The sequence below is a fragment of the Pongo pygmaeus genome, chromosome 14 (genome assembly GCF_028885625.2).
Source record: "Pongo pygmaeus isolate AG05252 chromosome 14, NHGRI_mPonPyg2-v2.0_pri, whole genome shotgun sequence".
In the NCBI taxonomy this organism is placed as follows: Eukaryota; Metazoa; Chordata; class Mammalia; order Primates; family Hominidae; genus Pongo; species Pongo pygmaeus.
In genome coordinates, this window is record NC_072387.2 from 120,590,531 (window position 1) to 120,875,471 (window position 284,941).

General features: G+C 45.6%; 4 protein-coding genes and 1 long non-coding RNA gene across 23 annotated transcripts; 3 read left to right on the top strand and 2 right to left on the bottom strand.

Moving 5' to 3' along the window:
• Positions 1–14,559: 14,559 nt before the first annotated feature.
• On the top strand, positions 14,560–38,220 carry NAXD (NAD(P)HX dehydratase). Of its 4 annotated transcripts, none has more exons than XM_054445878.2 (10): positions 14,560–14,744; positions 21,276–21,426; positions 23,289–23,334; positions 24,283–24,371; positions 26,541–26,649; positions 31,806–31,856; positions 31,933–32,037; positions 33,403–33,523; positions 35,380–35,500; positions 36,622–38,220. In XM_054445878.2, the coding sequence occupies exons 1-10, from the start codon at positions 14,699–14,701 to the stop codon at positions 36,770–36,772; spliced, it is 990 nt and encodes a 329-aa protein (XP_054301853.2). In that variant the 5' UTR covers positions 14,560–14,698; the 3' UTR covers positions 36,773–38,220. The 4 variants fall into 4 exon arrangements, with proteins under 4 accessions (XP_054301853.2, XP_054301856.2, XP_054301851.2 ...); XM_054445876.2 differs by having other exon boundaries at positions 14,639–14,871; XM_054445879.2 differs by lacking the exon at positions 14,560–14,744 and adding an exon at positions 17,348–17,453.
• A 1,413-nt stretch (positions 38,221–39,633) lies between these two features.
• On the bottom strand, positions 39,634–112,879 carry CARS2 (cysteinyl-tRNA synthetase 2, mitochondrial). Of its 6 annotated transcripts, XM_063651148.1 has the most exons (16): positions 112,296–112,879; positions 107,630–107,916; positions 105,663–105,713; positions 101,352–101,469; positions 87,724–87,795; positions 87,498–87,603; positions 82,688–82,771; positions 75,480–75,609; positions 65,857–65,990; positions 61,966–62,033; positions 49,316–49,382; positions 45,278–45,416; positions 44,191–44,314; positions 42,609–42,830; positions 40,573–40,779; positions 39,634–39,830 (listed from the first exon to the last, which is right to left on the bottom strand). In XM_063651148.1, the coding sequence occupies exons 4-16, from the start codon at positions 101,403–101,405 to the stop codon at positions 39,759–39,761; spliced, it is 1,479 nt and encodes a 492-aa protein (XP_063507218.1). In that variant the 5' UTR covers positions 101,406–101,469; positions 105,663–105,713; positions 107,630–107,916; positions 112,296–112,879; the 3' UTR covers positions 39,634–39,758. The 6 variants fall into 6 exon arrangements, with proteins under 6 accessions (XP_063507218.1, XP_054301837.2, XP_054301838.1 ...); XM_054445862.2 differs by lacking the exons at positions 107,630–107,916; positions 112,296–112,879 and adding an exon at positions 106,013–106,309 and having other exon boundaries at positions 39,634–39,825; XM_054445863.2 differs by lacking the exons at positions 107,630–107,916; positions 112,296–112,879 and adding an exon at positions 106,013–106,305.
• On the top strand, positions 112,768–121,353 carry ING1 (inhibitor of growth family member 1). Of its 11 annotated transcripts, none has more exons than XM_054445870.2 (2): positions 112,768–113,264; positions 119,504–121,353. In XM_054445870.2, exons 1-2 carry the CDS (start codon positions 113,261–113,263, stop codon positions 120,205–120,207), a joined length of 708 nt encoding a protein of 235 aa, XP_054301845.1. In that variant the 5' UTR covers positions 112,768–113,260; the 3' UTR covers positions 120,208–121,353. The 11 variants fall into 11 exon arrangements, with proteins under 11 accessions (XP_054301845.1, XP_054301844.1, XP_054301843.2 ...); XM_054445869.2 differs by lacking the exon at positions 112,768–113,264 and adding an exon at positions 113,951–114,572; XM_054445868.2 differs by lacking the exon at positions 112,768–113,264 and adding an exon at positions 114,578–116,299.
• A 4,071-nt stretch (positions 121,354–125,424) lies between these two features.
• LOC129011182 (uncharacterized) lies at positions 125,425–129,841 on the top strand. Its single transcript, XR_008493264.2, has 3 exons — positions 125,425–125,778; positions 127,349–127,529; positions 129,408–129,841. It is a non-coding gene; the product is annotated as an uncharacterized LOC129011182 (long non-coding RNA).
• Positions 129,842–275,013: 145,172 nt separating this feature from the next.
• On the bottom strand, positions 275,014–275,508 carry LOC129011898 (putative uncharacterized protein encoded by LINC00346). The gene has a single exon (XM_054447282.2). It carries the CDS (start codon positions 275,506–275,508, stop codon positions 275,014–275,016), a length of 495 nt encoding a protein of 164 aa, XP_054303257.2.
• Positions 275,509–284,941: the final 9,433 nt, after the last annotated feature.

A 284,941-nucleotide genomic window follows, 5' to 3' on the forward strand; every position in this document is an offset into this window, starting at 1 on the left:
ACTGAAGCTGAGGGCGCCAACCAGCACCAGACCTACCCCGCCGCCCTAAGCAGGCAGAAGCCACACACAGGACTGGCCACAGGCGGAACAATGAGACCTTGGGCCACAACATTCAGAGCAAGAAAGGCCACGGATACCAAACCCCGCCTCCTAACTTTACACACGAGAAAGCAGAGGGAGGCTGAGAGGGGAGGATCGCTTGAGCCCAGGAGTTTGAGGTTATAGTGAGCTTTGATTCCCCCTCTGGACTCCAGCCAGGGTGACAGAGTAAGACCCTGTCTCAAAAAAGAAAGAAAAAATAAGAAAAACAATCACATATCCCTTTTGTTAGCAGAGCATAAACTGAAACCCACAACCCCCAATTCCTAGTTCAACCTTCTTTCCTCTACCCCAGGCCTCACCTGTTGGATTTTTCTTTGGGGTGCTATCTGCCTATCTACTTTTTCTTTTTTCTTTTTTTTTTTTTTTTTGAGACAGTCTCACTCGGTCAACCAGGTTGGAGTGCAGTGGCACGATCTCAGCTCACTGCAGCCTCCACATCCCAGGCTCAAGCGATTTTCCCGCCTCAGCCTCCTGAGTAGCTGGGACTACAGGCATCTGCCATCATGCCTGGCTAATTTTTGTATTTTTAGTTGATATGGGATTTAAGCATGTTGGCCAGGCTGGTTTCAGACTCCTGACCTCAGGTGATCCACCCACCTCGGCCTCCCAAAGTGCTGGGATTACAGACGTGAGCCACTGTACCCAGCCTTCTGCCTTTTTATCCCTTTTTTACCCTTGGTGGCTGTATTGGAGAGCCTTCTCCAGAAAAACAGAATCAATAGGATGTGTGTGCACGCAAGTGCGTGTGTGTGTGCGTGTGTGTGTGTGTGTATGTGTTGAGAAAGATTTAAGGAATTGGCTCATGCAATTATGCAGGCTGGCAAATGCACAGTCTGCAGGGCAGGGGCCAGGCTGGGGACAAGGGAGCCTGAAGCAGTCTGCAGTCAGAGCTCCCTGCTTCTAACGAAAGGTGGTTCTTTTCTCTTAAGACCTTCACCGGATTGGATGAGGCCCACCCCATTGTGAAGGATAATCTGCTTTACTCAAAGTCGACTGATTTAAATGTTAATCTTATCTTAAAAATGCCTTCACAGCAATTTTCATATGTGTCTGACCAAATATCTGGTTGCTGTGTCCCAGACAAATTGACACATAGGATTAACCATTACGCCAGAAGCCCTCCTTCCCTCCCGCCCAGCCAGCCCCAGGGCTTTTACCCTCCCATGTCCTTTGCCCCAGCAATAGCTGGCTTTGCAAAGGGGAAGAGCGCTCCCCTCCCAGGAGTCAGTACACTTTGAGAGAAGAGCAAGATTTTAAAATATAGCTTCAGAAACAGTCGCTATGAAACTGTAGCGAGTGCGAGTATTTCCCTGTTGCTTTGTTGACTTGTTGCTTTGTTGCTTTGTTGCTTTGGGTTTGTTTTGTTTTTACTTCTAAATCAAACTTGCAGCCGGGAGTGGTGGCTCACGCCTGAAATCCCAGCATTTTGGGAGGCTGAGATGAGGCAGGACGATCCTTTGAGGCCAAGAGTTTGAGACCAGCCTGGGCAACATAGCAAGCCCCTTGTCTCAAAAAAAAAAAAAAAAGTTAAAAATTAACCAGGCATGGTGGCACACGCCTGCACTTCCAGCTACTCAGGAGGCTGAGGCAGGAGGATAGCCTGAGCACAGGAGTTCAAGGCTGCAGTAAGCCAGGATCACGCCACTGTACTCCAGCCTAGGAGATGGAGTGAGATCCTGTCTCCAAATTTTTTTTTTAAAAAACCAAACTTCCATAAATAGCTGCTGTAAAAACTAGCCTCGAGCCATAATGGAGGTCAGCATGCCCAGGATGCCTGCCTCCCCAGGTGTGTTTTTAGAGTTGAACTAGTTTCGAAATTCCTAGGTTCTCCATGTCACCAGGCACGGAGATGTGTTGCATCTACTCTCCAAATCATCCTCACCAAAGGTTCAGCACCTTCGACAAGAACTCACCTCCCTGGAAGCAGCCTCTTTACTAGACAGACTCACTGGAAGGAAGAAATCCTGAACTGTTTGTCAGATGTTAGCATTTTAGAGCTACAACCATTCCACAGTTTTAGAGAAATGTTTTCAAAGACCCATGTTCCTCTCTTTGCAGCTCTGGTTTCTTAAATGGTAAGAAATGGCTGGGTGTGGTGGCTTATGCCTGTAATCCCAGCACTTTGGGAGGCTGAGGAGGGTGGATCATGAGGTCAGGAGTTCAAGACCATCCTGGCCAACATGGTGAAACCCCATCTCTACTAAAATACAAAATTAGCCAGGCATGATGGCGCACTCCTGTAGTCCCAGCTACTTGGGAGGCTGAGGCAGGGAAATCACTTGAACCTGGAAGGCAGAGGTTGCAGTAAGCTGAGATCGCGCCACTGCACTCCAGCCTGGTGACAGAGCAAGACTCTTGTCTCAAAAATCAAAAAAAAAAAAAAAAAAAAAAGGTAAGAAAGACATAAAATGTGTTAAATGCAGAGTCCCATTCCCTTGTCTGAAGTGTCAGCCTGTTGGCATTCCAGTGGTTATTTTTGCCCTGCAAGTATAAAATTAAATAGAAAATTCTGAAGCTTTCTATTTATTTCTGTCTTTTCTCTTCTGCCTGCTTTGAATCTGCTATTATTAGGCTACTCATGTTGAGATAAAATTTACTGTCTCAAGGTTACTTGTAGAATTTGTTCTGGCTAAAATGTAAACCTTAGAAACTCACTTGAAACTGTGAAAGGAAAATATCTTGGGACACAAAATGACTAAAGCTAAAGGGAAAAGTCAAGCTGGGAACTGCTTAGAACAAACCTGCCTCCCATTCTATTCAAAGTCACCCCTCTGCTGACTGAGATAAAAGCTTATCTGATTGCTTCCTTTGGAGAGGCTAACCAGGAACTCAAAAGAATGCAACCATTTGGCCGGGCGCAGTGGCTCACGCCTGTAATCCCAGCACTCTGGGAGGCCAAGACAGGCGGATCACCTGAGGCCAGGAGTTTGAGACCAGCCTGACCAACATGGAGAAACCCCGTCTCTACTAAAAAAATACAAAATCAGCCGGGCATGGTGGCGCATGCTTGTAATCCTAGCTACTTGGGAGGCTGAGGCAGGAGAATCGCTTGAACCCGGGAGGTGGAGGTTGCAGTGAGCCAAGATCACGCCATTGCACTCCAGCCTGGGCAGCAAGAGCAAAACTCTATCTCAAAAAAAAAAAAAAAAAAGAAAAGAAAAGAAAAAAAAAAGGAATGCAACCATTTGTCTCTTATCTACCTATGACCTGGAAGCCCCCTCCCCACTTCGAGTTGTCTTGCCTTTCCAGTCCCAACCAATGTTCATCTTACATATGCTGATTGATGTCTCATGTCTCCCTAAAACGTATAAAACCAAATTGTGCTCTGACCACCTTGGGCACCTGTCGTCAGGACTTCCTGAGGCTGCCTCATGGGTGCATGTCCTCAATCTTGGCAAAATAAACTTTCTAAATTAACTAAGACCTGTCTCAAATTTTCGGGGTTCACAAAACTGAAGGAAGTGATAAGAAAAAAAAAAAGCTTTTTAAAAACCAAACTTCCATGAAGATTACTTTACCCAAAATTTTGATCCACAGCTCTCCTTGGATTACTGATTGGATGTCTGGGTCATTTTCAGTTAAGGAAAGTTTAGGATACAGGAAAACATATCTCTAAAATTATGAAATGGTCCAGGCGCGGTGGCTCAGGCTTGTAATCCCAGCACTTTGGGAGGCTGAGGGGGGTGGATCACCTGTGGTCAGGAGTTCAAGACCAGCCTGGCCAACATGGTGAAACCCCATCTCTACTAAAAATACAAAAAAAAAAAAAAAGTTAGCTAAGCATGGTGCTGCGTACCTGAAATAAGGAAGAAAGGAGCCAGTAAGTAGGGAAGAGAAAGATGTGATGAAAGTTATGGATATGGGCGAGGCACCATGGCTCATGCCTGTAGTCCCAGCACTTTGGGAGACTGAGGTGGCCAGATCGCTTGAGGAGTTTGAGACCAGCCTGATCAACATGGTGAAACCCTGTCTATACAAAAAATTACAAAAATTAGCAGGGTGTGGTGGTTCATGCCTGTAGTCCCAGCTACTTGGGAGGCTAAGACAGGAGGATCACTTGAACCTGGGAGGTGGAAATTGCAGTGAGCTGAGATTATGACACTGCACTCCAGCCTGGGCAACAAAGTGAGACTCTGTCTTGAAAAAAAAAAAGCTATGGATATGAAGATGTATTTTTGGTAAGGAAGGTTATATAGAAAAGAGAATAATTTTGTACGAAAAAGGATCTTGGGCCGGGTGCGATGGCTCAAGCCTATAATCCCAGCACTTTGGGATGCCAAGGCGGGCGGATCACTTGAGCTCAGGAGTTCTGAGACCAGCCTGACCAACATAGTGAAACCCTGTCTCCACTAAAATTTAAAAAATTAGCCAGGCATTGTGGCAGGCATCTGTAATCCCAGCTACTCAGGAGGCTGAGTGAGGCAAGAGGATCACTTGAACCCTGGAGGCGGAGGTTGCAGTGAGTCGAGATGGTGACACTGCACTGCAGCCTAGGCAACAGAGCAAGACTCCATCTCAAAAAAAAGAAAAGAAAAAGTAAAAGAAAAAGGATCTTGTATGGTAAATTATTGTCCTACGTTGGTGCAAAAGTAATTGCAGTTTTGGACTGTAAATTTTAAATCATTATAACAAGGCTCAAACACATCTTTATTAATCAAAATAGGAACCGTTACAATCAACACATTTTTGCCAACGAAAAATAAATGTGTTTATTCCTGTAGCATAAAAATCAATGCTTTGGGATTTGACGAACTCTTGGAAAGCACTTTCTGCATCCTGGTGGTTGTGGAAGCGTTTTCCCTCAAAAAGTTGTCGAGATGCTTGAAGAAGTGGTAGTCAGTTGGTGAGAAGTCAGGTGAATATGGCGGATGAGGCAAAACTTTGCAGCCCAATTTGTTCCACTTTTGAAGCGTTGGTTGTGTGATGTGCGGTGGGGCGCTGTGGTGGAGAAGAATTGGGCCCTTTCTGTTGACCAATGCCGGCTGCCGTCGTTGCAGTTTTCGATGCATCTCTTCGATTTGCTGAGCATACTTCTCAGATGTAATGGTTTCACTGGGATTCGGAAAGCTGTGGTGGATCAGACTGGCACAGACCACCAGACAGTGACCAGGACCTGTTTTTGGTGCAAGTTTGGCTTTGGGAGGTGCTTTGGAGCTTCTCGGTCCAACCACTGAGCTGGTTGTCGCCAGTTGTATAAGATCCACTTTTCGTCTTACATCACAATCGGATCAAGAAATGGTTCACTGTTGTTGTGGAGAATAAGAGAAGATGACACTTCAAAATTACAATTTTTTTGATTCTCGCTCAGCTCATGAGGCACCACTTATTGAGCTTTTTCACCTTTTCAATTTATGTCAGATGCTGATCGACTGTAGAACGGTCGACGTTGAGTTCTTCAGCAGCTTCTCATGTAGCTGTGAGAGGACCGGCTTCAGTGATTGCCGTCAACTGGTCGTTGTCAACTTCCGATGGCCGGACACTATGCTCCTCACCTTCAAGGCTCTTGTCTCTGCAAAACTTCTTGACTCACCACTGCACTGTGTGTTAGCAGTTCCTGGGTCAAATGCGTTGTTGATGTTGCAGGTTTTCTCCGCTGCTTTACGATCCATTTTGAACTCGAATAAGAAAATTGCTTGAGGCCGGGCGCGGTGGCTCACGCCTGTAATCCCAGCACTTTGGGAGGCTGAGGCAGGTGGATCACAAGGTCAGGAGATTGAGACCATCCTGGCTAACACTGTGAAACCCCATCTCTACTAAAAATACAAAAAACTAGCCGGGCGTGGTGGTGAATGCCTGTAGTCCCAGCTACTCGGGAGGCTGAGGCAGGAGAATGGCGTGAACTCGGGAGGCTGAGCTTGCAGTGAGCCGAGATCTCACCACTGCACTCCAGCCTGGGCAACAGAGCAAGACTCTGTCTCAAAAAAAAAAAAAAAAAAAGAAAAGAAAATTGCTCGAATTTCCTTTTTGTCTAACATTATTTCCATAGTCTTAAATAAATATAAAATAAAGCAGCAAGTAATAAGTCATTAGCAAAAAAAAAGTGAGAAATGTGCATGAAAATGATGTGTAGCATGACCACATGTATCTGAGAATATATTATCAAACGGCAAATTTCAACAATGCAAAAACCGCAATTACTTTTGCACCAACCTAATATTTACAAAAGAGGGAAGTTTAAGACAAGTCAGAAAGTCCAAGCACTGCCCGAATGCAGTGCCTCACACCCAGAATCCCAGCACTTTGGGAGGCTGAGGCAGGAGGATTGCTTGAGCCATTTCATAGATGGTCTGTGTAAGTTGTCATAAGGTTTGCAAATGGGAATTTAGGAAAGAAATTTTGTATGCGATTAACTTGGTTATAATTAAAAGGAAATTGGTCAGGCACGGTGGCTCATGCCTGTAATCTCAGCACTTTGGGAGGCTGAGGTGGGCTGATCATATGAGGTCAGGAGTTCAAGTCCAGTCTGACCAACATGGTGAAACCCCGTCTCTACTACAAAAAATAGCCGGGCATGGTGGCCCATTCCTGTAATTCCAGCTACACAGGAGGCTGAGGCAAGAGAATCGCTTGAACCTGGGAGACAAAGGTTGCAGTGAGCCAAGATCGTGCCACTGCATTCCAGCCTGCATTCCAGCCTGTAATTTTTTTTACAAAAAAATTTAAAAAAAAATTTTTAATGGAATTTTTAAGAAAGGAAATCATTTATAATAGTCCTGTATGTTAAAACAAAGCTTCTTTAAAGTATTGATTTGCTGTCAATAAAATTAATTGAACTTTTGCTTTTCATAATAATTCTATAATCTGTTTCTGCCTTTTCTCTGTTGAGAAGGCCTGAGATGGAAACTCAGCTTTTTTGTCAGCTCTTGTAACTTTTTTCCTCTGGTTTCAATTTTACTGTTATGGCCTAAGGCTGAAATGTTTTATCTTGAAGGTCAAAACAGAAAACACTGTTTTCCTCCATTCTGTACTCTAGGCTTTTTTTGATATGTCTAAATTTTCAGTGTAATCAAGAAACTTCCTATGCTGTTCCTAAGAGTCATGTATTCCCCTGGTGTACTCATAACCTTGAACACACTCTTCCTGTGTCTGATTAAATTCCAGTACTTTTTTATCAAACTTGACTTCCAGGTTATCTAAGTGGGCTTCTCGTAAGGAGAAGCAGTCACTGCAGAAGATTTTTCTTTGCTTTTTTGGTAACTGGCTTAAGAGACAAGATTTTATAATTCTCATGCTGTCTTTATTAGGTTTTTGATTACAAAAACTGAAATGTAAAAAGGTCAAGGTTTTTACATCCGTATTACCTTCTGTATTGCCTGTAAAGTCTTTTGATTATCACTTTTGTTAAGTAAGCAACTGTTATTTTACAATGACCTGTGCTTCTGTTTGGATCAGATGTTTTGAGCCTTTTAACATCTTTAATAAACGTCCTCAAAATCAAAATCCTAAATTAAGTCTCTGAGGTGTCTTATTGCTGGGGCTTATTAAATCTATAAAAATTAATTGCTGCAAGGTTATAGAACTTTTTTTATTTTTTGAGACGGAGTCTCGCCCTGTCGCCCAGCCTGGAGTGCAATGGCGAGATCCTGGCTCATTGCAACCTCCGGCTCCTGGGTTCAAGTGATTCTCCTGCCTCAGCCTCCCAAGTAGCTGGGATTACAGACACGTGCCACCACGTTCCAGCTAATTTTTTTGTACCTTTAGTAGAGACGGGGGTTCCACCATTTTGGTCAGGCTGGTCTCGAACTCCTGACCTAGTGATCCGTCCACCTCGGCCTCCCAAAGTGCTGGGATTACAGGCGCGAGCCACCTTGCCCAGCTGTAGAACCTTTTTACAGCTTCCAGTCAGACCATGAACTCCAGTATCACCACTTCTGGCCTGATAATTACATTTACTGGAAGCAAATCAGCTGAAGAACTCCCTTAGCCCGTTGAGAGAGTCCCTATCAGGGTTTATTAACTAATTTTCGTGCTGTTAAGTTGCAGGGCCTTGACTCCTGGGTACACATATCATATCTGAAGAACGCACTGACTCCTACCAGAAACTGACACCAAACTCAAGGTGACCAGAGCCTCATCTTTAGAACCGGGCAAAGGTGACACTCAAAGCAAACTGCTTTCCTGAAACACAGGGACAGGCCTGTATTCAAACACATTAAGGTTCATTTAGGCCGGGTGCGGTGGCTCACACCTGTAATCCCAGCACTTTGGGAGGCCGAGGTGGGCGGATCCACGAGGTCAGGAGATCAAGACCATCCTGGCTAACATGTGAAACCCCGTCTCTACTAAAAATACAAAAAATTAGCCGGGCGTCGTGGCGGGCGCTACTCGGGAGGCTGAGGCAGGAGAATGGCATGAACCCGGGAGGTGGAGCTTGCAGTGAGCTGAGATCCCGCCACTGCACTCCAGCCTGGGCGACAGAGCAAGACTCCATCTCAAAAAAAAAAAAAAAAAAGGTTCATTCAATAATTTTGCCTTTATTTGAAATAATGTAATTTATTCTACGCCTAGATACTAAATAATTTAAAGGTTTAATTTTTTTCTATCATTTGCAAAACTAGGCAGGGCTTGTGACCTTTTTGTTTAAAATGTTGTTAGTTCCTTGTGTTTGTTGTGTCTCCAGAATTTGAACTATACAATCCCTCCAGGCCCAGCATAAGATTGTAAGGGCCAATTCTGAGGAATAAAATTAATTCAGATCCTCCAACTCAAGGATGGGCACAGAGATGCCTCAGCAGCTTAACAAAATGCTTGTGTTTTGTATAGCTAATTGCTACAAACCAGATTACGGTGGCTCAATGCACATAATTTATAAATAAGTCAATTTTGTTACCTTGTCTTTTGGCTTTTGGTTTTTGGCTCTTATGTTGCTTAAAAGAGATTTGAAGATTAATGAGTGCCTGCCCACTTCCATTCCATTTGGCTTAGAATATTTAATTGGTTATAAGTCTTTTGACTCTAAGTCCCTTAGCCATAGGGGTCCCACTGAGGGACATGACAGACCTGGCGCAGGTAGCACACCACCCCAGCATCAATATGGGACAAAATAAAAGCTTGGCCATTGACACTGCCTCTGGCATACCTTGACAAAAAGCAGACTATAAACTAAAAAAAATCTGCAGCCTCCCCAGTAGAATGGACACGCCTCTTGCCCAAAGGGGATCCGATAAAAAAAAAACAAAACCTGAAAAACTAGTTCAGGCCATGATGGAAAGCTGGGGGTCAGACACGCCTCACTCCACTTTCCCCCATGCCTTGGAATTCAGGCACAAATGACCAGGCAAAATGCCTTTGCACCCTTGAAAAGAAAAACCCTCCTGCTGATTTTATGTGGGATGCTGTTAAAGCTGCTGTACCTTCTAGTACCTGGTTTTTACCACTTTTGGGCCCGTTAAGGGTGATCTCATCATTGTTAATATTTGGCCCATGCATATTCAACTTGCTCGTAAAGTGCCTGTCTCTGGTTACAGCAGATCCAGATAAAGGTGATCTTCAAGCTAGGGTTCCAGCCGCTTCCTGTCTTGGAATCAGACTCTCCTGCTGTCCCCTGGGGACCCTTAGATCAAGCAGCCCTCGGTAGGCAGGGCCAGGGCTCTTAAATCAGTAGGAAGATGTCACAGAAGACTGACCTCCTCCCTCATCTCCCTCAAGAATAAGGGAAGGAATGGCTGAGCACGGTGGGTGGCTCATGCCTGTAATCCCAGCACTTTGGGAGGCCAAGGTAGGCAGATCACTTGAGCTCAAGAGTTTGAGACCACCCTGCACAACATGGCAAAAACCCATCTCTACCAAAAATACAAAAATTAGCCGGGCGTGGTAGCACACAGCTGTGGTCCCAGATACTCAGGAAGCTGAAGTGTGAGGATCACTGGAGCCTGGGAGGGGGAGGCTGCAGTGAGCCATGATTACGCCACTGCATCCCAGCCTGGGTAACAGAGTGAGACCCGGTCTCAAAAAAATAAAGAAAGAAAATAAATAAAAGAAGAAGGGATGGAAATCTCTGAGGGGGAAAATGAGATGGCAATAGCACTGGGTGGTCATAGGAGGATGGAAAAACCCAAACAACAGGTAGAATAAGAACGAGGCAAAGAAACCACAGGTTAACAGAAAACCCAAAATAAGGAAGAGAAAATAGTCAAATCCTGGTTAGGGTGATATGTCCGTGATCCTGGGAAAACTCGAATAAGAGGAAAAGTCTGTGGTAATGGGGGAGGGAGTCCCTGAAATCACTCCTTTTCCAGAATACCTTATGATTATTCCACCCCCTAATTAAAAAAAAAATCCATAAAATTAGAAACTCAAACTCTGATGTGAGTGACTCACTCTGCTGAGCACGCCCGCAAGTCTCTCTTACGTGTGTGCTTTCGCTTTGCGGTAAAAGCTTCTTGCCTTTCGTTTCATTCTGACGTGTCCCTGAATTCTTTCTCGTGCTGGTGTCAAGAACTTGTAAACTGGCTGGGGCTGGGGTCTCAGTGGCATCCGGAGACCCGCCTGAGACCTCCGACAGCTGTAGGTGATTGAGGGCGCCAATCATATAGGGGTCGGAGGGTGATGGAATGCACCTTAATTTTAATCTGAGTGTCATGGAAAATAGTTGGATGGTTCTATGCAGAGGAGTGACATGATCTGACTTATAAGAAAGATCATTCTATTGCTGTAGGAAAGCAGGGAGGTTAATTTATTAACAGAAGGTGTTATGGGTTGAGTTGTGCCTCCTCAAAATATGTTAAATCCTAACCCCTAGCACCTGTGACTATAACCGTAACTGGAAGTGAGGTCTTTATAGATTATTGAATTAAGATGAGATGAGCTCATTAGGGTGGGCCTACTCCAATATGACTGGTGTCCTTAAAGGAGAGGAAAATCCCACGTGAGGACGAGGAGACCATCATGTGATGACAGAGGCAGAGGCTGGGGAGGGTGCCAAGGGCATTCTACAGTAAACCTGAAACACTTGTTCAGGCCGAGATGGAAAGGGGGGTTGGATGCCTCATTATACCCTCCTCCCTTTGGAATTCAGGCACAGTTGACCAGCATTAACGTTAAAACAGAGACCTTAAGACTGACAAAGCAGACTTTTTGTAGCAATAAGATACCAATGTGACAGATTGCAAACCCTGAAAGAAACTGGAGTATTTTACCCCAAATATATTCATTTGGCACATTTTGAAATAGCCTTGCAAAGCTGTCTCTTTGGGGAAAAACATCTACATTCTGTAGAGAATCCCCTTCCTTTTCCATGTCTTTTTCTTGATCCAGGAGATAATTTACTAAGACTCTGGCACCTGAAGTTTGATAAGAAACATTTACAAAGTCCAGGTGTGGTGAGCCACACCTGTAATGCCAGCACTTTGGGAGTCCAAGGCAGAGGATCACTTGAGGTCAGGAGTTTGAGACCAGCCTGGCCAACACAGTGAAACCCTGTCTCTACTAAAAATACAAAAATTAGCTGGGTGTGGTGGTGCACACCTGTAGTTCCAGCTACTTGGGAGGCTGAGTAGGGAGATCACTTGAACCTGGGGGGCAGAGGTTGCAGTGGGCCAAGATTGTGCCATTGGACTCCAGCCTGGGCAACAGAGTGAGACTCTGTCTCAAACAACAACAACAAGAAGAAGAAACATTTACAATCCATTCGCTCTGAAGCCTGCTACCTGGAGGCCTCATCTGCACAACCCCTTATCTTAACCCAGACACTTCCTTCTATTGATTCCAAGTCTTTAAGTAAACTTTCAACCAATTGCCCATCAGAATATCTTTCAATCCACCTATGACTGGAAGCCCCTCTCTTGGAGTTGTCCCACCTTTCTGGGCTGAACCAATGTACTTCTTACATGTACTGATTGATGTCTTCTGTATCCCTACCATGTATAAAACCATGCTGCAGCCCGACTAGCTTGGGCACATGTTCTCAGGATCTGCTGGGCCTATGTTACAAGCCATAGTCACTCATCTTTGGATCAAAATAAATCTCAAATATTTGACTCTTTTCGTTGATACTCATGCAGCAGACTATTGCCATCATCCAGGCTACACACTGTTAAATGGAAAAACCTTAGACACGTGTATATTTTAACTGAGTGATTTGAGCAAAACAAAGCAGATTCTTCAATGGGGCAGCCCTCCAAACCAGAGCAGATGAGAGAACTTCAACCAGGAACATGATCTGACAGCACCTATAGGAAACAGAAGTGTGTGATGGAGACAGCTAATTTGATTATAGCTTCATTGCTTAACTAGTTACAGAGTTTCCTGCCATTAAGTATAAAGCTCAGTTACCGTAGTTGTTAAACTCCTTATTGGTTTGGTCTGGTAGGTGTATTTCAGGGTTTCACTCTGTTATCAGAAAGGGGTTCCAATCCAGACCTCAAGAGGGTTCTTGGACCTTGTGCAAGAAAGAATTCTGGGTGAGTCCATAAATTGAAAGCAAATTTATTAAGAAAGGGAATAAAAGAATGGCTACTCCATAGGCAGAGCAGTGGCACTGGCTGCTTGACTGAGTATACTTATGAGAGGTGAAGCCAGCTGGACTTCCTGGGTCGAGTGGGGTCTTGGAGAACTTTTCTGTCTTACAAGAGGATTGTAAAATGCACCAATCAGCACTCTGTAGCTAGGATTGTAAAATGCACCAATGAGCGCTCTGTAGCTACCAAGAGGATTGTAAAATGCACCAATCAGTGCTCTGTAAAATGCACCAATTAGCAGGATCCTAAAAGTAGCCAACTGCAGGAAGGAATGAAAAAAGGGGATTCTGATAGGGCAGAAACAGAACATGGGAGGGGACAAATAAGGGAATAAAAGCTGCCCCACCCCGCCCCACCAACCAGCAGCAGCAATCTGCTTGGGTCCCCTTCCATGCTGTGGAAGCTTTGTTCTTTTGCTCTTCATAATGAATCTTTTTTTTTTTTTTGAGATGGAGTCTCACTCTGTCGCCCAGGCTGGAGTGCAGTGGCATGATCTCAGCTCACTGCAAGCTCCGCCTCCCGGGTTCACGCCATTCTCCTGCCTCAGCCTCCTGGGTAGCTGGGATTACAGGCGCCCGCCACCACGTCCGGCTAATTTTTTGTATTTTTAGTAGAGACAGGGTTTCACGGTGTTAGCCAAGATGGTCTCGATCTCCTGACCTTGTGATCCACCCGCCTCAGCCTCCCAAAGTGCTGGGATTATAGGCATGAGCCACCACGACTGGCATCTTCATAATAAATCTTGCTGCTGCTCACTCTTTGGGTCCATGCCACCTTTAAGAGCTGTAACACTCACTGTGAAGGTCCCTGGCTTCATTCTTAAAGTCAGCGACACCATGAATCCACCATTAGGAACCAACTCCAGACACACTTATAGTTATCTCTCGATTATAGGCTAAATAAGGAGAGGATTATTCATGAGTTTTCTGGGAAAGGGGTTGGCAATTCCTGGAACTGAGGGTTTCTCCCCTTTTCAGACCATATAGAGTAATTTCCTGATGTTGCCATAGCATTTGTAAACTGTCATGGCGCTGGTAGGAGTGTCTTTTAGCATGCTAATGCATTATAATCAGCAAATAATGAGCAGTGAGGACACCACAGGTCACTTTTGTGGCCATCTTGGTTTTGGTAGGCTTTGGGCCGGTTTCTTTACTGTGTCATCTTATCAGTGGGGTCTTTGTGACCTGTATCTTGTGCCCACCACCTATCTCATCCTGTAGCTAAGAATGTCTAACCTCCTGGGAACGCAGCCCAGTAGGTCTCACCCTCATTTTACCCAGTCCCTATTCAAGATGGAATCGCTCTGGTTAAAAGGCCTCTGACATGTTGAGCCATCCTCTCACCTCAGCCTCTCAAGTAGCTGGGACTACAGGTGTGCAATACCATCCCCTGCTAATTTTCCAAAAAAAATTTGGTAGAGAAGGGGGTCTCCTTATGTTATGTTGCCCAGGCTGGTCTCAAACTCCTGGGCTCAAATGATCCTTCCATCTTGGCCTCCCAAAGCATTGGGATCACATGCGCGAGCCACCGCACCTGGCCCCACAAGTTTCCTCTAGCACCATGAGGGTGGCTTCAAATAGGGTGGCAGTGGAGGTGAGAGGCCATCAGCCACAGGAGGAGCGTGGGTGGCAGGGCAGGAGAGGTCAGGGTGCCTTCCAGGGGTTTGGGCCTCAGCGTTGGAGTGACGGAGCTGCCATGACCTGAGACGGTGGAAAGCGAAGGGGCCTCGCAGTGAGCTGGTTTGGCCTCGTGGTGAGCTGGTTTGGGGTTCAGGGCAGAGGCTGCGCCTGGAGCAGAAAGGCACCTGACTGCTACACTGGGGGCACATAGTGGGCCTCGGCACTCCACCTGCCGGCAAAATCATTTTCTATAACGCCGCATGCCTAAAAATGGGCCGATAAACACAAACCAGACCACTCTTCAACCTGCCTTCCAGCCTAACTCTCTTAGGCCAGAGCTGGGGCCAGGCCGGCTTGGGCGTCGCGCTTGTCAATCATCTAGAACGGGGTGTGATTTGAGCGAGTTGGGATCCCACTTCCGACAGCGGGGCGGGGGCGGTCGGGAAACCGGAAAAAGCTTCCAATGGCTGCGTTTCCGGCGGCGGCGCGGGGGCAGCTGGGAATCCGGAATGCTGCCCGATGGCCCTGGGTCCTCGCTATGGGGCAATCCGGGCTTGCAGGCGAGGTAAGGTCGACTCCATTTGGCCCGGGGATGGTCACACGCGCTGGGGCCGGGACTGCGGTCGCCGGCGCGGCCGTTGTCGCATTGCTCTCGGCCGCACTCGCGCTATACGGGCCGCCACTGGACGCAGGTACCCGACCGCTGAGCGCCTCTGGTGGCTCGCGAGGGGGAAGCGCCGCCGAGGGGCAGCCCGCGCGCGGGGCCAGGGCGCCTTGTGGCCTGCGGGGCGGAGTAGGGAGAGGCAGGAGGCCTCCTGGAACGGCGCGGCGACGGCTGGGCGCGGCTCGGGGTGACGGGAGCCTCCGCGCGGGGTGACAGAGGGGCAGAGGGTGGCGCCGGGCCGGAGCCAGTGCGCGTCCCGGGAGCGGGCGTGAGCGGCGGAACCCGCGTGGTGGCCGGGGAACGGGGGGCCGAGGGCCGGCAGGAGGACCCTGGGGCGCCGCGGGGCGCTGGTCGGATCCGTTTGCTCTGCTCTGTCCCCGCTCCCGGTCTGGGAAAGATGCTTGCCAACTCCGGGCTTGCTGTTTGGTCCGAGCTGGAGACTGGGGCCCTTCTGGGGCCCAGGGACGCGGCGGGCGTGCAGGCGAGCTGGTTGGCTGAGCGGGCTTCGCGCACACCAGGAGCAGGGCGGTGTCTGCATCCCCAACTTGAAGCCCCAGTGCGACTGGGCAAGTACAGACCCTGCACGTCCTTGGACCAGCTAGGCCTCCTTCGCCCGCCCCGTGTCAGGGTGTGTGTGTGCGTGCAGGAGGTCCCTTGGGGAGGGAGGTTCACCTGAGTCATCCCCAGAACCTGAAGCGCTGGCCAGATGTACCCGAGGGCCCTGCCCTGGCCTTGGCTGGTCCTTGCACGCTGAGATACCTTTTCAAATAGAACGGGTTAGGTAGAAAGAATTTAAACAGGAGCTGAGCAAGTGCTTGGAGCCCCATCTCTTCATAGGGTTTTTTGTCTTTCTGTTTGCCTTGTTGGTATTGGTGTATCTGACATATTTTATACAGGAAGTAGTTCGTGTATATCTCATTTCTCATTTCTCATAAGGAGAGATTGCTGTTATCCACCTTGGTATGGAAGATAAATAGAAGCTCAGAGAAAGTGACTTAGCCAGGATTCTCCAGCCAGTGAGTGGCCGAAATGGTTAAATGCACCATTTGTTGCTGTAGTCATTAGACAGATTTTACCTTGTGTGTATGTTGGGCATCGTCAGAGAGTTTTGGCTTTTTGTTTTCATCAGCACACACTGAGAATGCATTGGGTGGTGCTGAGAGAGTACCCTACACTGCACCTCACTCACACCAGCAGGGAGGCTTCTTAACACTTTATTTATTTATTTGTAGCTCTTTACCTTAAATTAACACACCTTGATTAGTAGCAAGATTTTTCATTGCACTTGGTTGAGGATTTATTATCAGACTGCCTAAACTTTTACGAAAAGCCAGGTAGAGTTGTATATTACTGAGGCTTTAGGGAATATTTCAGTTAACTTAGGGATTGTTGTTAGATGCTCTAAATTAGTTATACTTCACATTAACTTAAAGTATTTTTGTTTTTTTAAGTAGAATTTTCCAGTACTAAAAGCACTTTTAGCACAAAGCAGCAGTGATAGTCTTCCCCAGACATGGTTCCTTAAAACAAAAGCCAAACAAATTTAACTTGTTCTTCCAGACTCAGAATTGTCCTGAAGAGTTACTGAATGGGATACATCTTAAGTCACCTATTGTCAAGGCCTTTTTATCCTTCAGAACTTTGATGTTTATATGTAAATGTTTCTGTGTTAACATTTGAAATGTTAAGTTCAAATGGTGACGTCAGTAAGTCAGCTGGAACTTGCTTCACTGCCAAGTGCTGGGAAGTTTAGTTGACCTGCTTTGGCCCTTTTGCTAACAGAAGCTGTTTATCTTAGGTGAATGCTGGTGAGCAGCCTGGATTTTACTTTGCGTTAATACAATTCTAGTTAAGTGAAAATGCTATACTTCTTATTTTGCCTTAAAATGGCAGCATTTTACACCTACTGTGTGCCCACAAAAATAAAAACAAAAACATGGCAGCACTTTGGTAAAATAGTGTCTTACGGCCTGGCTTGTCCATTACTAACCACAGCATCTGCACAGGTTTCTCTCTGGGCCCCAGTTTCCTTATCTGTAAAAGAAAGATAAACTGGCTGTTAGTGAGGAGAGTGAATCACGATGTCTTTACTTCATCAAACATTTATCAAGTGTCTTGTTCTGTGCCAGTCTGTGTTCAAGGTGATTGAGTCCCACATGGAAGCAGTCAGTGCTGCAGCTTGCGGATGGTGCCACATTCCCTGTGGGCAGACAGTAGTAGGTGGTGATTCTCCACCAGTCCAGACATAAGAACTTCCTTCTTATGTCCAGGTCAACCCCTACCATGTAGGTTGTCTGTGTGCTTGAAAGGTTTCAGAACCCCACATGTAATAATAGTTACTTTTGGTATCACTTTGAATTTTTAAAATTATATAGCAAAAAAGTTACTATTAATTATGTTATGACTTTAAAATAATTTTAAGCTAGCTTACATTTGAGAGCCATCTTCCTCATGTGTAAATCTTTAAATATTCAGTTTCTAGATGATGCTTCTTGTTCTCCAGGTTTCTTAGACCCAGCCCTTACAGTAGCATCATGGCCAGGGAACTGGGAATCTGACAGTCTTGAGATTTCACAACGGAACAGGAGCAGGAGGAGGCGACTCCCACTGGTGGGTTGATCAAGTTGCTATGAAGGTGATTTGCACATTTTGGGCTCCAAAACACGACCTTCTATATAAGATAAAGGAATAGCTCAGAACAGGATTCCCCCCTCCCCATGTTTTCTTCCTAGGTATTATGAAGATTGCTATGTGAATGTAGTGTGTTTTTACACAATCAGAATTGATATTTTTGGCTTGTGGTAAATGGGACTTTAATGCTTAACCTACTGTAGATAAATCTGCCTTAGAAAGTGGCCCATATTTGTATATTTGATGTTTAAGTCCCCTGATATCTTATCATTTTAATAAAGATTACCTTGAAGTGGAGGAAAAATTGTATGTGTTCTTGTCGTTATTTGAATAACAACAAAAATTAGTATTAGCTTTAAAGCCTGTAGGTTTTAAGCGTATCCATGCCTGGACTCTAGCATATCTCCTCTTTCTCAACCAAAAAGATCAGAAAGGTGCTATCCCAATACCAAAAGTACTGGGAGGACTTTCAGCAAAGTGTGACGCAGAAGGGAAGCTTTTCCGCTCTGAGGCGCAGATGCGGAGAGGACGAGCACTTGGAACAGAGCATACCTGGGAGCTCTGGTGCTGCAGTTGTGACCCTGAGGTGGCCCTGCCGTGCCCTCCTGGGGGTGTTGGGCGACACTGGTTGCAGAGGGGCAGCAGCGCTCCCCTCCACCTGACTGGTGCTCCACCTTGACTCATGGATGCAGCTTAATTTTGTGTCAGATCCTTTCTGGCAATGTATAGGTTATTTCAACTATGAGGCAAAGTGCAAATGGGTAGTTCAATGTGGGTTTATGATATTTGCCCTTTTTGATATAGACATTAAATATTTCATACCTCACCTATAGTACTTTTTTAAAGACTTAAATCTGAAATTTAAGATACAGATGTTTATAAGATATGAATCTTGGATATTGGGAGAAAGAAGCCTCCTGGAAAATGTACAGTATTATCTGGTGGAACCATTTTATTCCTTTTCTTATTGTGAGAAATACACATTTATCAAGTATTACCATTTAGGAGTTGTTTTCATCAGGCAGGGTACATTGATATAAATGTTAATTTTTAACATCCGTAAGTTGAAGTCTGACTAAATTGTTTTTCTCTGTGATTTCATAAGTCACAATTTATATTTTATATGACCTTAAATATTTAATTTGAACTACTGGTATATTTAAAGGTGCTAAAACTACACGCATGCATCTCTACTAGTGGTTCTTAACCCAGGCTCATTTTGCCCCGCCCAGAAGACATTTGGGAGTGTTGAGATATTTCTGGTTGGCACCACTGGGTGTGTGTGCATGCACTGCTGACTGGGTAGAGGCCAGGGATGCTGCTCAGCATCCTTCAGTGCATAGAACAGCTCCCCACGACAAAGACAGGGTGCTGATCGATATCCATAAATGGCTTTTTTTTTTTTTTTTGAGACAGAGTCTCGCTGTGTCACCCAGGCTGGAGTGCAGTGGCATAATCTTGGCTCACTGCAGCCTCCACCTTCTGGGTTCAAACAGTTCTTCTGCCTCAGCCTCCGGAGTAGCTGGAATTACAGGCGTGCATCACCACGCCCAACTAATTTTTGTATTTTTAGTAGAGATGGGGTTTCACTATGTTGGCCAGGCTGGTCTCGAATTCCTGACCTCAAGTGATCCACCCACCTTGGCCTCCCAAAGTGCTGAGATTACAGCGGTAATCTCACTGTGCCTGGCCCCATAAATGTCTCTTCTAGACAAGTGTTTTGTTTTAAAACCATAATTTAGCCCACCTGGAGGGATTTCAAGGATGGGTGCATCGGTCCCCTGCAGGTAGTGCCGCAAGCCTCATTGTGTCTGTCCTTGGCCCACAGTTTATAGTGATTCTGTGCCAGGTCTTGTGTGTGGGTCTGGAAGAAGGTGAAAAGGTTTGGGGTTGGGCTGAGCGCGGTGGCTGACGCCCGTAATCCCAGCACTTTGGGAGGCCGAGGTGGGCAGATCACAAGGTCAGGAGATCGAGACCACCCTGGCCAACGTGGTGAAACCCCGTCTCTGCTAAAAATACAAAAATTAGCTGGGCATGGTGGCATGCGCCTGTAGTCCCAGCTACTCAGGAGGCTGACGCAGGAGAATTGCTTGGACCAGGGAGTCGTAGGTTGCAGTGAGCCGAGATTGTGCCATGCACTCCAGCCTGGCGACAGAGTGAGACTCTGTTTCAAAAAAAAAAAAAAAAAAAGGATTTGGGTTGATGGGGATTCATAGGATCTTTTTATCTTGGGGGAATCCCAGCATCTGCTCTATCAGCTAAGGCAGTTACATCTACTCATAAAGAAAATTCCTTCAAAAATTTTGTTGAGTAAAAAGTAAAACTGTAAGAGTTAAAAGACAAAGCTCTTTTGCCGTGAAACACTCAGTCAGCTTTGGGCTGCTGTCAGTGGAACTTGTGACACTGGTTTTTCTCTGCTGCTGAGATAATTGGAAGGATAAAAATATTGAGTGCCTTGTTTGAAAAAATATTGTTTATATTTGCAAAGATCCTTTCATTCTAGGGAGAATGTATGCTTTATTCATTGAGCTCTATAGAACATACCAGCATTTCTCTCATAGCCGAGCTGTTTTAAATATTAAGGTAAAATATACAACACAGGAAGCTCTTCAAGAAAGGCCAGTTGAAGTGTAGCTGTTTAGAGACAACTCAAGATGATGAAATTACTTTAAATGCCACTTTGAACCCAATTTAAGAGGTGTGCCATATTTAGAATGCCATTTCTAGGTTATTTAATTAATACCCAGTTGAGTGTTGGAATACAGTTGGGAGTAATATGATGAATCTGTCGGACTTCTGAGCATCCCAGTGGATTACAGGTGGGAGCTTGCTTTCTAGTTTGTGAGGAGAGAAAAGACCTAATAATCCTAAAGGGAAATTGAAATGAAGTGATAGTTTATTAAGTAATCATTTTTTTACTTGATAAAACTTTCTGGAAAATTAAATGGTCTTCCAAAATTTCAGATACATTTCAAAAATAAACCTGATAGAAATAGCATATGTTGTCCTGGTGGGGTGGCTCGTGCCTGTAATCCCAGCACTTTGGGAGGCTGAGGTGGGCAGATCACTTGAGGTAAGGAATTGGAGACCAGCCTGGCCAACATGGTGAAACCCTGTCTCTACTAAGAATACAAAAATTAGCAGGGCAGTGTGGCAGGTGCCTGTAATCCCAGATACTCGGGAGGCTGAGGCAGGAGAATCGCTTGAACCCAGGAGGTGGAGGTTGCAGTGAGCAGGATCGTGCCACTGCACTCCAGTTTGGGTGACAGAACTAGACTGTCTCAAATGAATAAATAAATAGCATGTGTTACTATATGTGTTAATTACATGTGTTCAGGCTGGGCATAGTGGTTCATGCCTGTAATCCCAGCACTTTGAGAGGCTGCAGCTGGCAGATCACTTGAGGTCAGGAGTTCTAGACCAGCATGGCCAACATGATGAAACCCTATCTCTACTGAAAATACAAAAATTAGCCAAGTGTGGTAGTAGACGCCTATAATCCCAGCTACTCAGGAGGCTGAGGCAGGAGAATTGCTTGAACCCGGGAGGCAGAGGTTGCAGTGAGCTGAGATCACACCACTGCACTCCAGCCTGGGTGACAGTCAGAGTTCGTCTCAAAAAAAGAAAAAAAAAATTGCATGTGTTAATGTAATTTTGAACATCATATTTGCTTACAGAAATCCACTGGGTACAAATCTATAGCATTCATAATAACTGGAGAGGGTTTTGGCTAATGGGCTATTATGTGTACTAACAATATCTGTTTACCTTTCTGAATTATTCATTTTTCTTGTCTTTCAGTTTTAGAAAGAGCGTTTTCGCTACGTAAAGCACATTCAATAAAGGATATGGAAAATACTTTGCAGCTGGTGAGAAATATCATACCTCCTCTGTCTTCCACAAAGCACAAAGGGCAAGACGGAAGAATAGGCGTAGTTGGAGGCTGTCAGGAGTAAGTAGCTGATGTGCAGTGTTGGTGTTTAAAAAGTCAGTTGCTGGCTGGCTGCTTACCTGCCTGTTATTCACGCTGTCTAGTTTGACCTCAGTAATCATTTCCAAATGCAGCCTGATAGGACACTCAGTATTTTTCAGTGATCCACTTTTTGATTAACTAGGAAATAACTCTGAGGAGCCCTGACTGAATTACTCCCTCGTGTGTGTCAGTGTGAAGTTTTGTTGTAGTGGGGAAATGAGCCTGTTTTTTCCACTTTCTGCTTTCCGTATTTAACTGGACTTCATACCACAAGCATGTTTTTTGTGTTTAGGATAGAAACGCTCAGCAACCTCTTGGTTTACTTTGTCAGTTTAAAGATGTTACTGAAAGTCATTTATGAAATTTGACAGATCCCTAGCTTGCTTCTGTTCTGTTTTGCTGCCGTGTTTGGTACGTAGCTATTTGTAAGTTGTCTTTGGGTGTGAAGGATACCTTCTGCCTCTGACGGAAAGCCTGTCGCGGCTCCTCTTTCTGTTTCTGCTTGCTTTCTGTTTGCATGTATGTGGTATCTCTCTTTACCCATCCCTCCATTTGCAGCTGTTGATCGTGCCATAGGGTGTGTTAGAGTTGTTACTGGATCAGGTATGTGTGCATTTTACATGCTGGTGATGCTGCTGAATTGTCCCCCCATTGCGTTAGTGTGTGCTGCCTCCCAAGAGCACCTGTTCCCTGCAGCCCTTGGAGGACCTTTGCTAGTCAATTCGACAAGCTTTCTTGTTGTTTTAATGCATTTCTCTTATTAGTGAGGCTTGTTTTCACATGATGGAAGAGTGTGTGCCTGTATGTTGCCTGTTCTGTACTGTCTTTTGCATTTACAACGCTTTCTATTGACACCGCTTTGCAGGAGAAGGCCATGTAACGTGACGTGTATGAGCATTTGCCCAGGTCTCTTTTTCTTGGGTTAGCAAAACATTTCACTCCTCGGAATGGACATAAAGGTTGCATTTGCCCATCTGATGCAGGGCAAGGCTCTTCCTTTCTGTGCCTGAAGTGCCCTTAGACCTGGAGAGCCAGGGATTCCAGAACAGTGAGGTGGAAGCAGCTGGGTGGTGGGTGCCATTTCTTGTTTGTTCCAAGTGGCCCCCATCTGGCCTTTGCTGACTGTTACTCTTGGAGGACCGGGTCTGCCCACTCTGGGACCCTATCCATGCCTGACTGCTCCGAACATGTGGTTGTCACTTTCTTCTCTCCAGGCAGAAGCCTGCGGTCAGCTCCTTGAACATTCACATTGCAGAGAGACTGCAGGCATTACTGCCAGAGATTCACTCTCCTGAAATGCATGAAGGTTTTATGTAAAAGATTGACATTTCTGGCTGGGTGCTGTAGCTCATGCCTGTAATCCTAGCATTTTGAGAGGCCAAGGCGGGTGGGTCACCTGAGGTTGGGAGTTTGAGACCAGCCTGACCAACATGGAGAAGCCCTGTCTCTACTAAAAATACAAAATTAGCGGGGTGTGGTGGTGCATGCCTGTAATCCCAGCTACTCAGGAGGCTGAGGCAGGAGAATCGCTTGAACCCAGGAGGCGGAGGTTGCAGTGAGCCAAGATCGCGCCATTGCACTCCAGCCTGGGCAACAAGAGTGAAACTCTGTCTCAAAAAAAAAAAGACATTTCTAGTCGAACCTGGTTCATGTTCATTGAACATTTGCTGAGCATCTTCTAGGTGTTGGATTTGTGCTGTGTGCTTCATGTCTCTGTTATTTATTGATAAACCATGTCTATATTATTTTTGCCTGTTTTTTATTGATAACCTATTTATTGATCAAGGTATGCTTGATACCTTATTCTCAGAAGTTTTTGACTCTAAATACCTTCTTTTTAGGTACACTGGAGCCCCATATTTTGCAGCAATCTCAGCTCTCAAAGTGGTATGTTTACTTAAAATTTCTTTATTGGGATTTTTCTGGTAGAGAGTTTGATTATTTAAATATGATTAAAGCAAATGTTTTCTGATAGAAATCTAAATAACATCTTAGGGTAATCATAGGCAATAGAAACACCTTTAAGTCTATCCTGACATCCTGTTCATGAACAAGATCACTTCAGTTGAAGTCCATTTTTTTTTTTTCTTTTTTTTGAGATGGAGTTTCGCTCTTGTTGCCCAGGCTGGAGTGCAATGGCGGGATCTCGGCACACAGCAACCTCCGCCTCCTGGGTTCAAGCGATTCTCCTGCCTCAGCCTCCTGAGTAGCTGGGATTACAGGCACCTGCCACCACACCCGGCTAATTTTTTTTGTATTTTTAGTAGAGACAGGTTTTCTCTCTGTTGGTCAGGCTGGTCTCGAACTCCTGACCTCACGTGATCCATGCACCTCGGCCTCCCAAAGTGCTGGGGTTACAGGTGTGAGCCACTGCACCTGGCCTCAATTGAAGCCCATTTTTAAAACCTGCAGCGTGATTTGTATTGTGCTCCACCAAAGTGCACCTGGGATGCCTTTGTAGGTCCCAGTTGAAGCAGCTGATCCTGCCGTTTCCCACGCGCTGAGCAAGTGCTAACGGCCGGCCTCTTCCTGTGACCCTTCCTCCTGGAGGGTGACCAGGCCGAGCTGGGCCATGCTGGTGTGCGTGGCTCTGGCCCTGCCTCTGCAGTGGCGGCAAAGTCTTTCTTGTTAGGTATTGTGCTCTGCGCCCTGGCCCTTTGCTGAGCCACCTGGCTGGGTGTAACCCGAGCTAGTACGTTTCTCATGCGTGTCGGTGTCACCAGGGCTGAGTAATGAGCGCTGGACGCCTGTGTCTGGCGGGTGGGCAGCGATGCCGGAGCCTTCTGGAGCCTGTGGACTGGGTCCCTGAGTCGGCCTCTTGTGCTCCTTCCTCAGGGCGCAGATTTGTCCCACGTGTTTTGTGCCAGTGCAGCCGCACCTGTGATTAAGGCCTACAGCCCGGAGCTGATCGTCCACCCAGTTCTGTGAGTTGCTCTGCGCCGGGTTCTCGTAGGTTCTCTTTGCCTCCTGCATCGTTTGGGGTTTTGGCACTGACACCGACAGCGTCCTGATGGATTTTCCATCCTCAGAGTTTGTCAGCAGGTGCTGTAGAGGAAGTAGGGAAATGAAGGAGCCCATTCTTCTGTGGTCAGAATAAGACAGACACGGAGGGGTGGAGAGGTGGGTGAGGGGAACTTGGGCCTGTTGGAGATGGCCGGGGCCCAGCTCCAGAGGCAGGGAGGCCCTGTGGGCTGTGTGTGACAGGTTTGCAGAAGGTGGAAACGAAGGGCCTCTGAGCAATAACAAGACCCTTCCTGCACTCGGCACATATGTCTGGTGCCAGGCCCTAGCCTGCGTTCCATGGGTCAGTGTGGAACTGGGCAGGCAAATACCTGCCCCTGTGGGGCTCCCCAAGACAGCCTGTGCTGTAGAGCTTGCTGTGTGGAGGTGTTCTGTGTGCCGTCCAGGATTGTGGCCACTGAGGGCTTGAAACGCAGCTGGGAGGCGCGGGAGCAGAGCTTTTGCTCTTGTTTACTTCTCATTGTGTGTGTCTGCACCGACTGGATTGGGCTGTGCTGCTCTGGAGACAGAGAGGAGGATGGCAGGTGGTGAAGGAAGCACAGAGAGTGGCAGCAGGGAGGGGCCGTGAGAGGGGGCAGAGGGGCGTTCGGGGCAGCCGCACAGTGTGATGACGCCTGGGTTGAGCCCGGCCTCTCCACACCAGAGAGGAGACGGCGCGGAGCTCCAGGTGGGGTGCTGTGATGTGTCGGGTGACCAAGAGGTGCGGGGCTGGGCCCCAGAGGGTGTGGGGCTGCTGTTAGGGCTGTGGCTCTGGCCCTGAGTGAGCAGGGCAGGGCCAGTGTGGGTCATAAAGGCTCCTTGGCGGCTGTTGGGCTGGGCCCCTGGGGCCGGGGTGGAGGCTGTGGTAAGGACCTGTGGGAGGGAAGGGTGCAGTCAGATGGTGAGAGGGGCCGGATTCTGGGTATGTTTGGAAAGTTTGGGGGCAGAATTTGCTGACAGATTGGATTGGAAAAGGCAAGTGGCATGGACTCCACCAAGGGTTTTGGTCTGAGCAAGTGGTCACTCCATGTGGTGGAAACGGGCTTGGGTGGGATGAAGATGAGGCGTTGGGTGTGGGGCGCAGTTTGGCTGCCAGTTAGACATCCAGGGAATGTGGCTAGTGGGCACTGGACAGTGGGGACATGGACTTGGGAGTCATGCACAGGTGGACGGTGCTTAAAGCTGGACGACGAGGGAGCAAGAGGCGGAGGGGGGCTGGGGTTGGGGGCAGGGGGACTTGGCACTCAGATGCTGGGAGCACGGGCTGGGGAGGAGGCAGCAGGGGCTTCCAGGAGTCAGTGAAGCCGCTGTTTCCAGACAGCTCTAGAAGGGCCTGTGTGTGCGACTCTGGGTCAGTTGGAGATGAGGCCTGAGAACAGTTGGTGCATCTCACAGTGCGGGGTGACCCTGACAAGGGAGCTTGTCGGGGAGGAAAGGGGACAGAAGCCTTAATAGTGTGCTCTAGGAGAGGTCACACCGAACAGGAAGGAGTTCTCAAAAAGCAAACCCCTGCCTTGTTCTGAATGAGAAACTGCAGCAGGATCAGTGCGTTGTGTGGGGCCTGGTCTATGAGCACACAAAGTAGGCTTTACAACCACACATGTATGTGATGGAAACAAACTGGCTAACTTTAGAGGGCAAAGATGATTTTGAAAATAGCCATCACTGTTTCTAACTTGTCTTAACTGTTGAAAGCTAGGCATCTAAATCTGGGCATTAAAAGACAGATCAGGGAGAGGCAATGGCCACATGCAGTGTGGGGCCTGGTTTGGGTCCTGAAACGGGAAGAGGACATCAAGAGGAAATGGGAAATTTGGAAAATGCTGTGGTTTAATGAATAGTATTAACCAATGTGAACTTAGTTATGCTGATCCGGAATGTGGATGTGTGAGGCGTTAACCTCAGGGGAGGCTGGGCGAAGGGTACATGGGAGCCTTTTGTACTGATTGAATAATAAATCTAAATTACAGAAATTATTTAAGAGTCATTACTATTTGTAAATTATTTTTTCAAAATAAAATGTAAACAAATACATGACAGTAAATAAATGAGAAATTGTGGGTAACCATCCTGGCCTTCCTTTCCTTCTTTAGCGACAGCCCCAGTGCTGTTCATGAGGTGGAGAAGTGGCTCCCCCGGCTCCATGCTCTTGTCGTAGGACCTGGCTTGGGTAGAGATGATGCGCTTCTCAGAAATGTCCAGGTAATGTGTATACTCACTCACTTCCCTCATGACAGGCTTAGCCCTTAGGCGTGAAGTTGGAACAGAGGCATTTCTCTTGCATTTTGTGTAGTGTTCCATGTGCCTCTTCATGGCATGATTGAGATAAGATTTGAGGGATGGAGGAGAAACTGAATGCAAAGGTGGTGAGGAACTGTGCTGAGATCTGCTTCCCTCCGGGCCCGACTGTTTTCTCACGGAGCAGCTGCAGGAGGTGTGTGTGTGGAGTTGCTCAGATGTTTTATGTCTGATGTGAGGAGAGGGTGAGCAGGACTGAGGAGCTGACAGAGGTTTGGGGTCAGGCCTGGGTGTACCTCCCAGGCCAGCTCTGTGTACCTGCCAGCTCTGTGTTCCCTGCGTCCTCTGACGCTCCCTGGGCTGGTGTGTCTCTGCTGGGGGTTGTGCTCCTGTGGAGATGCATCTCAGGGATTGCCCTCTGAGACCCTTTCTCGAGTTCCAGGGGACCCCTGTTAGAGCTCCTGGGGGAAGACACAGTGTGCCAGATGGCCTGGTGCCACAGGGTGCTCACTGTGCAAGGCGTGGTGACTGCATGGGGATCAGAGGCTGGGCATTAGTGAGGGACTACGCTTAAAGCCCTTAGAAGGTGCCTGGCCATTTTGTGTTCCCCAGATCAGCAGTCACCCTGAAAATGCCAGCCATCTGCATGGCACTCTGTTGGGTGCTTAGTTAATGGAGGAGTCTCTGAGGCTGCGGGGCTTGAAGGCGGCGAGTGACGGAGCCAGCAGTGCAGGATGAGTCCTCTGAGGGGCAGGCAGACGCAGGCTGACACTGCACAGACCAGGGAAAGCGGCGTAGAGTCGGCACGGGAGCCCGTCTTTGAGCTTTAAGGTCTTACCCGCTCACCGGGAAGTAGGAGGTGGCCATGTTTAGGAGCAGTAGAACCCTCTGTCATCCCCGGGGAGAGGCTTTCAGTGGGGAGTCCCATCTGCAGGCTGCAGGTCTGCAGTGCACGGCTGCTGCTCCCTGTCCAGCTCTGCAAGCTGGGGGTGCGGATGAATTAAAGGTGAACAAGCCAGAGTTCTCTGCTTCAGGTTATTTTCTTTGTGAATTTAAGTTCATAATTTAAAAACTGGTATCTTAAAAAACCACTCTACTGCGTGGAAGTGTGAAAGGTGGGAAGTGAGGGTGTGCGTCGCTGTCCCTGCAGCCCAGACTCCGGACCTCGCATTCTGGTTCCCGCACACTCTTGCCGTGGTCTTGAGAGCCCTCAGCTCATCTAGCGTGGGCTGCCGCCTCCTTGTCAGCTTCCAGCTCGTGTCTGGCGCGGAGCAGAGGCTTCCTACTTCGTCGACATTCCTGAATGAGGTCATCATCTGGTGTAGGCCTGAAAACAACCCGATTAGGTAGATTTCTATTCATAGCCCCATTCTTCTGATGACAGATTGAGTCCTGGCAAGGATTCAAGACGCCCGTGGGATCTTGTAGCAAAGAAACTGCAAAGATGGTTTTTTAAAAACGACTTTATTTAGCTGATTTACCTACCATACCCTTCACCCATTTAAAGTGAACTATTCGGTGGCTTCAAGTATATTCATAGTTGTGCAACCATAACCATGATTAACCTTAGAATATGTTTATTGCTTCTAGAAGCAGCCCATCCCCGTTAGCATCTGCTCCCTGTTCCCCAGTCTCCCCAGTTCCTGGCAGCCACTCAGCTAGTATGCTTTCTGTCTCTCTGGATTCGCCTGTTCAGGACATTTCATATGAATGGAATTACGCAATGTGTGCTATTTAGTGACTAGTTATGTCACTGCATAATTTTATATTTAGAGCTACCTGTGTTGTAGCATGTATCAGTATTCCATTCCTTTTTGTATCTAATATTTCACTGTACGCATACACCACCGTTGGTTTATCTGTTCATTAATTTATGGAAAATTGGTTTCCACTTTTTGTGTGGATGTTTTCACTCCTAGGTGTCAAGTGTTTCACATTTTGAGGCCCTGTCGCTGTTTCCTATAGCGGCTGTTTCCCATAGCCGCTGCGCTGTTTTCCATTCCCTCCAGCAGTATGCGAGGGCTCTGATTCTCCACATTGTCCCCAGCACTTGTTACTGTTGTCGTCTACTTAGCAGCCACTCTAGTGGGCGTGGAGCGACCTCATTGTGGTTTGGTTGGCATTTTCCTGGCAGCTGATGCTGTTGAGCATCTTTGCATGTGCTCATTGGCTGTTTGGGTATCTTTTTTTGTTTTTTGTTTTTTTTTTGAGACAGATTCTCACTCTGTCACCCAGGCTGGAGTACAGTGGTGTGATCTTGGCTCACTGCAATCTCCACCTCCTGGGTTTAAGTGATTCCTTTGCCTTGGCCTCCAAGTAGCTTGGACTACAGGCGCCCACCATCACACCCAGCTAATTTTTGTATTTTTAGTAGAGATGGGGTTTCACCATGTTGGCCAGGCTGGTCTCGAACTCCTGACCTCAGGTGTCTACCCGCCTCAGCCTCCCAAAGTGCTGGGGTTACAGGCGTGAGCTACCACGCCTGGCCTGTTTGGGTATCTTCTTTGGAGAAGTGTCTGTTCATACCCTTTCCCCACTTTGAAAACTGTTTTTTGCCTTTTTATTTATTACTGACTTTTAGGAGTTCTTCATATACGTTCTAGACACAGGTTCCTTATCAGAGAGACGATTTGCCGATATCCTCTCATTCTGTAGGTTGTCTTTTCACTTCTTTGATGGTTTTGTTTACAGCACAGGTTTTTAATTTTGAAGTCCAATTTAGCTGTTTTTTCTTTTGTCCCTTGTGCTGTTGGTGTCTTATCTCAGAAGCTTCTGCCTACCCCAAGGTTTACTCCTACATGTTAAGAGCCTTATTGTTTTGGCTGTTACTTTAGCTGTGTGGTGCATGTCGAGCTGATGCTGGTGTGGTAGAAGGAGGCTCCAGCGTCAGTCTTTGCTTGTGGGTGTCCAGCTGTTGCAGCACCATGTGCTGGAGAGACTCCTTTCCTCCCAACTTGTCATCCTACCTGACAGTCCGTTGACCCTAAATGTGAGGGCTTATTTCTGGACTCTTGTTTCTGTTTTGTTGATCTGTACAGCTGTACTGCAACTGCCTGGTCTTGACTGCTGTGGCTGCGTAGGAAGCCTTGACATCGGAAAGCCTGAGTCCTCCAAATTCGCTCTTTTTAAGGTTGTATTGGCTCTCCTGGGTCCCATGCATTCCAGTTTTGGATCAGCTTGCTGATTTGTGGAATAGGCAGCTGCAGTTTTGGTAGGGATGATGTTGAAACTGAAGATCAGTTGGGGGTATGTCTAACAACATTAAGTCTTCTGGTTCCTGGGCTTGCTTTGAACCCACGTTGTCTGAATCTGGAGCGCAGGCTCTTGACCAATGCACCTGTCCTCACACTGTGCTCTTTTCACACTCATTAACAGTGTGTCCTGGGGACTTTTTCATGGAAGGATATGTGGATACTCATTATTTTTAACAGCTACATCAGAATTTATGGATCTACTACAGTGTATTTAGTTCATTTACACTGTTTTCAGCTTTTTTTTCATGTTAACATCAGTGGTGTCCTGAATCTATGTGTTTTGTCCACTCTTTTGGGTGAAGTTCCATTGCTGAATCAGAGTGAGGACGTTTAAATTTTTGAGAGATGCCCCCAGATTTCTCCTTAGTGTACCATGGTTTGCTTTCCCATGGGTGGGGACACCCTTCTACACTGGGTGCTCTGATGCTGCAGACCTTTCTAGGAGACCCATGTAACATTGCATTTTCCAGGGTTTGAATATTCACTTTTGACTACTATTTGCAAATACATTAAAAGAAAACACAGAAACAGATGAAAATGTCAGATTGTTACCAAATACTGCAACATGAAATCAGAAACTGATCTAAAATCTGAATTAGCAGCAAAAGCCTGCCAGTTTTAGCAGTAAAGCCAAACTCAGGGCAAGCAGACAAAGAATTTTTATTGTTAATAAAGGGAATAAGCTTCCATGAAGTCTTAGTTACCTGCCTCCCTGGAAGGGGCTTCAGGACACACTGCTAATGCTCGGACCAGTGTCAGAGCCAAATACACACTTTCCTACGGCTGGAATGTGCGTCATAAACAGGCTGAAATGAGCACTTTGTTAGGCGAGCAGCTAATGCTTTGTTAGCTTTCAAATTTCATGTAATATACATGGCTTTAGTTTTCAATACTTTATTCTTAGCATGTATTTTGTTTAATGTTTTCTATTTTAATGTTTTCTATTATCAGGTGTCTATCAAGTCAAGATCACTTTACATGCTACTGCAGTGTATAATCTTGTCACAATGTATTGGTTCATAATAATAAAAACCACCAAATATTGATTACATATATGTGTGTGTATCTATACATGTAGTTTTTTTTTTTTTTAATAGAAAACCTTTGAAACCTTCACAGTAATCCTATCAGGGAAAAATGATTCCCTGTTTATTATTGTTGTTATTTTAAAACATGTAAGTAAAGTGATATGAAAAATACATAATGACTAATGATTTGGGGAATTTTCAGGAATTCAGATTTCTTGCCTCCGAATGCTGCATATTAGTATCTGTTGGAGAACTGGAAGCCCTCGCTAGGGCGGGGGGTGTCTTCATGGGTTAGCCTAGGAGCCCAGCTGTTGTTTATAGTGTTTCCACTGGGCTTCGTCTTTCAGAGTTCCCAGTGTCCTGCCTTATTTAGGGGCTCTGCGAGTTCATTGGGTCTTTCTGCTTCTCTATTTTATTCATTTACTTGATTATTTTCCATTTATTGTTTGATGGCCTGATGTTGCATTTTATTAAGAGTCTGCTCAATTTTCTTTCACTCTTGGGAAAAGTGTCTTAGTCTGTTTTGTGCTGCTGTAGCAGTACCACAGACTGGGTAGTTGATAATGAACAGGCATTTACTGGCTCACAGTTCTAAAGGTGGATGTCCAACATCAAGGTGCCGGCATCTGGGGAGGGCAGAAGGGCAGGAGAGAGACCCTTATGCCCCTTTTAAAGGTCATTAAATCCACCTATGAGGACACTGCCACATCACCTTTTAAAGGCCCCACCTCCCAGGACCCTTCCATTGGCAATTAAGTTTCACCATGAGTTTTGAGGAGACACATATCCACACCATAGCAGCAGGCGTGGTGCTCAGTCTGGTTTTCTCTTCTGGCAGGGCATTTTGGAAGCGTCAAAGGCCAGGGACATCCCTGTTGTCATCGACGCGGTGAGTTGACCTCTCTCCTCCTGGCTCAGACTCCCAGAAGGCCTGTGCAGTGAGCACGGCTCCTTGTTCTGTGCAGGATGGCCTATGGCTGGTCGCTCAGCAGCCGGCCCTCATCCAAGGCTACCGGAAGGCTGTGCTCACTCCCAACCACATGGAGTTCAGCAGACTGTATGACGCTGTGGTGAGTCAGTGGACCCCCTGGAGGGTGGACGCAAGCCCCATTCATCCTGAAGAGGGTGAAGGACGAGCTCCATGCTTCTGCCCAGCCTGTCCCTGTGGGCACATATGCAAGTAATCGCTGTACCTCTCCCAGCGGATGGCGCGTCTTCCCATTAATGCGCTTGGATTGGATGAACGATGGTGTAGTGGGCTTGGGACAGGCAGGGACTCGGGTCAGCCAGCCCCTCCTGCAGTGCACTCTGGACAGATCACTTTGTCTGTGTCCTGAGTGCCTCATCTGTAATGTGATGATGGCATCTGCTTCACGGGGTTGTGAGGATGAGATGAGGAAACCTGTGTAAAGCCGTGAGTCCCCACATGGTAAGTGTCCCATCAGTGTTAGTGCCCAGTACGACTGGAATTTGTATTACTCCTGCAAAGCTCTCAGAACCCAGCCTTGGGTGGTCCTCCTTCAGCCTGCTCTGATCAGGTAGACGATGGGCACTGGAGCAGGCACCGTGTCAGGATTTGCTCGGAAGACTCACTGCAGGTGATATCCTGGGCATCCTCCTACCTACGCGGCCTTTAACAGGTGCCTGGGTGATCCCGTTAGACACGAGAGCGTGAGTCTCATGGCGGATGGGACAGGTGCCTGGGTGATCCCTTTAGACACGAGAGCGTGAGTCTCATGGCGGATGGGACAGGTGCCTGGGTGATCCCGTTAGACACGAGAGCGTGAGTCTCATGGCGGATGGGACAGGTGCCTGGGTGATCCCGTTAGACACGAGAGCGTGAGTCTCATGGCGGATGGGACAGGTGCCTGGGTGATCCCGTTAGACACGAGAGCGTGAGTCTCATGGCGGATGGGACAGGTGCCTGGGTGATCCCGTTAGACACGAGAGCGTGAGTCTCATGGCGGATGGGACAGGTGCCTGGGTGATCCCGTTAGACACGAGAGCGTGAGTCTCATGGCGGATGGGACAGGTGCCTGGGTGATCCCTTTAGACACGAGAGCGTGAGTCTCATGGCGGATGGGACAGGTGCCTGGGTGATCCCGTTAGACACGAGAGCGTGAGTCTCATGGCGGATGGGACAGGTGCCTGGGTGATCCCGTTAGACACGAGAGCGTGAGTCTCATGGCGGATGGGACAGGTGCCTGGGTGATCCCGTTAGACACGAGAGCGTGAGTCTCATGGCGGATGGGACAGGTGCCTGGGTGATCCCGTTAGACACGAGAGCGTGAGTCTCATGGCGGATGGGACAGGTGCCTGGGTGATCCCGTTAGACACGAGAGCGTGAGTCTCATGGCGGATGGGACAGGGCTATCTGTCATGTCGTGTGTCTGAGGAAGACTTTGCTTTTTCTGTGTCTTCCTGTGTTGTCATAGCTCAGAGGCCCTATGGACAGCAATGATAGCCATGGATCTGTGCTAAGACTCAGCCAAGCCTTGGGCAACGTGACAGTGGTCCAGAAAGGAGAGCGCGACATCCTCTCCAATGGCCAGCAGGGTAAGTGGCGGCTGCCCTCTGTGCATGGGCCGGTGCCAGGTCAGTCAGTATGGCCACACCGAGCGTGAGCCCTGGAAGACCTCTCCCGTGCACACCCGTGTTCACACGCATTCACACAAAGGGATTCCTAATGAGCTCGTCAACCACACCTTCTTCAGAGTCCATGTTTTGACTTTTCACTGTTTTGCCAGGGGAGGTGACAGTGATGAGGGCAGGCTTTCGAGCCGTGGGCCTTACCCGTTGGTTGAATTCCCGTGCCTCAGTTATGAGAAGCAGTCTGGCAGGAGGGTGCCTGCAACAGCAGGGCACAGTGCGGGGTCCCGCGTCTCCAGCTGCCACTTTCATCTCACCTGTGGCATCCACGATCCATGCAGTTATTTGGGTATTTTATTGCATTTCATTCTCTTTTATCAAAATGACTGGAAAGTGCAGAAAAGCCCTGAAGCTGATGCTGGTAGTGGAATCTCAGGCACTTAGTGTGGCGTGTCTCAGCCGGCCAGTCCCACGGAGCCTGGGGAGGCTTCAGCAAGAGCCAAGTGAGAGCAGGGCAGAAGCCGGGCCCAGCGTTAGCGAGGCATCTGGGGAGTCATGCCCTTGTTAGCTCTGAAAATGGAAGCCCCCTCCATTCAGCTCTGAACAGATGATGAGCAGCGAATGCACTCACCTGCTGAGCTGGGGGGCTGCTGACTAGGTACCAAAATCAGGGTAGAACACTGAGGCATCTGTGGGCGGGTGTGTGCACATCCACACTTGTACACTCACGTTCACATGCACATATGTGCACACGCATGCACTTATACACATGCACAGTTGTGCTCACAGCCTCACACACGCCCTCGCACTCACACACATGCAGTTGTGCTCACAGCCTCGCCCTCGCACACTCACATGCAGTTGTGCTCACAGCCTCACGCACCCTTGCACACTCACACACACATGCAGTTGTGCTCAGCCTCACATGCGCCCTTACACACTCACACGCAGTTGTGCTCACAGCCTCACACATGCCCTCGCACACTCACACACACATGCACAGTTGTGCTCAGCCTCACATGCGCCCTCGCACACTCACACTTACACACATGCAGTTGTGCTCACAGCCTCACGCGCCCTCGCACACTCACACATGCACAGTTGTGCTCATAGCCTCACACACCCTCGCACACTCACTTACACACATGCATGGTCATGCACACAGCCTCGCACATGCCCTTGAACACTCATCCACACACAGCTGTGCACAAGGAACACAACAGATGTTCTCAGAGGGACTCTGACACCTTTGAGATGAGAGTTTTTAATCACTGGAAGGCTCTCTTGGGTCTAACAGGTTCAGAGAATGTAACACCTGGTTTTCAAAATATTTTCCAAAGAAATAGAGAATTCCCACATACATAGGCATACGTGACATTATGAGGCCGGTGGAGGCCTCGCTCGGTGTTGCCCTGTATGGCTGAGCTGTGGTTTAAGGTGAACTCTGGAGTAGTGAGGGCTGGTTCCCCGGGAGCTGGTGGGAGGAGCTGGAGGCTGGCGCTGCCCTGCTCAGAGCTGTCTGCTTGGGCTCGTCTGAGGCGGTTCCAAGCTGCGGGTGTCTCCACCAACCTTCTGTGCTACACAGCGGGGTCTGGGGCAGCCTCACCACTGCGTGTCTTGGTTTCCCCTTCTGTAAAACAGAGGCTGCCTCCAACCCTTGGAACAAACAGGGAAGAGCCGTAGCGGGCAGGATGTGAGTGGAGCCTCAGGCTGCTCCTGGAGGGTGTGGCTCTGCCTGCCGTGTGGCCTTCCACAGCCGTGGCTACTGTCACATTCATACACATGGCCGTGCTGACACCTGCTCTCATTTCTGCCCTGTGTAGTGCTTGTGTGCAGCCAGGAAGGCAGCAGCCGCAGGTGTGGAGGGCAAGGGGACCTCCTGTCGGGCTCCCTGGGCGTCCTAGTACATTGGGCGCTCCTTGCTGGACCGGAGAAAACAAATGGGTAAGGCCACATGTCTTCATTTATTCTACTTTGAAACCGTCTGATTTTTCTAAGCTATTTCAGTAGCTCATGCGTTGAATAAGTAGCCCTGGAAACACTGAGAATGAACTCTAGGCTTCACTGGAGAGATCTCGGCACAGGTGAACCCTCTTGGCAGAAGCTTCCACCCCACACTTGGGCCTGGGCCTGTCCATCATTCACTGTGGATGGGGCCTGGGGCAGGGGTGGTCTTCAGAGCTCTCCAGAGAGTTCCGAGATGCAACCAAGGCCCAGCAGCATGCTGTTCTGGGAAGTTGAGTGGTTTACTCTCTGTAACACAGAATACTAAGATAGAAAACAGACAGGGTCAAGGCGTACTTAGACACTTGTTCTTAAAGATATGAATTTTCTTTAAGAGACAGCAGAATTCTAGGACCAGGGCCCTTGGCCCAGTTCTGTAGTCAGAGAATTTTATGAATGCAAGCAGTTCCCATACCTCTAAGCATCTCCATTTCTCTTCTGTGAGCCCATCAGGGTGGTGGCTGCAGGTGCTAGGTGTGGCAGACCCGGGCTTCTGGAGGGTGGGCAGGCCTGTCATCCAGTGGCCTCATCTGTCCTCATTGCCGGGATGGCAGAGTCTGGGACCATCCCCCAAACTAGGTGTGTCCACATGAATTTGACAGCCAAGGAGGCAGGGTGTGGGCAGTAGTCTTACTGTTCATTCTGCTGGGTTCACTCTCGTTCCCTCCGCCCCCTCCCAGGAGATGGAGCCCTGGTAGCAGGAATCCACATTCTCAGACCTCAGAGGCCCTCCACACCCGGGCACTGAGAGCACAGTCAAACAGGGCTAAGCAGCTTGTGCCGCCTGGCTTTCCCCGGGAACACCTGGCCCGCTGTGTGCCCTGGCCCTGTCTCCGAGTACATAGACATTTCCCGTGTGCCTCCTGCAGAGAGTAGTGGAGGGTTAATGGTGGTTTTCGCTGTGATAAACCTGCTTTCTCCTCAGAGGCCTATCAGTCTTGAAATTGACAATTTGGGGTCCTGAGATTGAAACAGGAGTCAAAACCAGAGCCCAGGGTAGCTGCAGCCCCCGGACCACGACGCCCACTTCCCCACACCTCCTGCTGTCCCCTTTTCTGCAGGTCCAGCCCTCTCCTGGTGGCTGCGTTTGGCGCCTGCTCTCTTACCAGGCAGTGCAACCACCAAGCCTTTCAGAAGCACGGTCGCTCCACCACCACCTCCGACATGATCGCCGAGGTGGGGGCCGCCTTCAGCAAGCTCTTCGAAACCTGAACCCACGCAGACCAGAAGTAAACAGGCACCTCGGATGGGGGAGAGCGTGTGTGATGGGAAAATCCGGACCCACGCGTGTGCTGAAGGCGCACGGTGCTTGCCAGATTTTCAACTTGAGCGTAAATTGGTTGCTGTTGAGAATTTAAGAATTTGGAATATTGCAGTTTTTGGCTAAACTTATTGCGTGGTTGGAGATGTTATGGTGACACTAAACAAAGTATTCCTGAACTTTCCTTAACTCCTTGGTAGTAACTGGGAAGACAGAAATGAAAATCACATGAGAATGAAGAATTCTTTAGCAGCTCAACAGAATTTCTTTTTCGGCCTGCTCCCAAATCGGCGAAGTTTCTACTTGTTACTCTCTCTGCCGACGCCCTTCATTTCTCCCCCGCTTCCCTTCCCTAGTCTTTCCTCCGGCAGGGAGCTGGGCAGGGGTCCCCAGGTGTCTCCCTGAGTCCCGACTGCACTGACTGCGTTTCCTCTGACTGGGTCCCTCAGAGGGCTGTTTCGTTCTCCAGCTCATCTTTTAAAGTGGTGACTGGCTTGGTGGTATGTGGCTGATTGACATGCTCCAGGGTAATCAGTGGTGACTTTGTTTGGAAACCCTTTTGGAGGTACCATGGGAACAGAAGGAAACATAGTGACGCTGACCCTTGAGTGTGTGGGCAGGGAGCTCTGAGACGCTCTCCGGTGTCCGTGTCTACACAGAGGTCCCCATGACACCCACCAGCCCCAGCAGGGCAGACCGGACCAGGGATGGGCATGGTGAAGGGCTGCAGCCTGGGGTCTGACGTGGCCCCTAGTGCTGTCTCAGGAGAAGGCTCTGGAGGACTTGGGGCATGCTGGGCCTGGTGCAGTGATGGTGGTAAGGAGACCCGGGGAAACACAGTATCGTGGTCATGTATGTTTAGGAAGCAGCACAGCCGTGTCCTCAGGGATATTCGCGTCCAGTAAAGACACTGGTAACTGCAGTTTCAGCAAACACGCTTCATGGCAGTGTCGACCTCGGGTTAGCTTCTGTTTGTGTGGATGGTTTTCCTGGAGCGGCCTGACATTGACGTGTTCTCTGGTCCCATGTCTTAGCGGGGTGTGGTACGGTTTCGTGCCTGACCCGCGCATTAGGGTGTTCTCTTATACTTTCAGTAGCGTCTTTCCACAGCAAGGGCCAAACCCTCCTGGTTCCCTTCAGAGTCTTTTTGGCCTGATGATGACTCTTGAGTGATACCCTGTGATGCAGACATGCCCCAGATGGATTCTACTTTCTTTAAAACTAGGAACTTTCAAGATTAAAAAAAAGATTGTCACTACTAATTTGACGCCTAACTTCAGAAGCTTCACTGTCTACACGTGAACTTTTCCAGAAAAACTGTGCCATGGGCATTTTTTCCTCTGGGGAATTAACATCTAAATTCTGGTAACTATTAAAAGACAGATCTGGTTAATTTAAATCGAGTGTTGTATTTTTTTCCTTAAACAGCTAAAGCTTACCTTTCAACTTTCTTAGGTGAGGATATTGTGAGATACCTGGGAGATAAAAATATCTAAGCCTGTCTGTGTGAGATTGGCCTTGAAGGATAAGCCCAAGGCAGCCCCTTCTTTCCTTAGGAAATACGATTCAGCAGTCACAGGAACTATTTGTATGGTTTTTGTTACTAAATTTTTGTTCTAAGTAAAACATCCCTTTGCTTAAAGGAGAGAATGAGTTTTTTACGAGCAGCTCATTGCTTCCCTGTTCTTTCTCAAACCCACGTATTTCATGCACTCGCTCCAGCCAGACACGCTCCCAGGAGCTTCCCTGGACCAGGACAGCAAGGGGAAAGTGTGTGTGGGTGGGTGGGCGGCCCGTGAGGCAGTGGCCTGGCTGTGGGGGACAGAGTGCCCCAGTACTGAGCAGCCCTGTCGAGATGCCTCATTGTAAGGAGCCCTCTGGGGACTTTTTCTATGTGGGTAGCTTTACTAGGGTGATTTTCTAGGTGAGTGACTTCTGAACTGTAGACAGGAGACCTGTACCTCAGGGTCACGGTTAAACGATGAGCAAGGCTGTATGCCCAGTCACGGGTCCCGCTGTTGCCTGTGCCCTTGGGATTCAGAGATGCCAGTGCGACAGGGAGAGGCCTGGCCCAGGGTCTGCGAGCGGGAAGAATGGAGAGGGGTCACCCTGCTGAGTCACTGACAACTGTGGCGCTGGACTTACCACAGAAAGGCGAGATCAGGGGCAAGGCAGGTGCTTCAGAAGGCCACCGGTCCTGTAACCCAGGCAGCCTGCCGTGCGCTGGCCGCCACCTCTCGCTCAGGAATCCTGTCTGTCACACCTCGCCAGCTGGCTTTCAGCCTGGCTGCCCTGACTCCTCCGGAACCAACCTTTCCCTGGCCCAGCTTGACCCCATCACTGCTCTGCACAGACCATGGCCACCAAGACGGCCTGCGGCTGTCAGGATGTTAACTGCAGTGGGACTGCAGACGGGTTCTCAGCTGCATTTTTTCTATGGTGAATACGTTACTTTTGTACTCAGAGAAAAAACATAAGATTGCGTTCTTGCTGGGGGAGGGTGTCCCGGGGTTAGCATTGCCTGGCGTCCCACCTCTGCTTCAGACTGTGCTGCTGTGTGGCCCACCCACCTCACCCATCCCCAGCCCCTCCCTCAGGAGGTAACAGGCTGCATCCTGCTGCCTCCCAGGGTCCCTGCTCTTCTGTTCCTGTGTTTGTTCCCTGGGCACAGGGCCAGCAGGTCTCACGCACAGGCTCATGTGCTGCCGGATGCTACTGAATGTCTGACACCACTTCACTCAATCAACGGTGAGTCTGTAGCCACAGAACGCAGTGAGTGTTTAGGCTCAGTGACTAACAGACGCCAGTGGGACACTGTTGGTTGCCTTACTTTAATGCTGACCTAGCAGCCCCGACAGGAAGCTTTAACATAAAGCCTTGACTGTGAGGAGCATGGGTGCGTCTTGTCGTGAGCAGGTTCGTGGCTGTGCTCCATCCTCAGCCCGCTGATTTTTGTTTTTTTGTCCTTTGATCCAGCAGTTCCCACGTGGATGTTGTACTACTTCTGTCCTGGAGAAGAAGAGTGAGGTCCAACTCTGAACAGACACCACATCACGTGGCACAGGGGGCTGATGGGCGTAATCAGGTTCAGAGTGCCTGTTCCCTCACCGGCCTGTCCCAAAAAGCTTGCCGGGTGCTTAGAAAGGGCCCCGCTACCTCCAGCAGAAGGCCAGGAGCTGTGCGGCACCTGCAGGAGGTGGCGGGGGCCGAGCAGGACCCACGTCCCCGTGCTCAGCGTCCCCTCCAGCCAACTTGGCCCCTCCCTCATGCCCTCCCACCTCATTTTTCATGGGGGGGGGCAGTTTCTCTACTCAGAAAGAAGCACAGGCCAGGCGCGGTGCCTCACGCCTGTAATCCCAGCACCTTGGGAGGCTGAGGCAGGAGGATCACTGGAGGTCGGCAGTTTGAGACTAGCCTGACCCACATGGAGAAAACCCGTCTCTACTAAAAATAAAAAATCAGCCGAGCGTGGGAGTGCATGCCTGTAATCCCAGCTACTCAGGAGGCTGAGGCAGGAGAATCCCTTGAACCTGGGAGACAGGCAGACGTTGTGGTGAGCCGAGATCACGCCATTGCACTCCAGCCTGGGTGACAAGAGTGAAACTCCGTCTCAAAAAAAAAAGCATGGTCACGGGGGATGTCTGGGCCTCTGACGGCCCCACGTCTGTGTGACACCTACCTGTTTGAGACCAGGTAGGTCTCATCCACTCGGCTCCTGGGGTGATGTCCCTGACCTGGGTGCGGCACTCACCTTGATGTTGATGCCGTGGGCAGTCAGGCCCCGGCGCAGGGTGTCGCATGCCTCCAGCAGGGGCTGCCTTTCTAGGAGCTGCTGCCGCCGGGCGTCCCCCGTGGCCTCGGGCATGGCCAGCACAAACTGCCGGACCTTCTGCCGGAACCGCACCAGCTCGTCCACCACACCATGCAAGGTAGCCTCGCTGCCGTCTCCTGAAACGCACTGAAGCCAGCAGGGCACGGTTACATCCCCTGGAGACTGTGGATGCCTCCCTCCCCACCCCATGGTTGGGCTCTGGGCCGAGACCCACCCAGCCCAGCTGGGCCTCTTTCTGGGTCTGGCAGGGATGGGTACAGCCCGCAAGCGCTGGGCTCTGGGCAAATCTCCACTCTCAACTCTGAGCATCTGTCGTTCAAGCAAGGCTGCGTGATGCTCACTTAGGAGTTGGAAGAAAGGGCTGGGGGCTGCACCCCACTCCGCCCTGAACACAAGCGCTCCCTGGGTTCCAGACCCCACGCAATTGTGGCCGAGGTATCAAGCAACCTGAGGATGAGGCTGAGGGGCAGCGACTGAGTGCTTGCACACGCGTGTTTCGGCAAATGGTCTGAGATTCACAGCCTCAGGTGCTGAGGACGGGATTTGCGCAGAAGGCCTCGCGCTGTCCTCCCACTGAGAATAGATCCTGGGACAGTGTGGAAGGGGCAGCTGTACCTATTTGTTAAATCCATGTGTGTAAAATAAGAAACAGACACATTTTTCCTTGGTGTCAAACTACTTAAACCTCATACACCCCTCAGTTATTGCTTCCACAATAAAAGACAATTTTTGTTATTACAAAAATGAGTCCAGAGTGGGCTCAGACATTGGGCCTTGTGGCTGGAGGAAGGTGAATGAGAGATCTTTGACAAGGGCTAGGCAGAGCTTGGCCAGATCCCACTTTTCTTACTCAAAACAGACTCTGGGAAGCCACCCCTAAAAATGAACATGTACATTGCAAAAACTTGGTCATCTCACACCAGTCGACTTTTATGTGATTGGCAACAGATGCCGGACTGCCGGAAAGGGGAGCTAAGTCTACCAGGTGATTAACAGGTATACAAATGAGCCAAACTTGGAAAAGACACTATAGTTCTCTGTTGAGAGCCAGTGAGATGTGTTTGGCCTGGAGCCAGGCCTCCAGCACACCTGCTTGGGCCCCTGTCCCAAGCAGCGGGACCCTCGGGGTGCCGGGCAGCTGGTCTAGAGTGGCATCCCCCGTCCAGGCAGCAGCAGCTGAGCCACACCCCAAAAGAGCCAGAGCGCCTTGTGCTGAGAATTCTACAAGGGTGTGCAAAGAATGACAGGGATGTTCAGGGACACAGCGCCAGCTCCAAGGGGCCTCCGTCAGCCACATACAAAGTGATGGTGGGGGACTTTAAGAATAAGGCAGGAAACCTCAAATCTGTATTGATACAATAAACGAGTTCCAGGTGAGCCTGGTAAGGAAGGGGACATTTTCATAGGATCCAAGTCTCTTTGCAAAAATGCTCTTGAGTTACAAGGGAAGAGAAGGAATGTGGAGAAGCCTGGCAGCGTCCACCTTCACTGCACAGCCAGGGTGAGCCTTGCTGGGAAGGTGCAGGTGACTCGTGCTTGTCGGGGAGCCCGTCCTGTCCGTATGAAACATGCGCCAGGCAAGGGGGCTCAGGCCGCCAACTTGCCCTCAAATGGGTCAGGAAACAATGTTCTCTTACTGTGCCTGTGACTTCTGCACATTCTGAGAGTCTTTCAACATAAACGTGTGTGCAGAGCTGGCGACACTGTTGCTGAGATGGACTCATCTCTGGTTCTGCGCACAAGAGTTTGCCAACTGCAGATGTAGAACTGTGCAATTCCAATTAATAAGTATTGGCTCTGAGTGTGTTTATTTTTCCAGGAAAGTAACATGTTTTTAAACAGGTAAATACATTAGTGTGGCATCATAATGATCTATTCCAAGTTAAAAGGGTAAAGGTTATTGTCCCAACCTGGAGAAAATTCCAGAATTAAGCATTTAAAATAATAGGACCTACCTGTTGATTTGCCAGAGAAATTCCAACAGTTTCAAAAAACTGTTCAAAGTAAGAGATGATGGCACCAAACACAGCAGGACTTCTCGGCCCTCCGGGTTCCTGTAAGAGATCATGCCGCGGAAGCTCCTTAAAAGCAGTCTTGATGGCAGTGGGCAAACCGAATTCAATGTCAAAAGACAAAGGCTTCAGCAGGTCACTTCGGTCTGGCCTTTCTCCTGGCTTCTATGGAGGGAGGACACAGCTCTGGCATCGGCTACCTCACTGCAGACCATACAACTATAGGTGCATGAGGACTCTCTTGTGCCTCAGTTTACCCATCAGTCATGTGGGTGGTGACTAGCTCATCAGGCTTTGCGGGTGAAGCATGACTGTAGAGTATGGCAGGTGGTGCATGGTAGGTGGAGGCTGAGTGGGCACTGGGCTGGGTTTCTGAGAAAACGAGGAAATCCTGGTACGTGGCTCACGTCAGTCACCAAGCACAGAGACCCTTGTGTGACACTAGCCTTAGTTTGCAGGTGCCCCAGAATTGCAAAGGTTGGGAAGGAAAAGCGCAGGACAAAAGCCAGCCTCTTTACTTGTCCCCGCCCCTTGCCACAAGAGGCCCCTGTTGCCCTAGAGCTGGGCCAGCCTGGTAGTGCCAGCAGCAGCTGCAGTGAAGGCAGGAGGCTGCAGACGGGCTGAGGAGGAGGAGCTCCCGTGCAGGAGCAGCCTGGCTGCTGGACCTGCCCCAGCCCGGCCTGGCTGCCTTCAGTGCGGGGCAGCCTGTTCCTGCACCCAGCTGTGACTCAAGTGCCTGCTCCCCTCAGAGGCGAGCCCTACGCGTCTGCAGTATTTGGACCGAAGGCACCCGGCAAGGGCACATGGCACCCTGCCCCACCTGCTGGTGCTCTGAAACCCAACACTGCACGCAGCCAGGGATGGAGCCTTCCACAGAGATGCTCAACTAACAGAGCACGTGGCCAGAACCCACAGGTGTTTCCAGAGGTGGGAGAGGCACGAACAGCCTAGGCTTCCCGGGTCATGAAAGGTCACAGGGCTCCCGACGCAGCGCCTCCCAGGGCCTGGCAGGGAGACCCTCAGAAGTGCAGGAACCAAAGCCTGCCGCCACCTTCACGGTCTTTGTCCCATCTGCCAAACACTTTCAGTGACCCACGAATCCAGGCTCAGACCCCTGGGTGCTTGGTGTGGTCATCACACTGGGGTGCAGATTGCATTACAGTGCATTGGGGTAAATGGGTCTTTCCTTAAAAAGTTCCCCACAAAAGCTCTCTGGGAAGGTGCCACAAATGCAGTGGGGACATGAGATATGTCCCCTGAGGATCAAGCACACAGAATTTCTTAGCCTCAGGGGCTCCTGAGAGCTTGTTCCCCAGGTGGCCCTGAGGCCCAGGAGGGTCAAGCCCCAGGCTGGATGCCATCCCGTGTGTCAGTGGCAGACTCAGGTTCCATGAGTCCCTCCACAGAAGCTGTGGGAGGCGAAATCAGCAGAGATGCCACCCAGCCGACGTGAGAAAAATCCACCAGAGGACCCGACCCATGCCCCCAGCAGCGGGACCGCGAGGCCACCTGCTCGTTGAGCTACCTTCGGGGACGCCCTGAGCTGTCCATTCCCGTGGTGTGCAAGGCCCAGGATAGCATCAACCACCCTGGGTGTGTCAAAGTCATCTGCCAAGGCCGCCTTCACGGCCCTCTTGGTGCTGGAGAGCCTGAGGGAAGAGGAGAGAACAGTCGCAGCAGAGGGAGCTCCACTCTCCCCAGGAGGCCCCCACGCCAGTCCTTCCCCAGGGAGAGACGCTGGGGGCTCTAATTTGGGGACTCTCTCTAGGTCATATTCCCAAAGACTTGTGAGTTCCTGAGTAGCAGAAAATTATGTAACATCAACTGCGAACTGTCATGTTACCCCAAGAAAAAGTCCCAGAGCAGAGGTCACATGTGACACTGTATTTTAACACACAAGACACATGTGGGCATTTTCATGATGGTTTTAAAAATCAATAGATATTGAGGGGAGTGGCAAGGAAGACTCGGTGGGGGAGAGACGGCGCGGCCAACCACTCACAAAGAGGTTGGGGAGGCCCAGCCCGGGGCTCCTGGATCTCAGCCTCATGTGGCCACTGGCTGCCTGCCCTGCTGAAGCGGCAGGGGTGGGTTATCACCAAGACCATACGGAAGACTCTGCACGCCGGGATGAATGTGCAGCGCTGCCCAGGACACCCATGCGTGGGGAGTGGAGGCGATGCTGTGGGCCCAGGCCTGTGTGTTTCATAGCTTTTGGCTCCTCACAGTCAGGAATGGGAGGGATGAGCAGCTCCGCTCCTCGCACAGGGAAGCCGAGCCCAAAGCCACTCTGAGCAGGGGGCTCAGAGCCCGAGGGCCCCAGGCACACTTCCTGCCCAGCGCTGTCTCCCTGGTACATCTCGGGAGCCCCTGACCCCACACCTCCTGTCCAGCCCCCAGTCTCCTGTGGCCTCTGGGGAGCCCCTGACCCCACACCTGCACCTCCTGCCCAGCACCCTGTCTCCTGGGGCCTCTCTGGGAAGTCCCTGACCCCAAACCTCCTGTCCAGTGCCCTGTCTCCTGGGGGCCCCTCTTCACCTTCAGGAGCCCACCAGCAGCACCCAGCAGGCCGCAGGAGGGGCGCCACGCCGGGTGCCAGGCGGGCCTCTTACCTCTCCCACAGCATCGCTTCCCTGACGGAGCCGCAGGCCAGCTGCCCCTTCATGTAGGCACGTGCGTCCTCCAGGAAAGAGCCCAGTCCCAGGAGCAGCTGCTGAGCTTGGAGCATGGCGCTGTCGCTGTAGTCGATGGCTGAGGAGGAAGAGATGGTCACTGAGGCGGTGCCCACCATGCTGTGCTCCTGCCCCTGCCCTGGTCCAGCAGAATCACAGTGTTCTCTGAGGGCACTGCCACCCAGGGACCACACGGAGAGCGGGACATGTGGCCCTCACTGCCCTCCAGTGACCGCGAGTCCCTAGGCCCACTGGGCACAGACCACAGGGTCTGTCCCAGCTCAGTGGCACCTGCCCTGGGAGAACAAGGTGGCGGTGGAGACATGCTCCCAGTGCTTCCAGCCAAGAGGTGCATTTCCACTGATGGATGGATGGAGGTATGGATGAATGGCTGGCTCTGAAAAGAAGGAGCCCCGCCCTGGATGGATGGAGGTGCGGATGAATGGCTGGCTCTGGAAAGAGGGAGCCCTGCCCTGGGGTCAGAGGCACCTCTAGTGAAGCCCCCCCACCCCGGGGAAAGTACCCGTGTGTGATGGGACAGCCCAAAGGGGGAGGGAGAAGCAGTCCCCAGACCTGGCTTTAGAGTCTGTGGATGTTTCTTAGGCCACCTGGATGAGGAGCCCAAAGTGGAAGGGAGGAGCAGTCCCCAAACCTGGCTTTAGAGTCTTAGGGTGTTTCTTAGGCCACCTGGATGAGGGGCCAGTGTTTCTGTTTACATCTGTTCATTTCTTGTGGTTTCTAGTCTACTGCATTCTGATGGGTAAGACAACAGGAGTGAATCGCTTTGCAATGATCACATATCCTTGGATATCAGCAGAGCCAGCCACACATTTCTAGATCCTTCTCGTGCCTACTCTGTTTCCTAGGCTGTCTGAGTCCACAGTCCATGCTTTTGAGGAGTGCTGCTTCAAACAGCTCTTTGAAAACCACAAGAATAAAAAGAGCCTATCTGGACACATATGCTGAAAATTACATCTCAACATGCCTAGAAGTCCTGACTTCAAAACGAGAATTCCAAAATCAGACATGGCTTCAAGCTGGAAGCAACACAGTGAAAACCTCCCCCAGGGCTAATATCTTACTTAACATTTTTCCTTTTTTTCCAAATTCACTTTCAGTTTTTGCTTTGAATAGCTTGATAGAAAAGAGAAAAAGCCAGAAACCCACAAAGCGATCTGACAAAATTTAAAGATAATATTCGGGGACTGATAGAGTTGATGCATGGGAGGCTGTTAGAATAAGATTACCATTAATGATACAGCAAGATGAGGCATCCAGATGGGGAGGGGCAGACAGATGCCCAGCATGGAGACGCCCTCTGCCTCAAGGTCAAGGACAGCTGCATTTCTCCAATGAGGATTCTGCTCTACAGATGGGAGACGCTTCTCCAAAGTGTCAGCGCAACACAGACTGCACGGGATGCCGCCACCGTCCCCTTCCATCTTCCCAAAGGTGAAGAAAGCATGTCTGGGAAGATCCTGAACTCCCACACCATTCGTGGACAGAAGCTCAGACAGCAAGAGACGGCCCAGCTCCTCATGGCCACCTCCGGCCTCGGGGGGGTGGGGCAGTCGTGTCCACTGTGGGGATCCACGTCCTGACTAACCTTGTGTTCCTAGAAATCCCTCACCGGCAGATCGGTGCCTGCTGAATCCCACCCAAAATTCCCACTGGGAATGTGTTCCTGAAAGAGCTGCCCAGGCTTCAGAAAGCCTCTTTTCAGACCAAACTTTGTATTCAAAGCTCAAAAAGAACTGCACACAATTAGGACAGTCATACAAGGTGCTGCCCCTAATCCTGCCACAATCTGCGAGAAGGGGGGCAGAGGCTTCCGAGGGCAAAGAGCCCCTGGGAAGGGATCCGCAGGGAACAGCTTTGAAAGGACCACAGCCCCCAGCCACGAGGGGAGCAAGCATGAGCCGGGGAGAGAGCTCTGCGCTTGCACACGGGATTCATCTCCACTGCCTCTGCCCGTTTCCAGCAACACAGAGCCAGGCAGAAACAGTTTCTCCAGCCCATTCACCTCCCCAACTCTTCCTCTCATGGCATGGCTGGGCTGTTTTCATCGCGCGTAAGTGCACACCACACACAGATGCCTGCACGAGGCCAGGCGAGCTCAAGGCTGGCGATACTTCTTTTTCAAGCTCGTGCGCCTGTGAGCGCAGGTCCCCTGGGCCGGTGCACTGCAGTTCCACCCAGGGGAGAGGTTCAGACCACGTCTCAGAAAACCTGAGTTTGCAGTAGAAAGCCAACAACGTGGCGTCAGAGCCAGGATAAAGACATGGCCCAAGGTAGCCTTTCGGTGGTCAAAGGTGCAGATGTCTGTGTGCCCCACTCAAGCTGACAGAGCTGCAGGCCGGGTGGGGCCTGTGCCAGGCCGCAGCCCGGGTGAAATTCTGCAGGCACAGCACAGGGGAGGGAGATGGATGGGACCAGCCCAGGGGCTCACCCAAACCCACCAAAGCTTTGTGTGTGACATAAAGTGTGCTGGCCAGATAGATTCACCGAATGGGGGAATGAGAATAAACTATGTTTCAGCTGCATGTCCCCACCCCCATCGTCTTCATTAAAAAGGTGAAATCATCAATTTGGAGCAAGAGAGCTACGTAGGAGGGACAAGAAGTGGGAGAGGGAGGTGGCATGACAACAGCAGCAGCCCAGGGCCTCAGCAGTGTCAACGGAGCAGAGGGGATACCAGAGGCCAGGACAGCAACCCTCGCTCACCAGGAAGGAACTGTCACCATCTCCAGAGGACACTGGCCCTGCTCCTGTAGCACTAGCCATACACTGGGACCTTACTGCCAGTTAGGCGGTCAAGCCAAGCAGGGCGGTACCGCTGTCCCCAGCCTTCACTCGCCACCAGGGATGCAGCTCTGGATAACAACTTCTTTTTTTTCTTTTTTTGAGACAGGATCTTGCTCTGTTACCCAGGCTGGAGTGCAGTGGTGCGATCTCAGCTCACTGCACCTCCGCCTCCTGGGTTGAAGTGATTCTCCTGCCTCAGCCTCCCGAGTAGCTGAGATTACAGGTGCATGCCACCAAGCCAATTTTTTGTATTTTTTTCAGATGGAGTCTTGCTCAGCTGCCCAGGCTAGAGAGCAGTGGCATGATCATGGCTCACTGCAGCCTCTGCCTCCCAGGTTCAAGCAATTCTCCTGCCTCACCCTCCTGAGTAGCTGGGATTACAGGCACACATCGCCATGCCTGGCTAATTTTTGTATTTTTAGGAGAGACGGGGTTTCACCATGCTGGCCAAACTGGTCTCGAACTCCTGACCTCAAGTGATTCACCTGCCTCAGCCTCCCAAAGTGTTGAGATCACAGGCGTGAGCCATCGTGCCAGGCCTTTTGTATTTTTTGTACAGATAAGATCTCACTATGTTGCCCAGGCAGGTCTCAAACTCCTGACTCAAAACATCTGCCAGCCTAGGCCTCCCAAAGTGCTGGGATCATACACGTGAGCCACCATGCCAGGCCAGTGCCAGACAACTCCTGGCCAAGAGCCTAGCCCGGGGCAGCAGGCAACTGTGCAGCATGGGAGGGACCGTCGTCACCCATCCAGGAGACCTCGCTCTGCTACACACTGTTCGGGGAAGTGCTGTCCCTGGGCAGGACAGGCAGGGTCACGTTTGAGGGCTCCCATGTTCAGGGGCCGTGCCAGGCTGGCCCCTTCCAATCTCCCAGTTCACACAGCAGGAAGCTAAGGTGCTGCGGGTTCACGATTTGTCCAGACCCACAGAGAAGGAGTGGAGAGGACTCGAGCTTGACGAGGAAGCCCATATCCACTACGGGCTGAGGCCGGACTGGCACTGGGAGCCCTCGTCCTCTGGGTTCGCTCTCAACCCGAACCGTAAGGCGCAAAGCAGCCTCACTCACAAGGTTCTGCTTATTCTCTGGCCTGCATTTTGCTGTTCTCAGTCCTGTCAGAATGACTGTCTCCAAGCTGGGGAGGAGTCCACTCCATGTGTGCTCAGCTCACCTGAGCGGTAGCTGCTCCGCAGGCAGAAGAACCGGAAGACATCAGGAGAAAAGGTCTTCAGAAAGTCCTGGTAAAGCGAGAGACAGGCAGTCACGAGGCTTTGCTTTTACACTTCACACTGTTCAGAGAATATGTTACTTACTATAATTACATAAGTTATCTCTACCTATCAAGAAATCAGGAATCTTGATGAAAATGAGCCCTCCAAACTCACAATTACCACCTGTTTCCTGGTGATTTCCTCACTGAACTTTCCACATTTGATGTCAGCATTCGTGGAAAGAGCGAGAAGAGAAAGCCGGTTTGCCCTGAAAATCTGCACCTGCACAGGCTCCAGGAGGAGTGTGTCCTGTGCTCAGCCTGGGCTCTCTTTCTACACGACAGGGACGTGGGACGGACAGCATGGAGCAATGCTGTGCTCAGGAAGAGACCAGGTAGGTGGCGGGAGGCACACCAGCTCTGGCTGCCTGCGGGCCCCCAGGAGAAGCTTGCAGTTAACGTCAGACCCGGCTGACCTCCCCGGCTCAGCCCAGCCAAGGGGCAACAGCATCACTCATCCTATTTGGCGGCACAGTTCTCATAAACACTGGGCTAAAGCATGCGCTAAGTCTGTCTCTTGAAGACTAAACCACCCAGCTTCTGATTAAACGTAAGTAAAACTCAGAACCCAACCGGTATCCTCCTATAGATCATTTAGAAAACGTTTGTCCAGAAAGAAGTGGAGCTTTCTACATGAGGAAGCTTAGGAGAGGCATTAGAGGCACTGCAAAAGCAGTGCAGCCCTCAGCAAAACCTCCTGTGGGGCGCTCAGGGTTCAGCTCTGGCAGCTACTTTTAAGAGATGGGATGAGATGAGTGGGGGAGAGAAGGAAGAGGGCTCTGCCCAGCTTGGGCTTCCACCGTGGCCCCAAGAAAGCAAGCCGAGCTCCGGCTGCACCCCTGGCCAGGGACGCGCTCCGACAGGAGCCCGAGTGGCTCCTTGCCTGGATCTGCAGCACATGGTGGTAGCTCTGACCAAAGCCCCCTTTCCAGCCACCACCTCAGAAGACAGAACTGGCTCACCCCATGCCTGTCCTCTGCGCAGGAAGCTGTCACCGACCTTGCTGGAGTGAGGACTGCGTTTCCGTCTCCCTCGGGTAAACCTCATCCCCTCTTCTCTAGGCTGATGGGCAGCAACACAAGCCCACAGCACAGGGGCTGACACCAACCCGCAGTCTGCACCCGCTCCTCAGAGCTCAGACACTCACTTCCTCTGCAGGGTGGTCGTGGCAGCACAGAGCTGCCAGGGAGAGTGAGCCGGAAACGGCGGAGTCCAGCTCAAAATACTGCATCACAACACATGGTATTTTATAAGGCATAAAAGACTGGTCTAAGGCCATGCTGCTCAACAGCCCTACTGAGAGCAAAACAAACACAACTGAAGAGCATCTTGGGGTAGAAGGGACTGTCCCTGCTGCAGGCTGCAGCGGCCTCGCCCACCTGGTAGGAAGGAGGGGGCTCCCTGGACTGCTGAGCTGGAAGGAGGAGGACACTGCTTCACCTGCCTCCGGGGCTCAGTCCCTTCAGAGGATGGAGCGGGTCTGGTCTGCCTTCCACCAGGAAGGAGCTCAGCCCCCACCCCACAACCCAACTCCTGTCTGCCTGTGCCTGAGGCAGTGAAGGGCATTCTCATGTGGGCTGGCATTAATCAGAAAGCTGCTGGGCCAATGTTCTAACACAGGGGTGCTCAACCTGGGGTCCACAGACCTCCTAGGGGCCTACAGAGAGAAGGCGGGAGGGCGGGGAGATCTGTGAACTGGGATGGTTACACAGTTATGTGTTTATTTCTGCCAGCCTTGCACTGAAGTGGGTATTTCCTTCGATGGTCAGTGCAGGCAGCAAACACATCGGGACGCACAGAGCCTGGCATGGTGGCCACAGCTGCCACAGGTGACCCCGCAGGGATGACATCACACGCCACAAATCACACGAGAGGACGGCAGCCATCAGACCCCACCCACGCTGAGCTAACCGCTGAGTCAAGCAGAGCCCCCGCTCCTCTACTTCAGTTATCATCCACGGCCTCTGGGATCCTATGTATTTTATGTATTTAAAGCAAATTGTAAGGCTGGGTCCACAGACTTCACCAGGCTGCCACAGGGGCCTGGGGTGGGGAGGGGGAGCTGGGGTGTGTGTGTGTGTGTGTTTGCGCACGTGCGTGCATGTGTGTGTGAAGAGCCCCTGTCCAATCCAACAGTAATTCATCAGTAATCACACTGGAATTCAATTTCCATCTGTCCATCTCCTGGGTGCTCCTTCCCAAATTGTGAAAAAAAGAATATGATTCCTGGGTCCTCTAATTCGCAACTCGCAGGCTCATTTGAGACCCTCCCTCACCCGAGGTGTGGTTCCAATTAACGCACACGCCCATGTCCTGCTCGTTTCAGTTCAGGTTGCGCCCTATTTAGGTCTCCACATTTCGGTGTGGAAACACCACTCACAAGCAGGCTCCACGCTCCCCACTTCATTCCAAAAAGGATTTCCCCTGGCTTTCTCTCAAAGGGGTTTTCCTCTCATTCAGAATGTAAACGCATGCAGAATTAGCCTCAGTGTGTTTTCACAAATCTAATAGTTCTCTGAAACTCCAACAACATTAAAGGCTTATCTTCCCTGTACTTGCGGGGGCGGGCGCTACTGCAGCGAGCTATAGTAGTTCTAACAGAAATCTGGAATCTAATCTTTCTAGAGCATTGAGTTTCTATGGACTAAAGGGGAAACATATTATAACTTCTTCATTACACAGTATTCTGACAATGATGTGAAAACTCTTGAATACTGTGGGTGCTCACGGACATTAATTTTTTAGCGTGTTCCTGCTCTGGGCCGGCTGACATCAGCAAGTTTCTATACTACTCCGGTTCCACCGTGCAACCTGCCACAGCTACCTGAGAGGCAAAATGTGGCGATGGCGGTGTAAGCTCGTGCTGGAACTCTCCAGGAGGTAAGCAATCTCCCAGAGCCCAGGCCGGAGGACCGGATCGGCCTTCAGGTGGGGACGGTAACAAGCCACGTGAGCCCCAGTGAGCTCACGAGGTAACAGGGTGCACACTCACAGGGAGCCCGCTGGGTTCACATGCCAGCTGCCGAGGGACTTCCTATGATGCCAGCACTGCACACACCCCTGGAGCCCCTGGGCAGAAGCAGGCACCAGAGCCTCTCTACTGGGCCAGGCCCTAGCTTGCTTTGAGAGGTATAATAACTAGAAAGCAGGTTTTAAACCATTATCTGAGCTCCAGGGTTGAGCTCTTTCTACATGGACTGTGGCCTCCATTACGCAGAAAGCACTGGATTTTCACCCAGGCTATTATAAAGATCTATCAATAGTCTCCAAGACAAAGAGGACTGGCGGGAAAAGGGTCTTATGCTAGAAACCAGGAATGTGGCAAGTATTTTTAAGATGTAGGGCAATAACATCTCCAAGGAACTATGGGCTGAGGGTAGGTGCGAGCTACCAAAAATATAAATGAAAAATCACCAGTAAATACATATAGACAAATCAACACAGCAAATAGACAAAGGCATAGAAATTTAAAATCTAGTTGCCATTCTTCACAAATTAACAAGAAAAATGGGCCAGGTGCCATGGGTCACACCTGTAATCCCAGCACTTTGTGAGGCTAAGGCAGGAGGATTGCTTGAGCCCAGGAGTTTGAGACCAGCCTGGGCAACACAGTGAGACTTCGTCTCTACAAAAAATACAAAATTAGCAGGTGTGGTAGTGCACGCCTGTGGTCCCAGCTCCTCAGGAGGCTGAAATGGGAGGTTTGCTGGAGCCCACGAGTTCCAGGCTGCAGTAAGCTAGGACTGCACCAGGTGCCACTGCACCAGGTGCCTGGGTGACAGCGAAACCCTCTCTCAAAAAAAAAAAAAAAGAAAGAAAAAAAGGAAAAAAGGTAACCTGATTATAAGTCTAATTTGATGCTGGAGAGACCTGGGAAACAGACATTTTCATCTACTGCCAGTAGGAATGTAAATCATACTCATTGATAAAATCACCAGGGGCTGTATCCAAAACATACTGAATGTGCCTGTATCTCTGATGTGCAATTCTACCTCAAGGCACTTTTCTCAAGTCGCTAATCATTAGATGTGCACAGATACTTAGCTAAAGGATATTCATCACAGCACTGCAGCCTGCACAGTACAGGTCTCACAAACAAGCCCAACAACAGGGAAATAAAATCACGGTGCCTCACTGCCATGAGCCACTAAGCGGCTGCTAAAAATAATGCAGACATGGCAATGTCTGTGAAAATTTAAAATGCACATGCCCGAGTGGAAAATACAGTAGGATTTAAATGACCATCAATAGGGGATTCTTTAAATTAATTAAGCTGCACCCACACACTGGACTACGCAGCCATTCGAAAGAATGAACCAACTCCATATGGTAGAAAACCGACTGAGGCCGAGAGACTAATCAAGCAAGTGCAAAACTACACCACTGCGTGTGAAGAGAAGATGAGAAGCACAGCTACAGGGAGATGTGTGCACACACACACCTGCTCCGAGAAAACTAACCGCTGCTTCAGGAGAGAAGCCAGGCAACAGTGAACGTGGTCGGGCAGGAGGCCTGCTTTCCATACTTAGTACCTTTGAATTTTTCTACTGTGTGCTTCTCTGTCTTGTCTGCAGTTTTCAAACTTTCTGCAATTAAACCCATCACGTCTATAATCAAATTAAAACCTCACTTAAATTGTTAGGGAAAACGCGGCACGCATACGACACTGCCTCATGAATGAGACAGAGGAGAAAGGTTGATGTGTATTGGCCTATCGTGTATAACGGAACACAGGAAGGCGAATCCAAAACAGAGAACACAACTGTGGCTGCTGGGGAGGGAATGGGTGCAGGCGGACTCCAGGCCAGCCTTCTCCATGCTGTCTTTAGTGTTAATGCTGAACCCTGCAAATGTTTCACAGATACGACAAATAAAAGTAAATTGGGACCGGATGCAGTGGCTCATGCCTGTAATCCCAGCACTTTGGGAGGCCGAGGCAGGTGAACCTGAGGTCAGGAGTTCAAGACCAGCCTGGCCAACATGGTGAAACCCCATCTCCACTAAAAATACAAAAATTAGCTGGGTGTGGTGGTGTAGGCCTGTAATCCCAGCTACTTGGGAGGCTGAAGCATGAGAATCGCTTGAACCTGGGAGGCAGAAGTTGCAGTGAGCTGAGATCACGCCACTGTACTCCAGCCTGGGCGACAGAGCAAGACTCTCTCAAAAAAGACAAACAAAAAGTGAATTGGAAAGGGGAAGAGAGACCATCACACTGGAAACAAAGAGAACAAATGAACCTCTTGTGTTAATGAAAGGAGATCATTACACACTGCGAGTATATGTTCAGACCACAGAGCTTTAGTGGGATGCAGTCTACAAGAAAAAGAAATTTAAGTCCAGAATAGGTGAATCACAGAAACAGAAAGTAGATGAGTGGCTGTCAGGGGCTGGGAGGAGGTGGGAGTGAGAAGTGATGGCCCATGGATGTGGCGTTTCTTTTTGCGGTGATAAAAACGTTCTTAGAGGCTGGGCGCGGTGGCTCACGCCTGTAAGCCCAGCACTTTGGGAGGCCAAGGCGGGTGGATCACAAGGTCAGGAGATCGAGACCAGCCTGGCTAACATGGTGAAACCCTGTCTCTACTAAAAATACAAAAAATTAGCCGGGCATCGTGGCGGGCACCTGTAGTCCCAGCTACTCGGGAGGCTGAGGCAGGAGAATGGCGTGAACCCGGGAGGCGGAGCTTCCAGTGAGCCAAGATTGTGCCACTGCACTCCAGCCTGGGTGACAGAGCGAGACTCCGTCTCAAAAAGAAAAAAAAAAAAATTCTTAGATAGTGGTGATGGTTTCACAACTGCGAATATCCTACAAACCACTAAGCAGTACCATTTAAATAGTATACTTATATAGTATGTGCGTTATATTTCAATAAAGCTATTAGTTTAAAAAGAAATAAAAAAGAAGGCTTAAGTTTTACTCAATAGTTTTACTGTTAATGGTAATATTAGTATTAAGTTTTAAAATTTATTTTGTGTGTATTTTAAGATAAAACAAAAAGTTGATATGCTCTTATAAGATGTTTAGTAAGAGAGGAAAATAAAGAGCTAAAACTAAAAAGCCCTGTGATATTAAATTTTATTTGGATATATCAAAACCTAAATAAGGAATCTATTTTGTACGTGCAGGTTTATCTCCCTCTCCCTTAGCTCTGACCCCTGACAAAGCCTAGACGCAGTGTCACTCCAGTAGCAATCAACATCGCAGTACCCAAATCTTGCCTTCAAAATCCCATTTCCCCTCAAAGGCAGGGATGCTGCTTGGAGAAACGGCAGGTCTGGGTAGGAAAGCAAAAGGCAGGCAGGTGCAGGAGCACAACAGAGGCCGAGGGGCCTGTCCCTGGGGGACCGGAGCCAGTCAGAAGAGCCCTCCCTGGCTAAATCTGGGATGATTTCAACACCCAAAAGATAATGACTGAATTGACAATATACTAAATAAATATAAATCAATGACTCTGTCTACTAAAAAAAGAAAGACAAAACTCTTTTCTTTAAGAGGAATGCCAACTAATAAATGTAAAAGAAGGAACAATTAGACAACCATGACTTTGCAATAACCAATGAAATACGTGATCAAAGTGAAGCCTCTAAACCATAGGGTGGAAGGTTATTAGGAAACAAATTACCACACAGCATGCCACCTCTCAGATGCTTAATATTCATAAGAAGAAAATAAACTCTGCAATAGAGGGATCTGGTAGTCATTCCTTAACAAATGGTAAAACTCACCATCATGAATTGTAGGGCATACCTGACCTTGCAGTCCCCAGGGAATGCACTGTGAGTTCACAGCATCAACTACAAGGTATTCCTGCCAAAAAGCTTCTACCTGGATCAAACTGACCCTTTAACCCTCACTTCCCGTGAAAAGAACTACAGGAGATAGAAGAACAAGCTAAATGACAACCCAACGAAACAGACAAATCCAAAATGTGGGATGTTCAACAAGACAAGTGGCCCAATCTCATCAAAAAGTCAACACCACAGGAAAAATAAAAGGAGAAAGACTGCTGTAGATTAGATTAGAAACCTAGAAAGGACAATGAAATATAATTCAGCCTAAAGGAAGGACATTTTGACATGGAATATAGCATAGGTGAATCTCGAGGACACCATGCTAAGTGAAATAAGCCAGTCCACTTACATGAGATCTAGAGCAGCCAAAATCATGGAAACAGAAAGTAGAAGGGTTGTTGCCAAGGCCTGGGGAAAGGGGAAATGGGAAGTTGTTCAGTGAGTCCACAGTTTTGGTTTTACAAGATGAAAAAATTCTAGAGATCTGTTGCATAACAATGTGGCCATATTAACGCTACTGAACTGTATGGTTAAGATGATAACTTTTATGTTACGTGGTTTTTTTAACCACATTTTAAAAAACCCTAAAAAGACACAACATACAAATGCAACACATGAACCTTGATCAACTCCTCGTTTAAAAATAAAAGTATAAAACACATTTTGGGGATAACTGGAGAAAACAGGCCAGGTGCGGTGACTCATGCCTGTGATCCCAGCACTTTGGGAGGCTGAGGCAGGTGGATTACCTGAGGTCAGGAGTTCGAGACCAGCTTGGCCAACATGGTGAAACCCTGTCTCTACTAAACAAAACAAAACAAAAATTAGCCAGGCATGGTGGTGTGCACCTATAATCCCAGCTACTCGGGAGGCTGAGGCAGGAGGATCATTTGAGCCCGGGAGGTGGAGGTTGCAGTAAGCTGAGATCACGCCACTGTACTCCAGCCTGGGTGATAGTGAGACAAACAAAAAAACAAAAAAACAAAAAAAAAAAAAGAAAAACAGACTACAGACTAGATAATATTAAGAAATTACTGCTAACTTTTTAGGTGTTTGGATTATGTAGGAAAGCATCCTTATTTTTAGGAGTTGGTTACAGAATAGAGAAGTGTCATGATGTCTTCAATGTATTTTCTAATGGTCAATAACAAGCATTATATACAGGCGTGCATGTACACACATGCTCACACAAATGTGCACACGCACACATGCTCACCACTCCCATAAACACAGATAAAGCCCCTGAAGGGTACCACAGCCCGCCAGCCCCGAATATGCCTCCCTGGCATACAGATTATTTTGAGCTAAAGACCACTGAGAACAAGCAGATGCAGGAAATGCTCTAAAAACAGGGTGCAAGTTTTCCTTGTAAACAAAGCTCCCAGTTGTAAAAGATGTGTCCTGCTGTAGCAGGGTAAGGACTCCCTAACAACTCTCAATAGAGAGGCTCAATCTGCAAAACAAATTTTACTCAACAATCCTTGTTTATCACTTTTCCTAGTCACCCTCCCAAAACCTGCCTGCCCCTCCTCAAGCCTAAATCTCCTTTTTTTTTTTGTTTGGCCTAGCATGGTTCACAGGCAGACCTCAGACATACTGAGGGGTTGGTTCCAGACCACCACGATAAAGTGAATATCACAATAAAGCAAGGCACACATATTTTCTGGTTTCCCAGTGCATATAAAAGTTATGTTTACACTATTATACTGCAGTCTATTAAGTATATAATAACATTATGTCTGAAAGAACAATGTACATACCTTAATGAAAAAATATTTTATTGCTAACAAAAATGCTAACAATCATGAGCCTTCAGTGAGTCATCTTTTTGCTGGTGGAAGGTTTTGATTCAATATTATGGCTGCTGACTGATCAAGGTAGTGGTTGATGAAGGCTGAGTTACTGTGGCAATTTCTTAAAACAAGACAATAATGAAGTCTGTGCCATCAATTGACTCTTCCTTTCATGAAAGATTTCTCTGTAGCATCCAATGTTTGATAGCATTTTACCCATGGCAGAATATCTTTCAAAATTGGAGCCAATCCTCTCAAACCCTGCCATTGCTTTATCAACTAAATGTATGCAATTGTCTAAATCCTTTGTTGTCATTTCAACAATGTCCACAGCATCTTCACCAGGAGTAGATTCCATCTCAAGAAACCACTTTCTTTGCTCATTCATAAGAAGCAACTCCTCGTTTGTTCAACTTTTATCATGAGGTTGCAGCAGTTCAGTCACATCTCCAGGATCCATTTCTAATTTCAATAGTTCTCTTGCTATTCCCACCATATATGCAGTGACTTCCTCCAATGATGTCCTGAACCCCTCAAAGTCAACCATGAGAGTTGGACTTAACTTCTTTCAAACTCCTGTTAATGTTAATATTTTGGCCTATTCTCATCAATCATACATGTTCTTACTGGCATCTAGAACGGTGAATCCTTTCCAGAAGGTTTCCAATTTACTTTGCCCAGCTCCATCAGAGGAATCACTATCTACGGCAGCTATAGCCTTATGAACTATTTTTCTTAAATAGTAAGATTTAAAAGTTGAAATTATTCCTTGATCAATGGGCTGCAGAATGTTCTGTTAGCAGCATAAAAACAATATTACTCTCACTGTATGTCTCCATCAAAGCTCCTGGATGACCAGGTGCACTGTCAATATTTGGAAAGGAATCCTTTCTTCTGAGCAGTAGGTCTCAACAGTGGGCTTCAAATATTCAGTAAACCATGCTGTAAATGGATGTGCTGTCATACAGGCTTTGATATTCCACGTATACAGCACAGGGAGCGTACACTTAGCATAAATCTTTTTTTTTTTTTTTTTTTTTTTTTGAGATGGAGTATAGCTGTCGCCCAGGCTGGAGTGCAGTGGCACAATCTTGGCTCACTGCAACCTCCGCCTCCTGGGTTCAAGCAGTTCTCTTGCCTCAGCCTCCCAAGTAGCTGAGATTACAGGCACCCACCACCATGCCCAGCTGATTTTTGTATTTTTAGTAGAGACAGGGTTTCACTGTGTTGGCCAGGCTGGTCTCGAACTCCTGACCTCATGATACGCCCACCTGGGCCCGCCAAAGTGCTGGGATTACAAGCGTGAGCCACTGCACCCAGCCGACTTAGCATAATTCTCAAGGGCCCTAGGATTTTTTGAATTGTCAATGAGCGCTGGCTTCAACTTAAAGTCATCAGCTGCATTAGCCCCTAACAACAGTCAGCCTGTCCTTTGAAGCTCTGAAGCCAGCCATTGACTTCTTTCTAGCTACAAAAGTCCTAGACAGCATCTTCTTCCAACAGAAGGCTGTTTCATCTACATTAGAAAGATCTGCTGTTTACTGTGGCCACCTTCATCACTTATTTTAGCTAGGTCTTCTGGATAACTTGCTGCAGCTTCTCCATCGGTACTTGCTGCTTCACTTTGTAGTTTTATATTATGGACATGAATTCTTTCCTTCAACCTCACAAACCAACCCCTGCTAGCTTCCAACTTTTCTTTGCAGCTTTCTCATCTCTCTCAGCCTTCATAGAACTGAAAAAATCTAGGGCCTTGTTCCAGATTAGGCTGTGGCTTACAGGAATGTTGTGGCTGGTTTGATCTTCTCCATCCAGACCACTCAAACTTTCTCCATTATCAGCAATAAGGCTGTTTTGCTTGCTAATCATTTGTGTGTTCGCTAGAATAGCACTTTTGATTTCCTTCAAGAACTTTTCCTTTGCATTCATAACTTGGCTAAATATTTGGTGCAAGAGGCTTAGCTTTCAGCCTGTCTCAGCTTTTGACATACCCTCCTCATTAAGCTTAAGCATTTCTAGCTTTTGATGGAAAGTGAGAGATGTGTGACTCTTCCTTTCACTTGAACACTTAGAGGCCACTGTAGGGCTAGTAACTGGCCCAATTTCAATATTGTTGTGTCGCAGGGAATAGGGGAGCCCAAAGAGGGGCAGATTTAAGGGAATGGACAGTTGGTGGAGCAGTCAGAACATGCACAACACATACTAAGTTCTGTCTTCCATCGATGTGGTTCATGGAGCCCCAAAACAATTACAACAGTAACATCAGAGATCACTGGCCACAGATCACCATAACAGATTTAATAATGAGAAACTTTGAAATAATGCAAGAATTACCCAAACATGACACACAGAAACAAAGTGAGAACATGCTGTTGGCAAATTGTGCCAACAGATTTGCTCGGTGCAGGGCTGCCACAAACCTTCAATCTGTAAAGACACAGCATCTGCGAAGTGCGGTAAAGTGAAGCTCAATAAAGCAAGGTCCCTGCAGTGGCCGGGCTCCGACCCCCTCTGCACCATGCAACCCCATGGCTGGGTTCGGACCCCCCTCTGCGTCATGCAACCCCGTGGCCAGGCTCTGACCCCTCCTCTGTGTCATGCAACCCCGTAGCCGGGCTCCGACCCCCCTCTGCGTTATGCAACCCCGTGGCCAATCCCCCTCTGCGTCATGCAACCCCGTGGCCGGGCTCCGACCCCCCCTGCATCATGCAACCCCGTGGCCGGGCTCTGACCCCCCCCACACACATCATGCAACCCCGTGGCCGGGCTCCAGCACCCCCTGCATCATGCAACCCTGTGGCCGGGCTCTGGCCCCCTTCTGCACCATGCAACCCTGTGGCTGGGCTCTGACCCCCTTCTGCGTCACGCAACCCCATAGCTAGGCTCCGACCCCGCTCTGTACCATGCAACCCGGTGGCTGGGTTTGGACCCCCTCTGCGTCATGCAACCCCGTGGCTGGGCTCTGACCCTCCTCTGTGTCATGCAACCCTGTGCTCCACCTCCACGTGTGCCACGCACGCTCTAATACATTTCTCTTTGTTTTTCTCTTGCTAATCTGTCTTTGGCCAGTCTAATTTACTAATTTAATTTAGGCTCCCCGGTGAAAGAATCTAAGCTGAGTAGGGGAAAAAGATCCTACACAGCAAATACAGCAAAATCATCACAACTATTGAATCTGGGTGGAGCCATAGTGATGTTTCTTTCAACTTTTCTATAGGTTTGAAATTTTGCCTAGGGTAAAATGGAAAAATTCTACTTAAGGAAACTATATACAAATTATTTTGTGAGGAGCAGCCCCTGTTGGTGTATCCTAAATCTGACAGGTACAGCTTTCACTGGTTTGCTATTTAGGCAGTGAGATCTGGATACTATTCTTCTCCATTTATTTTGCAATTAAATTAAATCTGGCTTTAAAGACAGGCCAGAAGACAAAGGAGGAGTTCAAACTATGTCAGCCAGAGCCCTCCGCGGGTGCGCCTGTTTTTCATTCACACAGAAATTCACATTCCATGTGTCAGCACCACAGCACGATGCCATTTTTCAGGTTGGTTAAGGATCCGGCCAGCTCTGAGCCTATTAAAGGCAAACAGCAAAACCCAAACAAATCCCAAAGCCACACTAGCAGGAGGCGGTGGGTGAGGGCAGGAAGGAAGTCAGCAGATGCGCCAAGAGGGAGACAACCATTATACAAGGAAAAGGCAAAGAAGGCGGCGCCGGCCTCGAAACGCGGAAAGAGAAAGCGAAGCTCCACCGAGAAAGGGACTGCGGAAACCTGCAGGAGGCGCAGCTGAGGGAGTGCGATCAGGCGGAGAGCCAAAGTGGGAGGGAGGTGAGGCAGGTCTCGTCCTAAGAAAGGGGCCAGAGGGCACTGGGAATGGGATTCCGTGGTTCTCAAATGACACAGAAGCCTTTAAGATGGGTTCCACAAGCTATCGGCACCTCAGAGATACAATACAAAAAGCACGTTACCTTAATAGTAATGTAGTTTTTTAATGATTTGGACATTTTTTCTTCTTTGCCTTTGACGTGCAAATGCCCTGAAACAAAAACAAAAGCATTCAAGTCTGAGCTAGGTGAGGAGACTCTCTGGTCTCAGGGACACATGGCTCCCCAGGAAACGAACGGGAACCTGCACATATCCAATGTATAGGCCAGTGTATGTTGGTATAAATCTGCCCCCGAATCTTCACCCGTGCTGGGCCTTCCGGGAAGACACGACCTGCCCTTGTTCCACAGTGCAGGGACACCCAGCCCCACAGTGAGAGCGAATGGCAGGGGTGCCCCAGCTGACTCAGAAGCTAAACAAGAGCCAGCAACCGTGGTACCGACAGCAGTATTTCGTCTATTTTTTCCTCTCCTGTAATTCAGAGATACTGATTTAACAGACAGCATCTGAAGAAATGACAAAGCTCTCATTTGGCAAATCAGGCACTTGGCGGTAAAGCTTGTTGACCGTTGTCCAAAAACAGAGTGGCGCTTGTGGGTCTCTGAGTGGGAAGAATCAGAGGTCCTGTTGCAGTTGTTTTCACAGGCTTTGATGACTTGGGTATTATTTCATCCCCTATGTATGTGAAAGACAGGAGGAAAACCAAACCCATTTAAGGAACTCCTAAATGTGACCCTGAAATTCTCCCTGGCCTGTAGCTTTACAAGGCTTATCTCCAAGAGAAGAGCTTTCTGTTTCTAACAGAAGACTCTTCCTCTTTTTCTGACACAACTTCAAATAGCAGCGCTCCAGGCCGGATGCAGTGGCTCACACCCGTAATCCCAGCCCTTTGGGAGGCTAAGGTGGAAGGACCGCTTGAGCCCAGAAGTTGAAACCAGTCTGGGCAACATGGCAACACCCGGTCTCTACAAAAAAGTTAAAAATTAGCTGGGCGTGGTGGGGCACACCTGCAGTCCCAACATCCCAGCAACTCAGGAGGCTGAGGTGGGAGGATCGCTTGAGCCCAGGAGGTTGGGCCTAGAGTGAGCTATGTTCATGCCACTGCACTCCAGCCTGGGCCACAGAGCGATACTCTGCCTCAAAAATAAATAAATAAATAAACCAACCAACCAACCGATTAGAATGTGATTTCCAAAAAACATATATAACTTTGAACTTGTAATTCTATCTAATGTGATTATACCAAGAGTGATTCTGATTTTTTAAAATGGATGATAGTTGGAAAATGAAACACATTTGCTAAGGCCTGAATGTTTATGTCCTCCCAAATTCCTGTCAAAATCCTCAGCCCTCAAGTGACGGAAACTGAAGGCAGGGCCTGTGGGCGGTGATGAGGTCACAGGGGCAGAGCCAGTGTGAATGGAATCAGTGTTTTTATAACAGAGGCCCCTCGAGAGCTGACGGCCATTTATGAATGGGAAGCAGGCCCTCCCGAGACACTGAATCTGCCAGTGCGCTGATGCAGGACTTCCAGCCAGCAGAACTGTGAGGAATTCATTGCTGTTGTTCATAAGATGCCCGCTTTTAGTATTTGGCTATAGCAGCCCTAACAGGCTGGGATAGCGTCTGCCCACTTAGCTCCTCCATCCACTGGGTACAGGAGAACAGGTGTCACTTCTCCTATGTCAGGAGACACTGATGTTTTGTTTGGGGCCAAACTAGTATGAAAAAGATTGCTGGTATCTTAATAGGTAGTAAAAAATCACTGAAAAATAGCAACAAAACTTTCCCATCAGGTGCGTGGCTCACGCCTATAATCCCAGCACTTTGGGAGGCAGAGGTGGCAGATCACTTGAGGTCAGGGGTTTGAGCCCAGCCTGGCCAACATGGTGAAACCCTGCTTCTACTAAAAATACAAAAATTAGCCGGGTGTGGTGGTATGCACCTGTAGTCCCAGTTACTAGGACAGCTGAGGCAGAAGAATTGCTTGAACCCAGGAGGCAGAGGTTGTGGTGAGCTCAGATAGTGCCACTGTACTCCCGGGCTGGGGGACGAAGCGAGATTGTCTCAACAACAACAACAACAACAACAAATGCTTTCCCATTCCCACATCAGAAGGTGAACACGACCTCCGTTTCTAGACCCCGGCCCCTCCTCATTACCTGACAGGGCAAAGCGTCAGCACAGCTAAGGCTGCCCTTCCTGCTCCCCAGCTCCACACTCGCAGAAGGGCTCACGGCAGGTCATTGTTGTCAATAACAAACCCTGACCTACTGAACAGGATAAACCTGCAGACAGAAACGCACCTGCGGAGGGAGCAACTCCAGCTCCTCAGACAGTTCAGGGGGTGCTGAACTGAGCCCTGAACGAAGTCACTGAGGAAGTGACTTTGGGGCAATCAGCCTCATCTATTTACTTTCATGAAGAAACCCAAGTGAACCCTGCTGCGGACCAGAAAACCGGAGCACTTCTGCATTTAATGTCACCTTACTGTGACATCCTAATTTCCCAATTCAAGGATTTCAAAAACTAGTATTTGTTAATTTCCTGTATTTCAGATGTCAAAGTTTGCATCTCCAAATCTATCACTACCAAACACTCTTTATCTTCCTTTATCTGGGACGAGGGACACGACTACCTCTGTGCCTGAGACACAGTGTCTCAGCCCCACCAGATGGGCTCCCAGCATGCTTCCTCTCCAAGAACACAATTCAGAAGTCCTTGGACCACGGAAGAGAGACCTCTTTCCCCATGGTCAAAAGTGGAGTGCAGGCCCCTGGCTGTGGAAATCAGTGCTGGGCTCCCCGAGGGGTGATGCCTTAAATATTCCACCACTGGGCAGTGTGCACCCCCTCCCACGTGAGCGCCAGCTGAAACGGAAGTGAGGGCGGCAGGTGTTTGTTCTGATTAGAAACTCCACCGACACCGGAATAAAGCCGATTTCAGCTAGTGCTGAGCCCTCCCCAGGGAAATGGTATGGGGTGCTGGACAACAGGTCCTAAGTCCTCAAACAGCCACGCAGCCAGCTTTGTTTCTGCTTCATTTTTAGACAAAAACTGGGGCACTGTGAGAGGCAGACACAGTAGGTAATGGTAGGGGCAGAGCCGCCTGCTGGGTCCCCCGACTCAACAGGGTAAGCCCAGGGTGAAGGACAAGCTGCAGGAAGTGACTTCGGGGCAATCAGCCTCATCTACTTTCACGAAGAAACCCAAGTGAACTCTGCTGCGGACCAGAAAACCGGAGCACTTCTGCATTTAATGTCACTTTACTGTGACATCCTAATTTCCCAATTCGAGGACTTCAAAAAATAGTATTTGTTAATTTTCTGTATTTTAGATGTCGAAGTTTGCATCTCCAAATCCTATCACTACCAAACACTCTTTATCTTTCTTCGTCTCAAATACCTTAGCTGTCCATCCCCAAAAGCTAATAAGACTAGTTAATTCTGGCCCTGTAAACTTGGAAATATAACTCTTCCAGTGTATCCAAGTGAATTCCAAAATTGCTGGGTTCGAGGTGTTGCTTAACTCATGGTGTTGCATCCACTTCTGAGAGCAGACAGCTGGGGTTCATCAGTTAGGTGTTTGAACAGTGGAAGAAAGGGCAGTGTTATTAGAAGATGGCAGAGATGTCTAGTGACAATATTATAGCTTCAGAAAGGAGTGTTCATAATTATCATTACATTGTACTACTTGAAGTTCTTTCTTAATAGTTTTACTTGAAAGAAACTTTATATAGAACAGCACTGCCAAACATTTTCCATACTCTAGTCAGTTCCAAAAAGGTATAATCATTGCTGCAATCCAAGGAAGTTCATGTCCAAATGATTGAAACTCAAAAATAATTTAAGAGGCAAATCCATTTCTTGACCTATTAGCTGATCTACTATGTATTTCCAAATGTAGCTGTTCTGCCGACAAAGACAGAACTGCCAGAATTGAAACAGAACAAATTAATCTGAAGTTATTACTCACCAGAATGCAGAAAATAATTTCCCCACTGCTCGCACTGATGAAAGACTTCACACTGTGCAATTTCGTTTTCATGATGTGGAAAAGCTAAATCTATCCCACCTGAATGGATATCCAGTTGACTTCCAAATACCATACTGCAAGACACAGTGCAAAGTAGTGAATTTATTCAATCAAGCAACAGATTTTCTTCTAACCTCATCTATTTATTCCCTCCAGCCTTTTTAATTCAGTGAATAAATGGATCTCAATTTTAAATCAATTTGCATGATAATTTAACTGATTCAAATGAAAACTGAAATCCTGTTATCACAAACCCATAATTCATGACTTTTCATCCTAGTAAAGGGACTTAATTCTTTTTGATCCAGGTTCTTTTTTTCTCTCTCTTTCTCTTTCTTTTTAACTCAAAAAATTACCTTTACTTACTTTCAATAGGTAGAGTTTAGTGGTTTTCCAATTTTAACAAGAGATGGAACTATAAAATCATGACAATGTTTCATTTGGCTTTTGCAAGCGTAACTAACAGTCACGTACCAATAACAAGGTAAGAGAGTTCAAAGCAACACAGGTTGCCATTTCTCCTACAGTGCTGTGCCATGCCTCCATAAAAACCGCATTTCTGCAAACCCACACAAAAAAATTAATGGGGTTGATGGGGGGAAATGAGGCTGGGCCAGCCCACTCGAAGCTCTGTCCCTGGACCAGCTGCAGAAGCATGGCGACGCAGCAGGCCGGTGGATTTTCTTAAAATGATAGATACAGAAATTTCTAAGGTGCCAACGCCTCGCAGAGGTCCTTCCTGCTCCCACTGGTCTGGCTCCCTGTGCTCCGGGAAGGACTGCACACGGAGGTCTTGAGCCTGGGGAAACAGGCATCACAGAAACACACGTAATGTGACGTTCTAAGACTTTTACATCTTAGCTGGGCGTGGTGGCTCACGCCTGTAAACCCAGCACTTTGGGAGGCTGAGGCAGGCAGATCACGAGGTCAGGAGATCGAGACCATCCTGGCTAACACGGTGAAACCCCGTCTCCACTAAAAATACAAAAAATTAGCTGGGCGTGGTGGCGGGCGCCTGTAGTCCCAGCTGCTTGGGAAGCTGAGGCAGGAGAATGGCGTGAACCTGGGAGGCAGAGCTTGCAGTGAGCCGAGATTGCACCACTGCACTCCAGCCTGGGCGACAGAGCGAGACTCTGTCTCAAAAAAAAAAAAAAAGATTTTTACATCTTAGCCATGGGTCGTCTCAGGGTAACTCTAACGTTCCCTGCAGTTCAAATGCTGTGAAGGAGACTGTGGGACCAGGACTAGGGAGGGGACGGGAGGGGCCTCATTTGTATTTGGATGGGCAATTCTCCCTTCCGAAGATCTGAAGCCAACACAACGATGTGCAAGTTTCACAAGCTGAACTATGGGGCCACCACCTTCACTATGCTAGTTTCGCTCCTGATCTCTACGTTACACCTAGTTTAAAATCAGAGAAGGCTCAGAAGGAACAACAGCAATGGTCTCTTCATTATTTAATCTTTCAACAAAAATAAGAATTTCACATAACATTATATTTGAAACTCACTAAATGTTTTCTACGTGCTTTAGAGAAATTATTTGAATCTAAAAAATGAATCTGCAACCCAGTTTATATGCCATAGTCTGCTATTAAGTATTGATAAACACATAGAAGTAAAGTGTGACTGGTGACTGGACATTTTTAATTTTTTAATCAAAAGTCAGGCCCATGCTTCCTACTAACAACAGAGTTTGAGGTCTGAGGAATGACGGAAGCGTTTCCAGATGAGCCACATAACCACAGTGCAAGTGGGTGGGGGCTTAGCAGAAAAGGGAATCTCTTTCTGGGTCTTAAAGAAGACCCACCAAAATTTAGATAGGCAGGTTGTGGGGGACAAGGCCTTCCCTCCTGGTAGAATGGGGCGACCCTACTCGGGGCTGAATACTCAAGCAGTCTGGGGGTCCATGAATGGAGCAGAGTCCTCGTGTGGGAGATAATTATCTCCAGCCAAACCCCCTCTACACCCAGCCAGGAAACACATCCCGGATACAATGCCCACAGGTTTTGGGGTGACTGGATTTATCCATCTGAAAATCTCTGATGTAGCTAATAGCTTAAAATGTTTACCTTAATCCTCCTTTCCTGTGTTTCTAATTTAAAACTGTTCATTAAAATAAATATTGGCTATCAAGTATACTAAAATCCATGAGTTAACAGTGATTTTTTTAAAACCCGTTTCTAGTGCCGTTTCCAAGATGGCCGAATAGGAACAGCTCCAATCTACAGCTCCCAGGATGAGCGACGCAGAAGACGGGTGATTTCTGCATTTCCAACTGAGGTACTGGGTTCATCTCACTGGGGCTTGTCAGACAGTGGGTGCAGCCCACGGAGTGTGAGCCGAAGCAGGGTGGGGCATCGCCTCACCTGTGAAGTGCGAGGGGTCGGGGAATTCCCTTTCCTAGCCAAGGGAAGCTGTGACAGATGGTACCTGGAAAATCAGGACACTCCCACCCTAATACTGTGCTTTTCCAATGGTCTTAGCAAACAGCACACCAGGATTATATCCCACGCCTGGCTCGGAGAGTCCCATGCCCACGGAGCCTGGCTCACTGCTAGCACAGCAGTCTGAGATGAGCTGCAAGGCAGCAGTGAGGCTGGGGGAGGGGCGTCACCATTGCTGAGGCTTGAGTAGGTAAACAAAGTGGCCAGGAAGCTTGAACTGGGTGGAGCCCACCGCAGCTCAAGGAGGCCTGCCCACCTCTGTAGACTCCACCTCTGGGGGCAGGGCATAGCTGAACAAAAGGCAGCAGAAACTTCTGCAGACTTTGAAGAGTAGTGGTTCTCCCAGCACGGAGTTTGAGATCTGAGAATGGACAGACTGCTTCCTCAAGTGGGTCCCTGATCCCCGAGTAGACTAACTGGGAGACAACTCCCAGTAGGGGCTGACTGACACCTCATACAGCCGGGTACCCCTCTGAGACGAAGCTTCCAGAGGAAGGATCATGCAGCAACATTTGCCGTTTTGCAATATTTGCTGTTCTGCAGCCTCTGCTGGTGATACCCAGGCAAACAGGGTCTGGAGTGGACCTCCAGCAAACTCAACAGACCTGCAGCTGAGGGTCCTGACTGTTAGAAGGAAAACTAACAAACAGAAAGGACATCCACACCAAAACCCCATCTGTACGTCACCACCATCAAAGACCAAAGGTAGACAAAACCACAAAGATGGGGAGAAACCAGAGCAGAAAAGCTGAACATTCTAAAAATCAGAGCGCCTCTTCTCCTCCAAAGAAACGCAGCTCCTCACCAGCAATGGAACAAAGCTGGACAGAGAATGACTTTGATGAGTTCAGAGAAGAAGGCTTCAGACGAGCGGTAATAACAAACTTCTCCGAGCTAAAGGAGGATGTTTGAACCCATCGTAAAGAAGCTAAAAACCTTGAAAAAAGATTAGACGAATGGCTAACTGGAATAAACAGCGTACAGAAGACCTTAAATGCCCTGATGGAGTTGAAAACCATGGCACAACAACTACGTGATGCATGCACAAGCTTCAGAAGCCGATTTGATCAAGTGGAAGAAAGGGTACCAGTGATTGAAGATCAAATGAATGAAATGAAGCAGGAAGACAAGTTTAGAGAAAAAAGAGTAAAAAGAAATGAACAAAGCCTCCAAGAAATATGGGACTATGTGAAAAGACCAAATCTGTGTCTGATTGGTGTACCTGAAAGTGACGGGGAGAATGGAACCAAGTTCAAAACACTCTTCAGGATATTATCCAGCATAACTTCCCCAACCTGGCAAGGCAGGCCAACATTCACATTCAGAAAATACAGAGAACGCCACAGAGATACTCCTCGAGAAGAGCAACTCCACGACACATAATTGTCAGATTCACCAAAGTTGAAATGGAGGAAAAAATGTTAAGGGCAGCCAGAGAGAAAGGTCGGGTTACCCACAAAGGGAAGCCCATCAGACTAACAGCGAATCTCCTGGCAGAAACTCTACAAGCCAGAAGAGAGTGGGGGCCAATATTCAACATTCTTAAAGAAAAGAATTTTCAACCCAGAATTTCATATCCAGCCAAACTAAGATTCATAAGTGAAGGAGAAATAAAATCCTTTACAGACAAGCAAATGCTGAGAGATGTTGTCACCACCAGGCCTGCCTTACAAGAGCTCCTGAAGGAAGCACTAAACATGGAAAGGAACAACCAGTACCAGCCACTGCAAAAACATGCCAAATTGTAAAGACTATCAGGGCTAGGAAGAAACTGCATCAACTAACGAGCAAAATAACCAGATAACATCATAATGACAGGGTCAAATTCATACATAACAATATTAGCCTTAAATGTAAATGGGCTAAATGCTCCACTTAAAAGACAGACTAGCAAATTGGATAAAGAGTCAAGACCCATCAGTGTGCTGTATTCAGGAGACCCATCTCACGTGCAGAGACACACATAGGCTCAAAATAAAGGGATGGAGGAAGATCTACCAAGCAAAAGGAAAACAAAAAAAGAGCAGGGGTTGCAAACCTAGTGTCTGATAAAACAGACTTTAAACCAACAAAGATCAAAAGAGACAAAGAAGGCCATTACATAATGGTAAAGGGATAAATTCAACAAGAGCTAACTATCCTAAATACAGGTATGCACCTAATACAGGAGCACCCAGATTCATAAAGCAAGTCCTTAGAGACCTACAAAGAGACTTAGACTCCCACACAATAATAATGGGAGACTTTAACACCCCACTGTCAACATTAGACAGATCAACGAGACAGAAAGTTAACAAGGATATCCAGGAATTGAACTCAGCTCTGCACCAAGTGGACCTAATAGACATCTAAGAACTCTCCACCCCAAATCAACAGAATATACATTCATCTCAGCACCACATTGCACTTATTCCAAAATTGACCACATAGTTGGAAGTAAAGCACTCCTCAGCAAATGTAAAAGAACAGAAATTGTAACAAACTGTCTCTCAGACCACAGTGCAATCAAACTAGAACTCAGGATTAAGAAACTCACTCAAAACCACTCAACTACATGGAAACTGTACAACCTGCTCCTGAATGACTACTGGGTACATAACGAAATGAAGGCAGAAATAAAGATGTTCTTGGAAACCAATAAGAACAAAGACACAACATACCAGAATCTCTGGGACACATTTAAAGCAGTGTGTAGAGGGAAATTTATAGCACTAAATGCCCACAAGAGAAAGCAGGAAAGATCTAAAACTGACACCCTAACATCACAATTAAAAGAACTAGAGAAGCAAGAGCAAACACATTCAAAAGCTAGCAGAAGGCAAGAAATAACTAAGATCAGAGCAGAACTGAAGGAGACAGAGACACAAAAAACCCTTCAAAAAATCAATGAATCCAGGAGCTGGTTTTTTGAAAAGATCAACAAAATTGATAGACTGCTAGCAAGACTAATAAAGAAGACAAGAGAGAAGAATCAAATAGACGCAACAAAAAATGATAAAGGGGATATCACCACCGATCCCACAGAAATACAAACTACCATCAGAGAATACTATAACACCTCTATGCAAATAAACTAGAAAATCTAGAAGAAATGGATAAAATTCCTGGACACATACACCCTCCCAAGACTAAACCAGGAAGAAGTTGAGTCCCTGAACAGACCAATAACAGGCTCTGAAATTGAGGCAATAATTAATAGCCTACCAACCAAAAAAAGTCCAGGACCAAACAGATTCACAGCCAAATTCTACCAGAGGTACAAAGAGGAGCTGAGTACCATTCCTTCTGAACCTATTCCAATCAATAGAAAATGAGGGAATCCTCCCTAACACATTTTATGAGGCCAGCATCATCCTGATACCAAACCTGGCAGAGACACAACAAAAAAGGAGAATTTTAGACCAATATCCCTGATGAACATCGATGTAAAAATCCTCAATAAAATACTGGCAAACCAATTCCAGCAGCACATCAAAAAGCTTATCCACCACGATCAAGTGGGCTTCACCCCTGGGATGCAAGGCTGGTTCAACATACGCAAATCAATAAACGTAATCAATCACATAAACAGAACCAAAGACAAAAACCACATGATTATCTCAATAGATGCAGAAAAGGCCTTTGACAAAATTCAACAGCCCTTCATGCTAAAAAGTCTCAATAAACTAGGTATTGATGGGACATATCTCAAAATAATAAGAGCTATTTATGACAAACCCACAGCTAATATCATACTGAATGGGCAAAAACTGGAAGCATTCCCTTTGAAAACTGGCACAAGACAGGGATGCCCTCTCTCACCACTCCTATTCAACATAGTGTTGGAAGTTCTGGCCACGGCAATTAGGCAGGAGAAAGAAATAAAGGGTATCTAATTAGGAAAAGAGAAAGTCAAATTGTCCCTGTTTGCAAATGACATGATTGTATATTTAGAAAACCCCATCGTCTCAGCCCAAAATCTCCTTAAGCTAATAAGCAACTTCAGCAAAGTCTCAGGATACAAAATCAATGTGCAAAAATCACAAGCATTCCTATACACCAATAATAGACAGAGAGCCAAATCATGAGTGAACTCCCATTCACAACTGCTTCAAAGAGAATAAAATACCTAGGAATCCAACTTACAAGGGATGTGAAAGACCTCTTCAAGGAGAACTACAAACCACTGCTCAATGAAATAAAACAGGACACAAACAAATGGAAGAACATTCCATGCTCATGGATAGGAAGAATCAATATCGTGAAAATGGCCATACTGCCCAAGGTAACTTATAGATTCAATGCCATCCCCATGAAGCTACCAATGACTTTTTTCACAGAATTGGAAAAAACTACTTTAAAGTTCATATGGTTTAAAGTTCAAAAAAGAGCCCACATTGCCAAGACAATCCTAAGCCAAAAGAACAAAGCTGGAGGCATCATGCTACCTGACTTCAAACTAAACTACAAGGCTACAGTAACCAAAACAGCATGGTACTGGTACCAAAACAGAGATACAGACCAATGGAACAGAACAGAGCCCTCAGAAATAACACCACACATCTACAACCATCTGATCTTTGACAAACCTGACAAAAAAAGAAATGGGGAAAGGATTCCCTATTTAATAAACAATGCTGGGAAAACTGGCTAGCCATATGTAGAAAGCTGAAACTGGATCCCTATCCTTACACAAAAATTAATTCAAGCTGGATTAAAGACTTAAATGTTAGACCTAAAACCATAAAAACCCTAGAAGAAAACGCAGGCAATACCATTCAGGCCATAGGCATGGGCAAGGACTTCCTGACTAAAACACCAAAAGCAATGGCAACAAAAGCCAAAATTGACAAATGGGATCTAATTAAACTAAAGAGCTTCTGCAAAGCAAAAGAAACAACCATCAGAGTGAACAGGCAACCTACAGAATCGGAGAAAATTTTCACAATCCACTCATCTGACAAAGGGCTAATATCCAGAATCTACAAAGAACTTAAACAAATTTACAAGAAAAAAAATCAAACAACCCCATCAAAAAGTGGGCGAAGGATATGAACAGACACTTCTCAAAAGAAGACATTTACGCAGCCAACAGACACATGAAAAAATGCTCATCATCACTGGCCATCAGAGAAATGCAAATCAAAACCACAATGAGATACCATCTCACACCAGTTAGAATGGCGATCATTAAAAAGTCAGGAAACAACAGGTGCTGGAGAGGATGTGGAGAAATAGGAACACTTTTACACTGTTGGTGGGACTGTAAACTAGTTCAACCATTGTGGAAGATAGTGTGGCGATTCCTCAAGGATCTAGAACTAAAAATACCATTTGACCCAGCCATCCCATTACTGGATATATACCCAAAGGATTATAAATCATGCTGCTATAAAGACACATGCACACGTATGTTTATTGCGGCACTATTCACAATAGCAAAGACTTGGAACCAACCCAAATGTCCATCAATGATAGACTGGATTAAGAAAATGTGGCACATATACACCATGGAATACTATGTAGCCATAAAAAAGGATGAGTTCATGTCCTGTGCAGGGACATGGATGAAGCTGGAAACCATCATTCTGAGCAAACTATCACAAGGACAGAAAACCAAACACCACATGTTCTCACTCACAGGTGGGAATTGAACAATGAGAACACTTGGACACAGGGTGGGGAACATCACACACCGGGGCCTGTCGTGGGGTGGGGAAATGGGGACGGATAGCATTAGGAGATATACCTAATGTAGATGAGGAGTTAATGGGTGCAGCACACCAACATGGCACATGTATACAGATGTAACAAACCTGCACATTGTGCACGTGTACCCTAGAAGTTAAAGTATAATGAAAAGAAAAAAAAAACAATTCTACAAATAGGAAACATATGCACGGTTATTCACTAGGGAGATCTGTAACAGTGAAACACTAGGAACAGTCTCAATGTGCAGCCGGGTACCCTGCTGCCTGCAGAGGGTCAGGCCACACAAACCAGCACCACAGTAACAAACTAACCGTGGGCCAGGTGCGGTGGCTCACACCTGTGATCCCAGCACTTTGGGAGGCCAAGGCGGGTGGATTACCTGAGGTCAGGAGTTCAAGACCAGCCTGACCAACATGGAGAAACCCCGTCTCTACTAAAAATACAAAACTAGCTGGGGTGGTGGCGCATGCCTGTAATCCCAGCTACTCAGGAGGCTGAGGCAGGAGAATTGCTTGAACCTGGGAGGTGGAGGTTGCGGTGAGCTGAGATCGCACCATTGCACTCCAGCCTGGGCAAGAAGAGCGAACCTCCGTCTCAAAAAAAAAAAAAAAAAAACAACAAAAAAAACACGAAACTAACTGTGGCGAGCCCCATGGGCAGCTGTGCAGCACGGGGCACGGGCGATATGGTGTCTTTCACACACCCCACCCAAGGTGCCCCTGGCTGCGGGCAGAGCCACAGGGTGTGGACACCTGAGGTGTGTCCAAAGGGGACCAGGGGGAAGGTGGAGAAAGCTCTACTGAGAGGCAGAAACCAGGACAGAGAGGGTGTTTCCAGAGTAGGGGATGCCACAGTGGGCCAGGAGAGCAGTGTCATGTGACTGAGTGGGGGCGGCAGACAGCCACAGTCCCGGGCAGACAGCGGGAAGAGGAGCTTTGGTGACAGAGGATCCACATGAGGGTGGCTGGAGGGGACTCCAGGAAGATCTGGGAGGAGCTGGAGATTTCCACCACAGAGCACCCTGGTGTGTGAGCTGCCTGAGCTAGAAGAGCTGGCGGGAAGGCGGAGAGGGATTTGGGGGCTAGAGAAGTGTGAAGCGAGGAGGGATGTAGGTGCAAGCACTCTCCTCCAGGGCCCCGAGCACCAGCCACTACAGAGAAGGGTGAGGGAACAGGGCAGCTGCAAGTGTGAACCAAAAAGCCTCTCCAGTAAACGGAGGAAGTGCCGAGGTCAGGAAAGCTTGATGTCATGGGTTTGGTTCGCCCCCTTCCATGGCCTGTCACACTCCAGCAAAAGTCTCTTCCCAAAAAACCACCCATGAGCACACGTGCCAGGCTGCACCTGCTCCCATGCACATCCTCTGCTGCCCAGAGCAGGCACCAGGGGAACTTGAGCCCCAACCCCCACGAAGCAGCAGGCACCTTACCTAGCGATGGCAGAGCACTCGATGTGCCAGCCCGGCCTCCCGGGTCCCCAGGGAGAGGCCCAGAACACCTCCTGGGGTTTGGCTGCCTTCCACAGGGCGAAGTCACTGGCATGACGCTTGTCAGAGTCCGCTGCAGATGACAAATGGTACATCAGTGGGAAGAAGCTCAGTCACCCCACCACAGATGCTCAGACATTCACCCCCACCACAGAAACCCAGACAGTCACCCCCACCATGGAAACCCAGACAGTCACCCCCACCACGGAAACTCGGACAGTCACCCCCACCACAGAGACCCAGACAGTCACCCCACCATGGACACGCAGACAGTCACCCCACCACAGAAACCCAGACAATCACCCCACCATGGAAACCCAGACAGTTACCCCCACCACAGAAACCCAATCACCCCCACCATGGAAACACAATCACCCCACCACAGACATGCAGACAGTCACCCCACCACAGAAACCCAGACAGTCACCCCACCACGGAAACCCAGACAGTCACTCCACCACAGAGACCCAGACGGTCACCCCACCATGGACACGCAGACAGTCACCCCACCACGGAAACCCAGACAATCACCCCACCATGGAAACCCAGACAGTCACCCCACCACAGAAACTCAGACAGTCACCCCCACCACAGAGACCCAGACAGTCATCCCACCATGGACACGCAGACAGTCACCCCACCACGGAAACCCAATCACCCCCACCATGGAAACACAATCACCCCACCACAGACACGCGGACAGTCACCCCACCACAGAAACCCAGATAGTCACCCCATCACGGAAACCCAGTCACCCCACCACGGAAACCCAGACAGTCACTCCACCACAGAAACCCAGACAGTCACCCCACCATGGAAACATAATCACCCCACCACGGACACGCAGACAGTCACCCCACCACGGAAACTCAGTCACCCCCACCAGGGAAACCCAGACAGTCACACCACAGAAACTCAGACAGTTACCCCACCACGGAAACCCAGACAGTCACCCCCACCACGGAGACCCAGACAGTCACCCCACCATGGACACGCAGACAGTCACCCCACCACGGAGACCCAGACAGTCACCCCACCACGGACACGCAGACGGTCACCCCACCACGGAAACCCAGACAATTACCCCACCATGGAAACCCAGACAGTCACCCCACCACAGAAACTCAGACAGTCACCCCCACCACGGAAACCCGACAATTACCCCACCATGGAAACCCAGACAGTCACCCCCACCACAGAAACACAATCACCCCACCACGGACATGCAGACAGTCACCCCACCACGGAAACTCAGTCACCCCCACCAGGGAAACCCAGACAGTCACACCACAGAAACTCAGACAGTTACCCCACCACGGACACGCAGACAGTCACTCCACCACGGAAACCCAGACAGTCACCCCCACCATGGAAACTCGGACAGTCACCCCCACCACGGAGACCCAGACAGCCACCCCACCACGGAAACCCAGACAATTACCCCACCATGGAAACCCAGACAGTCACCCCCACCACGGAAACATAATCACCCCACCACGGACATGCAGACAGTCACCCCACCACGGAAACTCAGTCACCCCCACCAGGGAAACCCAGACAGTCACACCACAGAAACTCAGACAATCACCCCACCACGGACACGCAGACAATCACTCCACCACGGAAACCCAGACAGTCACCCCACCACGGACACGCAGACAGTCACCCACCACAGACGCCCAGTCACCCCACCACGGAAACCCAGACAGTCACCCCCACCACGGAAACCCAGACAGTCACCCCCACCACGGAAACCCACAGTCACGCCACCACGGAAACCCACAGTCATGCCACCACAGAAACCCAGTCACCCCCACCACGGAAACCCAGACAGTCACCCCCACCACGGAAACCCACAGTCACGCCACCACGGAAACCCACAGTCATGCCACCACAGAAACCCAGTCACCCCACCACGGAAACCCAGACAGTCACCCGACCACGGAAACCCAGGCAGTCACCCCACCACAGACGCCCAGACAGTCCCCCCTACCATGAAAGCCCAGACTGTCACCCCACCAGGGAAGCCCAGGCTGTCACCACCACCTCACCCCCATCACAGAAGCCCAGATAGTCACCCCCACCAGGGAAACCCAGCCAGCCACCCCGATGGAAGCCCCTCCAGCTGCCGGTGGGCAGCACGCCCCACGCTGTGTCTCTTTGAAGGAGCCTGCACTTCTCGCTCACTCCTGTTTCACCCACGTGAGGGACAGGAGCACAGGCAACACTTTCATCTCAGATGCACCAGCGCACAGGGAGAGCTGGGTGGCCGGGAACCCTCAGAGGCTCATTTCTCAGGAATGTACTGTGGACCGGGTGGGGTTTTCCCATTTTTCCTTATTCTGTCTTACGAGAAATGCTCTGCTTATCAGTAACTGAGTTTCAGGGTTGTTTTTTCCAAAAAAAAATACTAATCACACAGAGTGAAAGGTGCGTGATCCTGTCAGGTAACGCAGCTGGTGGACCCGAGTCTCTGAGCAAGGTGCCTGTCACCGTGTGGCGAGGCTGCCAGTGGCGCATGCTCACCAAAACCCGCTGTCCCATCTGCCCAGGACAGGCACATCCCTTGTGCACAACGTCCCAATATCACCCTTTCCACCCGGGAGCACAGACACAGGCGTCTATCACCTTTGATGAATTTAAAGGCATGCAGACACAGATACTTTTTCTGGGTCATACTGGACAGGCTATGTTTTCATTACTAGTCATTTTAGTAAGAATAACATCCTCTGGGCACCCAAGCAAACAGAACAATTCCTACATAGTGCATGGCAAATGAGAGCATCAATAACACCTTATGCCGAAGGAAAATACTTAAGGACAGAAAATGCGGCCAAGGACTGTATTTCCAGACAAACTGACTTTGAAGTAGAAGGCAGCACACTATCATCCACAGGCACAAATTCAGGGAATACTGTCCCCGAGAAAGGGCTCTTCCTTCAGAAAGTGCTGGGGAATAAGCTTCAAAAACAACAGGTAAAAAGCAGACCTGGAGACGCTGGGAGCGGGGAGAGTGGACGGGGCTGCAGGAGGCAGTGCAGGCGGAGGCTGGGCACTCCGACATATGGACACGCAGGGCAGGGAGGAGGCACATGCATGGGAACCTTCTAACCGTGGTCAAGCCTCGGGCAGGGCTGGTCCATGATGGACTATAGCAGGTGGACACCCACTGGGTATCCTGTCACACCTGGTGTCCTTAAAGGATAGGACTTGCCACAGGGGAAAAGGGAACCACACATGTGAACAGACAGAGGGGTTAATGAAACCCCGTGGCCCTGAATTTGAGTATCAGTGTGACCTACGGAGCAGATGCGTTCATTACCTCAGTCTACGGGAGAGGCCAGGAAACAATGACAGATGGCAACAATGACAGATGGCAACAATGACAGATGACAACAATGAGTATCCGTGGTGCCCACGCTGTGTTCTCAAAACACCATTTCCCATTAAAAGTAAAATGGGAGCTGGCGCGGTGGCTCACACCTAGAATCCCAGGACTTTGGGAGGCTGAGGCGGGTATATCACCTGAGGTCAGGAGTTCGAGACCAGCCTGACCAATATGATGAAACCGCGTCTCTACTAAAAATACAAAAATCAGCCAGGCGTGGTGGCAGGTGCCTGTAATCCCAGCTACTGTGGAGGCTGAGGCAGGAGAATTGCTTGAGCCCGGGAGGCGGAGGTTGCAGTGAGCTGAGATTGCGCCATTGCATTCCAGCCTGAACAACAAGAGTGACATTCTATCTCAAAAAAAGAAAAGAAAGAGAAAGAAAGAAAGAAAGAAAAAGAAAAAGAAAGAAAGGGAAAGGGAAGAAAAGGGAAGAAAGAAAAGACAAGAAAAGAAAGAACAGAGAAAAATGGGGCTTCCAGGAGAAACAGCTTATTTTAAGATGAGCCAGGAATATCTTACCATATCAGATAGCCACAAAACTATCAACTACAACAGGGCTGAGTGTAAGGGACTCGGGAGCAGCTCCTACCAGCAAAAGAGGGGGCAAGCCGAGGCTCAATACGTGACGGCAGCAATAGATTAAAACGGCACGTGCACTGAAGCCCACGAGCTCTCAACAATGAAAGAACATGAACTAGTCACCGCCAGAGAAAGATATGGAAGCCAACTCCTTATTTTGAAAACTGGTAAGTTAAGGAAAAGGTCCTGCCTTTCTTATACAAACTGTACCACTGAGTAACCAGATGACAGTCTGCCTGTATAAAAGTATTCCAGCAAATGCGCCAGGCGCGGTGGCTCACACCGATAACCCCAGTACTTTAGGAGGCTGAGGGGGGTGGATCACCTGAGGTCAGGAGTTCAAGACCAGCCTGGCCAACACAGCAAAACCCCATTTCTACTAAAAATACAAAAATTAGCTGGGTGCGGTGGCGTGCCCCTGTAATCTCAGCTACTCTGGAGGCTGAGGCAGGGAGAATTGCTTGAACCTGGGAGGTGGAGGTTGCAGTGAACCGATATCATGCCACCGCACTCCAGCCTGGGCAACAGAGCGAGATTCCATCTCAAAAAACAAACAAACAAAAGGTATTCCAGCAAATAAAGCAGAATGGGAGTCGCACCACCATGCAACCTCTTTTTGTAGTGAAGGATCTAAGCCTAGAGCGGCAAGGGCTGCTGACACACAGATAGGCAGAGCCCTTACGTGTCTCCTGGTGAGGAATACACCATCTACAAAGTAGCCTTCTCCAGAAACTGGATTAAGCCTCTACATTTTGCAGAAAACACACAGGACAGAGGGAAATGTTACAGACACTCCAAAACTCAGAGCAAGCGAAACCCCACTGGGGGAACCGTGAGACACATGACGTTTCTCCCTCAAACGAGCAACAGGGGGAAACAGCCAGGGGAGGAACACATGGACTAAAAACAAGAAGACACAAATAGAAAACAGCTAAGGCTAAGTGTCGTGTTAAGGGACACGTGTTTGGGCAATAAACCCACTCAGAAAAATGAGGAGGTGGCCGCTGTCAGAGTTAGGGCAGTAGTTGCCCCCAGGGCAGGGCAGAGAGGCTGGCAGGCAGGGCAGGGGAGGCTGGCGGCCAGGGCGTGGGACCCAGAGGACTCAGGTGCCTTCATTCCCTTGCCATTGTTGTCTCCTTCCACTAGGGGGTGACCGCAGGGTCTCCACTGAACACACATTCACTGAGCTGGGCATTTTTGTTTGTTTAGTAGAGACAGCAAGGGGTATCACTACATTGCCCAGGCTGGTCTTGAACTCCCAGCCTCAAGCGATCCGCCCACCTTGGCCTCCTAAAGTGCTGGGATTACAGGTGTGAGCCACCATGCTCAACCAAGCTGGACATTTTTTAATGGTGTTTTCTATTGTTGCGTTATTACAACAATTTAAATTGAAAACTAAAATACAACACCATTGCTTTGGAAATAACATACACTAAGGCATTAAAATTTTTTTTCACCATATGTAAAAATGGTGGTTTTATTATCTTTGTTTTGTGTAATTCTATTTCCTAATTTTGTACCATTATAAATTATATAAATATGTTGCTTTTGTATAAGAAAATATTTTTTATTTTAAAAAGCACTGCTGTGAAGATGTGGAATGACAGGGACTCATTCCTCACTGGTGGGGATGCAAAATGGTGCAGCCACTCTGGAAGAAGCTGGGCAGTTTCTTACACAAATAAGCCTCTTTTCAGAGGACCCAGCATTGTGCTCCTTGGTATTTGCCCAAATGAGCTGAAAATCTGCACGTGGATGTTTACAGCAGCTTTATTCATAATTGTCAAAACTCAGAAGCAGCGAAGATGCCCTTCAGTAGGTGAGTGGGTAAGCTGCTATAAATTCAGACACTGGGATGTGACTCAGTGTTACAGAGAAACGAGCTCCCAGCCATGAAAAGACATGGAGGAAAATTACTGTGTTTTCCTAAGTGAGAGAAGCCATTCTGAGAAGGGTGCACAGTGTATGACTCCAACTATATGACATTCTAGAAAAGGCAAAACTAGAGACTGTGGAAAGACCAGTGATTTCCAGGGATGGGAAAGAGGGAGGGATGAGCAGACAGACCACACAGGATTTTACAGGGCAGTGCAAGTATCCTGTGTGATGTTGTAACGGTGGAAACATGTCACTATACATTCACCCAAACCCAGAGCACACAGCGCCGAGAGTGAACTCTGATGCCAACTCCAGTCTCTGGACAAAGCTGATGCATCAATGGTGGGGGATGCTGACAGTGTGGGGGGCGGTGTGGAGGGTAGCAGGTTAGACAGGAGTTCTCCGTACCTTACTCTCAAATTTGCTGCGAAGCTAAAATGGCTCTAAAAAAACAAATCTATTAAATAAATAATTTTAAAAAACCTTCCTGATGCCAGAATATACAACTCTCAGAAACCTCTCCTCCACATGTGTAAGCAAAGCCCACACGGCCTGCTGGTGGCCACGCCTCACACGTGGATGATGTGGGCGTCTGTGTTCCGGCCCGTGCGGGGAGCGGGACAGGACACCACGGCGGGGGAAGGAAAGAACCTGAGGGGTCAGTGCTACGGATGGTTAGGATTCATCGGCACAGTTCATGGGGCAGAAAGACAGTGCCTAAAACCAGAAATACCTTGAACAATCTTTGGGGTCTGTCCCTGTTATTCTTGTTTGATTCCCTTAAACAGTATCCTTTTCAAATTATTTTAAATTTAGTTCCATATACTGCGCTTACTATTTCTTCTCCATAAAAATGTTTTGACCTAATAACTCCCTGGAACAGAATAGAGCAAGGAAGAGATTCAAACAGATTGGAAGTTTAACACACAGTAAGACACGTATGGGAATTAAATGTACGGTAACAGCAAAACACAGAAGAATGTGAAAATACGATGTACGTGTATGAGGTTTTCACGTGCACTGAAAACCCTGGGGAGGAAAAAGGAGACGGTGACCAGCACTGTCTCCAGGGACTGGAGCCAGGCACGCTGGGGGTGGGGGTGGACGCCCCCCACTTGCCGTTTGAACTTTATGCCTCACAAGCTGGAGCCACCGAGAAACCACATTAAATTTAAAACACAGCTGTGACCCGGGTACGGCCAGTGTCTGAGCAAGTGGAGGGGTCTGCGCTCCAGATCTCATCTCCCCAGAGCTGAGACCCGAGGCAGAGGTCAGGGACCCACAGGGCTGAGCCCGGCCAACCCACCTGCCTCTCCGACTGGACCAGGGACCACGCTGACCAGTTTGCCATACTTGTCTCCTCTAGACTTCAGATCAAAGTAGACATTGCCTGTTTATAAAGACAATTATGAATTCATCACTTCTCAGTCTGAATATCAGCATATTAACAAGCTTAACATCTAACAAGTAATTAGAATTTAAATACAGAACATAGCATTTGGCCCCCATATACATATATAGTATTTACATTTTTATAGACAGGGTCTTGCTATGTTGCTCAAGCTGGAGTGCACTGGTACAATCACAGCTCACGATAGCCTTGAACTCCTGGGCTCAGGCAGTCTTCCCACCTCAACCTTCCCAGTAGGTGGGGCTACAGGAGTGACACCATGCCTGGCTTAATATATTTGTTAACCAGAATTAAAAACAATACTATATGATAAATGCATGATTTGGACACATCATGAATACACAGATATGAAAGTGAAAACACAAATGTAAGTTCTCTGTAAACTATTGAGACAAGTATTTAATCAGAAAAAAGAAAAGTGTTATCACTGACCTTCATTTAGATCTTGTGCTTTGTGTTACACACCAGCTAACAAAGACACTCTTTCTTTACTTTATGTTACACACCAGCTAGCAAAGACACTCTTTCTTTACCCAGTCATCTTCTAAAACTACCTTTTTACTCAGATTGAAAACATCATCTGGCTGGGTGCAGTGGCTCATGCCTCCAATGTCAGCACTTTGGGAGTCTGAGGCAGGAGGATTGTTTGAGCTGAGGAGTTCAAGACCAGCCTGGGCAACATAGTGAGACCCCATCGCTACCAAAAAAACACACAAAAAATCATCTGCATACTGAAGTGTCTGTGAGGCTGAGCGCCAAGGTCCACTTTGCAGACTGAGGTCAGAACCTTCGCCAGAGCCTCCTGCAAGCCTGGGCTGCCCTTGCCCCTTCCACCACAAAGCCTAAGAAAGCAGAGCTGGGGAGGAGGCGCTCAGTGTGGGAGCTCTGTCAAGAAGAAAGCGCTACCAACCCATGCTCCAAGGCTGCCAGGCTGCAGCCGCTGTGTGTTCCAGGCCATGTGTCTCCCTAGGAAGGAGGCAATGCTCATCCGGGCTGTGACTATGGCCATTCTCAGTACCACAGATCCGCAGCCACCATCCAGCACCCTCCAACCACATAGCAGCATGTAGCTGTCCTCAGGGCCCAGGTGTGGGTGCAACTTTTAGCCTTTACAAAGTTTGAGTCTTCACATTCTTTTTTACTAATGCAGTTACTAATTTGCATCAGTACTGTCCTTACTGCGGACACTGGTCTTGGTAAGATCGAGGAAACTTTGCAACTGGCAAACACAAGCTGCACCCAGGACCTGCCTCATGTCCTCAGCCTGGATGTCCCCCTCCTGTCCTCTGGTTCATCCCCAGCACTGAGTGCCAACTTAGTGGTCAATCCTGAATGACCAGGGAGGACGCTGCAGGGACAGGGCAGGGTTTTCTGTTGAAACGTCACCCGGCTTTGTTTGCCCAAGCCACCCTGGCCTTTCCTCCCACCAGTGACCACTGTGCTCAGAAAACCCTGCCCTGTCCCTGCAGCGTCCTCCCTGGTCATTCAGGGTTGACCACTAAGCTGGCACTCGGTGCTGGGGATGAACCAGAGGACAGGAGGGGGACATCCAGGCCCTGGGAGCTGCTTTCTATGAAGTCAGAATACAAACAGTGCTTTAAAAGCGCTTCACTGGAGAGAAACCACTCCCTTAAATGGTGGAAACATTCCCCCTTCACTTTGGTTTATGTTATCAATTTGCTGAACAAATTGTTTTTCACCAAGAGTTCAAAGATCAAATTACAACCAAGCCCTTGTGGAACTGTCACAAAGTCCAAATTACTGGGGTTTGAGTGAATGTAAGTGTATTTTGAATTAATTATATTTATACTATCATTAAATTGTTTATAATAAAACACAATAACAAAACAACAAACAGCATTCATTCCTCAAGCCTGTGAAGATGAGAATCCCTAAAGACTCGTGAACATTCATCAGTTTATTCCTAAAATGGAAGCGCAGGCCCACATATCTTATTTCAAGTTACACGACAGCAAAAAATTAATTCCTGTGTTTTCTGGTGTAAACTCTAATTCAACCACCTAAGTCCTTTAAAAAAAGATTTTCTTGGGAGGCTGAGGCAGGAGAATTGCTTGAACCTGGGAGGCGGAGGTTGCAGTGAGCCGAGATTGCGCCACTGCACTCCAGCCTAGGCGACAGAGCAAGACTCTGTCTCAAAAAAAAAAAAAAAAAAAGTTTTTCTTTGAAACAAAATCTAAATATACCACATTAGAACAAGTAAAAAGCTACTTCCATACAGAGAGCCTACTGAGCAGATCCTCAGGGCCTCACGTGTTCATCTTACGCTCCAAGTAGGACCCAGGAAGGACAGGAACGTCCAGGGCAGTGCTTCATGCTTTCTGACTCATTGCAACAAACATTCAATACCTGCGTATCTTCAGCCATGGGCTGGATACTCTAAGGCATCATTCAATAAAGCAAAAGGTTTTTATGGTCTGAGAATTTATGATCTAGATGGGGACAAAATATGAATACATTAAACAGCAAACTATGGCAGTGCAGAACCGGCTGCCAAATGGTACAGCAGAGATATCAAGGCTGAGAAAGTAAGTTCACTTTCAACTGTGCTAGGTGAAGGAGAACTTCATGGAGAGATGAGGCTGTGGTCAGGGTTTGCGGCCAGGATGGGTGGGATTTAGTTCAGATTTATGGCGATGCTTCATCACCAAAGCAGCAAAACAGCAGGACGCCAGCCTTGCCTGGGGGCCACCAGACAAAGATCAGCATCCGCAAACCAACGAAACCACCTGCAGTGAGCAACATGCAAATCTAAACACAGACTGCTCCACAGGAAAACTGACCTGTCAGAGTCTTGAAAGAGTCTACATGTGCTTACCCAGAAAAAATGAAAAAAAAAAAAAAAAAAAAGAAAGGAAAAAGAAAGAGGAGGGGAAAAAGTGAGGAGACTAAACCAACAAATGCCCATGCAGCACATGCCCTGGGGACAAGTGAGTATATTTAATACGCAGAGGACACGCGAAGCTAGCCAGAAAATCTTCATCGTCTTAGGTCTGACCATGACATCTGGACTCCTTTTATGCAGAGATGCATGTTGAAGTGTCACGCCTGACACGACTGAACATCTGCAACTCATGCTTTTTTTTTTTTTTTTTTTTTTTGAGATAAGGTCTCGCTCTGTCTCCCATGCTGGTGTGCAGTGGGACAATCATGGTTCACTGCAGCCTCGAATTTCCTGGGCTCAATCTATCCTCTCACCTCAGCCTCCTGAGTAGCTGAGACTACAGGAGCACGCCACCATCCCTAGCTAATTACCTCAGCCTCCTGAGTAGCTGAGACTACAGGAGCACGCCACCATCCCTAGCTAATTACCTCAGCCTCCTGAGTAGCTGAGACTACAGGAGCACGCCACCATGCCTAGCTAATTTTTATATTTTATTTTTGTAGAGAAGGGGTCTCTCCATGTTGCCCAGGCTGGTCCTGAACTCCTGGACTCAAGTGATCCACCTGCCTCTGCCTCCCAAAGTGCTGGGATTATAGGTATCAGCCACCACGCCCAGCCCTGCAACTCACTTTTTTATTTTTATTTTTTGAGACAGAGTCTTGCAATGTCACCCAGGCTGGAGTACAATGGTGTCATCTCGGCTCACTGCAAACTATGCCTCCTGGGTTCAAGCAATTCTCACGCCTCAGCCTCCAGAATAGCTGGGACCACAGGCATGCGATACCAGGCCTGGCGGATTTTTTGTCATCTTAGTAGAAACAAGGTTTTAACATGTTGCCCAGGCTGGTCTCAAATTCTTGGCCTCAAGTGATCCACCCGCCTCCACCTCCCAAAGTACTGGGATTACAGGCGTTAGCCACCACGCCTGGCTCTGCAACTCACTTGTTTTTTGGGGGAGGGGTGGGTGGGGGGACGGAGTCTTGGTCTGTCACCAGGCTGGAGTGCAGTGGCGTGATCTCGGCTCACTGCAACCTCCGACTCCTGCAACTCACCCTTAATGGCCTGTGAAAAAACGATAGCCAAACAGACGGGGGTGACCTGGGCTGACTTTTAATAAGATGAGAGCAGGTCCCTGGAGGTACTGTGTTTGTCCCCAACTTTTTGTTAGGAAAATACCTAAACAAAGATGAAATAACACCACAACAAACACCTGTACACCTACCACCTAGATTCCACGACTGTTACCAAGACTAGCTGTCCAGATGTTCCCCTCTCCCCGTGACTGGAAAAGATTTTTAGAAAGAACTAATTCAACCATTTCGCAAAGAGACACAATATTGTAGAAAACCCCACAACAGCTTTGCTGTTGGAATCGTATCAAGACAGACAGTAAATTTTAGTATGTTCCTGCAACTCATAAATACATCCAGTTTCTCCAAATCCCAGTAATGTTTTAGTTTTAAGAACATAAACCAGCTGGGCACAGTGGCTCACGCCTGTAATCCCAGCACTTTGGGAGGCTGAGGCAGGTGGATCACAAGGTCAAGAATTCGAAACCAGCTTGGCCAACATGGTGAACCCTCATCTCTACTAAAAATACAAAAAAAAAAAAAAAATGTAGCCGGGCATGGTGGCACGCACCTGTAGTCCCAGCTATTCAGGAGGCTGAGACGGGAGAATCACTTGAACCAGGGAGAATCACTTGAGCTGAGATCGCACCACTGCACTCCAGCCTGGGTGACAGAGTAAGACTCAGTCTCAAAAAAAAAAAAAAAAAAAAAAAAAAAGGAACATAAACCCTACCTTTTGCCGTTGAATAAGCGTGCCCACGAGCAATGATTCCTTCAATGAAAGAAATTATCTGAGGAATATTTTCGGTTACCCTCAGGTACACTGTGGGTGGGAGAACCTGCAAGGAAGTGGAGACGTGACCGTGTTTCCCTTGTGAGAAGTACAGGTCAGCCAGCACCAGCTGTCACTGCTCACGCCTGTCACCCTCATGGCAGGAACAACCAGCCCCACACTTTACCTTCAGGGCTGCCATGTCCTGCTTGAAGTCTTCCTCATAAAGACTGGCGAGGGAAGCAGGGGAAATATTCATCTGCAGAAGGATTAGATGTGCACGTTAATGAGTCTGGGGCATTCGCAACAGAACCACCCAGCCACAAGAAAGCCCACGTGCACAACACGACAGCAAATGTACCCCGGCCACCTCCGGTGCCTCGGCCTCGGTTTGCCCCTGCCCACTTGCCAAAGAGGGGGAACTCATTTTAGGTACTGAACTGTTACTAGTAGCTTAGCTAGAAAAAAAGGCTTATTGACCTTGTCTTCTGGTTAGAGAAGAAATAATGTCACAATTTCCATTATATAGTAAAAAACAAACCAGCTGGGTGCAGCAGCTCACGCCTGTAATCCCAACACTTTGGGAGGCCAAGATGTGAGGATCGTTTGAGCCCATGAGGTTGAAGCTGCAAACAGCCATGATCGTGCCACTGCAATCCCATCCTTGGCAACAGAGCGAGACACCATCTCCGAAACAAAGACAAAAATAAAGTAAACTAGAAAACAAAACATACCAAGGATCCTCCACTTTTCTAAGACAAGGGCAAAATCATACTAGTCTAGTCTGTATGATAAGAAACTATGTTCCTATCTTATCCCTTAATCCTCAGGAGAAAAGAAAAATAGTCAAAAATATACTAAAGAGGAGGCTGGGTGTTGTGGGTCATGCCTATAAATCCCAGCACTTTGGGAGACTAAGGCAGGTGGATGACATGAGGCCGGGAGTTTGAGACCAGCCTGGCCAACATGGTGAAACCCTGTCTCTACTTAAAATACAAAAGTTAGCCAGGCATGGTGGCGCACACCTGTAATCCCAGTGACTCAGGTGGCTGAGGCAGGAGAATCGCTTGAACTCAGGCGGTGGAGGTTGCAGTCAGCCAAGAAGGTGCCACTGCACTCCAGCCTGGGCAACATAGCAAGACTCTGTTCCAAAAAAAAAAGAAAGATTAAAAAGGAATCTCTAAAGAAATATTTTGAAAGTAATTTAACACACTACAACTGGGATTTAATGGAGTACTCATTCCTTCGGGTCCCATGGCTGGGTTTCTGGAGATAGATCACCAAAACAGTCCAATCAATTCCGAATGTGGGGGCCTTGGGGGCATATATCTGTAGCCCCTGCCACATTATCCAAGGAGGCTGGGACACAAGACTAGGTTTGCTCATGTTATTTCATAATTTCAATGAAAAACTCTACATGAACAGATGCACAAGATGCTGTGAAGCTCTGGAATGGAGCCGGGCATCATAACTGCTGGTCCTGCTCAAGTGGCCCTTGGGCCTCCCAAGCCCAGCACCTGCCACCTGCTAGTCTCCCCGAGCTGCTCCACGCAGCCTAGGGGAACCAAGTCTCCCCATTTCACAGGTGAAGGAATTACCACTCCAGAATACTGAGAAACTTTCTCAAGCGCAACGCCACACGTGGGGCCAGGTCCCAACCATGTGACCCTGAGACCCAGGGCTCTGAATGGCACAGTCAACCCAGAAAGCCCCACCAAAGAATACTCACTGAAGAAAGCAAGCTGGTGAACTATGCATTGCTACCCAGGTGTTGTTTATGCTTTGGGGTCTTGGGCAAATCAATAATCAAACCTCTTGGCCTTCGGTTACTTTACAGCATAGAGATATTCTACCTAATAATCCCTTAGACTGCTAGAAGAACCACTGTGTATATATGGGCAGGACAGCTTTGTAAAAGAAAACATTACATAAATATCACATTAAAGAGAGAAAATACACAGCACCTAGCACATAGCTGGTACTCCAAAACATTTCAGCCCCTCTTCTGCGGTATAGCTTTGTGGCAAAGCAGACCTTTACAACAATAAATCAGTTAATGTATGTCTATCCAGGGGACAAAAGACCAAACGAAAAAACCCAAAAGTACTGTGTTTTGTTGCCGCTTCAGAAGTCTCAAATTCCATGCAATTTTGGGCCTAAAGATCAGTGGGGTGGCCGGGTGCGGTGGCTCACGCCTGTAATCCCCACACTTTGGGAGGCCGAGGTGGGCAGATCACGAGGTCAGGAGATCGAGACCATCCTGGCTAACGTGGTGAAACCCCGTTGCTACTGAAAATATAAAAAATCAGCTGAGCGTGGTGACAGGCGCCTGTAATCCCAGCTACTCGGGAGGCTGAGGCAGAATTGCTTGAACCCAGGAAGTGGAGGCTGCAGTGAGCCAACACTGCCCCACTGCACTCTACACTGGGTGACAGAGCGAGACCCTGTCTCAAAAAAATAAAAAATAAAATAATAAAGATCAGCAGGTTGCTTAATCTATATTTTTCTGCAGAGGTAATTTATTGCCAGGAGAAGTCAAATGGCATAAAGGGGTGCCCAGACTTGGCTTTCCTCCCAGAAGGAAAATACTGTGACCAGTTTTCCCACAAGCATGAACGTGGTTACATATATATATTTGCATCTTTTTCTTGGAATCCCCAAATGCAGCCCATTCCACACTCTGCTCTGTGCTGCTGGCTTCTCTCCCTCACAGCACACAGAAGCCTGGGGGTCCGTCATGCTGGACACACTGAGCTGCCCTGCTCCCTCCAAGGTGGCCTCTACTCCCCCTTGCAGATGTGTCGCTACGTGCTTACCCGGTCCCGTCCCGATGCACATCCCATCCTCACCACTACAAACACAACTGTGCACCGGTCACTTCGCAGCAGCCCAAGTGTGCCTGTGAGCTACACTCCTAGGCGGGACACAGAGGGCACAGGCTCATGGACTTGGCCGCTCCTGCAAGCTGCCTTCCAGGAAAGCTGTGCCAGCCACACCCGACCAGCAACACCTGGAGGTGTCTGTCTTCCTCTGCCCTCACCTGCAGGGTCAGCCAACTTTCACGTGGTGTCAGTGTGACAGCTGACAAGTGCTTTGCTCTTTAAGCTTTTACCTCTTTTATTTTGAGCAAATCTGAACATCTCGCATGTTTAGGAACTATCTGCGTTAAATGTCCTGTAGTTATCCACGCCTGTGTTTCTATTGAGTGGTATAGGTCTTTTTCTTATTGGATGTTAGGAATTCTTTTTTTTTGAGACAGAGTTTTGTTCTTGTCCATGCTGGAGTGCAATGGTGTGATCTCAGCTCACTGCAACTTCCGCCTCCCGGGCTCAAGCGATTCTCCTGTCTCAGCCTCCCAAGTAGCTGGGACTACAGGCACACGCCACCATGCACGGCTAATTTTTGTATTTTTAGTAAAGACGGGGTTTTGCCTTGTTGGCCAGGCTGGTCTCGAACCCCTGACCTCAGATGATCCGCCTTCCTCGGCCTCCTAAAGTGCTGGGATTACAGATGTGAGTCACCGTGTCAGGTGAGAAGTATTTTTATATTAAAGAAATTAACATTTTATCGCTGATATAATTTCCATTTTTCCACAGTTTTTCAACTTTATGGTTGTTTCATGAAGTGTAAAAACTGTCATTTTTATACTTAGCAATCTTTCATATTTCTGAATCTTTTCTCATAAATGGCTTCTGGATTTGGAAACATACTTACAAAGCCTTCCCCAATATGAGGCTATCCAATTTGCCTTGGGGTCTCTCTTATATTTAAATCTCTGACCTGCCTTGAATGTGGCTGTGAGGCCTCTATCCACCTCTGGCTTGATTTTCTCCAGATGACCCCAGCTGCCAACACTCTATGGAATAATCCACCTCCCGCCCCCACTGATTTGAAATGCCTTCTTTTATCGTAAAACAAACTCCCATTAATTGTCAGGGCTGTTTCTGGACTTTTTGGTGTATTCCATCATCTGTTTATGCATGCTCTGTACAGGTGTTTAATTTCTGCAGGCTTTAAAGCCACAGATAACAGATCAGTGGATGCTTGGACACCAGGGGGTTAGGGGGTGCAGGGAGGAATCCCGAGGGGCACAGACACAGGGGTGATGGATGCGTCCACAGGGGCACCCCAGGCCAGCATTTGGCAAACTGCACCTTCCTGAATAATACATGCAATCTATTGTAGGTCAATCCTACCACATAAAGCTGTGCAGAAAAAAAAATATATATATATATATGAAATATATATATATGATATATATATGAAATATATATATGATATATATGAGATATATATATGAGATATATATGAGATATATATATGAGATATATATGAGATATATATATATGATATATATATGAGATATATATATCATATATATATGAGATATATATATGATATATATATATGAGATATATATATGATATATATATATGAGATATATATATGATATATATATATGAGATATATATATGATATATATATATGAGATATATATATGATATATATAAAATATATATGAAATATATATATATGAAATATATATATGATATATATGAAATATATATATGAAATATATATATGAGAGATATATATGATATATATATGAAATATATATATATGAGATATATATATGAGATATATATATGAGATATATATGAGAGATATATGAGATATATATATGAGATATATATGATATATATATGAGATATATATGATATATATGATATATATATGAGATATATATGAGATATATATGATATATATGAGATATATATGATATATATATGAGATATATATGATATATATATATGAGATATATATGATATATATATGAGATATATATGATATATATGAAAAATATATATATGATATATATGAAAAATATATATATGATATATATATGAAATATATATATGATATATATATATATATATATGAAAACAAAAACCTTCTATAGCTTTTAAAATGTTTTCATATTTGGTGGCCAGGGGCAGTGGCTCATGCCTGTAATCCCAGCAATTTGGGAGGCCAAGGTGAGTGGATCACCTGAGGCCGGGAGTTCAAGACCAGCCTGGCCAACACGGAGAAACCCCGTCTCTACTAAAAATACAAAAAATTAGATGGGTGTGGTGGCACATGCCTGTAATCCTGGCTACTCGGGAGGCTGAGGCAGGAGCATCACTTGAACCAGGGAGGCAGAGGATGTGGTGAGCTGAGATTGTGCCATTGCACTCCAGCCTGGACATCAAGAGCAAAACTCTTGTCTCAAAAAAAAAATTAATAAATAAAATAAAATAAAAGTTTTCATATTTGATAGGGCTAGTCCCTCTCAATATTTGTCTCTTATAGACTTTTCCTATTCTTCCTTTTTTTTTTTTTTTTTTTTGCTATTCTATATGAACTTTAGAATTAATTTATCTAGACCAGCCTGAGCAACCTGGCAAAACCCTGTCTCTACAAAAAATACAAAACAATTGGCCAGGTGTGGTGGCATATACCTGTAGTCCCAACTACTTGGGAGGCTGAGGCAGGGGGATCACTTAAGCCCAGGAGACGGAGGCCGCAATGTCCAAGACTGTGCCACCACACTCCAGCTTGGGCAACAGAGTGAAACTCTGTCTCAAAAAAGGAATTAACTGGCCGGGCGCAGTGGCTCACATCTGTAATGCCAGCACTTTGGGAGGACGACGTGGGCAGATCATGAGGTCAGGAGTTCGAGACCAGCCTGACCAACATGGTGAAACCCCATCTCCACTAAAAATACAAAAATTAGCCGGGCGTGGTGGCAGGCGCCTGTAATCCCAGCCACTCGGGAGGCTGAGGCAGGAGAATCGCTTGAACCCGGGAGGTGGAGGTTGCAGTGGGCAGAGATTGCGCCACTGCACTCCAGACTGGGTGGCAGAGCGAGACTCCGTCTTAAAAAAAAAAAAAAAAAAAGAATTAATTTATCTAGTTCAGAAGGAGACAACATATAAACACACAAGCACACACACTTTAAAGGCTCATCAGGTAGGATACACCCCAAATACCCAATACTCCCTTCTCTGCACGTGGCTTCTCCAGCACCAACGGCCCAGTCCTAGAGGACATGGCTCACAAATGCTACAATGACAAGGAGTTGTAAGTGGAATACCCACCTACTACTGCTGGTGCTGGGGAGAGAAAACTTACATTCTTTTTTTTTTTTGAGACAGTCTCACTCTGTCGCCCAGGCTGGAGTACAGTTGTGCAATCTCAGCTCACTACAAGCTCTGCCTCCCGGGTTCACGCCATTCTCCTGCCTCAGCCTCCCGAGTAGCTGGGACTACAAGCGCCCGCCACCATACCCGGCTAATTTTTTGTATTTTTAGTAGAGATGGGGTTTCACCGTGTTAGCCAGGATGGTCTCAATCTCCTGACCTCGTGATCCACCCGCCTCGGCCTCCTAAAGTGCTGGGATTACAGGCGTGAGCCGCTGCGCCCAGCTGGAAACTCATATTCTAAAAGTCAAACTGCTTCCTACATTTAACCTGAAACATATGATCATTCCTCATACCGGGGTAGTGCTGCTTTCTCACTGCCATAAAACAAATAGATGAGGTAGAAAGGCACTAAAATGGGGTCCTAGTCCTATTTCAGATTATCTCAGGTAGCTCTAAGGATTGTAAATCATTTTAAGTTAGCTCTCTCTCCAGGACAGGAGCCCGCGGCTGGGCCCTGTGTCCAGCCCTTCCTCAACATTTCACCTTCTTCCAGAAAGCCAGGGTGATGCAAGCCAGTGTCCTGGCACACAAAAAGAGAGACTTTGGCTTGAATCACTTGGAGACATATATAATAATTTTTCGATTTTTTTGTTTTGTGTTGTTTTTTGTTTTTTGAGATGTAATTTCGCTCTTGTTGCCCAGGCTGGAGTGCAATGGTGCGATCTCAGCTCACCGCAACCTCCGCCTCCCGGGTTTAAGTGATTTTCTTGCCTCAGGTCCTGAGTAGCTGGGATTACAGGCATGCGCCACCATGCCCAGCTAATTCTGTATTTTTAGTAGAGACAAGGTTTCTGCATGGTGGTCAGGCTGATCTCAAACTCCCGACCTCAGGTGATCCTCCCACCTTGGCCTCCCAAAGTGCTGGGATTACAGGTGTGAGCCACCGTGCCTGGCTTAATGATTTTTCTTAATATAAAATGTTACTGGCTGGCTGTGGTAGCTCGCGCCTGTAATCCCAGCACTTGGGAGGCTGAGGCAGCTGGATCACCTGAGGTCAGGAGTTTGAGACCAGCCTGGCCAACATGGTGAAACCCCATCTCTACTAAAAATACAAAAATTAGCTGGGCGTAGTGGTGTACGCCTGTAGTCCCAGGTACTTGGGAGGCTGAGGCAGGAGAATCGCTTGAGCCTGGGAGGCGGAAGTTTCAGTGGGCTGAGATCGCACCATTGCACTCCAGCCTGGGTGACAAAGTGAGACCCTGTCTCAAAACAAAAACAAAAACAAAACAAAATGTTCCTATGTGAATATATCCTACCTCTTCTAATTCTTACCCCAGATTTATTTAAAACCTGTGCTTTTCATCTCTGACAACCTATAAAATGGTGCCAAAAATTAAAGTCAAGGGAGTGATTCAGAAAAGTGTTATTATTATAATTTAAAATATTTTAAAAACAAGTCTTGGAGTAGACGGTACGAAAGATATTGTTATCATTTTAAAAGCTTGCATGAGAAGCAACCCAATGTCCAATGGTGGAAGAATATGGATAAAGAAAAAGCAGCACAGTCGGCTCTCCGTATCCTGGGGTTCTGCATCTGTGGGTTCAATCGATCTCATACAGAAAATATTAAGAAATAATGCCAGGCACAGTGACTCACGCCTGTAATCCCAGCACTTTGCGAGGCCAAGGCAGGAGGGTTGCTTGAGCCCAGGAATTAGAGACCAGCCTGAGCAACTTAGAAGACCCTGTCTCTTCCAAAAATACAAAAATGAGCTGGGCATGGTGGCACATGCCTGTGGTCCCCGCTACTCTGGAGGGGGAGGTGGGAGGATCCCTGAGCCTGGGAGGGTGAGGCTGTAGTGAGCCGTGATTATGCCACTGCACCCCAGCCTGGGTAACAGAGTGAGACCCTATCTCAAAAGTAAATAAATAATAAAAAGTAATACAAATTTTTAAAAAATACAGTACAACTATTTATAGAGCGTTTACATTGTATTAGTTATTAAAAGTAATCTAGATATGATTTAAAGTATATGGGAAGATGTGCATAGATTAACTGCAAATATATTTTATATCAGGGACTCGAGCATCCAAGGATTTTGGTATGTGGGGAGGGGGTCCTGGAACCAAAACAAAAGCATATATATTCAGAAGATAGACAGCAAGGAGAGTGTACATGCAATGTGACATTATTCAGCCATAAAAAGGAACTTCCGGCACAGGCTACAGGTGGATGAACCCTGAGGACATTATGTGCCATTTAATGCTGTAAATGTACTTAATGCCACTGAATTGCACATTTAAAAATGTTTAAAATCGTAAATTTTATATTATAAAAAAGGTAAAGAAGAAAAATAAAAGTTTTAATTTTACCTTCAAAAAATTTACATTGGATAAAAAGAATTACCCCTTTTTTTTTTTTTAATTATACTTTAAGTTCTGGGATACATGTACAGAAAGTGCAGGTTTGTTACATAGGTATACACGTGCCATGGTGGTTTGCTGCACCCATCAACCCGTCATCTACATTAGGTATTTCTTCTAATGCTATCCCTCCCCTAGCCCTCACCCCCCGACAGGCCCCGTGTGTGATGTTCCCCTCCCTGTGTCCATGTATTCTCATTGTTCAACTCCAACTTATGAGTGAGAACCATGCGGTGTTTGGTTTTCTGTTCCTGTGTTAGTTTGCTGAGAATGATGGTTTCCAGCTTCACCCATGTCCCTGCAGAGGACATGAACCCATCCTTTTTAATGGCTGCATAGTATTCCATGTGCCACATTTTCTTCATCCAGTCTATCATTGATGGGCATCTGGGTTGGTTCCAAGTCTTTGCTATTGTGGACAGTGCTGCAATAAACATACGTGTGTATGTGTCTTTATAGTAGAATGATTTATAATCCTTTGAGTATACCCAGTAATGGGATTGCTGGGTTAAATGGTATTTCTTGTTCTAGATCCTTTAGGAATCGCCACACTGTCTTCCACAATGGTTGAACTAATTTACACTCCCACCAACAGTGCAAAAGCGTTCCTATTTCTCCACATCCTTGCCAGCATCTGTTGTTTCCTGACTTTTTAATGATCGCCATTCTAACTGGCGTGAGATGTTATCTCATTGAGGTTTTGATTTGCATTTCTTAAAGAATTACCTTTTCACTAAATACTAAAAAACAGACGTTTTTCATAACTATGGGTTTCAGATACATGTTTTATTACATTGAAGCCAGACATTATTTTGAGGAAAGAAACTATTCAATACCATCTTAGGATCTTGCTGTGTACCAAGTATGGAAATCCTCTGGTTCAAAAACTAAATACTCTCTACAGTTAGAATGTTTACACCAATTCTACCAAGTTTTTCATATTCTAATCATAACATTTTTTAAAAAGTTAACAACCAATCCCTCCTCATGGCATCTGTGAAATTAACTCTTGCTTCTTTCTCCCTTTACCACGCTGGCCACCTCCTCCTACCTGCAGTTCTCTCCTTCCTGGACTCGGGGCTCTTGTCCCACTTCTCTGATGGCAACGTTCCTGCCCCACCTTCCCCATTGCCCCCATGACACCCTCCGAGTACACTGTGTCCTCACCTCTCCTCCCATCCCCTGTGGGGCCCCTTCTCTGTCCCACGGGACTCCCTCCAGAATTCAGCCAGTGTCTCAGCCTCTGCCAGCTCCCTGCCACCAGGACACGGGGACTGACACAATTCTTTCTGATCTTGAAGATTCATGAGAGGCACGAAGCTACCAAGTGCCTTTGTTTCAGGCTCTGGCTGCCCCGACGGCAGGTGAAAGCCCTGAACCACTGACCTTCCTTCTTTACCAGCGGGACATTTCCAAACACCACCTCTGCTGAGGGTTACCTGGTGACTATGCATTCACGCACAGCCTTACATCACGCACCTGCCTTCTAAATCCTGCCTCTTATAGGCTGGGGTAAGGATGTGAAGAAATACGTTTAAAGTGGGAGCCGATTTCTAGCACTGCCAGTCTCTCAATGATCTGACTCTCAGTTGCAAGATATCAAATAAACTGTTCCCCCTTTAACCTAGCAATTCTGCTTTGGAAATTAATTAACTTTTTATTTAGAGACAGAGTCTCACCCTGTGGCCCAGGCTGGAGTGCAGTGGCACGATCTCAGCTCACTGCAACCTCCACCTCCCGGGTTCAAGCGATTCTCTTGTCTCAGCCTCTCGAGTAGCTGGGATTACAGGTGCACACCTCCACACCCAGATAATTTTTTGTCTTTTAGTAGAGACAGGGTTTTGCCATATTGGCCAGACTGGTCTCAAACTCCTGGGCTTAAGTGATCCAGCCTCCCAAAGTACTGGGATTACAGGCGTGAGCCACTGCACCCAGCCACAGGAAATATATTTATAAGTAAACAAAACAAAAGCATGTATGTTCATAGCAGCACTCTTTTTAATAGCCAGAAGCAATACAAACAGCAATTGGGAAAAGGCTAGAACTGCTAAACAGCCCCATGCAGTGGGAGACTACCCAGTTGTGAGAAAAACAAATCAATAGAAAATAGGAAGACAGCGACCTCAGTGAAAATGTTCCTCAAGGACCTCACACCATTCCTTTGACTCATGCCTAACAGACAAGAGAAGGGCTCTGTTCACTCAACAAATGACAAAGTTCAGCCTCTTTTCAGATAAACGCCCCAGCCCAAAGGCGGCCTCTGACTTCCAATCCAAATCTTTAGTCACTAGTTCCACCCCATTTCACAAAAGGAAGACGCATGAGTGTGACGGGAGGTTAAAGAGGAAGGGAAGCCACAATGACAGACAAATGCTATAATTCAAATCTCACTGACTTAAAAAGTATGTATATGTATATTTCTTTTCAAAAAAAGAAATCCAGGTCGGGCGTGGTGGCTCACACCTGTAATCCTAGCACTTTGGGAGGCCGAGGCAGGAGGATTGCTTGAGTTCAGGAGTTTGAGACCAGCCTGGGCAACATAGTGAAACCTCATCTCTACTAAAAATAGAAAAAAAAAAAATTAGTCATGTGTGGTGGTGCACAGCTGAGTCCCAGCTACCAGGAGGGCTGAGGTGGGAGAACAGCTTGAGCCCAGGAGATCAAGGCTGCACTGAACTATGACCACACCACTGCACTCCAGCCTAGGCGACACAGTGTGACCCTGTCTCCAAAAAAAACCAAAGGACGGGTGGGGGCAGGGGCTTTTGGCAGGGGTTCCTCCTCTCCCCTTGACCTCTTGCCCTCCACCATGGGATGATGCAGTAAGAGGGCCCTTGCCAGATGCTGGCACCTTGATCTTGGTCTTCCAGCCTCCAGCACAGTGAGCAAATACATTTCTATTCATTATAAATTACCCAATCTGTGGTGTTCTGTTACAGCAGCACAAAACAGACTAAGACAAACACCGTCTAATTAGACAGACTTCAGAAAAGCACCATAGTAGAAAATGAAATGGAAAAACATGCTCTTGGAGTGTCAAACTGCCAAACAGCAGCCCACCACTGGACAATCCACAGGTGGTCTCCACAAAAAGCAGAGAGAACAGGGGTGGAACAGGTGCTGACCATGGACGCCGGTGACAGGTGCATGGGTTCATATGCTCTTCTCTCTACTTCATGTATGTTAGAACATTTCCACTGTAACACATGCTGGTAAAAGCAGTGGTAACTGGCAAAGGTATCACAAGACTACATCTCGTCTACATCAAAATTAGGTCAGCTTTACTTAAATTCCTTCACCAGATTCAGGAAAAGGAAATAGCCAGTCATCCTAACTAACACACAAATGAATAGATTGTCTTGTATGCTAAACCTCAGTGAATTGTGAAAATGGGCAAAAATGTCCAGAGAGAATGGTGATTAGAGGAAGCACCCACAATGGAGAAAGCCGACATAAGACAGCACGTGGGGCAAAGAGCGACAGTGTTTCATCAGAATGGCTTCTTTAGGAAAAGTCTTCCTTGCCAGCAGTTAAAGTCAAAGGACCCACCAAAGCCCTTCCTGTAGAAGTGATGTGCGCGGCACTGGCCCCCAGCCAACAGGGAGAGCCCAAGGAGGCGCCTCTAATGTTCCACCTGCCTGTACAACCTCATCCACTGTGTCTTCCCAAAGCTTGCCAGGCACCCCACTCCGGGTGTGGGCCAGACTCCGGTGAGGCCCTCAGCCTGCACGGGAAAGAGACTTCTGCTACCCGCCACAAGTGCGCAGGCCATTCCCACCTGGCAGGGGGACTTGCCCAGAGAGAGCTGAAGTCAGAGCCCTGGGAGTGGCCCTGCCCCTGAAAGTCTGCGCAACCTCAAGATGGGATCACCTTAACCTCTTGACTATTCTGCAAGATGGGGACACATCCAATGAACCTGAGTGGAGGGCCACCTACAAAATCAAAGTCCTACAATCCTTGACACTGTCAAGCACATGAGACAGGGAACCACTGAAGACTGAAGGAGACTGAGGAGACAACAGGATTCTGGAAGGGGTTCTAGGACAGAAAAGAAAGAGGCGCTGGGGGACAGGGACAACACCTGGGGTTGACGTCCATGTCACCCACGCCAGTGCACACTGCATCAATGTCCAGTTCCTGACTGGGAGGGCTGGGAGGGCCTCGAGAGCCAGTGACCTTGCTCTGAAGGCACACATGGCGTGTGCAGAGAGGGGAGGCGGCCTGGTGGGAAAAGTCTAGAACAGAGAGAAGACGATGGCCCAACGCAGCGCAACAAGGGCCACAAGGAAACCCAGGGTGGCTGCAGGAGATCTTTGTACTATTCTTGTCATTTTTCTGTAGATCTCAAAATTGCTTCAAATATTTTTTTAATATGGAATAAAATGTGTTTAAAAAAAGCACAATAAGGTCTGCTCTGCGCAGCACACAGGGTTGTTCTGAGACTGAAATAGTAATAGATACAAAAAGTACTTTTTAAACTATCAAGACACAGACATGAAAGGCATCATTAGCACAAATATGAATATGTCCAATCAGTGGGCCTGGTGCCCTCAGTAAAGAGAAAGTCAGTCATTTCCCTTGGAGGCCGAGGGGCCGGGGGAGGGGGTAAGATTGGAGCCAGGAGGCGACCACGGAAAGAGGTAATGACACAAGGCCACAGAAAAGGCTTCGGCGATCACAATACGATAGATGTTAACTTCCTTTACTAGGGCACCAAAGAAACCCTGCTAACCCAGCACTGTTTCATGTCTCAGATTACACCCACTGGCCACACATGGACAATAAGATGTGAGAAGAACTACTTGTAAAATGCAAACAAGAAGAACCACTTTCTTTTTTTTCTTTTTTTTTTTTGAGACAGAGTCTCCATGACCCAGGCTGGAGTGCAGTGACACAATCTCCGCTCACTGCAACCTTCGCCTCCCAGGGTCAAGCGATTCTCCTGCCTCAGCCTCCTGAGGAGCTGGGATTACAGGAGCCCGCCACCACACCTGACTAATTTTTGTATTTTTAGTAGAGACAAGGTTTCACCATGTTAGTCAGGCTGGTCTCAAACTCCTGACCTCAAGTGATCCACCTGTCTTGGCCTCCCAAAGTGCTGGGATTACAGGCGTAAGCCACCACGCCCGGCCAAGAACCACTTTCAGGAAGGGCTCAGAACACTAATCAATGGCATTATCAATAGATGTAACTCTTCTCCACTTACCTCATTGGCTCTTTTGATGATTTTGTCATCTACATCCGTAATACCCATCACCATGACTATGTTGCATCCAAAAACCTTGGTTAGGATCCTTCGAATGATATCAAATCTAACATATGAGCTGAAAGAAAAAAAGTGTCAGGATGTCTTTATTACACAAAGTCATCAGTTATCTTTGTAAAAAATCCATTACATTTTAACATGCTGCTCCATAACTTCCACTGTGTAGCACAATGGACAGGTCAGCGGAGCAGGTACAAGGAAACTCCCTCTCACTGATGACACCAGGGCCTGGGCCACAAGGGTTCTCAGGAGAAACGGACAAAGGTATTGCATCAATTTCAGGACACAATATTAGCATTTTTAATTTTGGAGTTGTTGCTTAAGTGAGTTGAAGTCTATTTAATTGTATAAAAATTCACTCATAATACAATCTCCCAGTTAAGATCATGTTTTCACCATTCTTGTTCATGTTCTAGAGTAATTCTAATTTTTCACTATGACAAAACAGAAGCAAATACCAAATCAAAACAAGTACAATCCCATTAAAGCCATATAAGATTACTCCTAAGAATGCATACACTAGTGTAGAATATTTTAAAATGCCAGCTTATTTATATACTACACTGGGGTAACTCAGACTTGTAAAACTAAAAGGGTTTAAAATCTACCTAGCATCTGAAGAATCTGTTTTCCCATGAAAGTAACCTTAAAACTCACAGTTATCTAATGTCACGCTCACCTCTGCTATCCATGTGGCCTCTCTAAATTTCAGTTCATAAAATTGTTTTCTCTTAGGGTGGTGTGGGGGAATCCTAGCCATGTTATTGTATCACTTTAACCTCCCACACACCCCCTCTCCAAACACAGCCTCTCCACAAACCCTGGAATCAAGACCAAATCTTGATTCCAGGGACAAAACTATCTCACAGTTATCTAATGTCACGCTCACCTCTGCTATCCATGTGGCCTCTCTAAATTTCAGTTCATAAAACTGTTTTCTCTTAGGGTGGTGTGGAGGAATCCTAGCCATGTTATTGTATCACTTTAACCTCCCACACACCCCCTCTCCAAACACAGCCTCTCCACAAACCCTGGAATCAAGACCAAATCTTGATTCCTGGGACAAAACTATCTCCGAAACTCCTCAACAAGATAATTAACCTCTTACAGCTCAGTTGGCTTGCTTATAAATTGGGCAAAATCCCACCACGCCACAGGACTGCTGTCCAGTCGTACCGCCTGTGCAGCATGAATTCTAAAAACACAAGCTATTATTACCATTCTCATCACCATGCTCTTCATTCACCTCAAGTTGGGAAAGAGTCTAAAAGATGTGAGATTTACAAGAAAAAAATTACAGGAACCTAAAGCAAATGAAAACAAGAGTCAAGTCCCTTGCTTGGCCCAGAGGAGCCCAGGCTGAGTCCCAGAACTGCCCTTGGAGACAGCAGAGGCTCCACAGCTTGGCAGAGCTGGCAGAATGCAGGGCCATGAGCAACTTGAGACCCTGAGACGCTGCAGGCAGGTTATGACCACAGGGGCCACTCTATACACAAACACGCACACACACGCCTTGCAAGTGCCAGGCAGCCGAGTCTGAAGAACATGGCATCAGGAGACCTCGGCTTGCTTCTGTGACTCCACCACGAACCATGCTACCGTCAGCCCGGCTCTTTCTGCCCCATTTACACCATCCACTGGGTGAGTGTGCTCATCTGGGTGATCGCTGAAATGATTCATTTGCTAAGTCTTCCCTCAAAATGCTCCAGTGTGACTCCGTCTACCATGGCATGAAATCCAAACTCTCTGGACCAGACCATGCAGCACCCTCCCCAGTCTGGCTGCAACTGACGCCCCATCCCTTCCCCTGCTCCTCCCCACTAGCACCAAACTGATCTATTTGTTTTCCCCAAACAGGGTTTCCATCCCTCTGACCTCTTCTGGAAATGGGGGAGGCTATTTTTCAGGGGGTCTCTTTCCAGTGAACTGAGTCCTACCCATTGCTCAAATTCTACTTTCTGCAGCAGGCACTGTGTGGATCCCTGTCCTGCTGGAGCTGAAATAATTACGTCATGCCAACGACATCAGATGGTTGCATAAAAAACCACTGAAGGAGTACAATGCTAGGACAGCTGAGATGGGGAGAGGGAGGTGGGGCAGGCCGGCCCAGCGAAGGCCTGGAGGGGTTGGCCAGGCTGACAGGAAGGCGGTCAAGAGGAGAGTCCCAGCTCCCACCAGCCCCTGGGAAGGCCCTGTGTGGACACAGCTTATAACAGGCATTCAGCTGCGCACTTAAGATGTGTATTCTTTTCTGTATTCATAAAGGTAAATATTATACAAATTAAAACTGCAAGACTTGATTCTCCTAGTTGGAAATGAGAAGAGATTCTCTCCCCAACAACTTTTAGGATTTCTTCCTCAGTTCTCTTCAAATGCATGTCAATCTTTTAAATGGCTAAATAAACCTCTTGGCAGTTTTACAACTCAAGAAAATTTCAAAACCTGGGACCCACCTCTGAAATGTAATCAAGGAAAATAACGCCCCATTTCCCAGTGTCCTGGGAGGAGATGGGCCTACCTTGTCATCTGACTCCACACTGTAACTCACCTGAAGCAATGGGTTATGCTATGGTCTGAATGTTTGTCTTCCCTCCAAACTCATGGTTGAAACCCTAACTCCCAAGGTGATGGTTTTAGGAGGTGGAGCCTCTGGGAGTGACGAAGTCATGGGGGCAGAGAGCTCATGACTGGGGTTAATGCCCTCATAGAAGAGACCTCAGAGAATTCCCTCTACCTTCTACCATGTGAGGACACAGCAGGCAGACGCTCGCCAGACACCAAATTTGCTGGTGCCTTCATCTTGGACTTCCTAGCCCCAGAAAGAAAGAAATTTCTGTTGTTTATAAGTCATCCATTTTAGGATATTTTGTTACAGCAGACTCATAGACTGAGACAGGCCGTATCCCCAAAGCTCTATAGAAGGATGAGATTTCTTTCTGTCTCTGCAGTTATTTTAGCTCATCCCCTTCTGGTTTAAGGCTTATTCAGTAACAGAACTGTTTTCTTTCTCTTCTGCCTTTGTGGAAAGGTTTTCCAGTGTGGGGGTTTTGTTTTTAATAATTCCCCAACATATTTTATAATTCAAGAAAGGTGTCGAAATATGCTTTTGATAATTAAAAGTATGTTAGCCCAAAGTAAAGGGGAAAAAATGTATATTTAAAGTATACAGAGTAGGCCGGGCACGGTGGTTCATGCCTGTAATCTCAACACTTTGGGAGGTCAAGGCAGGTGGATCATTTGAGGTCGGGAGTTCGAGACCAGCCTGGCTGACATGGTCAAACTCCGTCTCTACTAAAAATACAAAACTTAGCCGGGCGTGGTGGTACATGCCTGTAATCCCAGCTACTCCGGAGGCTGAGGCAGGAGAATTGCTGCCAGGAGGCGGCAACTGGACCTGGGAGGCAGAGGTTGCAGTGAGCCAAGATTGCACCACTGCACTGCAGCCTGGGCGACAGAGCAACTCCTTCTCAAGAAAAAAAAAAAGTATACAGAGTAAATGTAACTTTTTACTTTTAGTCTAGGACTGAACAATACTAAGTTTTAAAAAATCTACAATATGTCATTTTTGTACATTATATTTTGTAAACATACAAAATATTAGGAAAAGTGGTAATTTTGGCAAATGTAGGAGGCAGTACATCTTACGGTTAAGAGGTCAAGAGAGCAACCACTTGGCAGTCAGATAAACCAAGCCTCACTCCAGTTCCAATATCTCTTCAACGTGTAATCTTAGGAAAGTTACTCAATCACTATTAAGCCCCGTGACATCTCACATGTGAGGTACTGTATTAAGCAGCATTTTATGGGCATTATTTACTAAAACTGTTATAAGATCCAAATTATTATTCCTGTCTCAAAGATGAAGAAACCAGGACTCAAAGCAATAAAGTGACCTGCTCAGTGCTGTGAAGCTAAGAAGTGGTGGGGCCCAGGAATGACTGACCAGCAGGACCCTGGGACCCCGCAAAGGCCTCTTGATGTCACCAAACCCAGCAAAAAACATCTAGTTCCAAAACGGGTCATTTTTCAGTGCTCCATTGCCTCTCTGAGTTTCCTCACCTGTAAAACGGGTGTAAGTGCTCAGAATCCCTACAAGAACCAAATGAGGTTGTAACATTTCCCACAATGTCTGGAATGTAGGAATTATTCTGCATCCCTAAGTTGCCACTTAAGAGATAAAAGAAATCAGCAAAAGGCTTTCAAAAATAAATGGTCCTTTGAAGCATGAAAATTCAAATCCAGGAAACTCACCAAGCATGGCCAAGGTGCGCATGATCATATACAGTTGGTCCGCAGCTATACCTGGAAACAAAGTTAAAATCCATCGTGTGGAACATATTTGCAAGAAAGAACATTCGATTCTCACTTATAATGATCATATAATTTTTAAAGTAATCACTTCTGGGGGATGAATAGCCGGGGTTTATCATACTTGCTCAATTCATACCCAAACCTGCAAAAGCACCGCGCACCCCCAGCTTCTAAAACGGCGCCCTCCATGCAGCTTCCTAAACGCCCTCCCCGAGCCCAGATCCCGTTCACCCGTGGGAAGTCTCCGCCACTCTCGGCCCCCGCCCGTGCCCCAGTCCCGCGCGGCCCACCAGGAGGCGGCTTCGGCGTGCGCTACGATTAGGGGTTCCTTCCTCCCGGTGAGGCTGTTGTACACCTGCACGCCCGTCTCCCGGCCCGTCGGCTGCAGCCAGGCCCGCCCGCGCCCCCCGCTCGCCGCCCGGCCCGCAGGCCAGTGCCACCCAGCCCGCCCGAGGCCCAGCGCGGCCTGGAGCAGCGGGGGGCCCAGGCCTGGGCCGCGCGTCGTCCTCAACATGTCAGCAGCCAGCGCCTACAACTGGGCGGAGACTGGAGACACGCCGGGTACGCGGCCTGGCGCGCAAAAGCAGCACGGCCCCGCCCCGCCCACGGGGCCACGCCCACTCCCGGAAGCAGTCCTCAGGTAGCGCCTCCCTTTGGCCTGGCTCGAGTCGCCCGCGGCAAGGGTGGAGAACCAGGGCCCGAAGGTGTGGGGGCGGGGAAAGCACGGGGTGGAGGGAGGAGGGCGGTGCCGCGCCGGGAGGCCGTAGGAAGAGGCGGGACCGTGCCGATCTCCTCTCCTTATTAGCCCAGGTCCTGCGAGGCGTCCGTGTGCGCGCGGTACCAGCCTGGACCTGTGTCCGCCGCGCGGAGGGAGCGTTTATAGTGCAAGCTTCTGCTGCCGGGCTCTGGCCTGTTAGCGAAGCACGTGTGCATCCCAGCACACCCCACGTCAGCATGCTAATACACAGTGTCCACCCCAGAACACACGTCAGCACCCCAATACAGTGTGCACCCCAATACAGTGTGGACCCCAAACACACATCTGCACCCCAATACAGTGTGCACTGCAGCACACCGTCAGCATCCCAACACAGTGCACCCCGATACACAATGCAACCCAACACACAGTCTGCACCCCAATAAGTGTGCACCCCAATACACAGTATGCACCCCAGCACACACCACATCAGCATCCCAATAGTGTGCACCCCAGCACACTCATCTGCACCCCAATACAGTGTGCACTGCAGCACACCATCAGCATCCCAAAACAGTGCACCCCGATACACAGTGTGCAACCCAGCATACAGTCTGCACCCCAATACACAGTATGCACCCCTGCACACACCACATCAGCACACACCACATCCCAATACAGTGTGCACTCCAATACAGTGTGCACCCCAGCACACACTATGTCTGCACCCCAGTACAGTGTACACCCCAATACACAGTGTGCACCCCTAATACACTGTGCACTCTAACACACACCATGTCTGCACCCCAGTACAGTGTGCGCCCCAACACAGCACGTGTGCATCCCAGCAAACACTGTGTGCATTCCAATGCAATGTGCACCTCAATGTAGAGTGCGCCCCCACACATCTACACCCCAATACAGTGTGCACCCCAATACACAGTGTGCAACCCAACACACACCATGTCTGCACTCCAATACACAGCGTGCCTCCCCACCCACCCACCCCCCGGGACACATAGCACGTCTGCACTTCAACACTCTCCTGGGGTCTCCGGATGAAATGACCAAAGCTAGGAAACTTCATTCATCAGGTATGCGTAGCAGAAATGTCTGTTTGTGATTCATCTTAAGGTTAAAAGTTCCATGATCCCGTATCTTGAGAACAAAAACATTCTGAAAGTTACTCACATTAGCTTGACAAACGTACCTCTATCAGGCCAGGCGCAGTGGCTCACGCCTGTAATCCCAGCACTTTGGGAGGCTGAGGTGGGTAGATCACCTGAGGTCAGGAGTTCGAGACCAGCCTGACCAATATGGTGAAACCCCGTCTCTACTAAAAATACACAAATTAGCTGGGCGTGGTGGCATGCATCTGTAGTCCCAGCTACTGGGGCGGCTGAGACAGGAGAATCGCTTGAACCTGGGAGGCAGAGGTCTCAGTGAGCTGAGATCACACCACTGCACTGCAGCCTGGGCAACAGAGGGAGACACCGTCTGAAAAAAAAAAAAAAAAAGTGCTTCTATTGGTGTCTTGCAATACAATGTCTCAAAAAAAACAAAAAGTCCCCTTTGCTTTCCCAGTTCTCAAAACAGGAGACATTCCTCTGGTTTTTTGTTGTTGTTTTTAGTTTGCTTTGGTGTTTTATTAAAAAGCAAAGGTTTAAGTAGAGACAAGTGTGTACCTAGAGTAGTTTCTCAATATCTCAGAGTCCAACTCTGCAATTCTGTTTCAAGCTAACTGCAGTCTAATGTAAACTATGGTCTAATTTAATAAGGTTAAAATGTTAGAATTAGGAGACCATATAGCCTACATCAATGCTAACCACTCATGTTACCTAACTACTCTAAATTCTCCTGAATATTATCACTTCTTTCCTGCCTTATGTTATTTTGTAACTTTCTAGTGCTGTGTGAATATTTATCTCCCTGAGTATCTTAAATTGTACATTATTTTGAACTTCTCACTGTGCCCTGCACTAAATTCAGAAAAGGACTTGGGTTTTGTTTGTTTCGTGTTTTGTTTTGCTGTGGCTGGAAAAAAAATTTAAAAAGAAATAAAAGGGCTTGTTGAATGTTGATGAATTAATCCCTTACACAAGGGATTAACTGTGCAGGTGGGAAGAAATCTGGGTAGTAAAATACCTGATAAAGCTGATTCAGATATTAGATGTGCCAGTAAATAAAGCAAATTAACAAAAAGCTCAGCTGCAATCTGTGAGAACACACGAATTCAAGGAAATAACTGGAGCAGAGATTCTGAAAGCAGCTTAGTAACGCTGAAGATCAAATCTGCACATGAATCTGGACATGTGGTATATTTGAATTGTTCATAGAACATCATAACTTTTAAATTAACAATAGTATCTTCTGTCTTCAGAAAATTCATGTAATGTTTTTAGCCCCTCACTGGCGGTGATTCTACTATGTTTTCTTTTTTTTTTTGAGGCAGTCTTGCTCTGTCACCCAGGCTGGAGTGCAGTGGCCTGATCTGGGTTCACTGCAGCCTCTGCCTCCTGGTTCAAGCCATCCTCCTGCTTCAGCCTCCACAGTAGCTGAGATTACAAGTGCGCACCACCGTGCCCAGCTAATTTTTGCATTTTTATTTTTATGTATTTATTTTTGAGACAGAGTCTCGCTCTATCACCCAGGCTGGAGTGCAGTGGCGCGATCTCAGCTCACTGCAACCTCCACTTCCCAGGTTCAAGTAGATTCTTCTGCCTCAGCCTCCCGAGTAGCTGAGATTACAGGTGCGTGCCACCACACTCAGCTAATTTTTGTATTTTTAGTAGGGATGGGGTTTCATCATGTTGGCCAGGCTGGTCTGGGACTCTGGAACTCCTGACCTCAAGTGATCCACCCACCTCAGCCTCCCAAAGTGGTGGGAATACCGGCCTAAGCCACCACACCTGGCCAATTCTGTTTTCTCTTTTTTCTTTCTTTTTTTTTTTGAGATGGAGTTTCACTCTTGTTGCCCAGGCTGGAGTGCAATGGTGTGATCTCCTGGGTTCAAGCGATTCTCCTGCCTCTTACTCACGTCTCCCGGGTTCAAGCAATTCTCCTGCCTGTCTCCCGAGTAGCTGGGATTACAGGCATGTGCCACGATGCCCAGCTAATTTTGTATTTTTAGTACAGATGGGGTTTCTCCATGTTGGTCAGGCTGGTCTTGAACTCCCGACCCCAGGTGATCCGCCCACCTCGGTCTCCGAAAGTGCTGGGATTACAGGCATGAGCCACGTGCCCGGCAGCCAATTCTGTTTTCTTAAGGCTTTTGGGGATCATCAAAACAAGGAGAAACATAACTCATTACCTAATGATGGTTAGAAATGTGATCTTTTTGCATATTGAATATTTGCAGATTGAATATTAAGGTAAAGTAAAATAGACTGCTAATGCTCTTCATTACTATACCTCCCAGCCTACATCTTTCTCCCGTGCTGGGTGCTTCCTGCCCTGGAACATCGGACTCCAAGTTCTTCAGTTTCGGGACTCAGACTGGCTCTCTTTGCTCCTCAGCTTGCGGACAGTCTATTGTGGGACCTTGTGATTATGTAAGTTAGTACTTAATAAACTTATATATATGTATATACATATATATGTATATAAATATATACATATATCTCCATCCTATTAGTTCTGTCCCTCTAGAGAACCCTGACTAATACACCATGTATACCTAAAAAGAGGATCCGTTTAATTGAAGTCACCTCCCTCTCCAATCTAGGTTAGAACGAGGAAGTGTGTTAAAGTTAATGATTCCAAAATATCACTAATGCCGTTTCTTAGTCCTTAATGACAACAATAACAAAATCGAGTTCTCAGTATTACATTTTCTTTCAAGGCAAAATCTTGTAAATCAGAAGTAGAATTGATTATGGTAGCATATGGTTTAGGGGTTTTCAAGTTTAAGATGAATGAGTTTGCATTTATTTTTTAAGCACTTTGAAACTTAATTCTATGCTTCGCCAGGCGCGGTGGTTCACGCCTGTAATCCCAGCACTTTGGGAGGCCAAGGCAGGCGGATCACCTGAGGTCAGGAGTTCGAGACCAGCCTGGGCCAACATGACAAAACTCCGTCTCTACTAAAAATACAAAAATTAGTTGGGCGTGGTGTCGGGCACCTGTAATCCCAGCTACTCAGGAGGCTGAGGCAGGAGAATCGCTTGAACCTGGGAGGCGGAGGTTGCAGTGAGCCGAGATCACGCCACTGCACTCCAGTCTGGGCGACAAGAGCAAGACTCCGTCTCAAAAATAGAAAAAGAATTATATGTTCATCTCTTATATCTGACTCTCATAGGTTTGAGCATTTTCAGTTAGACTGGAAATATAATTTTAGAAAAAAGTTTAATTTTTAAATGTTTCTTTTTAATCCATTTGTAATTTCTGTTCTACGGAAAAGTTTTAACATCCATTTTTGCAATACACCACAGGAAACAAAACTGAAAGAGACAAGATTCTTCAACGTATCTTCAAAATTAAGCACCTTTCTTCAATGACATTTAAAATTCGTTATCAAAGTTAATTATGTTTTATTGCTTGGTCTTCTAAGTTTGTTCCAAAAAAGATAAAATCTTTTTTGACTTTTTATCCCAAGGGGTGGGCTAAAAGTTTTATGGAATGTAAAGCTCCAAAAAACTTTTCACTACTGTATCCCCAGCGCACGGAATAGTAGTTGGCACATGGTAGACACTCGTCAATATTCCTTGTTGAATGCATAAGATGCCTTTTTGGTTTATGTGTATGTGAAGAGAGTACATAACGAGAGGAACAAAATCATTACTCAGATTGTATTGTATTGTGATTTTTTTTTTTTTAAAAAGATAACCTAGGTTAAACTCCATCTTATCTTTGTAAAGGGTAAATTACTTCCAACTTTATTCTTGAGTTCAGATAAACACTATTCATTCTAGAGCCAACGAATGCTAGGAATAGAAGAACCGGTCTATTTCTTACTATTGTACTTTTAAATTACTTAAATGCTTTTTGAGGGAAAGGCGTAATTTTCCTTATTCAACTTTGTACTCCTTCTATACTCTCTATTCGACATAATGTTTGTTTCCACATAATGTTATCTTGTCGGAGTCTTTTTTTCTCTTTTTTTCCGGAGATAGAGTCTTGCTCTGTCGCCCAGGCTGGAGTGCAGTGGCGCAATCTCGGCTCACTGCAACCTCCCCTCCTAGGTTCAAGTGATTCTGTCTCAGCCTCCCGAATAGCTGGGACTACAGGCACGCGCCACCATGCCCTGCTAATTTTTTGTATTTTTAGTAGATACAGGGTTTCACCATGTTGCCCAAGCTGGTCCCAAACTCCTGAGCTCAGGCAATCCGCCCGCCTCTGTCTCCCAAAGTGGTAGGATTACAGGCGTGAGCCACCGCGTCCGGCCAAGTGTTATAGTCTTTTGTGCAGACCAAGTGGTGGCCAATAAATCTTGTAGAAACTAAAGTACTCATTGCTTTTAACTAGGCCAAGACTAGAATAGCGTGATCTGTAAGTAAAATAACAGCCATTTCTCCAAATATCAAAGCAAACGCTCTCCTGCTGTGTAGGTGAGATGAAGGGGCTTAAAAATGAAGATTAAATCCACTTCAAAGTGTAAAGAGTATCCATCCATTTAACATTGCAGCAACGTTGCAACGTGAACAATCCGATTCCAAATACAAAACAGCTCAATTCAGTCTCTTTGCCGTACTCACATCCATAGCACAAAATACCCGGCAGGGCGCTGGAATGAGCACCACTGCGGTTAATAATCTACTCTATAAATACTGGACGAATCCAAATTTTTACTGGATTACACAGAATACGTTTTAAAAAAATCCAAATAGTTTTAGATGTCACAACAGGGTTCCAACAAATACCACGTTTCCAAATCTTACCACCAGAATGTGTATCCATTTCAACTGCAATTATTTTGTCTAAAGCTGCGTACTCTGCTTTGCAACAGGATAAACCCGGTGGATAAAAGCTGAAATCCGACCTTGTCCAAATTAAGAGGCTAAGATAAATGGAGAACCGCGCTGGCGTGGAATTGATACAGAAATACTGCAAGGGCTGGGGACAGGGCTTAGTTCGTGGAATACACAGACAGCACCACCAACTCGGCTCTCCGGAAAAGAGAAAGTCCGGTGAGAAAGGTGAAAATTGACAAGGCACCGTTCTCCGACTTGGTGAAAAAAAGACAATGCAAATAGAGCAGGGTCCAAAGCGGAAGAAAATCAGAGAAAAGCAGGCAGCCAAGCGTGGCGAGCACAGCTCTCGGGGCTACCCCGGAGGGGACCCGCGGCGGCCGCAGCCGGGCGGAGGCCGAAGCCGAGGCCGCGCCGGAACCGGAGAGCCAGGCGGGAAGTGCACAAAGGCACGAGGCCACGCCCAGGAGGGGCGGGCCCTTTGGCCGGAAGGGGGCGGGCCGGCGCGCGGGGCCGGTCGCCTAGGCAACGGGCTCGCGTGGCGTCCAGGCTTCTCAGAAAGCCCAAAATCCGGGGAGCTTCGGGAGGGCAGAGGGGCGACGAGGGGGAGGGTGGTCCGGGGAGCTGAATGGCCTCAGGACGCCGGCCGACCGGGTGTCTGCATACTGTGGGCGGCCTTTCCAAGTGTGGGGAGCTGCCTCCGAGAACGGCGTCCATGGCACAGGGCGGGAAGAGATAAGGCCTAGGGAAGGCGCCCCTCGGGCCTATACACATCTTCTGGGGCTCGGCACTAGGAAGCAGCTTCCTTCTCAGGCCCCTTTGTCTCCAAGCCGTTCCAAACTGAGTACCGGCAGGCGACACAAAGGGCGGGCAGTGACGGATGGCGCAGGCGCGGGAGCCGCCTAGGCTGCTGGGAGTGGTGGTCCGGCCGCGGAATGGGTAGGTCTCCCGCGCACTCTGCGGCCGCAGCTCAAAGGACACCGAGAGGGTGCCAGTGCGCATGCGCCGCCACTTCCGTCCGTGCCCGGCCCCCCCGTTCCTTCCGCCTCCCGGAGGACTTCGGTTTCTAGTAGTAAGAGTCCGGGAGGTATTACTCACGGTCTCCCCGCCTCCTCTTCATCGTGATTGGGCTGTCAAAGTGAGGTTGGCAAGTAGATTGGCTACTGCGGTTGCCAATTGTGTTTCGGGCCCTACTTATACCGCGCTGTGGGGCGGGGACGAAGAATCAGGGGCTGAAGAGTGGGCTGTGGTAGTCGCTGCGTGCCATGGTCTCGGAGGCTTCTGTCCCGCGGCCCGTTAGGTCCTGGTCGGGTTTTCAGCCAAGCAGGCCGCTCCTCTGCGTTTCCCGGCGGGCGTGCTGTGCCGCCCAACGGGCTCTGCCTCCAAGTGCCAAAAACTCCTAGTAAAGTTTGCGCCTCTCCAGCCGTCCCCACCCCAGCCGCCCTGATGCTGTCCCCTCCGCGACCCTCGCCCCTGGCAAAAGTGACAGGCAAGGCCACGCCCCCGCGAGGGCCGGCCTCGAGCCCGCAGCCCCCGGGGCCCGGGACGGTGAGGGGCGTGAATGCGGCGGGGGGCGGGGCCGTCGCCGGGGGAGGGGGCCGGGGCGCATGCGCGCTGCGCAGCGGGGCTGAATGTTTCCCAAGTGTTTGAAACTGGTATTTGGGTTTTCCACGTTGGACAAGTGCGGCTCGGCGGCCGGCGGAGCGCGCCCCTTCCCGCTGCCCGCTCCGCTCCTCTCTTCTCCCCAGCCCAGTGGGCGGGTGGGCAGCGGCGGCCGCGGCGCTGGGCCCTCTCCCGCCGGTGTGTGCGCGCTCGTACGCGCGGCCCCCGGCGCCAGCCCCGCCGCCTGAGAGGGGGCCTGCGCCGCCGGCCGGGGCGTGCGCCCGGGAGCCACCGCCACCGCGGCCCGCGCCCTCAGGCGCTGGGGTCCCCGCGGACCCGGAGGCGGCGGACGGGCTCGGCAGATGTAGCCGCCGGGCCGGAGCAGGAGCCGCCGGGGGGGCGCCGGGAGAGCGAGGGCTTTGCATTTTGCAGTGCTATTTTTTGAGGGGGGCGGGGGGTGGAGGAAGCGGAAAGCCGCGCCGAGTCGCCGGGGACCTCCGGGGTGAACCATGTTGAGTCCTGCCAACGGGGAGCAGCTCCACCTGGTGAACTATGTGGAGGACTACCTGGACTCCATCGAGTCCCTGCCTTTCGACTTGCAGAGAAATGTCTCGCTGATGCGGGAGATCGACGCGAAATACCAAGGTATGGCCGGGTGATGGATGGGCGGGGGCGGCCGTCTCCTTCCCGGCGGGTCCGGGCGCGCCGCGGAGCCGGGCCGGTCCTGCAGTGGACCGGAGGAAGCGGCCGGCTCCGCAGCGGCGGCCCTCGGCAGGGGCAGGAACAAAAGGTCTGGAGCGCCTTTGATTCGCCAAGGTCCTTGTGTGCAAAGCCCGGGACACGGAGGAGGAAGGAGGCGCGAGAGGTCTCGCTGCAAGGCTGCGCGACCAAAGCGCTCTTTGTAGTGAAGTGATGAGGCGGGTGCTGCGGGGGAGGGGGCGGCGGGTCCAAGCCGCGTCCTCTAGGAGGGGGTGCAGATTACGGCGCGAGATGGAGGGATGTGCCGGCGCCTGGGGCTGTAGGGCGCCGAGACGGGGCTGCAGGAGGAGGGCGGCTGTGGGCCGGGGTTCCCGCGGACCGGGTGCCTCGGTCCCGGGCAACGCCGCTCCTCCGGCCCTTCTTCGCCGCCCCCCACCCAGTCCCGAATCTGAGTGTTACATAAAGTACCGGGTAGTACTCCGCTCGGGGTAGGTCGGCCGCCCCCGCCCAGCCCCCTCCGGCCGTCACTTGGCGCTGGACACCGAGTAGGGGCCGACTGCGAGGGGCGACGCCGCCGGTTGTAGTTTGCGGAGGACGAGGGCTTTTCTGTGTGCCGTAGGGAAGGGAAGGGGAGGAGCGGAGGCGGGGAAGGCGCCCATCTGCGCTGCGCTGCGCTGCGCTCGGGGGGGCGCGGGCAGATCGCTGGCTTGGAGAGGATCGTGGCAGGTGAGAGGACCTGTGGGTCGTTATCTGCAGACCTGGCCGCCCAGGATGTCAGAGAGAGGTGGCGAGTTCGTGTCCGCCGGGAATTGTTGGCTGTTGGGGAAACTTTCCTGCGAGGTCAGTCAAGGCTTTGGGGGCTCTGTTTTGAATGTGGATCACCACTCGGAGTTTACTAATGTTTACAAGGCTGCGCAGTAGGGAAACGGAAGAGTTGGGTGGGGGGGGGAAAAAAAAATTGACCGCTGTCCCCGAAAGTACTAGACGCCTCTGCTGGGAAGGCGCCCCTGCGCGTTCTATCCGAAACGCAGCTTCGCAGCGACTTTTATAGGAACTTCATTAGCATATTGTGGAACGTCCCGCCTCAGCCCCCCAGTAGTTGGCTGTGACGTCCTTCGTGGAATGTCCTTATCATTCCCCTGCGGAACGATTGGTCGCTGAGGCGGATGAAGGCGGGCCTAGCGCAATAACTGGTATGTGTCTGTGTTTCCGCTGTCTTCTTTTTTCTTTTTCGGGGAGGAGCGGGGTGGAGGGTGGACGAGTTGATTTGAACGTCTTCGGGTTGCTCGGCCTCCAGCCTTGGATTGGCCCTTCTCACTGCTGGGGCGGGCCGTGCTCGTCCGCCCTGCGGTGTGGTTGGTTCTCCTCCTGGCCTCCGCCCTCCAAATCGGCGATTCCCATAGGCGGCGGCTCTCGGGGTGCGGGGCGAGTCTCCCGCTGGCGTCCTCCCCATTGGCTGGAGGCCTGGCGGGTGTCGCCCCGGCCCCTCTCCCTACTCAGCCCGGCCACGTTCGGGCGCGGAGCTATGGCAGTAGCAGTGATCCCGGGGCTGGGGTCTCGGGGCCGGGGCTGCGGTTCGGGCCGCCTCCCGCGACCCGCGGGACCGGCTCGCAGACAGTCTCAGGCCGCATCTCTGCTGACCCGAGGGTGGGGCCGCGCGTGGCCGTGGAAACGTGAGTGACTGGGGCTGCGTCCACGAGCGGGACCCTCGGCGCAGAAACTTTTCTGGAAGGTGCTGTCCTCGGGCCTGACGGGCCCCGTGGGGTGACCCCGGGGCTGCGGATGGAAGGGAGGCAGGGGCTGAGACCACTTTCATCGTTCGACGATGGAAAAAAGTAGCGCGGAGCGGATGCAGGGTTCCAGCCGTCCAGACAGCAAAGTTCATGGAGCCACTTTGTCTTCCTGTCGTTGCTGGGGAGAGCCTGGCTTGTTGCTTGCTTCATGTTCACCTAGGATGATGAACTTTTTGGCTTCAGGAAAGATCACAGTCCCGCCCCCCCGGGAGTACTGGAGCCGCGCAGCTGGGAGCGCCGAGAAGCGCGCGAATCTTTCGCGAGGGTCACAGCTCCTTGGACTTTGGTGTAAATGCTGAGCTCTGCCGCGTAGTTCTGAAAGACGAAGCTTGTCTTCACAGACCTACTCTGTAGGAAGTCAGACGTCTTTTGCTTAGTAGGCATCAGTTGTATGTTATTGCATAAACTTGGATTATAATTAGTTTATCGATTTAAAATGGTGTTTGAGGTTGCTTGAATTATTTTTCAAACATTATTATAAAAATACCCACCCACCCCCTGGGAAGTTCGCTTCATAAAGAACTTCAGTGCAACCCGTATGTAAAATTAAAATACATTTAAAATAATTGGACAAACCAATTTAAATGTTGCTACAATCCCATTTAATCTGTAAATTGCATGTGCTGCTGCTTTCCATGGTAATGTTGGTGTGGAATATGTTTGGAAGAAAGGCAGCAGTGTGTTTGAAGCTGAGTTGCTGGCATGGAAGAAGCAGAGTGTCTGGAAGGATGGCTTCCTATTTAGCAGTGGTGTTGTTCCTGTTTATAAATATTTGTACTTAGTGGCTTTGTTGATAAAATACTTTGCTTGGAGTATCAAAGAAATATTAGGTAACAGAAATACTTCTTGGTAATTTTGCGATGGGATATCTGTTTCTCTTGCCCACAAATTAGGCTTCACCTGGATGGAAGCTTGCTTGTGATGTAAAATAACCTGTGTTATTAAATTTTAAATTTATATGATACAGTTTTCTATGAAATGACAATATTGTCTTTAGAAATTTGATTACTGATGAAAAGAAGTGATACCATTTTGTAACCCTAAATCCATTTAAAAATAAATGGTACACATATGTTAACATTATGATAAATAAGTTGGATAAATTGGTATTACTTGGATACGTTGAACACAGCTATTTATTTTTGTAATTAATTACTATATGAGACTAGGGCATTCCTCCTGGTGGCAGGCAGCCTGCATTGTTCCTCTAGGAAATGTCTTCAAAGCTGTCTTTAGTTTGAGAATATACTCTGGAAAATATTACCATTTAGAGAAGCTTCAGCGTTGGCCTAAGTTCTTATGTTTACTCTAGTGTTAGGTATATGTCTTATAACTATTTGGAGATAAGATCTGGAAAGGAAGGGGGTAACATTTTAGACAATCCCTCCCACTCTCAGCCCCTCCCTTAATTTACAAGTAGTATTGTTGGCCAGGCACGGTGGCTCACTCCTGTAATCCCAGCACTGTGGGAGACCGAGGCGGGCGGATCACCTGAGGTCGAGAGTTGGGAGACCAGCCTGTCCAACATGGAGAAACCCTGTCTCTACTGAAAATACAAAATTAGCCGGGCGTGGTGTTACATGCCTGTAATCCCAGCTACTCGGGAGGCTGAGGCAAGAGAATCGCTTGAACCTGGGAGGCAGGTTGCAATGAGCCGAGATCGCGCCATTGCACTCCAGCCTGGGCAACGAGCGAAACTCCGTCTCAACAAAAAAAAGGTAGTATTGTTGCCTTGTTTAAAGAGACTGCAAAAAGGTTTTAGGAGAATAATCTGATACTGTTTAATTTAATGGTTACTGTTTGAGGAAAAAGAACTCTGGAATTTCTGTGTATTTAAGTAGCCTTTTAGCAAGACTGTTTACTTCAACTAGATTTTTTTAACAGCTTTTGTTTCTTGAGAAATTGCCTAATTACACTTGCCAAATTACACTTTAAAATCATATACACTGTCCTCTAACATGCCCAAAAAGGTTTACATTTAAATACTGAAGAGGTGTTCTTTTGTTTTTGATAACATTTTAAAGTCCATTGACTTTAATAGATGTGAAGATGTTTTTGTTTAAGCAGTAGATGCAAAAGTAAAATCTACCAGCTTCGATTTAAAGCAAGGCTAGTGCATTCACTGCAGTTAAAAAATAATAATAATGGCCCATCACAGTAGTGCTCCTGTAGTCCCAGCTACTCAGGAGGCTGAGGTGGGAGGGTCCCTTGAGCCTGGGAGGTTGAGGCTGCAGTGAGCCGAGATTGCGCCACTGCACTCCAGCCTGGGCAACAGAGACAGACCTTGTCTCTAAAATAATAACAAGTCATAATAATAATAAAGCAAAGCTAGGTTTTATGGATTATTGTGGCAGAACTGTTCTTGCTGTCACTAATACAGAGGGATAACATGCTAGAATAAATGTGGGGGCTGAAACTGAGGACCTAAGTCACAAAGTAGCCTGTACCTTTACTGTTAACCCGGTTCTTTAAATCAGAGAGAGCTATTATATAAATTTATACACATTCTCTAATTTAACAGGGTATTCTAGATGTTGGTATGTTAAAATAAAGAAAGACCTTTTTTATTTGAAATATTCAAATAATTTATAATATATTTTATTAATGTTTGTATATTGTGTATAAATGTAATAAATACCATGTTTGTATAATGTTATATGTATATTAATAATTGTATTCAAATAGAAACATTTGAGTAAAAATGATGGCCATATAGACATAATCATTAATAGAAAGTATTAATAAATGTTGGGCCCCAAGCACTGCACCTCATTTAAACGTTTCCTCTTAATGGCTTCGGGCGTTGTCACCCGTGCATGCCTGGGAACTGTTCTCAGGTTCCCTGGGGTGGCTGGAGCGGCTCCTCCCCCTGTGGGAGCTGTGCTGGCATTTGTGTTTAGTTTAGTTTAGTTTAGCACAGGAACAGATAGGCCCGGGAGGGCCTGTGGCTGGTGGGCTTTGTTCTGGGCGAGCCGTGCGCTGGCCCCTAGGCTCCCTGCCACCCCTCTCCGTTGACCCGTCTGGGGCCGTGTGGGTTGTCCCGGTGTCCTGCTCGCGAGTGACGCCTGTCCTTCTTACCCCCAGAGATCCTGAAGGAGCTGGACGAGTGCTACGAGCGCTTCAGTCGCGAGACAGACGGGGCGCAGAAGCGGCGGATGCTGCACTGTGTGCAGCGCGCGCTGATCCGCAGCCAGGAGCTTGGCGACGAGAAGATCCAGATCGTGAGCCAGATGGTGGAGCTGGTGGAGAACCGCACGCGGCAGGTGGACAGCCACGTGGAGCTGTTCGAGGCGCAGCAGGAGCTGGGCGACACAGGGGGCAACAGCGGCAAGGCTGGCGCGGACAGGCCCAAAGGCGAGGCGGCAGCGCAGGCTGACAAGCCCAACAGCAAGCGCTCACGGCGGCAGCGCAACAACGAGAACCGCGAGAACGCGTCCAGCAACCACGACCACGACGACGGCGCCTCGGGCACACCCAAGGAGAAGAAGGCCAAGACCTCCAAGAAGAAGAAGCGCTCCAAGGCCAAGGCGGAGCGAGAGGCGTCCCCTGCCGACCTCCCCATCGACCCCAACGAACCCACGTACTGTCTGTGCAACCAGGTCTCCTATGGGGAGATGATCGGCTGCGACAACGACGAGTGCCCCATCGAGTGGTTCCACTTCTCGTGCGTGGGGCTCAATCATAAACCCAAGGGCAAGTGGTACTGTCCCAAGTGCCGGGGGGAGAACGAGAAGACCATGGACAAAGCCCTGGAGAAATCCAAAAAAGAGAGGGCTTACAACAGGTAGTTTGTGGACAGGCGCTTGGTAGTGAGGAGGACAAAATAAACCGTGTATTTATTACATTGCTGCCTTTGTTGAGGTGCAAGGAGTGTAAAATGTATATTTTTAAAGAATGTTAGAAAAGGAACCATTCCTTTCATAGGGATGGCAGTGATTCTGTTTGCCTTTTGTTTTCATTGGTAGACGTGTAACAAGAAAGTGGTCTGTGGATCAGCATTTTAGAAACTACAAATATAGGTTTGATTCAACACTTAAGTCTCAGACTGATTTCTTGCGGGAGGAGGGGGACTAAACTCAACCTAACACATTAAATGTGGAAGGAAAATATTTCATTTAGCTTTTTTATTTTAATAAAAGTAATATTATTACTTTATGAACAATTTTTTTTAATTGGCCACATCGCCAAAAATACAGCCTATAGTAAATGTGTTTCTTGCTGCCATGATGTATATCCATATAACAATTCAGTAACAAAGGTTTAAAGTTTGAAGATTATTTTTTAAAAAGGTAAATGGTTAAATTTTACATGTAGATATTTTATATATTGGCCTGTTCCCCAAATGGCCATTTTAAAATGCTTGGGTACACTTCTCTTAAACAAGTGGTCTAGTCAAGGAACCTCAAGTCATGCTTTTGCTATCACCAATCATAGTGTAGCCATCTTTAATTTATATCAGGTGTATAAATGTACATTTCCAAGTGAACTTGCACTTGTTATATTATAATTGGAAGTGCAGTCAGCAGATGCTGTTGTGAAGCTAATGTCACAATTATGTGCAAAGGTGTGCTTCTTGCTGTATGTGAGCTGTAAAAATGTTACGTGAAGAAATAAATGAAACTTGGCCAGTTTTTTCCTCTAGTAGTATATTTAATTTTGACATAAGTAACTTTTAAAATTTGTCTTAAAAATTTATACACCAGCAATTTAGACAAAGCCTTAAGCAAATTTTGTATTATTGTTCTCACTTATTATTAATAATGAAGTAGAAGTTACTTAATTGCCAGCAAATAAATACGTGTCAAAAGAGAATCTGTATTCAGACCCTGGGTCAGGAAATTACTGCCCACTTGTCAAGTCCAGCCCACCATCTGTTTGAACATTATATGAAGTTTAAATTCTAGTGTCCATAAATAAAGTTTCAGTGGAACACAGCCGTGCTTATGTGCGTATGTATTGTCTGTGACTGCTTTTGCAAAACGGCAGAGTTCAATAGTTGCACCTGAAACCATTTGACTTGACAAGCCAAAACTATTTTCTGGCCCTCTGCAGAAAGAGTTTGCTGACCTCTGATTTAGACTAGCATCTAACATTGATTTGCCCACATATTGAAAGGGTCAGTGGAGTTTTCATTTATTTTTTATTTTTTATTTTTTTGAGATGGAGTTCCAGGCTGGAGTGCAATAGCACAATCTTGGCTCACCGCAACCTCCGCCTCCCAGGTTCAAGCGATTCTCCTGCCTCAGCCTTCCCAGTAGCTAGGATTACAGGCATGCACCACCACGCCTGGCTAATTTTGTATTTTCAGTAGAGATGGGGTTTCTCCATGTTGGTCATGGCTGGTCTCACACTCCCGACCTCAGGTGATCCACCTGCCTCGGCCTTCCAAAGTGCTAGGATTACAGGTGTGAGCCACCATGCCCGGCCGGAGTTTTCATTTTTTTTTTTTTTCTGAGATGGAGTCTCACTCTGTCTCCAGGCTGGAGTGCAGTGGCCCAATCTTGGCTCACTGCAACCTCTGCCTCTCGGGTTCAAGCAATTCTCTTGCCTCAGCCTCCCGAGTAGCTGGGACTACAGGTACCCGCCACCATGCCCAGCTAATTTTTGTATTTTTTGTAGAGATGGGTTTTCACCATGTTGGCCAGTATGGTCTCGAGCTCTTGACCGTGATCCACCCACCTCAGCCTCCCAAAGTGCTGGGATTACAGACGTGAGCCACCATGCACTAAGTGATACGTGGTTCACTTTGACTTCGCACATGGTAAAATCCGTTTCTTTCCATGATCTGTTTCACAGTCTCTGTGAAGCTGCCTACCACAAAGAAGTAGTGAGCGATGACTTTCTAGAATCTTAAGCATATGGCATGTATTTATTATAAGTAAAACATTAAGTTTGCTGATTGTTTACTTGTGATAAACAATTATTGTGAACTTTATTTGTGCTGGACATAAGTGTCTGACTGTTTTACAGTGAAATTCCATTATAGAGGGTTACTTGGTAGAGAAATGCAAATTGTAGTTGGTCATACACTAAAATTTGAACTTTTTACATATCAATACTTACAAATAGGTGTCTACTTTCCTGCAGAACTCCAGAACATTTAAGAGTCTTGGGTGTTTAAATTTGATGAGATTTACCCAAACAAATAGTGAACAAAAAGTTTATGAAAATAAGTTATGAAACTAAAATACTTAATAAAAATCCAGTGACAATAAAAATAGCTTGAGTCTCTGCTTATATAAAATTTATGCTAATTTTTCACTTCTATATTAATTGGAGGTAATAATGGAAATTAAGTTATAGAAATGAAGATTCAATGAAATGCAGTTGCTCATCCTGGATTTCTTCATATTCAGTTTTGGTGTAGACAACCGGTGAAGAGAGGTGGCTCAGAGGCCCAGCCTTGCAGTCTAGGAACCCAGCCCTGTCCTTAAGGGCTTGATCTTGAATAAATTGCTTAACAGTTGGTCTATAGTTCTACACTTTTAAAATATGTTTCACAGAGGGTGGTTCCAATAAGTAAATGCACTGGCATATTCAAATGTTGGGTACTTTTTCTCTAGCTTTCTTCAAGTTTCTCATAAGGACGGGTGGGTAGCCACTTATTCTTTTAAAAAATTAGATACAATACAGAGTCATGTTGTGTTGGATTGGCAGTCTTAAATCACTCTTGTTATTTCCAGTGGACATTTAAAAAAAATCACAGATAAGTACTTAAAACACTCAAGATTTGGGATTTAGATCATAATTAGATACAATAGAAAGATCCTGGAATCCCGACATGAGGACCAAAAATGGTACTGAATTATTTTTGAAAAATAGATTACTGAAAAGCGATCTAATGTAGAACAGTTGCTTTTACTTAGACATTCAATGCATATTTGTTGTATAATAAGTTATTACAGTTCAGATAAAGGGTCCAAAGTGTTTTTGTTATGATATAATACTTTCTATTGTAAACTGGACTAAAGAAACGTTGTATGTTCAAGGAAGTGTTGAGCAGCCATGGTGTTCCTGGGACAGGCTCCCCAGGTGCTGAGAGAGGTGCTGCAGGAGTCACAGACCTGCAGGCACGCACTTGCCGGTGACTGGGACGTTGGCTGGTGGTTCTCTTTTGGTGTGATTAGAGCTATGCGAGTTGTCTCAATACTTGAGACTATCGGTGGTTGCCAATGCTGAATAAAGCATTTATCAAAGTAAAAGCCATTTCCTCTTATTATATATTATTTTAGAAAGAGTACACATTTAGTTGTGATATCCTTTTGTAGTTCACATTTCTGTAGTGTTCCAGGTAATAAGTTACCTGGAACTTACCTGAACACTTTAATATTTCATTAAAGTATTAAATCTTTTTCTTAGGCAAAATGATTAAGAGCTTCATCTGTGCACTTCTAAAGACATGATGTGCTCTCGAGGACATCTAGCTTTTTTCCTTCTATCTAAAGTAATTTATGGCTCTAGAATCCTTGGCATATATGGAGCGAGGTTTTATTGATACTGTCTGCCTCCCTCTCCATTTTAGCGTGTAGAATGTGCCTCTTTCATTGCAGAGTCCATGCCGTTTTCAGCACCTTGGGGGCTAGATTTCTAGGGTTTTTTTAATCTGGAAAAATTGCTAGTCGGTGACTGCATTTCTTGAGGCACTCGTGTTCTCTGCACAGGCTCTCATTCTGAACTCATGTGGAGAGCTTAGGAAGACACCGCTAATGGGAAGGAGGTGGGAGAGCAAATGTGTGTTGTGTTGCTAAGTCAAAATTGCCTCCTGAGGTTTCTTATGAGGGGCTTTGTTTCAGAGTATTTATTTTAACTATTCCGTCTTTGTTTTTTAAGCAGCTCATCAGTGAGAATCCAACTATTACATTTTTTTCTAACAAACCAAACATTAGTGAGCTGTGCCCCCTGTGCCACCAAAAGGATGAGAGGAATTCTACAACTGGAATGAAGAAAATCATTAGGCCAGTTCTCTTTCCTTATCTCAAATACTCTGTATTACCTGACTTTGTTCATAAAGATGGGGTTGGTATTTTTCCAGTTAAAACCCCCAATCTGAAAAGAAGCTACTACAAACTGAGTAACAGGTTAAATCTTTTTTTTCCTGAGACGGTGTCTTGCTCTGTCACCCAGGCTGGGGTGCAGTGGCCTGATCTTAACTCACTGCAACCTCTGCCTCCCGGGTTCAGGGATTCTCCTGCCTCAGCCTCCTGAGTTGCTGGGATTAGAGGTACGCACCACTACGCCCAGCTAATTTTTTTGTATTTTTGGTAGGGATAGAGTTGCACCATGTTGGCCAGGCGGTCACGAACTCCTGACCTCGTGCTCCGCCTGCCTCAGCCTCCTAAAGTGCTGGGATTACGGGTGTGAGCCGCCACACCCAGCCCAGGTTAAATCTTGACTGGAGCCAGTCAATGCTCCATTAAAGTAAAATTTTTCTTTTTCTTTCTTTTTTCTTTTTTTTTTTTTGAGACAGAGTCTTGCTCTTGTTGCCTAGGCTGGAGTGCAATGGCACGATCTCGGCTCACTGCAACCTTCGCCTCCTGGGTTCAAGCTGTTCTCCTGCTGCAGCCTCCCGAGTAGCTGGGATTACAGGCGTGTGCCACCATGCCCGGCTAATTTTTGTATTTTTAGTAGAGACACGGTTTTACCATGTTGGCCAGGCTGGTCCCGAATTCGACCTCAGGTGATCCACCCACCTCAGCCTCCCAAAGTGCTGGGATTACAGGCGTGAGCTACCGCACCTAGCCCCTTAGGATATTTTTCTAAGGCATCACAAGTTACACATCCAAACTCTTCAATGGTATAATGTTTTATATTAAAGTAGAATTTTCTACGAAACAAGAAAATGCTTGTTTCAGCAGGCAACTTTAAATAAAGGTACTCAGTGTCATAGTGTATGTATATCAATATAGCCACCATTTATTGCCTCCTATATGCTAGACACTGCTAGCACTGCATACTTTATATTTTATGACAACCCTGCCGAAAAATGGCTGCTTTTCCTGATGAAGGTGCCGAGACTCCGGCCAGGGACCCGACTTGCACAAGGCCAACGCCCTGCGTCTGGCTCCAAAACCGGCATCCTCGACCACCGCCTGGCACTCGGGGGCCTCCTCATGGTCAGGACTTGGCGCTGCTGCTGGTGTTCCCTGAACGCCTAACATACCAGGAGCGTGCTGTCCTCCCAGCTCTGCGGGGCTCTTACGACTGAGAAAGCTATAGAAGGTGAAAGAAACGCTCATGGTCTCACGGGAGGAGAGAGTGAAAAAGTCCTAATTGCTGGGCTTCTTTGCCTGAATGAAGGGGTCTGCAGGAGCCACAGATATTTGCACTACCAAGTTCTCATGCTTCTGATTTTCCTCCAGGTAAACCAGGATGCTTACTTCAAGTTTCTTGTTTTGCCCTACAGTGAATTTTAGGATTGTAATTTACCTGCAAGGTTTTTGTTTGTTTGTTTTGTTTTGTTTTTTTGAGATGGAGTTTCACCCAAGATGGAGTGCAATGGCGTAATCTCGGCTCACTGCAACCTTCGCCTCCTGGGTTCAAGCAATTCTCCTGCATTAGCCACCCAAGTAGCTAGGATTACAGGCACGCGCCACCACACCCGGCTAATTTTGTATTTTTAGTAGAGATGGGGTTTCTCCATGTTGGTGAGGCTGGTCTTGAACTCCTGACCTCAGGTGATCCGCCCACCTCGGACTCCCAAAGTGCTGGGATTACAGGTGTGAGCCACCATACCCACCCTACCTGCAAGGTTTTAAGCAATTCACCAGGAGCCATTCTCGGTGCTAGAATCAGCATGAGAGTCAAAGTCAGATTTGAATCAGGACTAGTTTATCACAGGCTAACCTCAAGGAAGTCACTCTTGTCTGCCCAATGTCCTCAGAAGCAAAATAAGGACAGATAATGCCCATTCCAGGAGTAGAGGCCCAGACTTGTTAATGTCTGAAAATACTTCAGAAATGCTAGAGCACCATACAGATAACAATTTGAGTAATATTTTTGGTTAAATTATTCTAGTTTAACACATGTATTCTTAAAAAATGGACTTGCGATTCCTTATAGCTGAAGAGAATCAAGTCCACCCTTAGCATATTAGTGGTCACTGCTAGGTTCCTGATGCACGAGGAGGAAGTCCTCCATGGCTGTTTTTCTATAAACAATTCCATTTCTCTTTGTAGAACACAGAAGTAAATATATCAAATTTTTATTTTTGGCAGCTATCAGAGCCTATTAAAATTCCTTTTGACTCACCTCTTGATTGAATTCAGAGTAGGCAGAAAATCTCATTCAATCTCTTCACTGTGTGGGTGAGGAAACTGAGGCCCAAGGGTGACGAAGCCGCTTCCTCAAAGGCACTCCGTGAGTTGGTGGTGGGGCTGCCAGCAGAATGAAGTGCTGTTACTCCAGGCCAGAGCTGCTCCCCTGCTTCATCAGCCATGCTATTTCATGGGTGCACCTGTTCTCATTTATGTGGACGTTAGGAACTGTGGGTCTCTCGTGTTAAGCCATAGGCCTTTAATAAAGACGTGTAGAGTAAAGCCTAAATCCAATAATTGACATTTAAACATGAAACATTTTCTTTTCTAACTTGGAAACCAGTTCTAAAAACACACCTAAAAGGGAATTTCAGTTTGATTTGTGTGAAGGGAATATTTTTGGATAAATGTGTATGCCATTGGAAATGCAATATTTCTAAATGATTAATATTTGAGACATTAATGTGGTTAGATTTTAATTACCCAATTGATGTATTATTTTTATTATAAAATTTTATAAAAACGAATGTAAATAATCAATCACAGAGTTTAACAATGTATCCATTTACAAAGATGCCTGGAAACAGTTTGCTGTTTCCCGAAGTGTTTATTTAACATAAGAAATTGTTAGATCAATACTTATTTTCTATATTATTTGAGCATCTTTTGGTTGCAGGTAACAATAATTGACTATGTCTCAAGCAAAGACAGGAAAGATAAGAGAAGTGTCAGAAAATTCAGGAATCGGAAGATCAATGAGGACACCGCAGCAAGGATTTTTCTCTGCAGCACAGATGTGTTCAGACACAGTGCGGACCGGGTGGAGACCGATCCACGAGGCTCACCGTGGCCAAGGGGTAGGTGGTGTGGTGGACACTGAGCTGCTGGAGCCTGATGTGGACAGTCAGGTGCTATGTTAGAGCAAATCTTTCCATTTTAAAAACACTTCCCCGGCCAGGTGCGGTGGCTCAAGCCTGTAATCCCAGCATTTAGGGAGGCTGAGGCTGGTGGATCACAAGGTCAGAAGGTCGAGACCATCCTGGCTGACATGGTGAAACCCCGTTTCTACTAAAAATACCAAAAATTAGCCGGGCATGGTGGCACTTGCCTGTAGTCCCAGCTACTCGGGAGGCTGAGGCAGGAGAATCACTTGAACCCGGGAGTCGGAGGTTGCAGTGAGCCGAGATTGCGCCACTGCACTCCAACCTGGGTGACAGAGCGAGTCTCCGTCTCAAAAACAAAAAAAACCACTTGCCCTGATAGATGCTGTGTTTAATAGACACTTATGCCCCCCTGACAACTACTGGCTCTGGCTTCATTCTTTTCCCTTTAATTGGGACGTGATCAGGGAATGGAAATTAATTTTTGTATTTTAAAGTAAGTAAAAGTTAGATGGAAGAGGGGAAATTATAGTTTTCCATGGCCAATATACACAATTTTGAAAATATTTATGACTCTGCACCATCAATCTGTTCCATAAACATGAGAAATTAGAAGTCAACTAACAATGAAATACTTTTATGACACAAAGATCTTCAATAATATGAGGTAGTTGAAAGGCAAGATATATAAGGATGACCTTCCTTGGCATCTTGGAAGGCTGGTAAGAACCATTTCACTCTGCAAATTTTGAAACCTTCCACACTCGACCAAGAAGTTTAATTCTTTTTTTTTTTTTGAGATGGAGTCTTGCTCTGTCGCCCAGGCTGGAGTGCAATGGCTCGATCTCAGCTCACTGCAACCTCCGCCTCCCAGGTTCAAACTATTCTCATGTCTCAGCCTCCTGAGTAGCTGGGATTACAGGCGCCTGCCACCACTCCCTGCTAATTTTTGTATTTTTAGTAGAAACGGCATTTTGCCATGTTGGTCAAGTTGGCCTCGAACTCCTGACCTCAGGTGATCCACCCACCTCAGCCTCCCAAAGTGCTGGGATTACAGGCGTGAGCCACTGCGCCCGGCCAAGACATTCATTCTTTAGAAAGTGCCAGGCCGGATGTGGAGAATAAAAAGATGAGCAACTAAGAACCCAGTCTACAGAAGTAAAAGCTAGACTGCAGTGCGGGGGAGGAATGGGAACAGAATGTGTGAGGATAATTAGGAAACAGCTTGTGAGGCTTACTGCACATGGCTCCGTATTTCAGGAATGATCTAGAAAGGTCAAAGGAAAGCAGCACAGGACTGTGATAAGCTCTCACAGGACACTGGTATGAGGCAGATCTTACATGAGGTTATAACTCCTGCCACTGAGGTTGCAGTGCAACCTAAATTTTGAAAAATATAAGACATAAATAGACCATAGAAGAAGAAATTTAATAATACCAGGAATACTGTTTCTTGAACCAAAATACATGGACAGATTTACTAATTTTATTTCCTCTTATATTTCTATAATGTTATTTTGTAGAATGACTCTTATGACAGTTTTATTTATATTCTTAATATCCAGCATAGGGAAGAAGCTAATGAATGACATTTCTGGCTTTACTGTGAAATTATGTCACTGGAGTGTGTTCATGGGATAAAATATTGTTCCATTACCAAAGGTGTTGTGTTCCTCTCTTCAGTGATGGGGCGACTTGAAATCTTTTTATAGGGTGCCAGGCCAACATTCCTCTAGTGCAGAGAAAGCAGAGGGTCAACCCTAGAAACAAAGATCTGGAGACTCATGGCTATCAAACAGACAGCAGGAAGTCAGTTGGTACAATCAATCTTTTTTTTTTCTTTTTTGGAGACAGGGTCTCATTCTGTCGCCCAAGCTATGGAACAGTGGCAAGTTTTCGACTCACTGCAGCTTCCACTTCCCAGGCTCCGGTGATCCTCTCACCTCAGCTTCCTTGGTAGCTGGGACCACAGGCGTGACCACCCTGCCAAGCTAATTAGTTTTTTGTATTTTTTGTAGAGACAGTGTTTTACCACGTTGCCCAGGCTGGTCTGCTCAATCTTGTAGAAGCCATGAAGAGCGTCTTTTCAATATGGTGGACTAGGCTAGTCCCCAAACACATACAAATTTTGTATGAAATATGGGGGAAGGGAAAGGTTTTAAATGCATACCCAAGAGTAAACACAAGAGAATTCTCCCTGTGTCAACACAAAAGAAATCAGAGCAAAAATGGCAAGCAGTTGCTGAAGAGGTGGGCATGTGACCAAGGTCTGTCCACCAAGGTGCCCCGCCCTGCTGCTCACAGTGACCAGGGTATGAATGGACAGGTACCCCACATCCATCACTACCTATCTTTCCTGGGACTTTTCTTCTGGAGCCACCAGCAAAAATACCTTTTGTCTTTTCACTGTTGCTGCTAAACCGTGAGGATGTATGCCTGGACATCTGGTGGTATCTTACCCAGCACACAGAGAGTCAGCCTGGAAAATGGAGAGAAATACAGTGTCCTGATGGCATCGTTGAAACCCCTGAAGCCACGTGAACCCTGGAACTGCCAGTTATGGAGGTCAATAAATCCTTTTGTTCTTAAGCTAGTTCAAGCTGGGTTTGCATACTAACCAATTCACCCACCACCTCTACTTCCCAATCCTCCCAACTTCTCCAAGTCAACAGTCATCAGCAGTTGGTGGGCATCTATCTCTCCAGCTCTTTTTCTTTTTTCTTTCTTTTTTTTTTTGAGGCAGAGTCTCACTCTGTTGCCCAGGCTGGATCTCGGCTCGCTGCAACCTCCACCTCCCGGGTTCGAGCATTTCTACTCCCTCAGCCTCCTTAGTAGCTGGGATTATGGGTGTACACCACCATGCCTGGCTAATTTTTGTATTTTTAGTAGAAACGGGGTTTCACCATATTGGCCAGTCTGGTCTCGAACTCCTGACCTCAGGCGATCTGCCCGTCTTGGCCTCCCAAAATGCTGGGATTGCAGGCTTGAGCCACCACGCCCAGCCTACAGCTCTTTTTCTATGAAATGATACACACACTTTTAGGGTGGTTTTGAAACGTGCACAAACCTCACACTCCTCCCATCAGAGTGGAGCCTGGTTTCCCTCCCTTAACTGCAGATGAGCCTGTATGCCTGCGTTAATGTGGAGAATGCATGGGATGTGACACCGTGAGACTTCCAAGGCAGCGCAACAATCACAGTTTCTGACTGATCCCTTCCTTTCTGTGGATGCTCACACTTGGGACTCTGCCTCCTGGAAGGGCTGCACACAGGTGTTCCAGCCACTTTTTCAGCTGATGTCCCAGCTGGTAGCTAGTGCCAACCATCAGATACATGGGCAAGCCAGCTTGAAGGCACTACCAGCCCCAGCTTCCAGCTGACACCCAGTGGAGCAGAAACAAACTGTCCCTTCCCAGCCCTGCCCAAATGGCAGATTCATGAGCAAATTAAATGTCATTGTGTTAAGCCATTACATTGTGGGGTGAATTGTTATATTGCAGTAGATAACCAGAACAATACCTATGTAAACATACAGTTTTGCTTTACTTTTTCTTTTACAGAAATGCGATCATACCCTATGTATTGATTTACAATAAGCAATTTTTTTTTCCCTGTGTAATACTTTGCCCTGTTGGTCATTCCATATCAATACATACAAATTAATTGACATGTTATTATCTACCACAAACAATTATGTCCTATGGATATGCTATAATTGAAACATTCCTTTATTGATCAATGATTAGAGTGTTTCAAATTTTTCTTTATGGCAAACCATTCTGAGATAAATATCTGTGTATTGGTTTCATCCTGCACATGAATATTTCTCTATGATTGATACATAGAAATAAAATTTTAGCAAAAAAGGTTTTCACACCATCTGTAGAGGCTAAGGCAACTCCATTCTTAGATGCTAATCCACCATGTTGACATCTGATTAAGCCCAGTTCCAGGAAGGCCTCTAAGATTTCTATGTTATCTACTTTAAGATACATCCCACCAGCATCTGTGAGTACTTACTTCTCCTTACCTTTGCTGTCATTGGATATTAACCAAATAGAATTTTTCCTGTCTTGAGAAAAAACATTTATACATAGTTATATAATACATTATATTTATAATCAAAATATTACATATATAGTACATACATATATAATATATCCATATTGTATATTTTATTATTATTATTATTTGAGACAGAGTCTCACTCTGTCACCCAGGCTGGAGTGCAGTGGCACAACCTTGGCTCACTGCAACCTCCACCTCCCAGGTTCAAGCAATTCCCTTGCCTCAGCCTCCCAAGTAGCTGGGACTATGGATTCCTGCCACCATGCCCGGCTAAATTTTGTATTTTATTTTATTTTTTTAGTAGAAACAGGGTTTCGCCATGTTGGCCAGGCTGGTCTCAAACTCCTGACCTCAGGTGATCCACCCGCCTCAGCCTCCCAAAGTGCTGGATTGCAGGCGTGAGCCACCACACCTGGCTCATATTGTATATTTTAGGTATATAAACATATGTATTAAGAATATATAATTTGCACTTCCCTTGTTTCTGTTGCCTTTGTACAACTTTTCAGATGGTATTGGCCATTTGTATTTATTCTAAAATGATTCATTTTTCTATTTATTACAGACAAACATTTTCTCCAAGTCTGTTATTTTATATTTGTTTATGGCATCTTTGTCATAACAAAGCTTTAAATTTTGAGGTCATCATCTCTGAGCTCTCTTCTTTATAGAATTTATATTATATTTTGCTTAAGAAAGTCGTTCCCACCCCCAAAATTATAAAATATTCTCTTACAGTCTTTACATTTTTTTCAAATATCTCTTTTATCCATCTGGACTTTATTTTGGTTTTTAGGGTGGGGAGTCTCTGAAATTCTCTGACGAAATGGAAGAATGTGAGGGATGCCGTGTGGTGTAGGGAAAGAGTGCTGGCCCTGAAGCCAGAGGACCTGGTTTCAGTCTCTGGCACGTACCAGCTGTGTGATCTGGGTGGAATTTCTTCATTTCCTTGACCCTTAGTTCCTCATTTATAAAACAAGTAATGATGCCTACCCCTCAGAGTGTTAATTTATATGAAGTTCAAATGTGATAATGTATTTGTCCATTTTCACACTGCTGTAAAGAACTGCCTAAGACTGGGTAATTCATGAAGAAAAGGGATTTAGTTGCCTCACAGTTCTGCATGGCTGGGGAGGCCTCAGGAAACTTACAATCATGGCGGAAGATGAAGGGGAAGCAAGGCACATCTTAATGGTGGAAGAAGAGAGAGAGAGAAAGCAAAGGGTAAGTGCCGCACTTTTAAACCATCAGAGCTCGTCAGAACGAACTCACTATAACAAGAACAGCATGGGGAAAATCCACCCTCATGACTTACCCAGGTCCCTCCCTTGACATGTGGGGATTACAATTCGAGATGAGATTTGGGTGGGGACACAGAGCCAAACCAGATCAGATAATATATGTAAAAGTGGCCGTAACTTAGTGATGTATATTAACCCCTCTAAGTATTTCCTCAAATAGATGGTCATTGTCTCAAGCCAATATTGAATACTCATTACCTTCTCATTCATGAAATGTCAGCTCTATGATATATTAAATTTTCATAGACACATGGGTGTCTCAATTAGTTTTCACTGATTTATTCATTTGTCAGTGAAAAATCTTCACTGTTTTCATTTCACTAGCTTTATAGTATTTTTTAATATTTAATAAGGCAAGAACTCTGTTTGCTTCCTGTATAGTTCATTTTTGCATTGCTATAAAGAACTACATGAGACTGGGTAATTTGTAAAAAGTGGTTTAATTGGCCCATGGTTCTGCAGGCTGTACAGGAAGCATGGCTGGGGAGGCCTCAGGAAACTTACAATCATGGTGAAAGGCAAAGGGGAAGCAGGTATGTCCTTCATGGCCGGAGAAGGAGAAAGAGAGTGAAGGGGGAGGTGCTACACACTTTTAAACAACCAGATCTCGTGAGAACTCACTATCACAAGAACAGCAAGGAGGGAAATCCACCCCCATGACGCAGTCACTTCCCACCAGGCCCCTCCTCCAACAATGGAGATTACAATTTGACCTGCGATTTGGGCAGGGACACAGATCCTAACCATATCACTTCCATTAATGATTGTAGATTAACTTGGAGAACACCTATACATTTGGAACATGAATCTTCTCATGCAGGATATGAAGTATTTCCATTTATTCATGCTATCTATGATAGCCTTCAGTTATATTTTATGGTTTTCTTCACGTTTCTTTCTGGTGTGTTGTGTTTTAGTTGCTACCACACATGGAACATTTTTTCCATGACTTTGATCTATTGGTTCCTATTTACATGTAATAACAAGTTAATTTTTGTAGGTTGATCTCAGATCTGGCCACCTTGCTGATATTTCTCATTTGTTCTAGAAGTTTGTCAGTTGACTCTTGTAGACTTTCTAGGTAGAGGACTGTCAGTACAACATTGCTGGTGCCATGCCCGTGACTGATAGTTGGCATCCGTGCTTTCTTTCCTTTCCTCCTTTAATTCCCTCTTACTGAATGAGCTGGGACTTCAATGAAAAGTTAAGTACAGTTGGCAATAGCAGGCATCAGAGTCTTGTTCTGATTCAAATGGAAATGCTTTGAATATGTCACCATTATTCTGATGTGCTAGGTATTTCCAAAAAATATTGTTTTGTCAGGTACAGGCAAGTTTCTTCTATGATTTTTGGTATTTTTAGAGTATTGCCAGAAGTTAATGCTGAATTCTGTCAAATACCTTTTTGGGGTTGAGGCTGGGGATAGCTATGTGAGCTATGTGTGGATCTTCTCCATTTATTTATTTATTTTAGAGACAGGGTCTCATTGTGTCACCCAGACTAGAGTGCAGTGCTACGATCAAAGCTCACGGCAGCCTTGAACTCCTAGACTTAAGCAATCCTCCTGCCTCAGCCTCCTGAGTAGTTGTGATTACAGACATGAGACACCATACTGGCCTTTTTTTTTTTTTCAATTCAATAAATTTTGATCCGATTCCAGCAGATGTAGCTTAAAAAATAATAATAATAAATGAATTTTGAAAAATCTTGGCATTATTGGGATGGACTCTTCATGGCTGTGATGAATTATTCTTTTAGTCACCACTGTATTTGATTTGATAATTTTTTGAGACAGAGTCTTGCTCAACATGTCACCCAGACTGGAGTGTAGTGACACAATCTTGACTCACTGCAACCTCCACCTGCCGGGTTCAAGTGATTCTCCTGCCTCAGCCACCCGAGTAACTGGGATTATAGTCACCCGCCACCACACCTGGCTAATTTTTATATTTTTAGTAGAGACAAGGTTTTGCCATGTTGTCCAGGTTGGTCTTGAGCTCCTGACCTCCAGTGATCTGGCCCCCTCAGCTTCCCAAAGTGCTGGTATGACAGGCATGAGCCATCACAGCCGGCCTGATTTGATAATATTTTATTAGTAAGTTTGTGTCTCTGAGATGGGGCTTTTTAAAAAGCTATTCTTGTAGTGTGTGTGTGTGTGTGTGTGTGTGTGTATGTGTGTGTCAGGAGTATATTAACCTTATGGAATGAATTTAGGAGGTTTACCCTTTTTTTTTAATGCCCTGGAAGCATTTATTTATTCTTCAAGGGCAAATTCCTCTTCAAGGAATTATTTGTCCCTTGAATATTTGTTAGAAATAACAGGCAAACAATAATTTTTGCAGTAAGTCTTTGACTGCCTTTTCAATTTCTTCTCTTCAGGGTCTGTATCTCTCTGTTTTTTTTTTTTTTTTTGAGACAGAGTCTTGCTCTGTCGCCTGGGCTGGAGTACAGTGGCACAATCTCGGCTCACTGCAACCTCCGCCTCCAGGGTTCAAACGATTCTCCTGCCTCAGCCTCCCCTGTAGGTGGGATTACAGGTGTATGCCACTGCGCCTGGCTAATGTTTGTATTTTTAGTAGAGACACAGTTTCGCCATGTTGACCAGGCTGGTCTTGAACTCCTGGCCTCAGATGATCTGCCCGCCTCAGCCTCCCAAAGTGCTGGGATTACAGGCATGAGCCACTGTGCCTGGCCTCTATCTCTTCTTGACTCAGTGTTATCACTTTCTATTTTCTTTATTCCATATTATATTTTCCATGAAAATGTTCTATTTCATCTAGGTCTTAAAATGCATTGGCCTACTATTGAACATATCACTTACTTTTTCATCACTTTGATGACTCTGGTTGTATCACCTTTCTCATTTCTAATATTATCGATTGTATCTTCTCTCTTATTTCTTAAATTGTCTTGTCACATACTAGTCCATTTAATTGATCTTTACAATAAACCAGTATTTGGTTTTATTGATTAAATCTATTCTTTTTTTTTTTTTTTTATTTGAGATGGAATCTTGCTCTGTTACCCAGGCTAGAGTGTGATGGTGATATCTTGGCTCACTGCAGCCTCTTCCTCCCAAGCTCAAGCAATTCTCCTGCCTCAGCCTCCCAAGTAGCTGAGATTACAGGCACACGCCACCATCCCTGGCTAATTTTTGTATTTTTAGTAGAGATGGGGTTTCACCATGTTGGCCAGGCTGGTCTCGAACTCCTGACCTGAGGTAATCCACCTGCCTTGGCCTCCACAGTGCTGGGATTACAGGCATGAGCCACTGTGCCCGGCTTGTTATTATTTTTCTTTTATTGATTTATTATATTATCAGCCTGATTTTTATCTTTCTTTCAGTTTTTTTTTCATAGCTTCTTGAGTTAAAAGCCCTTGTATTTTCAGTCTTTCTGGTTTTCCAATACATGAATTTAACACCATAAAATTTCATCCAAATACTCCTTTGCTTGCATCCTGCATATTTATAATGTCATTCATTTCTAATAGCCTGTATTTTTAATTTTATATTTTCTGTGATTGAGCAGTTACTTAGAAGCACGTTTTAAATTTTTCATAGGTGTAATACTCTCCTTCAGCTATCCTATTAATTTTATCATTGATTTTATGATGCTGTGGCCAGACATTCTCTGGTCCTCATGATTTCTCCTTTTTTTTTTTTTTTTTTTTGAGATGGAGTCTCACTCTGTCACCAGGCTGGAGTGCAGTGGCACGATCTCAGCTCACTGCAACCTCTGCCTCCCAGGTTCAAGTGATTTTCCTACCTCAGCCTCCAGTGTAGCTGGGACTACAGGCGCATGCTACCACGCCCAGCTAATTTTTGTATTTTTAGTAGCGACGGGGTTTCACCATGTTGGCCAGGATGGCCTCGATCTCTTGACCTCATAAACTGCCCCCCTTGGCCTCCCAAAGTGCTGGGATTACAGGCATAAGCCACCACACTTGGCCTGATTTCTGCTTTTTAGAAATCTTTTTGTTCCTCTGATATTCTTGCACATGGTCAATCTCCTATTATTTAGACATTGTGTAGCCACATTTATTTAATCTGTCAATTTCTAAGAAAAGTGTATTCATGTAATTTACTATGGTTGTGGATTTGTTAGTTTCTTTTATTTCTACAAGTTTTCACTTTTTTGTGTGTCCTATATATATACATGTACATATATATTACTCTATGTGTATATATGTGCTATATGCATATACATATATGTATATATACATATATACCCACATTTTATACATGTATGTACGTATATGCATCTGTGTATATATATGGTGTATGGTGTGTATATATGTATATGCTATATGTATATGGTGGATATAGTTTGGCTCTGTGTCCCCCCCCAAATCTCATCTCCAATTGTAATCCCCATGTGTTTGGGAAGGGGCCTGGTGGGAGGTGATTGAATCATGGGGGCAGACTTCCCCCTTGCTCTTCTCATGATAGTGAGTTCTCACAAGATCAGGTTGTTTGAAAATGTGGGGCACTTCCCCCATTGCTCACTCTCTCTCCTGCTCCACCATGTAAGACATGCTTGGTTCCCCTTCACGTTCTGCTATGATTGTAAGTTTCCTGAGGCCTCCTCAGTTGTGCTGACCTGTGAGTCAATTAAACCTCTTTTCTTCATAAATTACCCAGCCTCAGGTAGTTCTTTATAACCCTATGAAAATGGACTAATATGGATTATGGTACCTGGAGTGGGATACTGCTATAAAGAAACTTGAAAATGTGGAGGCTACTTTGGAACTGGGTAATGGGCAGTTTGAATAGTTTGGAGGGCTCAGAAGAAGACAGAAAGATGTGGGAAAGTTCGGAACTTCCTAGAGACTCGTTGAATGGTTTTGACCAAAATGCTGGTAATGATATGTATAATGAAGTCCAGGTTGAGGTGGTCTCAGATGGAGATGAGGAACTTATTGGGAACTGGAGTACAGCTCACTCTTGCTATGCTTTAGTAGAGTCTGGTGGCATTGTGCCTCTGCCTTAGAGATATGTAGGACTCTGAACTTGAGAGAGATAATTTAGGGTATCTGGCAGAAGAAATTCCTAAGCAGCAAAGCATTCAAGAAATAACCTGGCTGCTCCTGACAGCAGTCATATGTGTTCACAAAGAGATGGTCTGAAATTGGAACTTTTGTTTAAAAGGGAAGCAAAGCATAAAACATTTGGAAAATTTGCTGCCTGTACAATGTGGCAGAAAAGAGAAATCCATTTTCTGGGAAGAAATTCAAGCCAGCTGCAGAAATTTATGTAAGTAAAGAGAAGCCAAATGTTAATAGCCAAGACAATGGGGAAAATGTCTGCATGGGATTTCAGAGAGCTTCATGGCAGCCCCTCCCATCACAGGTCCAGAGGCCTAGAAGGAAAAAATGATTTCATGGGCTCAGACCAGGGTCCCACTGCTCTATGCAGCCTTGGGGCATGGCACCCTGTGTCCCAGCCACTCCAGCTCTATCTGTGGCTAAAAGGGTCCAAGGTACAGCTTGGGCTGTGGCTTCGGAGGGTGTAAGTCCCAAGCCTTGGTGGTTTCTATGTGATGTTGGGCTTGCGGGTGAGAAGAAGGCAAGAATTGAGGCTTGGGAATCTCTGTGCAGATTTCAGAGGATGTATGGAAATGTCTGGATGTCCAGGCAGAAGTCTGCTGCAGGGACAGAGCCTCATGGAGAACTTTGAAGGGAAACGTGGGGCTGGAACCCTCACAAAAAGTCCCCACTGGGGCACTGGCTAGTGGAGCTGTGAGAAGAAGGACACTGTCCTCCAGACCCCAGAATGGTAGATCCACCAACAGTTTGCACCATGTGCCTGGAAAAGCCACAGGCACTCCACACCAGCCTGTGAAGGCAGCCAAGGGGACTGTATCCTGCAGAACCACAGGGGAGGAGCTGCCCAAGGTCTTGGGAGCCCACCCCTTGCATCAGCATGCCCTGAATGTGAGACATGGAGTCAAAGGAGATTATTTCGGAGCTTTGAGATTTAATGACTACCCTGCTGGATTTCAGACTTGTATGGGGCCTATAGCCCTTTGTTTTAGCCAATTTCTCCATTTTGGAATAGGAGCATTTACCCAATGTCTGTACCCCCATTCTATCTTGGAAGTACTAACTTGCTTTTGATTTCACAGGCTCATAGGCAGAAGGGACTTGCCTTGTCTCAGATGAGACTTTGGACTTGAACTTTTAAGTTAATGTTGGAATGAATTAAGACTTTTTAGGGGACTGTTGGGGAGGCATAATTGGTTTTGAAATGTGACAAGGACAGGAGATTTGGGAGGGGCAAGGGGCAGAATGATATGGTTTGGTTCTGTGTCACCACCCAAATCTCATCTTGAATTTTAATCTCCATGTGTCAGGGGAGGGGTCTGGTGGGAGGAGATTGGATCATGGGGGTAGATTTCCTCCTTGCTGTTCTCATGAGAGTGACTGAGTTCTCACAACATTTGGTTGTTTGAAAGTGTGTGGCACTTTCCCCTTTGTTCTCTCCCTCTCTTTTGCTCCACCATGGTAAGATGTGCCTGCCTCCTCTTTATCTTCTGCCATGATTGTAAGTTTCCTGAGGCCTCCTAGCCATGCTTTCTGTTAAGCCTGTGGAACTGTGAGTCAATTAAACCTCTTTTCTTCATGAATTACCCAGTCTCAGGTAGTTCTCTATAGCAGTGTGAAAATGGACTAATACAATGGTGTATATATGTATATGGTGTACACACACACATATATTTATAGAATGTAAAATGTGTGTGTGTGTGTGTGTGTGTGCAAGGTGCTTAACTGTTCATTATTGTTTTATCTTTTTGGGAGATTGTAACTTTTTCTCCATAGGCAAATATCCATAAAAATTATTTAGACTTCATTCTAAATGGTCATTCTGTTCTGGGTTCTGTTGAAGTTAAATAAAATATGTAGTGACAAATCTTATTTAATGCTTTACTTGGGATACAAGCATTGCAATTTGGGGCATACACACAGATGGGTGGTCCTCCACATGTCTGAAGAATAAAAAGGAGATTGGAGGTTTTATAAAAAGGAGAAATGTTGTGTATTCCTCTTTGAGAAAGTTCATTGGCACTAGCAAAGTTTGGGGCAGCTGGCAAGCTCTGATTGGTGAGTGAAAATGGTAGTCATTAGCCTTACAGTTGTAGCAGGTTGTTTCAGTAGCGGTTAGATAAAACTGGTCTCAGGCTATAGCAGGCAGCTTCAGCAGGAAAGCTTGCAGAAAATTACATTCTTGGAGCAATGTTATGTTCCCTGAGTCTCTTTTCCTCTGGCTTCTTGATTTATTTTAGTTGGTTATGACAAGAGTGACCCAATTCATGTGATCAACTCTCACACTTCCCCCTTTTGATCAAAATCTTTCTCTGAAAGCAGCACTGATCAACCATTTTGAAGTTAGGCTTAATTTTCCTTCAGTGCCAGGATGGAACTGTCACAATTGTCTCTGTTCCATGTCAGGGGGAATATAGTGAGGGCTATATAAGGGTCCCAGGCCACATTTGAATAACAAAGAGGCCAGAAGGAAAACTCACAGGACAGGTTTGTTTGGAATCCAGCATCAAGTTCCATATGGTCAGCTCCATAGGCATCAGCAATCATCTTGAAGCACTGGGCTAATATTATTCTATTAAGAGAGTTGGCTTTACAGGGATTAGACAGGCTATAAGAGCAAAGCTTAAAGACTATGCTACAAAAAATAATCAGCAACTATATAATAAATCCAGTTTGCATAATAGTTCAAAGTCATGAATCTAATTTTGAAGGTAACCAACTGTAAAGATTAAAAAGTCCAGGCATATCTGGTGAGACTTGCTGTAGCTACTGAGTAGCATTTTATGACTGGGTTGAATCAATGCAGAGAATGTCAATATTACAAAAAAGACCACCAGTACATTTAGAACAAAAAGTTGTGTTAGGGATATTTTTAAAGTTTCCCACTATATGGACTAAAATAATTTTTTTTTTTTGGAGGTAGAGTCTTAGTCTTGCTCAGTCACCCAGACTAGGGTGCAGTGGTGCAAGCTCGGCTCACTGCAACCTCTACCTCCTGGGTTCTAGTGACTCTTGTGCCTCAGCCTCCCAAGTAGCTGGGATTACAGGTGTGTGCCACCACACCCAGCTAACTGTTGTATTTTGGTAGAGATGGGTTTTCGCCATGTTGGGCAGGCTGGTCTCTAACTCCTGGCCTCAAGTGATCTGTCTGCCTTGGCCTCCTAAAGTGCTGGGATTACAGGCATGAGCCACCATGCCCAGCATAATAATTTTTTAGGTCAGATTTTGTCAAGTTACCAGCAGAAGTTACTGATTGTGAAACTTTAATTATACCATTATACTGTCAAATGAAAAAGATAGTATTAAGGTGGATAAAAGTCTCATTATGACACAGAGTCTTGTTCTGAAGTCTTAGGAGAAGCTGTTTACAGTGTGGAAAATGTCAACTTCTCACTCTGATTTACAGTTTGAATGTCTCTTGGTATAGCATTGGCAGTTTGGTGAACTTTCTTTGTGGCTCATACATCAAGCATGAGACTTGTTCCTTAAAATTCATCTTGTTTTAGCTAATAGGGCTTTAGGAACACAGAAGTTCCCATTTTACTACCTTTATAGAAGAAAGTTGGAATAGAGGAACATAATAGAATTTGGAAAATGTACAGAGCTACAATTTAATAACAGTTGTATTATAGCTCTCCTTTAGAGACATGACTTTTTCCCCCTACATTGATCTTATAGGAATCTCAGATTTAAAAACCTCTTGAAATTAGGAAGCCAAACAGAGGCAAACTTTAGATTTTACTTATAGTCTTAAGGTTCCTGGGCCTGCTGGGAAGTGAGTGATCGTTTTTATTTACTCACTGTAAGGCTGAGAACCATTGAAGTCAGATGGCATATGCATATTTTGTTTTTATTTATTTTTTTAGAGACAGAGGCTCACTCTGTCACCTAGGATGGAGTACAGTGACACAATCATAGTTCACTGAAGCCTTGAATTCCTGTGCTCAAGTGATCCTCCCACCTCAGAATCTGAAGTAGATAAGACTATGGGTGTGCACCACCATGCCTGGCTAATTATTATTATTATTACTTTTTAGAGACAGTATCTAGCTATGTTGCTCAGGTTGGTCTTGAACTCCTGGCCTCAAGTTATCCTCCCACTTCAGTTTCCCAAAATGCTGGGATTACAGGTATAAGCCACCACAACTGACCTATATTTTCAAATATGACATTTCAGTTGAAGCCTTGGCAATATAACAAATATTTTGTATTGTATTCTGCTATAAAGAGAGAGCAGATTTTTCTTGGACTTAGGTAAATAATCATATTGCCATAAAAATACTCAGAAATAGTTCTTGAATTCTGGGAATCAAGTAGGAAGGAAACAAAAACAAATGCTTTTATCTGTGTTTACAAAAGTACACGTGTATTAGTCCATTCTCACACTGCTAATAAAGACATACCTGAGACTGGGTAATTTATAAAGGAAAGGGTTTTATTGACTCACAGTTCCACATTGCTGGGAAGGCCTCAGGAAACTTACAATCATGGCAGAAGGGGAAGCAAACATGCCCTTCTAGCAGGAGGGAGAAATGCAGAGTGAAGGTTGGGGGAAAGCCCCTTATAAAAACCATCAGAGCTCATGAGAACTCACTTTCACAAGAACAGCATGAGAGTAACAGCCCTCATGATTCAATTACCTCTCACCAGGTCCCTCCCACTACACATGGGAATTATGGGAACTACAAGATGAGATTTGGGTGGGGACATAGCCAAACCATTTCATTCTGCCCCTTGCCCCTCCCAAATCTCATGTCCTCACATTTCAAAGCACAATCATGCCTTCCCAACAGTCCCCCAAAGTCTTAGCTTATTCCAGCATTAACCCAAAAGTCCAAGTCCAAAGTCTCATCTAAGACAAGGCACCTCCCTTCTACCTATGAGCTTGTAAAATCAAAATCAATTTAGTTACTTCCTAGACACAATCAGAGTATAGGCATTAGGTAGACACACCCAATCCAAAGGGAGAAATTGGCCAAAACAAAGGGGCTACAGGCCCCATGCAAGTCCGAAATCCAATTGGGCAGTCATTAAACCTTAAAGTTCCAAAATGATCTCCTTTGATTCCATGTCTCACATCCAGACCCTGCTGATGCAAGAGGTAGGCTCCCATGGCCTTGGGCAGCTCTGCCTTGGTGGCTTTGCAGGGCCCCCTCCTAGCTGCTTTCATCAGCTGATGTTGAGTGTCTGTGGCTTTTCCAGGTGCATCGTGCAAGCTGTTGGTGGATCTACTATTCTGGGGTCTGGCAGACAGTGGCCCTCTTCTCACAGCTCCATTAGGCAGTGCCCCAGTGGGGACTCTGTGTGGGGGCTCCAACCCTACATTTTCCTTCTGCACTGCTCTAGCAGAGGTTCTCTATGAGGGCTCCACTCCTGCAGCAAACTTCTGCCTGGACATTCAGGTGTTTCCATACATCCTCTGAAATCTAGGTGGAGGTTCCCAAACCTCAGTTCTTGACTTTTGTGTACCCACAGGTCCAATACCATATGTAAGCCACCCAGGCTTGAGGCTTACATCCTCTGAAGCAATGGCCCAAGCTGTACATTGTCCCCTTTTAGCCACAGCTGGAGCTGAAGCAGTTGGGACTTAGGGCACCAAGTCCCTAGGCTGCACAGAGCAGAGGGGCCCTGGGCCCAGCCCATGAAACCATTTTTGCCTCCTAGGCCTTGAGGCCTGTGATGAGAGGGACTGCTGTGAATGTCTCTGACATGCCTTGGAAGCATTTTCCACATTGTCTTGGTGATTAACATTCAGCTCCTCATTACTTATGCAAATTTCTGCAGCTGGCTTGAATTTCCCCCCAGAAAATTGTTTTTTCTTTTCCAGCACATCATCAGGCTGCAAATTTTCCAAAATTTTTGCTCTGCTTCCTTTTGGGTGCTTTACTGCTTAGGAATTTCTTCTGCCAGATATCCTAAATCATCTCTCTCAAGTTCAAAGTTCCACAGATCTCTATGGCAGGGGCAAAATGCTGCCAGTGTCTTAGCTCAAACATAGCAAGAGTCACCTTTATTTCAGTTCCCAAAAAGTTCCTTATCTCCATTAGAGACCACCTTAGTCTGGACTTTATTGTCCATATCACTATCAGCATTTTGGTCAAAGCCATCCATCAGGTCTCTAGGAAGTTCCTAACTTTCTCATATCTTCTTTTCTTCTTCTGAGCCCTCCAAACTGTTCCAGCCTCTGCCTGTTACCTAGTTTCAAAGTCATTTCCACATTTTTGGGTATCTTTATAGCAGTGCCCCACTACCCAGCACCAATGTACTGTATTAGTCCATTCTCATGCTGCTAATAAAGACATTCCTGAGACTGGGTAATTTATAAAAGAAAGAGGTTTAATTGACTCACAGTTCAGCATGGCTGGGGAGGCCTCAGAAAACACAATCATGTCAGAAGGGGAAGCAAACACACCTTTCTTTACATGGCGGCAAGAAGGAGAAGTGCAGAGCGAAGTGGGGGAAAGCCCCTTATAAAACCATTAGATCTTGTGATAACTCATTATCATGAGAACAGCATGAGGGTAACTGCCCCCTTGATTCAATTACCTTCCACTGGGTCCCTCCCATGACGTGTGGGGATTATGGAAACTAAAATTCAAGATGAAATTTGAGTGGGGACACAGCCAAATAATATCAATACTTCACCAAATTGCTATAAATTATAGACAGTTTAAGAGAGAAAATTCTCTGAAATCCGTAAAAGAAAACATTTCAGTAGAGAACAATGTTTCAAATAACACTTGTAAAGGCATTATCTTCATCAGTTATTCAATCTCGTGTAGTCAACTTTTGTTCTGCTCGATCTCCATTAGTAGTTTCATGAGTTCTTCATCTCTTTATTAAAGTTCTGGAAATCTTTATTTATCTTAGGTGCGTCAGAAACCTGTATTTAACAGTACTTGCTGGAGTCTTTTCCACAAATCTGATTATAAAATTTTTTGAGCAGAATTTTATTTATTTATTTATTTTTTTGAGACAGAGTCTTGCTCTGTCTCCCACGCTAGAGTGCAGTGGCGTGATATCAGCTCAATGCAACCTTTGCCTCCTGGGTTCAAGCATTCTCCAGCCTCAGCCTCTTGAGTAGCTGGGATTGCAGGTGTGTGCCACCACATCTGGCTAATTTTTCTATTTTTGGTAGAGATGGGGTTTTGCCATGTTGGCCAGGTTGGTCTCGAACTCCTGACCTCAGGTGATCCACCCACCTTGGCCTCCCAAAGTGCTAGGATTACAGGTGTGAGCCACTACACCCAGCCGAGAAGAATTTTAAAGAATAACTGTGGATGACAAAAACTTAGAGTAGTCATGGTTAAAAATCTGATAAACATTTATAATCAACAAGGAAATTTAGTTATTTCTATTATGTATAGTATTTCAAGATAACCAGAATTATGACTGATAGCATATTAGATTTCTATGACTATATAATTTTAGAAACATATAAACAGCGTACCTGTAAACGTAACTAAAAGATCTAGTATCATGTATCATTTGACAATGTTTTTCACACAATTTACCAAATAAGCCTAATCATTTAATATCTCTACAAGATGAGAAATATATCTTTCAAAGCTTTCCATAGGTCTGACTGGAAAATCTCAGAGTTAATTCAAGGTGAAAAAAACTTGTTAGGATTTGATATTAGGGACATTTGTCAAAGATGTCAAAAGGTGCAAAACAGGTCATGCATAGTGGCTCACGCCTGCAATCTCAGCATTTTTGGAGGCAAAGGCGGGCAGATCACTTGAGCCTGGGAGTTTGAGACCAGCTTGGGCAACATAATGAAACCCTGTCTCTACAAATAACTAAAAAATTAGCCCGGTGTGGTGGTACATGTCTGTGGTCCCAGCTACTAGGGAGGCCGAGGTGGGAAGGTCACTTGACCCCAGGAATTTGAGGCTACATTGAGCCATGACTGTGCTACTGCACTCTGGCCTGGGCGACAAAGTGGGACCCTGTCTCAAAAAGGAAAAAAAAAGAGGCCCAAAACACTTGATCAAAACAGAGTCAGAGGTCACTATAAAATAATAGTCATTCATTTAACCAGAGTGACAATTGAAAGACTTCAAAAGAAATATGGAAAGTTACACGATGGTAAAAATATTAACCCTTCCAAGCTCACTTTTCCTAAGTAATCAAAAACCTACAAAAGGCAACACAGGAAATTATCTTGGTAAAGCATAAAATCTTTGTTTCTTAGGTCAGCTACCAAAAAGGCAAAGAACCTTGCACAGTGTGATGATTTCTCCTTATGAAAAGTTCATTTAGATAACCTGGAAGTCAAACCTGATAAAGAAAAAAAAAAGGGTCCTTGAATTTAATTAGACAGGAAAAATGTGTCCAAGATTATGAGTGTACACTGCATCATAAAGGAATGTAAACAAAAAAACTAGCAGCTTAAGCAGAGGAATATATGGCTTTTAGTAACAGCATGGGAAGTTTCTTGGTTACATGGAACAATTCAGACATATTAAGAAAAGCCAGGAGTACAGAATCAAGTTATGCTAAACAAAACATTGCTTTTCTAGGTCTTCAGGATAAACATTTCAGTGTCAGACCATAGCAGCAGAGTTAGAACAGAGGGGGAAAAAGTTACAGGAGTGTGCAAGAAAGTTGAAGGAAAGAGTTACAATCCCAGGATTTTCAAGGGGAGAATAAGTTGGAGGCAATGATGTATGACTGCAAATTATGTGCAGCAAATATAGCAAAAGTTAGACTTCTGAGATACAAATTTGAAAAATTTCTAAAACAAACTCTAGCTCAAGAAAAAAATTATGTTAAATGAAGAGGACAGCATTTAAAATCTAAAACTAGGGAAATTAATCTCAAAAAGCAGATCGCTGTTAAAGAAACAGATTTTTAAAATTAAAAATCGAAACCTCTTGCAATTTAATTCAGAGCAGATCAATACCTTAAGAAAACTTTCATTTTAAATATAGAGATATAGACTCTGGTCCTGTATCACTGTACCACTGACACCAATGTTTAATTTTTAGAAAAATACATAATTTATTTCCAATCCCAGACAACCTGATTACACATGTAACTTACTTCATTAGGCCCATCTTTTATAAATCCTCTTTGACTTGTTTAGACGTTTTATCATTTTCTTAAAGCTTCCAGTCTTAGTCCCATAATTTTATTTTTAAACAACAAATTATTTTGTCATAGGACAAAGATTTACCACATAAAATTCTCATGCAAAATTATTTTTTCCTAAATTCATATTTTAATTAATAGATCTAAATATATTTACTTTTTATAAAATTTAAGAAGCCAAAAATGATGTTGTTTATTTAGCAATTTGTTTCAGTTTTAAGAAATCTTATTTAGCTACAATCCAGATATTTAATGAGTATTATTTAATTTTACATAACATAATTTTAACATTTACATGAAAAGTTTATTTATACACATTTATTTTTATTTACAATTATCTAATTTCTTTATTTTTTAACAGTTACATTTTATGGGTGCTCTAGTTTAATGCCAAATACACAAAGCCAATTAAATGCAAGCACTGAATATGCAGAGACCAACTAAATGCAAGTGTAGATGGAAAATAAAGTGTGTACCTCCCAGGAAGGATGATAGGCCTTCTCCAAATGAAGGAGAAAATCCCTTCATCCAAACCGTGGAGCTGAGGTCAACAGGAGGAAAATAACTTTCCCCAACAGGAGATCTTTCCAACAGGAGTGGGACAAACCCTCCCAACCAAATCACGAATAAAATGGAACTCGAACAAAATTGAGGGGGAGAAGAGGCCACTTGCAGATGCAGTGGGGTTCAAAAGGCTCCACTGTGGGTACCTCACACCGCTGTTCCAAGAACCAGTACTTCTTCCTGAGGTGAGTCAGCTTTGGATTTTAGTAATGACGATGTGTATGATAAGGTCACATAAAATCTGTAGAGAAAAATCTCTAAATTTAACATTTTATTTGGGATATGAGAATTGCAGTTTGGGGCATACACACACAGACCAGGTTGTCTTTGGGATGTCCAAAGAATAAAGTTGAGGTTGGAGATTTTATGAAAAGGAGAAATGCTATGTATCACTCTTTGATCATTGGCACTAGTTAAGTTTTGGGGAGCTGGCAAGTTCTGATTGGTGAGTGACAGAAGTGGGTAAAGCTAGTCTTAGAGGTGCAGCATGTTGCTTCAGAAGTGATTAGGTAAAACTGGTTTCAGGTTACAGCAGAAGTTCAGCAGCCAGGCATGTGAAGAGTTCAACTCTTGGAGCAATGTTGTGTGTGCTTAGAGCTGCCCTCTGCGCTTCTTGACTCTCGGTTAGTTGGGCATGACAGGAATGATCCAATTCATAAGAACCACTTTCCCAGTTGCATCTATTAATTCAGAATAGATGATTGCTGGGTGGTTCAATTTGTTGCATGTCTGAACTTGTTTATTCTCCTCCATTAAAAAATATATTCCTTCTGGAATTCCTATTCCTATTTTCTTGTTTAATTCCTATTTTCTTTCTTTCAGGGCTTGCTATGTTACCCAGTTATTTACTATTTCATATACATTTTATATGTTTTTTTTCTTCTTCCAGGTTGGTCCCATAATTCTTTAGGCCTCTCTCAGGCCTTCGAGTGGATGTTGTTTTATATTTCATCCAGCCTGGGAGTTAGAGACCTGATCTGCATTACCTAATCCACTGTTATCAGAAGCCAATAATAATAATAATGATAATTCTTTTTTGTTTAACTTATCTTTTATATCTTCTCTTATTTCTGCTCTATATCTTCTGGAAGATTTCTCCAATTATATTTTCCATATCCCCTACTTATTCTTTACCTTTACCTACCGTAATATTGTAACTTAAAATTTTTTTTTTAAATAATAAATAGAGACAGGATCTCGCTCTTTTGCCAAGGCTGGAGTGCAATGGTGTGATCATAGCTCATTGCAGCCTTGAACTCCTGGGCTTAAGCAATCCTTCCACCTCAGTCTCCCAAGTAGCTGGCATACGCCACCATGCTCGGCCAATATTTTATTTTTAAATTTTTTTTGTAGAGACAGGGTTACACTATGTTGCCCAGGCTGGTCTCAAACTCTTGGCCTCAAGTGATCTTTCCACCTTGGCCTCCCAAAATGCTGGTACTACAGGCATGAGCCACTGCACCCGGCCAGCTTTTACTTTTATTTTATTTTTTAAATGGAGTCTCGCTCTTCACTCAGGCTGGAGTGCAGTAGCCAGTCTTGGCTCACTGCAACCTTTGCCCCCTGGGTCCAAGCAATTTTCCTGCCTCAGCCTCCAAAGTAGCTGGGACTACAGGCATGTGCCACCACGCCCACTAATTTTTGTAGTTTTAGTAGACAGGGTTTCGTCATTTTGACCAGGCTGGTCTCGATCCCCTGACCTCAAGTGATCTGCCAGCCTCGGCCTTCCAAAGTGCTGGGATTACAGGCATGAGCCACCATGCCCGGCAGCTTTTACATTTTTAATGTAAAATGTAAAATGGCTGCACCTGGCCAGCTTTTACATTTTTAATAATGTAAATGTAATGAAGGATTATGTATTACATTATAAATGTAATGAGAGATGTATTCGAGGAGTTTTGGGGACAAATCTGGTGTCTTTCTAATCTTGCCTTGGCTATGTTCCTTTGTAGGTATTTGAAGTTAACATGCTTTATTTGTTCTCTGTTAAGATCCTGCACCCACCCTATGAGTCTTCGCATACAGGTGGCTCACTTTTTTCTATGAATTAATTGAAACATATCAGAGGTAGAGGAAGTAATGTGTTAAACAGCATATGTCTTCCACCTAACTCAGAAATACAAGTTTACAGATTTAATGTGGTCAAATTTATTTACAGTTTGTGCTCTTTTGTCTTACATGAGAAATTTTTTTTCCACGTTCAAAAAAAAATCTTGATATTTAGATATTTTATTGTCTTCTCTTTGTTCCATTCCTTCCTTCCTTAATTTCTTTCTTTCCTTTCTTTCTCTCTTTTCTTTTCTTTCTTTCAGGGCTTGCTATGTCACCTGGTTATTGACTGTTTTATATACATTTTTGAATCTCTTATCATAGTCCATGAAAAGCCCTGTCGAGATTTTACCCGCGATTGTATTCAATGTACACATAAATTGGACAAACATTCTTAACACATGTCTGTTAATTTACTTTGGTCTTCTATCAATTTTCTAGTTCCCCCTCGCCCCCGCAATAGACTAGTACATATTTTGTTAGCTTTGTTCCTAGAGTTTTATGTTTTACCTTTTCAAAATTAATACATTTGGCTGGGAGTGGTGACTCATGCCTGTAATCCCAGCACTTTGGGAGGCAGGGACGGGTGGATCGCTTGAGCTCAGGAGTTCAAGACCAGCCTGGGCAACATGGCAAAAACCCATCTCCACACACACACAAAAAACAACAACAACAAAAAAACCCCCAAAAATTAGCCAGATATGGTGGCACACGCCTGTGGTCCCAGCTACTTGCAAGGCTGAGGTGAGAGGATGGAGCCATAGTTATAGAGACATTGTTATAGAGACATTACATTGCCAGAATTGTGTTGCTGAAGCAGGCTGGAAATGGAGGATGTATTCTGACCTTTCTATTTCTCCATTCTCTGACCATCTACTAGTGACTCCCCTTGGCTGATTTCAATATGGAAGCAGAGCTTAATGAAATCTGGGTGATGCCATCTGTGGAGTTAGCACCCCCAGGACACAGAGCATGGAAGGAAGGGCAGAAAACCGATCTGAGATTGAAGAACAGAGAATAACCAGCAAGTGTGCAACTTTCTCATATATCCACTGGATTAAATTTGTTGTTTAAGCTGTTCAATTATTTTATATCATTACTATTTTTTGAGGGGGCTTATCATTTACTAAGAGATATAAAAATTCCTCACTATGTTTGTGGATTTGTTTATTTCTATTTTGTTTTAAAATTATGCTTTTTACTTTTTTTTTTTTTTTGAGACGGAGTCTCGCTCTGTCACCCAGGCTGGAGTGCAGTGGCGTGATCTTTGCTCACTGCAACCTCCGCCTCCCGGGTTCAAGCGATTCTCCTGCCTCATCCTCCTGAGTAGCTGAGATTACAGGAGTGTGCCACCACGCCTGGCTAATTTTTTTGTATTTTTAGTAGAGACGGGGTTTCACTGTGTTAGCCAGAATGGTCTCGATCTCCTGACCTTGTGATCCACCCACCTCGGCCTCCCAAAGTGCTGGGATTACAGGCATGAGTCACCGTGCCAAGCCTCAATGGAAACTTTTATCATTAGGTGTCAACCCTATTCATCTCTGTACTTTTATTGCCTTGAAGTCAATTTTCTCTGATATTAATATAAGTAGCTGAGTTTCTTTCAATTTCTGTTTTTCTATTATATGATTTACCATCCTATACTTATTAATATTTCTCTATCTTCTTGTTTTAGTTTTTGAGATTTATTTATTTTTTGAGATAGGATCTCACTTCATCTCCCAGGCTGGAGTGTAGTGGCACAATCATGGCTCATTGCAGCCTTGACCTCTGGAACTCAGGTGATCCTCCCACCTCAGCTTCCTGAGTAGCTGAGACTATAGGCATGCACCACCATGCCTGGTTAATTTTTTAAATCATGTTTTTTTGTAGAGACAGGCTCTCACTATGTTGCCCAGGCTGGTCTCAACCTCCTGGGCTCCAGTGATACTCCCATTTTGGCCTCCCAAAGTGCTGGGATTACAGGTGTGAGCCACCATGCCCAGACTTTTCTTGTTTTAGGTATGTCTCTCCTTAACAGCATATAGCTACATGTTCTTTCTTTATTTTTTTAAAATCCAGTCTAGCATTGTCTTTTAACTTGAGAGTTTAGTCCATTTATATTTGTTGTGATTTCTTATTTGTATTTATGTATGCCATCTGCTTATGTGCTATTTATCCTGCCCGTTCTGTTTTGTTTTTTTCTTTCTTACTATATCATTTAAATGTCCGGTCAAGAAAACAGAAAATACCATACATATTTCACATAAAGGGAAATTATTGTAAAAGTATTAGAAGTACTGGAGCAGAAAAGGAGTATGACGTTACCCAAAAATTAGTAACTAAAAATGATTATTGTTATTCCTAGAGCTAAAGAGGCCAAAGAGAAAATGAAGTTGAAACCATGCTGCCTGCTACACTTGACAGTTGCCACTCTTTTTTTTTTTTTTTTTTCAGACGGAGTCTTGTTCTGTTACCCAGGCTGGAGTACAGTGGTGCGATCTCCTCACTCCAACCTTCTCCTCTTGGGTTCAAGTGATTCTCCTGCCTCATCTCCCAAGTAGCTGGAACTACAGGCATGCACCATCATACCTGGCTAATTTTTGTGTTTTTAGTAGAGATGGGGTTTCACCATGTTGGCCAGGCTGGTCTTGAACTCCTGACCTCTGGTGATCCACCCACCTTGGCCTCCCAAAATGCTGGAATTATAGGCATGAGCCACCTAGCTGACAGTTGCCACCAAACACTAGGGGGAAAATGAATTCTCCCTCCTGCTCTTCAATCCCCACAAGTGCTTTCCACTGGCAAAATTTAGCAGAAAGCCAGATAGCAAGGAGCCTGGCTTCCCACTTCTATACTCAGAGAGGAGTATAGAAGGAAAAAATGTTGCCAAACAAATATTATCTATCACTCCTGCTTTGTTTCAAAAAATTAAAAATATTTTATTATTCAATTTTTATTGTTTAGAAGTTACACATAATCTTTGTTTTTCTGATGGTTACTGTAGCCATTGACCTTGCAAGACCTGAAGTTAATATCTTTACCCTCCCCAATAATATAAAGAGCAATTTGTATGCATTGTTATCCAGTATTTTGATATTTTTTTCTCACAAATTAGACATTGTTTTATAGAGTCAATTTTTTGGCTTTCATTAAAACATATTATAATAATATCTTTACTTACCATGCCTTCTTTTATCTCAGAAGTGCTTTTTTTGCCTTAAGTACTGACTTCAGGATTTTCTTTAATGAAAATCTATCAGTTTACCCTTTAAGATTCAGTCTAAAAATATATATATTTTTTACCTTCATTTTTATAAGGCAGTTGCTTGAGGCAAAGATTTCCAGAGTGACATATTTTATTTCCTTCAACACTTTGAGAGACTCTTCCACTGACTTTTGACTTCCATTGCCACTGTACAGAAGTCAATAGTTCATTCAATTGCCCTTCCTTTATGCTGATCTATTTTTTCTTTCTGCCAGCTTTTGAGAACTATCTACCTTTTGAATTCTGTAATTTTACTTTTATTGGTCTATTTCGTTTTTAAATTTTTCTAAGGATCCACTGAGCTTCATTGATCTGAAGATTGGAAGCTGTCAACAGTATTAGAAAATACTCATCCACCTGCCTCGGCCTCCCAAAGTGCTGAGATTATAGGTGTGAGCCACTGGACCCGGCCAATTTAAAATTTTCAATTATGTTTTTTATTTCTAAAGCTTACTTGGTTATTTTTAAGATTTCCTGCTTCTTTGATCATATTGTTGAGCTTCTAATATTTAAAAATCCTATTAAACATAGTATTCTATAATCCTTGCTAGTTCTAATTTCTGAAGTCTTTGAGGATTTTACGTTACTGTCCATCTGGTTCTCAGCTGTAGTACCTTGTTCCCTTGTATGCTTTGCAATTTTTAAAATGCATTTACTTATTTCTTTTTATTGTGAGAAGCTAATATCTTTGGAATTTCACCTGTAGGAATTCTTAATGCCTCAGTTGAAAGTGAATTTCTTCACTGGGGATTTGCTTTTATTCTACCAACTGACCGAGATCACTAACAATCTGGAAACCAAGTTAAAATCTCAGCTTGGGGTTTTTCAATAAGTGGTATAAATGCAGACTATAAACACACATAAAAGCTGGCTGTGTCTTAAAATTTCCCATATCACACAGTATGTTGTGACGAGGTTGAGAAAGACAAAGCTTCCTTGTTGTTCTTTTCTGCATGGCAAATTTATTCTCATTTTCTTTATATTGAAGTAAAGTTTTAGCTTTGTGAGCATGGGCTACCATAGACTTTCCAACTGATGCAGGATCTGGGCCACATCCTTGCAAGTGATGTTCCTCAGTCTTTGTGAACCATGAGAAAAGGTGGGAAGCTCTGCCTGGGGCTCGACCTCTTCTCCATTCCCCTTGGCACCTTGGGCCCCACATAGCCATCCAGGAAGGAGCCCAGGAGCTCTGGCTTTGGACTAAGATAAAAGATACTTTTGGTACTAACAAGGATTTCTGTTTTCATTAAAGTTTCAGCCTCTATGGATTTTTTTTAACCTCCTGCCATCTCAGCAATGCATTAAAAAACATATTTTAGCATATTAAGCACTTAATATTTAGCATATTAAGCACTTCAGTCTGAGAGTTGTTCAGGAGATGTAGCCTGCTATATTGCTGGATATAGAAGTCTTTTATGAACTCCCTCCTGCCGATAAACATTGAGTTCCTAGAGACAAGGGACTGTGATTGACTCATCTTTATACCCTAGGACCTGACACACATTAATGGATGCACAGGTATTATTTGAATAAATGCCAAAACCAATCATTTCAAGTTCAAGAAATTGGTTTGAATTTTTTTTTTTTTTTCTTGAGACAGAGTTTTGCTCTTGTTGCCCAGGCTGGAGTACAATGGCACAAACTTGGCTCACTGCAACGTCTGCCTCCTGGGTTCAGGCAATTCTCCTGCCTCAGCCTCCCAGGTAGCTAGGACTACAGGCATGTGCCACCACTCCCGGCTAATTTTTGCGTTTTTAGTGGAGACTGGGTTTCACCATGTTGGTCAGGCTGGTCTCGAACTCCTGACCTCAGGTGATCCACCTGCCCTGGCCTCCCAAAGTGCTGGGATTACAGGTGTGAGCCACCACACCCGGCCATTGGTTTGAAATTCTAAACACAATCAAAGCAATTTCCTTTCTGAAAACTCTCAAGGCTTTAACTCAACACCATAATGTAGATTAGAGAATTCCTTGGGAAGCTGGTTATCCTTATGAGCTATCTGTTTTAGTTAAATTAACTGGGAATATGCCCACTTTGTACTTTAATTTGAATCACATGGGTTCACTCCAATAGGACAGTAGAAAAGTTTATGTTGCAGCTAAATTGCCCAATTACATGAATCAGATTGCAAAGGGTAGAAAAGTATTTGTGGCATAATTTTTTTTTTTTTTTTTTACTTCTTCTACTTTCCAATGATATTTTACATTTCATCCTTGGTGTTGATATTTGCCATGATCATTGGATTATCCCATTGGTCCATTCCTTCATAATTCAGTGTTCATTTCTTCAATCAAATTTTATGGAGTGTGCATCACATGTACTGTGCTAAACACTGGGCCTGCAAAGGTCATGCATATTCCCTGCCTTCAGTGTTCTCCCAGTCAGAGGCTCACGTTCATAATCGCAATACCATTAAAAAAACAACAGTAGAAGTACGTATTGGGCACAACAGTGGCACAAAGGAGAGAGTGGGCTGCTGTATTTAGGAGCAGCTGGGAAGGTTTCCCTGGAGAAGAGAGTCCTTTGTTGAAGCTGGAGAGATGTGAAACCAGGGAGGCAGGAAGCAGTGTCTGGCCCAGTCTCCCCATCAGGGGTCCCAGGTTGCCTTCCTGTGATGGACAAGGTTGCTCAATGCTCATGCATGCCCAGATGTTCTTTTTTAAAATTTATTTGAGATGGGAGTCTCACTCTGTCACCGAGGCTAGAATGCAGTGGTGCGATCTTGGCTCACTGCACCCTCCGCCTCCCAGGCTCAAGCAATCTTCCCATCTCAGCCTCTGAAGTAGCTGGGACCACAGGTGCATGCCACCACACTCACCAAATTTTTGTATTTATAGTAGAGATGGGGTTTCACTATGTTGCCCACGCTGGTCTTGAACTCCTGAGCTCTAGTGATTGGCTCACCTCAGCCTCCCAAAGTGACTGTGCCCGGCCAGTGCTCCAATGTTCTTGACCACTCAAGAAGTCCTAATTTTTCTTGACCATTTCCTAGGACTATGTTCATTGGCCTTCTGAGGTGACAGTTGCTTAACAGATGGCCTGCCGCCTGTCTTTGCTCTTCCTAGACAGTGTGCATTTTCACATACCTCTGGCCTCAGTGTCCTTTCTTCTCCTACTTCTTCTTCCTCCCTCCCTTTCTCTCTTAATATCACATAGAATTTTAATTTATTCTTTGCTATAGCTCTCTTCTTATGAGAGCTAAGTTGAAATTTAATATCTTAAATAAATGTAAATTCAAATTGCCCTGTCTCAATTTAGAAACATAAGTGATAAAATTTAATACAAACCAAGAGAAAACACAATACAAATGTCCAGTCTACAGGGTCTCCAACCAGAAACATGTTTCTAGTCCCTCAAGAGCATGCTTCCTGTTTTCACTTATCCATCCTCTCTTCAACTTGCATTTCTTATATTCTGAATTAAAATGCAGTTTGCATATATTTTTCCATTAATTCCTACAGTATTTTAGTAGACTCTCCAAAATTATACATTTGCATGCAGGAAGAAAATATTAGAACTAATATTTGTAATGTATTTTTTAAATCTTATCCTTCTAGAATGGCTATTGTGCATGTTTTCTAATATATGTTAGCATATTTCATGGCCATAATTTATAAGCAAATATGCTAAGCTAGGGTGCATGCTCAGACATTACTTGCTGTGGGGTGGACTGGTTTGTTTAATCCTGTTCTCAAGCCAAATGCTTCTGGTTTTACCAGGCAACTGCCCCCATTTCCTAATCCTCTCAGCAGCTCTGCCTAACGTAAGATTTAAAGGGGTGAAAAATCTGAATCATAAACATAGTCTTATCTTGCTAATGTTTTGTTCAGTGATAAGAGTTTTGCTGTCTTTCTGAATTTGTTTTCTAATGCCAAGAATTTCTGAGCTGCTTAGTAAGGATGGAGGTTCCGGGGGGTGGTGGGGGAGATACTTTGAGAACAGCATAAATTGGCAGTTCCTCCCTCAGATCATGTCATCTGAGCATTTACTGACGTGGACACCTTGTGGCCTTGGAACTGAAGTGTCTTTCCTGACTAACAGAACTCAGGGGTGAAGCCTTTTTCTGCCCTGATAATTAGTTCTAGTGAATCAAGTGCCCCTTTGAAAACCTCACAAATGCCTGCACCATCATTTCATGGGCTTAGAAGTTTTAAAATCCCACCTCTACTTTAAAACAAAGTTTGAACAATTTTAAAGCCTAGTTTGCTTTTCTTTGCCAATTCAGTGGGAAATGAATAACATTTTACAAGTTTAATATCAAGTTTAATTTTTTATTACGTGTACCTGATTCAGAATTCAGAATGAGTTTTGTGGCTCCTTATACATTCCAGCATGGGTGATGGAGGCTCACTTCATCCAAAGGGTCACAGGTCTCTTGTGTTTCTTGTGAAGTTCTCTTCATCACATTTTAAAATGGGCTCAACACTGAAACGTCTGCTGAAGCCCATCACACTGCTGTTCTGAGGAAAAGACGTCTTGGAATCTTGGCCCTTTGATAATTTATGGTTTGGAATCTGCATCAAATTAAGAAAAGTTGGCTAGGTTCAGGTGCCTTTCTAACACAAGTCATTCGTAAATAAGGCTTTTGATCTTTCGAAAGTAGCTTGAATGTTTCCACATTTTTTATTTTACAAGTAAGAAAGTGTGGCCACCCAAGGACGTGGCAAACTCTACGAGCCCTGTGACTGCCTGTTCCTCTGCCCCGTGCCCCTTCGTCTTCTTGCCTAATCCCCAGCTCCTTGCTAACACCCGCAGGTGCCAGTGTGCCTCCAGGAAGGAGCTCCTTGGCTTTCACCGCCTGTGATTCTCTCCGCTCTCATTTCACCATTGCTAGGTCCTTCAATGAAGCCAGAGCAATTTTCCAGCCAACCCAGGAGTGTCTCTTTATGGCTCGGCCATGAGGCCTGACCTTTGGGTAGGAGTGGCTGGTCCTGACAGTGGGATGCAAGAGCCTGGAGGCGCTGGCCGCCAGTCGCTGTGACTAGTCAGGCTGTGAGTCTCCATCAGATCCACTCAGAATGGTTTTCTGAAGCAGTCGCCCTTCTGTGAAGTACTGCAGCGTGAAGTCTGAAACCAGCTGACGGGGTTGGGTCTCTGCCACTTCCCAGAGGGCCTTCTTGCCCAAGACTTCGTGTTTTAACCTGAGAATGGGTTAAATAATGACTAAGAATACCCACCACGCTTAATCTAATGGGGTTATTATGAAAACTAAATGACAAAGGTGTGAACAAACATACTTTGTAAGTTATAAAGCTTATAATCTCAAGTTGCTATTTATTATACTTCAAGTTAGATGCCTTTTCCCAGCTAATTTTTTGTTAAATTCTAACACTTGGCCCAAAATTCAGCATCATGCAATATATTCATGTAACAAATGTGCACATGTACCCCTAAAATCTAAAAAAAGAAGATCATAATATTATAATTAACTAATTTGACCTAACTGACATACATAGAAAACTATACTCAACCATGACAAATTCATACATATATACATAGATATATCTATACATATATATTTTTTTAAGATAGGGTCTTTGTCACCCAGGCTGAAGTGCAGTGGCACAATCACAGCTCACTGCAGCCTAGATCTCCTGGGCTCAAATGATCCTCCCACCTCAGCCTCCTGAGTAGATAGGACCACAGCCACATGCTGCAATGTCGGGCTAATATTTTCATTTTTTTGTAAAGACAAAGGTCTTGCTATGTTGCCCAGGCTGGTTTCGAACTGCTGGTTTCAAGCAATTCATCCACCTTGGCCTCCCAAATATAGTGAGATTACAGGCATGAGTCATCATGCCTGGCTTTGAATTCTTTTCAAGTACGTGTGAAATGTTTATGAAAATCAATTGCGTTCTGGATCACAATCAAGCACAAATAATTCTAAAACATTGATATCATTAAAAAAAAAATTCTATTGCTCAGTTGCTTGGGTGGCACCTAACCTCAGGCAGTTTTATGAAGCTGCCCAGGCTCAGAGCTCTCATTTCCTCACTGTCTCCTAGTCTTCCCAGGGAATTCCCTCAGCAGGGAATTCCAAGTTCCTGGGTCACTGTGTTGTTCACCCAAATCTGCCCTCTCCGAGTAGCAAGGTCCACCCCACAGACCCTCTTCCTCCTCCCAACTAGCACCTCCCCACCCCGAGAAATTTGTCATTCTCAATATCTTTCCCTTCTAGTCTTATTTTCAGATTTTTCACCCAAAGCATAGCTTAAATGCAACAGATTTCTAGATCAGGAAAGAGAGATGAGTGTGAGGGAGAGGGTGTGACCTTTCATTGGCCTTTCAGTGGCTCTACATCAGCTTCTTTAGACCTTGGACTCCAAGAAGCCCCTCTGGATCACCAGGACCCATTGTTAGCCAAATCTTTTGCTAGAATCCCATTTTAACAAACTTAGAGAAACGTCTAAGTTCCACCTTCTGCTCTGATGGGGAGCGGTGGGCTGTAAATGGATGTAATCAATGGAGAAGACGGTTTGCCGTTGTGTTTCAAACTTAGGATGCACTTCCTGTTTGTCCCTACAATATCACTTCCGAAAGTTTTTCGTAGGAAAATAATCAGAGATGTTTACATTGCAGTTTTATTTATAATTTATACTACTATTGATAATTATTTTAAATAAAAATTAGCAACTAAACAATAATAGGAAAATGATGTAAAACTTTTTGCTTAGCGAGATAATGAGAATACTGAACATATGAAAATATACATACTTTAGACGTTTTTATTTTTAATGGCAAAAGGATATGTAAACATTTTAGTTCCAAGATGGAATTTTTGGTTTGTATATCTCTTTGTTTTCTCTGGAAGACCAATTTAAATGATCACAGAAAAATTAAAATAAAATTGTAGCCTTCATATGTGGAGGTGACCGGACAGTGAGAGAGTGCTGGCTGTGGGAGACGAACCATCAGGCGGACACTCAGGGAACAGGCAAGCGAGCAGAGGCCACAGCCTCGCGAAGAATTAATCCAGCAGAGAATCTGTACAAGCTCAAATTCGTGTTTTCAGGGACAGAGGAAAATATTTGTTTTAATGTTGTTTGTTTATTTATTTATTTACTTATTTATTTTCGAAACAGAGTCTGGCTCTGTCGTACAGGCTGGAGCGCAGTGGCGCAATCTTGGCTCACTAAAACCTCTGGCTCCCAGGCTCAAGCAATCTTCCCACCTCAGCCTCCCGAGTAGCTGGGATTATAGGTGCAAGCCTCCATGCCCGGCTAATTTTTGTACTTTTGGAAGACACGAGGTTTTGCCATGTTGCACAGGCTAGTCTTAAACTCCTGGGCTCAAGTGATCCTCCCACCTTGGCCTCCCAAAGTGCTGGAATCACAGGTGTGCGCCACCATGCCCAGCCTTTTTATGCTAAATTTAACAAAAGCAAGTAGTTATAAAAAAAATCACCATCACAGTCTCAAATGAAATATGAACCAGCAATCCCACTTCTAGGAATTTATCATGTAGATATACACATACATTATTTGCAATAGCAAAATATTTAATGCAATATAAATGTCCATACATTGAAATAATATGCAGTCATATTAAAAAAATGCAGGAAATCTTTGTTTACTGATATGGAAAGATCTCAAAGATACATTGCAAAATGAAGAAAAGCAAGTGCAGAATATTGTGTGTTATTCCAAATCTATAAAAACCAGTCTGTGGGTGTGTGTATGTTTGTGTTTGTGTGTCATGGAAGTGTATGTGTGCGGAGAAAAAACTGGAAGTCTAGAGATGTCAACATGTAAATATTGTATAGTCCGGATTGTAATCCAAGACTATGCTGTTTATTTACTGCTCAAATGGCTCCCGTGTTGACCATCCATTGCTCCTTGGGGCTGGCGCCAGTGCTCCTCTCACATTCTCCCACTCTGGTGTCCTGGGCGTGGGGAGCCTCACTTTGTGGGCCTGCTTCCTTTTATTTGAGAGTGATGTTTAGAAACCAAGATCTGGGTGCCAGGTGTGCCTTTTGCTGTTGATGATCACTGTTACCAGGCCCTCTTAGCAAGCAAGGCCAGGAAACGCCTGTATGTAGACTAACCCATGAGCCAGCGTACACATACAAGATCCGTTCTACCAGCCAGTTTGGGCAACTTGTTTCTGGGCTACAGATGTTTTTTGCCTCTAAAATAATGAAACATATTTTGTCTCTGAAATAATGTGGAGATGGGTAGCCACATGTTTATCCAAAAGTCATTTTATTTCAAGCTGCTCTTCAGATTTTTGTTGATGTAAAGTGTCAGATTGTTCTCAGAGAAAATGTCACATTAAGTACCATGCCACCGTGCTGGCAGATCTATCATTGGTTTTCATTTGCGTTTGTGTGTTAGTATTTCAATTGTGGCTGCCTTTATGAGTTTTTAAAAGGCGTATTTGCGGTTCTTTCAGCTTAAAAAATTTAAATACAATACTGACAAATTTTCTGTAAAAAGTAAAAGTCTTCCTTGTCATTTCTACATGTGAATTGCCTATAAAATAAATGTATGTTACTTTTATAATCAGAGAGAAGCAATCAATATTATATTTTTAAGTTATTACCTCAACCTTTTGTAAGTCCATCAGTACAACGTAATTTGCAGAAAACCTCAGGGACAGTGAGATGAAATGATTTGAACAAAACAGTTTTGTAAGTGAGATTTTTCTAGTAAGTAGTAGAAGTGGGAGTGATCTGGTTGCTCCTCCATGCTCATAGTTGCTTCCCATTTCTTAAAACGCCCTTGCAGGCTTCCCTGCGGGGGAGGCTGCTCCTTAGGATGGGGTTTGAGTAGCAGGGATGGCCTCACGTACGTGAAACACCTTGGATCAAATTAGTACTTTTTCAATATTTCAAAATGGTTTAAGAATCAATTTAAAGTTACTCTTACGGGAAAAGGTTAATAGAACTTTTAATGAAAAATTTGACTTTGACAGGATTGGAACTCAACGGCTTTGAATTTTGACACAAAGCCTTTTCCCTTAAGACCATAGAGTCTTAGGTTAGCAGCAGTTCAAGCTCAGAGATAGGAATGTCGCTGCGGAAGGCCCTCTGTGTTCCCTGGGTGCCATCAAACATGCTGAGCACGACAGAGGAGAAATGAATGGCCACATACCCCTAAAAACCGGAGTCAGACTGTCCATGCCTAGCTATACCCTAGGACCTGAAGGTCAGCTCAGCAGGAGGGGTTGTGACTACTGGCCTTCGCCTAGTAGCCCAGTCCCCTCTGATGCTTTTGTATTGATCACTTTTCCTCAGGAAACGCGGAGTTCCTCAGGTGGCCTAATCTCCTTCTCATAGAGCCCCGCTCGTGCACCAGGACAGCAAGGGAGAGAGCCCCTCTGTGGCGGTCCAAGCTGGCTCCCACCTTTGGCTTACAGTGACCTTGTTGGAATGCACACGTGCCCACTGAGCCCTGGCACTCAGGGAACTTGATTGATCTCACCACCAGCTAATTGGTCTCCCATAGCCTGGAGGGAAAACAAACTGGCAAGTTTCGGTCCCTTTTTTTCATAACTCCAATATCAATATTCTCCCACCCATCCTAAATCGCCTCTCCCCACAGTACATGTGGAGCTAGGAGGGCTCTCTCACCTATGCCCCAGGCCCCTCCCTCAGCAGCCAGCCCCCTGCACCTTGCTTCCTGGCACTCCTGGGTCACAGTTTCTTGTGATGCCCTGCTGCTGTCACTGCCAAGGCCTCAGAGGACGGGCAAATGGAGGAGGAAGGTCCCTGCCCTTTTCTTCCTAGACCTATGATTCCACCCAGCCCACCACCGTGGAAGGCAGGCCCAATGGTGCCCCCCTTGGAGGGCAGAGTCCTTGTGTGGAATTAAAGTCTATGAGCGGGACAGAAAGTTGTGGAGGAGACAGTGGTGGTTATCAGGCATCAAAGCGCCCCTGCCTTCTACACCTGATCCTGAAGATGTGGAGTCAGGGACCCTGCAGACTTCAAGAGAAGAGAATTATGTTGGACTTCAGACTCTGTGAGTATTAGGCTTGATGATTTGGGGTAGTTTAGAAGCCAATGTGGGACACTAAGGAGCAAGTCTGCCTGGAATATGCCAAGGGGGATGGGGAGCGCATCCAGCGACAGGAGAGGAGAGGCACAACTTCCACGAATCCGAAGCGAGGGGGTTTTCTCTCCTTTTTTTTTTTAAGACACAGTTTCACTCTTGTTTCCCTGCCTGGAGTGCAGTGGGACCATCTCGGCTCACTGCAACCTCTACTTCTTGGGTTCAAATAATTCTTCCGCCTCAGCCTCCCATGTAGCTGGGGTTACAAGCACCTGCCACCACGCTCGACTAATTTTTGTATTTTTAGTAGAGACGGGGTTTCACCAAGTTGGCCAGGTTAATCTCAAACTCCTGACCTCAGGAGATCTGCCTGCTTCAGCCTCCCAAAGTGCTGGGATTACAGGCGTGAGCCACTGCACCCAGCCTGTTTCCTCTTTGTGTGGTGGGGCTGCCTGGGAAATAGGACACCAAGGATGGTACAGGGCAACATCATCTTAGGGTGCAGGGTGTTGAGGAAAGGTGGGGTCAGAGACTGAAGGACTGGAAGGGAGATGTGGGGATTAAGTAGGGAATCTTGGAGGGCCTTGTTTCAGTGTCTTGGGTGGAAGCTGACCACTTCATGTCATCTGAGGCTTCTGCCGGTCTTTGGAGGTCAGTTTACTTCATATTGTCATCTGTGTCTGGGGGCTCTTGCAAGAACCTCAGTTTAAGGTTTTCTGCTGGGGGTGAATTTCCACTGGGAGTAAGACTTGCATTTTTAATATTGTGAAACACGAACCCAAGGCTGTACTTCTGGTAGCTTTGCTGTGTTGTTAATGACTCAGTAGGCTGAGTAATGCCTCCCACCAATGGCAGGGAGAAGCTCCTCCCGTTCTGAAAATGTGCGGACCAGAATTGAAATATATGCATTCCCAGCAGACCTTGGGAGTTCAAATCCCCTTTAACTGTGGATGTTTCCATACTCGTTGCCAAAGACCTTGCAGATATGATTAAATTAAGGGTCTTGAGATGGGGAGGCTGTCCTGAATTATCTGGGTGGGCCCTAGTCATCAGGGTCCTCATGGGAAGGACATGAGGAGGTCAGAGGAGGAAGCAGCAGGCAGAAGTGATGGTTGGAGGGAGGCAAGGAGAGGCTCCTCTCCCAGAACTGCCAGGAGGAACCAACACCTTGACATTCACCCAATGAAACGGACTCAGTCTTCCACCCTCCAGAAGTGTCTGAAAATAAACTTGAGTTGTTCTAAGCCAGAGCGTGTGGGACCGTGTTAGAGCAGCCACAAGAAGCCAGTACTTCTTGTGGAAGAGGACAGCATTGGGTCCCTTCCATCTGGGTTCAAGGTTTGTCTTTCATTGGTGTCTTTTCTGGAAGGCCAGCTCTCGAACCTGAAGATTGTATGAAGGCTGTGGTGGGATGTCTGGAGAGAGGCAGCCTGGACCGTCGGGGGACAAGCACGAGTGCACTGTATGAGAACTTGGTGGTACTGAGGGTGGGACTGGCTCAGATTCAGGTCTCCTAAGGTCCAGGAGGAGTCAGACTTGCACTGGCGGGTGGCAATTATTTCATAAGAGGATCAACAGTGTTGACTGAGGGAAGGATTGAGGGATCTTCAGGACTAGAGGCAAGACCGAGGGCTGAGGCAGGCTAAGGTCCTGGGAGTTTGGCTGTTTGGAGCTGAAGAGCTCCCTTGGCTCATTCTGTACTTCCAGAGGATTGAGGGGGTGAGGACAGTGCTGCTCTTGTGAGTGGTAGCACTCAAATGACCATATTGGAGAAGCGAGTCTCTCTCTTGCTGGAGAGAAACAGATTCCTCCGGTGAGGAGAATTCTTTCCAGCAACAGCTTGGCTTCGGTGATGGCAGTAGCTTGTTTGCAGGGAAAAGCTCCTCTCATCTGAAAACGTGCAGGCTGAGATTGGAATGTGTTCATTCCCAGGAAACTTTGGGAGGTGAACAAATCCATTTGCCAGTGGAGAGGGACCGGAGAACTGGCTGTCGTCCCCCTTGCCCTTGCTCCATCTCTGCTTGTGACCAGGACTCTTTCTGGCAGTCAGGGCAAGTTGAGGTTGCCTGGACCACCAGTACTTGTGGATTTCCTTTGCTGCGATGTATAACGTTGTGGAGGCCATTGGACTGCTGATACAGTTTGGATGTTGTCCCCACCCAGATCTCTTGTTGAATTTTCATCCCCGATGCTGGAGGCTGGGTCTGGTGGGGCGTGTTTGGATCCTGGAGGTGGATCCCTCATGGCTTGGTGCTGTCTGTGTGATCGTGACTTCTTGCAAGGTCTGCTCGTTTAAGTGTGTGGCACTTCCTGCACCTCCCCAACCCACCATCTTGCTCCTGATCTGGCCATGTGACGAGGTTCCTCTCCCTTAGCCTTCTGCCATGATTGTATGATTCCTGAGGCCTCCTCAGAAGCCAAGCAGATGCCAGCATCATGCTTCCTGCAAAGCCTGTGGAACCATGAGCCAATTAAACCTCTTTTCTTTTTTGTTTTTATTTATTTATTTTTTTGAGACAGAGTCTCACTCTGTCGCCCAGGCTGGAGTGCAGTGGCATGATCTTGGCTCACTGCAGCCTCTGCCTCCTGGGTTCAAGTGATTTTTGTGCCTCAGCCTCCCAAGTAGCTGGAACTACAGGCATGTGCCATCACACCTGGCTTTTTTGTATTTTTAGTAGAGAAGGGGTTTCACCGTGTTGGCCAGGCTGGTCTCAGACTCCTGACCTCAAGTGATCCGCCTGCCTCAGCCTCCTAAAGTGGTGAGATTAGAGACATAAGCCACCACACCTGGACTAAACTTCTTTTCTTCATAAATTATCCAGTCCCAGGTGTTTATTTATAGCAATGCGAGAATGACCTGATACAACTGTATTTCAGGGGAGGGACCTGGGAGAGATCGAGCAGTTGTCTGGGTATCTCCAAGCCCTAGCTGAGTGGATAAAATACCCAGTCTGGTTCCTGGGAGCCCTTTCAGCCTCAGTGCCAGCAGCCACTATGCCTTGAGTCTCCTAAATCAGTCTTCCATCCCTAGAGGAGACTGGGCAGTGGAGGCAGGCAGTGGTTGAGGAAGAGTGGTCTTAGGTATTGGCTGTCTTAGCATATTTGTCAGCCAAGGACTTTCCTTGCGCTTCAGGGTGTCAATGAGAACTTTGATTCGAGAATAGCTAATTTCTTGAGTAACAGTAAAGCCTCTTGTAAATTAGCCGCTTGGGTTCCATTTTAAAAATTGTTTTTTATTGTGGCAAAATATATATAACACAAAATTTATTATTATTTTTAATCTTTGTAAATTGTTTTATTTCTTCCATGATGATTTAGAGGATTCTCTTCAAATCAGTACAAATATTTCATAAATAATATCTGGCCATTTTCCAACCAACTGAGTAATTTGTTGCACAATAAGCTACATCACATCTTTCAGCACGAAATACATTAAATTTGAATAGTAAAGACATTACATATGAATTAGGACACAATTAAAATTTGCTTTAAATATTTCTTTGGGGGAGAGGATGCCACACTTCTACTCAATGAAAAGAAACATTTTTACAGTCCAGAGGTCTTTTATTTTTTTAATACCTATTATGCCATGAATTCACTGGGAAAATGTTCCAGAAGCACTGGCCCTTCCCATTGGTTCTCACAAAGTGTGCTTCTCTGGGTGGAGCAGGCTGGCACTTCAGTTGAATCCAGGCACCTTTCTCTTTGGCTTGTTCCTTTTCCTGATCATTTTCCTTCATGTGTTTCAGGAAGCTTTCTTGGCTCTTAGAGTGCTTAATGTGCTCAATACACACATCAGTTCTCTTGGCAAGAATCTTGCCCTTAACTTGTTGGTTTACAACAATGCCAACAGCACGCTGGGGAACACTGTAGATTCTTCCAGCTTTGCCATGGTAACACTTGTGGGGCTTCCTTTTTGAACAGTTCCCTTTCCCTTGATGTCTACAGTATCACCTCTCTTATAGATTCGCATATATGTGGCCAAAGGAACAACTCCATGTTTTCTAAAAGGCCTAGAGAACACACATCGGGTGCCTCTCCACTTTCCCTTTGCATTTGTTATTTTGGCGAATTACTGGAAGATGGCGGTTCTGGCTGAAAAGGCCAAAATTGATTATTTTAACCATTTTTAACTGTATAGTTCAGGGGCATTAAATGCATTCACATTGCTGTGCCACCAGCACCAACATTCATGTCTAGAACTTTTTCATCTTTCCAAAGTGAAACTCTGTGCCCATTAAACACTCACTTCCTGTCCCCTTCCCCTGACCCCAGCCCCATTCTACTTCCTCTCTTACGAATTTGACTACATAAGGGACGTCATATAAGTGGGATCAGACAGTATCTGTTCTTTTGTGACTGGCTTATTTCACATAGCATAATGTCCTCAAGCTTCACCCAGGTTGTAGCAGAAACTAGCATTTTCTTCCTTTTTAAGGCTGAGTAATATTCCATTGACATACACACTGTGTTTTGTTGATCCATTCATCTGTTGATGAACACTGGTTGCTTCCACCTCTTGGCTCTTGTGAACAACGCTGCTATGGACGTGGGGGTGCAGGTATCTGCTTGAGTCCTGCTCCTGGTTCCTTTTGGGTTCCGTGTTGAGGGCTCCCCGGCACTGTCCTGAACTCTCTTTGTTTCCATAGTGTACCCAAATCACGTTGGAGCCCAGGTGTCTGCTTGCCCTCTGAGTAACTGTTGGCCCTCTCACCTTATGCCTGGATGTGAGCTTGTGTCTGTGTGGCCACTCAGGCTAATGTAGCCTCAGGAACTGGCCCTCCATGGGTGTGGGGAGCTGTGGGGTGTGTCCTGTCCGAAACTCCTCCTTTGTGCTCCTGAGGTAGGAGTCTTCTGCTAAGAAGGCGACTTGCGGTGTTTGAGAGGAGTTTGGCGAGGCTGGGGTGAGGATGAGTAGAAGACAGATAGTGAGGCATGGGGAGGTCGTCCCTCAGAGATGGCAGGGAGGAGCTGAGGTTGGGAAGGTGGCAAACAGCAGTAGGAGCGGGACATACTGGGATTTCATAGCAAGTGAATCTGGAAGCAGAAAAGTGTTGGGTGTTCCCAGGTCTGAACCACACGGGGAATGCTGAGGTCAAGTGGATGGCTCAGAACCTGGTCAGCAGTGGCTTAGACTGACTCGGGGGCAGTGGTAACTCCACACAGCCAAGAGGCTGATGCCAGAGCCACAGAGTCCAAGGCTGAAGTGCCTGATTAATCGACCCTTGGCTGCCATTGCATTCTTCGATGAGGACCACTGAGGCATCTCCTGCCCTTTCATGTGTAGAAAGGCAGATTGGCCATGGGTAATGGGGAGTCTAAGTGGGAGAAGAAAATCTGGAGAAAGACATGGTTTGGATCTGTGTCCCCACCAAATCTCACGTTCAATTGTAATCCCCGATGTTGGAATAGGGCCTGGTGGAAGGTGATTGGATGATGGGGGTGGGTTTCTCATGAGTGGTTTAGCATCATCCTCTTGGCTTTGTTCTTGTGATAGTAAATGAGTTCTTGTGAGATCTGGTCATTTAAAAGTGTATAGTTCCTCTCTGCTCTCTTTCTTTTGCTCCTACTCTGGCCCTGTCATGTGCCTGCTCCCCCTTCGTCTTCTGCCATGATTGTGTTTCCTGAGGTCTCCCCAGAAGCCGAGCAGATGCCAGCATCATGCTTCCTGTACAGCCTGTGAAACAATGAGCCAATTAAACCTCTTGTCTTTATAAATTATCCAGTCTTAGGTATTTCTTTATAGTAATGCAAGAATGGACTAGTACAGAGAGGATTTGAGGTTTGAAATGTAGACATGGAAGGAGAGTCCCAGGCATAGGATTCAGTGACAGTCTCCTTAGTCATGGCATCCAAGGAAGATAAGATGGGGGAAAGTTAGGGATCTAATTCTGGCAGTAGCCAATTTTAGAACCCTCCTGTGTCACTGTTTTGTCTCAGGGAGACGGGAGTGGGTGGTAGTGTTAATTTCTTTAGGGAATAAACTCTTCCCTGAAGGGAAGATATTGTGTCCCAGGTAATGCAGTGGGGGCTGCATAACTGCATTTTGTCTTTAGACACCTTGTGGTCCTTGTAGGTGAGAGCTTGGAGTAAATGCTGGGTGTCAACTGCAAGCTGCCAAAATCAGAAGAGCAGAGAAGATAGTCATCTACTGATATAGTTTGGGTGTTTATCTCCTCCAAATCTCATGTTAAAATGTGATTCCCAATGTTGGAGGCAGGGCCGGTGGGAGGTGTTTGGGTCATGAAGGTGGATGCCTCATAAATGGCTAGTTGCATTCTCCCGGTAGTGAGTGGATGCTCACTTTTAGTTCACATGACCTCTGGCTATTGAAAAGAGCCTGGCCCTTTCTTCCCCCTCTCTCTTGCTCCCTTCCTCTTGTCATGTGACACTTGCTCCCCTTTACCTTCCACCTTGAGTGGAAGCTTCCCAAGGCTTCCCCAGAAGCAGATGCTGGTGCCACACTTCTTGTGCAGTCTGCAGGACTGTGAGCCAAATATACCTCTTTTCTTTATCAGTTACCCAGGCTCAGATATTCCTCTTCAGCAATGCAAAATGGACTAAGACATGTACACACTGGATGAGGACAGGGCTTTAGAGAAAGGTTAAATCCCTCAGGTTTGCATTTAGGGTTCAAGAGAAATAAGTAGGGCTCAGTAAGCCCTTGAGACACAAAAGTCCATCTGCATTGTTGATTTTTCCATGTGAAGGCAATAAGTCTTGTAAGCTGAGGTGAAGAAGTATACTGAAAACTCAGAAGAGTATCACTGAAGTGAGTGGCCAGGTGAGCTAGAGGCCAGGGTGGTGTTGAAGTTAGGAACTGGAGGAGTTCTGGGTTTGACTATTTTGTTTATTGTTTCTGTCTGGGACTAGGTAGTTTCCCTCACCATTAGTCTGCTTTTTGGGGAAGATGGTGTTATTACAGGGATTGGGCATGGGGACAAAGAGCCCCTGGTCAAAGAAGCCTTGTATTATGCAACCATGTTGGGAGGGCATGGAAAGATCTATTTCAGCCTCTCAAATTTGGTCTATATCAGGTGAGTAAGCAGCCCAAAGGAAGTCAGGTGTTGTAGTGAATATAGTCTGTACTTGAGAGTTTAAAGGGGGTTCAGGGGCTTTGAACAGGAGCAAGAAAATGTAAGTGGTCAATGAGAGTTACACAAGGACAAAGGTGCATGGACATGGAGTCGGGGACATCAGGGGCAGGCCCTTGGCAGCACCAAGAACATTGGAATTCAGGTTGGGGAGGAGCTTTCCTCCCAGAAGGTTTGCTCAGGGTCGTGAAGCTGAGCAGGAAGCTGTGCTGGGCACTCAGAGGTCCTAGTGAGAAAGGAAGAGGTTTAGGTAAAGTCAAGTCATGTAGGAGATGACCAAGTATGGTTTTTGTGCTCTAAGCATGGTCGGAAAGTAAGAGGCACTCATGGTGGAACATTGCCCCTGAGTCCACGAGGAAGGTGGTGTGTGGCCATCGATGGGCTGATGAATTCTCTTCATGCATCTGGTTAGTGTGGACACACAGGGGAAGTTCCCATGGGAAAAATGAACTGGGGAGATGGACACTTACTACTTTTTGCATCTTAAGGCTAGGCAATCCAGAATCTTTCTTTATAATATCTACACTTCTTTACAGTATCTTCAAGAATCCCAATCTGTGGGGGTTTGGAGGGAACAGATTGCCTTGGCTTGTTTTCTCTGAAGTGTTTAAGTTGTGAAACCATTAGTTTGCACATTACTTGACTTTTTCTGCAATGGAGTCATCATGTTGTTGGCCTAGTGCATGCATTTCAAAGAGAGGAGCATTTTGCTAATTTACATAGTGTTTTTGGCTAACGTCCTAATTACTGGTGTAAGCCATTTATGAACCTAGTGACCAAAGCAGGAGCCATCTGGATGTTCAGAGCGAGACCAGAGCAGTCCTTCCAGATACTGTCTAGTTTGTGTCTATAGGGAGAGACAGATTCATCTCTGTTGACTGCAGTCTTTTGTCTCTTTGACTAATCAGTTTTTGAGGGATGACAATGGGAACAGATTCCAAGTTTCTCCACTACGGTTTCAGCCTCAGGGATGTTCTGATTTCTTGAAGGTTCTTGTGAAAAGGCCCATCTGGCTTTTTCAAACCAAAAAGCGGCATCTCCAGGGCCCACTGACAGATGAGCATATTGCTAAAAACCAGGGAGCATATGCCCCTGGGGACTGCATTGGTGTCTAAATTCTTCCCTATGTGTATGGGGTCCAGAAACAGCGGCATGTAAATGTGAGTGACAGCAAGGCACAGAGTCCTGCTCACGTGAGCGCTCAGATTATTGGCTTTCCATCACAAATAGAGAAGGACATAGCCCAGGCTGGGTTGAAGAGCTGGGGCAGGGCTGGCTGATGGAGGCTGGGAGGGTTGGGGAGGGCAAGGTTCGGGGGCTTGCAGGGGACAAAGGAAGAGATAGAAGCAGGAATGGAAAAACTTCCCAAGAAAAGCTCAGATGGCTCACCCTTTACTTGTACTACTATTCAAAGAAGAATTAGTATGAATTCTTCACCCACTTCCAGAAAATAGAAGAGAGGCATGCCTTGCCACTCATTTTCTGAGGCCAGCATTACCCTGATACCAAACCCACACAAATATTTTACAAAGAGGGAAAATTCCAAACCAATATCTCTTATGAATAGGGACATAAAAACCCTCAACAAAATGCTAGCCAATGTGAGCGTCCTTTGCACCTCCCGGACACTGGTTGTTTTCGCTCAATCCTTGTATATTTTGATTTTGTTCTTTAGGTTAAGCCTCTTTCCCCTCAGCTTATTTCTGTAATACCATCTGGGATAAAATGTTAAAATACTTTATAAGTGACTTTATTTTTTTTTCACTTTACATGCCAACATTTCTTCATCCATTACATGTAATTCTTTTTTAAATGCTTACACAAAGGGGCCCATTTTCTATTTTATATAACTTTCATGACATACTTCTGTTTTATCTTGACTTTCTCCTTTTAATTTTAATTAAATTTAATATCTTTCTCTCCTCTAAGACACATTTTTTTCTCTGTTTAAAATGGCCAGTTCAGCTTTCTACCTCTTTTTTAATCTTGTTTTAAAATTTTTGATATTTATTTATTTATTTATTTATTACTGGCAAGGACGTGGAGCCACAGGAACTCTTATTTATTGCTGGTGGAAATGCAAAATGGTACCGCCACTTTGGAAGACACTTTGGCAGTTTTTTACAAAACTAAACATTTCTTACCATGGGATCCAATAGGCATACTCATTGGTATTTACTCAAATCAACTGGAAGCTTATGTCCAAACAAAAACCTACACACAACGTTTATAGAGCTTTATCTATAATTGCCAAAACTTGGAAGCTACCAAGATGTCCTTCAGTAGGTGAGTGAATGAACTGTGGTACATCTAGGCAATGGGATGCTATTCAGCACTAAAGGGAAATGAGTCGACAAGCCCTGAGAAGACACGGAGGAAAGTTAAATGCATACTAAGAGAAGGAAGCCAATCTGAAGAGGCTGCAGACTGTATGATGCCAATTATACGACATTCCGCAAAAGAAAAATATGGAGATAATAAAGAGATCAGTGGTTACCAGGTGTTACGGGGGAGAAAGGGGCGAGCAGACTGAGCACAGATGCCTTTTAGGGCAGTGAAACTGTTCTGCATGATACACAATGGTGGGTACATGTCGTTATACATTCGTCCAAACCTATAGATGTACAACATCAAGAGTGAAACCTAATGTAAGTCATGGACTTTAGGTGCTAATGATGTGTGGATTTATGGATCATAACAAATATGCCACGGAGACGCGAGATCTTGACAGTGCCAGGGAGGTGGTGTGTGTGCGGAGACAGAGGGCGTACGGGAACTCTGTCCTTTCCACTCAATTCACCCTTGAACCTAAAGCCAATCTAAAACTAAAGCTCATTCATTAAAATAATAAATAAATACCATCTTGAATAAAAACGTTTTTCTTTTAACAAATGTTAGCCAATTACTTTAAAAATAATTTTTGGAGGCATAATTTACACACATTAAAATTGACTTATTTTAGGTGAATAGTTTAATGAATTTTGGCAGCTGGATACAGTTGTGTCCCCATCATCACAGTGAAGATAAAGAATGGTTCTATGCCTCTGAGTAATTCCTGTTAACTCCTCCGTGGTAGAGTCCCTCTCCCCAACACCTGGCCCTGGGCAATCACTCATCCACTTTGTCACTACAATTCTGCCTACCTAGGTGTTCTCATCGGTGGAATCGTACAGTACATAGCCTTTTGTTTTTGCTGTTTTCACTGATTATGATTCTCCGGAGATCCATCAATGTTATTGCATGCATCCTAGTCCATTTCTTTTTTTTTTATAGTGGAATAGTATTCCATTGTATGAATCTACCACCTGGTGTTGGATATTTGGGTTGTTTTCAAATATTTATTTGAGATGAGTATTACAAAACTGCTATAAACAGTCATGTAAAACTTTTTGTATGAACATAGTTGTTCATTTCCCCTTGGAAATGAACTATTATACTTGGGAAGGACTAATAACTTTTCATCTTTGAAATATTTTTTTGCTTAAAACAAAACATTTATTATTATGATTATTATTTTTATTTCAATTGTTTTAGAGAACAGGTGGTGTTTGGTTGCATGGAAAAGTTCTTTAGTGGTGATTTCTGAGATTTTGGTGCACCCATCACCCGAGCAGTGTAGACTATACCCAATGTGTAATCTTTTAGCCCTCACCTTGCTCCCGCCCTTCCACCCAATTACCCAAAGTCCATTATGTCATTCTTATGTCTTTGCATCCTCATAGCTTAGCCCCCATACTTCTTTTTTTAAAAATAGAAACATGGTCTATCTCTCTCACCCAGGCTGGAGTGCAGTGGTGTGACCATAACTCACTGCAGCCTTGAACTCTTGTTCAAACCTCCCAAACCACTGGGATTAAAGCCTTGAGCCACTATACCTGGCCTACCAAATCACTTTTTTTTTCTGATCTTGCTTCTTTAACGTTTTCCTTGCTCTGTAGTTGACTTCTATCTTTTATGCCTGTCTTTGCAAACTTCCTAAGAGTCTATCTCCCTAGGGAAAAGAAAATCTCATTTTGGGAGATTGCTTACCTTTCACAATTAAAGAGGTGCCACTCCCACACAAGGGTTAAGAGAGTAGGTTAGGGAAGCTGCTCAGGAGGTAAGGGTTGGATTAGGGGAGCTGATCAGGGGTAGGGGGTGGTTAGAGGAGCTGCTCAGGGATAAGGGGTGGTTAGGGAGCTGCTCAGGCATAAGGGGTGGTTGGAGAGCTGTTCAGGAATAGGGAGTGGTTGGGGGAGCTGTTCAGGAATGAGGGTGGTTAGGGAAGCTGCTCAGGGGTAAGGGGGTGGTTAGGGGAGCTGTTCAGGAATAAGGGGTGGTTAGGGAAGCTGCTCAGGCATAAGGGGTGGTTAGGGGAGCTGGTCAGGGGTAAGGGGTGGGCTGTGGAAGCTTCTCATCCCTTACCGGGATGGTTTGAGGAGCTGCTCAGGTGTTTAGAAGTTTGTGTTTTTCTTGTCAGGGACATAAGCCAGAGCCTAGAAAATTGGAAGGAATCTATCAGCCTCTGTGACTGAATTCAGATGGCTTTGAGCGTTTTTAGTCAGCAGTAGTAGTGTAGAGTAGAATGTACTGAAAATTGAGGTTCTCTTCATTGGCGCAGATGTGTGTGTGAGTTTGATGGGGACGGGCTCAGCAGATGAGGCAACAGTCTTGCTCACATTCATGTTTGGGGTGTGTGGAGGCTGGAGGTGGGAGAGGAGCTCTCAGTCCCCGGCTGGGCCCCAGCTCTCATGACTTGCAGGACTGTGGACGTGACATGAGGTGTCTGCTGCCCTCTCTGGTTCTTTTTGTTTAATCAGAGACAATGTTTTCACGTAGATTTTTGTCCCCAAACAATTCACTAAATGGTTTCTGGCTGCTTTTTTTTTGTTTGGACAGTATCTTTGTTGCCCAGGCTGGAGTGCAGTGGCACAATCTCGGCTCATTACAGCCTCAAACTCCTGGTCCCAAGCGATCCTCCCACCTCAGCCTACTGAGCAGCTGGGACTACAGGTGCACAATACCATGCCTGGCTAATTTTTGTATTTTTGGTAGACATGGGTTTTGCCGTGTTGCCCAGGCTGGTCTTGAACTCCTGGCCTTAAGTGATCCACCCACCTTGACCTCCCAAAGTGCTGGGATTACAGGAGTGAGTCACCGTGCCCAGCCACTAGGCTGCTTTTGTGTGTGTGTGTGTGTGCCTGCTTTTCATTTATAACCTTGCCCTTACAGGGGAGTTTCCTGCTGCCCCTGACGTCTAAGGCAGTGTTAATGTGACAAGGAAGGATGTGCTGATCTATGGCAAAAGGAACTTCTGGTTCAGTGGCCAGCCAAGGCAACCATCAGTTAATAGAGGACTGGGAAATTGAAATTGCAAATCTGATACTGAATATCGTTCTTTAGTCACGGGGAATGTTTTCCATTTTAAAAAGATGTTTTTCTTTAATAACATTTTAAAGTATGTTTTTGAGGTTTTGATACAGATGGCTAAAGCTCAATGAGCCATTCAACTTGTAGAAAATAATAGGAAGAATTTCAAAACGAAATAAGCAAGTCGTTTCACTGCCTTTGTTTGAGGACAACATTGCCTGCTCCAGAGGTTCCCGAGGTTACTTAAGTCAGGGCACCCTTTTAGGGCATGGCAGTTGTTTTTGTGGCACCCCTTGGATAAAAGTAATACCTAACAGTTTTGTTTACTAGGTAGTAATGCTCAGACAATTTAATAAATATCCATGTCCTCACAACCAGGTATAATTTACAAAAATAACACACGTAAATCAAAATAAAAGAAAATATTTCATTTCATCCTTAAATAGCCAGGGCCACTTGCTCATGAGTAAGCACACCTGCTGGTCACACACAATTCCCCCATCTCTGTCATCGCTGGACACAGTCACCCTCATTTCCTGGTCCACCTTGACTTTTGTTTGAGTCTCGCTTTTTTTGTAGCAGCTGAAGAAAACCCAGCTCCACAAAGATATGGCATCGTCTACTAGTTTCTGGGAATGTGATTGTGTGTTCTGAAAGCAGAAAGTGTCCTGTGGCACTCCTGGGAGTCCGCGGTCCCATCAGTGTTCCTTAGCACACAGTTGGGAACCACTGGAGCAAGTCCAGTTTCAAGTTTGCAACTGCCCTCTCGGGGAATGTACAGATGTCACATCAGCCACAGAAGGCTCCTCATCCACTGTCATGTGACTGTAAAAGATTTGTGAATTTGTAAGCAGCACTTAATGAAAGGTATCTCAATGGCAACAGAAGTCAAGGAAAATCCTTCACCGCTACACCCCTGCAAGGGCACGTGATGCAAATTAATTAGCCAGATCTTCCTTTTTGGGTGAAAAAGTCCAAGTAACAGTGGAAAGAGAATTCTGCCCCTCTTGGCTATGCTTTGCTCTGTCTGGCCCCGAACTGAAAATTGAGCTCAGTTTCCTCATTCTGAAGTGATCTGGGGATGGCGCCTTTGCCCAGCATGCTCAGGTGCAGTATCTGTCAGATTTGATCGTTAAACCCCCAACAGGGACTGCTGGACAAGACAGGAGGATTGGGACTCAAGGTCGGGGATTGGGCACACGGAGCATTTCTTGTGCTGATGACCGGTCAGACTTCAGCATGGCCCAGTCAGCTGTGGCCATTTCTGAGCCTGATTGATCCCTTTGGGAAATGACCACACATTAAAGGAAATCGGATTCAGTATAAAGCCTGATTTGTTGTTTCCGTGACTGGAAGGGACTTCCCAAATGGGCCCCTGCAGGATTACAATATTGGGAGCTGCAATTATTTGAGCATCTGTGGATGAGATTCCATACAGAAAAAACAGACCGGAAATCCTTCCCTGGGTTTTGTAAAAGTTGATTCAGACAGATGGGCCTGTCTATTACATTTTTGCTCGGGGAAATAATTATAATTATTTAGATGGCTTAAACCTTTTGGTTGCTATAGCTTTCTTTATAGTCCATGTCCTTAATTCTACTTTTTTTCTTACTGATCAGAATTCTTGGACCTTTTCCATTTGGAAAACTTTTTCTCTAATCCCCACACGCTCCACTCGTCTCACCATAAATGTTTCTGCCCCTTTCCTTCAAGTTACAAAGGTTCACCAGGGTGAGAGAAACAGAAATGGCATCTCAATGTAAGCCTGTAGGAAATCCCTTCTATAGATTCATCCTTTTAGGATGGATCCCAATGTGAGATGAGGAATACTTTTCCATGAAATTTCATTGAATAGATAATCCACAACATTGCTGGAGGTGGAGAGAGATAAGAAAATATCTCCTTAAGTTAGACCCAAAGAGAACAGCCAATTATACACAGGTGGATGCTCACTAACCTGTTTTTAAAATAAATTTTTAAGTTTTGAATGAATTTAGATTTACAAAGAGGATGCAAAGATAGTACAGAGCGCTCCCACATAGACAGCCCACACCCCATTTCCCCTGTTGGCAACATCTTATGTTATCATTGTGCATCGAGAAACCAGTGATGGCACCTTGCTATGGACCATGCACTCTGCACATTATGTGGGTTTTGTCAGCTTCTCACAAATGTCCTTTATCTGTGTCACAGTCCCATTCAGAAACCTCATGTATAGTCGCCCTGTCTCCCTGGCCTCCTCTGGTCTGTGACAGTTTTCTAGATGTTTTTTGCTTTTTAGTGACCTTGACAGTTTTGAGGAGAACAGGTCAGTATTTTGTAGGATGTCCCTCAATCTGGGTTTGTCTATTTTCTCACAATTGAAGTGGGGTTCTGGGCTCTTGGAAATAACACAATAGAGGTGAAGTGCTCTTCTCTGGTACACATGTTCACGAATCTTGGCTGTGCATTTACCTAGCAGGGAAATTGCTGTGAAAGTGGGTGTGTGTATCTTTTACCTCTGTAGGTAGAGTCAAATAGTTTCCAAGGTGGTAGTCCAATTTACAGGCCACCAGCAGTGTCTGAAAGCTTCTGTTTTCCTACAACCTCACCACAGGTGTGTCATAGTTCATTCAAGCTACTATCACAAAGGATCTTAGACTGGGTAATTTATAACCATGGAAACATTGCTCACAGTTCTGGAGGTTGGGAAGTCTAAAATCAGGGCACCAGCAGGCCATTTGGTGAGGGCTGCTCTCTGCTCCATAGATGGTGCCTCACTGCTGTGTCCTCACATGGCATGAGGGATAAAGGACCAAACAGGCTCCCTCAAGCCCCCCCGCTTTTTTTTTTTTGTTTGAGATAGGGTCTCGCTCTGTTGCCCAAGCTGGAGTGCAGTGGCATGATCTTTGCTCAGTGCAACCTCTGCCTCTTAGGTTCAAGTGATCCTCCTGCCTCAGCCTCCTGAGTAGCTGGGATTATAGGCATGTGGCACCATACCTGGATGATTTTTGTATTTTTAGTAGAGACAGGGTTTCACCATGTTGCCCAGGCTGGCCTCGAACTCCTGAGCTCAGGCAATCCATCCGCCTTGGCCTTCCAAAATGCTGGGATTGCAGGCGTGAGCCACTGTGCCCGGCGCTCAACCCTCATATAAGGACGCTAATCTCACTCATGAGGACTCCATCCTCATGACCTAGCCACCTTCCAAAGGCCCGACCTCCAGATGCCATCAAACTGGTGGTTAGGATTTCAACGTATGAGCTTGGTGGGAAATACACATTTGGACCACAGCAATGTATTACCATCATTCTTTTTAATGTTATCCATTCTCTGTGTGTTGTAGAATCTCAAAGTAATCATTTTCATCTTAATGAGGGTGAGAATTTTTTTATATGCTATTGGCAACTTTAATACTCTCTTTGGCAAAGCACCTGTGAAGGTCTTTGCTGGTTTTCTATGGGGTTGTCTGTTATTTTCTTATCTGTGGGAGTTCTTCATATCATTGATATACAATCTCTTTATCAGTTAAATATCTTCTCCCACTCTATGGCTTGGATTTTTGCTCATTTAAGGTTTCTTATAATGGACAGAGTTCTTCATTAAAATGTCATCCAAAACTGCACTTTTTCATTTATGGCAGAGTTTTTTGTGTTGCTTAAAGTGTCTTTCCCTACTCTGAGGTCATGAAGGTATTTTGCTATGTTTTCTTACCAAAACATTACTGTTTCACTTTTCACATTTTGGTAAGCTGGTATTGATTTTTGTGTATGGTGGTAAGTGGAGGTTAAATCTTTCTTTCTCCCTCTTCTTTTCCACCTTCCTTCCTTCTCTCTTTCTTTCTCTCCTTTCTTCTCTCTTTCTCTTTTCTTTCACCTCATATAAATACTTAATTGTCCCATCACATGTATTAGAAATCCTGCCTTTCCCTGCACTCTGCGGGGCCACCTTTGTCACAACCCAGGAGGCCATCCAGGCAGTGTGTTTCTGGAGTCTGTTCTGTTTCAGTGTTTTATTTGTCTGCACTATGGTCTGAACGTTTGTGTCCTCCCAAATTTCATATGCTGAAATCTAATTCTCAATGTGATAGAATTAGGAGCTGGGGCCTTTGGGAGGGAGAAGTTCATGGGGGCAGATCTTCAGGAATGGGATTAGTGCCCTTGTAAATGAGGCCCCAGAGAGCTCCCACATCCCTTTTGCCATGTGAGGTCACAGCAAACAGATGGCTTCCCTGAACCAGGAACCAGGCTTCACTAACACCAAATCTGCTAGCACCTTGATCTTCCAGTTCCCAGTCCCCAGAACTGCGAGAAATACATTTCTGTTGTTAGAAGCCACCCAGTTTGTGGTGTTGTGTTATAACAGCTAGGACATGCTGAGACGGTCTTCCACCTCCACCACGGCATCTCTGACCTTCAGCTCTGAGCAGGGTGACTGCCCAGCAGAGCAAGCTCCTGCCTGGATCCTGCAAGGCTCTTCCAGGCCTTTGCATTTTTGTATAACTTACTTAAAAAAATTTTGGTAAGTTTTTACTTTGAAATAATTTGAATCATACAGAAAATTTGCAAGAATAGTACAAAGAATTTCTGTAGATATTTCACCTAGATTCACCAATTGCTGATACTTGCTTTATGGTCTCTCTCCTTCCATATGTGTGTAATATACACATTATTTTTCTGACAATTTCAGGGTAAGTCACAGTCATGATATTCCTTTATCCCTAAAGATTTCAGTAAGTATCACTACGAATAAAGACATCCTCTTAGTAACTACAGGCACATTTATCAAAATCAGAAAAATAATGTAAAAATAATACACATACAATACTGTTTTCTATTCCTCAGACTTTATTTATTGTTTTACCAATCAATTGTTCCAATAACATCGTTTTATGCAAAAGCATTCTGCTCCAGGATCCAGTCCAGGGTCACATGTTGTACTTATTTCCTAGGTCTCTTCAGTTTTCTTTAATCTGGGGGATTCTTTAGTCTGGCTTTCTCTTTTGAGACCTTGACATTTTGACCACGATTTTGTAGCATTTCCTCACTTAGGGGTTGTCTCATGTTTCTTCCTGATTAAACTGAGATTGTGAATTTCTGACAGAAGAACCACAGAAGTGAGATGATGCCCTTTTCAGAGCAACGTCAGGAACACATGCTTCCCAGCGCCACACAGTTAAGGAGATGTCTGACAGTCCTCTTTTCTGTACAGGTAATATTTTTTTGCTTTTGTAATTAGTATTTATTCTGAGAGGGAGATACTTTGATACTATGTAAATATCCTGTTACACATCATTTTTTAATCCATTAGTTTTAGCATTTGTTGATGAGTCTAATCCGAGTTGATTGTTAACATTGTGGTTTTCAAATGACGATTTTTCTAACCCCATTGTTCCTACATTTATTCGTTGGTGTTATGGGTTGAATTGTGTGTTCATAACCCCTAGCACCCGAGTTCATAACTCTCAACACCTCAACATGTGACCTTATTTGGAGTTTGGTCTTTACAGAGGTGATCAAGATAAAATAAAGTTATTAGGGTGGGCCCCAATCCAACAAGACAGGTATCTTTATAATAAGGGAAGATTTAGGTGGAGAGACACACACAAGGAGGATGATAGGAAGACCCAGGAGAAAGCAGCCATCTACAAGCCAAGGAGAAAGGCTTGAACAGATAATCCCCCAGCCTGAGAAGGAGTCAACCCTATGGACACCTTGATATGGGACTTCCAGCCTCCAGAGCTGTGAGACAATACATTTTTGTTGTTGAAGCCACTGGGTTTGTGGTCTTTTTTACAGCAGCCCTAGGAAACAGTTTTCTATGATAAGGAAGAGTTCTTTGGCCTCCCTTATTGGTTTAGTTACTTTGATCAGTGTGAACTTAGGGGACATTGTCCTAGATGAGGCAGAAGAGTCCCACACACTAGTGCCATGTCCTCTGGACCTGCTTCATCGTTGTTTTTGTCCAGGGTGTGTCAGGCCCACTTTGTTCTCTTTCCATGCCTGGCCTGAAGTCAGCCCCTTTCCCACAGAGTCCAGGTTCCTGAGAGTGAAGAATGGTGTTCAAAAACCAAGATCTGTGAGTCACATAAGCTTTCTGAAACACCTTGTCACATTTCACAAACAGATCTGTTTGAATTGTGGTGGGATTTCAGTGACCTGTAGAATACTTTAGGGAGTGTTGATAGCTTTACAAAAACGAGGCTTCCTCTTGTTAAACTCTCCATTTTATGAGGTTTTCTTCAATTTGTCACACTTGTAGTTTATGGTTTTCTGTCTAGAGATACTGTGTGTCAATCAGATTTATTCCTAACTTTTCGATGTTCTTTCAATACTATTTTAACTTCTTTTAGCTCTTCTAAAACTGATTTTCTTACTGTTTATTATTGATATACTGAAATACAGTTGATTTTTGCCTGTTGGTCTTATGTCTAATAAACCAATTTACTGGTTCTGATAATTTATTCATAGATTATTTTGGATGGTCTACACACACAATTATATTTCCTGAGAAAATGGCAGTTTTATTTCTTCCTTTCCGATACTGATACATTTAGCATCTTTTTCACGCCTTTCTGCACCGGCAGGACATTCAGAACAAGGCTGAAAAGAGAAAGAGAGAGAAGGCATTCTTATCTTCTCGCAGTCTCTAAGGGAAAGCTCTCAGCATTTCATAATTGAGTACGTTTGTGGTAGACTTTTTTTCTGTAAATACTTTTTGTCATATTATAAAAGTTTCTTTCCATTTTAAGTTTACTATGAGATTTTCTAGAAATCATTAATAAATGTTGACTTTTAATAAAGGAATCTATTTATATCTACATCTATTAAGCTAATCATATGATATTTCTCCTTTATTCTGTTAATGTACGCAATTATATTGATTGTCTTTTTATTTTTGGAGACAGTGTCTCACTCCGTCACCCAGGCTGTAGTGCAATGGTACAGTCATAGCTCCCTGGCTCACTGCAGCCTTGAACTCGTGGGCTCAAGCAATCCTCCCACCTCAGCCTCCTGAGTAGCTAGGACTACAGGTACATGCCACTGAATCTGGCTAATTTTATTTTATCATTATTATTATTAATATTATTTTTTTAAATGAAGTTTTGCTTTTGTTGCCCAGGCTGAAGTGCAATGGCACAATCTCAGCTCACTGCAAACTCCGCCTCCCACACTCAAGTGATTCTCCTGCCTCAGGCTCCTGAGTAGCTGGGATTACAGGTGCCTGCCATTATGCCTGGCTAATTTTTATATTTTTAGTAGAGATGGGGTTTCACCATGTTGGTCAGGCTGGTCTTGAACTCCTGACCTCAGGTGATCTTTGCACCTCGACCTTTCAAAACACTGGGATTACAGGCCTGAGCCACTGCACCGGGTCTGAACCTGGCTAACTTCAAAAACATTTTGTAGAGATGAGGTCTTGCTATGTTGCCCAGGCTGGTCTTGAACTCCTGACCTCAAGCGATGCTCCCACTTTGGCCTCCCAAAGTTTTGGGATTACAGACATGAGCCACTGTGCCCAGCCGGATTGCTGGATAGTAAAACAACCTTGCATTCCTGCTATAAGCAACGGTTGATCACAATGTGTTATACTTTTTATTTACTGCTGAGTTAAATTGGTTAATACTGTGTATAAGTCTAAATGTCTTCCAGATGCTATAACAAAATACCATGGACTGGGTGTCTTTTTACAACAGAAACTTATTTCTCACAGTTCTGGAGGCTGGGAAGTCCCAGACTGAGGTTTAATTATTTTGGCAGAGTCGGTGTCTGGTGAGGGCTTCTTGGTTCATAGATGGAGTCTTCCTGCTGTGTGCTCACATGGTGGAAGGGGCGAGGGAGCTCTCTGGGGTCTCTTTTATAAGGACATTCATCCCATTCACAAGGAATCTGCCCCATGAGCTCAGGACCTCCCAAAAGCCCTACCTCTGAACATTATCTATAACATTGGTGATTAGGTTTAACATATGAATTTTGGGTGGACACAAACATTTAGTTTATGGTAAGAACTGAGTAACAAAGCTGTTGTGGCTCCATAAGATGAGCTGAGATCAGGCCCCTCTTTTCCTAGCACTGGCTTTAGCTTCTTCCTTAAATCTTTGGTAGAAGTCATAAGTAAGTTAACCCCTTTTCCATTTAGAAAAATAAAGTCTAGCTCACTGCCAGCGCTCATTTGCTTTTACATAAACACTCTCTTTGAGGCTGGAGCAAATCTAAATGATTTTCAATGTGAAAATAAAATATAAAAACTGTTCTTGGAGTTATTTTGAAACAGAACTAACATCAGAATCATCTGAATCATCAGAATCATCTATTTTAGAAAAATCGGATTTATCAAATGAATCTTCAGCAACAACTGTTTGAGAACCATGTTAACATCATGTGTAGGAAGTCTACATTTTCTAGGATTTGACATTTTCAGCAACTGAGAATTATTGTATTTTGTAAATGGAAAATACCACTACTAAAAGCAGAATGCTATAAATAGAATGATTTTGTTTCCAAAGTTGATACATTCGAGATATGCAAAGATAATAATAAAAGTGAGATATTTTGTGCAGAGTTATCTCGGGGTAAATGCTGCAGCCACAAGCATAGCCAGTGAGTATTCTCAGGCAAATGGTAAAGGGTTAAGTTCTACCAACAGTAGGTTGTACCTTTATGGGAACTTGTCTACTTCATTTAATTTTCAAATAATTATAAAATTATGCACGACATCCTCTTGTTGCCATGTTTAATTCTACAGGCTTTGTAGAAATGCTCCCTTTTCATTCTTGATGTTGAATATTTTTTTGCACTCCCCCCCACCCCCAGTTCCCTGCCACTTGTTTCTCGGTCACTTTTGCCAGAGGATTATTTATTTTGCTAGACTTCTGCAAGAACCAAGTTTAGTTTTCTTGATTCTCTTCACTGTGTGTTAATATTTTATTAATTTCTATTATTGTCTTTATTATGTTCTTCCATCTAGCTTCTCTGTGTTTATTTTATGTTTTTTTAACTTCCTGAGCACCAGATTCCCCTCCCTAGGCCTACTCATTGGCCTGACCATTTTACACACCCATACCACAGAGCAGATGTTTGTGTGTTTTGCCAGCTTTTCTAGTTGTGCTCCACAGAGAGTCTGGTCCAAATTACCCATTCAGTCATTACTGGAAGCAGAAATTTCTCATTTACACATTTTTTAATGCCCATTACTTAGGAGTCTACTGACCACATTCAATATAAAAAAAGGAACAAAGTGTGTTAGTCCATTTTTATACTGCTATGAAGAACTACCTGAGACTGGGTAATTTATGAAGAAAAAAGGTTTAATTGATTCACAGTTCCACATGGCTGAGGAGGCCTCAAGAAATTTACAATCATAGTGGAAGGCAAAGGGGAAGTGAGGACCTTCTTCACATGGTGGCAGGAGAGAGACGATGAAGGGGAAAGTGCCACACTTTTAAACCATCAGATCTCATGAGAATTCACTTACTATCATGAGAACGGCATGGGGAAACTGCCCCCGTGATGCAATTGCCTCCAACCAGGTCCCTCCCTTGACATACAGGGATTACAATTCTATTTTTTTTGAGACAGAATCTTGCTCTTGTTGCCCAGGATGGAGTGCAGTGGCATGATCTCAGCTCACTGCAACTTCCATCTCCTGGGTTCAAGTGATTCTCCTGTCTCAGCCTCCCGAGTAGCTGGGATTACAGGCACATGCTGCCACGCCTGGCTAATTTTTTTGTATTTTTAGTAGAGATGGGGTTTCACCATGTTCCCCAGGCTGGTCTCGAACTCCTCAGCTCAGGCAATCTACCTGCCTTGGCCTCCCAAAGTGCTAAGATTACAGGTGTGAGCCACTGCGTCTGGCCGGGGATTACAATTCAAGATGAAATTTGGGTGGGGACACAGAGCCAAACCATATCATTTCACCCCTGGCGCCTTCCAAATTTCATGTCTTTCTCACATTGCAAAACCAATCATGCTTTCCCAACAGTCCCTCAGAGCCTTCACTCATTCCAGCATTAACTCAAAACTTCAAGTCCAAAGTCTCATGTGAGACAAGGCAAGTCCCTTCTGCCTATTAGCCTGTAAAATCAAAAACAAGTTAGTTACTTCTAAGATACAATGAGGGTACAGACATTGGATAAATGCTTCCATTCCAAAAGTGAGAAATTGACTGAAACAAAGGGGCTGCGGGCCCCATCCAAGTCCAAAACCCAGTGGAGCAGTCATTAAATCTTAAAGCTCTGAAATGATCTCCTTTGACTCCGTGTCTCACGTCCAAGGCATGCTGATGCAAGGGGTAGGCTCCCAAGACCTTGGGCAGCTCCATCTCTGTGGCTCTGTAAGGTACAACCCCCACAGCTGCTTTCATGAGGTAGTGTTGAGCATCTGTGGCTTTTTCAGGTGCACAGTGCAAGCTGTTGGTTGATCTACTATTCTGGGGTCTGGAGGATGGTGGCTCTCTTCTCACAGCTCCACTAGGCAGTGCCACAGTGGCAACTCTGTGTGGGGGCTCTAACCCCATGTTTCCCCTCTGCTCTAATGTAGTAGAGGTTCTCCACGAGGGCTCCACCCCTGCAGCAGAATTCTGCCTGGAAATCCAGGTGTTTCCATACATCCTCTGAAATCTAGGCGGAGGTTCCCAAACCTCAACTCTTGCCTTCTGTGCACCTGCAGGCCCAACATCATGTGGAAGCTGCTAAGGCTTGGGACTTTCCCCGTCCAAAGCAATGGCCCAAGCTGTACCTTGACCCCTTTTAGCCATGGTTACAACTGGAGGGGTTGGGACACAGGGCACCAAATCCTGAGGCTGCACAGATCAGCAGTAGAGCCCTGGACCTGGCCCACGAAACCATTTTTACCTCCTAGGCCTCTGGGCCTGTGATAGGAGGGACTGCCTTGAAAATTTTTGAAATGCCCTAGACACATTTTCCCCATTGTCTTGGCTATTAACATTTGGCTTCCCTTTACTTATGCAAATTTCTGCAGCTGGTGGCTTGAATTTCTCCCCAGAAAATGGGTTTTTCTTTTTCACCACAGGGTCAGGCTACAAATTTTATCCTCTTCTTCCCTTTTAAACATAAGTTCCAATTTCAGATCATCTCTTTGTGAACACATATGACTGTATGCTTTCAGAAAAAGCCAGGTCACATCTTGAGGGCTTTGCTGCTTAGAAGTTTCTTCTGCCAGTGTATTAGTCCATTTTCATGCTGCTGATAAAGACAGACCTGAGACTGGGCAATTTACAAAAGAAACAGGTTTAATGGACTTACAGTTCCACATGGCTGGGAGGCCTCACAGTCATGGCAGAAGGCAAGGAGGAGCAAGTTATGTCTTACATGGATGGCAGCGGCAAAGAGAGAGAGCTTGTGCAGGGGAACTCCTCTTTAAAAACCATCAGATCTCATGAGGCTTATTCACTATCATGAGAACAGCATGGGAAAGACTTGCCCCCATGATTCAATTACCCTCCACTGGTCTCTCCCACAACACCTGGGAATTCAAGATAAGATTTGGGTGGAGACACATTCAAACCATATCAGCCAGATACCCTAAATCATCTCTCTCAAGTTCAAAGTTCCACAGATCTCTAGGGCAGGGGCAAAATGCTGCCAGTCTCCTTGCTGAAGCATGGCAAGAGTAACGTATGCTCCAGTTCCCAAGAAGGTCCTCATCTCCATCTGAGACCACTTCCCTGGACTTCATTGTTCACATCGCTGTGGTCAGTTTGGTCAAAACCATTCAACAAGTCTCTAGGAACTTCCAAACTTTCCCACATCTTCCTGTCTTCTGAGCCCTCCAAACTGTTCCAACCTCTGTTACCCAATTTCAAAGTGATTTCCACATTTTTTTTTTTTTGAGACAGAGTCACACTCTGTCGCCCAGGCTGGAGTGCAGTGGCGCGATCTCGGCTCACTGCAAGCTCCGCCTCCTGGGTTCACACCATTCTCTTGCCTCAGCCTCCTGAGTAGCTGGGACTACAGGCGCCCGCCACCACACCCGGCTAATTTTTTGTATTTTTAGTAGAGACAGGGTTTCACCATGTTAGCCAGGATGGTTTCAGTCTCCTGACCTTGTGATCCGCCCATCTCAGCCTCCCAAAGTGCTGGGATTACAGGCGTGAGCCACCGTGCCCAGACCCACATTTTCAAATATTTTTGTAGCAGCTCCCCAAGCTCCCAGTATCAATTTCCTGTATTAGTCTGTTTTCACACTGCTGTGAAGAACTACGAGAGAATGAGTAATTTAAGAAGAAAAGAGGTTTAATTGACTCACAGTTCCATATGGTTGGGGAGGCCTTGGGAAACTTACAATCATGGCAGAAGGTGAAGGGAAAGCAAGGATCTTCTTCACATGGTTGCAGGAGAGAAAGAGGGAGAGAGAGAATAGGGGAAAATACCACACTTTAAACAATCAGATTTCATGAGAACTCACTCACTATGATAAGAAAACCGCCCACATGATTCAATCACCTACCACCAGGTCCCTCCCTTGACACATGGGGATTGCAATTGAAGATGAGATTTGGATGGGGACACAGAGTCAAACCGTATCAAAAAGTAAAGGTGGTTTTGAACAAATGTACTGGTACAGACCCATCCAAGTCACCGTGTTCTTGTCCAGATGGTTGGCTTGCAAGGTGCATATTTACTTCATGGTGCTGCCAGGATCAATGCTTTTGTAGTTCTTTCTTGGAAAACTTCTTCAGGCCAGTCTTCAAAACACTGTTCTTCTAAAAAATGTTTAGTTTCTTAGAGCACTTTAGGTTTACAGCAAAATTGAGGTGCATTTGGGGGTATATGAGAATTCCCATATTTGCTCCCCACACATGTGCACAGCCTCCCCTATTATCAAAGTCCCTCTCCTGTCCCAAAGAAAATGCCTCATTCTGTATAATAAATCACTTTATTTATTAGTCTTTGTTTTTAGTTATTTTGAGTCATTGAAAAATTAAAACTTAATTTCAAAGAAAGAAGCTTTACAACTATTAGAATAACTCATGGATCCAAAATGCAGTCCCTGGTGGAAAATCCCAAATGTGCTTCAGACAGGTTGGGTGTGTAAGTGCAGAGTGCTGTGTGACTGTGTCTTGCTTGTCAGGCAGATGATGTGTGACAACAAGCAGCATTGTCCTGCAAGCCGGGTTTTGTTGGTGCACATGCTCCATGCCTGAGAGGCTCATGATCATGGGCTCACCGTTTCTCTAGCTTTTTAACTCAGAATCAAAACACTGTAACTTCTCTTCAAGAACAAGTATTTTTCACCTAATGTACAGCCTAATATCAAAATATTAGAATTGCATAACATTTTAGCTTCCGGTTGAGTTTCTTGAAACTTGTATTCAGATCAGAATGATCTTCTCATGAACTTATTCAAAGTTTCTGAATAACCATGGTCAGATCATGACAATTGATTAATCCGAATTCACTCTCAGGATTAAAGCCTGGGCTTCATAGTGAGAGAATTTTCAAGCCATCTGAAACTTTAAGTCATAAAGTACTTGAAAACTATCTGTCAGTAGCTATCAAAATTGTAAATGCACTCTTAACTCGGTCATTCTAGGTTTCTGTCCTGCTGAAACCATTGCACCACTGTCCAAGAATGTGTGTTCAAATCACTGAGGCATCATTTATAGCAGTAAGCAATTTTTAAAAATCTATCTATAACTCAAGGACTGTTGACAATGTACAGCATATTCACACTATGGCATACAGCTCAGCTGTCAAAAAGTGTGAGGAGAATCTACTGCCTTGACATGAACATTTGTGAGAAAAGAAAAAGCTACAGATGAATATGTGTGCAGCCGCTGTGGAAGCTGGCTGGCAGCTTTCAGACAGCTACACACACAGTGCATATGACCCAGCATTTCCAATCCTAGGTGCATACCCACAAGGATCGAAAACATATGTCCCCATAAAAGCCTGCACATGAATGTTTATAGCAACCTTATTCATAACAGTGGAATACAACCCAATTCATAACAGTGGAAACAACCTGAATGCCCATTAACTGGTATGTTAGCCCGTTCTCACACTGCTATAAAGAACTTCCCCAGGCTGGGTAATTTATAAAGGAAAGAGGTTTAATTAATTCACAGTTCTCCTTGGCTGGGGAGTCCTCAGGAAACTTATAATTATGATGGAAGGAGAAGTAGGCACATCTTACATGGCGGCAGGCAAGAAAGTGAGTTGGCGTCAGTGCAGGAAAAACTGCCATTTATAAAACCATCAGATTTTGTGATAATTTACTCATTATCATGAGAACAGCATGGGGGAAACCACCCCCATGATCCCATCACCTCCCTCCCTTGATACATGATTGCAATTCGAGATGAGATTTGGGTGGGGACACAGAGCCAAACCATATCAACTGGTGAGTGGATAAATGAAGTGTGGTCTGTCCATCTGGTGAATATTACCTGACATAAAGAGGGATGGAGCACTGACCCATGCCATGGCATGGAGGAGCTTGGAAAACATTGTATTCAGGGAGGGATGCCGGTGGCAAAAGCCCACGTGTTGTATGACTCCATTTGTATGAAATGTCCAGAATAGGCAAATCCATAGACACAGAAAGCAGATTAGGGGCTGCCTAGGACTTGAGACGGGGGTGAGGGAGAGTGGGCATTCCTGCTACAGGGTAAGGGGATTCTTTGTGGAATGAAAATGTGCTGAAGTTAGATAGTGGGATATCATGCAACTCTCTGGCTATACTAAAAGCTACTGAATTTCAAACTTTAAAATGAGTGTTATTGTATGTGAATAATATTGCAATAAAGCTATTATTAAATAATACAGAGAGTACAGTCGATTTTTTTTGAAAAATATGTATGACAGAGGATGGGAAGCCTTTCCCCCAGCTGGTCATTGTGGTTCAAGAGTTGAGACATGAGGCAGATGCCCTCTATCCTCATACATTGTATCATTTATCAATGCATCATGTCTGTGTTGATTGAACTTTCCATGAGCATGTATTACTTTTGTAACTAGAAAAAAATTGTTGAGGGGAGAAAGAAAAAAGCTGCTCTTTAAAAATAAGATTTGATAGCAGGAGCTGTGATAGATTGATAAGTCAACTTCATAAAAAATTAAAAAGATCTTCATGGAAAAATATCACCAACTTATGGGAAAATGTAGTGAAAAACAAAGTGTCCTGCCAACCCAGAAGATCGTGCCACAAAAGTAGAAAGTAGAGAAGAAAAGCCGTGTTTTTAATTGAATAAGCATGAAACCAGAATGTGATGTGCATTGCAGGCTTTCGCCAAGAGACGGCAAAGATGGAAAGAAATCTCCCCCTTTCCTTCTAGGCGATACAACCTGCACATTCATGTTCTCAGTAGAAACAAGGTAGGAGGACTTGACAGCACCACTTGCCACACTTAGCTCATCTTCAGCTCACCTGGTAACTGTGTGGCCATCTGTGTTTGCTAATTGTAGTTATCCAAAGGAAAAAGAAACCTTCTCCTATCTTCATGAAAGGCGGAAGGCTTGCAGCTGGGAGCCAGGCACCCACCAGTCAGCTCCTGCCCTCCCGTGGAAACTGGGAGAGGGGCTGCTCGCTTCCTTGATGCATTTCAAAGAGATGGCTTCTAGGTTCTTGGGAAAGACATTCCTGGGTTGTAATGCTGGCAGGAAGCTTATTTAGGTTTGATATAGTTTGGATGTTTGTCCCCACCAAATCTCACGTTGAAATATGGTCCCCCATGTTGGAGGTGGGCTTTAGTGGGAGGTATTTGGGTCTTAGGCGCAGATCCCTCATGAATGGCTTGGTGCTCTCCCCATGGTAATGAATGAGTTCTCACTCTGGTAGCTCACATGAGAGCCGGTTTTTTTTTTTTTTTTTTAAACGGAGTTTTTGCTTTTGTCGCCCAGGCTGGAGTGCAATGGCGTGATCTCGGCTCACCACAACCTCCGCCTCCTGGGTTCAAGCGATTCTCCTGCCTCAGCCTCCCAAGCAACCGGGATTACAGGCATGTGCCTCCATGCCCAGCTAATTTTGTATTTTTAGTAGAGACGGGGTTTCTCCATGTTGGTCAGGCTGGTCTCGAACTCCTGACCTCAGGTGATCCACCCACCTCGGCCTCCCAAAGTGCTAGGATTACAGGCATCAGCCACCGCGCCCGGCTGAGAGCCGGTTGTTTAAAAGAGCCTGGCATCTCTCTCTTGCCCCTCGCTGTCACCAGGTAATGAGCCTGCTTCCCTTTTGCCTTCCACCATGATTGGAAGCTCCCTGAGGCCTCTCCAGAGGCAGATGCTGGCGCCATGCTTCCTGTACAGCCTGGAGAACTGTGAGCCAAATAAGCCTCTTTATAAATTACCCAGCCTCAGGTATCCCTTTATAGCAATGCAAAATGACTAACACAGGTTTAAAAAATAGCTACACACTTCTGAAAGACAGAGAGAGAATTTAAAATAACAAATTATCTAAAGTAAATGCTTTAAGGGAGACAGGAATCTCTTATCCCTTTTTGTAGCAGGAAATATTAATTTTTAAATATTTTTTGTTTTGCATTTACCCTTATACAAAAAAGGTAGTGTCACAGACAAACGCTTAGTGTCTCTAATATATAAAGATTTCCTGCATGCCCTACCATTCTCACCCATGCTCCTGCCTTGTGGGAATATATATTTGTATACTTTTGTGGAGGGCAATTTGACAAAATCTATAAACGTTGAAATTAATGTGACTTGTCATTTTCACTTTCAGAAATTTATGTTACAGATTTAATCACACAAATGGCAACAGATGTATGAACACAAGGATGTTCACTGAAACAACATTAAAACCTGTTTATTACGAAAAATGCTAACCTTATTCAAAAATAGAAAAAATAATAATGAATTTGTGAGTGCCTGTATCCCAGCTTTAGCAATGATCAACTTGCAAGCAATCTCAGTTTGTCGATTTCCTCACTACTCTTAGCCCATCGAAACATTTTGAAACAAATCACAGACTTCACATCTTTTATCCATATACATTTTTGTATATATTTCAAAAAAGTAAGAACTCCTAAAAACAACAATACAATCATCAAACTTAAAGTAACAGTTATTCCTTAGTATCATCAAATATCTAATCAGATTCTGAATTTTCAATTGCATCATAAATGTTGTAACTTTTTTTAACAGTTTTTTGTTTGTTTGTGTCAGGGTCCTAATCAATTCCAGATATTTTGAATGGTTCTTAGTCTTTCAATCCATAAATCTTTACTTTTTTCAGGAAACTAAGTTATTTGCCCTATGGAGTTTCCCACAGCTTGGATTTTGCTTGTTGCATCTTCATTTTCCATTTGATGGATTCTTTTGTCTCTGGGATTTTCTGTAAGTTGATAGTTGGATTCAGATGCAGGTTTTTGTTTTTTGACAAGGCTACATAAGAGTAGGCCATTCTTCCAGGCGCGATGGCTCACGCCTGTAATCCCAGCACTTTGGGAGGCCGAGGCGGGCGGATCACGAGGTCAGGAGATCGAGACCATCCTGGCTAACACGGTGAAACCCCTTCTCTACTAAAAATACAAAAAAAAAAAAAAAAAAAAAAAATTAGCCGGGCGTGGTGGCGGGTGCCTGTAGTCCCAGCTACTTGGGAGGCTGAGGCAGGAGAATGGCGTGAACCCAGGAGGCAGAGCTTGCAGTGAGCCGAGATCACGCCACTGCACCCCAGCCTGGGTGACAGGGCGAGACTCCGTCTCAAAAAAAAAAAAAAGAGTAGGCCATTCTTCCATCCAAAGGCACAAATACTTCACATGGCAACAACTAGGGAACAATAATGTGTCTACCAATAGAGAACTGACTAAATCATTATGGTGCTTCCATATAGTAGGACATGATGCAGCTCTAGCCACACTTACTTGGAAATATTTCCAACATATATTCTTAAATATTAACAAGTGCTAAAGAGCAAGAGTAAAAACCATTTGTTTTTCTTTGTTTTCTTATTTTGGAAAAAAAACATTTAAACAGCAGACGTGGGTTGTCTCCCAGCTCTAGAAGCCATGAGTCTGAAGTCAAGGCGTCGCAGGGCTGTGCTCCCTCTGAAGGCTCTAGGGAGGCCCCGTCCTCGCCTATTTTACCTTCTGTGGCCCCTCTTGGCGTTCCTTGGCTTTAAATGCATCACTCCGGTCTCTGCCTCTGCCGTCACTTGGCTTCCTCCCTTGTCTCTTCGTATAACCTTCGCTCTGTGCTGCCTGTCTCCGTGTTTCTTCTCATAAGGGCACCAGTCATATTGGGTTGGGCACAGCCCTACTCCAGTATGACCTTATTTTTACTCAACTAATTTTATCTGCAATGACCTATTTCCAAATAAGAACACATTCTGAGGTACCAAGAGTTAAAAGCTCACATGTGTTTTATAAGCCCTAGGGCAACCACTAAAAAACTTTTTTTGAAGGTTTATAAATCATAAGTCAGCAGTGAAGATACATCGAAACTATAAGTCATAACTTAGTTTCCTGGAAAAAATAAATTGTAAGATTGAAAGATTTATATATTGAAAGACTAAGAACCATTCAGAATATCTGGAATTGATTAAGATCCCAATACCAACAAACAACACACTGTTAAAAGAAGTTATAACATTTATGATGCAACTGAAAATTCAAACACTGATTAGATATTTGATGATTCTAACGAACAATTGTTACTTTGTTTAAGTTTGATGATCATATTTTTATTTTTAGGAGTTCTTACTTTTTTGTAATATACACTAAAATGTGTATGAATAAAAGATATCAATACAACTTAACCTACAATAAATATAATAAATATTCTTGTGCTCCCTGCCCTGAATATTAAAAAATGTTAATGATGAATCATATTTACTTTAGTTTAAAAATAAAATACATAAAACATTACTGGTAATTATATAGTTGAAACCTCCTTAGTGACTTTTTCCAAGCTTAATCTCCTCCTCTCCACAGAGGGAATCACTATCATAAGCCTCATGTGTATCTCTGTTCAGTCAATATTATTATAATTTTGCTGCATAAAAACACACAGGCCCATATAGCATTACACACAATATGTCTTCTTTTTGTGTTCACAAAAATTTACAACAAGTGTATCTTGTCTCTGCCAATAGCTTTTCTCCTCCTCAACATTACATTCTTATATTTAAAATGGGCCTTGTAAACAGCATATAGTTGTGGTTTGCTTCTTAGCCAAGCTGGCAGTCTCTGTCTTTTAATTGGTGTGCTTAGACCATGCATGTTGAATATCATTATTGATGTGTTTGAATTAAAATCTGCCATCTTGTTAGCTATTTTCTACTCACTCATTCCATCTGTCTTTGCTTCTTTTCCCTTTATGTCTTGAGTTAACTCTTTTATAATTTCAATATATCTCCACTGTTGACTTATTATTTATAAACCTTCAAGAAAATCTTTAGTGGTGGGTAGCCCTAGGGCTTACACTACACATCCCTAGTTACTCAGAGTGTGGCTTCATGTAATATTTCACAGCTTTCCATGCAGGTTCAGAAGGCTGTCATTCGCATGAATCCGCTTCTGAGCTCATTCAGGTAGCTGGCCAAATGTAATTTCTGTGATTGTAGGACTGAGGTTCCAGATCCCAGTGGGCTGTCAGTCAGGGGCTGGACTTTGCTCTTGGAGGCTGCCCACATTCTCTCTCCTGCTTGCCATGAGTTTCCGTCCAGCAATGAAAGATCAAGCTCCTCCCATGCTTTGAATTTCTGACTTGCCTCTTTTTGCCATATCTCTTTGCCCTCAGCTAAAGAGAGTTCTCTGGGTTTTTTTTTTTTTTTTTTTTTTTTTTTTTTTTTTTTTTTTTTTTGACAGAGTCTTGCTCTGTCACCCAGGCTGGAGTGCAGTGCAGTGGCCCCACCTCAGTTCACTGCAACCTCTGCCTCCCGGGCTCAAACGATCCTCCCATGTTAGCCCTCCCAGTAGCTGGGACTATAGACATGAGCCATCATGTCTGGCTGATTTTTTGTGTTGTTTGTAGAGACAGAGTTTCACCATGTTGCCAAGGCTGGTTTGGAGCTCCCGAACTCAAGCAATAGGCCCACTTCAACCTCCCAAAGTGCTGGGATTACAGATGTGAGCCACCATGTCTGTCCAAGTTCTCTGTTTTTAAAGGGTTTTGTAATTAGATTTGGGCCACCCTGATAATGCAGTATAATCTCCCTATTTAATTCATAATCTTAACTATATCTGCAAACTCCCTTTTGCTATGTAACATACCCTCTTCATGGATTCAGGAATTAAGACCTGGACATCTTGGGTGGGGGGACATTCTGTCAATCACAGATATCATAGTCTTTCTGTCTCAAGAACTTCCTTTAACATTTCCTGTGGTGTATATCACTGTCAATGAATTCTCTCAGTTTTTGTTTATTTCTTCTGCATTTTGAAAGATATTTTTTGCTGGGTATAGAATTCTGGGTTTACAGTTTTCTTTCTTTTAGCACTTAAAAATATCACCCATTGTCTTCTGACTTACATGGCTGTTGATGAGAAGTCTGCTGCAGTTTTTGCTTGTTCTTCTGTATGTTAGATCTCTTTTTTTCCTCTCACTGCCTTTGCAAATTTCTCTTTGCCTTTTGTTTTCAGCAGTTTAGATAGCATATACCTAGTTATTGTTGTTTTAAATCTTTTTTGGTGATCTCTGAGCTTCTTAGAACTATGCTTTACTGTCAGTCAGTAATTTTAGAATATTCAGCATTATTTGTTTGAATTTTATTCTTTCTCATTTTCTTTCTCTGTTTTCCCTCTGCTATTTCAATAATACATTTGTTAGACATTTTCCTACAGCTCTTAGATTGTCTGTTCCATTTTTTCTTTTACTCATTTTTCTTTTGTGTTTCAGTTTGGGTAATTCTACCTGTCTTAAGCTCACTGATTCTTTCCCTGGCTGTGTCAGTTCTACTACTGAGGTCCTCAAAGGCATTCTTCATCTCTATTATGACACTTTTTATATCTAGCATTTCCAATTGGTCCTTTCTTATAGTGTCTACAACTTCATGTGTAGTGTAAGAATCTTATAATTCTTCATTCCTAATTCCTCTCTCCCATCATTGGTGCTATTATATTTTATAAATAAGCACACAATACACTACTACTACTTTTGGTTTAGATAATCAGTTATCTTTTGGAGCATTCAAAAACAAGAAAAAATGAATTTTATTTTACCTTCATTTACTCAATTTTCAGCACTCTTCATTTCTGCTAAAATTACCTGTCTTAGTCATCTCAGGGTGCCATAGCAAAATATCATAGACTAGATGACTTGAACAACAGAAATTTATTTCTCACACTTTAGGAGGCTAGGAAGTCAAGGATTAAGATGCCAGCTTGTTCTGCTCCTGGTAAAGGCTCTGTTTCTGGCTTGCCTGTGGCCATCTTCTCACTGCACCCTCACATGGCCTTCCTTGGTGCATGCACATGGAGAGAGAGGAAGGAAATGAGGGAGGGATCTTGTTCTCATATAAGGACAGTAATCCCTCACAAGGGCCCCACTCTCATTACCTAATCTAACCCTAATTATCTCCAAAGGCTTCCCTCCAAATGTCATCACATTGATGGTTAGGGCTTCAACATATAAATTTGGGAGGAATGAAAACACCCAGCCTGTAACATTACCCCTCTGAACTTGCATTGTCTTCCTATTTCATCAGGGCCTTTAACATGTTAATCACAGTTATTTTAAATTCCCCATCATTTAGTTCCAACATCTGTGTCATGTCTGAATTATTTGGTTTTGCTCACTGCTTTGTCTTTTAGGTGTGTATTGTTTTCTTGCATTTTTATATTCCTCATAATTTTATGTTGAATGCTAGATATCTTGAACGGGAGGTCAGAAACTAAGAAAAGTATTTAAAGTTAGAAAATGGCAATGTCTTTACTTCGGCTAGGTGTTTAGGGTGGTGGCTTGGGTTATTCTAGTCAGTAGTTTGGCTGCGGTTGAGGTTTGTCATTGCTATGGTTATCCATGGTGTGCTGCAGGCTTCAAATTGGTCTAGTGTTAGTGATGGCAGCAGTGGCCCACTTGGAGTGGCTGCTGCAAAGATGCCACCTGAAGCAGGGGAGGCATGGCCGGGGTTGCATGCTCTGTGAAGTTGGTGGGAGCTGGGAACAGGTGGGAGCCCTTCCCCCTACCAAGCTGACAGGGTGGGAGCCCTGCACTCCTGGGTGCAACTGCACCCGCCCAGCCATGGCTCCAGACCCAGGTATCCCTGAGCTCTTGAGGGCCCAGGAAGCCCCCTTCCTCCACAGGCTCCAAAGTGCCTGCTCCTGCCACCTGGCCTCTCCCTGCTCCCAGCACCCACTCAGGGCTGAAGCATAGTTGTGGCCAAGCCTGGGTGCTGTCACAACCTGGCTGGGTTTGTGCACACTCAGGGCTGTGCTGACATGCCAGCCCCCTGCTGTCTTAGCCTCCTTCAAGCTTTGGGTGCCAACAAGTATGGGAGGGAGGCTGAGGAGGTGCTGAGGGCACCTCAATATGGACCTCTGGGCATCCCTTCAGCACAAACAGCCTGAGCATGTGGACAACATGTTGATGGTGACAGGAGGCAGACAGGCTCCTTGGCATAAAGGGGTGGGTCCCTGGTGAAGCCCCACCTTCAAGCCAGGGATAGCCTGAAGCATGGGGGCTGGCTGTCAGTTCTGAGTGGAGTCCACAGCCCGGAGTGAGAACTTACTGTGCTTTTTCTGGCCCACCACGGCCACCCATAGACCAATCAGCCTGCACTTCCTCCCTTCTGAAGCCCATAAGAACCCTGGACTCAGCCAGACTCAGAGACTTTGGGACTACCAGCTGTGGGACAGAGCTACCCACTTCAGGTCTCCTTGACTAGTCAGGACAACTGGACTGTGGAAAGGAGCTACCCTCTGTGGGCCTCCTCTCTGCTGAGGGCTGCACACTCATTGGGATGACTCACTTGCAGAAAGGAGCTATCCACTCTGGGTCTCCTCTCCACTGAGAGCTGGACACTCATTAAGATGAGCTGCCTGCAGATAGGAGCTACCCACTCCAGGTCTCCTAAGAGCTGTCCTGTCGCTCAATGAAGCTCCTCTCCCCCTTGTTCACCCTCCAGTTATCCTCATACCTCATTCTTCCTGAATGTAAGACAAGAACTCCGCACCAACCAAATGGCAGGACTGAATGGGCTGTAACACAAGCAGGGCTGAAACATGCCCCCCGCTTGCCATGTTGCAGGCAATGAGAAGGTGAGAAGCACTGTGGCCCTTCTGGGAGTCCAGACCTCGGGGTTCCCTGACCTAGGGCTGTGATATACTGTAACACCCTCTTTGGGGCTCTGGGGTTCCTGGTGTCCCTGCTAAGGTGCCATCGCATTCCCCTTATCCAGATGCTGGTGCCTGCAATGGAAGCTGCTTGTGGTATGTCTGGTCCAGTTTCAGCCTCTCACAGAGCTGGCACCTGGGGCTGCCTGTCCTGCCACAGCAGCCAGTATGCCTGGCTGTGTACAGTGGCTGGACCCTGCGCTTGCTCGCCCACACATCCCTCACCACTCTGCGTCTGGCTCACCCTTGGCAGGTGTGGAATCTGGGCTGGCAGCATGAGCTGAGTGCAGATTGCCAGGCTGAGTGGGTGAAACAAGCCCAGCTAGTGTGAGCAAAACCCAAGCAGAGGTGCCACTGGCCACAGAGGTTTCCGGCTGGCAAAGTGACACCCAAAAGATCTTGTGACATTAGCTTGTCTTTAGGGTGCGGCTGGTTTTCCAGAGGGTTTTTCTCTGTCTGTTCTACCTTCAGCTGCGGGGCTTCTTGGCCCTGGGTCTCAGTGAGAGTCTGTTTTTGCAGCTCTCTCGTAAGCGTCCCACTGTGACTTTGACTTGCTGCCTGCTACCTGGTGAAAGGGAAAAAATGTGCTCCGCAATGTTCTCATCATGCTCAGTGTTAGGCTGGACTGAATCCAGACCCTGCATCCCTGGGTCTCATGGGTATGGCTTTCAGACATGCTTCTGCCCTTCTGCAGGTGTTGTTCTGGACCAAGAATGTACACCTGTCCTCTCAAAGGTAGATTGTTTTGTTTCTCTTCCCTCCCTCTAACCCCAGGTGCAGTGGGTTTGACAAATGCTTTAAAATGTAACTATTTTGGTGCTCCCCTCCCCAGATTAAGGCTTTTGTTCCAAAGGAGACAGGAAGAGTCTGGGCGGAGTTTTCTGCTCCTCCTGCGGAGGCTGCTCCCCCGCTGCCCAGCAGTATTCCAGTGCTGCCTTTACTTAGCGCTTTTTAGCCTATGTTCGCTGGCCAAGAGCACGCGTTCGCTGATGTTCTATACTATGCTTCAGTACAAGTTTTCTAGGCTTATGCCATGAGGGAAGCTTGCTCAAGACTCCCCTTGTTCTGCCTGAGTGCCTGATTGGTCTGATGTAGGAAAAACTACAAAATGGTAGGAACAGCCTACATCTGTGGCCCCCAAGGGCTTGTGCTCTCCCACCAGCTTCTCCTCATGGTGTCTGGCTGCATCTGCCCCAGGTAAGCAGGTGCCTGCATCTTGTCTGTCGTCTCTGCCTTGGGCCCCCGTTTCTCCTCCGATTCCTAGTGAAGCCATGTCCTTTGACTTCAGTGTTCTTATGGGTTCAAGAAAAGTCATAAATTTGTAGTTTGCCTTTCTTCTTGTTATAAGGGTGAAAGCAATAAATATTATTTCCAGCTTTTGACATCCACAAGTAGAAACTGAGATGGCATTCGGATTTTAAAATCTACTCATGCTTTTGAGTAGAATCCGTAGATCAAGCAAGAAACCTGTTTATATTTTGAATAGATACTTGTAGATCTATTTTTAAAATGGCTGTATGGCATTCTATCTTATAATTATGTGATAGTTTATCCCCTTTTTCTATTGCAACTGTTCTTGTACACATTTCTTGTGTAAACTGTGAGTGTTGGTCAGAGTATATCTTAGTGGACAAACTGCTAGGTTTTATGAAAAATGCATTAAAAATGCATGACATTAAAAAAATCTCATACATGACATATGTATATGTATATGTATATGTATATGTATATGTATCTATGGAGAGACAAGGTTTTGCTCTGTCACCCAGGAGTGCAGTAATATGATCACACCCCACTGAAGCCTTAAACTCTTGGGGTCAAGTGATCCTCCCATACTCCCATACTCAGCCTCCGAGCTGAGTATGGGAGCATCACCTGAGCCAGGAATGTGTGTACCATCACACTCAACTAATTTTTAAATGTTTTATAGAGACGAAGTCATGCTATGTTGCCCAGGCTGGTCTTGAACTCCTGGCCTCAAGTGATCCTCCTACCTTGGCCTCCCAAAGTGCTGGGATTATGGGTGTAAGCCATCAGGATTATGGGTGTAAGCCATCATGCCCAGCCTGGTTTCTTAAATTTTAAATTTACCATTCCCTGATTACTGGTGAGATTGGGCAAGTCTTTGGATTTTCATTGGCTATTCTGAATTTTTTTCTTTCCACCAACTGGATGCTTAAAAAAATTACTCTTTATACACAGAATGTCGTAGAAAGGTATAACAAACATTAACATAGGGTGACCTTGGAGGAGGCAGGTGTGTCTTGGGGTCAGACAGGAAACTTTTTAATGTGTCACTTTCTGATTTAAAGAAAATCATGTGCATGTATGAACTACTTAGGTGGGTAAATTAATATTTATATATATATAACTGAGACCAGTCAGTCCTAAGCACTGCCATTAGTTGTATGAATGGAGGTTCAGAGCCAGGGCCACCATTGCTGGGAGCCTGTGAGCAGGAAGCAGGAAATATGACTGGGGAGGGACAGAATCTACAGAGAGGCAAAGGGAGCAGTGGCCAGGGCGGAAGAACTAAGGGACCGGTGTGGTCAGAGTAACCTCCTCGGTCCCTGGGATAGTTTTCCACACCCAGGTTCCCAGTAGGTCCAGCCTTTCTTTTCTTTTCTTTTCTCTTTTTTTCTTTTCTTTCCTTTTCATTCTTTTTTTTTTTTTTTTTTTTTACATTTTCTTCTTTCTTTTCTCTTCTTTTTATATCTTTTTATCTTCTGAATAAATTCTACTCTCATTAGAGCCAGCTTCAGTTTCTGTTGCTCATAGCTGTAAGTACTGTGACTGGCACATTGCACCAGAGGCGGGAGTCATCTCACAGTTAAGAGCAAGGTTCTGGCACCGCTGTGCCTGGGTTCAAACCCTGGCCCTGCCACTCGCTAGATGTGTCACTATCATTTTGGTGCTTCGCTGGTGAATAGTATTTTATTATATTTTTCCATTCTCCTGCTGATGGGCTTTTGGCAATTCCCAGCATTTGGCTATCACAAATGAAGCTGCTGTGAGCATTCTAGTCCATGTTCTTTGGTGAACATGTGACATTTTTGTTAGCCAGAAATGTAGGAACTGGTTTGCTTGTCATAGATAGGCATTTGTTCAGCTTTATAGATACTGCCACACAGTTTCTCGAAGTCCTTTTGCCAATCTGCACTCCCGCAGCAGCGTGTGCCAGCTCCAGCTGATTCACTTCCTCACCAGCACTTGGCACTGTCAGCCTTTTTCATGTTAGTTTAGGATTTATTGCATTGTTAGAGCTGTTGGGGTAGGGAGGCTTACAACAAGGAGAGTCATTGAAGAAACGTGAGTGATGCTCACCTTGAACTTGCTCAGGGAAATCGGCTTAGGAAATTGGCTTTGAGTATTTCTTGTCCTCCAGGCAGGAGAGAGGCTCTGCCAGCAGGGAGTGAGTTCCCGTGAAAACTGCATTTGTAATGCAAATGAATAAACTGGCATCACAGTTTCATACACCTGCCTCATGAACTTAGTTAACATGTGCTTGTCCTGAGAGATTAGCTGGCTCCTAGTGTGTTGCTGTGATCAAGTGTTTAAACTCATGCCGGTGAAAGCCACACATAAAATATTAATTTTATTAATTATTTATTATTTTTTACTAAAAATAATGAATATATTAAACATATCCTATTGATGATCTTAATCATCTCAACAATCCAATGAAACAGTTATTCTAATTTTTTTTTAACAAATTAAAAAAAAAAATCCCTGGAGCTCAGAGAGGTTACATAAGTTGCCAGTGGTCTCACAGCTGGAAAGTGGCAGAGGCTGGATCCCAGCCCACCTGCACTTGCCTCCCAAGCCTGTTCTCTTCACATGCCAGCCTCCCAAACTCACTTTCTGTTCTGTTGTTCCAAGCCCTATGGCCTCTTGCCATGGCGGAGATTCAGAGACTGGCTTGGGGGTCACCCTAGAGCTGCTGCCAAGTCCTCTTCTAAGGACTAGGGAACTTCTCGGATAAGAGTGAGATGGGTGCTGAGATGGAAAAACATCTGAAAGTGAGTCCAGAGTGGTTGCAAAACTGAAGGGGCCCAAAGTGGATTCGATGGACCCAGAGCCACACTAGGAGCCTTGAGGCTGGGACCTGGGTGGGGGCGTCAGAGCCAGCCTAGGAGATTGGAGAAAGATGCAGCGCTGGGCCGTGTCTTGAGATCAGATTGCACTGGAACAAATAATAGTACGTTTGCTGGTGGAGGGAAGAAAAGCATTTGTATGGATGTGGCCCAGCGTAGAACAGAGGTTTAAAATGGAAGAAAGAAGAATCTGCGATTGGGCAGTCCTGCTGACCAGGCGTCCACTGCAAATCCTCAGATAAAGCTTGGGCATTCCCTTGTGGCCATTGGGATCCCATAGCCTCAGGTTCACCTTTGTCCTGAGATAAACAAAAGCCTTGATGGATAGTGTTTGTCGATTTCAAGCTACCAAACTGATGGCACTGAACTTGGAGTAGGGAGGCGGGGCTAACAGCTCTGGCCATCCTGGAAACTGTGGCTGGCGTGTCCTGGCGGGGTCTGGGCTCTCAGGCCTGTGGGTAGCACCAAGTCCACCTCTCACTTCCCTGGGAACACTCTGCACCCACCGAAGTGCAGTGGACAAGTCAGCCCTGGCACGGGGAGAAGGCGGGAAGGAGAAAGCAAGTGCAGGAGCTGTAGGGCAGATTAAAGAGCCACAGACCTGGGTAAAGTCAGAATCCATCAAGCACTAGCTACGCGGCCTGGCAACGAGAAATAACGTGTCCACCTGGGGGGCTGTTATAAAGATTAGAGCCCTCAGTGCGGTTTCCGGTGCACAGAGACACTCAGTAAGTGACAGCTGGTAGCATTTTTCTAGGCAGCTATGGCAGGGGTCACCTGGAGGTCCATTGGGCAGGTTCCCTAGCCTCACAAGTCCCCCACACCACGGGCTGCCTGGGAGGTCCATCGAGAGGCCAGATGCAAAACGTTGCGTAGGAAGAATGGATTCTTCTGGGAATCGCAATTGCGTTGCCTCAATCCCTGGGTGGACGGGGCATGGGCTGGGGAGATGCATGAGGGGAAGCTCTTGGCCCTGGGCATGTCCTGGGTCTGGACCTGAGGCACACATGGGAAGGTCACAGAGCTGTGCGCTTAAGATTCGTGCACTTCCTGTACTGTGTGGTATGTGTGCTGGCCCTCCGTTTAGAAAAACTAACTTAGCGCACTTTTCTCTCCCTGTTGGATGGACAAAGACCTCTTTCAGCTTGGGCACCGAGGAAGGGAAGCGCAGCGTCAGAACAGAGAGTGGATCGCACTGTCGGGCTCAGCACGAGAGACGGACAGTCTGGGCACAGCACCCGGTCCTCCCTCCCAGTGCTGACTGCAATCCCGGCCAGGGCTGAGGATAACAGCGGGACCATGGGTGGATGGAAGGGTAGAAGCCTTCCTGTTTCCTGGTAGGTCAGGACAAAGGGCAAGTTAGGAAAAAGGGCTGAGCTTCCAGTGTATGAGGCGCCACACTGGGTTTTCCAGTAAAAGGAAACCCAGTTGCTCAGCCAGACTTTGAAAAATATTATTTGGTCCCTGAGTAGAAACAGATGTTGTTTCCTGTTACAGAAATGAGCTGTAGATCTTCCACACACACACTGGCAGCCCACGCATTTCGTTCTCCCTCCAGGATCCGATCCACGAGGCAAAAGCAAATGGAAAGAATTCCAGCTTCATCTTCTCTGTCATTCGTCTTGTGAGAAGTGGGCAGAAAAGATGTTTTTCCTACTGGACTATATTTCATCATCGTTTCCCTTCCCTTCACCATAGCAGCTGGAAATGTAATGCCAGTGCCCTCCCAGACTCCTCTCCACCGAGCGTTCAGAGAGCGCAGCGGCTGTTCACGGAAGGACTTTCTTTTTCTTTTTTCTCTTTTTTTTTTTTTTTGAGTTGGAGTCTCGCTCTGTCGCCCAGGCTGGAGTGCAGTGGCACGATCTCAGCTCATTGCAACCTCTGCCTCCCGGGTTCAAGTGATTCTCCTGCCTCAGCCTCCTGAGTAGTTGGGATCACAGGTGTGCCCCACCACACCCGGATAATTTTTTATTTTGTTTTAGTAGAGACAAGGTTTCACCATGTTGATCAGGCTGGTCTCATGATCAACTTCTGACCTCGTGACCCACCCGCCTCGGCCTCCAAAAGTGCTGGGATTATAGGCTTGAGCCACTGCACCCAACCTTATGGAAGGGCTTTATTTGTCATTAGGTGTGAAGGGGTCTGGGCTGCTGGCTGACTGATTGACTAACTGTATCTCAGCTCCCACCCACCTAATTTGTCCAGTGTTGAAAAGTGGCATTTGCTTCTTTGCCCAGGCAAACAAGAGTTGCTGCTGGAAATACAGATGTGCAGATGCCAAGGCGATGCTTTCCGGCACCTGGGCAGCTCCCTGTGCAGTGGGCAGTGTCTGTCTGCAGTGCTTTGCTCACTCCTTGCCTCCTGGTCCCCTGCAATGGCAGCCTTCCTCCCACCTACCAGGATGCCCCTCCCCTCTCCTTCAAGGTGTTCACGTACTCTCTCTCTCTCTCCCATTTTGTGGACATAGTTACACCTTCTAAAGGATTTTCACCCAGAATTGTATTTCTTTGACATTCTTATAAGCTGCCCCAGAAGACACCACAGGGCAAATAATAATGCTCTACCTGTTTTGACAGTTTGAGCTATTATTTGCCTTGGTTTATGGGAATTAGACCTGAGGTAATGGTTTTCTCAGATGTTGCTAAGCACAGCAGCGGGTGACAAGAGCATCCTAGGGTCTGTCTGGGTTCTCCAGCAGCTGGGAGAAGCAAAGTCATGAAAAACCCTGACCAGGGAGGCTGACAGTATAGCCTGTGCACTAGCGCTTGGCAGTCACTAGCTCACCCCAGTGTTGACTGAGGGGATGCTACTCTGAAGTCACCAGCTACAGAGGGCAATACACAGGACAAGCTTTGGAGCTTCAGTTTCCAGCAGGATCTTCTGCAGCAATGGAGAGGTTCTGCATCTGCTCTGTGCAACATGGTGGTCCTCAGGTTAGGACTGTGCTGTTGGGCACTCAAGATGTGGCCTGTGCAGATGCAGAACTGAATGCTAATTGTATTTGTTTTCAATTAACTTACAGTCACATTTAAATAGCCACATGTGTCTGATGGCTACTTTATTGGACAGTACAGCTTTGGAGAATGGGAAGAAAATAATCTGAACTATTTACATTTATTTTCTTCTAAGAAATGGAGAAATTTACTAATACGTGATGTTCAGAGCAACACTGGGACCCTTGCTGCATTTGTATCTCAGTGGTCACTGCCATGTGGATGTGCAGGTGTCCTGGGGAAGGTCCCCAGCCAGAGAGGGGCAGTGGTGCCTTAGTGGCTTTTATCGAGATCTCATAAATAGCTGAGGTGTACTTGTTTTACTGGATTTACAAATTATCTGTTTTTAAGGAAAACTAATCCTTGCTAAGGGAAGCATTGACCTAAACAGAAACCTGCATATAATCACAGCCCAACACTGTTTGTGAAGATGCAAACTTAAGCAAACAATGTTGGACGATAAAGACGGCCTTTCTACCCATCTCACGAGCTGGTGTTGGCCGCTCTGCAGGTTTCAACAGTGACAACCTCATCACGTCTGACAAGAAGGCTGCACAGATCACAATGACCAAGACTATTTGAGGTCTGGATTTACATGCCCAGTCGCCAAAGGTGACCCACACCGTAATTATATGCTGTGTCTTGAAATATTAACTAACAGTCTCAAATCAAGATAAACAAGACAGTCAAGTACTAGACACTTGGAGATGGAGACAAACTCTTATCATTTGTAAGATCCTCACTACAGTACATTATAAAAATTCAAGAAGCATGTGATAAATTTCCAGAAGCCTCTTTTGAGTTTTCTGACTTAGTAGCAATTTTAGTCAAATACTATTGAGGAAACACTTCCAGCTGTGGTTCAAATTGCTGAAATACAAAGAAAATAGCAGAGTGGCAAAGCAAAATGCATTTCCTTGTCATAAAATACTGTCGGAACGCATGTGGGAAACGTCGCTGAAGACAGAAGGAAATAGGATAGAACAGGCTACATCGTGTGGGAGATTTGCCACACGCTTGGAGCAAAGTATAGACGTTCCCTTTTTAACTTCTTATTTTAAAAATAATTTCAGATTTACAGGAAAATTGCAGAAGGAGTACAGAGAGTTCCCACATACCCTTCAGCCAGTCCCCCTAATGTTAACACTTACATAACCACAGTACAGCAATTGAAACCAGGAAATTAACACTGACACCACACTATGAACAAATTTTCAAGCTTTATCTGAATTTCAACAGGTTCCCACTCAAGTCCTTTCCCAGTCGGACCCCATCCCGGATCCCACATGGTGTTTGGTTGTGGGGTTTCCTTTGACTTCTCCAACTTGGACAGTTCTTCAGGTTCTCCTGGTCCTTCGTGGCCTTGGCACTTCTGAAGAGCACTGAGCAGGTGTTTTTAGGATGTCTCTCTCTTTGAGCTTGTCTGATTTCTTTCTCGGGGATAGACTGAGGTTGTGCAGGAACACCTGGGGGACATGATGGGTCATTCTCAGCTCCTATCATGGAGGTGGCGGGTACATGAGGTTGATATGATCTCCTAGTGATGTTGAACTTGATCTCTGGGGTAAGGGCCTGTCTGGCAGATTTCTCCCATAAAGTTAATATTTTTCCTTTTGTAATTAAAAAGTATCTTGTGGGGAAACACCTTGAGACTGCAAATATCTTGTTTTTAATCAAGGCATATATATTATATATATATATTTTGCATATATATTATATATATATATTTTATATATATATATTTATCTCCAATGTGTCTTGACTCATGATATTTGCTGTATTCTGTTTAAAAAACAAAATTTTAAAAAGATATATTTGTCCCTGTGTATCCAAAGAAAGATGTGCCGTAGAATATATGTTCTTGCCAGTATTTATTACAATAAAAAATTTTTGATGGAAAGACTATTAGCCTCATGGACGGAAGTTAATAAAACAATGAATCTGGGGTGAGGTCACAGTTGCTGCAAGACACGTGAAACTCACCCGTTGTGTGCTGCATGAAGTTACAACATGCAGAAGTCAGCCAGATGCCACGGATCACCAATGTATTGATTTAAAGATAAAAAATAGACATTAAAATATAAAAGAATATTTATAATACTTTGCAATGAGGTGTAAATGACCATGAAAATATTTTGTACCACACAAAATTATTCTGGATAAATTGTAGCAGGGTAGTTAGAAAGGTGTTGAACTTAAAGATGAATTACACAGTTTTCTTTTACAAAAAACCCAGTTGTTCAAAATTTGTGACCTATCATTGGGAAAACAAATGTTTGTTAAAAGTATGTTTCTTGGCAAAAAAAAAAAAAAAAAAATCACAAGAAGCACTGTTAATTTGTTCCTTCAAAATATGTGATTTAAAACAATAATGAGTAAGAAAGTAACATCTTTTGGAAAAAAACTTGAGAGAACTGCTTGAAAGCAGATGGGCTAAAATTTTTATTGTTGCTAAAAATAATGGATGTCACCTGTGAAAATGTTCCTGTCTGCATACTTGAAAAAATAGCAATGTCATTTTCTGTCTTATCTAACAATCCTCCCAACAATGGTGAGTTTAAGTCCATTTGTTAAAAAACACAACCATGCATTGCTTAATGATGGAAATACATTCTGGGAAATGTGTCCTTAGGTGATTTTGTCATTGTGCAAATGACAGAGTGCACTTACACAAACCTAGTGATACAGCTTACTGCACACCTAGTATGCCTATGGCTCCTAGGCCACTAACCTGAACAGGTGTGCAGTAGGCTGTGTATCACTGCACTATGTATGTACCATACATAGTATGGATGGTATAGCCTATGGCTCCGAGGCTACAAACCTGTTCAGCATGTGACTGTATTGAATGCTGAAGACAACTGTAACACAATGGTAAGTGTGTATCTAGGCATACCTAAACATAGAAAAAGGAACAGGAAAAATACAGTGTAATAATCTTATGGGACCACTGTGGTATATGTGGTCTGTTGTTGACCAGAACATCATTAGGTGGTACATGACCATATTAAAATGTAAACCTTCTGATTAGTTTGCAGAACAGCTAATTGATATCAGGGAAGATATTACTAGCTGAGTTTCAACAAAAAAATGTTTACATAATTGGAAGATGAAGGTGAAACATGAGTAACACGATTCAATAAGTCAATTATTCATTACTATCTGGATCTGTGCTTCTTTGAGAAGTACTTTAGATCAGTTTGACAGCCATTAAAATCAAGTACTGAAATTAACCGAACTGAGAATCAGACCTTCAGATGCTGTATCAGAAAATGTTAAAGATTCTCAAAAATAGTGAGGTGTGTTCAATCGCACTGCTCTCCACTAAAAATATCATGAAGAACAGTAATATTTTAGTAAGCATAAAAGGTTTTAATATGACAAATAATAAAAAATTATTTTAGAGTACTATTAGTTTAATCTTTAAATCATACTTTAGACATTTTATTGTTTTATAAGATACATAATATGCCAGCATGGTGGTACGTATAGTTTAGAGATACCTATGTATGCATCGGGTGGGTTCGCTCAAACATTTCACAGATAGGGGTGTAAGATTTAAAAAAAAGTTGTAAATGACTGCACTGAAGGTGGTAAATCAAATACTATCTGACTGTACTGCAGAGTGAATTTTTACGTGCATTATCTCATTTAATTCTCACAACAATGAGATGAAGGTATTATTTTTCAGGCAATAGTTGTGCCTAGTTTTTAGTTCAGGAAACCTGAAACCTAGAGAAGTTAAAAAATGTATTTGTGTTTTCAAAGCAGTGCGGGATTCGCCAGGACTGGAAACCAAAGCTTGTGGCTCTTTCCATGTCATGGTTGTGACTCGGAATGGAGACCGTCCTCAGGGCTTCACGGTGTGTTCTAAAATGGACTTTCCACTCAACATGCAGCCTGAAATCTTAAAATCAGCAGTAACCCTTAAAGGAATACTTGCCAATGCGCCTTCACATGCTGGGTGTCCAACAGATAAAAGTTGGACTTGTAAATTTATATCAACAAATAAACAGCGCACAATCCTCCTCTGAGCCATTCCCTAGAGAAGCAAGGCCATTCTTCCTAGCATGTGAAGTAGTTTATTCCTCATGCAGGAGAGCATTATGAATCCTAATTACTGCTTCACATTTGTAGAGCACCTTCATATGGCTGGCTTATCTCGTCACAGGTACTCTTAGATGGAACGTTGCTTACCCTCATTTTACAGAAAAGGAGACCCAGACACAGAGAAGCTGACTGCCGCTGAGCTGGGCCAAGCCTAGAGCTCGCTGCCCCTGATCTCAAGTCTGCCCACTGGATGGTGTATCTCCTGACCCAAGGTACAGCAGACACCCAGTTACTTCTGCACAGCCACTTCAGAGAATCTCCTTCTGGGTGTAGTGGATTTGCCTCTGGGAGCCATCTCTTAGAATGCAGGTACACTTTGGAAGAGATGGTGGCTATTATCCATTTATGCCGAAGTATTATTTAACCTATTAGGTTGCTTTCTAAACTGTCAAATGAATAGAATTTTGTGCCAAAGAAAAGGAGACAGGAGCCATGCCTATGATCTTGTGGGCAGAGAGGGAAAGTGGGCCAGGGCTCAGGGGCCTTGCAGGGATTTGGAGGGTGCAGCAGGGTTTAAAGTTCAAAAGTCACTCTTGGTATTTATACCAACCTAATGAAGGAGGAGAAGAGGTGATTCTTAGCCCCCATTTCACAGATTAACTGAGGCTCAGAAGGGAACCTAATGTAACTTTCTCAAGGTCACACAACTCTTAAGAGGTTTCTACAAAACACTGAGTCTACTTTTTTTTCGTTTTTATCTTTTGGAAACAGAGTCTCACTCTGTCACCCAGACTGGAGTGCAGTGGTGTGATCAACAGCTCATTGGAGCCTTGACCTCCCGGGCTCAGGGCATCCTCCTGCTTCATCTTCCTGGGTACCTGGGATCACAGGTGCGTGTCAACACACCCAGCTAATTTTTGTATTTCTTTTTTGTAGAGACAGGGTCTCAGGATATTGCCCAGGCTGGTCTCAAACTCCTAGGCTCAAGTGATCCCCCAGCCTCAGCCTCCCAAAGTTCTGGGATTATAGGCATGAGCTACTGGGCCCAGCCATCAGTCTACTTTTTCATTTCTGTTGCTAATACTTCACTTGGGTGGCTCTTACTAGGGGTAGTTCTGCTTCCTTGGAGCTGTTTGGTGTCTGTGGGGACCCTTTGGCCATCTTGATGATTGGCAGTGCTGCTGGTATCTAGGTAGGGTATCTGGTAGGCAGGGCTAGGAGTGATGGAGGTTTTAGAAAGTGCCAGGCATCCCCACACAGGAAGAATTGCTTTGCACCTGCCCAGCTTCCTAAAGGCCAGCTGGACATTCATGCAGAATGGCTTGACCTTGTGCTTGTGAGTATTTGAGCCTAGAATGTAAAGCTGCACCCAGGTTCAGCGACAGACGAAACAGCAGGGCGCTCAGAGCCCCCCTGTCCAAGGTGCATAGCCGGGGTTCAGACCCTCCCTATGAAGTGGTGCCAGGGTCCAAACTTCCCCTGGGAAGTGGCTGGAGGTGCCTTTCCAAGCTCTCAGTGGTGCCCTGGGACTGCCTCTGCTTTGGAAGTATTTGTTCTTTATCTCTCTGCCCATATGCAAAAGAACTTATTAAAAAGCTGTCATGGAGTCTTGAGAAGTTTTTGTGATTGGATGCACCTGAGCTCATATCTTGGTTCTCCTACTTTCTTGGGCAAGTCACTAAACTATAGACCTTGGTTTCTTTATTTGTAAAATAGAGTAAAATGCCTTTTTCATTTGGCCATCCAGAAAGTTAAATGAGATCACATGCGTGTTTAAAGCACATGGGCCTATTCCCATTTGATTCTTTCATTTCTTCTTCTCCCTTCTTTCTGATGAAGGAGGACTTTAGTTTCCTTCTGTAACTTAACCCATATTTAAACAGGAAGAGTATATTTAGCATTGAGAATATATATTTTTTTCTGCAGCTGTCCTAGATTAAAATAAACAAAAATAAATAAATGAATGCCTACCATTCTGAGCAGCTCAGGGTGTATGTTTGAGACTGCTTTGAAACTCTAATACAAGCACAGGCATACCTGCCCCAGTGCTTTTGCACACAAGCCCCACACTGTCCGGGAGGACAGAGTGTGTGTGGCTCCCAAGTGCATGTGGAGCCCCCTCCAGATCTGGGGAGGCTGCCCCATATGGTGCTGGACAGTGGCTGCACCAGGACCTGGAGGGGAACCTGGGACCTAGGCCCAAGGCAGGTGGGGGCTGTGAACATGTGGCTGGGAGAGGCCAGTGTCCACACACAGACAGCCCAAGTTGTTCAACTCCATTTGCCAACCCATGCCCTGCCCCTGGCTTGACTGGAACCCCTCCTCTTCTGCTATTAAAGTCTCTCCTGAAGCTGAGAACCAGCCAATGAGGATGACGGTGCCAGGGAGAGAGGGTCCTGTGTTGGTCAAGGATGTGTGAGTAGCTGTTACCTCCATTGGCAGTTTTGTCACTAAAAGACCTCATTCACTTGAGCATCTGAGGATGACCAAATAGAATCACTAACTTTGGTTATTTCCAGTTTGGTCTGCATTAGACCATGACCAAGGAAATCTGTGCCAATGACAAGCCATATGCTTAAGTTTTCACCACATAAAAAGTTACTTTTAGGCAGAAGTCATGATACACTTTCCAAGAAATGGTTGTGGAATATTGTCCAAGCTGCGGGGGGTTTGTTAAGTGGACATTGGAGAGCAGTGGTGCCTGGTGGCTTGGCACAGGTTCAGATGGAGAGACAAAAAAAAAAAATGCCATAAAATAAGCGAAGCGTTGGTAGAGCCCAGAAAAAGTACCTGATTTTCCAGTTGGAAGTAACCCAAAAACATGGTCAAGAATTTATACTGATTTTTCAAGACCTTTCTAGGGAAAGAACTTGAGGATCCTGGTAAGCTTTTCCAAAATGACTCACAGTACCCGTTTCTGCTTCTTCTCAAACCTTGTTATAATCACTGCAGATCTGAAGAAACTCCACAAAACCTAAGCAGTCTCAATAAGAAGAAATCTAGACACACCATGGTCAAACTGCAAAAACCAAATCCTATGATACAGTGGGCAGTGGGCTATGTGTGCCAGAGAGGGCTTGATCTCAGGGGGTCCCTGGAGGTCTCCTGGTTTGTGTGGTGTGTTGTTCTCAGAATATGACTGCCAGTAAAGTGCTGTATTGTCCAAGATGTAATCATTCCTTGTTTATTTGTTCCTGCCACCCTACACAGAAGGCATTAGAGTCCCAGAACGGCAGCTTGTTTTAATTAGAATTTCATGCAATTGAGAGAATTTAATAAGGTGGGTGGGATCTCATATATTATATGTGTAATTAACAGGCAAAAATTAATAACAATTTACGCCAACTACAAACAGAAGATCTGATGGAATAAAGGACAACTTTTATAATAACAACAACTACTCGGAATACTGCAGGATACTACTACTACTTCAAAGTACTTCAAGATAAAGAAGAAGATAAAACAAGTGGAAAACCATAGTATGTTCACGGGTAGGAATCTACCTCATCATACAGAAATCACTTCTCTGTAATTTATTTATAAGTTAAGCTTGATCCCATTTAAAATATGAGAAGTGTTGAGGATTTTTTAAAATGAGAAAAACCAATTATAAGCTTTATAAGACACATGCATATGAGATTTACATGAACTGTCTCTGGAAAGATGCAGGAGAAATGGAGTCCACTGGCTGCTCCCTGGGAAGGAAATAGGATGACTGGGGGAAAGACTGGGAGATTTATTTCATTGGCTGTCATTTTGATTTATTTTTATTTTGAACTATGTGAGTATATAATTTTTGAAAATAGAAAATTATTTAAAATAGTAGTATAGATATTAAGCAATCAAGAAAACCCAGGAAAATAGTGAAAAATAAAACAATAAAGTTTCCCACATATTAAAACATATTATAATGTGGCATTAGTTCATGAATAGAGGGATGGAACTACCTAGGAAGTCTGGAAAATAGATGCCATATTATTACGTAATAAAGTGGCATTTGAAATCAGTGGGAGAAGTGTGTGATCATCTGAAAGAGAAAGCTGGATTCCAACCACTCACATTTACAAAGTAAATTTCATATGGATGGAAAATTTACACATGAAAAAATGAAACCTTAAAAGTAACAGAAAAAACTGGGAGAATTATTAAATAATCTCTGATTCAGAAAGGATCTTTTTAATTCTGACACAAAGTCTTTAAGCCAGAAAAGAAAAGATTGAGAAATTTGATCAACTCCCCACACCTCAAACTAAGATATTCCTGAATGGCAAACATCACCAGAAACAAAATTAAATGATAATAAATTAGGAAAAATTCATGTACTTCACATCAGAGGAAAACTGCCAACACAGTTAATTGTGTTGTGTGTTCTAAATACTGATTCCTAAAAATCAATATTTAAAAAGGACAATAACTTAATTTAAAAAGTACCTGAAGACTGTACACACATACATAACCAGTTCCTTGGTGCTCAAACTCCTTACAATAAGAATGTAAACTAAAACAACACTGAAATACAATTTGGTTTGCTCATCAGATTGGCAAGGAATCGTACAAATAAAGTTTGTTCCCACAATGTATTTGTAAAGATGGTTGGGGCGGGGGGAAATGCGCAGTTTATCTTTGCTGCTGGAACTGTAAACAGGTAAAATTTCCATAGAAGGTTCTTTGATGACAGCTAACAAAATTTAATACGCATGAAGTCTTCATCCCAGCAACTCTAGGTGTTTAGCCTATGGATCTACCCCAAGGGTGCAGAACGACTCCTGCACAAGTGCACTGAGCACGGTGGTATTTGTCAAAGCAAAAGAATAGAAATAATTTAATGTCTGTTAGTGGTGGTGGTTCAACAAATATTGGTACTGCCATACAATAAAATGCTATGAAGCCATTTCAAAGAGTGAGGATGCTCTATATGTGCTGAAATGAAACAATTTCCAATATAGAAAGTTAAAAAAACTAATGTGAAGAAGTAAAAAGGAAAAAAAAGAACAACAAACAAAAACAATGTGAAGTATGTTTAGGATACTGTCACTCATATAATATATTGTATATGTGTATACATGTATGTATGTGTATGTATGACATATATTTATGCAGATAATGCATTATATAATACTTGCATTGCCAAGAAACTGGTAAACGTGCTTGTCTCTGAATGGTAGAAATAAGTGCTGGAGGAATAGAGGGGCATGCCAGTGCATATTATATATTCAAGAAATGAAAAAAATAAATAAAATAGTAAAATAAAACAATTTAAACCTTTAAATTTATCCTTTCAACAGCTTTTACTGAGCATCTTCATTGCTGGCCCTGTATTAGATGACAGCATAAACCAGCAAGACAGACCAGGCTGAAGCAAAATTAAGACTGAGACGAAACCAAGGTTGAGCCCAGGTTAGGAAAGTTTAACCTCCCAGCTGGGTGCTCCAGCCTGAATAGTGTCGCGATGCTGGGGATGAGGTCTAGGAGAAGAGAAATGGGGGGCACTTAGAGCCCCAAATCCATGAACCACGCTGGTCTGTTTTAGGAAAGCAACATCTTGAGGCTTCATGGTGTTCTGTGCTCCCTGCTGGGAAGCACTGGGCTGGCTGGAGGTTTTCATCTCCAAACTGGGGGTCCATCCCCACACTGCCTGGCTGAACATGTCAGTGCTTTCCCAATGTCCTTGACGTCTGGTGTTTGTCTGGTGCAATACGTCAGGGCTGGGGAGACAGTCGTGCTAACAGTGTATTCGGCTCAGCAAAAGCTTTCATTGCACGCATCCATGGCCTCTGCAAAGATGGGAACAGCACATCTCAATAACACACAATTTCATCTGGCTCTGATGATTCAGAAGGCACCCCAGTGCCTCAGGCTCATCATTAGAAGCCAACGATGACTCTGTAGATGTGGTAGTAAAGTCCAGGTAGCTGAAAGATTGAGTAAGGAAGCAATTGCTGGGAAATGGGGGTCTCCTGCCACAGTGCTCCCCAGACACCTCAGGAAGTGACCTTCTGTCTGGGGCCTCTCTCCGCTGACAATAATGTCTCAGACTTCCTTGTCTCAAAGTTGAACACTGCCAAAATGATCCACATCCAAGGTAAGCTGGCTTCAGCTTGTTAATTTAGTCCTACTCTCAAAGAAAAGGAAGAGGTCCTCACCCTGGCTGACACCTCCGGCCGCAGGGGCCCTGGTCCCCGGGGTGACAGGGGCCACACTCCTTAAAGAGCCTGAAGTTCCCAGGACGCTCCCCTTTTAAATCCAGTTAGGGAATATTATTTATAACACATGCCTCACAGATATTAATTCATTAAGAGAAATAATGGATGCGGAAGTGCTGAGGACTAAGAGTAACCTGCTAACATGGCCCCATCCTTAAGGGGCTTTCCCCATTTAGCCGGGGCTTGAGAACTGTGTAGGATGTTTACTTAGTGCTTTGAAGAAACTCACTGCATCCCCTCAACAATCCTTTCATGTGGCTGTTATAATTTTCTCCATGGTTGCAGATGAAAAAAATCATTCGGGAAGGTTGAGCCATTATCCATGGCCCCACAGCTCCAAAGCGGTGGAACTCGGAATTGAAGCCCAGGTCGGTTGAAGCCAGAGCCGCAAACGTACTCCCTGCTGCCGCACTGCCTGGCCGACACTCACGGGTTCTGGCGCCACTGCACGCACGACAGTGCCAGGAGCGTGCACTTACTCTCCGAGCCCTTCCCTCCACGGCCAGGCCAGCAGTGAGAGTGCCAGGGCCTTCAGCGAAGCACAGGGAAGCCCAGCGCCCTCGCCCTGGTCCTTCGACACACGACGAGACCTCCTCTGGGCAGAGGCCCCTGGATTCTAAGGCTTTCTGCCAGGCGAGGCTTCCTCCCGAGCCACGAGTCAGCACGTGTGGAGACGGAGCTCGGGGATGCCAGCCTCTGTTAGCCCCGCACTCAAGCACCTGCCCCCGCACACAGGCATCTGCGCCCCCGGGACTTAGCCCCGCTGGCCTGCCGCAGTCTCCATTCCTTAAGCACCCAGAGATCCCTCTGCGCTCCCCTGTGCCCGCGTCTCCCCTGTTCTGTTTCGTTCCACTCTGCTTCGTGCTTGTCTCAATTCCATTTCCGTAAGGGTTCAGGTCCTCAGCTTACTAAGGGGCCTCTGAGAGGCCAGCTGGCCACCAGGACTGTCTTTCCTGCGGTGGAACTTTCCAGATTATTTTCCTTTCCCCCCTCTCGCCTTCTGCCTCCTGCCGTCTTCTCAGTGTTTAGCTCAGGCAGGGTCCCTCCTGCAGAAACCGCTCCTGTCCGCAGCGCGCGCTCGCTGCCTCCTGCCCCGCTAAGTGAGGGCGGTTTCGGACAGATCCACTGGAGGGCAGATCTCCAGAGCCGGAAGCCAAAGGGGGCTGGCGCAGAAGGGGAGGCGGCCCTCGGGCTCAGGCGAGAGAGGCTGACTCCCCAAGGAGGACAGGGCTGCCTGGGGGCGGCGAATGCAAGGCCCATGAGGCACTGACAGGAAGAGCCCCTGACGGTGGGGGGAGCTGGGGAGCGGGAGCTCCAGGGGGAGGGGGCAGAGACTCGCCTCACTGCGCGCTCCTCACGACGTCCCCGTCACGACGCCCTCCACACGACGCGCCTCCTCACAACGCGCTCCCCACACGATGCCCCTGTCACCACGCGCCCTCCTCACGACATCCCCCTCATGACGCCCCCGTCACGACGCGCCTCCTTCATGATGTCCCCCTCACGACGTCTTCCTCACGACGTGCCCTCCTTAAGACGTCCCCCTCACGATGCGCCCCCTTCACGACACGTCCCCTCACGAAGCCCCCGCGCCCCCCTCCCGCCGTCCCTCTCTCGACGCCCCCTCGCGACGCAACCCCCCTTACGACGTCCCCCTCACAACGCGCCCTCCTCACGACATCCCCGTCACGACGCCCCCGTCACGATGCACCTCCTTCAGGAGGTCCCCCTCACGACGCACCCCCCTCACAAAGTCCCCCTCATGACGCCTTCCTCACTACGTGCCCTCCTCACGTCGCGCCCCCCTCACGACACATCCCCCTCATGACGCGGGCCCCTCACGACGTTCCCCTCACAACGTAACCCCCTCAAGACGCGCCCCCTCACGACGCGCCCCCCTCACGACGCGCGCCCCTCACAATGCGCCCCCCTTATGGCGCCCCGCTCACGAGGCGCCCCCCTCACGAAGTCCCTGTCATGACGCCCCCCTCACCACGCCTCCCCTGACGACGTCCTTCTCACGACGTCCCCGTCACCACGCTCCCCCCTCACGACGTCCCCCTCACACTACCGCCCCTCTTGGCAACTTGACCTTCAACCCTCCAGGGTTTCTTTTTGACCTTTGCTTTCCTTCCAAACTGTACTGCCTCTGAAATAAAAGAGTCACAGAACAGAAAAAGACTTTAGGGATGGACTGTTTGGCAGGTGAGGAAACAGGCTCAGAGAAATCCACCGGGGAACTGCCCAAGGTGACACGGATTGGCAAACCCAGGCCTCAGACGCGGATCTTCTTCCTTGGGTTCTTTCACCAGCTGGCTGTCTTCCCACTCCCACAGGAACAACTGCAAGGGGGCTGCACCCCTTTTCCGCAGCTGCCTACGGAGCTGAGAAGCTTGGAGCCACACACGTGCGTTAGCTCACGGTTTCCGGACACGCGCGCTGGGTCCACACACGTGCGTTAGCTCACGGTTTCCGGACACGCGCGCTGGGTCCGCCGCCCGGGCTCTCACTAGGCGGGATCAAGTGCTGGCTGGGCTGTATTCTTATGCGGAGGATCCGAGGATGGGCTAGAAAAGAATCCACCTCTTTGGAAGTTCCCACAGGTTGTTGGCCGAGTTCACTTTCTCTCTGAGGGCCCCGGGTCCGGGTCCGTGACTGCCCTCAGTTTCTCTCCACACGGAAGTTTCCAGTGCGGCCACTTACTTCATCAGCCAGCAGGGAGGCTCTAGAGCAAGTCGGCTGTGGGTGGAGGCCAGGGAATGTACCTGGATCATGGGAGACATGCTATCTCTCTACCATATTCTGGGGGTCAGAAGCAAGTCACAGGTCCCCCCACATCGAGGAGAGAGGATTCCAGCAATATATGAACACACCAGGAGGTGGGGACCCTGGTGCCACCTTAGTGTCTGTCCAGCAGAGGGACCAATTCCCAAATGAATGCATGCACAGCCGCACACACTAATCCCAAACAACAGCGACACAGTCATGTGGTCAACAGTGTTTTTATTTTATTTTATTATTTTATTTTATTTTATTTATTAAATGCTAGGCACTGGAAACATAGCAGTGAAGAAAAAGAAAAATCCCTGTCCTCATGAAGCTTAGGTGACGTTGGAGCACACTAAATCGACGAACAGCAGTCACAGCTGTAGCGTCTACATGGTTGCGATGCTTAATTTTACGTGTCCACGTGGCTGGGCCCAGACGTGAAGTCAAACCTCATTCTGGATGTCCCTGTGAGGATGTTTTTGGATGAGACGAACATTTAAACCCGTGCACTTTGAGTAAAGCAGATGGCTCTTGCTAGTAGGTGGGCCTCCCCGGGTCAGCTGAAGACCTGAATGGAACAGAGACTGACCTCCCTGAGCAAGCAGGAGCTGCAGACATGGTCTTCCTGGGATCTCCAGCCTGCTGGCCCACCCTGCAGATTTCAAATTTACCAGCCTCCATAGTCACCTGAGCCAATTCCTTAAAAGTAATCTCTCTATATATACATATACACATATCCTGTTGGTTCTGGTTTTTTGTTTGTGTTTGCTTCTAGAGAACCTGCTATTACAGTGGTGTATATGCATTCCATTCTGGGATGGGTAATATAGTAACAGACAGCTTTTATTAGTTTTCCTTCCAAATATTCAATGTGTTAACATGCTCAAAACCCTTAATTCAGTTCTCTGAATCCTTCTAATTGGGGATGGGGTAAGGTTTGCAGAAGAAAGTCCACCTGGAGCATCGTTTTGTGGAGGGCTTTGTGTCTGAGAAGGGGCTTCCTTGCCGCAGCATCTGCCCTGCTGCTGCTCACATCTGAAGCTTTCTTTTCTGTCAGCTGCTGCTAGGTATCTGATCTTTCTGGCCTCTGCGGTTTTTTTTGTTTTTTTTTTTTTCATTTCTCCCTCTTTTTCCCAGCCTCAAACCTGTCATCTCCATCTTTTCTTCTTTAACCACTGAGCCAGGTGCTCTAAGGCTTCGGGCTCCTTGGTACTTTACGATTCACCTCGCCCTGGGGCTGGACAGCCTTGGAGAATTTCCAGAGGAAAAAGTCTTCTGGTAACCAGATAATTCTTTCAGAAGTAGGTGTGTTTTTGCAACATCAGTCAATATCTCACGTCCTACAAGGGACTTTCCATCGATTCCTTTTGAGAGGCCTGTAGGGTAGGTTACAGTTAAGAAGGCTTTTCAGAACAGTGTGAAGGAAGGGAGAGCAAGTGCATTTCATGGCCTCGTAACCCTTCTGTGTCCTTGTTGGTGAAAAGAGAGGGTGCAGCTTTATTCCTGAGCGCCAGTTGCCTTTCCCTGTGGTCACAAACGTGTAAATGGATAAATTTCTATTTGCTTAAGGAACAAATATTGCTCTGGGAAGTGACTAAATAGCATCCCAGAAGCAGCAGTCATGGGGCCTTTGGACCAGCTGGGCATCTAATCAAGGCAGGAGGGGGAATGATGCAAAAACAAGATGGGTCTACGCTGGAACATTTCCACTGTCAAATTCACCAAAAATGTGTGGCAGGCTCACTCCCCAAGCCACAAAGCTCTGATTCACAGACAGTCCTGTTGCACGAACAGCAGGGGCCCCATCATCTGCCATTCATTCTGATGTTGACTTTGAAACCAGTCTGTGTGGCCACTTCCAGCTTGAAAGACCTTGATCAATTTACCCAACCTCCCTGCCACCTCAGTTCTCTCATCTGCAGAATGGAAATGTTGTAGCAGCTCCTTCCAACAACCCCTTGGAAAGGCAGGGAGCAAAGCCAGTTGTCACCTGCGACAAACCTGTGTGGGACCACACAGGTTCCCACTGTGATGTTTGCCTTGACAGGGTGGTATTACCACATTTCAGGGTCTGGCTTCAATTTTGTAGGCCCAGAAAGTCAGTAGATAATACAGAATAATTGATCAAGCACCTAAGAATGGCTGCTAAAAGAACTCACAAGAATCTGAAGTAAGTATTAATTTACAGCAAGAACTGTAACCAATTGGACAGGACAGAAGCGGCCGGGGCTCCCATGCTCCTTCTTTAAAGGCAGAGCTATACGCAGGGCCAAATGATCATTGCCGTGGGATTGGAGTTTGCTTGCTAGGTGTGAGTTGGGTGGAGGTGGGGCTGAGGCTGGACAACACTGATGGCAGTGGTCCCTCTGCAAGAACCGAGGCTTCTGTGGCACTGTGAGGAGGCTCTTACGGGCTTGGCAGGTCCCATGAGAGTCCCTGCCAGTGGCCTGGCTGGCAGCTCCCCCTCTTGCTGCTTCCCACAACCACATGCCCCAAAGTCCACAATCATTACTAAGGTGTAGCAAGGCAAACGAGACCATAGCCTTGGAAAAGATAAAAATAGCAACCAGCGACACCAAATCCAAAAGCCCTCAAGGATACCAATTAATCCCCTTAAAAATAGTCTTCATCAGCCTCTTCTTCCTCTTCTTGTACAGCAAATGTTTCCTCAAGGATCAACACTGAAGAAAAATAATACATATTTCTTACCAAATGTTTTATTATTGCTCCCCTTATGTTGTGAAATAGATTATACATATAAAAGAGTACATAAAATTTGCATATCTGTTTAAGGAAAAAGAACAAGGACAAACACCTGCATATGCACCCCCGGGTGACATGCCCCTACCTGTGGGCACCCTGACCTGCCCCTGCACAGGAGGCACCACCTGCAGGGTATGCAACCATTCCTGTGCTTTTCCTGTGCGTTTTCCACTATGTATGTCTCAGTGGAGAAATGTCCTGCTCGGTTTTGTTGTTTGTGAACCTTACACAAATGGAATCTTATATTACATAGTCTTCTATGACTTCTCTTTGCTCAAGATACATCATGTGAATTCAAGTGGCTTTGTTTCATTCTGTATCACTGCTATAGAGTGTTGTAACACAGAACAGACCACAGTCTATTTATCCAGCTTACTACTGATGGAGATGTTTGTGTTGCTTACATGTTTTTACTATTACAAACAATGCTGGTGTGAACATTCTTCTAAACATCCCTATTACGTAAGGGCCAGAATTTTTCCAGGCATACAACAAAGAAGGGCTGTTATGGGCCATGGAACGGACATGCTCACATCTATCAGATGATGCCCAGTTCTTTCCAAAGTGGTCGCCCGAGTTTCCACCTTCCCCAGAATTGAGCATGAGTTCCTTTTTTGCTACATTCAAATTTCTGCCAGCATTCGCTGTCGCCTGATTTTTAAGTATAAAATGGTAGCTTATTGTTTCCTTTTCTGTGAATTGTCTGGTGGGGATTTTTGAGCACTTTTCTATTAGGTTGTTTGTCTTTTACCTTGTTGACTGATATGAATTCTCCACATCTGCTGGATATGAATGTTTTGTCAGGTACATGCCCAGGCATTCTTTTCTACTTCCTGGCTCGTCTTTTTAATCTCTTGGTGGGATGATGTCCTTTGATGAGTAGAAGTTCTCAATTTTAACATAGTTCAGCTTATTAGTTATTTTCATGATTGTGTGTATGTATGAGTGTATTAAGAGCCCTCCCTGCTCTAAGGTTTAGGAGATAACCTCTACCTCATCGTGTAAGAGTTTCATAATGGTTTTTTTTTTTTCATATTAAAGTCTTTAATCCATGTGGAATTGATTTTTAAAAATATAATGTGAAGTAGGGATCGAATCTCATTTTCCTTTGTTTAGTGAATTGACTCAGTACTGCTTATTGAGTAGTGTTTATTTGCTGTTTACACACTTATGCATATGCTATTATTAAACAGGACAGGCCTGCTTTAATGGAGGTCTGTTTTCCGGGTGAGAGTGGACTTGGCCCGCTCTGTGGCACTGCCCATGTGTTTATGGTCTTGCCCAACTGCTTGTTCTAAAGACTTAGCTTTTGGAGTTGTCTTGAGCTTTGAGGGGGCACATCCCCAGCCATGTCCTTCCTTAAGACCAAGGGTCCTGGCTGTACCTGGTCCTTCATTTATTTCCATATAAATTTGAGAATCAGCTTTTCAAGGTCCATAAGAAAAAAAACCTGTGATTTAGATGAAATTGTATTGACTCTACAGGAGGTGTTTTCACTTTGTCATTGTTGTTTCCTTAAAGTAATCTTACTCAAAAAGAAATGTAAGCTCCGCGTAGAAAACAGTGAAACATGGTGAAATAAAGGAAAAAAGAAGCAGTTACTACATCACCTCGACTGCCACCACCAGACAACAACACTGCTAGCATTTGTCTTTTATCTTTAATATATATTTTATTATATATAAAATATATAATAAATATATGCATACATAGTGTACATTTGCACACCCATGTATTTATAGTTGCCACACACCACGTGTTCCCAGCTCTAAGAGGCCTGTTTGTCCCCATTTTACCGCCTCTGGATTCAGGACACGCCTGGCTGCATTGTCTCCTTGTCTGCATAAAAACTTGTGGGACAGAAGCCGCTGGCAGACGTTGGTGGGGACCCTCACAACGCCCCCAGTTCAGGCTCCTGAGGCCACAGGAAACGATGTGGCACAAGGAGGCCAACTGTGCGGTCCTGCTCGGAGCGGTGACTGGGAAGACAGACGTACCCTGAAGAAGCAGAGAGGAATCGAGACCAATTGTTTTTGCCTTATTTTCCTAGTTAAGTATACAAAGGAGTGATATTAATAAAAACCTATGTCTAAATAAGTAAAAACTGCTCTTTTGACAGGTATGAAATGAAAACTCTGTGTTGAGAGCAACTTTCTAGTTTGGGGGACAGTCTTGATCTCTCTTAGCTGAATGGGAGTCTTTGATTCTATGAAGGGCCAGACGCATTGCTGGTGGGTGGGTTGGCACAGTCCACTGCAAGCCTTCACCAATGGCACTGGTGCCGCCGCTGCCGCAGCGGGGAGAGGGCTGCTCTGCGAATTGACCAGTTGGAGGCAGGTGCAGGTTCCAGAGACCCCCATGCTCCCCAATGCTTGGGAGGCGCTGTGGTTTGACTTGAATGCTGCTGTGCAGTTATTGGTGGCTCCCCCGAGCATAGTTCCCAAATGAACTGAGGTTTGATGTTGTTTTAGGTACCATACGTGTTATTTTCTCAAAAATATGTCCTGGAACGTCCCTGCCTCCGATGGCTTTCTTTGGGGACATGAGTTCCCTGGTATGTGGGTGGCAACACTGCCCCCTGCTGGTATTGGGCAGCATCATCAGGCACCCGGGCAAAGAGTCCAGCCTCAGCCTCGGCCGTAGGTCACAGCCTATTGGACACAGAACCTGAGATTTTCCTACAAAGTTTAAGATTTGAACTGAATACCATCCAGAGGTGTGATCCTAAAGCGATGGCGACATTGCTGCTAGGTTCAAGCAGAACTTACTTTTTCCCTACTGCTCACCAGGTATTAAATATTTAGTGACATTTCTGTTACCTGGCATTGTAATTATTTCAAATGAATTCTTGTGTTCTATATTGTTTCGTTTTTATTGGACTATGTTTTTCTTTACATGTACTGTGGATACCTTTGTAAAGACTCATCCAAATTTACTTTTTTGCTCCATATTTTGTACGAATTTTTAGTAATGCATTTGCCTTGTCAGTATGAATTTTATATAAATTTATTCTAATTCATTTCATATTGTGGCTTGCTTTCTATTTACTGGCATTTCCTGAAATACAATGTCTATATTTGCTTTTATATGATATGTGAAGTACTTGTAAATTTACAAGTAAATTTATTGTGTTTACTTGCAGCCTATATACTTGTATTTACAAATACAACATATTTCTTGTTAGCTACGTGGCTTTGCATTTTTCTTTTTTGGGTTTAGTAGAAAATTACCACATATCTAAAACTTATTATCTCAACCAGATTCCAATATACAATATAACTTTATTTATGCCCGTGTTTTCCTATAATATCTCTTGAAAATAGCTTTCAGTACATAAATGCTTAAGTTTTTTTTTCAAAAAGTGTCCTGTGGGTTGGGAGGCACTGATGTGTCCCCAGTGCCAGCAGGTGTGTTGGCTGTTGGTGTCGGGCCGCTAATCCAGCTGCTGCCGGCTGATTGTTACCGTGGGGATGACTTCCAGGTGTCTGATGGCGTTGTCAAGCAGACTCTGTGGACACAAGGAGCTTAAGGACTGCCTCGCTCTGAAGCGGTTATCTCTGCAGTTAATGTTTCCACGGAGGACTCTGCCTCCCGCCTATCCATCCTGCCCACCTAAGAAAACCCTTAGAAATAAGGGGTGAGTCCCTCGAGGATTTAACTGTTTAGTTGTGAAATGGGTACGTGGCGTCCAGGCAACACAAGTAGCAGCGGAACTGGACAGCGAGGGCTTCGTGGGGAGCTGAGTGTCCTCTGAGGGCGGTGGCTCCTGCAGGGAATGGCTTCCGGGTTCAGGGTCCCTGATCTGGGAAGGCCCAGCCCCATGCCCCGTGTGCTCTCTGGGGCCCACTTCCCATCCATAGTGGACTGGTTCAGGCTAGACCCTCTGCAAATCTGGAATAAGGTTTGCCTTCTGCCTGGGTGGAACCGTTTCATGTAGCCTGGAGCCCAAGCAAGCAGTGAAAGCCATCTAGAGACTGGGGAGCAAAGCGAATACACAGAGGTGGAGGCTAAACGCTGAGAAAAAGAGTGCTGGGGTCTTTGCAATTTGGGTTGCAGCCACTTCCTGAGGCTCGGGGTCCTGAGACAGCCCATATACGAAACCTCTCTGTGTCCTTTCCTCGCTCCAGCCTGAGCTTACGTCTTTTTCAACCCAAGCATGTGAATGAACACCGCAGGTGGTGCTCGTCTGTTTCATGTTACAAGAACTAGGCCTGTGTAAGAAGTCAGGAAGTTCAAACGTCTTTAATTCTTCTTATTCTTCTCTTTTTTTTTTTTTTTTTGAGACGGAGTCTCGCTCTGTCGCCCAGGCTGGAGTGCAGTGGCGCGATCTCGGCTCACTGCAAGCTCCGCCTCACGGGTTCACGCCATTCTCCTGCCTCAGCCTCCCGAGTAGCTGGGACTACAGGCATGCGCCACCATGCCCGGCTAATTTTTTGTATTTTTAGTAGAGACGGGGTTTCGCCGTGTTGCCAGGATGGTCTCGATCTCCTGACCTCGTGATCTGCCCGCCTCAGCCTCCCAAAGTGCTGGGATTACAGGTGTGAGCCACCATGCCCGGCCTCTTTAATTATTAATATTGTTTTTTTTCTTTTCTTTTCTTTTTTCTTTTTTTTTTTTTTTTGTGACAGAGTCTCCCTCTGTCACCCAGGCTGGAGTGCTGTGGCACAATCTCAGCTCACTGCAACCTCTGCCTCCCAGGTTCAAAGACTCCTGCCTCAGCCTCCCGAGTAGCTGGGATTACAGGCACACCACCACTACGTCATGCTAATTTTTGTATTTTTAGTAGAGACGGGATTTCACCCTCTTGGCCAGGCTGGTCTCGAACTCCTGACCTCAAGTGATTCGCCCACCTCAGCCTCCCAGAGTGCTGGGATTAAAGGTGTGAGCCACCACACCCGGGCTAACTCTTAATATTGGCTATCAGGTTAATTTTATAATGAATGATCATTTCTTATAATTTTATTTCTTGGTTTGTTGCCCAGGCTGGAGTGCAGTGGTATGATCTTAGCTCATTGCAGCCTTGAACTCCTGGCCTCAAGTGATCCTCCTGCCTCAGCCTCCTGAGTAGCTGAGACTAGAGGCATGCTCTACTGTGCCTGGCTCATTTCTCATAATTTGAAAAGTTAAACATCCAAGCTACAGTGAACTGAATCCAGTATTAATGGAGTGGTGTCACTTGGGGTGTTTGTATTTTATTTTGACATAAGATAACTGACATTAAAATAGCCGAAGAAGTATGGTTTCATTCTGAAGAAGGATTGGTCAGCAGAGAAGCTTAGAAATTGGAGATTCAGGCTGGGTGTGGTGGCTTACACCTGTAATCCCAGCACTTTCGGAGGCCAAGGTGGGTGGATCACCTGACGTCAGGAGTTTGAGACCAGCCTGGCCAACATGGCGAAACCCGATCTCTACTAAAAATAGAAAAAGTAGCCAGGCATGGTGGTGGGTGCCTGTAATCCCAGCTACTCGGGAGGCTGAGGCAGGAGAATCGCTTGAACCTAGGAGGTGGAGGTTGCCGTGAGCCGAGATTGCGCTAATTTTTGTATTTTTAGTAGAGATGAGGTTTCACCATGTTGGCCAGGCTGGTCCAATTTCTAAGCTTCCGCTGCTGACCAATCCTTCGCACTAAGGCTTTGTGGAATCTAATGGGGGTGGCTTCTGGCCGCAGGTGACTTGTTGCTTGTTCCATGCAGGCAGCAACTTCTTGGAAATACATGCTCTGTATTCGATTCGAGCAAACGTTAGCCTGGTAACAGATAACCCTCCATCCCAGCAGTTTAACCCTTTCCTATTTGCCCCAAGAATACTCACTGGTGGTGCTTGTGCCTGCAGCATTTACTCCGAGATAACTTTGCCACACAATATCTTGTTTTTATTATTTTCACAGTGCTCGAGTATATCGACTTCGGAAACAAAAGACATCCTTCTATTTATAGCATTCTGTTTTTAGTAGAGGTACTTCCACTTACAAAATATAGTTATTCTCAGTCGCTGAAAATGTCAAATCCTAGAAAACGTAGCATTCCTCCGCGTGATGTTAACATCATTCTCAAACAGTTTTTGGCCGAAGATTCATTTGATGAATCTGATTTTTCAAAAATAGACAATTCTGATGATTCAGACAATTCTGATGCTAGTTCTGTTTAGAAATAACTCCAAGAACAGTTTTTATATTTTATTTTCACATTGAAAATCTTATTTGCTTCAGCCTCAAAGAGCGTATTTATGTAAAATTATATGAGCGCTGGCAGTGAGCTGCACTTGTTGTTTTTTCCTAAACAGGAAAAGGGTGAATCCAATGTAGCCTGATTTCTGGCTTACATCACAGTCCAGTCTGATTTCCTGCAAATTACTTTCTACAAGATGATTTGGGGACCTCAGTTTACCACCTCCCAGCGGAGTGATGGGTGCGGTGAGTGGAGATGATTTTGTGAGAGTTTTCAGGCCAATCCTGGAAGTGGGTTTGTCACTTTTGCCTGCACTCCATCGGCCTGAAAGGAATCACACGGCCCCACCCAAATGCGGGAGGCTGGGAGTGTTCAGCGCCTGCAGAGAAGGTCAGGTGGGCTGGAAGCCCTGCGCCAGGCATGGCCACTCCCTGGTGAAGGTGTTCGACAAACGTGAACATCTCCACCTAAGCCCCCCCTTGGCACCACCACTGAGTCAGTCTGTGTTTTGGATGTTTAATTTTGGGGTTCAATTTGCTGATGGTGAATTTGACAATGATGTTATTGATTAATTCATTTAAAGGGAGGAGAATCACAAATATTGTGGCTAGTACAGAACAACCTCTTCCACCAAGCCAGTTGTGACGGTTGCGGATGGAGATGGACACCTGGTGAATGATTTAATCCACCAACAATCATGGCACACAGGCATCGTCTTCCCCACACCAGGACTCACAGGCTGAGCCCGGGGTGCTGAGAGGCTGAGCCCACAGCTCCGGGGTGAGGAATGGAGCTCCCCGAGCGCGGCTTATCTTTCAAGGGAGCTCACACTCTTTTGCAACAACACTCGAGGTGAGGGCTCCTTCAGACTCTCCCAACTCCACCCGTGGCCACAGCCTGCGGGGCAGGGCTCCTGTTCCTACACACCCCTCAAGCTCCTTCTCGTCCACATGCCCAGGCTCACATTAGCCACACTGGTAGTGGGGGAACTGACCCTAAGCAGCAGGCGCTGGCCCCTGCTCCAAGCCCTGCTTTCCTGAGTGAACTCTAGTACCAGCTGGAATTGTCCCCTGGTGCTTCCTCCGTCAGACCACGGTCAAGTGCAGGTCCAGTGTTTTGGGTCAGATGTCAGTGGGCAGGCTTAGCATTCATCCGAAGAAATAGCAGCTTTGTAATTGGTTACTTGTAGGAGTAATTAGCTATCTGCTTAAATTAACTGATTCCTCCTCAATAGTATGTCCCCTATAGACAGTGAGGGTTCAATTTGCTGATGGTGAATTTGCTAATGTGACTTATTGATTAATCCTTTTAAAGTGGGGTGGTCCCCAACACTTGAGGCCAGCTGAGCCGACGGAGAGGGTGGAAACTGACCCACAAAGCCGTCAGCTGCTGGGGAACATGGGTCAGCCCAGCGAGGCAATCCTCTGGCCACATTGCCCACTGCCTGCCCTTCACTCCCGCCAAGCATGGCTCCCTCAGAGTCCCGTGGCTGCTCTGCTGCCCAAGGAAACTGTTGCTCTGGGAGTTCTCAAAGGCCTGAATGGATGAGTGCCATGTCCAGTGCTATGAGTCTCCTGGTGGTGGATGGACACTGTGTCCCATGTCCAATGGTGGGGACTGTGCCATGCCCTGTGTCCCATGATGCTGGATGGGCCATGCCCAGTGTCCAGTGATTATGGACAGGCACCGTGCCAAGTGTGCTATGATGATGGATGGGTGCCATGTCCAATGTCTAATGATGACGGACAGGTATGTTCAGGGTCAATTGATGGTGGATGGGCGCCATGTCCAGTGTCCAATAATAGTGTACCATGCTCAATGTCTGATGAGAATGTACAAGTGCCTTGCCCAGTGTCCAGTAATGGTGGAGAGGCACCATGCCTATTGTTTAGTGATTATGGTCATTGGACATGCCAAGTGTCCAATGATGGTGGACCATGCCCAGTGTCTGATGAGGGTGTATGGGTGCCATGCCCAATAATGGTGGACAGGCATCATAGCCATTGTTCAGTGATTACAAACAGGTGCTGTGCTAAGTGTCCAGTGATGGTGGATGGTGCAATGCCCAGTGTCCAATGATGGTGGATGGGCACCATGCTCAGTGTCCATTGGTGGTGGATGGGTACAATGCCCATTGTCTAATGAAGGTGTATGGGCACCATGCCCAGCATCCAGCGCATTGTCCAGTGATAATGGGTGGGCCCCATGCCCAGTGTCCAATGATTATGGACAGGCACCATGCCCAGTGTTCAGTGATGGTAGATGGGCACCATGCCCTGTGTCCAATGATTATGGACAGGCACCATGCCCAGTGTCCAATGATTATGGACGGGCACCATGCCCAGTGTCCAATGATTATGGACGGGCACCATGCCCTGTGTCCAATGATTATGGACGGGCACCATGCCCTGTGTCCAATGATTATGGACAGGCACCATGCCCAGTGTCTAATGATGGGGAATAATAGAGTTTGGATGTTGTCCCCACCCAAATCTTATGTTGAATTGTAATCCCCAATACCGGAGGCGTGGCCTGGTGGGAGGGGATTGGATCATGGCAGTGGATCCCTCATAGCTTGGTGTTGTCTTCGAGACAGTGAGTGAGTTCTTGCAAAACCTGGTCATTTAAAAATGTGTGGCACCTGCTCTCCACCTCTCTTACTTCGGCTTTTACCATGTGATGTGCCTGGTTCCCATTTGCCTTCAGCCATGATTGGAAGCTTCCTGAGGCCTCTCCAGAAGCAGAAGCTACAATGCTTCCTGTAGAGCCTGTGGAACTCTGAGCCAATTGAAACTCTTTTCTTATAAATTACACAGTCTCAGGTACTTTTTTTTTTTTGAGACAGAATCTCACACTGTTGCCCAGGCTGGAGTGTGGTGGCATGATCTCGGCTCACTGCAAACTCCACCTCCTGGGTTCAAGCGATTCTCGTGCCTCAGCCTCCCGAGTAGCTGGGCCTACAGGTGCACGCCACCAAGCCCAGCTAGTTTTTTTTATTTTTAATAGAGACGAGGTTTCACAGTGTTGGCCAGGATGGTCTCTATCTCTTGACCTCGTGATCCGCCCACGTTGGCCTCCCAAAGTGCTGGGATTACAGGCATGAGCCACTGGTGCCTGGCCTCAGGTACTTACTAATAGCAACGCAAGAAAGGTCTGACACAGTGGACAAGTACCATGCCCAGTGTCTGCTGAGGGTGTATGGGCACCCTACCCAATGTCCTCTGATGGTGGGGCATTTGTCCATGGGTCTGTGAAGAGCCAGGAATACCTCAGCCATGTTGGGGACAAGCTCCCCAGCCTGTGGAGTCCCCTCATCCTTTCTGTACCGTGACTGCTCCTCCATCAGAGAATACTTTTCTCCTCACCGCATTCCACCTGTTACCATAGGTGTTTGTCTTTTTGGCCTCCCTGATAAATTTCAGGCTCCTCATGGACTGGGCCCACAGAAGCCCCTAGACTCTGGATCTCCTAGCACTGGTCCTTAGCAGTGTTAATGGATGGATGGTTGCCGGGGTACATGAATGGTTCAACTTTTCTTCATATATTTATCACAAGTTAGAGGGAGGATTCCATTCACACCTCCCAAAAAGTCCAAACTGCTCACCACTTAGACCTGGAAGCCTTTACAGGAGACAAAAACTCCTGGTGAGGAAGGTGGAGCTTCTAGGGAAAGAAAGAAAAAAGATTAGCAACTTTGTATGGGACCTTGTGTTCAGCCATTCTTGCACTGCTATAAAGAAATACCTGAGACTGGGTAATTGATAAGAAAAGAGGTTTAATTGGCTTGTGGTTGTGCAGGCTGTATAGGAGGCATGGCACCGGCATCTGCTCAGCTTCTGGGGAAGCCTCAGGGAATTGTTACTCATGGTGGAAGGTAAAGCAGAAGCAGGCACGTCTCATGGCAAGATTGGGAACAAGAGACAGAGAGCAGGAGGTGCCACACACTTTTAAACAACCAGATCTCACTCATGACCAAGGGGATGGTGCTAAGCCATTCACGAGGGATCTGCCCCCATGATCCAATCACCTCCCATCAGGCCCCACCTCCAACACTGACGACCACATTTCAATATGAGATTTGGGTGGGGATGCACATTCAAACTCGATCAGACCTTTGCCTTCATGATTTCACCAGGTCTTGCTGTGAGCACACCCACAGGGCCATCTGCTGTCTGCCATCCGTGTCTATTTGATGGCAGTGCCTCATTCGGGCTGCCTGGTGCCATGATGTTTCAGTTGTCCCCTTGTGATGGCCATGCCTGGGAAGCCACAGGAGTAGTTGCTCAGTGTCAGGACTGAGGCTTCTGGTCCAAAACCCAGACCCACTTCTTAAGGCAGTGACCTTGGGTAGGTCACTTAAGCTCTTTCCTGTCTCTGAAATGACTGTCATAATGGAAAGCTCTTCCTACAGTCATTACAGGGACTAAGCAAGTTAATGCAGGAATGCCTTAGAGCATTGCTGCACATCACAGCACCCAGTAAATAGTAGCCATTGATGCCTCCATTTCCCAGAGGAGGAAACCGAGGCTCTAAGAGGTTCGGAGATTTGCCCAAGGCTGCACAGCTAGTGCGCGGCAGAGAGAGGACTTAGAGCTAACTCTGTCTTCACCTATTTATTGATCACAGGCTTGGTCAGACCCCAAGGTCTCCCGCACATTCCCCAGTGGACATCTCCACTGATGTGGCTCTGACGCCACCAGCCCCAGCCCTGGTGTGTATCGAGCGAGCGGTGGTGGTGGGGCCAGTGGCAGTAGGGTAGGGCAGTTGCTTTCACTGGAGTCTTTAGCACACAAGGTGAGGGGTCCAGCTGGGTCTTCTGATGCTTAGACATGGAGTTGGGCTGAATTGCCTGGACCTAACATCATTTAAGGATGACTACATTGTTCTGGGATGTTCTCATAAGATCACAGAGACACAGAACAGAGACAGAGGTTTTCTCTTTCTATTTTTCTGTTTCTCCACCTTGATGACATCACTTATTGTAGTGTGTTTGAATAGTGTCCCTGCCAAATCCATGTTTACCCAGAGCCTCAGAATCTGCACTTATTTGAAAATAGGGTTTTTTGGCCGGGTGTGGTGGCTCATGCCTGTAATCCCAGGCACTTTGGGAGGCTGAGGTGAGCAGATCACCTGAGGTCAGGAGTTCAAGACCAACCTGGCCAACATGGTGAAACCCCACCTCTACTAAAAATACAAAAATTAGCCAGGCATGATGGCGGGTGCCTGTAATCCCAGCTACTTGGGAGGCTGAGGCAGGAGAATCACTTGAATCCGGGAAGCAAAGGTTGCAGTGAGCCAAGATCATGCCATTGCACTCCAGCCTGGGCGGCAGAGTAAGACTTCACCTCAAAAAAAAAAAAAAGAAAAGAAAATAGGGTTTTTGTAGATGTCATGAGTGAAGATGAGGTCATCCTGGAGTAGGGTGGGCCCTAAATCAAATGACTGGCGTCTCCATAAGCAGAGGAGAGGATACGCAGAGGGACACCGGGGAAGAGGGTGGCGAGACAGTGGAAGCAGAGGCTGCAGCGAGGCATGGACATCTACAAGCCGAGGCACAGCCGGGATGGCCGGCCACCAGGAGCTGAAGGGACAAGGAAGGAGCCCCCAGAGGAAGTGCTGCTGGCCCACACCTTGATCTCGGACACCTCCAGCCTCCAGAGCTGGGAGAGAAGAGATTCCGTTGTGCAAACACCTGGTCTATGGTGCTTCGTCCCCGCAGATGCGGCAAGCGGATGCACCCAAGAATAAATGCGAGGTGGGCAGCAGCGGAATCACTTCTCACTGGGGTGGGATGAGGCCAGAGGGAAACGAGGAGGTGGGCTGGGAAGCCCAGTTCCCCAGTGGGGTCTTCTTTTTCCCTTCCTGGGGGTGGCTCCTGCGTGGCTCCTTTTGCCTCCTGTCTGCCCATCCTGGCTTGATCTTATTTCCCCTGGCGGAGCTGCCTTCCCCCTCGTGTCACCTCTGCCCTTTCCGGGTGGGGCCCTTGTTCTCCGCCCCCAGCAACATTCCCATCCCGTGAGCCTCAGGCTTTGCTGCCGGGCTCTGCTGTCCCAAATGCGCGACTCACTCCTATCCCGTGTGGGCTGTGACCTGGCGAGGGAGTGGGTGGATACAGAGGTGGTTAGGCTTCAGAACGGTTTCCCTCTCCTCTGCGACTGTGCAGCTCTGTCATTCATCAAACCCTGCGATGCCAGTTTCCTATCTCTCAGACAAAGGTTAAGCAAATCAAGTTCTCACAGACTGAAGCTGATCCACTGACAGGACAAATTGCTTAAGGACAATTCATCTCACTGTCGGCAAAATCCATCAATCTAGGGTTAGTCATTGAGTATCTCCTGCCAGAGCAAGGGACTGAGAAGTGAAGGGATGAGGGCGAGCACGAAATACTCAGGCCCTGCCCGCAGTCAAGGACAGGTCCCGGGCTGGGGCTGTAATGGAACAAGAGTGTTTCCTGTTCCTCTCCCTAACCCAGGCCCTAACTCCACGTACCTAACGCCGGGTCGAGCACTGAATAAAGCACCAAGAGATATTGTGCATGGCACACCCCTGTGGGCAGCCTCCCTCCTCTCCTCGGTCAAGCAGGGCCCCCTTGTGTACCCCCATCTAACCCACTGCAGCCCCACACTGCGGCCTAGCCCCTGCCCCTGCCATGCAGTTGCCCCCCGCCCCCAGCCCCCCATGGAGGCCTCTGCCCAGCTCTCAGCCCTGGGGTGAGCTCACCTCCCAGGCCTAGCCAGAGGGAGTGCAGCCCTCCTCACACCCTTATCTCACCTCCCCTCCTCTAGACTGCGAGGGAGCTTTCCGCTGTGTGAACCACCCAGGCCATGGTGCCTCGTCCCTGCAGACACAGCGAGGGAACCACCCAGAGGTGCACGTGAGTGGGTGGGTGGCAGCCAGGAGGCTCTTCTCACCCGGCGGATGAGGGCAGAGGAAAACCAAGAGGGAAACCAGGCCACAAGGGGCTCCCTGTGCCTCTGCCCCTCCTGTCCATGGCGATGACCACGGTGGACACCAGCAGGCCCCGGGCGAGGCGGCGGGAGGCAGCAGGCAGGCTGGGCCATCCAGGGAGGGAGCTGGGAGGCCGAGTGGGCAGTGATGGGCTTTACCCTCCCTGAGGGGCTGTCCTCCCACTGAGGAGTCCTCAGCCTCATTATTAAATAACCAGGGTTTGTCTCTGTGGCATGGGTGGCAGGGGCAAAAATCAGTGCCCAGGAATCACGGCTTCCTCCCTCCCTCGCTGCCCAAGCGGGAGATCAGGCTCCTTCCTCACCTCACAGCAGCCAGAGGTGGGGGCCTGGGAGCTGGGAGAGGAGAGATTCATATCACCCCAGGGGCTCTGTGGGAGGAGGTAAAGGTGCCTTGGAGGAGGAAGGGTGACGAGAATCAAGGATGATGCTGGGCTTGGGGAGGAGCGTGGGGAAGAAGAGTGTCCTCCCAGGGCTGTGGGAAGGCAGGGGAGAAAGGGCACATGAGAGGCAGCGCCACCCTGGCGTTCCCTGGAGAGACCCTCACAGAGGCACTGGTCTGTTGGTTGCTATGAAGAGGGTCCCTTTTGATTGACATGCGGAGGGCGCTGCATGAACTTGGAGCCGAGGCAGTGGGGTTTTCACAGCTTGGAAAAGCCCAGACTTGCTATTTGTTATGGGTTGAGTTGTGTCCCCTGAAAACCAGGGTTCTGGAGCCCGAAACCCTGGTACCTGCGAATGCAACCTTATTTGGAAATTGGGTCTTTTGCAAACATGATGAAGTCATAGGGGTCATGAGGGTAGGCCCGAGTCCAACATGATGCTGTCCTTATGGGGAGGCGAGAACCCTGTGTGAAGACTCCCACGGGAGAAGGCCTGAGATGGAGGCAGAGATAGACACGGTACATCTAAAGCCAAGGAGCCCTGAGACTCACGGCACCCCCGGGAGCTGGGGAGGGGCCGTGGAGGACTCTCCAAGTCTCAGGGAGGCGGCCCTGCTGACATCCTGACTTCAGACTTTCCAGCCTCCAGAACCGGGGGATGATAATCCTTGTTTTTTTAAGCCCCCCAGTCTGTGGTTCGTTGTTACGGCAGCCCCAGGAAGCTAATTCAGCACTGTAAGTTGCGTTGCAAGCAGAGTCCTTCAGGAGAATGCGAGGAACTGCGTGGTCCAGCTTGGGCCGAGGGCAGTGAGCAGTACCTTGCCAGGAAAGGAGACCATGGCTCACCAGGCCAGGCAGCCCTCTCTCCTCTCTGGCCCCAACGGGCACAGCAAACTGAGGCTCCAGACAGGAGGCTAAGCACAGGCTGTCTCTGCCCTGTGCCCACATCTGTCTGTAAGCTGAGGGCATTTTATTGGCACATACTTCAAAAGCATTAAAAAACATCCCACATGGTAATGTTACATACAAGCAAGGTAATTCTATGTGTTTGAAGAATGGATGTAGCATAAATTGGGTCTTTTGGCCAAAATGAGAAATAACAGATGCAAAGATATTGTTATTTAACAAATGCACAGTTTTGCTCAGCTTTTGGTTAAGAGTCTTGTTTGCTTTTGATGAAGAGTCAAGGACTGAAATAATGTAAAAAAGTTAAGAATATTTATTTAAACAGGAATTTTCATCTAAGGTCCAAGCACAAATAGCCCCCGCAACACCACGTTCCAGCGCCGAGCACAGTATGATAACTGTGCTCAAGGTTACCTTCCATTTCAAGTTGTAAGCACTTTTCCAGAAATATCTACAACCGGAGTTAGAACCATGACGGCACAGTCATATTGTTAGTTTCATGATGAAGAACATGAAATAGTTTAGAGAAAAAGACAGATACATTTAATGGTTCCAAATTACAGATCCTCCATGGTGGATCAAAAGCTTACTGGGACATTTTCCTTTAAGGGCAAGGGAATTCAAGATACGGTGGTGCCGTTTCAACAAATCATTGCCATAAATGTGATTTGCGGGAGGCCACCAGGCTGGTGGACATGGGTTGTTCCACCAGGCTAGAACCCAATTGCTTTTGTGTGTTGTGTGTGTATGTCTTATGTATGTTTCTGTGCTGTGCTGTGGTGTGTGTGTGTGTGTGTGTGCACAATCTCAATGCAGGTAGGTTATCCAGGCACACGGCACACCTGGTAGAGCACCTTTAGGAAGTTGAGCCAAGAATTATTTCCATAAACCATGTCAGAATTTTCGCTGAACACTTGCCCTTCCTCCTTATGAAAATGTCATTTAATTTACTCATTGTTAGACAAAAAGGCAGATGCTTAAGATTTTTCATCATCACAAAAGAAGTGTTATCTATGGCAAATGAGTCAGTAAACACATCCTAACAGCAATATGCTGCAAAATGTGTCAATTTGAGGCCAAACATGTTCCTTTATTAGAATTGTTCTCCATCCTGAAGCTCCTATTACAGCCTCATTTGGGTGGAAGGAGGAATTTCAGGGAGCAATGCAGTTCAGCAGAAATTGTTGACATGTCATCTCCCTTCACCAAAAGTCAACATTTGATGGAAACTTACACATAATAAAATAATTCCCAAATTTGGTTTCCAGAGCAGGGTTCTTCACCTGGCTGCCCCTTGGTCTCACCTGGGGAATCATGACAACATTCTGATGTTCAGGCTGCACCCTATACCACCTATGTCAGAATCACGGGCTGTGGAGACCAGTGTATTTTTTTTAAGCTTCCAGATGTTTCTAATGTGCAGGCAAACCTGAGACCCAGGGCTCTACTTTGCTACGTGAACTGTGGTTCTTGGATGAGTGTTACCAGTGCCACCTGGGAGCTTGTTAGCACCGCAGACTCTCAGGGGCGCTCCAAACCTGCTGAATTTTAACAGGATTCCTTGGGACTGCTGTGTACATTAAAGGTTGAGAAGCTTAGGCATGGAGGCATTGCTCTGCCCCTGTGTGGCACTTGGGAGGCCACATGTGTGGAATCAATTCCCTATGGCCAGGACAGTCTCAAATAGAGGGGAAGAAAGCCTCTGTATCGCGGGCCCTGGTTGCTGACAACTCTCTTGCTAATTTGTGGGTCTTTAGGCTGAGCACCCACATACTCCTGGGGAAACATGTTTTCTTGGGCCTCACAGGCATGGAGAGCTTTAGGGGAACCCTGCACACACATGTATTCTTTCTTAAAATTGGTCTACCTGAGAACATCTCTCTTCTGCCACATCTCCTCTCCTTTCACTTTTGAGCCCCTGCACCATTCACAAGGCAGCCACCACTCACACCCATCCCACTTCTCCCTACGGTGCTTTGCTCTAGAGTTTGAAATACCTGCTATTTTTGCAAAAAGCAACACAGGGAGGATAACCCAAAATGAATGAAATTATTTTTGTGTAAAGATAGATGGGAATGGGGTGAAAGGGATGGGGAATATATCTTGTTTGTAGTTTTGAATTTTGGAATTGTGGTTACTGATTCATATGCTTACGAAAATAAAGTGAAGTAATTAAAGATAGGGAGAAATACTCTAAACTGAATACAGCCAGAAACAAATAAAACTTACTGTATTTCAGGTGAATAACATAACCACAGTGATGGAAAAAAACTAATCTAAGCAACTTCTGAACACAGTAGTTTACTATATATCTTCAGTTTGATGGGGAAAAAAGAGAAAACTGCAAGCAAACCTTGAAATCTCAGCAGGTTTATGTTTTGCCGTACAGTGTAGTGATTCTGAAACTCTTTTGGGTATGTTGTAGAATTGAGAAAAATGAGCAACCATATTGATGGTATTAGAAGCCAGCATTCTCAGTGTTGAAGAGAGAGAACTACAAGATGGGAAAAGGCAAGGAAGGATCCATGGGTATCATTATGAACTTTTAGAATAAGAGTCAGAAGTGGCATTTTCCAATGGAAGGACCTAGAAACACTGGCAGCCCAGCAGCAATGAGCACATTTTGCATGCAGATCTTGATTTCTAAACACCATTCTATAGTGAAAGGAACTGTGGCATTTTGGAGAAATGGCTGATTCTAGAGAAAAGACGGGCCAAGTACAAGATAAACCTGGAATGTCTTGGTCTATAAAGTAGGAAATGCTCAAAAAATGAAAGGGATGTGTCAGAATGGCATAGAAGTCAGCTTGGAGACGTTTTCTACTGGCCAAAGCTGGGGCCATTAAGCACATAAAAATGAATGCTAACAGTAATAGAGTATAAACCATTAAACAAAACAAGAATTAATGATCCACCTTAAAAAGAAAGAAAGAGAGGGAAGAAGGAAAGAAGGAAGGAAGTGAGGGAGGGAGAGAAGAAGGAAGGTAAAGGAGGAGGGAAAGAGGGAACATTACTTAAAGTAGAATGCCAATTAATAAATTTGGAAGGACTGACGGAGTTAGAAAATCAACATTTTGCAAACACCACGTTAATATTTAACTTGAGCAAGAATCATCAATACATACTAAAACTATTCTGCAAAGAGTAATGAGAAGCAACATATTTACACGGTGTTAACTTAAAATCACACACTTTATAAGTTTAGAAAGGAGAGCTATATTTCTTAAGAAGAGAATTGCAACCTACAAGCAGGAAGCACGGTCTCAGGCTAAAAGAATGAAAGCAAGCACTTCTAGGGAGGGAGGGGTGAGGTAGGCTGGCCGAGTATACATATTCAACAAGATATAGAGGGGGTTATGAATATTCATGAAGGGGAGTTCTGTGCGTGTATGACGAGCAAACATGTATGTTCCATGTATCACATGTTCACCTGTATGTCAAAAGTTGAGGCAGAGACTTAATGGCATTGAGTGTGCAGCCTCTGTAAACCAGCCAGAACCAGGCCATGGTCAGTGATCTCTGATCAGGAGAAAGTTACTGAAATCAGTCTCTTGTCCAATCAAAGCTGTAGCTATAGCTGGTGGAGTTGGAAGTCAGTCAGTCAGAGTCTGGTGGTGGGTGGGCTGCAGTTGCTTCAACATTGCTTAACTCAAGGCCAGTGCTTGATTAGCTGCTAGAGAAAAAGGAATAAAAAAATAAACAAACCTTGTGGCAAGTGGAACATAGACTTATTCTTTAAGTGTAGGGGTGGGTGACTTAACCTTTGCCAGGCATGGCCTCAGGTCTAGTTTATAATTCGATATCTTATTGTTACAAAGAGTTCATTCGATCAGTCTTACGATCTCTATTTTAACATTAATGCTGGTCAGTTCTTGTGTCTGAACTGAAAAAAGGAGGGGGTATAATGAGGCGTGTCCAATCCCCCACCTGATCATGGCTGGGAACTCAGTTTTTGAGGTTTCTCTGGGGTTCCATTGGCCAAAAGGGAGTCCGTTCAGTCAGTTGGGGGGTTTAGGATGTTATTTTTGGTTTACTGAAGGGGGCCTGCCCCTCCACACCTGTGGGTATTTCTCGCAAGGTGGAGACGAGGGACTGAAAAAAGAAATAAGACACAGAGACAAAGTATAGAGGAAGAAAAGTGGGCCCAGGGGACCGGCGCTCAGCAAGTGAGGACCTGCATAAGCACTGGTCTCTGAGTTCCTCAGTATTTATTGATCACTATCTCTACTATTTCGATGAGGGGACGTGGCAGGACTATACGGTAATGGTGTGGAGAGGGTCAGCAGGAAAACATGTGAACAAAGGAGTCTGTGTCATAAATAAGTTTAAGGAAAGGTGCTGTGTCTGGATGTGCACATGGGCCAGATTTATGTTTGACTTTACACAAACATCTCAGTGCAGTAAAGAGCAGTATCGCCGCCAGCATGTCTCACCTCCAGCCATAAGGCGGTTTTCTCCTATCTCAGTAAATAGAATGTATGATTGGGTTTTACACTGAGACATTCCATTCCCAGGGGTAAGTAGGAGACAGATGCCTTCCTCTTATCTTAACTGCAAAGAGGCCTTCCTATTTCACTAATCCTCCTCAGCACAGACCCTTTATGGGTGTCGGGCTGTGGGACGGTAAGATCTTTCCCTTCCCACAAGGCCTGTCTCAGTTGGGGGAAAACTTGGACAATACCTAGGCTTTCTTGGGCAGAGGTCCCTGCGACCTTCTGCAGTGCATTGTGTCCCTGGGTACTCCAGAAAGGAGAATGGCAATGACTTTTACCACGCATACTGCCTGCAAACACATTCTTTACCAAGGCACATCCTGCACAGCCCTAAATCCATTAAACCTGAGTCAATACAGCACATGTTTCTGCGAGCACAGAGTCGGGGCTAGGGTCACAGATTAACAGCATCTCAAGGCAGAAGAATTTCTCTTAGTACAGATCAAAATGGAGTTTCTTATGCCTTCCTTTTTCTACATAGACTCAGTAACAGTCTGCTCTCTCTTTCTTTCCCCCACAGTTTACAAGAGTTTCAAAGTTACCCCTTCCACAGACACAAATTGTTCATTAGTTATAAATAGAACAACAGTAACTTTACAGTGGAAAAAGTTGGCAGACATCATTTTAGCCACATAATCAAAGTTAACGTCAACAGTAAGGAGCAAATCAACACCACGTGTCTTCTGACAACGATGCGCTGATGGGAGCCCAACATCATTTACACCATAAATCAAATGTTTATCCATTGGCGATTCCAGCCAAAAATAGATAACCTGATCCAATCATGAGGGAACTTCAGACAAACCCAAACTGAAGGACATTCTACAAAATAACTGGTCTGTACTCATAACAAAGAATCAATGTCATGAGGGACCATGAAAGGCTGAGGATGTCCCACAGGTTGAAAATGATGAAAACAAACAAAAAACAGCCAGCAACCAACTACAGTGCACAACCTTAGATTGGAGCCTTCTCAAAATTGCTGTAACTAACATTATTGGAACAAGTGGTGAAATTTGAATATGGGCTATATGTTAGGTATTCATTTTATGTCAATGTTAAATTTTCCGACATTGATATTTATACCAGGAAATGTAAAAGAAGGCCCAAATTTAGGGATAAATTATGCCTGACGCTCACTCTCCAATGATTCAGAAGATAGTACAGATAGATGAACAGATGATAGACAGATGGTAGATAGATCAATAGATGGATGGATAGATAGAAAATATGAAATAAGAAACTCCTGGACACGAACGATACAGACCAAGTTCATCACTCCTGTGAGGGAGCACCTTGAACTCCCATAAGAAAAACTGAATGTGCAGGAACCGTATCTCATTCAGTTCACAAACCATGATGGGTTCTGTGTTCACCCTGGCTAACTATCTACTTCTACCTCTTCTCCTCTCCTCTCCTCCCCTCCCCGCCCTGCCCCTCCCCTTTCCTCCCCTCCCCTCTTTCATCTCGAAATTAGAATTCAGAAGTAAAAAGGTTGACACAGAAATATGTAATAGTAATGTGTTTATTTGAATTAGAAAAACAAGGTTAGACTTTTTCTGATTAGTGTCTGGGTTTTGGCACCCTCACTTGACGGTGTTGGCTGGCCTTGCCAATTAGGTCATATGGCAGATATTTTGCATGAACTAAGTGAGTCAAATCTGAATTCCAATATTTTGACAAAAATACAATTTAAAGCATGTATAGAATGCATAATAACCCAAAAAATAAATTCACTGAATTATGTAAATATATATACAACTTAAAATTGTGTATGGAGAACTGTTTTTCAAAATTATTTCAGAGATACATGAGCAAAATGGCTGGCACACAGATTGAAGAAGGATAAGGGAATGAATATCATTTCTTCTTTACTTTTTACTTTTGGTATAATTTCAGAATTAAAGAATAATTGCAGCTATGTATTTCTTCCCCTACTCTTCACCCAGACTCCACCCAGGTTGAGATTGTACCGTATTCTATCTCTTCCACCCTCTCTTTCCAGCACATGATTTTGTCCATCTTCTTGATTATAGTCATCTCAGTGGGTGTGACATTGTCTCTCATGGGGGTTTTGATTTGCACTTCCCTCATGGCTAATGACGTAGCTCATCTTTCTTGTATTTGCTGACAATTTGTATATATTGCTTGCACAAACAAAAATTTTGGATTAAAATCCTTCGCCCAGTTTTTAATTGTGCTGTTTATCATTTTATTGTTGAGCTGTAATAATTCATTAAAAATTCTGCAAACTAGACCATTGTCAGATATCTGTTTTTTGAATATTTTATCCCCTTCTGTGGGTTATATTTTCACTTTCCTGCCAGTATACTTTGAAGCACAAAAATTTTTAATTTTGATGAAGTCCAACATGTCTATTTTTTTGTTGCTGTTGGTTGTGAGTGCTTGTGGTGTCATAATGAAGAAACCATTGGCTAACTCAAGATTGCAAAGATTTACACCTATGTCTTTTTTCTAAGAATTTACAGATTAGCCCTTTAATCTATTTTGGGTTAATGTTTGCCTGTGGGGTGAGTAGGGGTCATGTTCCTTATTTTGCATATAAATATCCAGTTGTCTCAGCACCATTTGTTGAAAGGACGATTCTTTCCTCCATCGAATTATCTTGAAATCCTGGTCAAAAATCAATTCCCCATAAGTGTATTGTTTTATTTCTGGACTCTTCATCCTTTTCCATTGATCTGTATTTCAATCCCTAGGCCAGCACAACACAGTCTTGGAAAAGGTAGCTTTGTGGTAAGTTTTGAAATCAGAAAGTGTATGTTCAACTTTGTTCTTCTAGTTCAAATAATTTTGACTATTCTGGTTAAATTTATTCCGAAATAATTTATGCTATTTGATAATACTGTGAATGGAATTGTTTTCTTAATTTCATTTTCTAGTGTATAAAATAAATTGATTTTTTTCCTGATCTTGTATTCTGCAATCTCTCCAAACTTGTTTATTACTTCTCATAAGATATTTGAAGATTCATTAGGATTTTTTACATAAAAAATCTTGTCATCTGCATATAGAGATAGCTTTTCTCTTTCCTTCCAATTTGAATACTGCTTATTTCTTTTTCTTGCCTAATTGCCTTAGCTAGAAACTTCAGCAAATTGCTGATTAGAAGTGGCAAAAGTGAACATCCTTTTCTTGTTCCTGATCTTAGGGGAAAACTTTTCAGTCTTTCACCATTAAGTACAATGTTAACTGTGGGTTGTTTTGGTTTTGTTTGTTTGGTTTTTTTTTTTTTTTGGTTTTTTGTTTGTTTGTTTGTTTCGCTGATCCCTTTCAGGTTGAGGAATTTCCCTTCTTAATCGGTTTTCTAGGATTGCCATAACAACGTGTCACTAAATGGGTAACTTAAAACAACTGATACTCATTCTCTCATAGTTCTGGAGGCTCAAAGTTCACAATCAAGATGTTTGCAGGGCCATCTTCCCTCTGCAGCTTCTAGGGGAGGATCCTTCCTGCCTCTTCCAGCTTCTGGTAGCCCCAGGTGCCCCTTGGCTTGTGGCAGCATCCCCACAGTCTTTGCCTCTGTCTTTTCATGACCATCTTCCCTGTGTGTCTCTGTGTTCACATGGCATTCTCCTCTTTTTACAAGGACATCAGTCCTATTGGGCTAGGGGCCCACCCTATACTAGTATGACCCTATCTTAACTAATTACATCTGCAATGACCCTACTTCAAGTTAGGTCACATTCTGAAGTATCAAGAGTTAGGACTCCAGCATGTCTTTTTGGGAGACACAATTCTACCTGTAACAGGTCACCCTCTACCTCCCCCATATTCATGTCTTTCCCACAAGCAAAATACATTCCCCATCTCAATATTGACCAAAGTTTTAACCATTCCCACAGCAACTCTAAGGCCAAAATCTCGTCTAAGTAGCACAACTCAAAGTCTCAAGTCCCATCATCTAAATCACATAATCAGAGACTTGGGGCATGGTTTATCCTGCGGCAAAATTCCCCTCCATCTGTGAATCTGTGAAACCACATAAGCTATCTGCTTCCAAATGACAATAGCATGACTAGCATACGATTGACATTCCCATTTCAAAAGGGAGAAACTGGAAGGAAAAGAAGGATCACAGGTCCCAAGCAAGTCCAAAATCTAGCAGGAAAATTGTATTTGATTTCAATAACTCTCTGTGGCCTGATGCTCTGTCTGAGCTTTGCAAAGCACCTTTGGACATCTAATTCCTCAGCTTCTCCTCTTACACTTGTTGGTGAGCTTACTGTCTGCCCAGCTGGCTGACAGCTGCAAAGTTAAACAATTATCTCTAATTCTTTCAACAAACTCTGAAACTGGTCAAATAAAGACCACGCTGCAAGTGAGGACTTCCAGGCAGCCACTCAACAGGTCAGATGACGACAATTTTGTGGGAATGAGGCTTTGTATGAGCACAGATCTCATCCTGTCCCTTTGCTGATGGCCAGGCTGATGGGGGCCTCTGGGTTCCAATGCTGCAGCAGAACTGGGGAGTGGGAGATGGGAACAGGAAATGTTACAACACGCCAAGATCACTGCTCTTCCTGAAACTCAGCAGTTTTTCTTGATACCCCCCTCAATTGCTGCAATCATTTAGTTAACTTCCAGAGTTCTGAAAAAGTTGATTCTAACCATTTTTGCCAGTTATCTATTTTCATGAAAGAGAATTTTCAGGTGTTCTTACTCCACCATGTTCGCTGATGTCATCCCTCACCTTTATTCATTTTAAAAGTTATTTAAAAGTTATTCATTTTAAAAGTTATTCATTTAAAAGTTATGGTAAAAAATACAAAACATGAAATTTACCGTTTGATCTATTTTTCAGTGTAAAGTTCTGTGGCATTAAGGACTTAACATTGTTGTGCAACCTTCACTACCATCCTTCTCCAGAACTGTTTCATCTTCCCCAACTGAAATCTGTTCCCATTAGACACTCACCCCCAAATACCTCCCCAGCGGTTGTGACCTATTCTACTTTCTGTCTCCATGTCCCAGTGGTCAGCTCTGGAGATGATCTGAAAGGTGCTGAGAGAGCTAATGTGGACCATATGGGATCCCAGAACTTTTCACAAAGGGCCTGTGGGACACAGATGTCCCTGTTGGCTTCTCTTGGATGCACCTTGGTGGACACATCCAACAGGCATGGTGGGGCGGGGTGGGAGCTGGGCCCAGTGTCATGAGCAAGGTGCATGTGGGCCTGCCAGTTCCACTGTCCAGGCTCCACCTCATAGAAACCTGAGGGCTCACGGCTTCCTCTACTAGGTGATTAGTAAATATATTTCCCAGACACCGTTTATGCCTTTACTGAAGAAACAGTATCTCTTCCACAAGCAGCATTCCATCCTCTCCTGAGGAAAGAGTGGGCCCAGATGTGTTGCACTGGGCTCTTTGCTGATGTGTCTGGAGACCTGGCCACATCACAGAAGAGTGGCATCAGCTTTGCTCTGCTGTCACATTTTCATGGATTATAACACATATCCAGTAAAATGCATAAATTACTAGTGTATGACTTGAAGAATGACTGCAAAGGGAACAAACTTGGAAAACCGTTATCCTGGTCCAGAAATCAACAACAGCCCAGAAGCACTCTGTGCTCTCCCAGCACTAAGTACCCTACCCCTCTGAGGGGCGACTTTTCTAACACTACCGTTTAGTTTTGCCCGGTGATATGGTTTGGTTGTGTCTCCACCCAAATCTCACCTTGAATTGTAGTTCCCATAATTCCCACATGTTGTAGGAGGGACCCAGTGAGAGGTAATTGAATCATGGGGGCGGTTACCCCCATACTTCTGTTCCCATTACAGTGAGTGAGTTCTCACGAGATCTGATGGTTTTATAAGGGGCTTTTCCCCCTTTTGCTTAGCACTTCTCCTTCCTATCGCCATATGAAGGACGTGTTTGCTTCCCCTTCCACCATGATTGTAAGTTTCCTGAGGCCTCCCCAGCCATGCTGAACTGTGAGTCGATTAAACCTCTTTCCTTTACAAATTGCCCAGCCTCAGGCAGTCCTTTATTGTGGCAGGAGAACAGACTAATACACCTAGTTTTGAACTTTATATGAATAGATCTTTTTGTATCTGCCTTTTTTCGGTTAGTATGTCAGTGCAGTTCCCCATATTCTCGCATGTTGCTACAGCTCATGTGTTTTCATTGCTGTATAGTCTTCCATTGTACCACTATACCACTATACAGTTATTTACTCATTCTATTAGTGATGGAGACTCATATTGTTTTCAGTGTTTCCGTATTATGAATAATGTTGCTGTGAACATATAACTCACAAAGAGTTCATATCTAGAACAGCTAAAGAACTCCCATAAATCAACAAAAACAGGACAGAAAACTCAATAGAAAAGTAGGCATGAGACTTGAGCACTCACTTACCAATAATGACATCGAAATGGCCGATAAATCTGTGAGAAAACAAGCCTTCACTTCAGTAGTAGTCGGGGAAATGAGTAGCCCGAGAGGCATCCTCAAAGCCACCGGAAGGACGGAAATTGAAAAGATGGGCAAGTAGGTGGGGTGGCAGGAATTCTCATACCTGCTGATGATACTACGTTGGTCCTTGTCACACTTCATGACATGCATTCTAAGGTTGAACTGGTAGATGCTCTACGACACAGCAATGGCCCTCAGAAGATTATACCTGGTAGACATGTGTGCATATGGCTCCAGGGCATAGAGAAGGTTTCCATCTGCTCTCAGGAGCTGCTCTATTTCCTAGGAAATGGTATTGGTTCTGATTAAATTTTTATTGAGTTTCTCTTCACAGATAAAGAAAGAACATTGATGTTTTAAGGCAATGCCCCTCAACCCATCACAGATCAACTAAATCAAACCTGTAGGGGTGGAGCCTTTTTTGGTGGAGGGTGGGGGTTGCTGTGGTCTTAGTGGTCCACCAGGGTTGAGAACCTCTTGTTGCTTGAAGGAACAAATCCAAGGTGATAGAACAAGTGATTCGTATGAGGGAACTCCAGGAGAAAAAGGAGGTGAGAACTAAAAGTGTAAATATATAGTATAGACTTTTAAGGACATAAGAGGGCTCAGAGAATTTCTAGAATGTAATACACAAATAGAAGAAGTAAACATTAAAATGGCCATTTTCAAAAGTAAATTGAGTGATCTAGAAAATTAAATGGAGGAATCATCTCACAATATAGATTAAAAATATAGGTGAGTTGGAATTATAAATAAGACTAGAACAAGAGACTTAGTGCCCGAGTAACAGGGATTCTAGAAGGATGGAACAGAACAGATGCAGGAGAGAAAGAGGCACAGAAATGGAGAGAAAAAATCTTCTTGAAACAGAACAAAGGTGAGTTTCAGAACAATCTTACTGACTGGTAGGAAGGCCCTAAAAAGTCACTTGTCAAGACACATCCTGATGAATGTTTGAACTCCAGGAGAAAACATCACAGGCTCCCAGATAAATTTACGTTATTCACAGCGGAGCGAGAATCAGGTTGGCACTGACTTTCTTATCTGCAGAAGGCAGTGGATAATACTGACAGATTTTTTAGATGAAAAGCACTGTAATCCTAGAATCAATCCAGTATTATTTATATGTGAGAGACAAAGAAAGGCATTTCTGAACACTCAAAGAAATTATTCAATAAAGTACTTCAGGAAAATCAAAGACCGAGGATGTTGCAATGTGTAGGAGAGAGTGGGGAATAACAAATCCAGTTAAACATGAGCCTGAACCTAATGGATATTTACTGTGTGATCATGAACTACAACAGAGGTTAACAAAGGATTCCTAAAATAGAAGAATTGTACGATAAGAAAAATAATAAGGAAAGTGAAATTAAAATTCATAATTATTTCAAACAAACCTGGGAGTTTGGTGCTGAAGGAATGACAAGTCAAAGCTGGCTACGGAGCTTATCTCCAGTGGAAGGCAGGAGGCAGGAGGCAGAAGTATTATTTATTTTGGTGCATTGACATTGAGGTAGAGGTATGATATGACTCTCAGAAATAGAAAGGTAATCACTCTTGGTCCAGAGACATTATATTAATAAAACATCAACTACGAATATCAAAACCTAAATTAAAATTCTTTTGAATAATTTGATAAATATCAGGAAAGAGAAAAAAGACTAAAATTGAAGTATATAATGAGTTGGTAACAGTACATCTGAAGTGAGTAAATTCCTTTATAAGAAGACAAAAACTCAGATTATTGAAAACAAAACACTGAGCTATATTATTTTTATGAGGCAGCCTAAAAATATTATAGAACTAAAAAGAGGAACATGCACATGTGAAATAACAGAACAGCAGGCAAAGTGGAATTTAAGGCCAAAGGGAAAGTTCCCAGGAAGCAGACAGCATCCTTGAATTCGGATGGTCTGAGGAGGGTTTTCAAGGGTGGGGCAGTGTTGAGGATCCCGCAGATGACACTCTGTAGTGGCAATTGTGGGACTGTCTTCCACCAAGACTTGACAGGGTGGGGAGGGGAGTGGCTACCAGGATCAGAGGGAAGAGTCGGTGGGAAGGACCCTGAAGCCGTTGGGGAAACATTGGCACCAACCTGAGCTGAGCCCTTGGGAAAGGAGTGGCCTCTCTGCAATCTGTGGGCCAAGGCGCAAAGCCCCCCAGGGTGCAGGTCAGCCTCTTCAGACAGACAGCAGGGGCAGGGATCCGGAGGGACCAATGTGACATCTACAGGCATCACTAGGGAAGGGATGTTTTGCAAAGTTAAAAAGAATAATCAACTAAAAAGATAAACCACCAAGAACCTTTATGCACCAAACCACATACACAAGGCAAAAACACCAAAAATGCAAAGAGAACTTGTTAAAATACAATCTCAGTGGGAAGCTTTAACATCCCTCCCTCAGCATCTGACTAATCAGGAAAGAATGCACAAATACTCAGGGTTTAAATAGGATGGTGTGTGTATGTGTGTGTGTGTGCACGTGCATGTGCACACATGTGGGGAGGGGTACATTCTTTTCTTATAATAGACATTTTCCAAAATTTCAAGTTCTTAATATCAAAGACGTTTTTCATAAAAATTAACAGTTCTTCTTAAATTAATATAGAGATATGATGCAGGTTTTTTTTGAGGCAGGGTCTTGCTCTGTCGCTCAGGCTGGAGTGCAGTGGCACAATCACAGCTCACTGCAGCCTTGACCTCCCAGGATCAAGCCATCCTCCAGCCTCAGCCTCCCAAGTAGCTGGGACTACAGGTACACATCACAATGCCTAGCTACTTTTTAAAAATCATTTGTAGAGATGGGGATCTCCCTATGTTGCCCAGGCTGGTCTCAAACTCCTGGGCTTAAGCGATCCTCCTGCCTCGGCCTCCCAAAGTGCTGGGATCAGTTCTAGTTAGAAGCTCTAAGGAGAGCTTTTGGGTAGCATGATCACTTAGTTCCAATGTTCAGCAGGAAAAATAAATGTATAAGAATACCAAGAGCATTGTAGACAAAAAAAGAGTAGGAAGCTGGCACGAACATAGTCAAATGCCCAGAGGAACAAAGCGGAACCCAGTGGCCTGCCCAAGCGCACACAGAATTCAGTACATGGTTAAAGGTGGTGTTTCAAGAGTGTGAAGAAGCCATTCAATAAATATTTTGGGGGCAGTGCCTATATATGTAGAAGAAAATAAAAGTGAATGCTTCCTTCATACCACATGCAAAAATAAATTCTAAATGGATTAAGAACTTGATATGGCCAGGTGCTGTGGCTCATGCCTGTAATCCCAGCCCTTTGGGAGGCTGAGGCGGGTGGATCACGAGGTCAGGAGTTCGAGACCAGCCTGGCCAATATGGTGAAACCCCATCTCTACTAAAAATACAAAAATTAGTTGGGTGTGGTGGTGCACGCCTGTAATCCCAGCTACTCGGGAGGCTGAGGCAGGAGAATCACTGGAAACCAGAAGGCGGAGGTTGCAGTGAGCAGAGATCATGCCACTGCACTCTAGCTTGGGTGAAAGAGTGAAACTCTGTCTCAAAAAAAAAAAAAAAAAAGACCTTGATATAAAACAAAGTCACAAATGAATAAAGAATATGTAGCAGCATTTTTTTGAAATTTTGTGGTCAGGAAAGCAATTTTATATAGGAAATTAAATTCAGAAACCATAAAGAAGATGGGGACAGATTTGACTACTTGAAGACAAAAATGTACAGTTTAAGGACACTAGAACAAAGTTAAAAGCAAGGGACAGAAAGGTGAGAATACATGCCACATGTAAGCCATGATTGGTAGCTGTATCAGTCTACAAAGAACTGCCTGGGACTGGGTGATTTATGAAGGAAAGAGGTTTAATTGACTCACAGTTAAGCATGGCTGGGGAGGCCTCAGGAAACTTGCAATCATGGCAGAAGGGGAAGGGAAGGCAAGGCCCCTTCTTCACAGGGCGGGAGGAAGGAGAAGTGCCGAGCAAAGGGGGAAGAGCTCCTTATACAACCATCGGATCTCGTTGAGAGCTCACTCACTATCACAACAACAGCATGGGGAACCGCCCCCATGATTCAGTCACCTCCACCTGGTCTTTCCCTCGACATGAGGGGATTATGAGGATTACAATTCAAGATGAGATTTGGGTGGGGACACAAAGCCTAACCATATCAGTAGCTTAGGAAAGCAACCATAGATCAATAGAGACAGTCTGGCATAAAGCTAGACAGACGATACAAGCAAGTCACAGAAAAATAATTCAGATGGCCAATAAGCTTATAAAAATACTGCCAGTGAAGCTTCCCTGTACTGAGGCTGGCTTAAAATTCTGTTCAAGACCTTGTTTCAGTTCTGTTGAAAATATTTTGCTCCATAAGAAGTATTAAAGTTTTAAGAAACTGATTCTGGAAAGTCTGTATTTGAGGCAGTTACCTGATCTGTTGCCTGATCTTTTAATTTTGATCAAGTCTGACAGGTACAAGTGACAATTCTTTTTTTCTTAATTTGCAAATTTTTATTCATTATGTAGAGTGATCAATCAAGTTGTCTCATCATGTTAAGGGCACTCTCCTGATTTTGGCAGAAACGCATTCTTATCACATGTCATAAGTTAAATAAAGTTTAAAAAATGTTTCTATTCTTTAAGCACAGAAATTAAAAGCTGGACGGGGGAGCAGAGCGTGCAACTTACTGTAGGACAGCATTCACATCAGGAAAGCTGTTGGTTGGACATCAATTGCATTTTAATTTCACCTTTAGTGTGTTTCTAATTTCTTTTCCATGAGCTGCCTCTTTCAAGGTTAAATGAGTTGTTCCCTTGGCAGTTTCAAAAATAGCCACTAATACTTTAAAGATCACCACTCCAGCCTTAAAAATCCTCACACATTCCATGGGCCAATTTAATTAGCGTTGGTTTCCAGGATTGAGATCTGAGGCAACTTGAATAAAATGATTAAATTAAGGATGGACCAGATCATGGTGGGCATTTTGGGTAAATCAGAGAAACCGCAGTTTCCCTGAGGCTTTCTGGGCAGCATCCTTGATCATGAAAGTGACACCTCTGCTCATAGTTCTTGTCCTTGACTCTGTCCTCCTGGAACAAAATTACTCTTGGCTCCCATCTGGTCCTGGACTTCCTATGATACACTAATTTTTCTGTCATCTTGTTTCCCCCCATCTCTGCCAGTTTTTAGAGTCTTTTAAAAGAGATTTATTTTATGACTCGGATATATATATTATATATATATGTATAAAATATATTATATGTATAAAATATATATATACATATGACAGGTGAACCCTTATGTGTTTGGGGAGGTATGAGGAGCTCTCAGTCTCTTTTTAAGACTTAAATATTTGCAATATGCACATTACCTGGATCACTTAATTTCCAACAACAAACACCAACCAGGTGCATGGCAGGATATTCGTGCCACAGGTCTCTGAGAAAGGAAAAATTTGTTGTCACCTTTTTAGAGAGCCTATGAGAACAAAAGTAGCCCTAGCTGATCACAGCCTTCTACAGTTTCCACCCAGATTGCCTCCCCCCTCCTCTGTTCCCAATCCCACCTCCTGACACAAACATTTAAAAAAAAAATGAGTGTGCCAGAATTTAAACGTCATCTTCTTCTGGAGATTAAGTCAGTTTGTGTGTCAAAGGGCTTGGAAATATTCCTACGTTATAATGCAATCATTTTACTTCTGGGGTTCTATCTTAAGGAGCTAATACCAAATATGGAAAAAGCCACACGTTCAAAGATATGAATTGTTTCATTGTTCATGCACTAAGATAGGATCATCTGCCCTCGCTTGCCTTTGAGGCAGAACACGTATCCACCCCTCTACAAGGGATCTGGGCCATTCCAAAGAGTATATTACAATGGGGTCTTTTGTAAAAGAGAGAAAACAACAGAGACTGTACTAGCAAAACAACACACCGCAGATGACAATAAGATTCACTGCTTTCCCGGCTGTCTCATTCCTGTGGAAGTGTGTTCTTCTTCCCCTCCTCTGCCATATACTGGAGAACTTGAAGCCCTCCTTCTTCAAGAAAGAAAACTGTTGGCCGAGAGTCTCTGTCATGAACTGAGTATGAGAAGAGCACAAAAGACCCTGGGACAGGAGAAAAAGAAAAGGTTGGGGGGCGGGGAACCACAGGGATTGAAAAGCATGGGAGAAGAGGAAGGTAGACCAGATGCCCCAGTGGGCTGGTGCATCAAGGGGAAAAGTAGCAAAGGATTTTCTGAGTCCTTTCAATTCTGTAGGTGCCTATTCATTCAGTAGAAATATTTTCTTTTGGTACTGGACCTCCTTGCTTGGGTTCCCTTGAAAACAGAGACAGAGGCAAGGATGAAAGTGGTTGTGCCTTATTTGGGAGGTACAGACCTGGGGCAGCAAGGGTGAGGGTGCGGGGCTGGAGGCAGGGAGAGGAGGAGACCACATGGAGTGACGCAGCCCTGTGCACCCTGCAGCCCACACCACACGTGCATCCACTTGGTGTGAGGGCTGCAAGAAGCCACGCCCCGGAGCACCACAGGCCCCGAAAATGGAGGGGGCAGGCTGCTGGCCGCCCTCTGATCTCTGTTTCCCATTGCTCAGTGCTTGCCTCTCCTGGCTGTGCCACCTGCCTTTCTGTCCCTTGAGGCTGCTTGGAACTCAGGTGCGCACTCAGCAGGATGGGAAGAAGAAGAAACAGCAACTAAAGACACTCAGCCACGTGTGGCCGGGAGCAGGACCAGCACCATGTGCAGGGACCATGGCTCTGGAGCTGGAGGACCTGCCGGGAGGCCGGCAGTGCAGAGGGAAGCCAGGCAGTGCTGCCAAGGTGGAGAAGGAAATGAGTACAGTGATAAAAGCAAAAATGTGAAATTAGCTATGTGTCCAAATGGTAAGCCAACCATCTACCTAGTGGATAAAACATTAATCAGCCATTAACATAATTTAATGAAGATAACACTATAACACAAGAAAATGTTTATAAAATAAATTTTAAAAATTCACTGGTATTCCAGATTACTGGTATACTATGATTACAGTTATGTTAAAGCCAAATAAAAGTTGGGCGATTCACTTCTGAAATGACAGAGTGAAGGTTAACAGATTGTTCCTCCAAAAAGCTACTATAAAATTGGACAAAACTGTGAAGAGCAACCATTTTAATGCTCTGGAAATCATCAAAAGTCATATAATAAACCTTATAAAAATGAAAATACAGCATATCCAAATTTATGGGACACAGCATGATGAGAGGTAAATTGAAGTCATTAAAAGTACACATTAGAAAAGAAGATCTGAAATCAGTAATCTAAGCTACCACCTCGAGAACCTAGACAAAGAAGAACAAAATAAACTCAAAGCAAAGAGAAAAAAGAAAATATGAAGAAAAGAGAAATCTGAGAAGTTGAAAACAGAAAAACAATCAATACAAGCAATGAAAGAAAGAGCTTGTTCTTTGAAAAGATCAATGCAACTGACAAACTTCTAGCAAGACTGACACAGAAAAAAAAGAGAGAAGACACAAATAACCAGGATCAGGAATAACACAGACATTACCACAGGCGATGCGGACATCAAAGGGACATTGGGGAAGTGTGTGATCAACTCTACATACATACATGTGACAACTTAGAATAAATGGGTCAAAAATTTTCCTGAAAAGATGCAAACTGCCAAAACTCACACCATATAAAATTTATGTTTTGAATAGCCCTATAAATACTAAGAAAATTAAATTTTAATTTTATCCCCACACCGTTACAATCAAACTTAAAGAAGTCTCCAGGTCCAGATGGCTTCTCTGGACAATTCTACCAGATATTTAAAGAAAAATCAACACAAATTCTACACAGCATCTTCCAGAAAATAGAAGAGGAGGGAATATGTCCCAACTCACTCTTTGAAGCTAGTATTGATATAAGGATATCAAACCAGACAAAAAATATACAAGAAAAGAAAACTATAGACTAGTATCCCTCTTGAACATAGATACGGAAATTCTTAACAAAATGTTAGAAACGAAATCCAGAAAACATAAAAAAGATTAACATGATCTAATGTTATTTATTCCAGGACTATAAGACTGAATTAACATGCAAACTTCAATTCTCCTTGTATACCATATTTACAGAATAAAGGAAAAAAAACACATTCTATTTACATTCATCTCAATAGGTAGAGAAAGAGCATTTTTGGACAAACTAAAGAAGTATTCATGATAAAAGAAAAAAAACACCTCTCAAAAACTCGGAGTGAAAAAGAACATCCTTAACCAAATAAAAATAAATGGTAAAGGACAACTACGAAAAACTTGCAGCTGACTTCATCCTTAATGATTAGAGACTGAGTGTGTGCTCCCTAAGACCGGGAACACAAGTCAGATGTTCTCTCTGGACACTCCTAATTAACACTGTACTGGAGGGTCTAGCTGGTGCAATAAGGCTAAATAAAGAAATAAATGTAACCAAATTTCAAAAGAAGAATAAACAAAATGTTCTTTATTTTCTGATGATTTGATCCCATATGTAGAAAACCCTAAAAAATCCACAAAAAGCGCCTAGAATGCATGAGTGTAGCTGGATTGCAGGATACGAGGTCGGTATACAAAACTCGGTTGTCTTTCCACAAACAGGCAATGAACAATCTGAATATGAAAGTAAGAAAACAGCTCCATTCAAAAAGAATGTCTTACAGTAGAGTGTTCAAACCAGCAACCAGGCCTCATTTAAGGATTGCCATGGTGTACCTCAGAGAAAGGGTCCATGAGGCCAGATTTGCACGGCAGATGGAGAAAATGGTTAAAAAAAATAGCTCGTATCTGCCGTCCTGTCGCCCACACATAGGAGTGAGACACCAGTGCTGGGGAGGAGTGCTGGAGACTCAGAGGCAATGCAAATACAGTTAACTTCTAGAGAGGGCGCTAAGGTCAGCCCAGAAAACCGCGTCCAAACCAGGCTGCATTCCAGTGGGGCTCAGTGCCTGGCAGCTACGGAGCGAAGCCCCAGGGAGGCTCCAGGCTGCGCTGGTTTCCTGGGTCGCTATGACACAGCTGTGCAGGCTTAAAGCAGCACAGATTTATCATCTTACAGCTCTGGGGGTCAGAGGTCAGAGCCGTGTCAGCAGGGCTCCTGGAGAGAATCCTTGTCCCTGCCTCTTCCAGCTTCTCAGCGGGTGCCGCACCCCTGGAACCCGGCCTCAGTCACTCTGAACCTCCGACCCTCCCGCCTCCCACCCGTGTGATTCCAGGAAGCTCGCCCCGTCACCCAGGAGAATGTCCCAACCCCAGGTCCCCAGCTCCCTCAGTCTACCAAGTCCCTGCTGCCAGGCGAGGTTTTGGGGATTAGGATGTGGACATGGGTCGGGGGCGTTATTCTGGCTGCAGGAGACACTAGGGAGGCTCGGGAAAGGAACCAGGGGGTAAGGAAGGCGCCTGGGAACTGCGGAGCCCACAGGCAAGGGGAAGATACTTTTTTTTTTTTTTTGAGACAGAGTCTCGCTCTGTCGCCCAGGCTGGAGTGCAGTGGCGCAATCTCGGCTCACTGCAAGCTCCGCCTCCTGGGTTCACGCCATTCTCCTGCCTCAGCCTCCCGAGTAGCTGGGACTACAGGCGCCCGCCACCACGCCCGGCTAATTTTTTGTATTTTTAGTACAGACGGGGTTTCACCGTGTTAGCCAGGATGGTCTCGATCTCCTGACCTCGTGATCCGCCCGCCTCGGCCTCCCAAAGTGCTGGGATTACAGGCCTGAGCCACCGCGCCCGGCAGGAAGATACGTTTTTAAAACAGGCTTCTTGCTTACATTCGATTTCCGATTGCTTTTTTAAAATATATAGTTTTCTTTTCTTTTCTCTCCTTTTTTTTTTTTTTTTTGAGGTGGAGTCTAGCTCTGTCGCCCAGGCTGGAAAGCAGTGGCGTGATCTCCCCTCACTGCAACCTCTGCCTCCCGGATTCAAGCGATGCTCCTGCCTCAGCCTCCAGAGTAGCTGGGGGATTACAGGCCGGCACCACCACACCCGGCTAATTTTTGTATTTTTTAGTAGAGAGGAGGTTTTGCCATGTTGCCCAGGCTGGTCTCAAACTCCTGGCCTCAAGTGATCCGTCTGCCTCGGCCTCCGAAAGTGCTGGGATTACAGGTGTGAGCCACCGCGTCCAGCCTTGTTTTATTTGTTTTCATTGTTGAAAGCAACCTCAGCTCTTTGTCCAAAGTCAAATGTAGAAAGACACTTAATAAAAATGGAAAGTCCCTCCCCACACACCTGCCCCTCATGAGAGGTAATAATGCAAGTTAAACTGTGTTTTCCACACAATTACAAATAATTTCTATATTTTGCCACACATTTTTACATGGTTGCTGTTCAAATGAGATGGGAAAGTTTGTAAAATGCCTGCACAGTAAATACATTTTTCCATAAAATCCTTTTGTTCAATCGAGTTTTTTAAAGACAGGTTTCCTGAGGCATAATTTGCATATATTAAAATTCACCCTTTTAATGTGTAGGTCTGAGTTCAGTGTTGACAAACACATAGGGTCATGAAACCACCTTTACACTCAAGACGGAAAAGTTCCACCCCACAATTCCCTTGTGCCTCTTGGTAGACGATTCCTCCCTGACCTGGCTACGCCTGCTCTGTTTATGGGGCCGCCACACTTTGTCTTTTCTGGAATGTCATTAAAGGAAATCATGTTGTGTGTAGCCTTTTGAATTTGGCTTCTTTCACATGGCATGATCTCCGTGTATTTTTAATATGAATCTCAGTCTATTATCTCCCAGGTGTCAGAAGTATTTTTGGAGATTTTCTGGAAATCCACTTTACTCTGACTCTGCACATCAATCTCACCGGGGAGGCAGGAAATGCAGCCGCTGCTGTTCTTGAGCCTCCACCCCCTGGTGGGTCTGGGTCTTTCTTGGTTCCACACCAGGTGCTGCTGAGATGCCCACCGTGCACTGGCACTGGGGTCCCTCAGGTCTTCCCTCTGCTTCCAGCCGGGGCCCAGCAACCTTGTGAGAGCCTGGAAACTCCAGTCCAGAATCCCACTCCCTGGGGCACCACCGCCTTGGCACACAGCCTCACTCCGTGCACTTTCCACAGGGGCATGCCTCCCTCCCCACCCTGGTTCCCTCAGTGAGCTCAGACTGCTGAACACCAAAGCTTGGTTGTCTTGCTACAGTGCCTTGGAGGCAGGAAAGCCCTGAGCAGGCCACCTTGAGCTGGGGAGAGTACCTGTCGTCCCAGCTACTCAAGAGGCTGAAGTGGGAGGATCGCTTGAGCCCAGGGGGTTGAGGCTGCAGTGAGCTGTGACCACACCACTGCACTCCAGCCTGGGTGACAGAGAGAGACGCTGTTTCTGAAAGAAAAAAAAAGTCCAACTCACCTTCTCCAAAACTCTGTGTGCCTTGTGGGATTTATCGGTGTTTCATTGGGAGCTCCACGCGGTGAGCAGCGAGGTAAGTTCTATCCAGAAAGTCTGGTTCCTCTGCACCTAAGGACACAGCACCACTGACCAACAACCCAACCACTGGCCTTGCAACTGACAGAGGCTATTGGCTGGGCAGCTGGAGTCATGACTGCCAGGAACAGAGAGACAGCTGGGGGTTTCACATCCTCCTTGCTGGCTCTGCAGAGAAGGTCCCCCAGGCTCACAGCTGGGCCATTAGAGGCCTGTTGTCACACCTCGCTGTGGGTTCTCTCTCCCAAGGAATGGTGAGCTTCTGAGGAACCACACCCGTCCTGTCTTCCCTGATGTGTCCACCTGGAATTTCTTTTTCTGTCATTCACTCTTCTCTCTCTGCCTCCCCTCATCTACTGAAAGTCCTACTTACAGGAGATTTAAAATTTTTCTTTTCAATTATAGGTCTTCCCTGATAGTAAATAATTTCCCTGCAAGCCCTTCCATTTTACAACTTGCATTCACGTCAACTCTTTTCTTTCAGCAGGAACTTCATTTCCTGTTTCCTTTCTCTCCAGCAAATGTGTGTGCCAGGTATTGGGGCACTGCTTACTGCCTTTTATGCGGAGAGCTCAGGTTTTCGTTTGGTGTTCATCACCCACAAATGCTCGGTCTGGTGTGTGTGTGCCCAGCACGTTGTGGGGAGAGATGGGATGAAAGGCACTGGGCCTCCCTGGCTCTCCCTGCCCTCTTTGTTCCAAGAGTCGTTCCACTTGGCTGTGGAATGAATGGTGAAGTGTGAATTTTGGGAGGCTTCACAGGGAATAGATTGCCCGTTGTGATGAATGTACTTTAGAAATGACAACAAGAATAAAGTTGACTTTGAGCCTACTGATCTTGTGCAGCAGTGCTCAAGGAAAGATGATGGACAGAATGCCTGCACAGCCTGCCTTCCGGAGTAGGACAGTGCCCGTCTACACTCTGCAGCACTACTTCCTGGTGAGGGCTGCCAATGACTAAGTCCTGGTCAGAAGTTACGCTGACAGAAGAATAATGGACTAAAGTGGACCACACACAATTTGAAGGAGATGATTTTAAAGTACTGTGGTGGGTCCATCAAGCTCATCTTCATAATACAAGATGTGTTTGTGCTGACCTTGGCTTTTGGGTGACAGGGACCTTGACTGGAGACAAGAGAGGCAGTAAAATAGACTCCAAAATAGCCATTCAATGTTCAGTGTTTAGAGCACAGTACAGTGTGGTGCCATTATGCCTCCTTGGGTCAGACCAAACCCGCATTAGTCTGCTGGATAACAAATTACCCCAAAACTTAGCAGAGGCAAACAACAAGCACACACTTTCTCTCCTGATTCCTGTGACTTGGGAATTTGGTAGCAGCTTGCCTAAGTGGTTCGGGCTTGGGCATCTTGTGAAATTGCAGTCAAGATGAGAGCCAGGAGCAGTCATGTGAGGGCTTGATGGAGGCTGGAGGATATTCCATGGCTGATGGGTTGGTATTGGCTGCTGGTGGGAAGCCTCCATTGCTTTCCATGTAGACCTCTCCCAGGGCTGCTTGAGTGTCCTTACAACATGGTGGCTGGGTTCTCCAGAGTGTGCAATGCAAGAAAGAGAGAAAACTAGGTGGAGGCTTTATTTTTTAAAAAAATTTTGAATAACCTAGCCTCCTAGTGGAAGCCACACAGTATCTCTTCTGTCACTATCTATTCATTAGACATGAGCCATTAAGTCCATTCACCACCCAAGGGGAGGAGAATTAAACTCCACCTTTTAAAGCCACCATGATATGGTTTTGCTGTGTCCCTACTCAAATCTCATCTTGAATTCCCACATGTTGTGGGAGGGACCTGGTGGGAAGTAATTGAATCATGGGGGCAGGTCTTTCCTGTGCTGTTCTCATGATAGTGAATGAGTCTCATGTGATATGATGGCTTTATAAGGCGGAGTTTCCTTGCACAAGTTCTGCCTCTTTGCCTGCTGCCATCCATGTAAGATGTGACTTGCTCCTCCTTGCCTTCCACCGTGAGTGTAAGGCTTCCCCAGTCACATGGAACTGTAAGTCCAATTAAAACTCTTCCTTTTGTAAATTGCCCAGTCTCAGGTAGGTCGTTGTCAGCAGTGCGAAAACCTGTTTTTTTCTGTCAGCACTTGCTTTTCTCTGGTCAGACTACACTCAGGAAATGGTGTTCTCTGTGAGGAGGTCAGACACATGGGGTGCTTCTGCAGGGGGAAGAGATCAGATGGTGAAGAAATGGAGCCTGTGAAACCTAAGAAACCATTGAAAAGGTGGATGACATTTAGCCTGTTGGGGGAACACTACAGCATATCCTGACCTTTCCTGTACTTGTCTTTATGAAAATGCAACCGCATAAATTATTTTGTGTTAAGCTTCTTTTGCTTAACCTTATGCTTATAAGACTGTATCTATTACTGGGTATAGTTGGACTTCTTCCATTTTTCTTAAGAGATAACTCCATTATAGTTCTGTATTCCATTGTATGCACATGCTACAATTTCTCTATTCATTTTACTTTTGACGGGCATTGGGGCTGTTTCCAGTTTTAGGGTGTTGCGACTAATGGAACTATGAACATTCTTGGACATGTCTGCTGTTGCAGATCTGCATATTTCTCTGTTAAATAAATATGTAGGAGGATAATTCCTAGGTCACAGGGAAGTATATGTTAAATGTTAGGAAATAATGTTTAACTGTTTCCCAAAATGGCTTTACAACTTACACTCTGACCAAGGGTGTATTAGAGTTCCATTGCTATATCCTTATCAGCATTTGATAATGTCAGTGTTTTTAATTTTAGCTGCTCTGGTGGGTGTAAAGTGATACATCAGTGTGGTTTAATTTGCATTTCTCTCACTACTTAGTGATGAAATGGATCATCCATCAATATGATTATTGGCCAACTGGATACTTCTATTTATTTGTTCATTTTTTGTGAAGTGCCTGTTCAAGCCTCTTACATATTTTATTATGGATTGTTTGTCTTTTTCTAATTGATGTAAGAGATTGTAATAGAAACTCCTGATGCAATCTTCTTGTCAGTTACATATGTTTCTTCCATTTCCTAGCTTGCCCTTCTATTCTCTTAATATTGCATTTCGATCATCAAAAGCTCTTATTTTTTAAAAATTCACGTTAAAAAATTTTACGAAAATTTCAAACACCATTTATAACTATTTCAGTACGTATCATGGAAAGATAAGGACTCCTAAAATACAGATCAATATTAACAATAATTTTTTAATATCATTAAGTATCTAGGGTTCAAATTTCCCACTTGTCTCACAAATCTTTGATTTTAGTTTGTTTGAAGTGAGGTCCAGAAAAGCTCTGCATTGCCGTTGGCTGACACATCTCCTAAGGCTCTTTTAATATCAGTTCACCCCTATATTTTACTCATTTTCCTCAGCAATTTATTTGCTGAAGGAACTAGGTCGCTTGTTCCGTAAGTTACTCTAGGTTGGATCTGTGCTGTCCAAGAGCAAGTGTTTTCATCGACCCAGGACCAACCTCAAGCCCCGGACTCACACCCAGGCAGTCAGGGAACTGTCTGGTTGAGGCAGCAGAGACTCCAGTTGGTAGGGCCTGTGTATCCCCTGCCCGCATGCTGCTTGTGCTGAGCCCAGAGCATCCCCTTCTTCTCACTACATGCTTTAAATGGGCCTAATAAAGCGAGGGGTTCATTTGTCTTCATTTGCTCTGGGGCTCTGTGTTCTGTGGCCTCTGGGATCACCTATCTGAGAGTGACCTTGAGACCATGCTTGCATCGAGATCATTCCCCACACAACTGCCTGTAAAAATCCTTTGATATTTATTTCCATTGCAATTTCAGCTACCTGAGCATCATTTAGGGAGAATTAACTTCTTTATGACATCATCTTTTCAATTCAGTATCTCCTCCATTTATTTAGTATTTATTTCTCACAATAACGCTGTTTCTGCACAGAACTATTGCATACCTTATGTTAAATATATTTGATAGTCGATGTTTTTAAAACTGGCGTTCCTGGTTAAACTGAGGTTTCTGTTTCTTACTGGTAGTATAGAAATACAACTGAAAAAAAAAAAAGTTGACCCTATAGCTGGGCACTGTGGCGTGCGTCTGTAGTCCCAGCTACTCCAGAGGCTGAGGTAGGAGAATTGCTTGAGCCCAGGAGGTCAAGCCTGCAGTGAGCTCTGATCACATCATTACACTCCAGCCTGGGTGACAGAGTGAGGCCCCATCTCAAAAAAAAATGTTGACCCTGCACCCATAAACGATTTAAACTCACTTATTAATTCTAATTATATTTGAAGTCTTTTAAGCTTTCTACATACAAAATCATATCATCCACTAATAGAATTGTTTTTTTTTTTCTAACCAATCTTTTTTATTTCCTCACCTTATTGCACCAGGAAAAACCTCCAGTAAAAGGTGAACATACGTGGGTAAGTGAGCATTCTTGTTTATTCCTAATCTCAGAACACTATCAACATTTTACTATTTTCCGTGTGATGCTTGCTGAAAGGTTTTTGTAGTTTCCCTTAATTTGGATAAGAAAGTCCCATATTTTATATTACAAATGTGTATTTATTAAACAATTTTCTGCACAGATTAAGATAACCAGATGATTTTTCTTTTTTCTTTCTTGTTAACGTGATGAATTACACTGGTTAATTTCCAAATGTTAACCCATCTTGTATTCCTGGAATAAACCAGACGTGCTCATGGTTTCCATCTAGGCTCATGAGTGGTTAGTGATGTGGTTTGGATATTCGTCCTGCCAAATCTCATGTTGAGATATAATCCCCAGTATTGGAGGTGGGGCTCGCTGGGAGGTGATTGGATCACGGGGTGGATTTCTCATGAGTAGTTTAGCATCATCCCCTTGGTGCATCCTTAAGATAGTCAATCAGTTCGCCCGAGATCTGGTTGTTTAAAAGTGTGTGGCACCTTCCGTCTCCCTCTCTTTCTCGCTTCTGCTCTCAATGGGTGATGTGCCTGCTCCCGCTTCTCCTTCCGCCATGAGTGAAAGCTCCCTGAGGCCTCCCAGAAGCTGAGCAGATCCTGGAGCCAAGCTTCCTTACAGCCCGCAGAACCAGGAGCCAGTTAAACCTCTTTTCTCTATAAATTACCCAGTCTTAGGTATTTCTTTATAGTGATGCAAAACCGGCCTAACACAGTTGGCTTGCAGTTTTCCTCTCCTGAAATGTCAGGTTTTGGCATCAATGCTGTTTTGGTGTCATAAAATAAATATGGAGTGCTCCTTCTTTACTTATTCTCTGTAAGAATTTGTGTTTGACTGCCATTTCATTGTTAGATGTTTATAAGAATTTACAGGCGGAATTCATTTGGGATTAAAGATTTCTTTGTGGGAAGATTTTAAATTGCACCTTCAGACAATAAATTTAGAATTAGGACTATACAGATTTCTTTGTTGTGTATATTTTGAAAATTTGCACTTCTTAAAGGAATTTGTCTATTTTATCTAAAATTTCAAGCTTATTGATTAAAAAGTTGCTTATAATATCCTCTTATCATTTTAATAAGATTCTATATGACCTTTTACAGTCTTGAAATTTTTATATCTTCCCTCTTTTCTTTGATCAGTCTCACCAATGGATGTTTAATTTTTTTAGTTATTTCAAAGAACCAAGTAATGGTTTTAATTGATCTTCTCTATTATACATTTATTTCCTATTTCATTAATTTCTTCTTTTATTTTTATAGTTTCTTTGGGTTTAAAATGCTGCTGTTTTTCTAACTTCTGAAAATGCATACTCAGCTTATTTTGACTTTTTTCCCCTATAATATATGTTTCTAAATTCATACTTCTCTTCATGCAAGGCTTTAGCTGTAACCTGAAAGCTACTGAAATGTAGTACTTTTATTATCATTTAGTTCAAAATACTTTTAAGTTTCCACTATGTTATCTTCTGTGGCTCATGGGTTATTTAGATGTGTATATCTTACTTGCCATACATGAGAATTTTTCGAGTGTATTTTTATTACTTATTTCTAGTTTAATTCATTGTGTTGAGAGAAAATATCCATGTCCTTCAACTCGAATCATCTTTCACAGTGGGCATCCTAGTGGGTGTGAGATGGTGTCTCACAGTGGTTTTGATTTGCATTTTCCTGATGATTAGTGATGTTGAGCATCTTTTCATGTGCTTATTAGCCATTTGTATGCATTCCTTGAAGAAATGTCTATTTAATTCCTTTGCCCATTTTTAAATGTTTTGTTGTTGTTGTTGAGTTGTGGGAGTTCTTTATATATTCTGGATATCAACCCTTTATCAGGTATCTGATTCGCACGTATTTTCTTGCATCCCATGGGTTGCCTTTGATGGCTGTGTCCCTTGTTGCACAGGCTTAAATTTTGATGTGGTCAAATTTATGTCTTATTTCCTCTGTTGCCTGTGCTTTCAGTGTCATATTCAATAAATTACTGCCAACTGCAATGTCATGAAGTTGTTGCTGTGTGTTTTCCTCTAAGAGTTTTATAGTTTTATTCTTACATTTGGTAAGAGCTAAATCTTACAAAATAATATTTAATAAGAGCTAAAACTGTAAGTGTATCCATATATGGTAATTAATATTAAGTAATATTTATATGTGGTGGAAGGTAAGGGTCCAACTTCATTCCTTTGCACATGAATGTCCAATTTGCTCAACATCAGTTGGTGGCAAGACTGTCTTTTCCCTCATTGAATGATCTTGGCACCCTTGTTGAAAACCATTTGTCCATATATGCAAGGGTTTATTTCTGGACTGTGTATTTTATTCCATTAATCTATAGGCATATCTTTATGCCAATACCATATTTTAAAAATTACTTTAGCTTCGTAATGTTTTGAAGTCTGAAAGTGTGAAGCCTCCAACTTTGTTCTTCTTCAAGATTGTTTTGGCAATTCAATGTCCCTTGAGATTTCATATGAATTTTAGGATGGATTTTTCTATTTCTGCAAAAATGCCATTAGGATTTGATAGGCTTTCTGATTCACTTTTATTTTTATTTTTATTTATTTATTTATTATTATTATACTTTAGGTTTTAGGGTACATGTGCGCAATGTGCAGGTTAGTTACATATGTATACATGTGCCATGCTGGTGCTCTGCACCCACTAACTCGTCATCTAGCATTAGGTATATCTCCCAATGCTATCCCTCCCCCCTCCCCCCACCCCACAACAGTCCCCAGAGTGTGATGTTCCCCTTCCTGTGTCCATGTGTTCTCATTGTTCAATTCCCACCTATGAGTGAGAATATGCGGTGTTTGGTTTTTTGTTCTTGCAATAGTTTACTGAGAACAATGATTTCCAATTTCATCCATGTCCCTACAAAGGACATGAACTCATCATTTTTTATGGCTGCGTAGTATTCCATGGTGTATATGTGCCACATTTTCTTAATCCAGTCTATCATTGTTGGACATTTGGGTTGGTTCCAAGTCTTTGCTATTGTGAATAATGCCACAATAAACATATGTGTGCATGTGTCTTTATAGCAGAATGATTTATAGTCCTTTGGGTATATACCCAGTAATGGGATGGCTGGGTCAAATGGTATTTCTAGTTCTAGATCCCTGAGGAATCGCCACACTGACTTCCACAATGGTTGAACTAGTTTACAGTCCCACCAACAGTGTAAAAGTGTTCCTATTTCTCCACATCCTCTCCAGCACCTGTTGTTTCCTGACTTTTTAATGATTGCCATTCTAACTGGTGTGAGATGGTATCTCATTGTGGTTTTGATTTGCATTTCTCTGATGGCCAGTGATGGTGGGCATTTTTTCATGTGTTTTTTGGCTGCATAAATGTCTTCTTTTGAGAAATGTCTGTTCATGTCCTTCGCCCACTTTTTGTTGGGGTTGTTTGTTTTTTTCTTGTAAATTTGTTTGAGTTCATTGTAGATTCTGGATATTAGCCCTTTGTCAGATGAGTAGGTTATGAAAATTTTCTCCCATTTTGTAGGTTGCCTGTACACTCTGATGGTGGTTTCTTTTGCTGTGCAGAAGCTCTTTAGTTTAATTAGATCCCATTTGTCAATTTTGGCTTTTGTTGCCATTGCTTTTGGTGTTTTAAACACGAAGTCCTTGCCCATGCCTATGTCCTGAATGGTAATGCCTAGGTTTTCTTCTAGGGTTTTTATCATTTTAGGTCTAACGTTTAAGTCTTTAATCCATCTTGAATTGATTTTTGCATAAGGTGTAAGGAAGGGATCCAGTTTCAGCTTTCTACATATGGCTAGCCAGTTTTCCCAGCACCATTTATTAAATAGGGAATCCTTTCCTCATTGCTTGTTTTTTTCAGGTTTGTCAAAGATCAGATAGTTGTAGATATGCAGCGTTATTTCTGAGGGCTCTGTTCTCTTCCATTGATCTATATCTCTGTTTTGGTAACAGTACCATGCTGTTTTGGTTACTGTAGCCTTGTAGTATAGTTTGAAGTCAGGTAGTGTGATGCCTCCAGCTTTGTTCTTTTGGCTTAGGATTGACTTGGCGATGCGGGCTCTTTTTTGGTTCCATATGAACTTTAGTTTTTTCCAATTCTGTGAAGAAAGTCATTGGTAGCTTGATGGGGATGGCATTGAATCTGTAAATTACCTTGGGCATTATGGCCATTTTCACGATATTGATTCTTCCTACCCATGAGCATGGAATATTCTTCCATTTGTTTGTATCCTCTTTTATTTCCTTGAGCAGTGGTTTGTAGTTCTCCTTGAAGAGGTCCTTCATGTCCCTTGTAAGTTGGATTCCTAGGTATTTTATTCTCTTTGAAGCAATTGTGAATGGGAGTTCACTCATGATTTGGCTCTCTGTTTGTCTGTTGTTGGTGTATAAGAATGCTTGTGATTTTTGTACATTGATTTTGTATCCTGAGACTTTGCTGAAGTTGCTTATCAGCTTAAGGAGATTTTGGGCTGAGACAATGGGGTTTTCTAGATATACAATCATGTCATCTGCAAACAGGGACAATTTGACTTCCTCTTTTCCTAATTGAATACCCATTATTTCCTTCTCCTGCCTAATTGCCCTGGCCAGAACTTCCAACACTAAGTTGAATAGGAGTGGTGAGAGAGGGCATCCCTGTCTTGTGCCAGTTTTCAAAGGGAATGCTTACAGTTTTTGCCCATTCAGTATGATATTGGCTGTGGGTTTGTCATAGATAGCTCTTATTATTTTGAGATACGTCCCATCAATACCGAATTTATTGAGAGTTTTTAGCATGAAGGGTTGTTGAATTTTGTCAAAGGCCTTTTCTGCATCTATTGAGATAATCATGTGGGTTTTGTCTTTGGTTCTGTTTATATGCTGGGTTACATTTATTGATTTGTGTATATTGAACAAGCCTTGCATCCCAGGGATGAAGCCCACTTGATCATGGTGGATAAGCTTTTTGATGTGCTGCTGGATTCGGTTTGCCAGTATTTTATTGAGGATTTTTGCATCAATGTTCATCAAGGATATTGGCCTAAAATTCTCTTTTTTTGTTGTGTCTCTGCCAGGCTTTGGTATCAGGATGATGCTGGCCTCATAAAACAAGTTAGGGAGGATTCCCTCTTTTTCTATTGATTGGAATAGTTTCAGAAGGAATGGTACCAGCTCCTCCTTGTACCTCTGGTAGAATTCGGCTGTGAATCCATCTGGTCCTGGACTCTTTTTGGTTGGTAGGCTATGGATTATTGCCACAATTTCAGAGCCTGTTATTGGTCTATTTAGAGATTCAACTTCTTCCTGGTTTAGTCTTGGGAGGGTGTATGTGTCGAGGAATTTATCCATTTCTTCTAGATTTTCTAGTTTATTTGCGTAGAGGTGTTTGTAGTATTCTCTGATGGTAGTTTGTATTTCTGTGGGATTGGTGGTGATATCCCCTTTATCATTTTTTATTGCATCTATTTGATTCTTCTCTCTTTTTTTCTTTATTAGTCTTGCTAGTGGTCTATCAATTTTGTTGATCCTGATTCACTTTTAAAGTATTCTCTATATGTGGAAGGACATTAGCCCTTGGTCTAGCTTGTGACATTCATTTTTTTATTCCATGTGGAATATACCTTGGAGCATGGTGTGAGGTGGTGATTTAAAACTTATTTCCCCCAATGCTAAGTCATGATATTTAATCCATTCTCTACTGATTTCTGATAACACTATATATAAATTTCCCCTTTTCATTGGTCAGCTTCTGGTTTATTTACTCTGATCTGGCTTTACACATTTTTCTATTCCAAACTCTCTGAAGTTCCTGCCCTATCATGCCGCAAAACTTTGGTGTGTGATTCTGAGAAACAAGGAGACACTCCTCCATGGTCACCCCCGGCCACCATGCATGACAGCTGTGCTGACCACCACCCCACCCACCCTCAGGCTTTATTCACATGTCTCCAGGTGTCACAATAATGTCCCCTACAGTGAAGAATCTGGTTCACTGTAAAGGACATTATTGCAGCCATAAAAAAGAATGAGATCATGTCTTTTGTGAGAACACGGATGGAGCTGGAGGCCATTATCCTTGGCAAACGAATGCAGGAACAGAAAACCAAATACCACAAGTTCTCACTTATAAGTGGGAGCTAAATGATGAGAACTCATGAACACAAAGAAGGGAAGAAGAGGCACTGCAGTCTAGTTGAGGAAGGAGGGTGGGAGGAGGGAGAGAAGCAGAAAAGAGAACTATCGGGTACTGCGCTTAATACCTGAGTGATGAAATAACATGTACAACAAACCCCTGTGACATGAGTTTACCTATGTAACAAACCTGCACATGCACCCCTGAACCTAAAATAAAAGTTAATAAAAATAAAAATGAAAGAAAGAACCTGGTTCAGAAGGCAGGGAGCACCATGGTCAGGTCTCTTTTGTCTCCTGCCCCTGGGATGCTCCCCAGGCACTTTTAACCTTTCCGACCCTGGCACAGGCCCCCAGTTCCTGGGTCAAGGTCGCAGCTTGGGTTTCTCTGGTGTTTGCTCTGAGTCAGGGTCAAGGTCTGTGCTTCTGGAAGGAATGTTCTGGAAGGCACATCTCCATGTGCCCCATCGTGTGTGTGAATGTTTGTGTCTGCACATTTACGTTCATTATTATGCCTATTTTTATGCACTGGAAACCCTGAGCTCATGCCCGTGCCTCCAGATCCAGTCTAACTCCACAGGCCCACTCCCGTTTCCTGCTGTGACCTGAGGTCACCCTTCACACACGCAGGCCTGGTGGGCGGCCTCTCCTCTCCAGGTGGCCATAGCAGCAGGAGTATCACATACCTGGCTTTTTTCTTTAATGTGGAGTACTCCATATAATGATAGGAAGATAAAATACTTTTGACAAAGTTCATCTTTGATAGAAAGCATCGGGATCCAATAACGCTCTGAGCAATGCTTGTCAAAACCTCTCTCCTGCTTTCGTCACCGGGCAATGCTATGGCCAGAGCCCCATTGTTCAGTGGGGCCCTACGAGATCCGTGCCTGCCCTTCCTTCTGCTGCAGCCCCTGTGGGGTGAGTGGTCCTCAGCTCCCAGACTGTTTCTCCCAGGCATAAAGTCAGGTAGAAATTCAGCAATTTTCATAGTTACATTACTGGGTAATTCAGGTGCTCTATTTACACATTAAAACAGAAACAAATAATATTTATTTGCAAACCAAATCACTCGGTGTAGGGAACCTGCATTGAGTTAACTGGGTTAGCCCTGACCTGCCCTGCTGCTGAGCTGTTCCCGGCGCACACTGCTGTTGTTACTGGGCTGCCATTGCTGCATCTCACCCCACTGTCTTTTATGGCTGGGAAGGATTGTGAGTGTCAAATATACTTTCTATATAGGCTTACACTTTTAAAGAAAATTTCAGAAGGAATATAGGAATCCATGCTCATGGTAAAACTGCCAACAACATAGAAGCTGATTGTATTAGTCTGTTCTCACACTGCTGTAAAGATACTACCCGAGACTGGGTAATTTATAAAGAAAAGAGGTTTAATTGACTCATGGTTCCGCATGGCTGGGGAGGCCTCAAGGAACTTACAATTATGGCAGAAGGGGAAGAGGCACGTCTTACAGGGCAGCAGGTGAGACAAAGCGAGCAAGAGCAGGGAAAACTGCCTTATAAAACCATCAGATCTTGTGAGAACTCATTACTATGAGAACAACATGGGGGAAATCACCCCCATGATCCAATCACCTCCCAACATGTCCCTCCCTCGACATATGGGGATTGTGGGGATTACAATTCAAGATGAGATTTGGGTGGAAAAACAGCCAAACCATTATCATTCTGCCCCTGACCCCTCCGCAATCTCATGTCCTCCCATTTCAAAACACAATAATGCCCTTCCAACTGTCCCCCAAAGTCTTAACTCAAAGTCCCAGTCCAAAGTCTCATCTGAGACAAGGCAAGCCCCTTCCACCTATGAGCCTGTAAAATCGAAACCAAGTTAGTTACTTCCAAGATACCCTGGGGGTACAGGCATTGAGTAAATGATTCCATTTCAAATGGGAGAAATTGGCCAAAACAAAGGGGCTACAGGCCCCACATAAGTCCAAAATCCAGGGAGGCAATCATTAAATCTTAAAGCTCCCAAATGATCTCCTTTGACTCCATGTCTCACATTCGGGTCACGCTTACGAAAGAGGTGGGTTCCCATGGTCTTGGGCAGCTCTGCTCCTGTGGCTTTGTAAGGTACAGCACCCCTCCTGGCTGCTTTCATGGGCTGGCATTGAGTGTCTGCAGCTTTTCCAGGCCACAGTGCAAGCTGTCAGTGGGACTACCATTCTGGGATCTGGAGGATGGGGGCCCTCTTCTTACAGCTCCACTAGGCAGTGACCCAGTGAGTACTCTGTTATGGGGGCACCAGCCCCATATTTCCCTTCTTCACTGCCCTAACAGGTTCTCCATGAGGGTTCCACCCCTGCAGCAAACTTTTGCCTAGATATCCAGCTGTTTCCATACTTCTGAAATCTAGGCAGAGGTTCCCAAACCTCAATTCTTGAATTCTGTGCAGGCTTGGGGCTTGCACCCGCTGAAGCAACAGCCTGAGCTGTATGTGGCCCCTTTTAGCTACCACTGGAATTGGAGTGGCAGCAGCTAGGACAGAAGGCATCCAGTCCAGAGCCTGCACAGAGCAGTGGGGCCCTAGACTCGGCCCATGAAACCATTTTTCCCTCCTAGGCCTGTGATAAGAGGGGTTGCTGCAAAGTCCTCTGACATGCCCTGGAGACATTTTCCCCATTGTCTTGGTGATTAACATTTGGCTCCTCATTACTTATGCAAACTTCTGCAACCAGCTTGAATTTCTCCCCAGAAAATGGGTTTTTCTTTTCTATCATATTGTCAGGCTGCAAATTTTCCAAATGTTAATGCTCTGCTTCTTTGTAAACATGTGTTCCAATTTCACGTTATCTCTTTCACTTTCAAAGTTCCACAGATCTCAGGGTAGGGGCAAAATGCCACCAGTATCTGCTAAAGCATAGCAAGAGTGACCTTTACTCCAGTTCCCAAGAAGTTCCTCATCGCCATCTGAGACCACCGCAGCCTGGACTTTATTGTCCACATCACTATCAGCATTTTGGTCAAAACAATTCAACAAGTCTCTAGGATGTTCCAAACTTCCCCACATCTTCCTGTCTTTTTTCTGAGCCCTCCAAACTGTTCCAGTCTCTGTCTGTTACCCAGTTCCAAAGTTGCTTCCACATTTCGGGTATCTTTATAGCAGTACTCTACTCTCCGCAGTACCAATTTACTCTGTTAGTTCATTCTCATACTGCTATAAAGAACTATCTCAGACTGAGCAATTTATAAAGGAAAGAGGTTTAATTGATTCACAGTTCTGTATGACTGGGGAGCCCTCAGGAAACTTACAATCATGGTGGAAAGGGAAAAGCCATGTCTTATATGGCGGCAGGCAAGAGAGAGTGTGTAAGAGGGGGGGAAACTGCCTTATGAAACCATCAGATCTCATGAGAACTCACTCATTATCATGAGGACAGCATGGGGGAAACCACCCCCATGATCCGATCACCTCCCATGGGATCCCTCCCTCGACACGTGGGGATTATGACGATTACAATTCAAGATGAGATTTGGGTGAGGACACAGGGGACACAGCCAAACCCTATCACTGATGGACAAACACCTTGTGAGGGCATCAGCTCATTTAATCCTCATCACCATCTTATGAATGAGGAGTGGGCATTGTCACAGACCCTGCTTTAGAGAAGTGGAAATGAAGGCACAGAGAGGTTTAGGTATTTTGCCCAAATTGCACAGCACTAAGTAGGAGCAGGATTTGAACCCAGGCCGTCTAGCACCACGTGAAAGCCCTTCTTCACCCTCTCCCTACGCAAAGCTAAGTGGGGTGACAGACGCATTACAGATGGATGCACTCATGTCCCTGTGTAAATGCACAGCTTGGGGCTTGTTCTTTTTCTCCTTTGAAAATGCAGATAGAGCCGTCTTATCCCGCTGATGCTTGGCGACGCCTCTCCATTTCTCACCCGCCCACAGTATCCCACAGCCCCGCAGCTCCACCACTAGACCGTTTCCCACGGATGGCATTTAAGTTGCTTCCCATGTTGTGTCATAACAATGTTCAACCCTCGTCATCCTTTGTATATTTTGTGTGCTCTCATGAATATTTCTGTGAAAATGTCCCCTGGAAGTGGATGCTGGATGAAGGTTTGAATGTCGTCATTGGGGGTAGATGTTAACTGACTGTTCTCAAGGTGGCACCACTTTCCAGCCCAACCTGGCCTGAGACTGTCCACTTCCCACACCTCCACATGCCACAGGCTGCCAACTCTTAAGCTCACATCTTAATATATTCAGTTTTCAACAAATTCACATGTGCAACCAGAAACCAAGAGGAGACTCCCCACAGTCCCACTTTTCAGAGGCATCTTACGGTCATTCCTCCTCTTTACCACCAGCCTGGTTTGCTTTTATCTCTAGTTCTTGCTCCGTTGACCTCACGTATTACCTCTCAGCCTGATGATCAAAGGTGGGGATCTGGCTCACTCGTGCTGGTGCTGCCAGAGGGAGGCAGTCATGGCATTGGGTTTTGCTCTTCCAGGAGGCACTTGTGGCAGCAAGTGCTCGTGTGTTTCCCCAGCATCCCTCTCTGCTTCCATGGCAGAAGATCCCGGTGTCTTTGTCTCTCCCGAGTTCCTGAAGCTCTGGAAGCCACAGGCCGGGAGGACTGGAGGTGCATGGTGGGGTGTGGCAGAGATGCAGGACCGTGGATCTGATGACACTGCAGCTTTCAGACTTGTTTTACGAGAGAGAAACAACTTCCATTTCATTCCCTGTGGTTTGAGGATTTTCTGTGATGTGCACCCTAATTTAAGCCCAAATAAAGTAATGTCATTACAACTGCGTCTGTTGTTTTGTCTTCCGCACTCACTCCATGAGGGCACGGTACCCTGACTCTCTTCCGTGCCTCCTCTCGGCCCCCACCAGGTGCTCTTGCCACTGTCACACTCCCCTCACCTGGTACCGGGTGACAGGCCACCCTTTTCTACAGAGACAACTGAGTTCTGTGCTTTGTCCATAGCTGAGTCCCAAAGAAACCCTAAACTACACGTGCATTACTACAACTGCGTGAACACTGGTCTCCTACCAAAGTCTGCAGAGGTGGAGCCCACAGCCTCCCCGGACAGGCAGGAAGCTTTGCCTCCTTCCCTGCATGTCCCACCCAGCTCACGAGGAGCTAGTTGGAGATTCTGGGTACCACTGTGCACACCCAACACACCGTTTACACACTCAAGTATTTGGACCACAAGTGGTACCTGTGTCTTTACTCAAACTGTTGCTATTATGGAAGTTGCGGGGCAGTGGTGGAGGTGTTTGGCCAAAGAGTGACCATCATCTCAGTCTGACGGAGACTGTCCTAGTGTTAGCATTAAAAATCCCATGTCCATAAAACCCCCTCAGTAGGCTGGGCATGGTGGCTCATGCCTGTAATCCCAGCACTTTGGGAGGCTGAGGCAGGTGGATGACCTGAGGTCAGGAGTTGGAGACCAGCCTGGCCAACATGGCGAAACCCTATCTCTACTAAATATTGAAAAATTAGCCAGCATGATGGTGGTGCCTGTAATTCCTGCTACTCAGGGAGGCTGAGACAGGAGAATCGCTTGAACCCGGAAGGTGGAGGTTGTAGTGAGCCAAAATCACCCCATTGCACTCTGGCCTGGGTAACAGAGAGAGAGGCTCTGTCTCAAAACAAACAAAAACAAACAAACCCTCAGTCCCAAGCAAACTGGGACAGTTGGTGACCCTGGTGGAGCACATGCTGTAACATTATTTCCTAAACTATGAGTGAGTAAGAATTGTTCTGAGTCTCTCCCTGTTCAGAGTCCTCATTCTTTTTCCTTTTCATGTCAAAGCTAGTTCGATTCCTAGCAGGATTCTAGGCTAAACAACGGTTTCTTCTCAGACCTCTGGAATAGGCAGGCCACCCATTGGCAGGCCACCCACATTCTCCTGAAAGTGTTCCTGACTGTCCACCCGCATCAGCCCACAGGACGGAGCCACACAGCCAGGACGGAGCCGCACACCTGCTCTCCTCCACCTTAGGTCAATTCCATGCCTACCTGGTTCTTGGAAAGTGCAGCCTTAAATGAAAGGACATGTAACAAAATCCATTTTTTTCTCCTTAGGATGAAATGATGTTGAAGGAAAGAATGTTATTTGAGGACTTGCTGTCTGTCCTTTTGTTTAAAGTTGCCGTTTCCAAGAACCTAATGACAACCTTAAGTGAGGAATTAGTGTGCTCATAAAAAATTTTTAGAAGTTTTATGCTTACAGGAAAATGGTTGAGGGTAATACAGAGTTCTCATGTAACAGAAATTTCTACTATTATTCACGTCTTACATGAGATGGGCACATTCTGTCCCTGTGTTTGAGGACTGGACAAGCCCACTCCAGTGGTGCACAGCTGGGGCGTGCCCCTCGGCAATGGGGTGACCTGGCCCTCTCGCCCAGTGACGTCCTCATGCTTTGTGTCACGTGAACCACAAAAGCTGAGTGAAAACAAAAGTCCATGAATGTCCAGGGCAGCCACCAAACGTGCGCAAGTAAGTCTCATGAAACAAAAGCTTCCCTGGATGGGGACAAAACACACTTCCTTCTGCTTGTCGCCATCCCTGGCTCCTTCCACTCGGCCCGTCTCCATGACGTGTTCCTCTGCTTCTCTTCCTCCAAATAAAAAGGAAACACGCCTCATAAGGACAGCAGTGTCGGGCTGGAGCGGCCTCTCCCCATCAGCACTAATGGTGTGGTACCTCTCAGCCTGCCCTTCTCTCTCCCCAACTGTGTTTTCCCTTCTTCCCCAACCTCCTCTTGGCTGAGGCCTCATGGGGAAAATAGGGGCACTTGCCCCATGGGCCCCAGGGAAATGCCAGCACCCCGGGCCAGAGAGTAGCCGAGCTCCAGACTGAGTTGTTGCTCCGTGGGCCACAAAAGCTGGTTCCTGCACAGCAGCAGCCCTGGGCCCCAGCAGATACAACAGAATGGGTTTCCTTACACAAACTGTGCTTGGCAGATGTCGCCTAAAAGACAGGAACACCGAAATTCCAACAGAACGACCAGGGGGTGGCTCTGTCCTGGCAGGCTGCAGGCTCTAAGGGACATCACGTTTCCGGAAGGTCAGCGTCAAATGCTGGTGAGAACTCACTCACTTCTCACTTCCATGATAGGCACGTGTGTTGGCTCCACCAGGGTGCAGAAGCCACACGAGCTGCTTTAACAGAAGAAATTCACGTAAAGAACAGCTCTCGGGCCGTGGGGCTGTTAACCAGGAGGGTGCACAGTGCACGCACCGTCCAGGTTCCGGTCAGTTTTGCTCCCACAGTCATCACCCTGGTGGGCGTTTCATGTTGTTGCTGTGAGAATTTGCCGTTGCTTGAGTGAGTCACGCTGACGTGGCTCCTGCTCCAGGGTTTCCAGTCTTTCTGCTCCTAGATTGACTCAGTGCTGGTCATTAGGCGCTGTCCATCAAGGGGAACTTGCCTTGGGCATGGAAAATGCTGACCAGCTCCCTGTTTTGGAAAATGACCTCATCCCCAGGCTGCCCACAGGAGGCGGAGCATGTCAATGCCGTTCCTTACTGGTGTTTATATTACTGTTTTTGTCCTTTTTATGCAGCCTGCGGAGTGTACTTCTGTAGCTGTCATTTCACGCCTGTGTTTTCCCGGCCTTGGGCGAGGATCCCATGCTGCTGGTAATGAAAGCTGCCTGTTCCCTTGGTTGCTTTCACAGTCCCTCCTTTCTCTTCCAGAGAGAGGTTTTTTTTGTTTTGTTTTGTTTTATTTGAGACAGGATCTCACTCTATCACCCAGGCTGGAGTGCAGTGGCATGATCTCGGCTCCCTGCAACCCTGCCTCCCAGGCTCACAGCATCCTCCCACCCATGAAGGGAAAATAAATCCTGGGCCTCCAAATTCAAGCCAAAGTGAAAAGCCAAGCTGGGAATTGGGTCGTGCAAACCCGCCTCCCCTTTTGGTCCCTAAATAAGATGGTGCAAGATGAAAAGCTACACACCTCCCCTATATTTTGTCCACAAGGAAATTCCTAGTGAGCTCTGAGATCTTTACTGTAAGGTGTTTCTGTTAAGATTTCACCATGGCAATGCAAATTGATAGCTCATCTTTACAGGTGCAGTCAACCGCTGCCCACCAGACACAAATGCATACCTGATTGTTCCCCTGCCTCCTCTGTCTAAGTCATCTTGTGTAAAAATAATGCAGATTCAATGAGCCAAAGGCATGACTATTTTTCTCTACCCGCCTCTTAGATGAAAATTGTGTACTTGTCATTATCTCACCCTTTCCCTTTTAAATTTGGAGCCCTCAAAATCATCTTCGGAGGTACAGACTGTCTCCGGGGTGTTCGTCCTTAACTTTGGCAAATAAACCTCTTAAAATGATTGAGACTTGCCTTGTCATTTTTCTCAATTGACACACCTCAGTCTCCCAAGTAGCTGGGACTACAGGCATGCGCCACCAAGCCCAGCTAATTTTTGTATTTTTTGTAGAGACAGGGTCTCACGTTGTTGCCCAGGCCGGTCTTGAACCCTTGAGCTCAAACAATCTGCCCACCCTGGCCTCCCAAAGTGCTGGGATTACAGGCGTGAGCCACTATGCCCAGCCCAGAAAATTTTAAAACCACTAAGGAAATAGTGCCATTGTTATGAATCACAGACTTAATGTGATATTTCATGTAGTGGTTCCTGTCGTTTTGCTTGCAAAATTGGCTTCAATTATCTTGAATTATACGAACTGTCAGAAAAGCCCTATGGCAGATGATGGTAATGAAAAGACATCCTTTAGCAGACAGGGAATAGGACTGATTCACTGATGCATCTGAGTTGCAATTTGTGTAGCTGTTTCTAAAAACCTTGTAATTAAATTCACTTGTGAGAGCACAGCAGCCTTCATAAATGGGAAAACAGAAAAATCGAAGTTGTTCTCAAACCATCCTGGAACCTTAAAGTTCAGGGGGCACCTGGCAGAGGGGAGCCACACAAAGACGGCAGGGAAGGGAGGGTTAAGGCGAGGCTGGGATAAGCCAAGCAGGGCTGTTCTAGTTTATCTTTCTTACTTTGTTCTTAAGAAAACTTGCTGAATGTAGTTGGCTTCAGATCTTCCTGTTTTAAAAAAAAGGCAATAAAATGAAAAACCTGATATGTCCTCTGCCCTTCCCCAGCCCTCCCACCTCTCCCTGCAGGAGGTGAGCACTCCTCAGGGTGCCTGGTGGAGAGGTCCCTGCCCTCCCCTGCACGGAGTTGGGGTGGCCTTAGGCCAACAACCATCAAAGAATTCAGGCCCTTAGTTCAGCGACCCAGGGGGGAACTGGGTCCAGTCACCAGCCATGTGTGTGAGCTTGGATGCAGAGGCTCCAGGGGAGCTTTCAGATGAGACTGCAGCCCTGGCTGACACTGCACTGTGATCTCCTGAGAACATGAGCCCGAGGAAGGGGCTCCTCCCCGAGTGGGATGTCCTGCCTCACAGCTCAGCGCTCTGCTGCTGCTGTCAGTGCTGTGTTTTGAGGGGGATGCTCAGTGCTGCACTGACCAGCTCTAACCTTGGGGACACTGCAGCCCTGGCCATGGCCTGGGGACCCCTTTGAGGTGACCTTCCAGCACAGGTACTGGGCGGGTACCCACCCCCCAGCCTCTGCCAGACTTTGCCCAAGAGGCACATCCCTCTTTGCTGCACTGTGGACCTGCCTGCCCGGGTACTGGGGCACTTGGTCATCTGGGGGCTGTGACCATTACTGGGATGAGGCCTGAACTCCAGGTGGAGACCCCTTTCCCAAGCCTGCACTTCCCGCAGCCCCTCCCTGAGCCCTGGGACCTCCCAGAGTCCTCTTGACCTGTGTGGCTCTGCTTGCACAGGTTAGAAACTTCTAGTTCAGCTTCCCTGGCTGAGCCCTGCCACTTTTTCTGCTGAATGCCCAGAGAATTGGGGGATCCATGGTGCCACCCCCCCCCACCTACCCCTTCCCTGCCTGGCCATGAGGCTCGGGGACACAGCAGCTGTAGGGCTTTTCACCTGGCCCTCACCTGTGGGGCCTCCGCCTCGTCCTCAGCTCTCCCTGCGGATTGACCACAAAGTGGTCACTCAGAGTCCCCTCGGGGATGGTTTCAGAGCTTCACCGGCCTCCCTTCCCCACCCTGCAAACCTTCAAAGCCCGAGTCCACGCCTCGCACGTGCTATTCCCAACGGAGAGAAATGTGACTCCATCCACGTCCTGCCCCAGACACCCAGGAGCTCCAGTCCTCTCCCCTTTCCGTGGACTGGAAGCTTCTCCAGGGCTTGAGACGCCCACCTTCCCAGCGACTCCTGCCCGGCAGACTCCGATTCCGACCCCATTCTGTCCACATGTCCCCTTTCCAGCCCCGTCTCCCCCTGCCCATCTCCTGAGACCTCTCTAAGGCCCCTAGGCTCCTGAGCAGACCCCAGCAGGGCCCCTGAGCTCCATGATTCTGCACTGCCTGGGCCTTCCCGCCAGAGCCGACCCTGGCCCTTCCCTCCTGCCCCCCAACAGGAGGCCGAGCTGCCCTCAGGGGCCTCTTCACGGTGTGCAGGCGCCCCCCACCCCGGCCCCTCCTCCCCAATGGCCTCTCCGCCCCTCCCCTTCCGCATAGTCTCTGATCCTCCTCCCTTCCCCTCGCCAGGCGCCTGCTCTTCCCTCCATTCTCCACATCTGCACATCACACACGCGACGTTAACACACATGCATGTATTTACACACACACACACGTCACACGACATTCACACACATGCATATATCTACACACACACACGCCACATGACATTCACACACATGCATATATTCACACACACATAAGTCACACGACATTCACACACATGCATATATTTACACACACAAGTCACACGACATTCACACACATGCATATATTTACACACATGCATATGTTTACACACACGTCACATGACATTCACACACATGCATATATTTACACACACACGTCACACGACATTCACACACATGCACATATTTACACACACGTCACGACATTCACACACATGCATATATTTACACACACGTCACACGACATTCACACACATGCATATATTTACACACGTCACATGACATTCACACACATACATATATTTACACACACGTCACACGACATTCACACACATGCATATATTTACACACACGTCACACGACATTCACACACATGCATATATTTACACACACGTCACACGACATTCACACAGATGCATATATTTACACACACATCACATGACATTCACACAATGCATATATTTACACACACACATCACATGACATTCACACACATGCATATATTTACACACACGTCACACGACATTCACACACATGCATATATTTACACACACACGTCACACGACATTCACACACATGCATATATTTACACACACGTGTCACACGACATTCACACACATGCATATATTTACACACACGTCACACGACATTCACACACATGCATATATTTACACACACGTCACACGACATTCACACATGCATATATTTACACACACGTCACACGACATTCACACATGCATATATTTACACACACACGTCACACGACATTCACACACATGCATACATTCCCACACATCCACACCCACACAAGACACACACGTAACATTCACACATGCACACCCACACATGTACAAGTCACAACTTTCACACACATGCATACATTTACACACATCCACACAAGTCACACAAGTAACATTCACACATGCACACACATTCATCCACACATGTACAAGTCACACACACATTCACACACCTGCATTCACACACATCCATAGATACACAAGTCACATTCACACACGTGCACACCTCGACACAACACCCACATGCAACATTCACACACATCCACACATGCACAATAGCCACACACATTCACACATGCACACATATAACACGTCTCACACAATCACTCATGCACGTCAGCCACACATATAAAACATTCACACCTGCACACTCACATTCACAAACGTCACACACATACAGCATTCACACATGCACAGCAGCCACACACATCCACATGCATCACACATTTATACACATCTGCACGCACATCACACAAATCAACATTCACAAGTGCGCACACATCATATACATCCACACACATCACGTACATTCACACATAAACATTCACACACACCAGATTACCACTCACATACAACACTCACGCTACCCTTCACATTCTCATACACACATTTGCACACTCACACATTGCCAACGACACAATTCCCTCCACATTCCCCCCACATTCCCACACTGACACACTCACACACTCCCACAGTCCTTGCACACTCACATCCATATATGGACACACATCCTCATGCTCGCTCACTCACATGCATTTGCACACACTGATACATATCCTCACACACACACTGGCACACTCAGAGTCTCCCTGGCTGCAGCTGTGTCCGGGGTCACTGTTGTTACCGTTGCTCAGTGCAGACTCTTGGGGTGGTGTCCACCTCCAGCCCCCAGCTGCAGCCCTGCCCTGCCGCAGCCCCCACTACCCTCCCACCGCCCCGGGACTCCTCACCCGCCCCGGCCCATCCCACCCACGGCCTCGCCCCAACCCCGGCTGCGGTTCCCCACGCAGAGCCGCGCCGGAACCGCCCGGCTCAGCCCCCTCCACCCGCACCTGCGCCTCTCTCCCGGTTCCCGCCCTCCTGATGGTTCGTCCCCCTCCACCCGCGCCCGCGCCCCACCCCCGGTTCCCGCCCTCCCGATGGCTCCTCCCCTTCCACCCGCTGCCGGTTTCTTGGCTCCCCCTTTCCGGGAAACTCTTCAATGTTTCCCATGTTCTGTCTCCAAATTATTCGCCCGTTTTCTCTTCCTTAATAAAACCCCAAAAACCCAAACTATGGAAAAGTCAAAAAGGGTAATTCAATGAATACCCAGTCTACATTTTCCAGTATTTATCACTAGTCGCTTAAATCTCATCATTCGAAACATTCCAGCAGTTCTCTCACCGTGGCCTGCAGAACCCCAGGGTCCCCAGGACCCCATTTCAGGGGGTCCCCAAAATCCCAAAATCAAAACGGTCTTATTACCAAGATGTGATTTGCCTTTTTCAGTGTTGACTTCTGCACTGAGGGTTCAAAAGAAACGGTGGGTAAAGCTACTAGCACCTTAGCAAAAACTGCTCCGGCCTGATCACGTTTATATTCTTCACTGCTGTGCGGTCAAAAAGAAGAAAAGAGCCAATTTCACTTAAGAATGCTCTCAATGCTGTAAAAATGAGTAAATTTTGACAGCACACGTTCTGTGTGATGTAAAGGGAAGCGTGCGTAAAGGATTTGTTGTGTACAGCTGTCTCCAGGAAAAACACGTCTCTGGTTGATTGTGCGATAAGTGTATCCAGTCACTTTTTCAGAAACGTCATTTGCATTTGAAATAGTGAATGACAAGCTATGTAATTTCAAAAAAAAATAACCAGGTTGTAATGCAGTGGCTCAAGCCTGTAATCCCCGCACTTTAGGAGGCCAAGGTGGGTGGATTGCTTGAGGTCAAGAGTTTGAGACAGCCTGGGTAAAATAGTGAGACCCCATCTCAACGAAAAAAAAATTAAAAAAAAAAAAATTGCCGGGCATGGTGGTGCACGACTGTAGTCCCAGCTACCTTCAAGGCTGAGTCAGGAGGATCCCTTGAGGCCAGGAGGTCAAGGCCACAAGGAGCCAAAATCGCATCACTGCATTCCAGCTTGTGTGACAGAGTGAGACCCCGTCTCAATTTAAAAAAACCAAAAAATTAACCAAGTGAGCCTTCTACTTCAAGGAAAACTGACAGTATTTGTGTCCAATGATAAAATTTGAGTTTTTCAGCAAAAATCAGGATGTTGTAAAACTTGTATCCAGTATCATGAGCTTGACAACTTCCAACTTTTGACTTTCATGAGATTATTGGTGATCAATGTTTTATTTATTTTTATTTTTTTGAGACGGAGTCTTGCTCTGTCGCCCAGGTTGGAGTGCAGTGGTGTGATCTCGGCTCACTGCAACCCCTGCCTCCCAGGTTCAAGCGATTCTCCTGCCTCAGCCTCCCAAGTAGCTGGGATTACAGGTGCGTGCCACCACACCCAGCTTTTTTTTTTTTTTTTTTTTTTGTATTTTTAGTAGAGATGGGGTTCCATCTTGTTAGCCAGGATGGTCTCTATCTCCTGACCTCATGAGCTGCCCGCCTCAGCCTCCCAAAATGCTGGGATTACAGGTGTGAGCCACCGTGCCTGGCTGGTTATCAATGTTTTAATATTAATGAAAAGTTTCAACATTTGAAAGACTTGTAGAACTCAGTTAAAAAATATTTCCCAAGTAAGTAATGCATAAAGTTACAAAATTATGCATGGGTTAAAGGTCCATTCTAAGTGAAAGATGGACTCTACAGTAACTGAATACAAGAAGCTCACTGATGTGGACCCTGATTCAACATTGCAACTAGCCTTCAAGAAACTACTGTTACTGGATGGAAGATCTTGACTGCGAGGTGTCCAGGTTCCTGGTGCAGCTGAATAAAGAATGGAACAAAACACAGAAAGCAACAAAAGAAGTAAACAACGAAAGAAGCAAAAAAAGTGCAGATTTATTGTGGCAAAAGTACACTCCACAGAGTGAGAGCCAACTTGAGCCAGGCTCAAGAGTCCCTCCTTTAGGGTTTTTACTAAAAGAATTTGGTAACACCCCTAGGTGACCTTTAGAGGCCTCCAATTGGCTGCACCGTATGAAAGATTAGCCTGCAACCAATCAGAAGCTGAAGTGGAGACTGTCTCGTTATCACAGGTAGGAGGCTGTGGCCTGAGTGCTGCCTAATCTTGCCTAGAACTGGCTGTACCTGCTGTTCTTTTGCTTATGCCTTAGCCCTTGGTTACCCTAACTTCCTATTCTCCTGCCCCACGACCACTACGGAGTTTGGGCGTGGTATCAAGTACTCACAATTAACTGCAAAGACGATTCAAATATCCCTTTTTCCAATTACCTATCTGTGTAAGTCCAGATTTTCTCCACATACTTCAACCAAAAATTTATTTAGGTATTCTATCTCTGAGTAATGTTTTATAGTTTTCAGTGTAGAGGTCTTGAACATCTTTTGTTAAGGTATTTTCCTAGGTATGCCATGGTTTGGGTGTCACTGTAAATGGGCTTTATTTCATTTTCCAATTGTTTCTGCTAGTACAAAAGAATGCACGCATGGGAAAGTATCTTCAGGCCAAAAAAGCTAAGACTCAGTGAGCTATTCTTGCAGTCAGTATAAACGTCAATTCTGGTGGACACAGAAAAACCTAAGCTTATTCTCAATGTTAAAATGACAACCATATTTTTTAATAGAGCAGTTTTTCAAGTCCTAAAAAACAAACCCAAAAAAACTTGTCTCAAATACATACAAAATAGACAGACTAATGCACCTTCACATACCCGCCACCCAGATTTAACATCAGCCCGCACCAGTTGTGTTTGATCCTTGTCTCCACTCACCAGGGAGCATGGGCTCCACTCATATTTTTATATTTTGAAGCAAATTCCAGGCATGATATCAATTCCATCATCACAATTTCCTTATGTATCACTAAATAAGAACTGAACATACTGGTGTAAATGACTCTAAACTAGAATATGACAAACTACTTCAATCATCCACTCAAGTGTGGATGTTGCCCTACTCTAGGTTCTATGCAACATTTTTTTTCCTAAGCAGTCATCTTCTGTCCAAAAATTCAAGACTAATCAAAAGTATGTTTACTGTATTTTCAGAGATTCACAACGTTTTTCAGCAAATAATTAACTCACTATAGAACATCTGGAATATCTTAGAAAACCGTCCAAACGGGATGGCATCAAGTTTCATCTCTCTTAAAAACTCAGTAGTGTGGGTGGCTTCTTGGATCAGTCTGAGGCCAAATCTCAGTTCTAAGCTTGATTACTAGTGTCTGCCACAGGATGGGGGGTGGTGACCTGGACAGCACTATGCATTCTCTTCCTGTTCTCACTGTAATTTTTGCAAAACTTCCAAAGTGTAATGCTCCCTCATTGTGGTCTATTAAGTATTTACAAGAATATGCATGATGTAGTGAATGTTTTAAATAACATATGTAGGCATGCCAGAATGGCTATTTTGGTGCTATTTATAACTGTAATTCATATTTCTAAAAGGCTTACATTAATTAACATTTGTTAAAAACAAAGAAGTTTAGAACATTATCATTGCTGTCTTTTATGAAAATAAGCACCCAGGCACAATACTGAACTGACA

Bases quoted from the DNA above. Each gene is read 5' to 3' on its own strand.
- ING1 (XM_054445868.2), top strand. From the start codon at position 115,822: ATGTGTCTGTGTTTCCGCTGTCTTCTTTTTTCTTTTTCGGGGAGGAGC. The intron at 116,300-119,503 runs GTGAGTGACTGG...TCTTACCCCCAG, and splicing joins CCGCGCGTGGCCGTGGAAAC to AGATCCTGAAGGAGCTGGAC.
- CARS2 (XM_054445863.2), bottom strand. From the start codon at position 106,236: ATGTTGAGGACGACGCGCGGCCCAGGCCTGGGCCCCCCGCTGCTCCAG. The intron at 101,470-105,662 runs GTGAGTTTCCTG...TTTTTCTTTCAG, and splicing joins GCGCACCTTGGCCATGCTTG to CTCATATGTTAGATTTGATA. The intron at 87,604-87,723 runs GTAAAGTGTGGG...ACTTCCTTGCAG, and splicing joins AGGACATGGCAGCCCTGAAG to GTTCTCCCACCCACAGTGTA.
- NAXD (XM_054445876.2), top strand. From the start codon at position 14,643: ATGGCTGCGTTTCCGGCGGCGGCGCGGGGGCAGCTGGGAATCCGGAAT. The intron at 21,427-23,288 runs GTAAGTAGCTGA...CCTTCTTTTTAG, and splicing joins GTAGTTGGAGGCTGTCAGGA to GTACACTGGAGCCCCATATT. The intron at 24,372-26,540 runs GTGAGTTGCTCT...TTCCTTCTTTAG, and splicing joins CTGATCGTCCACCCAGTTCT to CGACAGCCCCAGTGCTGTTC.
- LOC129011898 (XM_054447282.2), bottom strand. From the start codon at position 275,508: ATGAGGCCTCAGCCAAGAGGAGGTTGGGGAAGAAGGGAAAACACAGTT.